Source organism: Mustelus asterias, chromosome 6, assembly GCF_964213995.1.
Source record: "Mustelus asterias chromosome 6, sMusAst1.hap1.1, whole genome shotgun sequence".
NCBI classification, from domain to species: Eukaryota; Metazoa; Chordata; class Chondrichthyes; order Carcharhiniformes; family Triakidae; genus Mustelus; species Mustelus asterias.
In genome coordinates this window covers 100,249,317-100,537,674 of record NC_135806.1, presented here as the reverse complement: position 1 = coordinate 100,537,674, position 288,358 = coordinate 100,249,317, and the positions used below count along the sequence as shown (strand labels likewise).

The 288,358-nt window shown below is 41.4% G+C and overlaps 1 protein-coding gene across 10 annotated transcripts; it reads right to left on the bottom strand.

Moving 5' to 3' along the window:
• Window positions 1–45,607: 45,607 nt before the first annotated feature.
• On the bottom strand, window positions 45,608–282,441 carry mef2cb (myocyte enhancer factor 2cb). 10 transcript variants are annotated; one of them, XM_078214808.1, is made up of 12 exons: window positions 282,260–282,441; window positions 276,991–277,086; window positions 190,113–190,296; window positions 136,081–136,284; window positions 102,243–102,302; window positions 101,965–102,102; window positions 94,665–94,851; window positions 86,396–86,446; window positions 68,007–68,176; window positions 60,761–60,890; window positions 55,666–55,798; window positions 45,608–49,479 (listed from the first exon to the last, which is right to left on the bottom strand). In XM_078214808.1, the coding sequence occupies exons 3-12, from the start codon at window positions 190,164–190,166 to the stop codon at window positions 49,254–49,256; spliced, it is 1,353 nt and encodes a 450-aa protein (XP_078070934.1). In that variant the 5' UTR covers window positions 190,167–190,296; window positions 276,991–277,086; window positions 282,260–282,441; the 3' UTR covers window positions 45,608–49,253. The 10 variants fall into 10 exon arrangements, with proteins under 10 accessions (XP_078070934.1, XP_078070924.1, XP_078070928.1 ...); XM_078214798.1 differs by lacking the exon at window positions 101,965–102,102 and having other exon boundaries at window positions 45,608–49,575; window positions 102,159–102,302; XM_078214802.1 differs by lacking the exon at window positions 101,965–102,102 and having other exon boundaries at window positions 102,159–102,302.
• Window positions 282,442–288,358: the final 5,917 nt, after the last annotated feature.

Genomic DNA, 288,358 nt, shown 5'->3' with positions numbered 1-288,358 from the left:
TTTAGCATGTAGCAGGCTTTGTACCCAATCATCCTCAAGCACAAATGCAAAATGATAACAGAAGCAAAGCAAAGTGCTTAGCAGCCTTCACCACATTTCAGAGAAACAGTTTGCCCAATTGTTCCCTATATGATGACTTAGCAACTATGACAGGTGTTGGAAAGCATTAAGATTCCGTTTTTTTAATAAACGATTCAGCAGACAGTTCATCATGAGTGTTAGCTGTCCATTATCAGTTCATGTAGCAAATTCTGCCAGCATAATTCAGACTTCACTGATGTTGCAAATGTCTGTTTCAGTGGTCTAAAAATGCACAATAGTCAGTTTTTGCCACTTGCCAGTGTCAACCTATTTTGGAGAGCTTTACCATCCTATTAAGTGACATCGCAGGGAAGTGAAGCTGTAATCCATCATATCCCTCGTACATCTCACATCCATTTTAAAATGTGTTACCTATTTTTTTTCGAACCCATTGAATCGTTTCTACCTGCACAGAGTTTATCTCAAACTGCAATCCTATCAATACAAGTTTCTATTCCAAAAAACAGTGGATTAATTTTTGTAAGGCCCAGGGGTCTCACAGGGCCTCACAACATTTACCCCAGTGTCAAGCAATTTTGTAAACACCAAAACTGCAAAGTCCACTCACAATGACAATAAATCTTTCTTCAAAAAAAAGAGCTACCCAAATGGAAAATGTTCTGAGTAATAAATAAATGAATTGGATGGATTGGTCTTATTCATAAACAGGGCTCATTTTAGTATATCATAACCAATCTTTCTAATTAAGTAGGTTAGGTGAATTGGCCATGATAAATCCTCCCTCAGTGTACGCGAACAGGCGCCGGAGTGTGGCAACTAGGGGATTTTCACAGTAACTTCATTGCAGTGTTAATGTAAGCCTACTTGTGGCTAATAAATAAACCTTAAGCTTTAAAATTTAATGGATTTGGAAATGCAAACATATTTTCATGTTTCATTTGAGAGATCGCAGTTCTCAGACTTATTTGATAAATGGCATATAGGTAAAATCTTTCAGTCCTGCGTGGATTATGTGACATCGACGAACACAACAAATACTACAGACAAGGCAGAAGCTTTCAATTAACTATGTTAGGATGATTTAAGCAGTGTTCTGGAGTTAATATCGAAAGAAAGGAAAGGAAGACTGGGCAGGACGTTCTCTTCAGGGCAGGAAACAGAATTCAGGACTGGTGCTGTGTCGCGAAAGCACCCCAAGAAAAACATCGATTCCGAGTTCCACTATGGTGCCCCTATAATTGGTCTGGAGACAAGTTTTGTGGCCAATTTGTGGCCACAGGGGTGGGAATGGAGCCAACATTACTGAAGTGGGGGCTGATTTAAACAGACCACAGCAGCCATTCAATGATGGAAGAATATAGAAGCTTTGAATTAAACAATGCGTCAGGAAGGCTGGAGGCCTGGAACCTGGATAACCCCTCAATTTTCTGGAGTTCTTCCTTGAGGCTGCATAGAAGAGGAGGGAGATCCTCTTCTTGGAGCATGGCCGGAGGAGGCTTCCCACCTAGACTTAAGCCTAGGTGGAGATAGCTGCAGAGGAGTGTGGGACACAGAAATTGTGTTCAATGTAGGGAGAAGTTCAATGACCTGGTACACTCTGCTGAGGTGAGTGCAGTGGTGAACCCTGAGGACAGGATTCTGTGTATTCATTCTCCAGCAGAAACACCACTGAGAAGCCTGAGGGAACATGCTGCTCCTAAACATGGGAGGAGCGGGTGCCTAGGGCACTTACTGATCCCTCAGAATGGCTCAGAAACATAGTGCTGTTGAAAACTGAAAATGCAGCTTCTTGTCAATCGGAGCAACTAGCATTGGCCATTCAAACAGCAGTGACTTATCTCTCTCTCTCTCTCTCTCCTTTATCCTTGTTGGAGAAACTGCTTCATAATGTCCATCTGATTAAAGAATGGAATGCATTCAATAGGGGGTCGTATCTTATCCAAAAACTGAATTGCATTGGGAAGCCACAGGACTGCAGAGATTTCTGCTTCCAAGTCTAATTCTTGTCACCTCTTGTGTCTCCACAGGTGCAAATGTTATGAGGAGGCTTCAAGAAAACTTGAACAGGGTAAGTGAGTTGGCTGGAGCAAGGCAAATGGAATATAACGTGAACAAGTTTGAAGTTATTCCCTTCCAGGTTTCACTGGGGTGCCCCATAATTGGCCAGGAGACAAGTTTGGCAGCAAATTTGTGGCCACAAGGGTGGGAATGGAGGTGACAGTATTGAAGTGGGGGCTGATTTAAACAGACCACAGCAGCCATTCAATGATGAAAGAACATAAAGGCTTTGAATTAAACAATGTGTCAGGAAGGCTTGAGGCCTGAAACCTGGGACAGGATAGCCCCTCAAAAAGCAGAAAGGCAGAATTTTTCTTAAATAGTGAGAGATTTGTAATTAGGAAGGCAAATGGTATATTGGCCTCCATCACTAGGGGTTTGAGTACAGGAGTTAAGATGTCTTGCTGTAGTTAGAACCTTGGTGAGACTGCACCTGGAACGCTGTGTACATTTTTGGTCCCTTTACCTAAGGAAGGATTTATTTGCCATAAAGGGAGTGCAACAGAAATTCACCAAATTAATCCCTGGGATTGCAGGGTGTCTTATGAGGAAATATTGAGGAGACTAGGGCAGGATTTTCCAGCTGCGCTCACCCCAAAACCAGAAAATCCCGCCCGAGGTCAACGGACCTTTGTATGGTTCACCCTCCGCCCACTACGATCCCCATGGTGGGAAAACTCCTCCCTAAATCCATATTCCCTAGAGTTTCAAAGAATGAGGGTTGACCTCATTGAAACTTACAAAATTCTTACAGGGTGTGGCAGGGTGGATGTAGATAAGGACCAAGGGACATAATTCTGAAGTTGCCCTTCTGTAGGGCAACTAGGGATGGGCAATAAATGCTGGCCGAGCCCGTGATGTCTGCATCATGTCAAATGAATTTTTACAAATCTCAGAAAAAGGGATAGGCCATTTAAGTCTGAGGTGAGGAGGAATTTCTTCATTCAAAGGGTGGTGAATCTTTGGAATTCTCTACAACAGAGGCTGTGGAAGCCTCGATGGGCCAAGTGGCCTACTTCTGTTCCTATATTTCTATGTTTGTATGAGGTGGTGAATTAGAGCAAAAGGATATCAACAGTGATGGTGCAACCTCTGGACAGATGTGCTTTCCTTATTGGCGATGAGAAGGTTCTTGATTAATAAGGGCATCAAGGGTTATGGGGAAAATGCAGGAGAATGGGGATGAGAAAAATATCAGCCATGATTGAATGGCGGAGCAGACTCGCTGGGCCGAGTGGCCTAATTCTGCTCCTATGTCTTATGGTCTTATGGACTTCAAGAATTCACATGTTCCAGGCTGTGTCTTCAATGGAAGTGTTGATACAGACAGCTCAGAGTGACTTCCAGACAATGCCATTGCTTCTGGGTCAGAAGGGTTCACTCGCAATGATCCTGAAACAGATTTTTGCTGCACTGATGGATTCCTGACAAGACCCTTGAGTCCACTTTGGATCCGGCCATCTCCCTTCACAGCTGGGGCACCTCAATGTCTGTATATTTCCCCTGGACCTGCTCTTCCTCATATGGGCTGTTGTTCCAGGGCCTCACTTTTATCAAGGCTTACACCTCTCTGGAAGGCCACATTTTGAAAGCGCAGCACAACACCTCAATGAGTGCAGGAGTGTACTGCAGAGTGTCACTCGACCTGCCCTAAATCCAAAAACCTAATAGTCTGATCAGTGGTGTTGCCAATGAACATTTGACTTTTATTGTAGCGCCTCTGTGCATCTGTCTCAAAGTCTCAAAGGTGGATGGGCAGCCATCTCTTCAATGGATGTCCCTTCTCCCTGAGAATCCATCCAAGGAGTGAAGTTTTGATAGCTCCGATTGGTGAAGGATAAAGGAGTTGGGTTAGCTGCCTGGAAGCTAAGTGCACACACGGTGGCTTTCGCTGTGGTCACTGACCCAATTGGTTGCTGAGGGAGTGGAATCCCTCCCTGTTGATGAATCTCACCAGGCAGTCGGTTGGTGCCGAAATGGTTGCTTGGGTGCAAACAATAATACCCTGCACCTGAGGAATTTCAGAGATGGATGTGGAACCTACTCCGTGTCTGTGAGGTTGCACCTATCTGGAATTGAATGTACCATTCAGTTGCAGCAAATCAGGTATTTGTGGCCAGCGAGATGCAATGACGTGCAGCTATTTTCCGAATGCAACCAAGGTCCGCAGTTGATGCTTAGAAGAAGCCAGAAGCAAAGAAGTTTAAAGCCGCAGTGACTTAGGTGGCAACTGGGAGGGCATGGTGAGCACTGCTCCAAAGTGTGAGCTCTTTGGTGATGAGGACATTGATTTATCTGGACATCTGCCTAGAAGGTTGCAGAGTCTTGTGGCAGTTCCTCAGTCATCTTAAGGTATCTTCTTCTTCACTGTTAGATCCTAAGCTGAGGGTATGACCTCTGTGTCCTTCTTGCCCCTCATCCCTCTCCTCACCCCTCCTGATGCCTGAAACTTTACCTTTCCTGTAGTGTGTGATGCCCCTCATTTTCACTGGACCCACAGTCTCAGGGCCCTGACCCCATTGACAACTGCAGCCTTCCTTGTGATCCAGTGATCATATGAAGGGGTAACAGGTGAACAAGCTTTTCTCCTCTCCAACTCTTGTACCAATGATCATTTCTTTCATCTCAAATTACCTAAGTTTCTTGACTCTTTGCCAATGCTATCCACTTCCCTGACACCCCGGGAAGAATGTTCAAAATATTCTGCAGTTGTGCTGCTGAACTAATATCCACTGAAAATGAGTCTAAATATCACCAATTTGACCATTTGAATTCAATTCAAACATAACAGCCAGTATCTGTAAAACTTACACTGAAGTTGCCAAATTGTTGTAAACACCGAGTTAGTAAACTAATGTCTTCCAAGGGGCTTGGAACCAATCTCCGTGTATAAATTTCAACAGCGAGCATAAATTGGAGAGGGAATGTGGAACAGCACATCACAACTTCTATCAAGGAACATTGGGGGTAATTCTCAACTGTACCTTGTAATCTGCTGCTTAAATACTGCAATGCATCAAATCTTACATATATCAAGTTAAAAAACATTACTGTTATCAATAGGATGTCAGCTTCAAACAATTGGAAAGGGTTATGTAACTAACTTTTACCTTTCTCCTCTTGCCAAAAACATATCTCATTTCTGACTATGAAAATGAACATAAAGAATGAAGCCAGTGATCTTATGCCCCCGATAGGGAATCAACTACAAAGGGAAAGTTTAGTGCCCATTTTCCAATAATGTTCCATTTGAGTACGACTGCACAATGGATTGAGTGAATTTACCTGATGACCTGCTCCTATGTCTCTGCCTACGCAGAAATATTTTTCAAAATATTCCCTTATATTACATTAATTCACAGCAGGCCTTACCTTAGTTAAATATTTACTTTCTAATTTGTCTGGCTACTGAATGTTGCACTATATCCTTAGCAATTGTCCTAACAAATAAAAGTAGTTATTTTTATGAGGTTTTCTTTAATGCTTGCAAACCCATTTATATAAGTATATGAATGGTCAACATAGTGCTAAATACAAATGTATGAATCATTAACATTTTCTACCTACATTTTACATACCTCAAGAAGCAAACATAACCTTCTTCGTACCTGCGACTATCTTTAATAGGCCATTTCTCAAAAGGTTCTCTGGATAATGCTGAAATAAATGAAATCATATTAAATGTTGTACTAATACTGTTTTAATCCTGCTGCTTCCTCTTGATGACGGTGTCTTGTTTGTAACATAACCTGAAGCTTCTTCTAGATGCTAGCCCAGGGGTTGGAGTAAGAGTGGTGGCTTAATAGCTATGGGATGAATGTGGTCCAATACCTTTTAGTTTTGGGCATTGCAGCAGGCTGGGTATAAGATACTGAAATGACTGTCTACGCCTGGTCAGACCTGCATTTAAGACACCAAAAATATTTGCAAAACTTGCCATACTCAACCTGCCAATGACAAAAGACAACTGTCTCTTCTTGTTCTAGACCAGTAACTTCATCCTCTGCTTGAAAGATACTGGCACAATAGCATCGTGATTACTTTGCTGGATGAGCACCCCAGAGGACTGGACTACTGATCTGGAGCCTATGGGGCTGGATTTTGTGTGAGCTGTTTAGTTGGTGAACTGGCAGGAAACTCATGTCAATTCTATGGAGGAGGTCTGGCAGAATCAAGTGCCCCTCAGATACTTCAGTGACCATCGTTGACCCTCCTCCATGATTAAGGTCCCAAGCAGCGGAAGACTTGCCAGCTGAGAACTGCCAACTAATCAGAAGCCAGCTGCAACTCATCGCTTCCAGCACCAGTGATGGCAGCTGGCAACACTTTACCAACCAGAGGTCCAGGAACAGCATGGGACCCCAGGACAAAGGTGTGAGGTAGGATAGAGATCACGGATGGATTGGAGTTGGGGGGAAGGAAAGGGGGGTTGGAGACAAGGGCAGGGGAGGGTAGTTTACTGTGTCTGCCTCTTCCTGGTGCCAAATCCCCTGTTGAGATAAAGACTGCCTGGTGAACCGCACAGAGTGTGCTGGATGACTTTCCAAGGGAGCAGGAATGCCATGTAGCTTCTGTTAAATTTCTGAGGAGCCACTGAATTCCAATGGCTTCAGGGATAATGGGTTTCCAATGGTTCATTAATGAGCATATTTGACATCTTGCCACCAGTGATTGGGAATCCCAGGTCAGCTCTTTCTACCCCATCGAGAGACTGACACAAGCAATTTCACAATTGCGTGGGCCCTACCACCATGGTTCCTGCCAAGATGGGCTGCAGTAAATCAAACCCATGAGTTCAAATGACACCAAGGTAGCCAGGGAAGTTAACATTAGTTAATATAATAAATATGGAATAAAAGGCTGATATAGTGATCATAGGATGACTAAATTGTTGTAAAACTTCACCTAGTTCATCAATGTCCCTTATGGAATAAAATCTCCTGACCTTATCTGGTCTGGACTATATATGACTCCAGACCAACAACATCATGGTTGACTGTTAACTGCCCTCTGAAATAAGCTGGAAAGACATTTAGTTGTATCAAACTGCTATGACAAAGTCTACGAAAGATAAATGAATAGGCCACCCAGCATTCAGCCAGGCACCAGTTACTGCAAAAGTATTACAAGCTCAGACATCACTGCAAAGACAGCTGTCCCAAAGACAATACCAAAAACAGTCTTACATAGTCATACCTTTCAACCAACATCTTCAACATTTCAGAGACATGGTTGCAAGGTGGCAAAGGCTGGGACTAAATATTCAAGGATATTTGATATTTCATAAGGACAGGAATCTAGAAGAAGGCAGTGGGGTAGCTTTGTTAATTAAGGTTGATATTAGTACAATTGTGAGAGATGACCTTAGTTCAGAAGATCACAATGTAGAATGGGTTTATGTAGAGAAAAAAAATCGCAAAGTAAGAAACCACTTGTGGGAATAATTTGTTGACGCCCTAAGAGTAGCTACATTGTAGGATAGGGGACAGGAAGATATAGTGATAAGAAAGATACTGCAATAATCAGGGGTGATTTTAAGCTTCAAATCAGATCAATCAGATTGGCTATGATAACCTGAAAGATGAGTTCATGGACTGCTTTTGGGACAATTGCTTAGAAAAGGCAATTGGGCAGGCAATGGCAGGCACTTAAAGAATGAATAGGTGAACTCAAGAAATTGTTTATTCCTGTTTGGCGCAAGAGTGATAAGGGAATTGTGGCCAAACCATGGTTACCAAAGGAAATTAGAAATAGTATCAGATTCAAGGAAGAAACATACAAATTGGCAAGAAAAAGCAATACGCCTGAGGATTGGGAGCAGTTTAAAATTCAGCAAAGGAGGATCAAGGGATTGATTAAGAATGGAAAAATAAAGTATGAAAGCAAGATAGTGGGGTACATAAAAACTGACTGTTAAAGTTTCTATAGGTATGAAAAGAGAAAAAGATTGACAAAAATGAATGTAGGCCCCTTACAGTCAGAAACGGTAGAATTCATAACGGGAATAAAGAAGTGGTCGAGGAATTAAATTTGTACTTGGCTTCAGTCTTCACAAATGAAATTATGAATAATATACCAGAAGATCTGAGAGAAACAAGTTTTAGTGAGGAGCTGAAGGAAATCAGCATTCGTTAAGAAATGGTTTTGGGAAAATTGATGGGATTGAAGGTGGATAAAACTCCAGGTCCTGATAATCTTCATCTTAGAGTACTTAAGGAAGTGGCCCTGGAGATAGTAGATCCATTAGTGGTTATTTTCCAAAATTCTTTAGACTCTGGACTGATTCCTAAAGATTGGAGGGTAGCTAATGTAAGCCCACTATTCCAAAAGGGAAGTAGAGAGAAAACAGGGAACCATAGACCAGTGAGTCTAACATCGGACTTGCTGGAGTCTGTTATCAAGAATTGCATAATTCAGCATTTGGAAGGCAGTGGTATAATCAGACAAAGTCAGCATGGATTTACAAAAGGGAAATCAGGCTTGACGAATCTATTGGAATTCTTTGAGGATGTAACTAGTAGAGTTGACCAAGGAGAACGAGTGGATGTTGTTATTTAGACTTTCAGAAGGTTTTCGACAAGGTCTCACATAACAGACTACTATGTAAAGTTACAGCACATGAGATTGCAGGTAATGTCTTGAAATGGATAGAAAACTGGTTAGCAGATAGGAAGCAAAGAGTTGGCATAAATGGGTTGTTTTCTGATTGGCAGTCAGTGACTAGTGGGGTTCTGCAGGGATCTGTGCTTGGACCCCAATTGTTCACATTATATATTAATGATTTGGAAGAGGGAACTGAATGTATTATCTCCCAATTTGAAGATGATACAAAGTTGGGTGGCAGGGTGAGCTGTGAGGAGGATGCAGAGATACTTCAGCGTGATTTGGGCAGGCTGAGTATGCGGGCATATGCATGGCAGATGCAGTGTAAAGTGGATAAATGTGGAAGACAGATTATTACTTGAATGAGTGTAAATTGAGAGAGGTGGATACTCAGAGAGACCTTGATATCCTTGTGCATCAGTTGCTAAAAGTAAGCGCGCATGTACAGCAGGTTGTAAAGAAGGCAAATGGTATGTTGGCCTTCATATAGTGAGAGGATTTGACTATAAGGATAGAGATCTTTTGCTGCAATTGTATAGGGCATTGGTGAGGCCACACCTGGAATATTGTGTACAGTTTTGGTGTCCTTAATGAGGAAGGATATCCTTGCTATAGAGGGAGTACAGTAAAGTTTTATCAGGCTGATCCCTGGGATGGCAGGTCTGTCATATGAGGAGAGATTAAATTGGTTAGGATTATATTCACTGGAGTTTAGAAGAGTGAGAGGGGATCTCATAGAAACTTATAAAATTCTAACGGGCTAGAAAGAATGTTCCCAATGGTGGGAGAGTTCTAGAACTAGGAGTCATAGTTTGAGGATAAGGGATAAACCTTTTAGAACTGAGATGAGGAGAAATTTCTACACCCAGAAGGTGGTGAATGTGTGGAATTGACTACCACAGAATGTAGTTGAGGCCAAAACGTTGTCTGATTTCCGGAAGAAATTAGATATAGCTCTAGGGACTAAAGGGATCAAGGGATATGAGGGAGGGGGGGATCAAGATATTGAATTCAATGATCGGCCATGATCAAAATAACTGGCTGAGCAGGCTGGAAGGGCTGCATGGCCTATTCCTGCCTCTAGTTTCTCTGTTTCTATGTTTCTAGTACATTCTAATGCAAACCAGGAAGCAGGCTACTTTAGACTAGGTAATGTGCAATAAAACAGGATTAATTAATGACCTCATAGTAAAGACTCTAGCCTCTAGGTAACAATGATCATGACACATAATAAATAATAAAGGGATCAGAGGATATGGGGGGAAAGCGGGAATAGGTTACTGAGTAGGATGATCAGCCATGATCAGAATGAATGGCACAGTAGGCTCAAAGAGCAGAATGGCCTACTCCTGTTCCTATTTCATATGGCCCATAACTTCCTAGTTCCCCAGCATCACATTTAGGGGGTACCCCAATGATACGCTGGGGAATCCTTCTCGGAAGTTCCCACGCAAGAATTTACCCAGAAATGGTCCAGAAGTGCTAACTTTCCCTCGACAATTGCACTGGGCTGGGAACCATCCAACAGAAGTGACTTACATCGCAAACTTTGGATAGTTCTGCCAGTTTTACCCTGATAGTTACGCTGAAAAAGTTAGAAGGGAAAAAATCTCTTCTAACTCCTGAGTAACTAAATACCCAGACTCAGCCTTGCACAGACCCCACCCAGAATCACTACACATCTCCACCAGCGGAGACTGGGCACGATGGCCACGCTGGGGGGCTCGGAGTCCATTGAAGCCCTTGGATGGCTGGGGACATGGCTGGGCAGTGCCCATCTGGCAGTGCAAACCTGGCACACTGGCAGTGCCAGTGGGGTACTGCTAGTTGGGCACTGCCAAGTGGGCACTGCCAGTGTGCTAGAGCTTTGCAATCTCTCACCATTTAGATAATAAGGCTTCTCTTTATTTTTCCTGTTAAAATGGACAATTACGCATTATACTCTGCCAGAGTTTTGCCCACTCACTTAGCCTATCTATGCCCTTTTGTAGCCTCCTTACGTCCCCTTCACAATTTACTTTCTTATCTACCTTTGTGTCATCAGCAAATTTAGCAACCATACTTTCTGCCCCTACATCTAAGTCATTTATATAAATTGTAAAAGGTTGAGGCTCCAGCACTGGTCCCTGTGGCACACCACTCATCATATCCTGCCAACCAGAAAATGACCCATTTATGCCAACTCTCTGTTTCTTGTTAGCTATCCAATCTTCAGTCCATGCCATGTGTTACACCCTATACCATGAGCTTTCATTTTACGCAACAACCTTTTCAAATGTCTTCTGGAAATCCAAATACAGTACATCCATCAGTTCCCATTTATCCACAGCACATGTGGCTCCTTCATCGAACTCCAATAAATTGGTTAAAAATGATTTCCCTTCTACAAAACCATGTTGACTCTGCTGAGTGCCTTGAATTTTTCCAAGTGTCCCTCTGTAATATCTTTAATAATGGTTTCTAACATTTTCCCTATGACAGATGTTAGGCTAACTGGCCAGGATCACTCATCGCCAGACATCATTACAGCCTTAGTCCAGATATGGAGTGACCACCTTTGACATCAAGGCAGCATTTCACCAAGTATGACATCAAAGAGTCGTGGTGAAGTTGAAGCCAATGGCAATCTGTGGAAAACCTTCCACTGGTTGGAGACAAAAGTGGCACAAAGGAAAATGGTTGGGTTTGCTGGAGGTCAATCATCTCAATACACATGATGTCACTCCAGGAGTTCTTCAGGATAGTGTTCCAGGTGAACCATCTTCAGATGCTTCATCAATAACCTTCCACCCATGCTAAGGTTGGAAGTGGAGATGATTGTACGGTATTCAGTTCCATTATCAACTCCTCAGATGACAAAGCAATCCATGTCCTCATGCAGTGTTAAAAACTGAGGCCCTAGCACTAATCATTGCAGAACTCCACTGGTTCCCAGCTTGAAAGTGGCTTGTATATCCTTACCCTCTGCTTTCTGCCTGTTAACCAATCCTGTATCCAAGGTATTATCTTACCTCCAATACCATAAGCTCTTTTTTTACATATTATCCTTCCATGTGGTAGCTTATTTAATGTTTTTTTGGAAATCCAAGTATACTGCATTTACTGCTCCCTATCATAGAATCATAGAATCCCTACAGTGCAGAACGAGACCATTCGGTCCATCTATCCTGCACTGCCAACAATCCCACTCAGGCCCTATTCTCGTAACCCCATGTATTTACCCTGCTAGTCTCCCTGATACGAAGGGCAATTTAGCACAGCCAATCAACCTAATTCACACATCTTTGATAACTCTGATAAATTTGTCAAACACAATTTCCTTTGATGAAACATTGATGACTCCGATCATATTAGGATTTTCCACATGCGTTGTTCTTCAGCTTGCATCCTTGAATATTTGAGGGTGACCAAACCATGGCTTATGCTGTGATCTTGCTGTGGGACAGGGTGAGGAGCAGTCTCTGAGTCTACCTCAGCTGGAACAGTGATGCAACCCCATGCTATATGTGTTCACCAGGAACACATGCTAGTTGACTAGCAAATAGGATAACTTAACCACCTAAGTGGGTTAAGACTTCCTTAATAGCTTCCATGATGTGGAGATGATGGTGTTGGACTGGGGTGGATGCAGTAAGAAATCTCACAACACTCAGGTTAAAGTCCAACAGGTTTATTTGGAATCATGAGGTTTCGGAGCGCTGCTCCTTCCTCAGGTGAGTGGAGAGTTGGGTTCACAAACACAGCATATAAAGACAGAGACAGGATAATCACAGGTTAAAGAGGTGTGAATTGTCTCAAGCCAGGACAGTTAGAAGGACTTTGCAAGCCCAAGCAAAAATGGTGGGGAGTTACACATAATGTGACATGAACCCAAGATCCCAGTTGAGGCTGTCCTCCTGCATGCGGAACTTGGCTATCAGTTTCTGCTCGGTGATTTTGCGTTGTCGTGTGTCTTGAAGGCCGCCTTGGCGAACGCTTACCCAAAGATTGAAGGCTGAATGTCCTTGACTGCTGAAGTGTTCCCTGACAGGAAGGGAACTGTCCTGCCTGGCTTGAGACAATTCACACCTCTTTAACCTGTGATTATCCCTCTCTCCAGTCGCATTGTCTGTACCCGTAAAGACTTGATTACCTGTAAATTCTTGCGTTCCAACCATTACCTTGCAATTGAGTGTCTGTCTATAAATGCCGTGTTTGTGAACCCAACTCTCCACTCACCTGAGGAAGGAGCAGCCATCCGAAAGCTTGTGATTCCAAATAAACCTGTTGGACTTTAACTTGGTGTTGTGGGACTTCTTAATAGATTCCAGCATTGTCCCAATGACAAATGTCAGACTAACTGGCTTGTAGTTCCCTGTTTTCCCTTTCCTTTTTTGAATAGTAGTTTTACATTTGATAACTTCCAATCTGCTGGGACCATTGTAGACTTGAGGGACCTTTGGAAAATCATAGCCAGCGCATCAACTATCTCTGCAACAACCTCATTTAAAACCCTAGGATGTAGACCATAAGGTCCCATAAATTTGTTGGCTTTTTGTCTGTTAAATTTCTGAAATACTTTTTTCCTGCTGACATTAATTACCTTAGCTTTTTCAATTTTATTAGACCTTTTGTTGCTTTCTGTTTCAGATATGTAATTTGCATCTTCTACTGCTCAGAGAGACAAACACAAAACTCATCCTCTTAACTCCCCAAATCATTCACAAGTCACAAGTTCGATGGAGTACTTCCCAATTGGTTGGATGGACACAGCTCCAATAAGAGTCAAATAGCTCTACACTATACTGGGAAAATCAGCTCGCTTGATTAGTATCCAATCCACCATCCATTGTGACTGCAGTGTGTTCCATCTCCAAGATGTATACTAAGGCACCTTCTGAACTTGTGATCTATACTGCCTAGAAGGACAAGGGCAGCAGACACATGGGAACACCACTCCCCACAAGTTCTCCTCGAAGTCACTCACCATCCTGACTTGGAACTATGTCATTGTTCCTTCACTATTGTTGGTTCAAAATCCTAGAACTCCCTCCCTATCAGCACTGTGGGTGTACCTACACCACACGGACTGCAGCAGTTCAAGAAAGCAGCTTACCACTACCTTCTCAAGGACAATTAGGGATGGACAATAAATGGTTTGATTTGATTTAATTTGTTATTGGCACGTATTAGTATACAGTGAAAAGTATTGTTTCTTGTGTGCTATACAGATAAAGCATACCGTACATAGAGAAGGAAATGAGAGAGTGCAGAATATAGTATTATAGTCATAGCTAGGGTGTAGAGAAAGATCAATTTAATGCGAGATAGATCCATTCAAAAGTCTGATGGCAACAGGGAAAAAGCTGTTCTTGAGTCAGCAAGTTCCAACAAACAAAAATATCATAATTACCTGATAATCTGTTTTTTTTAATGCGATGTTGATTGAGGAGTAAGTACCAACACCTTTGATGTGCAGCACCCCCTCCCCAATATTGGACTAGAGTGTCAGCTTAGATTTTTGTGCCTATTTTGTGGTAGAGTGAGCAGGATTTATAATCCACAACCTCCTGACTCAGAGGTGAGTCTCACTAACTGAGCTGTGGCAAACACGTTTGGGCTGAACTTTACTGCTGATAGAATGCTTTGGCCGGTAAAAGGACCAGGGGAGGTAATTGCCCTGGGCAGTTATTTAAATAGCTGCTGCTGGCATCCCTGTCCTGTTAAGGATGCCATCATGGGATTTGTGGCCAAAGCATGAGCCTGGGCCTCTGGATTGCTAGTTCACTGACAGTACCTCCACAGCACCATTTTCTTTGCAATTGCTCCTTTTCTTATCCCTGTGTGACATCTTCCTCATCTGCATGTGGTCCCTTGATGACATCAACTGTGACAACATCCACATGTGCACTGAAGACATCCAAACCTTTCTCACTCAATGCCACCATTCCTTCCATCGTGTCATGTTACTTTTCCAATGTCCAGTTTTGAATCAGCTGCAAAATATTTCAGCTGTACGTTGGGAAAACAAATGCCACCACCTTTGATTTTCAACACAAACCTCATAGTCATGCCATTGATTTATTTCCCAGCCACTGCCTCGGGCTGAACAAGGCTGTTTGAATCTCTTCAGCATAAAGACACCTTCCTTTTACCTCAGTAACAGTGTCTGCCTCTGTACCTGCATTTGTCCATTGGCTTCTGAAACTCTCATCCATACATTTGTCATTTTGTCAGACTCAGCTATTACAATGCTCTTGTGGTCAAACTTCCATCTTCCACAACTTATACACTTCAATTCATTATTAACTCCTCTGCCCCTGTTCTATCCTACACCAAGTCATTCTCACCTATCACACCCAAGTTGATCTATATTGATTTCTAGTCTGCCAATGCTCCAAATTTATAATTCTTATTCTTGTATTTAAATCCCTTCATGGCCTTGACCCACTTACCTCTGGATTCTCTTTGTCACTTTCTTATTTTGTTACATTTCTTTTGTACTTATTTTTCTACCTACTTTCTGGAATTCAATAGACTCTATTATTGAATTCAGAAGTGGCATGGTGTTTTAGATTTGTACCTGTCTCTGACCTCTTGTTATATGGAATTAGTCAAAATGGAAATAAATCAGATTTTTGAATTGAGGTTAGTTCACAAATCTATAGCAGAGATGTTTTTTAGATCAACATATCTGGAAAAACGCCATATTTTAACGAAATTACGTGCAGCCAGTAAGTGTAGATGTAGAATCTTCTGAATGCATCCAGTTTGGCTCCCTTCTGACCTCAGTTGCCACTTTTATCTACTGCAGGTAATTGAAGAGATGATGTTGTGACTGATAACACTTGAACCTTTGAAAAAATGATTATATCCTTCAGAAATCCAAATTAAAATTTTGAATATAATCAAAAATAATTGAGAATAAAATTCCAAGTTAAGATTCAAATTCTCCAAAAGGCTTGCACCTATCAGGTGGAACTCAATACAACATAAAACAAGTAATATAATTTACATTATTTGTATTGTTGTATCCTTTAATCTGTGTCATTACTACTAATTTTTCCTTAACTGTGGTTTTCCCTTACCTGTAATTAGTAACAAACCGGGCTGTCAAATTTTTGGTATAGTAATTAGCCTAATCATGTTTCATAATACCTGTGATACTTCAAGAATAAAATTAAAACCTGTGTAAAGACTTAGCTAACTAGCAACAATGTCTGCATAATTTTAATGTAGAAAAATGTCCCAAAGCACTTCAAATCGTCACAGGAGATACTAGGAGATAGTGGAAAAGTGTGGGGGTGTAGGGATAAAGTTCTGGAGATTGGGAAAAGGTTTCAGTGAACCAGGGGAAGACATACAAAAGACCACATTCACGCAACCAAAGGATCTGGGAGAAGGACAATATATGATTCGAAGTGTTGACTGAAGTTATAAGGAAGGACAAAGCTTTGCATGAATTTGCAGATGAGAATGAGAAATTCAAATTCTCAGAATTGACCAAAACTGAGATCTTAAGATTAAACAGAGTGGGTCTCTTTTTCCTCGAAGTCCAGAAATCTGAAGGATGATCAAATAGAGGTATTAGAAATGATGAAGAGGTTTGACAGGCAGATGTAGGGAAAGTGTTTGCCCTTTTTGAGAAAATCATAAAACTGGTGATCCTAATTATTAAATAGTTACTAATAAACACAATAAAGAGTTCAGGAGAATATTCATTACCCAGAGGCTGATTAGAAAGTGGGACTTGCTACTGTGTGGAATAGTTAAGGCAAATAGCATGTATCTCTTTAATGGGAAACAAGAGAAGTATATTTTGGAAAAAGGAATAGAAGGATACAGTATGCTGATAAAGTTAGATGAAAATGAGTGAGATAAGATTTGGCTGCAATGAAAACACTGGCATGATTGAAGGGCCAATATTTCTCTGATGTGATTTCTATATATTCCATGTTAAAGGGAACAGAGAGCTGGTATTGGTCAGATACATGAGGTTAACATAGTTTTTAACTATGTTAGAAACAAGCCGACAGTGTAGAGAGTAGATGTTGTTGGGGGCGGGGGGGCGGGGGGTGGGGGGGGGGGGGGGGCGCGTGTGGGGGGCGGGGGTTGCTGAAACGAAGGCATTGGAATAATAAAGTATAGATATTATATAATTAAGAATAAAGGTTTCAGTAGAAGAGAGTTTCAGATGACGGTAAGGGTAAATTAATAGATTTAGTAAAGGGGCGGAGTGGGTAGAGCTAACACCCCTACACTATAGTAAAGTCACATGCTGGTCAAATGCTTGAGGTCAGTAGAACTGACTGGCAAGGTTGTTTACTTGTTAGAAGAACAGACAGTTTTCTAGCTAGGAGATAACAGAGAAGCTTTGGGGGAAGTGTTTAATAACACAAGATTGGAATGTTAAACAACATTCTGTGTACTGACTAACGGTATAAGCTATCTGTATCTGTGACTTGGTTGAGAAAGGCGTATTAGAATGCTTTCCCTTTGATTGTTGTATTTGAGGAAGGTGCTACTCCAGAGGTTTCTCTCCAAGCTTGAATCATGAATAAACTATTGTAACCTGTTCCTGGATCTCCTGTGAATAGTTGGAAGAAATCCGCTACAACAATGGGCAAAGATGAGGAAATTACACCTGTCTGTTAACAGGCAGTTTTTATGGGTTGAGATTAGGCTTTTTGAGGGAGGTGATGAAAATGAAATAATTTACAATGTAAGTTATCGGGGGCAACAGAAGGAAAAATTGAATGGTCAGAAGTTTAGTTGGGAGTGGATCAAGTGTTCCCGAAAAGGGTTACAAGGAGGAGAAAAATGAGCAGAGGGCATTGACGAGAGATCGGGAGAAACTTCAAAGTGAAAGGGGACCAGTGCTGGTGTGAGTGAGTGATTGAGAGCAGGTCAAGAGGAGATCTTAGAAAAGAAAGCAAACAGTGCAGCCAGATGAACGATTCATCTTTTTTAGTTAAGTAGCTGTTTTCCTAACTGCAATCAATGGTCCTGTGATGACGGCGGTAGGAAAGCTGGTTCTTTAAATTTTGTGATGTGGAGATGCCGGCTTGGACTGGGGTAGGCACAGTAAGAAGTCTCACAGCACCAGCTTAAAGTCCAACAGGTTTATTTGGTAGCACGAGCTTTCAGAGCACTTCCCCTTCATCAGGTGAGTGGAGAGTTGGGTTCACAAACAGAGAATATATAGACACAGACTCAATTACAAGATAATGGTTGGAATGCGAGTCTTAACAGGTAATTAAGTCTTTACAGGTACAGACAATGCGAGCGGAGAGAGGGTTAAGTACAGGTTAAAGAGGTGTGAATTGTCTCAAGCCAGGATAGTTAGTAAGATTTTGTAGCCCAGGCAAATCATGGGGGTTATAGGTGGTGTAACGTGAACCCAAGATCCTGTTTGAGGCCGTCCTCACGTGTGCGGAACTTGGCAATCAGCTCTTGCTCAGTGATTCTGCATTGTTGTGTATCTTGAAGGCCACCTTGGAGAATGCTTACCTGAAGTTTGGAGGCTGAATGCCCTTGACTGCTGAAGTGTTCCCCGACAGGAAGGGAACACTCCTGCCTGGTGATTGTCGAGCGGTGTCCATTCATCCGTTGTCGTAGTGTCTGCATGGTCTCACCGATGTACCGCGCCTTGGGACATCCTTTCCTGCAGCGTATCAGGTGGACAACGTTGGCTGACTTGCATGACCTGGTGGATGGTGTCCTCACGTGAGATGATGGCATCCATGTCGATGATCCGGCACATCTTGCAGAGGTTGCTGTGGCAGGGTTGTGTGGTGTTGTGGTCACTGTTCTCCTGAAGGCTGGGTATTTTTCTGCGAACAATTGTCTGCTTGAGATTGTGTGGTTGTTTGGAGGCAAGTAGTGGGGGTGTGGGGATGGCCTTGGCGAGATGTTTGTTTTCATCAATGACCTTTTGAAGGCTCTGAAGAGGTTGTCGTAGCTTCTCCGCTCTGGGGAAGTACTGGATGACGAAGGGTATTCTGTTGGCCATGTCCCGTGTTTGTCTTCTGAGGAGGTCGGTGCAGTTTTTTGTTGTGGCGTGTCGGAACTGTCAATCGATAAGTTGAGCACCATATCCTGTTCTTACAAGGGCATCTTTCAGCATTTGTAGGTGTCTGTTGCGTTCTTCCTCATCTGAGCAGATCCTGTGTATACGGAGGGCTTGTCCGTAGGGGATGGCTTCTTTAACGTATTTAGGGTGGAGGCTGGAGAAGTGGAGCATCGTGGTTATCCGTGGGCTTGCAGTACAGTGAAGTGCTGAGGTGACCATCCTTGATGGAGATTCATGTGTCCAAGAATGCAACTGATTCTGGAGAGTAGTCCATGATGAGTTTGATGGTGGGATGGAACTTGTTGATGTCATCACGTAGTTGTTTCAGTGATTCTTCACCGTAAGTCCAAAGGAAGAAAATGTCATCGATGTATCTAGTGTATAGCGTTGGTTGAAAGTCTTGTGCGATGAAGAGATCTTGTTCGAACCTGTGCATGAAGATATTGGCATAGTGAGGTGTGAATTTGGTCCCCATGGCTGTTCCGTGTGTCTGGATGAAAAACTGGTTGTTGAAGGTGAAGACGTTGTGGTGCTGGGTGAAGCGGACGAGTTGTAGAATTGCATCTGGAGATTGGCAGTTGTCGGCATTGAGTACTGAGGCAGTTGCAGCAATGCCGTCATTGTGGGGGATGCTGGTGTAGAGAGCCGAGATGTCCATTGTGACAAGGACTGTACCTGGTTCAACTGCTCCATGGGTGTGCAGTGTCGCAACAGAAGCTGGGGGTTCCTTGTGTGATGAGTTTCAGGATGCCCTCGATGTAGCCAGAGAGGTTCTCACACAGGGTCCCATTACCTGAAATGATGGGATAGCTGGGTGCATTGGCCTTGTGTATCTTTGGGAAGCAGTAGAGATCTCCAACACGGGGTGTACTTGGGATGAGAGCACGGAGGGTGCTCTGAAAGTCCAGATCAAAGGTCTTAATCAGTCTGTTGAGTTGGCGGTGTGTGAACTCTCCACTCACCTGATGAAGGAGCAGCGTTCTGAAAGCTCGTGCTACCAAATAAATCTGTTGGACTTTAAATTTCTGTATTGTCTCAATGAGGCAAATATTCCCATTTTGGAGCAGACAAGGGGCGGACCATAGAAAGGTCCGTTGACCTTGGGCAGGATTTTCCGGTTTTGAGCTGAGCGCGGCTGGAAAATCCCACCCAATGTTTTTATTGACTGTGAAGACATGATGCACACACTTGTGCCCAACATTGCTAGGGTGCAAATGATGGAAATGATGTTCACTAACATGGTTCCTTCACTGACATTATGTCAGAATGTGTTCTATTGTTTGGACAGGCAAATTATCATGTGCCCATCCCAGTACTAACAGGAAATTCTGGTCTTAGGAAAAAAGGTAGGGTTTCGGTGTGATTGGATTTTACTCCAATTCCTGTCCCCATCACCTAAATTATAGAGTGTTAACACTGGAAGCATAAAGGAAGTTTAGGGTCACAATATTTAGTAATTGTATGATTGCTGTACAAGCAGTGGAACAATAGACTCATCTAATTTGGCTATCAGTTTCTGCTCAATGGGTCTGCGTTGTCATGTGTCTTGAAGGCCGCCTTGGAGAACGCTTATCTGAAGATCAGAGGCTGAATGCCTGTGACTGCTGAAGTGTTCCCCGACAGGAAGGGCTGCTGCCTGGTGATTGTCGAGCATTCAGCCTCTGTTCTTTCTTTGTTCTTAATTCACTGGAGGATAAGGCTCTACAAATATCCCCATCCTCAGTGATGGTGGAGCCCAGCACATCAGTGCAAAAGACAAAGCTGAAGCATTTGCAACAATCTTCAGCCAGCAGTGTTGGGAGGGGGAGGTGGAATGATCTACTTTGGCCTCCTCCTGAGGTACCAGCATCACAGATGCCAATCACCAGCCTATTTGCTTTACTCCACATGATATCAAGAAATGGCTGAAGGCACTGGATACAAGAAAGGCCATGGGTCCTTACTTCTTACAATATTCCAGCAATAGTACTGAAGACCTGTGCACCAGAATTAGCTGGTCTCTAGCCAAGCTGTTCCAGTACAGCTTCAACACTGGCATTTCCCCATCACTGTGGAAAATCCAGTCTCGTCAATTACTGCCTCATCAGTCTGCTCTTGATCATTAGTAATGTGATGGAAGGTGTTGTCAACAGTGCTATTAAGCAACACACACACCAATAACCTGCTCACTGATGATAGTCATTTGACTTCTGACTTCATTACAAATGTGATCCAAACATGGAAAGAAGAATTGAATTCAAGAGGCGCAGTGAGGGTGACTACCCTTTAATCAAGGCAGCATTTGACCGAGTGTAGATTCAAGGAACCCCAGAAAAAATGTCAATGGGAATTAGGGGAAAATCTTGCCGCTGGTTGGAGTCATATCTAGCTCAAAGAAAGATGCTCAAAGAAAGTAGTAACTGGATGTCAATCCTCTAATTCTTAGGATATTACTGCTGGAATACATCATTAGAGTGTCTGAGCCCCAAAGCCTGTCCACAATCTACAAAATTGAAATTGTGGAGGCATTGGTGGTGATCTTTCAGGAATCACTGGAGGCAGGGAAGGTTCCAGAGGACTGAAAAGTAGCTAATGTAACACCACTGTTTAAGAAGGGAGGGAGGCAGCAGATGGGAAATTATAGGCCGGTTAGCCTGACTGCGGTCATTGGCAAGATTTTAGAGTCCATTATTAAAGATGAGATCGCGGAGTACTTGGAAGTGCATGATTTAATAGGACTGAGTCAGCACGTCTTCGTCAAGGGGAGGCCATGTCTGACAAATCTATTAGAGTTCTTTGAGGAGGTAACAAGGAAGTTAGATAAAGGAGAACCAGTGGACGTGATTTATTTAGATTTCCAAAAGGTGTTTGACAAGGTGCCGCATAGGAGACTGTTAAATAAGTCAAGAGCCCATGATGTTAAGGGTAAGATCCTGGCATGATAGAGGATTGGTTGACTGGCTGAAGGCAGAGAGTGGGGATAAAGGGGTCTTTCTCAGGATGGCAGCCGGTTGACTAGTGATGTGCCTCAGGGGTCAGTGCTGGGACCACAACTTTTCACAATATACATTAACGATTCGGAAGAAGGAACTGAGGGCACTGTTACTAAGTTTGCAGATGATACAAAGGCATGTAGAGGGACAGGTAGTGTTGAGGAAGCAGGGGGTTGCAAAAGAACTTGGACAGGTTAGGAAAGTGGGCAAAGAAAGGCAGATGTAATACAATATGGAAAAGTGTGAGGTTATGCACTTTGGAAGGAGGAATGGAGGCATAACTATTTTCTAAGTGGGGAAATGTTTAGGAAATCAGAAACACGAAGGGACTTGGGAGCCCTTGTTCAAGATTCTCTTAAGGTTAACTTGCAGGTTCAGTCGGCAGTTTGGAAGGCAAATGCAATGTTAACATTCATGTCCAGAGGACTAGAATATAAGAGCAGGGTGATGCACTATCAATCGAGCCGAGACTAGTTGTGAGCAAGACAAATAGGCTTTTATTCACAAGAACTTGGAGCCATCCCTGTCGGTGATCTGGTCTGAACTGAGAGCAAGGGGGAGGAGCCACCTCCCTTACACCCAGACCAGGGGGAGGAGACTTGGGTGGAACCGACAGGGATGTGCCACATATACAGGTACTGAGAAATACTAACTACGGTGGTTAACCACTACAGATAACATATAACAGTGGTTTACCACATTCACCCCCTGTTTAAAAAAGAGTCCGTCGGGGGTGAGGCAGAGTGAACAATATTTACAATATTTACAGATTGAGTCTATCCAGAGGCCTGCTCTTCCGCTGCGATCTCCGTAGTACCAGTTCCGACGTGGTTTCAGGTCGCGGTGTCGTTTCGGGCGCCGGAACATAGCTGTCATCCCTGTTTTCATCTGCTCATCGGGTGCATGGTGACGACTCCTGGGGCTCAGGCGAGCTGTACACGGGGGCGAGAGGAGTGAGTAGTGATTCTGACATGGTAGGGACAAAGTCGGGGGTTGGGGGTGAGGGGTTGGGGGCTATAGGGGTCCCTGAGTCACCTGCAGGCGCTAGGTCACGGATAGATACTGTGTCCTCCCGCCTGTCGGGGTACTGCACGTAGGCGTACTGGGGGTTGGCGTAGAGGAGTTGTACCCTCTCGACGAGGGGTCAGACTTACGGGTCCTGGCATGCTTCCGAAGCAGGACAGGGTCCGGGTATGCCAGCCACGATGGTAGTGAAGTCCCTGAGGAAGACTTCCTGGGGAACACGAACATCCGTTCGTGGGGGGTGGCATTGGTTGCTGTGCAAAGGAGGGACCTAATGGAGTGTAGTGCCTCCAGTAGGACCTCTTGCCAGCGGGTGACTGGAAGGCCTTTAGACCATAGTGCTAGTAAAACGGTCTTCCAGACAGTGGCGTTCTCTCTTTCCACCTGTCCGTTACCCCGGGGGTTGTAACTGGTAGTCCTACTTGAGGCTATGCCTTTGGAGAGCAGGTACTGTCGCAGTTCCTCACCCATGAAGGAGGATTCCCGGTCGTTATGGATATATCTGGGGTAACCAAACAGAGTGAAGAGGCTGCGCAGGGCCCTAATAACTGTGGCTGAGGACATATCTGGGCAGGGAATTGCAAAGGGGAAACGTGAGTACTCGTCAATGACGTTGAGGAAGTATATTGTAGGGGCCAAAGACTATTTCCTCGGGTGGATGGAGCTATTTCAAGGGGGCATAACTATAGGGTTCGTGGTGGGAGATACAGGACGGATATCAGAGGTAGGTTCTTTACGCAGAGAGTGGTTGGGGTGTGGAATGGACTGCCTGCAGTGATAGTGGAGTCAGACACTTTAGAAACATTTAAGCGGTTATTGGATAGGCACATGGAGCACACCAGGATGATAGGGAGTGGGATAGCTTGATCTTGGTTTCAGATAAAGCTCGGCACAACATCGTGGGCCGAAGGGCCTGTTCTGTGCTGTACTGTTCTGTGTTCTGTGGGCCTTTGAAGTCGATGCTGAGGTGTTCAAAGGGGCGGGTGGCTTTTATGAGATGTGCCCTGTCTGGCCGGTAGAAGTGCGGCTTGCAATCCGCGCAGACCTGGCAGTTCCGAGTTACGGATCTGACATCCTCAACTGAGTAGGGCAGGTTTCGGGCTCTAATAAAGTGGAAAAAACCCCGGGTGGCAGAGGTAGTTGTGGAGAGCCTGTAACCGGTCCACCTGTGCACTGGTGCATGTTCCACGGGACAGGGCGTCAGGTGGCTCATTGAGCTTCCCGGGCCGATACAAGATATCGTAATTGTAGGTGGAGAGTTCGATCTCCACCGTAATATCTTGTTGTTCTTGATCTTGCCCCGCTGCGTGTTGTTGAACATGAAGGCAACGGATTGTTGGTCCGTGAGCAAGGTGAACTGTTTCCCAGCTAAATAGTGGCGCCAGTGCCGTACAGCTTCCACTATGGCCTGGGCCTCTTTCTCGACAGAGGAGTGTCAAGTTTCGGGGCCCTGGAGGGTTCGTGAAAAGAAGGCCACGGGTCTGCCCGCCTGGTTAAGGGTGGCGGCTAGGGTGAAATCAGATGCATCGCTCTCCACCTGGAACGGGATGGATTCGTCGATAGCGTGCATCGTGGCCTTCGCGATGTCTGCTTTCATGCGGTCGAAGGCCAGCCGGGCCTCCGCCGTCAAGGGAAAAAGGGTGGATTTTATGAGCAGACGGGCTTTATCCGCATAGTTGGGGACCCGCTGTGCATAGTACGAGAAGAAACCCAGGCATCTTCTCAGTGCTTTGAGGCTAGTGGGGAGGGGAAGTTCCAGAAGGGGGCGCATACGGTCGGGATCGGGGCCGAGGACCCCATTCTCCACTACGTACCCGATAATGGCGAGGCGGCGTGTACTGAACATGCACTTCTCCTTATTGTAGGTCAGGTTAAGGAGGCTAGCCATGTGCAGGAGTCTGTGGAAGTTGGCATCGTGGTCCTGCTGATCATGGCCGCAGATGGTGACGTTATCCAGGTACGGGAAGGTGGCCCGCAGCCCGTTCTGGTCTACCATTTGGTCCATTTCGCGCTGGAAGACCGAGACCCCATTGGTGACGCCAAAGGGGACCCTGAGGAAGTGGTAAAGGCGACCATCCGCCTCGAACACCGTATATCGGCGGTCCTCCGGGCGGATAGGGAGCTGGTGGTATGCCGACTTCAAGTCAATGGTGGAGAACACCCGATATTGTGCAATCTGATTGACCATGTCAGATATGCGGGGAAGGGGGTACGCATCCAGCTGCGTATATCGGTTAATGGTCTGACTGTAGTCAATGACCATTCTGTGTTTCTTCCCGGACTTAATGTCTACCACTTGTGCTCGCCAGGGGCTGGTACTGGCTTCGATGATCCCTTCCCTGAGGAGCCGCTGGACTTCGGACCTGATAAAGGCCCTGTCTCCAGCACTATACCGCCTGCTCTTGGTGGCGATGGGCTTGCAGTCGAGAGTGAAATTCGCAAACAAGGAGGGAGGGGCGATCTTAAGAGTCGAGAGACTGCAGGTGGTGCGCGGTGGGCAATTTAGACGCTGCTGATTGCAGACGGAGAGCGGGGGAAAAGGGCCATTATACTGTATAGTGACACTCTTCAGATGGGTCATGAAATCTAGCCCTAGGAGTACGGAAGTGCAGAGGTGTGGCAGCACGAGGAGCCTGAAGTTATCGTATACCGTGCCCCGCACCTTCAGGGTCACCATGCAGCAGCCGAGGACATTTACAGAGCGGGATTGTGACGCCATGGAGATCGTCTGCTGGACGGGCCGCACGGAAAAGGCGTATCGGCGCACCGTATCGGGGTGAATGAAGCTCTCTGTACTCCCACTGTCAAACAAACAATGCTCCCTGTGCCCGTTTACCTCAATGTCCATCATGGACTCGGTGAGACGATGAGGCTTCGTCTGGTCCAGGGTCACTGATGCCACTGTTGAATCCTGCAGATAGCTGTAGGAGGCTGATGAGGTAGGAGATGGTGGCCCCTGCTGGTCACTCGCGGTAGTTGTCAGCCAAGAGGACGGCCCTCGCGGGTCGCCGACGGCCGATGACGTCATCCAAGATGGCGGCACCCGCGGGTCGCACACGGCCGGGGGCGTCCAAGATGGCGGCCCCCGCGGGTCGCACGCGGCTGGGGGCATCCAAGATGGCGGCCCCCGCGGGTCACACGTGGCGCTCGTGGATTTGGGAGCAGACTTACGGCAGGCCTTGGCGTAGTGCCCCTTCTTCCTGCACGCAGAGCAGAATGACTGCCTCGCCGGGCAGCGTTGTCGGGGGTGCTTACCCAGGCCGCAGAAGTAGCATTTCGAGCCTCCAGAGGTTGTAGCAGTGGTCAGGTCACCGGAGAGGCGTGGGGCGGCGTAGGGCTGTGGTCCTCTGGGTAGCGTCGGCCGCGGTGTCCAGGATGCGCCCACGTGGACAGGTGAGTAGGATTCGAGGTATTGTGAGGTCATTTCTAGGGATTCAGCCAGTTGCACTGTTTTCTTTAAGTCCAGCGCACCCTGTTCCAGCAACCGTTGCTGGATGTAAGTAGTTCCAATGCCCGTGACAAAGGCATCCCGGATTAAGTCGTCTGTATATTGGGTGGCAGTCACAGACCTACAGTTACAGTCCCGGGCAAGCAGTCGCAACGCGCGCAGGAACTGGTTGACTGATTCACCTGGCTGCCGTCTGCGCGTAGCGAGGAGGTGTCTCGCGTAGACTTCATTAGGCCGTTTATTATACAGGCCTTTTAACAGTTCGATAGTGGCCGTATAATTTTCCGCGTCTCGGATCGTAGCGTATACTACGTCGCTTATCCGGCCGCGGAGCACCCGTAGTTTGTCAGCGTCTGTACTGATGGCAATGTAATCCTCGAAGCATTGCAGCCAGTGGTCAAACGTGTTAGAGGCTCCAGCAGCTTGCGGGTCCAGATTCAGCCTTTCAGGTTTCAGTAGCTGCTCCATTCTTCAAAAAAACTTGCTAATAAAATTGATGCACTATCAATCGAGCCGAGACTAGTTGTGAGCAAGACAAATAGGCTTTTATTAGCAAGAACTTGGAGCCATCCCTGTCGGTGATCTGGTCTGAACTGAGAGCAAGGGGGAGGAGCCACCGCCCTTATACCCAGACCAGGGGGAGGAGACTTGGGCGGAACCGACAGGGATGTGCCACATATACAGGTACTGAGAAATACTAACTACGGTGGTTAACCACTACAGATAACATATAACAGTGGTTTACCACACGGATGTACTTCTGAGGCTGGTCAGACCCCATTTGAAGTATTGTGAGCAGTTTTGGGCCCCATATCTAAGGAAAGATGTGCTGGCCTTGGAAAGGGTCCAGAGAACATTCACAAGAATTATTCCTGGAATAAAGAGCTTGTCATATGAGGAACGGTTGAGGACTCTGGGCCTGTACTCATTGGAGTTTAGAAGGATGACGGGGGATCTTATTGAAACTTACAGGATACTGCGAGGCCTGGATAGAGTGGACGTGGAGAGGATAGTTCCACTAGTAGGAAAAACTAGAACCAGAGGCACAACCTCAGGCTAAAGGGACGGTCCTTTAAAACAGAGATGAGGAGGAATTTCTTCAGCCAGAGAGTGGTGAATCTGTGGAACTCTTTGCCGCAGAAGGCTGTGGAGGCCAGGTCATTGAGTGTCTTTAAGACAGAGGTAGATAGGTTCTTGATTAATAAGGGGATCAAGGGTAATGGAGAAAAGACAGGAGAATGAGGATGATGCGCGTTATCACACACGAGGCTTGAGATGCTCAGGAAATAAAGGCTTTTATTTGCTGTACAACGAAGCTACTAATTATATACACGATCCCAGACTGAGGGGTCCCAGACAGAGCAGATACCTTTATACCTCTCCCAGGAGGCGGAGCCTGACTGGGATGTACCACAATAACTATAATACAAGGTGTAACAGCCCAACCCTAACCCCAACAGCGACAAGTAGAACAACCCATCCCTAACCCCAACAGCAACATATATACATACTTGTAGTACTGGCCAGACCCTGGCTCAGTACTACCTAGTGGGAACCAACGATGGTTCACCACAGAGGATAAGAAAATTATCAGCCATGATTGAATGGCAGACCAGACTTGATGGGCTGAGTGGCCTAATTCTGCTCCTATGTGTTATGGTCTTACAAGGCATACGTCAAGAATGGAATGGAATACTCTCCACTTGCCTGGATGAGTGCAACTCTAACATTTAGAAGCTTAATACCATTGAGGACAAAGTAGGCCGTTTGATCTGTACCCTATCTACTACCTTAAACATTCATTCCCTCCACCACCACTAAAAATACATTGCAGAAACTCACCAAGCCTTACTTGAGAGCACCTTCCAAACCCACGACCTCTACCACCTAGAAGGACAAAGTTGGCAGAAGCATGGAAAAACCAGTACCTGAGAATCCTCTCCAAATCACTCAGCACATTGATATGGAACTATATTGCCGTTCCTGATACTGGCTCAAAAAGCTGAAACTTCTTTCCGGCTAGCATTGTGGGTCTACATACACCAGAGGGGCTGAGGAGCTAAAGCAGTTCTGGAAGGTCGCATATCACCACCTTCTCAAGGGAAATTATGGATGAGCATCAAATGCTGGCCTTGGCAATGACACTCACATCCTATGGAAGGATAATAGTAATCCTTCCGAAGCCACCTCTACAGACCTGCAGTTAAAACAAACATTTTGCCACACCATTTTCAAAGTTGAAATATCTGAGAAAATTAATCATTGGTTGCCAGGGTACATCTTTCTACTCCGATTTTAATGATGCTTTAAAAAATCTGCTTTTTATAAAATTATATTTGTAGTGAAACTGCTGTCCCATACATCAGCTTTTGCATGATCACTACAAACATTAATTCCTTTCTTCCCCTTTCCCACTTCCACGTAAATGGTTCAACTTGCCACAAAATCCATTGGGAAGTTCTTTCCACAAAACAAAATTGCCTTTGGACGTGATTCAAGTCTGGGAATCACTTCTCCCTATGAGATTTCCATAATGACTGAAAATAATGTAATATTCCCCTCAACTCCTCCTCCCTACCTCTCATTTTGACAGATGGAAGATTCAAATCAAAATTATTAACTATGGATTTCTGAAATGTTTTATGCAATATTGAATCAGTTTGCTGGGTTATTGTGGCAAAGGTTATATAGTTGGTTGATCTGACATGAACAGGCCTGTATTTATTGAAATACTTTCCGGCATAAAACCCTTGTATTCTTTGAAAATCCAGTGGTGTTATCGTACATTAGCACATAGATTGTTATTATCAAGCCTTCTGATTGAGTATGGGCATTTATGCATGATAAGCACTTGCATTCTTAGAACAAGGTTAGCAGATCAAAAGTTTTAGCATGAGTCCCTAGACTGACATTTGTTTTTGTCCTTCTATCTAGTACTGGAGAATAACCATTCTAGTTTTTTAATCAGTTTATGCTAGCATAATACATACCACACTATTATAGCCATTGGTTGATTTTTAGAATAAAGGCACACTTAATTCATTCCAATTACGAGGCGGCGTGGTAGCACAGTGGTTAGCACTGCTGCTTCACAGCGCCAGGGACCTAGGTTCGATTCCTGGCTTAGGTCACTGTGTGTGTGGAATTTGCATGTTTTCCCCATGTCTGTGTGGGTTTCCTCCGGGTGCTCTAGTTTCCTCCCACACTCTGAAAGACGTGCTGGTCAGGTGCATTGACCCGAACAGGCGCTGCACTGTGGCGACTAGAGGAATTTCACAGTAACATCATTGCAGTGTTAATGTAAGCCTTACTTATGATTAATTAAAACACTTTATGAGACTGTAACCTTATCAGAGGTTCTGGTGCCACACAGATCCCTGTTAACTCAAACTACTACATGTATGTTTTAAATATTGCACTTTTCATACTTCTGTTTATTGTTATGAGGATGTGTTCTTTGACTTTTCTGAGATGAGACACCAAAGTGTAATTACCTGTTCTGAAACAATAACAACAGCAGACAAGGACTAATAGAATTTCTCTGGAACATACAGCCAGCAGAGTCCTTTAAGGCACTGTTTATCAAGCAGGTGACATATCAAAAGACAATGTTGTACTAAACCAATCTGCTGAAGCTGTTTGTCCTCTCAATCTCTTTCAGAAGTATTAGCCACAGATTTGCAAATAACTATCCGGAGAAATGAAGGGCCCGATTCTACCATTTCAATTCTAAGTGCTGGGCGGACTTGAATCAGGGAGTGTTTCAGATCCGACCTTTAGACCCGGTCTCAGGCACCCCTATAGCATTCTGCCTGAAAAAATATCAGCGATTCTGAATTCAGAAGCCTGTGGACGGGGCTTATCGCACCCGAAACACTGCAGCTCCGGTAAGTGCCTCTAACTGCGCATGTGCAGTACAAAAAACAGAGAAACGCTCCCTGCCACATTGCTCCTGGGCCGGACAATGCCACCGCCTGTCCCCCACAGACATTTCCCCAGCCCGACAATATAACTGACCCCCTTATCCCCCCACCCCCCAGCCATCCAGACTGATCACGGGCCCCTCCCCCCTTCCCCCTACCGATCGCATGCAGAGTGGTACCAGACACCCCCTTCTCCCCACCGATCACATGCAGCGTGGCAGCGGACCCCCACTTTCCCCTACTGCCCCTGCCCCCAATGCTACCTGTCCCCCCACCAAAGAGCATCTGACCCGCCTCCCTCACACCCACCAGAAAGCCATCTAACCCGCCTCCCTCCCCCCCACCAGAGAGCCATCTGACCCACCTCCCTCCCCCCACCAGAGCCATCTGACCGCCTCCATTCCCCCGCACCAGAGAGCCATCTAACCCGCCTCCCTCCCCCCCGCCAGAGAGCCATCTAACCCGCCTCCCTCCCCCCACCAGAGAGCCATCTGACCCACCTCTCTCCCCCCACCAGCGAGCCATCTGACCCACCTCCCTCCCCCCCACCAGAGAGCCATCTGACCTGCCTCCCTCCCCCCCACACTAGAGAGCCATCTGACCCACCTCTCTCCCCCCCACCATTGATCTGAGTCAGGAAGCCATCGGAAGCTCAGAGCGTACCTCCTCAGAAGCTGGAATGCCGGAATCGGACCTTTGTGAATCATGTCTGTTTTGTGCCGAATCTGGACTAGTGAACATGGTGGAAAAGGGGGAAGTGCCAGTAAATTTGGGCATGCAGCCCATTAAGCCGCGCCCATTTTGAGCGTGGCCCCGATGGCGGCCATCTTTGGCCCTTGGTGCAGAGGCGGCCGTGGATCGCACTACTCACCTCACGTCCCACTTTACCAAGTTTTTGCACGCAAAGACGGGTGCAACTTGATGGTAAAATCGGGCCTGAAATCTCCTGCAAACCGAGATCCTTTGGGAATGAAATGTATGAATTTGCTCCATACGACTCCATCCAGGAAGACAACTGAACAAAATGGCCACAACCCGGAAACACAGCATTAAGACCAGCCAAGGAACAGCTAAACTGTATATGCCTTTGTTTTCTCTTTTTCAATTAACTGTAAAAAATCCTAAGCCCACTGTCAGGGGAAAAATCTTAATAGGTTAGTAAAGATTTTTAAACCATTAGATAGTAAGACACTGACAGAACTACCAGCACTGAGTTAAATGACTTTAAAACGAACTTACAAGCTAACAAGAAAGCAGTAGGAAAGAACTCAAACGGGGAGTTAGAAGGGCAAAAAGGGGTCACAAAATGTTCTTGGCAGATAGGATTAAGGAGAATCTTAAGGCATTTTATTCATATGTTAGGAACAAAAGAATTGTCAGGGAAAAAGTCGGACCACTCAGGGACAAAGGAGGGGAATTATGCTGAGAACCCAAGGGAATAGGGGAGATCCTAAATGAATACTTTGCATCGGTATTCATAAAGGAGAGGGACTTGTGTCTCAGAGGGAGGTGTTGACCCGTTAGAATCTCCATTACAAGGGAGAAAGTGTTAAGTTTTTTAGGTAACATTAAAACTGACAAATCCCCAGGGCCTGATGGCATCTATCCTAGACTGCTCAGGGAGACTGGGCCTTTGACGGAAATCTTTGTCTCTTCATTGGACACAGGTGGGGTCCCTGAGGATTGGAGGATAGCGAATGTGGTACCGTTATTTAAGAAGGGTAGCAGGGATAACCCAGATAATTATAGGCCAGTGAGCTTGATGTCCGTGGTAGGGAAGTTGTTGGAGAGGATTCTTAGAGACAGGATGTATGCGCATTTAGAACGGAACAATCTCATTAGTGACAGACAGCATGGTTTTGTAAGAGGGAGATTGTGCCTTCCAAACTTGGTGGAGTTTTTTGAGGAAGTGACAAAAACGGTTGACGAAGGAAGGGCTGTGGATGTCGTCTATATGGTTTTCAGTAAGGCATTTGACAAAGTCCCTCATGGCAGGTTGGTTAAGAAGGTTAAGGCTCATGGGATACAAGGAGAGGTGGTTAGGTGGGTAGAAAACTGGCTTGGCCACAGGAGACAGAGGGTAGCAGTCGAAGGGTCTTTTTCCGGCTGGAGGTCTGCAACCAGTGGTGTTCCGCAGGGCTCTGTACTGGGACCTCTGCTATTGGTGATATATATAAATGATTTGGAAGAAGGTGTAACTGGTGTTATCAGCAAGTTTGCGGATGACACATAGATGGCTGGAATTGAAGATAGCAATGAACATTGTCAGACAATACAGCAGGATATAGATAGGCTGGAAAATTGGGCGGAGAAATAGCAGATGGAATTTAATCCAGATAAATGCGAAGTGATGCATTTTGGAAGAACTAATGTAGGGGGGAGTTATACAATAAATGGCAGAGCCATCAAGATTATAGAAACACAGAGGGACCTAGGTGTGCAAGTCCACAAATCCTTGAAGGTGACAGCACAGGTGGAGAAGGTGGTGAAGAAGGCATATGGTACGCTTGCCTTTATAGGACAGGGTATAGAGTATAAAAGGTGAAGTCTGATGTTGCAGCTGTATAGAACGCTGGTTCGGCCACATTTGGAGTACTGCGTCCAGTTCTGGTCGCCACACTACCAGAAGGACGTGGAGGCTTTGGAGAGAGTGCAGAGAAGGTTTACCAGGATGTTGCCTCGTATGGAGGGTCTTAGCTATGAGGAGAGATTGGATAAACTGGGCTTGTTCTCCCTGGAAAGACGGAGAATGAGGGGAGACCTAATAGAGGTGTACAAAATTATGATAGGGTGAACAGTGGGAAGCTTTTTCCCAGGTCGGAGGTGACGATTATGAGGGGTCACGGGCTCAAGGTGAGAGGGGCGAGGTATAACTCAGATATCAGAGGGACGTATTTTACACAGAGAGTGGTGGGGGCCTGGAATGCGCTGCCAAGTAGGGTGGTGGATGCAGACATGCTGGCATCGTTTAAGACTTACCTGGATAGTCACAATATTGAAACCTTGGGAATATGCAAGCTTTATCAGCAGAGTTTCTAATGGTTAGAACATTGAGAACACTTAATCAAACTTCACAAATAGGGTTTATTCACTGTCCAGATAGGATGGATGCATGTCCAGACGTGGTGTCATGTGTTAATCTGGTTTGGCAGTGACCTATAGGGGAACTTATGGGAACGTTCATTTGAACTTTGTGGCTCGTGTCTGAAGTTACTAGAGGAAATGGGGTGAATTTCCATTATGCCAGAGGGTAAGATGCAATTGGCTAAAGTATATGACACTTATTATTGTTGATTTATATATGTTGATGATTGATTTAAAGCTAATGAAAAGTGGGAGTGATTGATAAGAAAATGTATAATTGATCTGTTTTGAATTGTATATGTTGGAATTCATTGGAAAGATCTAGCTGTTCCATCTCAGGAGTTGCTCCGACCCTTTGATGGTTTCTCCTCACGGCCACTGGTCAAATTGAAGGTTAAACTGAGACACTGGCATCATGAGTCTTATATTGTCTGTAATTTCTGATGGTACCACCACAAAAACCCCACCAACAGCTTTATGGCGATGAGCGACGGGATAGTCACCAGAGTTTGACGGAGAGACATACCTCCTAAGAAAGGGGGAGTATCTTTATCTTACCACCCGAGTTAGTTAGAAGGAGTAACATGTCAAGCTGCCAGATCCGTAAGTTGACCTATCTGAACGAGTGTTTGGAGTTGCAAAGACAGTGTAACTGAGTAAAGAGACTGCATTTAAATCAAGGGGGGGCGATAATGGAATTTTGTTATCGGTCTGCAGGCAGAGAGGGCCACCGAGCCACACGATAGGATAAGATGTAAAATTGTTGGGTGCACTTAATCCGAAAGACCCAGGGACGGACTACTGGTACGTTTCACTTCGCCGAACCATAGTGCCGCACATCAGTTAACGCAAGAGGCTAGATCCAATTGGAGGGGGCAATGGTCAGCCTGGGCATTAGAAGTGTGTGGTGGGAGAGTTGTAGCATTTTTGAGTTATTAGGGTGGAAAACTCAGTAAGGGATCCCCAGTAAGGAGAATTTAGTAAGCAAGGGTCATTCTCAGCGGGGAACTGAGGGCTCCCACCTAGAGAAATCCCCAGAGAGGGATCTGAGGAATCGAAAGAGAAAGCAGATAGAAATTAGACAGAGAGAGAGAGGGAGCGAGCTAGGCAGGCATAGTCGGTAATACAAAATTGGAAAACACACAGAATGAGATTGGGAGGTCTAGAATACCCTCGTGTGGTCTTGTAGAGTATGACAGAGAGTGCAAATTTGAAATGGGGAAGAGATGACTCATTAATGCAAACGATAGTAACAGAGCACAATAAATTAATTAGGAAAATGATAGAGAAAGGATATGATCCAGAGGCTTCTGAATCCAAACATGAGCCTGGTGGAAAAGTCAGACTCAGCAGAAGCCAAAAATGGCCGCGGTGATTCTTGCTGCTATGATGAGAAATCACCTTCAGAAAGAGGCAGTTAACAAGCAGTTAGCCACAGCAAAGGCTGCCTGGGAAGACATTCTATCCCCCACTCCCAGAAGAGTCGGATGAGCTGGAAATAGTTAGGGAAGACTTATGAAAAAGAGTAACTCAGGGAGACGGAAATCTTCCTAATAAGAGTAAGGCGGGATCGCCCGTTCTGATAGCACCACTCCATACTATAATAAAATTCTCCAGGAGAGGGAGGGGAGTAACCATTGTATCTACTGAGGAAGTGCCGTTAATGGCGACTGAGAAGCAGATGCTAATGGATAAGTTAGGTCCTTTGCATCGTAATCACCAACATTTGGCTTTTTGGGAAAATATGAATGAGTTAAGAGAGGTTCATCATTTGACTTTGGATGATGTAAGAATTTTAGTAAAGGGAAAGTTAGCTGGACCAGTGTGGCAAATGTTACCCGAGCCTTTAAAAAGGAGAGATTAGATATTTGTGACAGAAGCTAGTGAGGACCAAAGATATAAGCAGTTTAAATGGGCAATGGGGTGAGCTATAGATAAAGGACCCGCCAATTGGACTAAGGTAACTTTAGTTTAAAAAAATCCCAAAGAATCTGTCGAAGAATACGGAGAAAGAAAATTCAGGGCTTATGTGGATAATGGAGGGGTCGCAAACCCTACTAGGGATGACAATATGTTTTTGGGCTTGTTCAAAAAGGCTTTAGTCCAGCTCTGACTCGAATCACAGATATGGATATTCCAATAGGAAATAATTGTTGGGATGTTATGAATTGGACTATGAAAACAGAATCTAATCACCAGAAAAATCCCAAAATGACTCCAGTACAAATTGACCAGTCACAACCTGAACCTGAAACGTGCTTTGTGTGTGGAAGTAATGGGCATATTGCTAGTGATTGCCAAAGCAAATCCACAGAAAATAACCAGGGTAACAAAAAACAATGCAGCAATTGCCATAAGATAGGTCATGATATAAAAAACTGCTGGGCGAAAGGGTGAGGGGGGGCGGGGGGAGGTGGTGGTAAAGAAGGACAGGGTCCCAACAGGGCGATTTCATCCTCCGAGGCTCAATCCCAAAACCCCATAGGAACACAGCAAGTACCACAGCCAGTATTTCAGATGACAGCAGCTGAATTGCAGAAGTTGTTAGGTCAGAAATGACAATTAGTAGCTGTAATCAAAGTGCAGGGACATAAAAAGATTAGGAGTCAAGCACAGAAGGGAAACACTCAAGCTGACAAAGCAGTGAAGGATTTGTTAGAACAGAATTTGAAAGGGACACAAGCAGCAGGTGTGGCAGCATTACAAATTAGTGATATCACAGACATTAATGTGAAGCAAGTACAGGAACAAGCATCAGAGGAAGAGAAGCAGAAATGGGAAAACAAGGGAAGCAAAAAGGTCAAGATGACATATGGAGAAGAGAAGGGAAAATAATAGCACCAAATAAATGAAGCTATACCATGGATTAGCTCATACAAGCAGAGAAAAGATGGTCAATTTAGTTGGAAATTATTGGTGATGGAAAGGTATGGGAAAAGACATAGAAAATTCTGTCAGAGATGCTTACAGTATGCCCTGGTGGAGCCAGGCCGTCATTGCAGGGTTAAGATGGGGAACCAGCCGAGACCTAAAGGACCCTGGGAATACTTACAAATGGATTTCACAGGAGTATTACCTAGAGCAATAGAGAAGACCTATTGTTTCATTATTATTGATCAGTTTACTCGATGGGTTGAAGCTTTCCCAAAACTGTAGCTTTGATATTGGCCAATGAAATAATATCTAGGTGGGAAATGCCTCTTCAGTTAAAACTCAGACCAGGGAACTCATTTCACAGGAAGAGTTTTAAGAGAAGTCTGTAGAAAGTTAGGAATAAGACAAAGGTTTCACATACCGTATCACCTACAGAGCTCGGGAATGGTAGAACAAATGAATCGGACACTGGAGAATAGTTTAGCTAAAGTCATTTTAGAAGGCTTTGTCTGCAATATTGCTGTGACTGAGAGCTACTCCATCCTAAGGAACAGGATTAACTCCTATTGAACTGATGACTGGTCGGGCAATTCTGTCAGAGATGCTTACAGTGTGCCCTGGTGGAGCCAGGCCATCACTGCAGGGCAATGCACCTCCCAGAAAATGTGATAACAGGGGGAGGAGAACTTGAAGTTGGCTGAGAAGCAGTGTTTCAATGTATGAGAGATTTAGTAGACCATTTATATTCTCTCAAAAAGCAGGTAATCACTCAATAGCAGCACAGAGATTGGATGGAATTGACAGAGGAGAACACTCCTAAATTACCAACACCAGGGGATAAAGTAATGGTAACATTTATGACAGATAAAAAAGGGCTAGGGGTCCATTAGGAGGGGCCTTTTAGCATGATTGTCACAGGACAAATATGTGCCCTAATTGATGAAATGTACAGTCCGCGATGGTGGCACTGGACACATATCACATATCATAATGAGCAATCCAGTAATAACAAAATTGTCCCAGTGGGTGGATGATCCAATAGAACAGGGAATCATCATGGCTCTTGTAGCTGCATTACTGTTAATAGGAATAATTTGGATTTGTAGACGAGTTACTAGATTAGACCAAATCATGGCACCAGGAAATCTGGGGAATATTAGAAGAGAGGAAATAGAAATGATTCAGTTAATGTGATAATAATTTAAGTGCCGCAGGACACTGTGTTTATGTTTACAGAATTTGTACGAAGATACCAAGAAAGGTATGAGATCAAGGGAAGATGACAACCAACAATCAAAGCCCAGGACTGATTATCAAGTGCCAGACTTGAAATTAAAGGTGTCGTGATTGTTGCGTAGATCTGTAATTTTTATCTTTCTTAACATTGACCAGAGATTGTCAGTTGATAATCATCAAAATGATTGTAAACTTTCCTATTCTTTTGTCGTCGAATTTGCTATTTTCAATACAGCTAGTTCATCGGGAACTGCATGCTAGTACTTACCTGTATGTGGCATACAGTTATGCTAGAACTGCTAATTTATCTAAATGCTGGATTTGTTCACACATTCCTATACATCATGAGGGAGGAATACCTTTGCATCCAATGCCTCTGTCATGGTCAGACTTAATTGTGTGGGATCAGCTTACTCAATCTTTTAGAGATCATAAGACAGTAGCATCAGGTTTCCCTACAGCTTGTGACAAAGTAGACATTTACAGAAATAGACCCTGTACAGGTGGTCCAGGTCACATGAATAGGTGTTCACCTGTCTTTAGCACATCCAGTTCAGCACTCAGCCTTATTTTAAATGAAGCAGAATCAAAACCATAAGACCATAAGACATAGGAGCAGAATTAGGCTACTCGGCCCATCGAGTCTGCTCCGCCATTCAATCATGGCTGATTTTCTTTCTCATCCCCATTCTCCTGCCTTTTCCTCATAAACCCTGATCCCCTTATTAATCAAAAACCTATCTATCTCTTTCTTAAAGAAACTCAATGACCTGGCCTCTACAGCAATCTGCGGCAAAGAGTTCCACAGATTCACCACACTCTGGCTGAAGAAATTTCTCCTCATCTCTGTTTTAAAGGATTGTCCCTTTAACCTGAGGTTGTGCCCTCTGGTTCTAGTTTTTCCTACTAGTGGAAACATCCTCTCCACATCCACTCTATCCAGGTCTCGCAGTATCCCGTAAGTTTCAATAAGATCCTTCTAAAGATCCTCATCCTTCTAAACTCCAATGAGTACAGACCTAGAGTCCTCAACTGTTCCTCATACGACAAGCTCTTCATTCTAGGGATCATTCTTGTGAACTTTCTCTGGACCCTTTCCAAGGCCAGCACATCCTTCCTTAGATATGGGGCCCAAAACTGCTCACAATACTTCAAATGGTATCTGACCAGAGCCTTATACAGCCTCAGAAGTACATCCCTGCTCTTGTATTCTAGCTCTCTCGACATGAATGCTGACATTGAATTTGCCTTCCTAACTGCCGACTGAACCTGCACGATAACCTTAAGAGAATCTTGAACAATGACTCCCAATTACCTTTGTGTTTCTGATTTCCTAAGCATTTTCCCATTTAGAAAATAGTCTATGCCTCCATTCCTCCTTCCAAAGTGCATAACCTCACACTTTTCCACATTGTATTCCATCTGCCACGTCTTTGCCCACTCTCCTAACCTGTCCAAGTCCTTCTGCAGCCTCCCTGCTTCCTCAATACTACCTGTCCCTCTATATATCTTTTTATCATCTGCAAACTTAGCAACAGTGCGCTCAGTTCCTTCCTCCAAATCGTTAATGTATATTGTGAAAAGTTGTGGTCCCAGCACTGACCCCTGAGGCACACCACTAGTCACCGACTGCCATCCTGAGAAAGACCCCTTTATCTCCACTCTCTGCCTTCTGCCAGTCAACCAATCCTCTATTCATGCTAGGATCTTACCCTTTACACCATGGGCTTTTAACTTATTTAACAGTCTCCTATGTGGCACCTTGTCAACAGCCTTCTGGAAATCAAAATAAATCACGTCCACTGACTCTCCTTTATCTAACTTCCTTGTTACCTCCTCAAAGAACTCTAATAGATTTGTCAGACATGACCTCCCCTTGACAAAGCCGTGCTGACTCAGTCCTACTTTATCATGCACTTCCAAGTACTCTGCGATCTCATTTTTAATAATGGACTCTAAAATCTTGCCAATGACTGAAGTCAGGCTAACCGGCCTATAATTTCCCATCTGCTGCCTCCCTCCGTTCTTAAACAGTGGTGTTAGAACATAGAACATAGAACATAGAACATTACAGCGCAGAACAGGCCCTTCGGCCCACGATGTTGCACCGACCAGTTAAAAAAAAAAAACTGTGACCCTCCAACCTAAACCAATTTCTTTTCGTCCATGAACCTATCTACGGATCTCTTAAACACCCCCAAACTAGGCGCATTTACAACTGATGCTGGCAGGGCATTCCAATCCCTCACCACCCTCTGGGTAAAGAACCTACCCCTGACATCGGTTCTATAACTACCCCCCCTCAATTTAAAGCCATGCCCCCTCGTGCTGGATTTCTCCATCAGAGGAAAAAGGCTATCACTATCCACCCTATCTAAACCTCTAATCATCTTATATGTTTCAATAAGATCCCCTCTTAGCCGCCGCCTTTCCAGCGAAAACAATCCCAAATCCCTCAGCCTCTCCTCATAGGATCTCCCCTCCATACCAGGCAACATCCTGGTAAACCTCCTCTGCACCCTCTCCAAAGCCTCCACATCCTTCCTGTAATGTGGGGACCAGAACTGCACACAGTACTCCAAGTGCGGCCGCACCAGAGTTGTGTACAGTTGCAACATAACGCTACGACTCCTAAATTCAATCCCCCTACCAATAAACGCCAAGACACCATATGCCTTCTTAACAACCTTATCTACTTGATTCCCAACTTTCAGGGATCTATGCACACATACACCTAGATCCCTCTGCTCCTCCACACTATTCAAAGTCCTCCCGTTAGCCCTATACTCAACACATCTGTTATTCCTACCAAAGTGAATTACCTCACACTTCTCCGCATTAAACTCCATCTGCCACCTCTCGGCCCAACTTTGCAACCTGTCTAAGTCTTCCTGCAAACTACGACACCCTTCCTCACTGTCTACCACACCACCGACTTTGGTGTCATCAGCAAATTTGCTAATCCACCCAACTATACCCTCATCCAGATCATTAATAAATATTACAAACAGCAGTGGCCCCAAAACAGATCCCTGAGGTACACCACTTGTAACCGCACTCCATGATGAATATTTACTATCAACCACCACCCTCTGTTTCCTATCCGCTAGCCAATTCCTGATCCAATTTCCTAGATCACCCCCAATCCCATACATCTGCATTTTCTGCAGAAGCCTACCATGGTGAACCTTATCAAACGCCTTACTAAAATCCATATATACCACGTCCACTGCCTTGCCCCCATCCACCTCCTTGGTCACTTTCTCAAAAAACTCAATAAGGTTAGTAAGGCACGACCTACCTGCCACAAAACCATGCTGACTATCACCTATCAATTCATTACTCTCCAAATAACTATAAATCCTATCCCTTATAATTTTTTCCAACATCTTGCCGACAACAGAAGTGAGACTCACCGGTCTATAATTCCCGGGGAAGTCTCTGTTCCCCTTCTTAAACAATGTTACATTAGCTACTTTCCAATCCTCTGGTACCCTTTCTGCCTCCACAATTTCCTCAGCTCTTTTAGAACCCTCGAGTGTCGTCCATCCGGTCCAGGTGATATATCCACCTTCAGGCCTTTCAGTTTCCACAGAACCTTCTCCTGAGTGATGGCCACTACCCTCATCTGTGCCCCCTGACTCTCCTGGAGTTCTGGCATTCCACTGGTGTCTTCCACTGTGAAGACTGATGCAAAGTAACTATTCAGTTCTTCTGCCATCGCTTTGTTTCCTATTATTACTTCTCCAGCCTCATTTTCCAGTGGCCCACTGGCTATTTTTGCCTCTCTCTTACCTTTTATATATTGAAAAAAAACTCTTCCTATCTTCTTTTATACTACTAGCTAATTTACACTCATATTTCATCTTCTCCCCCCTTATTGCTTTTTTAGTTGTCCTCTGTTCACTTTTAAAGGCTTCCCAATCCTTTGGCTTCCCACTAATCCTTGCCACTTTGTGTGCTTTTTCTTTTGCTTTTATGCTGTCCTTGACTTCCCTCGTCAGCCATGGATGCCTCATCCTCCCCTTCAGATGTTTCCTCCTCCTCGGGATGAATTTCTGTTGTGCCTCCCGAATAACTCTCAAAAACCCCTGCCATTGCTGTTCCACTGTCTTCCCTCCTAGGCTCCCTTTCCGATCAACTTTGGCCAGCTCCTCCCTCATGTCTTTGTAGTTACCTTTATTTAATTGTAACACCATTACATCTGACTCCAGCTTCTCCCTCTCAAACTGCAGGGTAAATTCTATCATATTGTGGTCACTGCTCCCTAAGGGTTCCTTCACCTTAAGTTCCCTAATCAAGTCTGCCTCATTACACATCAAATCCAGAATTGCCTGTTCCCTAATAGGCTCTGTCACAAGCTGCTCCAAAAAACCATCTCTTAGACATTCCACAAATTCCTTTTCTTGGGATCCACTACCTACCTGATTTTCCCAGTCCACCTGCATATTGAAGTCCCCCATGATTATTGTAATATTGCCTCTTTTATATGCCTTTTCTATCTCCTGATTTATTTTCTGCCCCACATCCTGACTACTGCTAGGAGGCCTGTACATAACTCCCATCAGGGTCTTTTTACCTTTGTGATTCCTCAACTCTACCTACAGAGATTCTATGCCTTCTGATCCTCTATCACTTCTTGCTATCGATTTAACTTCATTCCTTACTAACAATGCAACCCCGCCCCCTTTGCCCATCTGCCTGTCCCACAATACACATCTTTTTAGCCTGTCTTGATGCTCTCTCCACTCCCATTGTTTTGTTTCTTAAAGACTGGATTAGTTGTAAGTATTCGCATTCCAACCATTATTCATGTAAATTGAGTCTGTGTCTTATAAGTTCTGTTTGTGAACAGAATTCCCACTCACCTGAAGAAGGGGCTCAGAGCCTCGAAAGCTTGTGTGGCTTTTGCTACCAAATAAACCTGTTGGACTTTAACCTGGTGTTGTTAAACTTCTTCCGATAGGACGCATATCCTTGGACATTTAGATCCCAGCCCTGATCCCCTTGCAGCCACATCTCTGTGATGTCCACAACATCATAATGGCCAATTTCAATGTGCGCAACAAGCTCATTTACTTTGTTCTGTATACTGCGTGCATTTGGGTACAACACCCTCAGTCCTGCATTGGCCACCTCCCTTCTCATACTTGTCATCTTTTTTGCTCTGCCTGAGATTAGATTCCTGCCACCTTCTATACTCTCTGTTCGATTATGTGGTCTGGAAACTTTACTAAAACCGAAAGGAATATTGTGTGTTGAGAATAAAAAAGGTCCTGGAGGAGGCTTGGGCACAAGCAAGTGTCTCCGCTCAGTGAATTTAACCAGCCGCATATGTATGGATCCACCCAGTAATGATTGCTCTTGCAATATTCCATATTGTTTCAAGGGGGGAGCACACTTATCCAACTCTCCATGGAACATATCGGATTTGTGGAAACAAAGCATATCCATGGCTACCTATTAGATGGAAGGGGGTCATGTTTCATTGGATATGTGGTTCCATATATCTATCATTCTTACCAGCTCCCTTCTGGGAGAAATCGACATGCCCTTGTGGGAATAAGCCACTTCCTTGGTATGCTGATGCCCCCATATGCACATGGAAGACTGTCAATCGCGATCGAAGCCTTACCTTGGTTTTGGAACAGATTGCTAATAACACCACTACAGCCCTCACTGAGATCATTGATGAGATGGTTGCAACAGGCACTGTTGTGCTACAGAATTGAATGGTATTAGCATTTATTTGGCAGCTCAGGGTGAAACGTGCTTTGATTGGATCAAAGAGCTGTGCATATACTTGTCACTTCTAGAACATAACCAATTTGGTCACACATTAGAAAGGAGGTTGAAAAACTCAAAAAACCAACATCTTTTTCTGGGCAACTGGCTGGATGGGTTAAGATAACAATGTTCATTGTAATTATACAAATGCTTAGATGCTGCTGTTATTTAGCAGCAAAGCAAATGAGGACAGCAGCAGTGGCATCAATCCATGTGGACAAGGAGATGCTCCTAATACCAAGCACCCCTCTGGTTGTATGTACTGTACTGTCAGACATTTATTTAATGGTCTACAAGAAATAATATTACTTTTCCTTATGATCTTAGCTTGTGGGAATTATAAATTCAAATGCAAATATGCACAATCAAGGTAAAGAAGAAACCAAGAAGCCAAATTACCTTTCAGGATTTAAGAATATTTCCTTAGAAATCTTTATTTACTGGCCTAGTGTTGGGCTAGCCAATGGCCAGGAGGGGTGGTTGTAAGGGAAAAAATCCTAATAGGTTAGTAAAGATTTTTGAACCATTAGATATTAAGACACTGGCAGAACTACCAGCGCTGAGCTAAATGACTTTAAAACATACTTATAAGCTAACAAGAAAGCAGTTTACACACATATGAAATGCAGTAAGAGATTTAAACAAGTGATTATGATTTTAAAACACATGTTGATATTTTGAATGTATTAATGTATTTTTAAGAATAATTGTTCACTTTAATCAAAGGCAGGTTGCTGCAAAGCATCATGGTAAGGGGCATTAAGATGAAGCCATATTCTAAGGGAATATTGAAACCTTGGGAATATGCAAGATTTATCAGCAGAGTTTCTAATGGTTAGAACATTGAGAACACAATCAAATTTCATGAATAAGGTTTATTCATTGTCCAGATAAGATGGATGCATGTCCAGACGTGAAATAGAATTGGTGAAGCACAAACTCTATAAAGGTAGTAAAAAAAACCTGTTATGGTCAGGTCTGGAATGGGAGAATAGGGCAATCATTTCACCTCTCCTCACATGTTCATAATATATTTGTGCAAAAGTTAGTTAAAAATTTTGTAAAAATAAGGCAGATTTAAAAAATATTTTTGTGACAAGAATGTATCCATTCTTTACACAAAAAGTCTAAAGCTGTCAGAATCATTTTGAGAGGTAGGATACTATTTTGGATAGGTCCAGTTGCCCCTTTGCTTCTCATAAAGGGCACTTGACTGCTTGCAATGTGCCTTTGGAGCTGATAAAACTAGACATGAATGTGCATAAAAAGTGGATAAACTCATTGGATCTATCAAACTGTCAAGACATTGAAATCTCCTGCCTTTTATTTAAAAAAATAGCCGACTGAGATTACTTGCAATATCGTTAGCTGTCTGTTGACATTAGCCTGAGGGTGATCATAAATGGATTAGTGCTGCATGACTGATTTCACATTTTTTCATTATCACAGTGGAAGGCTTGTAAGTTCAGTTTGATTGACAGCTCCAAGTGGTTATAAAGTCTTTGAACTGGGGGGCTAAGAATAAAAATGGCTGTTTTACTAATGGACTATGCAACTTGAAGGAAGTTAAATATATTTCCTCCAGATGCACCGATTTCCTCCCACACTCCAAAGACGTGCGGGTTAGGTCGATTGGCCACGCTAAATTGACCATTAGTATCAGCGTAATATGTGGGGTTATGGGGATGGGGCCTGGGATTGTTGTCGGTGCAGGCTCGATGGGCCAAATGGCCTCCTTCTGCGCTGTAGGGATTCTATGATATTTAATCTGTTTTTATCAATGAGCGTGCTTTTTAATAGTGAAGTCATCAAAAGACATTTTGAACTCAATTTTATGACATCTTAGCATGGTTCCTGAGGTCTGACCATGGTGCATACTGAGTGAGTTAGCATGGAGGGTATATGAGCAAAGGGTGGTGGGTGGGGGGGAGCATTGGTTGGCATAAGGCTATAAAAGGTCATAGGAATGAGTGGGAGGTCATAGGTTGGCATGTGTTAGCACTAAATTTGCCAAGGGTCTATGAAGCATCATGGTGGGGTGTAGAGGAGCATAGGTTGGCATGGAGAATTGAGAGATCATGGGGGCAAGGTCTGGGGGCTTAACGTAACTTCTGCTCACTATCACTCACCTGTGGCCTGGGTCCCTCGTTGACCCTGGGACTCGGGTCAGTTCATCTCTGGCAGCTACCATCGCTCCCGCCCCGGTGGTGCTACCTGCAATGATGGTTGTAGGCCTTAAATTGGCCGGCAGCTCTCAAGAGAGTTGGATTTTCACCCTGGGGGTTCTTGTTAACAGGGCAGCAGTGGGCTTGCATGGTAAGTGCATGACTGGCACTTAATTTAACAAGCCTTCCGAAAAGGTAACGATGCGGGGGGTTTTTGCTGTCTCCCCAGCCAGCAAGCGAGATCACATCGCCCCCCCCCCCGCCCCCATTCAACCCCCTGTCATCACCTCCATTAAATACCATACGTGAGAGAGAAAAAATAATCACACAATGACATCAAATCACTATGAAAGCCAGTAACTTTACTGATTTGTCTGCAAAATACAAATTATACCTTATTTCCAGCGAGAGAAACTTGAATTTTCCCATAAAAATTTTCACTACAGACAGCTGAATTAAGTCCCTTGAGATACATAGATGTAATTTAACTTAGTTATTAACATCTTTTTGTCATCAAGTGGCGACAAAGTCCAGCTTATGCCGCTGTGAGCCTCTTTATTTTTGCTGCAAACGTCCACATTTCCCCCATTTACAAGCAATCATTTTGTATTACTATTGTATAATGGAAACAAATCCTCAGAAAAAATAACAGCAAACCAGCTGGAGCAATCCAAGTATGTTTTAGGTCAATAACAATAGTCCTTCTAAAGCAATCCAGGGCTACAGTTTATAACAGTTCCTTCATATAGAGCACCGGTACCGTATTTCATTGCTTAATTAACTGACCTCTTTAAACTTTTTTTTGAGGTATGGATGAATTTGAGGTATGATCAGGGAAAGTATAATATATATAATAACCTGAACACAAAATAAAACAGAAAAAAAAACAATTCGAGAAGCATATTTGCAAAAACTGTGGCGAACTGCCTGGATTGCTCCACATCTTTGGTTAAAATATTAACAAAAGCCTTTATCATTACTCTACACTTGAAGCACTCTAAATAAACATTTTTTTTTTGATCAGTCTTTCCAGAACTCTGTAGTGGCAGGAAACCAGCGTTAGGTGAAAGTTGCCACATTCTACACAGCGGATGGCACAAATAATAACAGTTGAAGCACTCATATTTTAATTTATTTTTTTTAGGCAATAGTCTTTTACGAGCAACAAAGTGGTTTTCTGGAACACTGTTGTTTGTAATTGTTAAGTGGGTTTCTAGTAAAGCCAAACCTTCAAGGCATACTTTACAGAGGTTGGGAAGCAGTGGTGTGTGCATAAAGTCCATTTCTTGCTTTAAGTTTCCATTTTAGAAAAGGCTATATTATAATGGTCAACTATAAATAAATATATTGTCAGACTTTTAAAAATAAATTTTCAAAAAACGTATAAGATACTGAATTGAGTTAGCTAGCGGATTTTCTTCTGAAAGATACCTTTCTTTAATGCTGTATATTTTGATGGTGTGACCATTTTCTAGGGCTTTTAAAAACATTTCATGGGGCAACATTGGGGTATCCCATTTATCATAAACTCTGTCTTTTGGAGGTAGAATAGTGGATTTTGCAGAATATTCTGTCAAAGCTGATCTGGTTTGCTGATATTTTCACTATCTCAGCTTTTAAGGTATGACATCTGCTGGCTCTGATATGTCAACTCAAGTTACTGGCAGCAGTAATGCATTGCAAACATCAAGATATCAGTAAATGACTTTGCTCTCACTTCTGCGCAGAATAGTAACAAGCCTTTTTGATGTTCATGAGTTTTATGAAACAGAAAATAACTTAAGTGCCCCCAGGAAAGTGCCACTGCCATTTTTTTTTTGCCTCGCAGTAAAGAACATTGCCTAAATCTGTTAGCAAATGGGTTGTGTGAGTACATGAGAATATACAAGGGGCTCTGCCCCAATAATTTTAAAACCATAGTACTGTATCATTATATGCTAACTCAGAATTAGCTCTGTGGTCAAACATACAGCAAAATTATAACACTTGGATAACAGTGAGTAGAGGGTTGTAGGTACAGAAAGGAGTGACCCATTGTGAATTAAGTTGTGCTTCTCAATCGATTTAAAAAAAAAATTGTGGATATTGATTTGCTGTTGCCATGATATTTTCGATCTACGATGAAATCGATTGCTTAATTTTCAAAAAGTTGCTGAATTAAAATCGTGTTAGGAATCTGTGGCTGCCTGACATTCATTTATTGACTGAACCATTAGTGAGAATTGCTTTTTAGTAACATGTGAACACCTTACAATGAAGTTGTGAAGGCATGAAAGTTAACTGGGATTGAAGCTTTAAGTATGAATTTGTTTCCAAAATCCATTCAACATTAAATGGATCTATTTCAGAACTGAAAGAGAACATACACACACAACATGAGTCTCAATTAGGTTGTGGTCAGGGGTTATGATTGAGAAAAGTTTCATTTTCTTTCACAAACTTTAAAAAGACCTTTGTTTTTTTTAAAAAAGAAACTTTAAAACTTATAAGTGACAAAATATCCACTGGCCATTCTTCAGTTTCAAAAATTCTTGTCTAGAAAACATACAAATCCATATGACTGAACTAATTTTGTCAAGTATTCATATTAGGTTAAGGATAGATGAGCATTTCACCACAATGTTCAGAATTACAAATTAGCAATTGGATGGACTGAGAAAAACTAACCCCGATAACAAGGTCCTGCTGAAACTACCCCCGGTACCCAAAATGGCAGGCAGCCCCACTCCTTTCCGTGTTTTAATTCCGAAACAGTAACACAATTTAGAATACATACTAAACCTGTCCTCCCAACTGGTTAACTCCTTTATACTGAACACAGCCAACTCTGATTCTGCAAAAGGTGTGCAGAAAAGACCTAAAGAATTTAGTTACTTAAACGTGCATATGCACAAATACATTCCCCCCCCCACTAATAAGATAACCAAAACAATGTTTGCTATGACCATAATTAATATATATTAGAAAGCTATACACAAGCATGTTAATTTCACAGATTTTAAAAGATTTTCTTAATATTATTTTTTATATAATTAGAAATACACAATTCAAAAACAAAACCTCTACAAAGAGAAAACAGTTATCTTGGTTAGCAAAGCGTGGAGTTTTTTCATGGCTAGGGTAGTGCTTCCATACGAAGAGCCCAATTCCATTGTTTTTAGGACTGTTTAAAATACCGGCAAAGCTATCAGGAAAAAAAACATTTTGGCTTAGGTAACTACAAAAAGCCACAAATGCTTTGCAAATGTTTTTTCTTGCTTTCATATGAAAATATAAGCAAAATGTAATGTACATCTTTTTTTTTTAAAATCCACTTAAAATGTTAAACAGACCCAGAATTTGGACTTTTCCCACATATTAACGATATTCCATTTTTTTTTGGTCAAAGTATGGCCCTCATTCAAATGACTGATCCATTTCATTTGAGTGCCATACTCTGTTGATATGCCTTTTTTCCTTAGTATGTTCAGGATGTCAGTTGACCGGTTTGTCTCGTTGAGAATGGTCACCCATATTTCTGGGCCTGTCAACCACCTATACATATATAATTTTTTTTTTTGTTTTTGTTGCATAACAGCTGCACTTTCTCTCTCAGCAAAGATCCGCCAGTTCTGGCAAATGTTTCCTTTTTGATCTGCTATTTACATGTAAATACGTTGAACCTGCAACATGACACTATCTATTGTAACATACATTTTGCAAGGGAGCACAGCAATGAAAAAAAGAGTTAGCAGTTAAATCTACATTGTACAAGGGTTTTCTTTGTACAACTCAAGTGCTAAAGCTGTTATCTCAGCAATTTACGTTACTTTATAATCACTGAGGCAAGTTAAAAGTACTTTTACAAAACAGAGTACCTGACTTATTTTCCACACACGGCACAGATAATGTTGAACTCCCCTCTCCCTCCCTCCCTCCCTTGCCCTGTAATGTAGCGCACACACACACACACTGCAAGGAAAAAAAAAGATGACCGCAAGAATCTTATCATGTTGCCCATCCTTCGGACAGCCTCATCCGCTTGACAGACGGGCTTTCCCTTTCATCTGGCGAAGGCCTGGTAAGTCCGATGGGAGAGTGGAAGTCATTCCTGTGATCCTCTCGGTCACTTCCGTCGTAGGAACTGCTGCAGCTGCTGAGACTGTCCACTGGAGATCGCCCTGCGTCGAGCCTCGAGTGCTGCGGGTAGCCCAGCGGCGTGTGGGTGCGATCTCTAGGGGGAGAAACAGGTTCTGACTTGATGTTGAGGCTTTGAGTAGAAGGCAGGGAGAGATTGGAATTCTGAGATAAGTGAGTGCTAGTACAAACTCTGTGGGAGGAAAGGAAACCAGTTACAGAATGAAGAGGGCAACTGCCCCCACCCTGCAAACAGACAAAATGCACGGACACTCACATAAATGCACGTGTCAAGGATTTAAAATATTTCTTATCAGAAGCAACTATGATATCAGTCGTAGACCTTTAGACCCACATACACATGGTGCTGCTTCTAGTTGGCCTAGAATGGTGACAATGCTAAAAAATAGCTGAGAGCTTCATTGCTTGTCTCCTCACCCTCATTTATTTTACAGACACAAACTTTCCTCATTAGTTTTACCAGCTAAAATTAGCTGAAAGCTTCAGTCTCAGTATTATCTCAGCAATTTACGTTACTTCATATCACCATCATCTATTTTACGGACACAAACATTTCCTCATTAGTTTTACCAGTAGGCAGCTAAGTTTGAACCCATTTCGATATGAAGCCCGAGGTAATGGCAAACAATTTAAAAAGAGATTCCGAGCTCCTGTTATCACGTTACTACTTCAACACGTTTCTCTTTGCTCAGAGGCTACCTATTGGCAAGATGCATAAAGATGGCTTTTCAGGATCTTATATCAATTTTATGTTGTGAACAAATTTTTTTTTACTTGGAGCAGTCAAAGGACATGATGAGCACTTCTGACTTTTAAAGTGATAAAAAAATTAAAATATTAATGATCTTTAGTTTGCTGGGTTAAAAGATTTAGGAGTTAAAGGTATGTCTGAAGTATTAATAGTTGTGGGATGAAGATTAACATTACAGAACATTTTTGAGCAAAAGCAGTAATAGTGTTGACTCTTAACAGTTCAGAATCCAGTCTGCACTGATAGCATTACATCAACAAACAACTGCAGTTGCGAGTTTATTACTTAATTTCCGACTGTTGCACCTTCCCAATGACTGTGGAAAGTGCATATAATGGGAAGGAAGTGGTGAAGTGGTATTGTCACTGAACTGGTAATCCAGAGATGAAGGGTAACACTCTGGGGGCCAGGGTTTGAATCTCACGTTGGCAGATGATGATGTTTGAATTCCATAAAAATCTGGAATTAAAAGTCTACTGATGACCATGAAACCATTGTTGATTGTCAAAAAATATCTAGTTCACTAATGCCCTCCAGGGAAGGAAATCTGCCATCCTTACCTGGTCTGGCCTACAGCAATGTGATAATCTCTGAAATGGCCGAGCAAACCACTCCATTAGGGCAATTAGGAATGTTTATAATCATTGGATTTTGACAGTGCAGAAGAGACCATTCAGCCCATTGAGTCTGCACCAACCCTCCCAAGGAGCATCTTAATTAGGCCCAACCCCCTGTCCTATCCCCGTTGCCCACATTGATCATGGCCAATCCACCCAACCTGCACTTCTTGGGACACTAAGGAGCAAATTAGCACGACCAATCCACCTAACCTGTACACCTTTGGACTGTGGGAGGAAACCGGAGCACCTGGAGGAAACTCACACAGACACAGGGAGAATGTGCAAACTCCACAGTCACTCAAGGCAGGAATCACACCTGGGTCTCTGGCACCATGAGGCAGCAGTGCTAACCATTGTGCCACTCCTCCAATATTGCTACTTAAATTTTTAAGATGCTGGGGAAACCCACCTCCCAGACCATTTGGGTACTTCAGTGAACAGTGTAACTATTTCACTGATGCCATGGGTCTCACCACAACCAATGGAGAATGGCACTCTGACATAAGTTCAAACACTTGCCATGCTTGTCCTAAGGAGCTGTTGTTTGAGGTTAAGCACATACTGTATCCGTTATGTAACATCTTAAAATCAGAGCAAAATATTACATCCAAATAAATGGTTTTAAAGTAAGTTTTAACAAAGGAATTTGCATGGCACAGTGTGATAGCATTCTACACAGCTCTGCTGAAAAGTGTGATTGAATAGCTATTAGAAGACCAGGGTTGATTATTTCTGCCTGAAAACCCTGTTTTGTTCATTTGATTATAAAACCGAATAACTGTCCGCTGCAGTGGTTATGCTCAAAATGTGCTCTGTGTCAGAGGACCGACAACTACCCATTGATTTAAATGGACATCAGCAGTCATACTTGGGAGATTGTCTTGGAGCATTATGGTGACTAATTAATGTTTTTAACCTGGGTCATAAGTGTGTGGATACAGTAATTAGGTTAGTAGCTAACATCATGTGAAGTGAATATTACAGCAATAATAATAACTTTTGCCATGGTACGTTTGGGGCAGCACGGTGCCACAGTGGTTAGTACGCTGCCTCAATGGCGCCAGAGACCCGGGTTTGATTCCTGACTTGGGTCACTGTCTGTGTGGAGTCTGCACGTTCTCCCGGTGTCTGCGTGGGTTTCCTCCAAAAGATGTGCTGGTTTGGTGCATTGGCCATGCCAAATTCTCCCTCCTTGTACCCAAGTGCCGTAGCGTGGTGACTAGAGGATTTTCACAGTAACTTCATTGCAGTGTTAATGTAAGCCTAGCTGTGACACTAATAAATAAACTAAAAAAACTTTTTCCGAAGTTTTACCTTTGATGGTAATAAACTACGGACCCGATTTGTTTAGCAGCACCCTGAAAGGGACTCCTTGTAGTTTTCTTTTGGCTGATAGACTTTGGAATTGTTTGAATTCTATTACACAATCATGTAATGTAATGAAAGCTTTGCATCATTTGAATGACACCAGTAAGTTGCATCATTCACCACTACTCGGTATCCTTAGGCCACTGTGGGGGCTAATTGAGGGGGGAGGTAGTCAAGCTCCCTGAATGGATTTTCATTTTAACCAGATCTGGATTTTTAGGCTTTTCCAGGGTCAGCAGGCTTGGCAGCTTTTTTCCCGCAAGCCTTTGTACTACTATTGATGAGTCAAATATTCTTTTCTTTCTAAAATGTTAAGAGTTTTATAGACACCTTAAGATTTTGCAGTCATTTGAATGACACTAACTAATGGGATCCCTTTCTTCTTGGACCTGACTTGCCCCATTGCCACCCAATATGAAACATCACAAGAACATATCTTTCAGTAATAACACATCAGAAAACATTCTTTAATATATACTGAGAAACACAAAACATTCACACCAATAATTCTTAACCTAAGATATATATAACCACTTCTAGCAATTAATATTTTTTCTATTTCAAGTATAAAATAATCGTAGATCAATTTCTTTGATCTATCACCACTAAATTTTAGCAATTAAGTTGACAACAGCACTGCATGCAATGAAGGTACTGTACTGTGCTGCCCCCAAGTGGCTAATCATTGCCAAGCTACTTAAATACATGAGGTTAAAGGGCTCACTTTCATTGGACTCAGTTGAATTCAAAGTGCTGAATGTTTTTCGTCTTTACTCAGTTTTGAAACTCACTTATAAACTCCATTGTATACATTAACAGTATATGCTAGGCCTCTTAATCTACATTTGGAATTAGCCCCACTTTTAAATATCTGCATAAATACCCTTAACCATGAAATACTCCGTAGCCCAATTACAGTCTATCATACAGCTTATGAATAAAATGCCTCGAAGACCCCAAGCCATTGGGTAGGCTTGTACACAGCATTTTACATTTCAATGATTTTAATGGACATAAATCGTGTGCACTGCCGCTGATCCCCCAAAGGGGGATTTGGGAGAGAGATTGGGCTGTTCAGGCCTATACTCCCTGGAGTTCAGAAAAATGAGAGGAGATATAATTGAGGTGGACAAGATGATAAAGGAGATTGACAAAGCAGACGTGGAGAGGATGCCCTCTTGTAGGGCAATCTAGAACAAGAGGTCATAGTTTTAGGATAAGGGGTGGCAAATTTAAAACAGAGATGTGGACAAATTATTTCTCTCAATCACTACCCAGAGCATGGAGGATACTGGCTCTTTGAGTAAATTTAAGGAACAAGTGGACAGATTTTTCATTATTATGGTTAAGGTGAACAGTCAGGAAGGTGGAGTTGAGGCCGAGATGAGATCAGCTATGATCATATGGCATGGCGGAGCAGGCTCGAGGGGCTGAATTGCCTACTTTTATTCCTAGTTAAGATTCTTATGAAAGCCACCCATACGTCATAAAAATCTTTGAGTCCTATTTCACTGGCAGGGCTCAGAAAGATTTTCATGGCATATTTTATTTCAAAAGTAAAAGATAAATATTGCTGCTCACTTAGAAAGCAAACAATCTTCATTCTCTCAGTGTACTTACTTAACATTTATGAGCCTATATTCAGTTAGATGGATGCATAGAAATATTTCAAGGTTTCAGTTCTAATTATTTTCTGATCTGGGCAACCAGGTCTTTATTTAAGCATTTAAACTCACCACTGGCAGTATTCAGGCATAGTCTGCCTGAAATCATGGGTGAGATTCTCTGGCCTCCCTGCGGCATTTTCCTCAGCGGCAGGAGGCAGAATCCTCTGGTCCCACCGCTATCGATGGGAATTCCCATTGAAGCCGTCCCACACCGCCAGGAAACCCGCCACAGGGGCTACACCGCCGGCAGGATCAGAGAATCATGCTGGCGTGAAACAGATGGAGAATTCCGGCCAATATTTACTATTGGTTTTACGATTTCACGTGGATACCCGACCCAAATGGAAAAGTCTGGGCTGCAAGACTTTTTGTTTTTGGTTAAAAAATATAAATGTATCTAATAGAACCATAGAAAATTACAGCTCAGAAACAGGCCTTTTGGCCTTTCTTGTCTGTGCCGAACCATTTTATGCCTAGTCCCACTGACCTGCACTTGGACCATATCCCTCCACACCCCTCTCATCCATGAACCTGTCCAAGTTTTTCTTAAATGTTAAAAGTGATCCCGCATTTACCACTTTATCCGGCAGCTCATTCCACACTCCCACCACTCTCTGCGTGAAGAAGCCCCCCCTAATATTCCCTTTAAACTTTTCTCCTTTCACCCTTAACCCATGCCCTCTGGTTTTTTTCTCCCCTAGCCTCAGCGGAAAAAGCCTGCTTGCATTCACTCTATCTATACCCATCAAAATCTTATACACCTCTATCAAATCTCCCCTCAATCTTCTACGCTCCAGGGAATAAAGTCCCAACCTTTAGAATATATCTAGAGTGGAGGCCTTAGGCTGCTAGAGCAAGGTTGCTTTATGATTGACATAAAAGAGCCAATGCAGTGAAGGTGTACAGAGAGTGAATTAATAATTAGAGCATTTAAAAATGTGGTAGGACCCGCAAACCCTAAAAGTATTGTCTAACATTGAAAACATTTGTTTGCCCATGCAGCTATATTGCGAAAGAACAACTTAATGGACAGATCAAGATCTGGGGCCCACCAGCATTGCACAGGTTTGGCTGGATGCAAAAAGAACATAAGAGAGGCAACAGTTAGTCATTTCTTTCTGCTGCTAGGGTTTTCATTGTTCAATAACATGTGCTACAGTAGTGCTTTTCTGATGTTGGGGTTAGGACACATCATAGAATCCCTACAGTGCAAAAAGAGGCCATTTGGCCCATCGAGTCCATCTACCCGACCACAATCCAACCCAGGGCCTATCCCCGTAACCCCACGCATTTACCCTTGCTGGTCCCGCTGACACTAAGGAGCAATTTAGCATGGCCAATCAACCTAACCTGCACACCTCTGGACTGTGGGAGGAAACTGGCGCACCCGGAGGAAACCCATGCAGACACGGGGAGAACGTGCAAACTCCACACAGACAGTCACCCAAGATCAGAATTGAACCTGGGTCCCTGGTGCTGCGAGGCACCAGTGCTAACCACTGTGCCACCCTGCGATGGTTGGACCTGCATACAGGGAAACTGTACATCTTGAAATAAGTATCCACTGCCAATGCAGTTTGCTTTTCCCCAGCAACAACAATCAAGACCTGAATTAGTAACTAAAAATCACTTAAATTGACAAATTTATATCCATATTTTGTGGAACTTTTGCAGTATACAATTGCAATTATTGGCTTAGAAATGAGTTGGATGAAAATTTGATTATGGTTTTTGCTTCTGGGTCACACACACACACACACACACACACACACACACACGTACATGGCGAGAATGAAGAGATTAGATTAATAAATCATACAAGATGATTAATTCGCTGTTTTGTTAAATGTACTTACCCCAACTGGCTGAGGGCTGAATGTTGCATATTCTGTAGCTGATGTTGCTGCCAGCCAGTCATCGAGCCCAGGTGGAGAGCATTGGTATTAAACCCAGTGAGAGATGACAAGTCTGCACTACTAAGGGAATATTCTTTATTGCGATGTCAGCAGGGGCCAGGATAAGAGGAAAAAGAAACAATATAGTCCATCAAAATGCGTCCTTCAGATCCCTGGTGAAACAATTCACTTTTAATGTTCTGAGCACCTCATGTATAAACTGATTTGGACACTCTAGTACAAAATATTTTGTGTTTGAAAAAAGATCAAGATCTAAATTTTTGGGAAGCGAGTACACGATTGTTAAAATATATTAAACTTCAGAATCAGAACATTCATTGAATAGAAAGTAGACGTTTGTTTTATTCTGACGGTGTCAACTTTAGAGCAATCCAAAACTAATGTCGCAGCCTCTCTCTTTGACCACAGCATTGTATCTTTCTCTGCTTCACACAGTTATCTTTTTTTTTCTTCCAAAAGGCAATGGTCGCTACCTCAACTACCCTCTGTGGCAAAATTTTCCACACATCCAACTCTTTGTGTACTGAAGTTTTTCCTAACTTCTCCCTGCCACTCACTTCCCAACCAGAGGAAATAATTTAAAAAAAAATCCTCCTAATATTTTTTGCTCCAGTAAAGATAGTGCTTGAAACGCAAGGCTTTTTTTTATAACTACACCTTTCAGCGTATTTCAATTGTGTGTATACTCCCATTCCCTGTGTTTGCTCACAAAACATGTTACCTCATGCTTTTCCACGTTAAATTGCATTGAATATTCCTAATCCATCGACATCCTCCTGACATTTTTCACTGTCTTGCTACTTAACAAAATGCTACCTTTGTGCTCCCAGCATATGTCTAAGTCAAAATCACCTGTCCAGAGAACAAAAATGATTCAACACGGCTTCCTGCTCACACCACCTTCACCCCTTTCTCCTAGAGTAACAAACAGTAAACCTAACCCTTTGTTTCCTGTTCATCAAACCAACTTCATTTCCCTGGTATTGAAAATTAACATGCTGATTTTTTTGTAACAAACCTACAATGCCTATTACAGATTCCCTTCCTGAAACCATCTATATCACATACATTACATTTATTTCACCTATCTAGTCACTTCCACATAAATTTGCAACATATGATTGTTTTCAACTAGACCATTCTTAATTATCCTGTGCATTTCTAAATGCTTACATATTTGATCTTAAATTATGCTTTCTAAGGATTTGACTGCAACTTGTGTTAGAGTTGTCAGTCTGAAGTCTACTCCCAAAAACTGAAAGCTATTTGTTTCAACAAAAGGGATGGATTCTTTCAGGAATTTGAAATGAAGCAATTTATTTGAAACAGCATGCAAGTTATTACCTTTACTTGCAATACGTTTTATATAATAGATCATTTGAATTAAGCAATAGAATTAAGGTTCGACTGTTTTGTACTTAGTTTATTCTTCTTTCTCTTTTGACCAGAGGAATTACAATGGTATCTAAGGAGGACTAAAATATGCTGGGCAGAACCGGAGCTATTTCCTAAGGTGATATCAAGGCCCAGTGACATACGCACCTTGAATTCCATTACCTTTTTTAGATCTAATTCCTTTTCTGCAGTTAACTCTAAACATTGTTCCATATCTTTCTCTGGTACACCTTTGTTTTCATATCCATCAACATTGTGAAACCTGATGCTTAATATGGGGGGGGGGGGCGTTCTCCAATCTTGTCCGTGGACGCCCCGCTGTAAGTGAGAATGGAGAATTTGGCATTCCAGCCAAAACTCCATTCACTTTCAGCGGCACTGGAGAATCAAAGCTGCGAACGAGGGTGGAAATGTTCAGCCCATGTCTTTCAAATATCTTCATCCTCTACAACTAGATTTTTGCCTTGATTCCTGAGTCACTCTATCCTTTATTTAATTACTCTCACTTACAATATGTTTATAAATACTTTCACTATTCCCAATTCTTTATCCGCCTTCCTCACTCTCAATTTTTATATTCTAATAATTTACATAGCAATAATTCTTGTTCTTTCATAAACCTTCCATTAAGTTTCAGTTAGCTTTAATCTCCCTGTTATGCATAGAACTCTGCTTCGATGTGCCCCTCTTTTCAAAATAAATTTATTTTATCCTCTATCCATCTCATGTTTGAACATCTTCCCCGTTTGCTAAATTTCTGCCCAGTTATTTTGGGCCAGATCCAATTCACCAAGGTTCATTCAACAGCACCTTCCAAACCTGCAAATTCTACCACCTGGTTGCATTCTCAACCAAGAACAAGAATTATTGCAACGATCTACAAGACACACACTATCCCGGCTTGGAACTGTATTGCCGTTTCTTCACTGTTGCTTGGTCAAAATATTGGGACTCCCTTCTGGACATCAGGGTGGATGTTCCTGTAACACATGAACTGCACTGATGCATGAAGGCAGCTCATCACCACCTTCTCAAGGGCAATTATTAAGGATGGATAATAAATGCTGGCCTATCTAGGGAAGCCTACATCCTATGAACGGATATAAAAATGATCCCTCCTTATAACATTTCACTTTACTAGTCAAATACCCTACTTGATTCTACATTATCCTTTTTTATTTTTAGTTTGGAACTATTTCCCAATTCTTTTTCTACTATCATATTATTTATTTGTTCCACTTAATTTTTCAGATTAAAGCTAGCAATGATTCCAATTGGAAACATCACCTAAATGCTTACATGAAAGGAACAATTCTTAATTATTAAAAAAATAATGAATTTTTAATTCTTATAGGAACCTTCCATTCAGAGTTTCCATTTCTGGGACCATTCTGTTGACTTGACTTAATGGGAAGCAATCACCTGATCCTGAAGTAGTTCATTTATTTTTTTAACGGAGGATGTTGTTCTCCTTGGGGGAGAAAACTGCAGCGTACCGAGGCAATAGCAATTTTTTCCATACCAGTATGCTAATTATGACAAAGTGTACCACACCTTCGGCATACCTTACTTGCACAGTACGAGTCACAAAATCTCTCCCTCAGAGTTATCTCCTAATTCGACAAATGCAGCATCACCCCCTTCACCTTGCCATATAATAATAGCCACATCTATTCCTACTCAGTTTTTACTTATCATTTTAATAGCTTCAAAAAGACTAGATAGAGGAGTTTGTTAGCAAATAAAGTAGCTGAAAATCACATGTGCTTCTTAAAGTTCTCCAAGATTGTCTTTTCACTACAAGTTCCAGTTACAAGTTGTCTGAACCTATTAGGCATATTAAGACATGCGCGAATGGTCAGCCACCGAGACCTTTCAGGTCCCACAGACAACACTAAACATAAAATTCCAGCCTGTTTGAAGAATAGTTTAAATTGACCATGTGCTTTTATATTTTCAGCAGCATTTTTCATTAGGTAAATTAATGGCAATTTAACAAAATTTAATTCAAAAGTTGATAGGTTAGTGAAAATGCTTTCAGAATTATGCTATTAAACTGCACTATGATTCGAAGTTCTAATGGCTTCATTTATTCAAGGTGCATCAAAACACTGAAGGTAAATTGTTCCAAAAGTATTATACTCAGAAAATTGCTTTCAATTGGATTTTTACTGTGTTACTATATGCTTGATAGATATGACAATCAAAACTGAAGAATGTTAACTGAACGTGCAATTTGGAAAGTTTAGCACAGCAGGCCACTCACTGTTGCAGAATTGATTAGCAATGCTTTTTACCAGACAAAGGTGTCCCATGTTTTACATTAAATTGTCTAGAACTGTAATCAATATATAAAATGGAAGACATTCTTACAACACATTTGCTTCAAAAGTACGTTTGTTTTAAAACTGTGGTGTATGATATACACACAACTTGCATTTATGTAGCATCTTTAATGTAGTAAAATGATGCCAGGTGTTTCACAGGAGTGCAATTAAAGAAAAATGTGCAGACATATATAAACATGAATTTCCAAGGCGCAATGGTTAGCACCGCCGTGTCACAGCGTCAGGGACCCAGGTTCAATTCTGGCCTCGGTTGACTGTGTGGAGTTTGCATGTTCGCCTTGTGTCTGCATGGGTTTCCTCCTACAGTCTAAAGATGTCCGGGTTAGGTTGGTCGGCCATGCTAAATTGCCCCTTAGTATCAGGGGGATTAGAAGAGTAAATGCATGGGGTTACGGGGATAGGGCCTGGGTGGGATTGTTGTTGGTGCAGGTTTGATGGGCCGAATGGCCTCCTTCTGCACTGTATGGATTCTATGATTCTATGTGTGCATATTGGCACTTGTCCCTGCCAAAGCCCCTGCTAAAATGGATGACCTTGGACTATTCCAACAAATTCCAGTGTACTTAGCAATAAAGGGCACCTGTGTGTGTGATCCTGATGTAGCCAATGGGATCATGAAAAGAAGAATTTTGGTCCCAGGTTTTCTTTCTTTTAGGTGTCTGAAAATTGTTGCAAGAATTCAACTCCAAAAAAGTCGGTGACACAGTGGTTAGCACTGTTACCCCTCAGCGCCAGGGACCTAGGTTCAATTCTGGCCTTGGGGACTGTCTGTTTGCATGTTCTCCCCATTTCTGCATGGGATTCCTCCGGGTGCTCCTGTTTCCTCCCAGAGTCCAAAGATGTGTGGGTTAAATTGATTGGCCATAATAAATTGCCCCTTAGTGTCAGGGGGATTGGCAGGGTAAATAAGTGGGGTTACAGGGATAGGGCCCAGGTGGGATTGTTTTTGGAGCAGGCTCGATGGGCCGAATGGCTTCCTTCTGCACTGTAGGGATTCTATGAGAGTCTTACTTTTGGAGGGAAACATGAAGGTCAGACACAAAGAAATAGTAGGAAGTGCAGTTATTTGTATGTTTATAAAGTAATATGTGCGCTCCACTGCAGTAGTCAGACACCAGCTGCAACCCAAATCCTGTAACAATAGGCAAGTGGAAGCAGAATGGAACACGTCTTTCAGGAACAATATTACAGCAGTCATAAGTATTCCAGAAACGTGAAATAATATTGAAAACCCCAGTCGACCTATTTCATGTAACCTTGCTAATGACTGCAAAGTGATGGGAGTTACCTACCAGTACCATATGTGGTAGAAATGGCTGAAGGATATCCTCCCATCCCATGCCCAGGCAAGGTAGGGGTTGCCACAGAAACCACCGGCGTAGCCAATGACTGTGCAGCTTGCGAGTTGTTTATTCTTTGATTCTATAGAAAAACAAAATTGTGACTTTTAAATTATCTTTCAGGACTCGGATTTAAAAAAAATAATACTTGCAAAGGTAGCCAAGATGTAAACCGGACATTTTTAATAAAACAAATCACTTAGCATAATTGGCCTTTAAGAACTCTTCTAAACCTATCATTTACAGCACTTCAGGAGACTAGATGTTCCCAAGGTAACCAATTACATCAGTATCTCCATAGTAACTAGCCGAGTCACCAGCAAGGATCGTGTTATTGTGGCAGGAAAATAGACCATATGGAAAACAGATAAAACGTGCATTATGTCCTGTTATTGTGCTCATATATATCTATTTAAAAATGAATACTATAGTGGTGATTTTCAATAGTTCTTCACAAAGAATTGGACAGCATGTCTTAATCGTGAGCCAAAGGTTGTAAATCGTAACATTTTACATAACCAGTAGGTGGTGCTGTGTTCCTTCGGTTTAGCAGCTTATCCGGCTGTCACATGCTTATGAAGGCAGCACATTTTAGGTTATGTATGTCAGTCCTCACTTCATACCAGAATAATAAGATCAAAGCAATTAATTGACTACCAAATGCATAATGTTCAGCACAGCACAGATTTAGAGATCTATTCTGATTATAGCAACATGGAACTTGGGAGCAGGAGTAGGCCATTTGACACTTTGGACCTCTCCACCATTCAACAATATCATGGCTGCACTGATTATGGCGTCAACTTCACATTCCTGGTGACTTTGCCAGATTGCATTATAATTTTCGAGACAACTTCCCTCCATGACGGATGTTACACTAACTGACCTATAGTTTCCTGCCTTCTGTCTCCCTTCTCATAACCCTAGACTTCATAGAACCATAGAATCCCGACAGTGCAGAAGAAGGCCATTCAGTCCATCGAGCGCGCACCAACTCTCCGAAAGAGCCATCTCGCCCAGGCCCAGCATACCCCCCCCAACCCCACCCCATAACCCCTCGCATTTACCGTGGCCAATCCACCCAATTCACACAGCTTTGGACACTAAGGCTGGAATTTTCCAGCCATTTACGCCCCGCCATCACTGCAAGCGAGGACGGAGAATTTGGCACTTAGCCAAATCCCCATTCACTGCAGCGGGACCAGAGAATTCTGCTGGAGTGAATGGCTGGAAAATCCCGGCCTACGCGGCAATTTAGCAATCAACCTAACGTGCACATCTTTGGATTCGCTTGTCTGTCAAGAATCGATCTCCCTTAGTTTTGGATACATTTGATGAACTGCCCTCCAAGCTCCCTGGGGAAGAGAAATCCACAGAATAACAATCCACTGAGAGAGAGTTCTCATTTCCATCTTAAATGGACAATGACTTCTATTTAAATGGTGTCCCCCACAAGGGGAAATAGTCTCTTAGCATTCACCCTGTCAAGGATCTTTTATGTTTCAGTAAAATCGCATCTCATTCTTCTAAACTCTAATGGGTTCAACCTTTCTTCATAAAATCGCAGAATCACAGAACTGTTATGGCACAGAGGGAGACCATTCAGCCCATTGCGTCTATACTGGCTCTCCAAATGAGCATTATGCCATTTCCCTGTCTTTTCCCCAAACCCTTGCACAGTGTTTCTATTCATCTCACGCCCTCTTGAATGCCACAATTGAACCTGCCTCCACCACACTTCCAGATAGTGCATTCAAAACCCAAACCTTCTCACATCGCATTTGCTTCTTTTGCAAATCACTTTAAATGTGTGCCCTCTGGTTCTTGATCATTTTACAAATGGGAACAGTTTCTCCCTATCTACTCTGTCCAACCGCCTCAAGATTTTGTACATCTCTATCAAATCTCCTCTTAGCCTTCTTCTCTCCAAGGAGAGCAGTCCCAACCTCTCCAATCTAACATCATAACTGGAGTTTCTCATCCCTGGAACCATTTTTGTAAACCTCTTCTTCTCTCTAATATGTTCACATCTTCCTATAGTGTGATGCCCAGAACTGTACATAGCTGAGGTCTAACTAGTGTCTTGTACAAGTTCAGCATAACCACTTTGCCCTTGTACTCTATGACTATTATTAAAGCCCTGAATACTATATGCTTTATTAACTGCTTTCTCTACCTGTCCTGCCACCTTCAAAGATCTATGCACACAAACAGCCAGATTCCTCTACTCTGCATCCCCTTTAAGAATTTTACATCCTATTTTATATTGTCTCTCCATGTTCTTCTAACCAAAATGCATTAACTCACACTTCTCTGTGTTGAACTTCATCTGTCTTCTATCTGCCCACTCCATCAACTTGTCCATGTCCTTTTGAACTTCTACACTGTTCTCTTCATAGTTTACAATAATTCCAAGTTTTGTGTCATCCGCAAACTTTGAAACTGCCCCCATGCACACCAAGATCTAACAAGTATCAGTAAAACATGAGTCCCAAAACCGACCCCCAGGGAACTCCACTACAAACCTTCCTCCAGCCCAAAAAATATCCATTGACATTACTCGCTGCTTCCTATTATTTAGTCAATTTTGTTAAATCCAAGTACAACCACTTATATCAAAATAGCATGCTTTTCTAATTTGCAGCAAGTAAACCCTTCATCCCGAGAGTGAGTTGAGTGAACCTTTTCTGAACTGTTTCTAAAGTTATCATATCATTTTTCAAATAAGGAAACCAAAATTGTACTCAACACTTCAGGGGTGGTCTCACCCAGGCCCTGTATAGCTCTAGCAAAACACCTCTAGTTTTATATTCCATTCCCCTTGCAACAAACACCAACATTTCCTTCCTAATCACTTGTTGTTCCTGCTTACTAATGTTTTGTGATTCATGAACCAGGATATCCAGCTTCCACAGGGAAGACAGATACAAAATACCTGTTCAACACATCCATCATTTCCTTGTTTTCCATGATTCGCTTCCAAGACTCACATTCTAGAAGGCCAATATTCATTTCAGTTACCCTTTTCCTTTTTAAATACTTGTAGAAACTCTTATCTTTTAAAAAAAATATTTCTAGCTAGCTTTCTCTCATATAATTTCACATCATTATGAAGTGCTTCTAAAGATTAGTCGTGGCATGAATCAATTCCAGCCTTCCGGACTGCCTGGATCCACTACATTTGGCCTACCACCGCAACAGGTCCACAGCAGACACCATCACCCTGACCCTGCACTCAACACTGGAACACCTAGATAACAAAAATACCTTTGTCAGACTCCTATTTATTGACTACAGCTCAGCCTTCAACACCATTATTCCTACGAAACTCATCTCCAAACTCTGTGGCCTGGGCCTCGGCTCCTCCCTCTGTGACTGGATCCTGAACTTCCTAACTCACAAACCACAATCAGTAAGAGTAGGCAACAACACCTCCCCCACGAGCATCCTCAACACCAGTGCCCCACAAGGCTGTGTTCTCAGCCTCCTACTATACTCCTTATACACCAATGACTGAGTGGCCACATTCTCCTCCAACTCGATTTTCAAGTTTGCTGACGACACCACCGTAGTGGGTCGGATCTCAAACGATGACGAGACAGAGTACAGGAATGACATAGAGAATCTGGTGAACTGGTGCGGTGATAATAATCTCTTCCTCAATGTCAACAAAACAATGGAGATTATCATCGACTTCAGGAAGCATAGTGGAGAACATGCCCCTGTCTACATCAACAGGAATGAAGTAGAAAGGGTTGAGAGCTTCAAGTTTTTAGATGTCCAGATCACCAGCAACCTGTTCTGGTCCCCCCATGCCGACACTAAAGTTAAAGAAAGCCCACCAACGCCTCTACTTTCTCAGAAGACTAAGGAAATTTGGCATGCCAGCTATGACTCTCACCAACTTTTACAGATGCACCATAGAAAGCATTATTTCTGGTTGTATCAAAGCTTGGTATGGCTCCTGCTCTGCCCAAGACCGCAGAGGTCTACAAAAGGTTGTGAATGTAGCCTAATCCAACACATAAACCAGCCTCCCATCCATTGACGCTGTCTACACTTCCCGCTGCCTCGGCAAAGCAGCCAGCACAATTAAGGACCCCACGCACCCTGGCCATTCTCTCTTCCACCTTCTTCCGTTGGGAAAAAGATACAAAAGTCTGAGGTCACATACCAAATAACTCAAAAATAGCTTCTTCCCTGCTGCTGTCAGGCTTTTGAATGGACCTACCTTGCATTAAGTTGACCTTTCTCTACACCCCAGCTATGACTGTAACAGTACATTCTGCACTCTTTCCTTCTTTATGAACAGTATGCTCCATCTGTATGGCACGTAAGAAGCAATACTTTTCACTGTATGCTAATACATGTGACAATAAATCAAATCAATCCTTATTATTTGCAATTTTAAATATTCTGTCCAATTTTCTACCACTAATCTTCACAGAATTGTAGAGTGTTTCTTTCGGTTTGATACTGTACTTAACATCCTTTTGAGCCACAGGTGATGCATCCTTATCATAGCTTTACTTTCCCATTGGGATACAGCTTTGTTGAGAATTATTAAATATCTCCTTAAAAGTCCACCCCTGCTTCTCTACTGTCCTGCCTTTTAACCTAATTTCCCAGTTCACTTTGACCAACTTTACCTTCATGCTCTTATTTCGGTTTAAACACGAGGCTTAGACCCACACCTCACCTTCAAGCTGAACATGAATTCTACCAAGTTATGATCGCTGTCACTTTGAGGATCCTTTACTATAAGTACACTGATTAATCCTGTCTCATTAAACATTGTGTGTGTGATGTGGAGCTGCCGGCGTTGGACTGGGGTAAATACAGTAAGAGTTTTAACAACTCTTTAACCTGTGCTTAATGCTCCTTCTACTCACATTGTCTGTATCTTTAAGATCTGGTTGGCTGCAGAGATTCGCATTCTAATCAGTATTCTGTAACTTGATTTTGTGTCTCTGTGCCCTGTTTGAGAGCAGATTTCCACTCCATCTGACGAAGGAGCAGCGCTCCGAAAGCTTATGGCATTTGCTACCAAATAAACCTGTTGGACTTTAACCTGGTGTTGTTAAAACTTTTAATGTCATTAACCATTACCAGGCCTAGAATAGCAAGTTCACTGGTCGGTGCTCGAACATAAGAAACACTCTTATGAACTAATTTTTCAGGCTACCTTTGTCAATCTGTCTTTCCTGCTCTATATTAAATTCAGCCATGAATATTGCAGGACCTTTCTTGCACATTTCTTCCATATACTCTGTCCCACAGTGTAGCTACTGTTAAAGGACATGTAAATTACTCTCATAAGGGCCCTCTTCCCTTTTCTATTTCTCATCTCTAACCAAACTATTTCTACATTTTGATCTTTCAAGCCAAGTTCATCTCTCATCACTGTACTGTCATTCTTAATTCTCAGTGCTACCCCACCTTTTCCTACTGAAATGTCAAATACCCCTGAACGTTACGGTCCCAGCTTTGGTCAACTTGCAACAAAGTCTCTGTAATGGCGATCAGATCATGCATATTTATTTCAATTTGTGCGAACAATTCATCCCTTTTGTTCCAAATGCTGTGCACATCCAGATACAGACCTTTAATTTGGACTTTCTAACATTTTTGCAAACTCTGGCCAGATCTGCCGGTGCTGTTTGTAAGCTCTGACCCTTCCTGACACACTCTGGTTACTATTACCCAAATCACTACCTTGCTTTATTGACTTGTCATTTCCCTTTAATTTACCACATTTTTCCTTACATGATCCCTCCTCCCCATCCCAGATATTTAGTTTAAATCTCTCTCTATCACCCTAGTTATACGACTCACCAAAATACTGATCCCATCATGGTCCAGGTGAGAACCATCCCAACCGTACAGCTTCAACCCTGCTAAACCGCACTTTTTAAGTTTTACAAAAATCATAGATGTGGAATTCTCAGGCTCAAGAATTATACATAATTCGAGAATTACATTTAAGAAAAAAATGAACATAAGGCACCTTATTTCCTAAACAGGTTTGTACTAAAAACAGCTGTCTACCCTGCTTCATTCCAAAATAATGTTAACCTGAATATAATGGACATTGTACAAATGAAAACATAGGTTTAAGCCAATGCTATGGTTCAGCACGTGTAGGCCAATGCCATGGTTCAGCGGTTGTGGGCCAATGCTATGGTTCAGAAAAAAATAAATGAAAAAAATATTAAGTTACTGTTATCTACTTGTTTGGAAATGGTTTGAAGGTATCAGCAGAACTCTCACTTACCTGTAATAAATCAACATCCTCAGACTGATAGCATAGAAAAGGAGCAATGGATAACTGTTAGCTGAAATGTTAATTCTGTTTCTCTCTCCACAGGTGCTACCTGACTTGCTGAGTATTTCCAGCATTTTCTGTTTTTATTTCAGATTTCCAGCATCTGCAGTATTTGGTTTTGACCTATGGTGAGGCTTGATTTGGGAAGACAAAGGTAAATAGGAATTCCACTCACCTGGGGCTCCAATCATTATATAAATCCATCTCTAAAATCACTACAGACTGCATGTACGTTTCCGAATTTTAAAATCCATTGTACATATTCACAGTCCTCTTTTTAGCTTTCTGCATTATTCCCTCTTAAGGTGCTTTTACCTGTGACTTGTTTCTAGGTTTCAGCCAGTCAGGATGGAGCCCAGTGCTAGGCATTTTAGGGAGGACCCCTTTAGTTGTCTTCCTTATGTGGGAATGCCATGGCTTGCACAGCACTTCTCTTTAATGGGATAAGGAGGATTAACACCCCTATTATGTGGAGTTTTGTACATATGTACCCGCAGCACACCACTTTGCAGTACAGCAAATTTAAATTGTCACCCATTCAAAGCTGCTCCTTTAGGCTATTTCTTTCTATTTTTGTGCATTCATCCCAAAAAGGAGCAGTTAAATATTCATTCAGTCAGATTTAAATCTACTCTGTGCTGCAGAATTAAGTAGATTTATTATGCATCATCATGCTACCAATTGCTATGGATATTAGCACCATTGTGATATCAGTTTTGTCCTTAGCCACAACACAAGTTAAAACCAGCTCCCAGTCTAATGAAATAAAGCAGAAATGCTAAATTTTATTCCAAGTTCTATTAAGTTCTATTGTATGTATAACATGTATATACTTCTTCTTTTAGAAGATACTGGAAAAATACTCCTGCTTACCACTGATGGCATATTCTTTGAACCTGGCGGGATCAGGACCCGGAGGTCAGGTTTCCGATTGTTCATCCCCAAATTCATGGGAGGTGGTGACTTGGTTTGCATGTTCTTGTTCAAATTGCCAGGCGAGACCAGCAAACCTGGCGAATTACGGGGATTTCCATACCCATTTCCTGTTGAATAAAAGATTGTGTATAAGCAATCATATATTTAACATATAACATAGAAATCATTCCAAATGAAGAATTAATAGTCAATGGCCAATCTTTAATGGGAATAAATAAAAGAAATATGATAATACTGTAATGCTAGCCACAAATAATGCACATCTAATTTTGTCATATTTTTATTTCTATTAGTCTTTATCAAACCTTTGGAAGTACAAGGAAACTGCTTCAATGAAGTGCACCAATGAAATGCTATTGACTTTCTGTTGTCAGAATCTCAGCATTTAATAGGTTTGAATTAATACCAGCACAGTCTTTAAAAGAATCAATTTTATTAATTGTCTAAAGAAATTGATTAATAAATCAATGTCTCCACCAATTAGCTTCGGGATTTTAAAAAAAAGGGCGGCATGAACAAGTTGGGCTGAAGGGCCTGTTTCCATGGTGTAAACCTCTATAAGGTTTAATTCCCCTTTTTAAAAAAAAGAGCTATCAAAAGGCATCAATACGGTTTGGAATATTTTTGTTTAAACAAGGAATGCTGATGATATCAAGAGCAGGTAATTTGGATTACTTACAACCGGATGCATGAAGGAGCTGAATTAATGGTCATAGCTGAAGTGGAAACACTGACACATTAATGATTATATTTCCCGAGGTAATTAGGTACCCCTCCACCTTCTCGGATATTATGCCCTTTAAAAGCTAGTAGCCTCTGATGAGGACATCAGAACTGACACTTAAGCAAAATACAATGGAAATAAAAGGAAGTTGATGTGAATTCTTTAAAGCTGGTTCTCTGAAAGGAAGTGATATCTTCACTTGATTAGCTGGGTTGATACATTAAATAAATCTAAAAGTGTGAAAACATTTGTTTCATCACTGCACCCTCCAGCACAAAAAGTAAAACTTCCAAGAGATTCAAATAAAATTGACATTGTAGTTATTTGTTGGAAGCCAAAACAGTAGCAATTAGTTCAGACAGGATGGCCATTTCAAATCATTTACTGCAGCAGTGGTATGTTTATTGGCAACTTACTCTGAACTTAAAAACTACTGCAACAGAAGTTTTTCCAAATACACAAATTTGGTAGAGTTTGAATGTCCACTAATACATTTTAAAAGAACACTCAGACAAAGTTTAAATGACTTCAAAAACAAAAGCAAATAGTCAAACATTTGGAGGGGGAGGGGGAGAATATGGCGAAGTATAGCTAATGTCACTGGACTAATAGTCCAGAGGCTAAGGCTCTGGGGCACAGGTTCAAATCCCACCATAGGATTGAACCACAGCAGCTAATGGAATTTAAATTTAATTAATAAATTCTCCTTTTGAAAGCTAGTCTCACTAATGGTGACCATGGAATCATTGTTGTTTGTCATAAAACCCAACTGGTTTACGACAACCTTCAGTGAAGGGAATCTACCATCCTCACCCAGTCTGCCCTACATGTGTTTCCGGACCCAGAATAATGTGGTTGACTCTGAACTGCCTTGTGAAATGACCTAGCAAGCCACTCAATTCAAGGACAATTAGAGATGGGAAAAAACTGTTGGACTTGCCAATGGCACTCACATCCAATGGAAGAAAAAAAACCAAGTAGCAGATATAATTCATTGTGAATAGGATGAGAGGGAGAAAAAAAATCATGTGTGAGTATGCAATCAAATGAAAATAAGCTGAAGGGGTGAATGAACATAAAGACTATTGGCCTCAAAAGAAAAATTCACTGGAAGTGCAAATGCAGACAAAGCCACAAAAAGACCAATAACAATTTGGGTTTCATAGAGAGACACATAAAGAACAAAAGCAAGAATGTAATGATAAATTTGTACTAGGCAATGATTAAACGGTGTGATGTATGCAATTCCAAGTCCCAATTATAGAAAGAATCTAAAAGACAGAGAAAGCAATGTGGTGCAAATTCCCCAGGATGATGCCAGTAATGGAAAACTGCTGGTATGTGGAGATACTTAAGAAATTGGGATTATTTCCACTGAAGTAGACAAGGCTGAGAGGAGATGTAACAGACTTATTAAAATTATGAAGAGCTTTGATAGTGGGCATTCAAACTCTACCAAATCTGTGTATTTGGAAAAACTTCTGTTGCAATAGTTTTTACTTAAGTTCAGAATAAGTCGCTAATAAACATACATGGAGAAAAATTATTTTGTCTGGTCAGGGATTCGACTTCAAATTGTCACAAAGACTGAAGAGGCAGATTAGGAACAAAACCATCTTTATGCTGAGCACTGCAGGATATAGAATACTTTGGTGCAGGGAGTGGTTCTGACAGACATCTTTTAAAATGAAAATACATAAATATTTGAAGCAGAGTAAGATGCAGAGCAATATGATGAAGGTCGGACAGTGGATAGCACTTCCAGCAATGGTCTAAAGGGCCTCTTTCTGTGTTGTAACCTCTATGATTCAAAGGTATAGGAGTATGACATGCTGAAATTGAGGTGTTTTTGAAGAACCTCCCAGGTTCCATGATGAGTCAGGCATTTGCATTTCATAATCATGCAATTGAAGATTATTGGCACAGTTACTACCCACAGGTTTACTGCTGCTCTATTCAAGCATGGTACAGCTCTACCCATCTTTGTTTAACGTATGTTCAGAGCTCCAATCAGGATACATGGTGCACTTTAAATGAGTGAAGAGTCAGCTCTATGGTGCAGCTGTTGTAACGTCCATGGGATTTGAGCCAACTGCTTTGTGGCAGCAGGAGGAGCACATTTATGTCAACATGAAATTTGCATCACACTACCTGAAAAAGTAGCGTCCAACATTAAAGGCACCAACTTGTATACAAATCCTGCACTTTCAGGAATACTTTCCATTTGAACTTCAGAGACGAGTAAATGAGCATGTCTGCATTCAGCAGCTAAATTCAAGATTCTTCAGCCTTCTTGGCATAACAACATTCATAAAGGGCACTCAGAACACATAGTTGTGGATTGTGAATGCATTACGCAGAAACCCTTCAGAAAATTAAAGAAAATAAATGAAAAAATACATGCATGTGGTCGTTTACCAAGTTTTTTTTTGTTGCATATAACCAACTATGCAAACCGCATCCTTCTTACTCAGAGGATTGTGGCCTACATTGAGACCTGGTGCTCCTCCTCAAGATAATCCATGAAACAGAATAACTTGGTTAGATCGAGGAGCAGAGAGCTTTCCAAAAGCTTTTAATGTACAGATTAAAACTTTCCTCCTCAGCTAGTTTAAAATTATGGCAGATCATGAAAATTACAATCTGTAACGCATCCATGAGCGCGGTACTAGAATTGTTTACCCACTATAAAGGACAAAAAATTATATATCTAAATTAGACATACTTCCGGACAATTACAGGAAGATGAGAAGCACATGTTTTTAATGTAAATTTAGCTCTTAAAGCCACAAAATTGCATTTTCTACAAGATGTTAATGAAAATACTTCATAAAAAGAAAGTTTATTGCTAAACTACTATTTTAATCTCAAATTTGTGATTTATTAATGGCATTGTATTGAATATCGTACACCGCATGATTTTATTTATTTGTTAGAATTGATTGTATTGCAGCACAGTTCATAACAATTAATTTAGCTTCAAGACTTTGCAGAGAAGTGTGGTTTGTACACAAGCTGCAAATGCAGAAGTCCTGATGTGAAATCAGGAAACTATTAAGCATAAACCTCAGTGTGATTTCATTCATCAGCAATACCACTCTGGTGACTCAATTTGGTCCAAACAATGCCATCGATGGGATATAATCTGAGGCATTTAGTAACCAACAGTTTCCACAGGCAGAATGCACCAGATATACATTATGAGTTAAGTTTCCTCAAGAGCTCGGAGAGTATATTCGATTGAAAATGGAGCTAAAAAGACCAGGTAGGTCATTAGTTTTGAATCCTGGACTGCGCTTGTTATCTAGTCAATCTCAATGATATGGTTCGACAAGTGACTTTAATGTTCTCAGGTCAGTGAAGGGAAAAGAGAAAATATAATAAGCCGGAGTTCTTACTATCTAGCAATCTGCATTGGAAGTGCGTATTTGGGAGTGACTGTGCCCATCGGGTGACAGGATGATGCTTGGCTGTGATACCTGATTGAATAGCTTGCCAAAAGCACAGTGCCAAGTGGCACTAATAATGGATGATGCCAAGTGGCTGAAGCAGGGAGGGAAACTAGAATCTGAAGAACCATATCACACCATGGAGTGAACACATTTGGAAAAAAGAGAAATTCTGGAGAGAATCAAATGAATCAAGGGCACAAGATAGGTTTCATTACGAGTAAAATAGAAATGTGACAAAAGCTTAGAAGAGTTCTGTATCAAGCATGATGCAAAGCTGTAGAAAATTTCAGAAGCTGTTGCAAGATCAGAGATCTCAGAGTTAGCTTGAAGATCTCACCTCCCATCCCCTCCCCCAGGCTATTGCAACTCCCAACAGACATGGGGAACACCCCCAACCCTTGACCCCAGAGGAGCAACCACCTCCTTTACTTAGCGCTCCCCTCCCCCCCCCCCCTTCCACCTCAAATCACATAGCCATGAGGTTGACCCATCCTCATTGGCATTAGGGCATCGGGTGCCCCCCACCTCCCCAAATGAACAATACCCTACAACGGGACCACTTAAGGCCCTACACCTCTTTGGGATTACCCTTCAAGTCCTGCCCCCTTCAGGGACCCCTTTCAGACTCTGCTCCTTGGTAATGCAACCCTGGTTCCCAGGGTGGCAGTGCCAGGGTAGTAATGCCAGGGTGGCACTCAGGGGCAATGCTAGGGCCCACTCATGTCCCTGGCCCACTGGGGCTGGAGACAACATTGTGTATTTGTGTAGTGTCTTTAAAGGAGTTAAACATCACAAGGCACACCACTGGATTGTTAACAACCAAAATGCATGACCAAGCCACATAAGGAGATACTACAGCAGATAGGTAGGTTTTAAGGGATGTCTGGAAAGGAGGAAAGAGAGTTAGAGAATTTTAAGGTGGGAATTACACAGTTTAGGGCCTTAGCAGCTGAAGGCACGACTACCAATTTTAGAACAATTAACATCTGGGGTGCTTGAGAGGCCAGAATTGGAGGAGTACAGATATCTTAGACAGTTGTGGGCTGGAGGAGATTAGAAATTAGTGGGACAAGGCCATGAATGGGCTTTGAAACAAAGATGAAGATTTTAAAATTTAGGGGATTAAATGAGAACCAATGTAGATCCACAAGGGTGATGAGTTAATGGGACTTGATGCGAATTAGGACACGAGCCGCATAATTTTGGATGACTTCAAATTTCTGGAGGGTAGAAAATGAGAAGATGACTCGGAGTGTGTTGGAATTGTCAAGTATAGAGGTAACTAGAACATTAATGAAGGGTTCAGCTGCGGATGAGCTGAAACAGCCTGAGTCAAGTGATGTCATTGAGCTGGAAATAGGCAGTCTTAGTAATGGCGCGGATATGTGGTCAGAAACTTACCTCAGGTTCAAACATAATGTCAAGTTTGCAAAGAGTCTGGTTCAGCCTCAGACAGTTGCTAGAGCGAAAGATAGAATCAGTGGTTAGGGAACAGAGTTTAGGAACCAAAGACAATAGTTTTGGTCTTCCCAATATTTTTAGTTGAAGGAAATTTCTATTCATTCCAGTACTGGACATCGAGCAAGCAGTTTACAATTTGGAAAGAACAGAAGGATCAAGAGAGCTCTTGGTGAGGTAGAGCTGGGAGTCCTCAAAATGTGCGCGGAAACTTGATGCTGCACTTTCAGATGATATCACCAAGGATGTAGATGAGCAATGGGAGCTGGCCAAGGATGGATCTAATACTTTGAGCTTTAACTACTGCCTCATGCTCTTAGACTTTTAGATCCACGGAGATCACAGATGTTAGTCACTGTATATAGTACAGATGGCTACTAATTAAAATGCAGTTTCAGAAAAGTATAGAGTGGTGATTTTAATCAAAACTAAAATACAGTATTTATGTTTATAAATGCCCTAAATTATAAGCATGAATTTCACTTAAATATAAATTAGTGTACTTGAAGATTATGGTTATTAAATGGATTTTCTACCTAAAATATTAGGCAAGGAATATAGGGTGTGGCCTTTACAAATTTGTGGCTGATGTGCAGGAAAATATGTATTCCTCATGAATTCAGCCAGAAATGACTATTTGAAGAACTCCGTTCAGTAAATATAATAGTCCTAACAATCACAAAACAACCAACGTTCAAAGGTTTTCCTTGTTAATATTTTTGTTACCATTAATGGTTACCACAAAACAAAAGAAAGATTATAATGCTGTAAGCTATTGCTTTCTCTGAATGAATGCCCATTAGCCCTGTATCGGTCATGCTTCTTGAACATGGGCGGTATTACACATATATGCCTTTATGGTAAAGTCTGATGAGTGATTCATTATTTGGAGTGGTTTCAGATGTTTTAACATGGTTCGGCACGGTATAAGTTGCAAGCATCATTACAAACAAAGTAGCAGAAACAACAGCATTCATAGGTGCGATTTGTAAATAATGGATTTAATATAACATAAATATCTAACAGCTTTGATATGCTGCTAAAGACTCCTCTACTTACGTTTCATTGCATTAATTTGGTTTGGGGTGGGAAAATGGCATCAATAAAACAATGAACAGTTTGTTTTAATAAACACTTTTGGGAATGTGTAATAGTCTGAAAAACAAACCACTAAATAAGTTGTGTTCAGTCACAGAGAACTAACTGTAGCAGAATCCACATGCTTTTAATACGCCTAAATCTTCCTGTGCCAGAGTGGTAGGATGTGGGTTTGGAGTCATGATTCCTCACACAATGAGTTTCTGAGCTTGCAAGTTCCACTGCAGGGAGGTGACAAGAAGAGTCCAGACACACCCCTATGGTTTGGGAGGAAGTAATAAGAGGGAAACTCATACTCTGCTCATCTTGTGTATTTTCTAGATATCAAGTTTGGTAGCAGCAGAGGCCCTAGAGTATACTTTTAAAAAATTTAATGCCTCCACATTGGTGTATTGCAGGAAAGTATGTAATAAGAGAGAAATCAAAAACATCAAAAATAATCGAAGAACAATGGAAATGTTGGTGCAGAAAGAGGGTGTAGAAACTGAGACACCTTGGTGGTGGGGTGGGGAAGGGTTCATGAACACAAGTCTTTGAAGGGGGCAAAGCAAGTTGATAAAGCTGTTCAAAAATGCATACGGAATATTTAACATTATAAACAGAGGTGTAGAGTCCAAAAACAAGGAGGTTAAGCAAAACCTTCATTATTATTGGTTAGGCCTCAGTTGGAATATTGAAGCTGTGCTGGGGTGAGGGTGGGTGGTGATAGCATGTGGGAAAATCCGGAAATATTGGCATTTTCATACAGCCACTTCATCAACTGATTTCCGGGTTACCTAGCCAGTTAGCATCAGCAGTTGTGATGGAGACCTGCATGATTTAATATGAAGCCCAGTATTTAAAAGGGACACTCCATGAATGAAGGGTCAATAATAATAACCTCGCTTTGGCCTTTCAGCGCTCATCTGAACTGCAACAAAGTTTTCTCTCAGCTGTCGGACAAAAGCATCATGGCAGCAGCTGGGAATCTTACACATACCCATCTTTTTGTGGTTGCACACCAGCTATACATTGATGGATTGGAAACCCTTGCAGTTGAGGAACACCCTGGTTGATCTAGGGGTTCTTTAATTGCTACACGTGTGCAGTCAATATGCCCTGCATATGTAAGGATGCATTCTTTGATACAATCAGCCAGTCAATGGGGCGTATGGCCCAAGTACCTTGGATATACCACTTTGTTCATTTGTGTTGTAGGCAGAACAACTTTTTTTCCCCCACAATAACAGGTTGCTGCCATCAAGTCAAAAAGCTGGATCATGTCCTTTCGGGTTGTTTGCAATTGACAGAGTACTAACAGAGTACTGACCATACACACTCAGCCCATGCTTGCAAACCTCAAAATAATATCTAAAGTTAATTATGAATCTGGGATTGGGCAACACTTGCGGAACAATTCTGAGTGCGCTAAGAATTACATTAACAATGAATTTAAAATGATCAGTCAGGTTTGTAACGTGGTCCACTTATACTTCCTAGATGATACATATATTCGTACACAGGGATCTGTTCTCTAAAGCAAAAGGAACAGGCCCAGGCATTGCACTTTAAAAAAAATTAAAGAAGGCTGGGGGAATTTGGTCCCTGGTCCATTCTCTATGGCAATGCCTTGGCCAATTAAAATAGACTTGCCAACCATTTCCTTATGCAGTATAAATGGTTGCTCCCTTTGAAATTTGGCATTTTTGCATCTGTCCTGATGAGTGCAAGATGAAAACCTTTGACAGCATGACTTTTCCTTCAGCAATAATCAAGATTTATACTATCAAACAACTATAAAGAAAAAGGTGAAAGTCTGCCTGGAGCTAAAATGCAGACAGGGTTAAGAACTGAGGTCTGTCATTTCAGATGTAAGCCCTCCTGGTTTATATAGATCAGTATCTTACTAATAGATGTTCTACAGTTCACACGCCCAAGTTGGATAAATTACTTGCAAGATCAATTTTGAAAAAGTTTACCAAGTTCTTTGTCAAATATAAACAGATGATGTTGAAAAATACTTAGCAAGTCAGGCAACATTTGTGAGGAGAATCAATCTTCCTTTCTCTAATGAAAATAAACTTGGGCTGATTTTCCTGTGGGCCATGACTGTGCGCAGAATACCTGACCAGACTTCAACTAATCTGGATTTGCAGATTGAAATTCTTTGCAAGGACCTGATATGTTTCAACAGGCTCACCTCAACCATCTGGAAACAATAAGAAAAGCCCACTGCTGTTTTAAGTTTATTTATTAGTGTCACAAGTAGGCTTACATCAACACTGCGATGCAGTTAATGTGAAAGTCTTTTCATTGCCACACTCCAGCACCTGTTCAGGTACACTGAGGGGGAATTTAGCATGGCCAATGCACGCAACCAGCATGTCTTTCAGACTGTGGGAGGAAACCGGAGCACCCGGAGGAAGTCCATGCATACACAGGGAGAACGTGCAAACTCCACACAGTGACACAAGCCAGAATCGAACCTGGGTCCCTGGCACTGTGATCAGCAGTGCTAACCACTGTGCCACCATGCTGATACATACCTGAGAGGTTTAATGTAGTCAGCCAGTCACATAACTCGATATCATTTTAACAATTCTTTCATGGGACATGGGCAAGGCCAGCATTTGTTGTCAATCCTTAATTGTCCTTAGGAAGGCAGTAATAAGCTGCCTTCTTGAACTACTGCAGTCCACGTGGTGTAAATGCACACAGTGCTGTTAGAAAATGAGTTCCAGGATTTTGGTCCAGTATCAGTGAAGGAAGGGCAGTATAGTTCCAAGTCAGGGTGGTGTGTGGTTTGGAGGGGAACTTGGTGTTCATTGTGTTCCCATGAATCTGCTGACTTTGTCCTTCTAGATGACAGAGGTCATGGGTTTGGAAGGTGCTATCGAATGAGACTTAATGAGTTGCTGCAGTGTATCTTGTATAAAGTATGCACAGTTAATACTGTGGGACAGTGGTGGAGGAGTTCAGTGTTCAGTTTGATGGATAGGATGTCAATAAAGGGGGCTGCTTTGCTCTGGATGATGTCAAGTGGAGCATATTCCATCACACTCCTGACTTTGGGCGAGATTCTCTGGCCTCCCTGCAGTGTTTTTCTCAGCAGTGGGAGGCAGCACACAGTTCGCTGGTGGCAGGATCCTCTGGTCCTGCTGCTGTCGATGGGAATTCTGACTGAAGCCACTCCACACCACCGGGAAACCCATGGCAGGAGGTGCACCGCCAGCGGGACCAGAGAATCCTGCCCGCATGAACGGCCGGAGAATTCCAACCTTTGCCTTGTAGATGGTGGACAGGTTTTGGGGTGCCAGAAGGTGAGGTAATCACCTCAGAATTCCCAGCTTATAACCTGCTCTTGTAGCCACAGTATTTATATGGCTGGTTCAGTTCAATTTCTGGTAAATGGTAACCCCAGAATATTAATGTCATGAGTAATTTATTAATTGTCTGTCTATAGATATTGCACTGCTGATATTGCAATTAAGAAAAAGCAATGAAGGGGCGACACAGTAGCACAGTGGTTAGCACTGCTGCTTCACAGCTCCAGGGGCCTGGGTTCGATTCCCGACTTGTCTGTCTGTGTGGAGTTTGCACATTCTCCTCATGTCTGCGTGGGTTTCCTCCGGGTGCTCCGGTTTCCTCCCGCAGTCCAAAGATGTGCGGGTTAGGTTGATTGGCCATGCTAAAGTTGCCCCTTAGTGTCCTGAGATTAGCGGGTAAATATCTAGGGATGTGGGGGTAGGGCCTGGGTGGGATTATGGTCGGTGCAGACTCGATGGGCCAAATGGCCTCTTTCTGCACTGTAGGGTTTCTATGGTTCTATGGAGTCATTTTATGGCCTAATCTGCTAAAATAATGAAAATTATTTTATAATTTCTCCTTCCTTGGTAAAAAGTGTATTTTATACAGAAAACATTTATTTTTCCAATGCTGATGCATGTGGACGGAGGGGAAAAGAAAGAGGAAAAGACAGAAATTAAATAAATTTCAGATTTGTAAAATGTCACCTAATTGCAGAATTCAGATTATACAAGTAATCAAGAGAATGAAACCGTAAATAGAAGTTTCTCAACATGGGCAGCACGGTAGCACAGTGGTTAGCACTGCTGCTTCACAGCTCCAGGGACCGGTTCGATTACCGGCTTGGGTCACTGTGTGGAGTTTGCACATTCTCCTCGTGTCTGCGTGGGTTTCCTCCGGGTGCTCCGGTTTCCTCCCACAGTCCAAAGATGTGCGGGTTAGGTTGATTGGCCATGCTAAAATTGCCCTTAGTGTCCTGAGATGCGTAGGTTAGAGGGATTAGTGGGTAAATATGTAGGGATATGGGGGTAGGGCCTGGGTGGGATTGTGGTCGGTGCAGACTCGATGGGCCGAATGGCCTCTTTCTGTACTGTAGGGTTTCTATGATTTATATGATCATACTACTTCAATTAAATTCAGGCTTTTATTCAGTTTTTAGTCTATTTAAGAAAGAGCAATGTATGTATAGCACTGTCCTTAAAAGTAAACTGACATCAATACTAGATTTCTGTTTCTTTTTCTCCTTTGATTCTTCACCTTACCCATCTTCCCTCAAAAGCAGTGATAGTAGCTATAGTCTTCACATCAACAAAGATAGCTGGTTTCTGACTGAACAGCAAGCATGAGCAGGGTACTCATCACTGGGACATCATACCCAAGATCAATCCTGTATTTATCCAGTACACATTTCCAGCAAGGATCAGAAACAGAAAAGTTTGGTCAAAGTTTACCCTTAATCTCTCCCACTAAATGTAGCACCAACCCCCATCCCCCAGCCTGCCCCATTAACCTGCGCTCATTGAAATGAACTAATGTGATCTCATTATTACAGCTTTATTGAGAAATAGCCTGCAGTCAATTACTGAGGAATTCCATGTATCATTAATTGGCAATCTGCTACTTGAAAGACTTGTTTACATGATGCTGTAAACCTTCAGGCCAAATCAGTTTTATAATCCTTTCATCCAAATTCCACAACCCAAATCTCACCACCGTTCTCATCGCCCAAGAGAAATTTACTGAGACCATTTAAACTTGCCAAATTATTTTTCTCTTTAAATATTATATTACAAAACAAAACCAATGGAAGTAAATTAACTAAAACCAAGAAAACAAATTAAATATGTTAAAAACGCTCAAGCTTTACTGTCACAATACATGACATAATCTTGAACTAACTGCAGCATTGGGTCTCCTGCCTGGCTGTCTAACCTTCCACATAAAACATAAGTGTTCAGATCAATTTCAGAATAAAGACAGTTAAATTACAAATGTACTAAGACAAAATTAACATAGAAATGGTATCCTCCCTGCCACATACACAATATTCTTGCACACATAGCAATTTATATGGATTGAGTTTTGTGTTATTTTTGTCCAAAAACATAACTTAGAGACAGAACAACGGATTAAAGAAACCAAAATGAGAGACATTTATAAATGATCAGAGTCCTATGCACTGTAATGTCTATGCCCTGAGGTTACAATAACTCATGGTCCATCATCACTTAATGTGAGTTACTGCAACTTCAGTGATTAAGGCCCCTGCAAGTTCAGGACCCAACAAGGCTATAATCCTTATTATAGGAGCTATGACAAATCTGCCAGAATCAATGTGCTTAGCGATAATATAGTCAGCACCGTTTTCAAAGCAAAAACCAGCAGAAAAAGGAAAATAAAGCAGTTACAGGGTTAGGAACATAGAAAGACATGAAGAGAATCTCTTCACCTTCAAATCTTTTCCACCATTCAATGTTATTATGCCTGTTCTGTACCCTAACTCCATCGCACTGCTTTGGAGTCATAATACCTTTTGCGAGCAAAAATAGACCTCAGATTTTAAATTATTAATTGAGCTAGCATCTTGTGCTTTTTGTAAGAGAGTTTCTGCACATCTATCACCCTTTCTGTGAAGAAGAGTTTTCAAACTTCTCTCTTAAATGACCTAGTTCCGATTATAAGGTTATGTTCTTCTATACTCGAATCACCCAGGAGTAGTAAAGGTTTCTTGCTATCTACCCCTTCAGTTCCATTAAAAAATAGTGATCTTTGTACATGAACCTCTAAATCTCTTTACACTTCCACTGTTCCCATATTTTCATTGTTTTAAAAATTTTTGGATTCATCCTACTTTTGGTTCAATTTGGCTGTCCTCACACTTAACTACACAGAAATCCATCTGCTGCAGTCCTGCCAACTTATTTAAGCTTTCAATACCACTTTTTAACGTCATGCTCCCATGTGCCATTAATCTTTGTGTCATCAGCAAACTTGAATACATGGCTCTTTATAGTGTTACCCAAATCATTAATAAATTTAGTGAATAACTGAGGCCAAAGCATAGACCCTTGTGAGCCAACACTTGTCACTTCCTTCCAATTTGAATGCATAACGCATTATCCCTGCTCACTATCTTGAACTGACTGTTTTCCTAACGCAGACTTGTCCAATTTTTTCATGCGAGGACCCACATTTCAATTTTTCCCCACTCAAGGGGCCTATGAGCAAATGTTCAGAAAGACAAGGCTTGGCACATCATTAAACATGAAATTTAAAAATATGTTGAGGTATGAAATAAAGAAACCTGGCAATCAGTCTCTTCCCACAACAACAGCAAAAGGCAGTCTGTCTCTTCCCCACTCCCTGCGCAGCAGCCAGTCGCTTCCCACCCACCACCCCCCAATCCAGTCACCATGCATCCCCACCCCCAAGTCCAGCAGCCTCTCTATCTCTTCCCACCCCCTCCCTGAAAACCTCTCTCCCTCCCCAGGCTCACTGCCACTGCTGGTATACAGGCCTCAGGCTGAATGCAATATACTGCTCGCTGCTCCTCCAATCAGAGACAGTTTATCTTACACATTTGCTGTTATTACTGAGCCTATCAGCAGCAAACATGGGACAGAAATAGCTTATGATTGGAGGAGCAGGAGCAGCTCCTTGCAGAATCTTCCACTCTACTTACTGCCATTGTGAACACCGGGTCCCCGGGTCAGGATAGAGAACCATGGCAAGCCGGATCTGGCCTTCATGCCGGGTGGAGGACAAACCTGTCTTAACCAGTTCAACGATTTACCTTCATTTCCATGAGCTAACAGTCTGTCATGCTGAACTCTATTCTTTACAAATCCACATTGATTCTCTCTGATCAGCTCTGTTCAGTCACTCTGTCTTGAATTATAGATTCCAATAGCTTAATGAAATGGATTAACAAACTATTCTCTTATGTCCAGGTATGGGTTTGTATTTAGCCGAAACTGATGCTAGCTTCTCTGCTAGCTGTAAGGGCCCGCCCTCCCTACATTAAATAAAGTTGGACAATCTTAATGTTCATATAATAAACCTGGTCAGAATTCAGGAAAAATTGCTGATCTCATTAAAAGAGGCTCTGGGATAGCTGATTTTGGAAATCAACAATAGGTGGAAGTTGTATTTCAGAGATTGGAGAGATACAATAATGTTGACCAGAGTAGTTAGAAGTTGGCTGAACTATATCCCTCACCTGTAAATGCTTGATAGTGTAAAATGAGGGGTACATTTAAATGTCAGGTGATAAGACGGAAAACCATGTCAACTATCTAACTGATCCCTTCAGTAAGAATCCTGGTCCGTTTTGAGGGCCAGGTCTTTCTAACATATTAAAAATGTACCTTTTTAACTGTGTGCTGCCGATCCAAAACATAATCTGATTGCAGCTCACCAGCTCCAGGTCAGTGTAATATTGGGTGGCCTAGGGGCTGATTTAGCCAGTGGGAATGGCAGATTGCAGAATGGAGGAGTCCAGATTAGTAATGAGCCACATTAATTTTGTGAACCCTTATTTTTATGTATTTATGATGCTTCCACCTGATTCAAATTGGCACCTGGTCCACCCAGCAGAAGATTCAGGTTAAAACTGTGGCTGAGCAAGAATGCGCTGATAAGTTGACCTCGATGCTTACTCTGGTACTGTCCCATTCCTGCCAAGTGGAGGGAGCTAACTTCAGTCAATGGTAATCAAACATAAAAAATATTCCATTCGCTAAGTGTTAAATAAATAAAAGTTTGCGGGGGGGAAATTAAAATAATTTTTCGAATTGCCTCTTTTATTGGCAAAAATTAAGTATGTGACCTTTAGATGTGGTTGAAGGATTCATCTCTTGCAAGGGCAATGGAATATACAAGTAAGGAAGTTTTACTGCAGCTATACAGGACATTGGGAAGAGCAAATCTGGAGTACTCTGTACAGTTTTGGTCTCCTGATTTGGAAAAACAGTATAATTGCATTAGAAGCATCTCAGACAGGGTTCACTCAACTCATTCCTGGATGAAGGGATTACCTTGTGAAGAAATCTGAACAGGTTGGGTCTATGTCATTTGGAGTTTAGGAGAATGAATGGTGATCTTATTCAAACATATAAGATTCTGAGGAGACTTGAGAGGGTCAGCACCTATGGGGGAGGCTACAGCTAGGGGACACAATTTAAGAACAGGAGGTCTACCTTTTAAGAAGGTGATGAGAAGATTTTTTTTTCTCTTGAGGGTCACTAACTTTTTATATTCATTCACGGGATATGGATTTTGCTGGCTAGGCCAGCATTTATTGTCCATCCCTAATTGCCCTTGAGAAGGTGGTGGCGAGCTGTATTCTTGAACTGCTGCAGTCAATTTGGCGTTGGTCCACGTACAGTGCTGTTAGGGTGGGAGTTCCAGGATTTTGACCCAGCAACAGTGAAAGAACTGCGATACATTTCCCAGTCAGGATGATGAGTGACTGCTAATTCTCTGTGGAATTCTCAGCTTGGAAACAATTTAAAAAGCATGGAATTTGCTGAACCACATAAAACTATGTATTTTTTATTCATTTATGGGATGTGGGTGTCACTAGCTAGGCCATCATTTATTGCCCATCCCTAGTTGCCCTTCAGAAGGTGGTGGTAAGCTGCCTTCTTGAATCGTTGCAGTCTCTGAGGTGTAGGTACACCCACAGTGCTGTTAGGGAGGTAATTACAGGATTTTGACCCAGCCACAATGAAGAAACAGTGATATGCTTCCAAGTCAGGATGGTGAGTGACTTGGAGGAGAATCTTGAAATCACTAAATGCAGTTTTACCTTTTATGACTCATCAATTTTTTAAAAAGTTCTGCTACTTCTTGTGGAGCTTACTTTAATACAGCAAATAAAATGCTATCTGGTTTTATAAATAGAAAGCTGAGAAGAGCTATGAATAAGGCTTTCCTTTTCTAAAATCAATGCACCAAGATTAGAGTTAGCACATTACATGCCAGTAACTGACGAGCGCATACTTCCCCAGGCTGTAGTTAAACCTATAGTCTTCTGCCAAAGGAAATGGTTCCATCAATGTAGACTGCCAAAGTACAGTAGATATTAGCAAAATACTAATTTATATAAAATTCAAAATGGATTCTAATCGCAACAGCAAGCAAATTCTCTGGCCTGTGTTTGACAGAGGAAAAGTATGTTGTTCAAAAGATCATTTCATGTGACTTGTTATGCAATTTTAAAGCAAAGTAATAACAACAACAGAGTATCTTCTGTCTGAAAAACAAATGAGGAACAAAGATGACTTTTCATGTTTCCTACTGAAAACCCGTGGACACAAGACTGGTTGAAATTCTTACATTCCCTGAACGTGACATCATAGCAGACAGTGAAGGCCCCTGAGGATCCTACCATCCCACCCCCTTTTTTTGTGTGCCCTTTGACACTTCAGGCAATAAATGTAGTCTTCAAATATTAAGCCTTATATTGCATTCTACAGACTTGTAAAATAAAAGGTGATTATTTTCCAATTAAAATACATAGCGACACTTAACCAGAATCGATTAATGAAAGATAATCTTACTGTAGGTTTACACCCAATACATCGAACAATTTATAATTTCAGCTGATGCTGGGTGCTTAGGCAAAACAGGAGTTTATCTGCATCTTGTAGCATTATTTTCCTCTTCAATCTCAAAAGGCATTGCCTGATGTCAGAGGTTGACATGGCCTTTATCATTTCTAACCAAAAAAATGCAGTATGAACTAAAAATGTAACGTATTTGTTCAGCCAATATTAGTTAACAAAACACACTCTTGTAAACCTATTGCTTTCATTGGCTGCTGTTCATAATTCATTTCAATGGCTCTTTTTATAATCCATAAAGCAGAGCTGTAGACAATACATGCGAACTTTTGTAGTAAGGCAAGAAAACACCACCCACAGTTTATAGACAGGCACAAATGCAGCTCAACAATGTGAACTTTCAATAGTTTTTCTTTTGTGGAAAAAAGATATAAATCCCACAGTTCCAGTGTTCATTAGCATAGAAACAAGAAGCAGGAGTAGGCCATTCAGCCCTTCAAGCCTGCTCTGCCATTCATTTTGATCATAGCTGACCATCGAATTCAATATCCTGATCCCTCTTCCCCTCCTATCCCTTGATTCCCTTTAGCCCCTATAGAGCTATATCTAATTTCTTCTTGAAATCAGACAACGTTTGGCCTCAATGAATTCTGTGATAGTGAATTCCACACATTAACAACCCTCTGGGTAAAGAAATTTCTCCTCACCTCAGTTCTAAAAGGTTTATCCCTTATCCTCAAACTATGACCCCCTAGTTCTGGCCTCCGCGAGCACTGGGAACATTCTTTCAGAATCTACCCTATTAGAATTTTATAAGTTTCTATGAGATCCCCTCTCTCTCTCCTAAAATCCAGTGAATATAATCCTAACCGACTTAATCTCTCCTCATATAACAAACCTGCCATCCCAGGAATCAGCCTAGTAAACCTTCGCTGTACTCCCTCTATAGCAAGGACGTCCTTCCTCAGGTAAGGACACCAAAACTGCACACAATACTCCAGGTGTGGCCTCATCAATGCCCTTTACATTTGCAGAAAAATTAATTTTATATTTTAAAGTTTTAATTGTACTAAAGGTATTTAATCTGTACTTTTTTTTCCATGAGACATTTTCTCCTCTCTGCTCTTCCCAGCAAACATGTCAAATGTAGCCAAGATGATAAATATGCAACTTGTCTCTCAGTGTCTACCAAGGCTGCTCTATGCCAGTTATGAGGAGCCATCTGAAAATAGCCCAGGGCCAGATGTCTTGCCAACGTTCCCACCCTCCTATCCTCCATTTGGAGAGATGCCCAGATTCGCCAACATCTGAGTGTGAAATATATGACAAAAATTGAAACAAAGATTACAACTCACTTGAATGTACACAGTCACTTTTCAGAATGACACGCATCAAAAGAGGCCATATTTTCAATCAAAAGAAATGAGTCTTATCAGAAATGAGTGATAATTGACAGCTCTGGGACAGTTCTTCATTCAATGGTTTATAATAGCAATATGATTGAGATTAGTAACTTAGCAGAGGTGAGTTCAGACCTTCAGCCTATGATTGTGCGGCACTGTGCATTTGAGTTTTGATATGCTGTACTACTGTGCTGCGGATCTCTCAGTATTCTGAAGCATAGACTTACATAGACCAAGCCAAATTCTAACTTCACACATTTCATTGAAAACATAATTGCTACAATTAAAAATGTCACACTTCAGATGAGTTAAATGTGAAACAATTAAATAGTTGTCATACCTGCACTGGTGCCTGCACCAGTTGTTGTGAGGTCCCCACCCAAGAGGCCACCTAAAATTGAAAATGTAAATTTTGATTAGGAACAATGACAGGAAAAATATTTCACAGCAAATCTAGGCTAAACATTATGAGTAGAAAAACACTTATACTATAAAGTTAGTGTGTGTGCCCTCAGGTCGATGTGATGCATTAAGTGTGTGGGTAAAGAGAATTAGCAAGCTTTCAGCTTTTGTGTGTTAGTTTGCTTCTAATTTTCAGCCTACACTACTGGCTAACAGCAAAGTGAAAAAGAGAGCCAAATTCCCACATCTTTTCCTTGCAACCTCTCCATTTGCAAGTCCCCAGCTGGGTCCCCTTATGGCAACACACAAAAACTGGGTCTCTCACATGTAAGGGTTTAGAGCAACTCAGAGGACATTTTCCCTCAGACATGCAGCACGCAAGCCATCAGCCTGTGGGCACACCATGGCACTCACGGACCAAACTCCCAGCTCTAGGGGAATAGCTCTAATGCCTTATGGATAACTCTGGAGAGGTTGAAAGCTAAGGAAGTCAAACCTAACAAAGAATCTGGAGTGGAGGCTAAAGGCAGACTGATATCTGAACAGGTCACCTTCCCAAAGCCGGTTCCACATGCAGAATTTTACATTCCTTTGGGCCCAACCAGGGAGGTCAAGAGAGGGACCTGATATTTGGGCAGCCCAGGGTCTCTATAATTTTTGCACAGGTTTGTACCCCAGAGAGGACATTCCAGTTATGTTGCAAAGAGTTAACACAATACAGGAGACTGTAGTTATGAACAATGAGCCCAACTTGGTTGGTGTAGAAGATGGGTGCACTCTGGGCTGTTTTTAATGGAGGGAGGGACCATCATGTCGCACTACTCAGAAATGAATGAACAGTTCCTCAACTCGATTTTTGGGATACCAGAGAGCATCTGCTCAGAGAGTGCAGAAGTGAAACGGAACATACTTTGAGACACCAACTACAATACTGGACTCTCAACATATGGGAAGCTGGAGTTGAAAAATGTTGACTGGTTTGAGGCTGACATCACTGTGATGGAGCCTATCATTAATTACAAGACAGATCTGAGCGAGTAAACTCTGAATGCACTAAGAGCTGCTTGAAGTAACATCCTACAGGCTGCTGGGTGGCGCACCAATGATTACTGGTTTTAACTTTGGCAGAACATCCAGACATCCTTCGACACAGGGAATGTCAGGGACATTAATAAAGGTATCAAAAGGGCAACAGCAACATCAGCAAAGAAAATGGCTCCATTGAAAACAAAGGCAAGGGAAGTCATCACCGACTGCAATAAACAGTTGGAGAAATGGGTGGAACACTACCTTGAATTGTACTTGGGGAGAACACCATCACCAAGGAAGCTCTAGACACCATAGAAAGCCTACTTGATGTGATAGAGCTGGATATAGAACACATGGTGGAGAAGCTTAGTAAAGATATTGACTCGCTTGCCATGGGCAAAGCTTCAGCTGCTAATTCTATTGTGCCTGAACTCATCAAGGTATATGAAATTGGCATTCCTGCAGCATCTGCACAAACTATAACTCTACGGAGGGCAGGGGCAGTGCCCCAGGATATGCATGGTGCAAAGATTGTGACCCTGTACAAGAACAAGGGCGGCCACAGTGATTACAACAACTATGGAGGCATCTCCCTGCTAGCATCATGGGAAACGTATTTGCCCGTGTTGCCCTTTTTCCAATGGATGGAGTGAATTTTTAAGGTGGTGGATGGAGTGCCGATCCAGGTGAAATGATTTATCCTGGATGGTATCACGGTTCTTGAGTTTTGTTGAAGCCACAATCATCCAGGCAAGAGGGGGGTAATTCATCACGTTCCTGACTTGTGCTTTGTGGATGGTAAACAGGCTTTAGGGAGTCAGGATTTGAGTTACTGGACTCAGAATTGCCAGCCTCTGACTTGTTCTTGTAGTCACAGCAGTTATATGGTTGGTCCAGTTCAGTTTCTGGTCAATGGTAGCTGTCATGTCCAAACTGAGTAAAAGAACATGGAGCAACAGCAATCTGACTGAGAACACTGAACTGCAAGTCCACCAAGTCTGTGGCCTTACCATAGTTCACTACAGTGGTGAGACCTGGGCAACATATCTCCACCTTCACTGTCTCAGATGTATCCTTGACACTCTTGGCAGGACTTGGTCATAAACTACGAGATCCTGGAGCATGCTGATCTTATCAGTAAACACTTGTTACTATGCCTACGATATCTGCGCTGGCTCAGCAACATCCATCGGATGGATGATGGTTGTATACCAAAAGACCTTCTGGAATAGTGAACTGGCCACTAGGTCCTGCATGTCCATATCTCTGCTACAAGGTATGAGGATCCTGAACATTGACAACCGGGACCTGACCTCTGGAGGGGCATTGGAAAAGGCTGGCAGAAATGAAATGTTCAGCTGACAGAGAAAAGACAAAGAGGCCAACAAACTGTGCATCATCTCAGCAAGTGTCTTCCAGGCTGGAGTGGGGTGCCTGAGCCACATTGTGATGCTTATCACAGAGTTGAGCATCAGGGCACAAACCATCGCTGTATAAGGCAGAAGGCTGCCACCATCAACATGGTGAACATTTTGGCTGTATAATATATGAAATAGTCATAAGCCTGTTCCAATTCAAGGGGACTGAAAGTTTTGTAACACAATGTACTGAGGAAACCTTTCTCTGATATTAGCTTCTTTATGATGTGCAAGGTAATGAATGACCCAAGCAAATATAAATATGTAATAACCTTTGCAGTTGGATGGTCACTATCTTGTACTGATTAACATCACAACATTCTGTAATATACAATCATTGATATCCTTCTATAAGGCTAGTAACTCAATTGAAATTTACAACTTTCACAAATTAAAAGATTTTTATACTAACAACAACAGCACAGTGCAAAGTTTAAAATGCCAATGTCAGAGATGATAACAAGCTAATCTCCCCCGGGGATGATGCTTCTGCCTTGTCTTGAATAATGGATAGATAGGGAGCAACAAAAATGAATTTCCCCATTGAATATAATGAGAGCACTAGAGGGCAGCAGAACAGTTTATGTAACACATCTGTGTCCACTGATAAACACAGTAAGAAGTTTAACAACACCAGGTTAAAGTCCAACAGGTTTATTCGGTAGCAAAAACCACACAAGCTTTCGGAGCTCCAAGCCGCTTCTTCAGGTGAGTGGGAATTCCCACTCACCTGAAGAAGGGGCTTGGAGCTCCGAAAGCTTGTGTGGCTTTTGCTACCAAATAAACCTGTTGGACTTTAACCTGGTGTTGTTAAACTTCTTACTGTGTTTACCCCAGTCCAACGCCGGCATCTCCACATCATGTCCACTAATAAACAACAGAAGTATGTGAAGACAAACCAATAGCACAATGGTCTGCTTCTCTGGGCAGAGTGAGCTTTCAGTTACTCACATTTCCATTGTTTTCAAGTACTAGTACTGTAATTCATCCAGTGCCACTGCTTCATGTGAGAAATAAAACAACACTAATGTAATAAACCTAACCCACCCAGTGGGAAAAATCACAGATCGTATCAGCTGCCTGTTTTACACCCCTCCCAATTTTACTATCGGTGATTAAAATGACCCCTCCTTCAAAATATGTGCAGAAATACGTATTATGTGGTCAAGTGAATCAAAACAAGTCGGAAAAGCTAACAAAACATGTTTTGTTTTCCTGTTATCAGGACCATCAGATGAAAGGTTAAACTACAATTCTGCCTGCTTGTTCTGGTTGCTCAAGTAAAAAGATCTCATAGCACCATTCAAATAGCTGGAAGGTTCTCTCAGTGTCCTGACTGACACCTCAAAAAACTGATTCACCAACATTCAGCTCATTGCCATTTGTGAGAAACTGATGAGTGCAAAATGGAAGCTGTGCTCACCCACAGAAGGACAAAGACTGTACCTCACAGCATTCCATTGCATGTGAAGTACTTTGGGTTGCTTGCCGCAGATCTGATATGTGACTGTATAAATGTTAATGTTTTATCTTATAAAAGTGTGCCTGTCTTTATTTAGTTCCACAATCAACAAGCTTTTAAAAACAAGGCTGAGTGTTCCTTAATCATTACTTGATCGTCTATGGTAAGAAGTCTCACAACACTAGGTTAAAGTCCAACAGGTTTATTTGGTAGCACGAGCTTTCGGAGTGCTGCCCCTACATCAGGTGAACGGAGGATTTGGTTCACAAACCGGGCATATATAGGCACAAACTCAATTAGAAGATAATGGTTGGAATGCGAGTCTTTACAGGTAATCAAGTCTTTACAGGTACAGACAATGTGAGTGGAGAGAGGGTTAAGTACAGGTTAAAGAGATGTGAATTGTCTCAAGCCAGGGCAGTTACTGAGATTTTGCAAGCCTAGGCAAGTCGTGGGGGTTACAGATAGTGTGACATGAACCCAAGATCCCGGTTGAGGCCGTCCTCATGTGAGCGGAACTTGGCTATTAGTTTCTGCTCAGCAATTCTACGTTGTCGTGTGTCTTGAAGGCCGCCTTGGAGAACGCTTACACGAAGGTCAGCGGCTGAATGCCCTTGACTGCTGAAGTGTTCCCCGACAGGAAGAGAACACTCCTGCCTGGTGATTGTCGAGCAGTGTCCATTCATTCGTTGTCGTAGCGCCTGCATGGTCTCGCCGATGTACCATGCCTTGGGACATCCTTTCCTGCTGCATATCAGGTAGACAATGTTGGCCGAGTCGCAGGAGTATGTATTGTGTACCTGGTAGATGGTGTTCTCACACGAGATGATGGCATCCGTGTCGATGATCCGGCATGTCTTGCAGCGGTTGCTGAGGTAGGGTTGTGTGGTGTCGTGGTCACTGTTCTCCTGAAGGCTGAGTAGTTTGTTGCAGACAATGGTCTGTTTGAGGTTGCGCGGTTGTTTGAAGGCAAGAAGTGGGGGTGTGGGGAACACTTCAGCAGTCAATGGCATTCAGCCTCTGATCTTCGGGTAAGCGTTCTCCAAGGCGGCCTTCAAGACACACGACAATGCAGAATCGCCGTCAGAAACTGATAACCAGGTTCCGCACACGAGGACGACCTCAAGTCACACTATCTATAACCTGTACTTAACCCTCTCTCCACTCGCATTGTCTGTACCTGTAAAGACTTGATTACCTGTTAAGACTCGCATTCCAACCATTATCTTGTAATTGAGTTTGTGTCTATATATGCCCTGTTTGTGAACCCAACTCTCCACTCACCTGATGAAGGGGCAGCATTCCGAAAGCTTGTGCTACCAAATAAACCTGTTGGACTTTAACCTAGTGTTGTGAGACCTCTTACTGTGCCTACCCCAGTCCACATCATGGTCTTCATCGTCTATGGATGTGCCAGTGTTTTCAAGGAAGGTGGAAAAGAATGGGTTGATCCTCAGGTGGGGAACCTCTCTTGGTGGGGAATCTCTCTGTTGGAATAATGTGCTAGCAGGGTGGTCTGCACCATTCATGTTGACCTCCTAGTTTCTGCTGAAGCAACACAGGTTTTCAAGAATGATACCTGGACATCAGGGGTTAAGTTATGAGGAGAGATTAGACAAATTAGCCTTTATTCTCTCCAGTTCAGAAGGTTGAGGGATGATCTGATGGAAGTCTCCAAAATATTTACAGGAAAGGACAGGGTGGATAAGGATAAACTGTTTCCATCAGTTGAAGGCTCTAAAACCAGGGGCCATAATCTAAAAATTAGGGACAAGCAAGCCGTTCAGGAGAGATGTTAGAAAACACTTCTACACGCTGAGAGTGGTGGAGGTTTGGAACACTCTTCCTCAAATGGCGGTGCATGCTGGTTCAATTGTTAGGTTTAAGTCCAAGATAGACTAATTTTTATTGGGCGGGGGTATCAACGGATATGGACTTAGGGCAGGTGCATGGAGTTCGGCCACAGATCAGCCATGATCTTACTGAATGGCAGAGTGGGCTTGAGGGGCTGGATGGCCTACTGTTCCTGTATTTCTATGTTCCTAACCTTTCCGTGTGAGGGGCCCATTTTGAATTTTTTCTCACTCAAAGCAAATTTCAGAAAGATGAGGCATTAGGAATTTATCTTGTTATAAATCAAAACAAGAAAGAAATTTTACAAACAAGCTTCAAATGAGAAAACTGGTTTATTCGCTTACTTGATGAGAATTTTGAGACCCAGCGTAACCAGAAGCCAATGTAGGTCAGGATGCACAGGGAATGGTGGGTGAATGGGACTTGCACAAATTAGTCCTTAGACGGTGAAAGGCACTGTAATGCAAGTTCTTTATTTTTTATGATTTATCTCTTCTTCTGCTCTGAAATCTGGACAAACCTAACACTAGGCTTGAATCCAAGTGCACTGGTATATCAATTCTTTAAGAGCTTTGAAAGTGGAATGAAACTCCAGCTGCAACATGGTCATACCTTGTGCTAATGCCCTATGACTATTGCCAAGTTCAGCACTTAAACTAACTGGCTATAGTGAGTCTTTAAGGCCGATTTATTAAGATTGTTGACCTACACCTGACAGCCCAGACTGATGGTCAGTGAGCATCAATGGGGATTAAGCAGTTGAAGGATTGAACCATCATTGGCATTTCTGTGTGAGTACTTTCCATGAGGAAATGGAGAGCAAGCCCAAAGGAACTCCCAGGATCTCGAATCTGGCAATTCCAGGCTGCAGTCCCACAATCTCTTTTGATTGCAAGATAAAGGCGCAACTCATTCACAAATCACTGACAAAAGAGAAAAAACACAGCAGTAATTTGGATGCAACTCTACAAATTTCCTGCCATTCTGAAACTGGAATTTTAATTCAGTGCTTGTTGATGACAGGACATTGACAGAATAATCTGGGATTTGTCAGAGCAATTACTGATCAGTTTCAATTCATTCCTGGCAGATAAACATCGGCAGGCAAATATTCCCTCGCAGTCTCTTTCCACTCCCACCCTGGCAGACAAACACTCCCTTACAGCCTTCCCCAACCACCGTCAGACAGACCCTCCTTTCAGTGTCTTGAGCCCCAGCCTTCCCCCTCCCTCCTGACTCACCATTGCTACCGCTTCAGCACTCAGGTCTTGGGTCAAAAGCCATCAGTCAACTTCCCACTGCTCACTGCTCCACCAATCACAGGTAGTTTCTCTCCCTGCATTTGCTGCTGATTGGATGACACGTTGGGCTATCAGCAGCAAATGCAAGAGAGAACCTGCCTGTGATTGGAGAAGCAGCTCCTTACAAAATCCTTCATTTCCACTTGCAAGTATTTTGAACATCAGTTGGTAGGCTGGATGGAAACCATTGGCAGGCTGGACTCTAGCCCATTGGCCATATGTTGGACAAGCCTGTTCTACCAGCCTGCTACCAGATTTTCATGCTTATATTCATTCACCCATCTGTTCCCCATCTTTCAGCTGTTCACACACTCTCCTAAGATTTTGGTTATGTCTTTTGCTTCCTGCTTTATTTCACTGTGCTTCCAATTATCTCCTATGTATATCACTGCCATTTAACCATTATAACACGTTACAAGTCATTCTATTTCTCTTTTTCACCTCTTCCTTGTGTTTTCCCCAATTCACTTCCTTTATAAATTCAATTAATCAGAAATTTGGGGAAACCATGCAGACGCTACGACAACGGATGAATGAACACCGCTCGACAATCACCAGGCAAGACTGTTCTCTTCCTGTTGGGGAGCACTTCAGCGGTCACGGGCATTCGGCCTCTGATATTCGGGTAAGCATTCTCCAAGGCAGCCTTCACAACACACGACAGCGCAGAGTCGCTGAGCAGAGACTGATAGCCAGGTTCCGCACACATGAGGACGGCCTCAACCGGGATCTTGGGTTCATGTCACACTATCTGTAACTCCCACAACTTGCCTGGACTTGCAAAGTCTCACTGGCTGTCCTGTCTGGAGACAATACACATCTCTTTAACCTGTGCTAATGCTCTCTTCACTCACATTGTCTGTACCTTTAAAACTTGATTAGCTGTAAAGACTCTCATTCCAATCATTATTCATTATTCTGTTAATTGAGTTTGTGTCTTTATATGCCCTGTTTGTGAACAGAACTCCCACACACCTGACGAAGGAGCAGCGCTCCGAAAGCTAGTGACGTTTGCTACCAAATAAACCTATTGGACTTTAACCTGGTGTTGTTAGACTCCTTACCAAACAAAAGCAACATACTTGGAGCTTTGGATATGCATAACACTGACCTTCCATTCACATGGACGTTACTGAACCTTACCTGTGTTTCCTGCACTTGGTGGCCGCTGTGTTACTCCAGGAGACATACTGTTCCTCTGCAGAGAAGGATGACCCAGTGACATTAGGTTGTGATTGCCCAGTGAGCTGCCTGGGCTACTGTATACCAGACTGTTTTGGTTGGACACTGGGATGGAAACTGGCATCTCAAAGTTAGGTGGTGGAACAGCCTATACAACAGGAAAGAGCATAAAAAAATACCAAAATAGGAAGGAATAGTCAATGTTACACAAATAAGCCTGAATTCAGCTCTGAGTTCATACCAGTGCAGCGATGGTTTGACTTTGCAGGACATTTCAATCAGTAGCTTTTTTTTCACTGCAGAATTTTGTACAATCCATTTTGTACAGATTAGAAAGTAATTTTATCCCGATAAAAGGAAAGCATTAATGAAAATGTAATACATAACTGTCATAAGATGCTTTCAAAAGTGATAGAACATTTTGAACAAGGAAAACTAGTCAAAGTAACTGAACAATTGGAATGAACTTCACAAAAAAAGTAAATTCTGTATTGTTAAACATTTTCATTTTATGTTATGAGGCAAAAAAATTTAAAGTGACCATTTATTATTCATTCATAGGATATGGAAATTATTGGCAAGGCCAGCATTTACTGTCTATCCTGGAAGACCCTTCAGAAGGTGGGAGTGAGTCATTTTCTTGACTGCTGCAGTCTGTTTGTGAAGTTACTTCCATCAGTACGGTTATGGATGGAGTTCCAGGATTCTGGTCTAGTGTTGATGAAGGAACAACAATACATTTCCAAGTCAGTGTGGTGGGTGACTTGAAGGGAAACGTGGAGGGGGTGGTGTTCCCATGCATCTGCTGCCTTGATTTTCTTGGAGGTGGCAGTCCCAGATCTTGTCGATGAAGCCTTTGCAAGTTGCTGCAAAGTATTTTGTAGATGGTACATACTATATTCATGGAGCACCAGCATTGGAGTGAGGGAATGCTTTCGTGTTAACAGAGAGGGTAGTCTGGTTTATGTAGTGTACATGGATTTCCAAAAGGTATTTAATAAAATGCCATGCAACAGGTTTGCTAGCAATGCTGAATTATGTACATGGAATAAGAGGGGCAATGGCTGCATGAATACAATGTTCGCTGAGTGACCCCAAGCAGAAAAAGAATAGTTGTTTCCAGAATCGGACAACTGGGTTCTGCTGAGATCTGTATTAGGACCTCTACTTTTCCTGATATCTTTTGATGTCTGAGGCTTGAATGTACAGAATAGTGGGGACGATTTTCAGCTGCATCTGGTTACGCAGGTGGAAAATCCAGGTGGAGTCTGTAAATGCAGTCTCTCCAGAGATCGTGTTTCTCGATTTTCCCTGTCCTTCACCACAAAGGGAGAGAACCTCATTTTAATGGATTCTAATAAATTTGAATATCATTATGCAACTCCCCGCCACATGACCCCCCCACCCACCTGAATATTCAAATCTCACCAACGTGACATCAAGTTGGTGAGGTTTACAACAGCTTTTTGTAAATGAGATTCAGTCGAGGGATCTCCTTTGGGGTGCAAAGGTAAGCATAACCCCGGGGGGGGCATGTTCGGGCATGTGCTTAAGTGATGACTGATAGCATTGTCATCAACCTTTTCCGTCACTTTGCTGAAGACTGAGAATAGGTTTGATGGGAGAGTAATTGACTGGATTGGATTGGTCCTGCTTTTTGCAGACAGGACACACCTGAGCAATTTGAACTTGGAAGTTTCTCTAACGTTTGATGTTCCATTGAACAAGACTGGTATTAAAGGTGTTAAAACAATACCAATGAAAATGCCTGGCCATGGGAACTCCCACTGCATTGTCATTTTGACATGTTGTTCTGATGGCAAAAAACTGAGGTCATTACTGATCTTGAAAAAAAAGGCAAAAAGCGTTGAGATTCCACATGGAACTTTTGTTCACATTCATCCTAAGGGATGGAGGAATGAAGAAAGGGTGCAACAAAGATGGAGGAAGTGTGGTCAAAGCATTTGTGACCTTCCACAAAATGAACCATATTAGCATGCACAAATGACTGAGGCCACAAAGGTAGGGGTGTGTGTCCGCATGCGCATGTGACAATTGTGAAGGCATTCAAGAATTGGAATATCAGCAATGCCTGAGATGGCAGTAAAGGTGACGTACTATTTGAAGAACATGACAGTTCATATAACACCAGCGATAATGAATGTGATGGCAGTGAAGAAGAATTTTGGAGCATAAATTTTGTGCTGCAATTTTTTTGTTTCTGTAATGGTAAATGTAAGTATTAAGTATCTACATGCTCTGAAATATTTTTTCCTCAATATTTATTTTTAAAATCCTGGTGCGTCTTATAGTCCGGCAACTGTGGCTGCTGTCAGTAGCGTAGGCAAACATTTTCTTTGTGAGCGGGCCAAGGGACTTTCATGTTGTTTTATGGTATTCTTGAGACATCAAGCTATTAAAGACATTCATGGCGCATTTGTACTTTCACTGATGCTATAGCAAAAATGAAGTAGTTTTCACATCATGGACAACAATAAAGCAGTTCTAAATCTGTATGATATTACTTTTCTCTAATAAATGTCAAAAAACAACTTGAAATCTCACAACTGCCAAACCACAGTGTTACGCAATGCCCAAACTCCCATCACGCACCCAGCAGCAGCCCCTAGCTTCCAGGTCACATGCCTAGCATTCACATGCTGCACCTCACCATCACACACCTTCCATTGATGTCAGCCTCAACCCAGCTCTTGCAGCCTCCACATTCCTCCAAATTTTCAGTTATGGATGGCACATTGCCCAAATGTGGAGATGCCGGCGTTGACTGGGGTAAACACAGTAAGAGTTTTAACAACACCAGGTTAAAGTCCAACAGGTTTATTTGGTAGCAAATGTCATTAGCTTTCGGAGCGCTGCTCCTTCGTCTGTATTAACCTGTGCTTAATGCTCCCTCCACTCACATTGTCTGTATCTTTAAGACCTGGTTGGCTGTAGAGATTCGCATTCTAATCAGTATTCTGTAACTTGATTTTATGTCTCTGTATGCCCTGTTTGAGAGCAGATATCCACTCCATCTGACGAAGGAGCAGCGCTCCGAAAGCTAATGGCATTTGCTACCAAATAAACCTGTTGAACTTTAACCTGTTGTTAAAACTCTTACGACATTGCCCAAACACAGTGCAACAAAATCAATGAGATTCTTTCCTCTCTCTTGCAGGACAAATGGTCAGCAGAGAACCGGTGGGCAGCAGGCATCAACCGAGCCCGAAGGAGGAATCAGTGCCCTGCAACATGGGCTGGTTGCAACCAAACCCACAGCATCTGACATTGCCAAGGCCATTCAAAATGATGGTATATCATTGTCTTGTGTGTCTTCTCAACTCCCTCCTCTTGTTATCTGGCATGATGAGCAAGCTAGAGGTCGTATAACTATGGACCCCTTTCCAAGATGCTCTCTGACACCCATCAGGTGCAAAGGGATTCTGGAGGGATAATCGCTGCCTCCCCCTCTTTCCAGGATAGCCTCTGAATTCCTGGAGGCAATGGCTGTTTGATCATGGTAATAATGTTATGGACAATCAATGCAGCAGTCCATTACAAAATTTGAAAGCTGCTCCATTGTGTACTGGACAATGTGCTGCTGAATGTCTGTTCAGTTGGGTATAGTAAGAAGTCTCACAACACCAGGTTAAAGTCCAACAGGTTTATTTTGTAGCACGAGCTTTCGGAGCGCCGCTCCTTCATCAGGTGTGGAGCAGCACTCTGAAAGCTCGTACTACCAAATAAACCTGTTGGACTTTAACCTGGTGTTGAGAGACTTCTTACTGTGCCTACCCCAGTCCAACGCCGGCAACTACACATCACAGTTGGGTATGGTCAGTGCGAAGGCCTACATTAGACATTCACAGACGAAGATTCTGAAATAAACATCAAATCAGCCGGAATAGCTGTTTGATATCATGATAACAGCATTCTTAATGCGCTGGGTGCATGGACAGCATGCTAGTGCTGGAGCCCTTGCAACAGGCACCATGAGGGTCTGTGCCAGAAGTGGTTAGAAGCAGCTGTAATGCTATTCTCTTGCTCCAAGGCTTCAAGCCCAGTGGCGCTTCGAAGTCCAATATTTTAAGAAGTTACCAGTCACACTTTATTGTTTACTTTTAAGTTAATTTAATTGATAACCTTTTTTACTTTGACCCAACCTTAATAACTTAACTTCATTTAAATGCAATAATGCAAGTCTTTTGCTCGTTAACATGCATTTAAAATGATTCAATACCATCTCAATGACTTTCCACACAAATGTGCTATGGAAATTTCGCAACATATCTTTTACAAGCAGGGCTGTTGCAAACATACTCAATTTATTTTGGCTGTGTTACTGTTATTTTTGATGGGAAGTTTTGGATTAGAGGCTGTGCCTAAAGTTCATTCAGGGTACCCACATTAAGTCAGGTCTTCAATAGCTCTTTGTTTTTATTTTCTGACCATGGCTTCTCTGGGATCCACCATTTCAACTTTCCTTAGTAATGTCCTTCCCACCCTTATTTTGTGGTCTACTGGGTGAGGCGATTTGAAATGGTGACACTACACCATGCATGTGTGGGCTTTTAGCAGGCTGTCATTTTGCTGGTGCCATCCTTCCTGTAAGATGACGCCATCTAATACTTGAATCTGGACGCCCTGCACTTTTTAACCACACTGACCACAGTATGAACTGTCACAAGCTGAAGCTGGAGACAGCAATATTCATTTTATTTATTTTGTGAAACTCTTCCAATATTTTTTTTCTCAAATTGAAATATTTACTTATATACCATGGCCTATATTGACTTACAGGACAAAAAACAAATTTAAAATGTTTAGAGTAACAGTTGTAATCACATTGCTGTGTTAGGAGAGAAAAAACTATTGTATTTACATTCATAATAACAAGCATAGTTTAAAAACAAAGGAAAAAATTAAGCCCAACTTAGCAGACCACACAATATTATAAAGGTGATCACTATGGCGAGCTTATTATTCATGCAACAGTAAGCACATGCAGAAGTTATGTTATTTCTCTCAGTTTTCTGGCTAGGCATATGAATGACTATGAGTATTGAGGTTTTGGTTTAGTTGTCAACGAAATAGCTTAGTGTTAAGGCAGGAATATAAAATGTTTTTGACGGGACGCAAAGCAATTTTTGTAATCCTGTTAAATCACCCCAGCACACAATGTGTTTGAATTTCATCAACAGGATTCCATGCAAACTGACTCTCTACAGCAAGCAGTTAGCTTTAACCCTTTGAGTACAGATATCAGGTTTAATTTTTTAACATAAATGTTGCATTTTGAAGTAATATTTGCATTATTTTTAATATTAAAAGGCATAGAATTGTGTTTAATAATGAACAAATATGATAGATGTTTCTATAAGAAAATCTTTATTAGTTTATCCAAATTGTCTTTTGATAGGCTTTTAAAACTTTATATAGCTGACAGTCATTGATGTGATATTGCATGCATGTCGTGCGTATATTATGCAGCAAGATATATCTTCACATAAAAATGCATTTATGCCTATGTGCGTATTTACAAAGTTGCTGCATGAAACATCTATTCTTCCTATTAATTGAACAAACACTTAGTAAATAAATCCATGTGGTTAATAGGATGAGAATAAATGTAAAATATATCCTAACGTTTGGTATTTGTAACCCTGACAACAACTTCCTCACATGCATAATAATAATGACCAGGTGGGTGGTGAACAAAGACAGGGAAGTACGTTGAGTAACCAACACTGCCTTTTCATCAAGGGTACCTGGGTTTGAATCTAGGTCAGAAATATAGAAAAAAGTTTTTCTACAATGGATATTAAAGATCCTGAGTAAATGAAGCAGTGTCAAACTGATCTGAAGTGAATGTTAGTACAGTATGGCATCACAAGGAGGTTTGGCACACTCAGCCTTACACTGGTTATATCATTAATATACGTCAGAAGGACATGGAGTAGGTGAGTGAAACAGACATATTGGGGTACACGTGTTTGCATTGCAAAATTGGCATACTGCTTGAGTACTGGAGCAGGAGGGCACTACCAAATCCTATCTGTGCCATATTTGACCAGTGATTATTGTTGCAATCATCGAGCGAAAGGAAGGTTGAGATGAAAACAGTTCTATTACGTGTTGCTTTTTATTTTGGATGAACAGATACAAATCATTGAGAAAAGAACTTGAGTTACATAATGAAGGCAGAAATTGTCAACTTTTGGTGGAGGGAACATTAATCGCTATTCTGTTAAGTGTAATTTCTACAGTTGCAATGTGGTTGCATGCGATTCAGTGACATTTTATAACAAAAATCCTATCTTCACAACAAAATCACAGGTCTGTCAACAGATCAAAATGACATGTGGCAAATTTATAGGATCTTAAAATCAATGGATTACTGTGAAAAATGACTGTTTTTCTTAAATTATTAAGAATACTGGTTTATGAAGGGTCGTGTGTATTAGCATATATGAAGGAGACAGTATGGATATGTTTCAATATTTTTTAAAAAATGACTGAGAAAGTTATCAGTATTTGTCTTAAATCTTTTCACTCAAACATCCTGTTTGAAAAAATGTAAGACATTGATACTAACATATGTTGGTAGTGAATGCTCTCTTAGGAAGGGATGGCTATTAACAGATCAGTATTTTCTGAATTATACACAGAAAACACGGTTCCATACCTGTAATCTCTTCTGTGGTTTTAGTAAAAGCCTTATTTATTCTTACTTGGTTCATTTAGAGTTGTACAATGAATTCAAAGGTTTTGCAGATAGACTTCCTGTTGTAGACTATGTTGCAGCCAATTTGCTGTTAATTTTAGACTCTCAGTTCTTCTATTTAACATTTCAGTCAATCACATGCGAATGAGCAATTCAGAAAGCACCTAAAAGCTGCTTTAAAGGGATGACAACTAGCTGCTTTAAATGGACTGCAAGTTTCAAAATAATTTAGAATCTGGCAATAATTTCACACTATTGTGACTGTACGAGAGCTATTTTCTTAAAAAAATGTTTTTATTTACTAGAAACAAAAATGGAATTATCATCTGAATTATGTATATTGGCGGATAAAATAATAATAAGGAATAAGATAATAAATAAGGGTTTATTTTGTCCTATTGGAAGGTGCCTTGTTTGTAAACTACATGTAAATCTGCCTGAAATGCAATTTAATATGAAAGAAACCTGCACTGAAAGGGTAAAGTAGATTACTGCAGCAGTCATTAGCAGAGCAGCCATCTAACTCATGGTACTTACAGGTATTTTATGATTCCTGATCATATTATCAAACTCTTCATTAATTTTTTTGTATTTTTCTTCAGTGCGTGGGGTGAGAGCGTAAGAGGAGTCAGGATCAGGGCTGTCACAGCCTTTGTTTTCTTTCTTGTTCAATGCCTGCCAGGTTCAGAGAAATATCAAAAGTAAAAATAAAGGAGGGCCCTCGTACTTACACACAATCTTTGCCTGCTGATCATTAGATCAATATCTTCATTTATTTTTCTGCACTTCTCGTCAGACTCAGGGCTGTGACCCACTGAATCGTCTGCGTCTGGGTCTGGGCTGTCACAGCCATTTAGTCCCTTCTTTCTCAACGTCTGAAATACACAATTTGCAAAGTTCAAACTTCTACACAGATCACAAGGGACACACCGGAATAAAGGATGTCTAAACTCTGAGGGACTTTGATCAAAACTGTAGTCCATTTAAGATCAAAGATGGTGAATAAATACTAAATGAAAGAAACCAAACTAACACTACTATATATGAAAGGATCCACATACATTTCATGAAAATACCAATTATCGGTTACAACTTTGGCGTGATTATATTCATAACTATTTACAATAATACAGTACAACTTTTCAGAACCCATCAATTCAACAAATTGAAACAGTGTTTTCTACCTCAAATTTATGCATCTGCCGTTTTATTGATTGTTGAGGGATTATTAGCTATTTAGCTTCAAAACTGAGCATTTTTTCTTCCATATCAATAGTTCAAGAAACTGTTTCCTGGGAATTTTAACACAATGTTATAAGCAAAATGCGCAGAAAGCAAATATTTAATATTCCTCTTTCAAAATGTATTGGGTGAAACTAATTTGTTATATTTTTGATTTTGGTTTTGTAACTTCCAAAAACTAAAAAAAAAGCTTTTGCCCGTCCTTTATACATAATTAAGCCATGAGTTTTCACATATTTAAAGTCTCTTTGTTTTCAATGAATTCTTTCATCAGGTACTTGCATCAGCAATAGAAATATTCTGTTCTCATCAATTACTATCTTATTCATTGTTATTCAAGCAATATTTATTTCACCAAGTATTTCTTGAACCACATGGAAAAATGAATAAATCATTGGAACAGAACAGGCAATATCATGCTATGCAACATTCTTCACCCAATGAATGACACCAGATTTTTTTTATTAAGACACCTGGATTTTGGTGAGAGTTTTGAAGAAATCTTGTTCCGCAGGCAAGCTTTTTTCAGTGATAATGGAAGTGGTAACAGATTTTGCTGTTGTACAAGTTTTGTCCAGTATTGAGTGACCACTGGGATGTAGCAAGTGTCTCACCTCTGCTACTGAAATGCATATTAGTTACTACCTCTGTGGTTTTATCAACTTCTTACTTTAAGATACATTTGCAAACCATGCAACTCCTATTCAACTTAAGAAATGAAATTATCTGCAGTTTGTACAGTAAATGCATTCATTTTCCATTTACATAAACAAACTCAAGCACACATACACTCAAAATAATCCTACAAATCAGCAAATAAAACTATTGCTGTAACAGTTATACGCAGAAACACTGACTCTGAAATTCCAATTGTCTCTCATGTTCCTCTGGGCAACTGCTATAACTTTGAAAAAAAACATTTAGCCAGATCAGCCCCCTTGCTCAGTGCTCTTATGGGAACATTGGTAGAGTTGGGGGGTGGGACCTGAGCAAACTCTTCCCTCTGCACTGATCTATTGGCAGAGTCGGAGGCTGCCAGAATTTATGACAGTCATGGAAAGGCAAACACTGGAGATGTGTCTAAAGTGGCATTTGGACCCAAACAGTTCAAGTGGATGATGTGTCCTTCTACTGACCCTGCAAATTCTAGCAGGGCCAGTGATGAAGAGGATCATCAGGCACAAACCGTGCAGAATTATTAAGATCATAAACCAAGAAACTTTGTGAAGACTATGTTTATTGCCATATTGAGAAAAATATATATTGAGCTCACTTCAAACTATCTGATGTCCATGAGTAATACCACATGAGTAATACCACATCATGAGTAATATATCAGGATCTTTGGCAAGATGTAATGACAAGACAACACGTAAAGGATGGCAATTTCTAGTTGTGACCACCTGATGGCCACACACTGATTTGTCAGTTTCCTTCTGTTCTTGACTGCAATGTTCTTTCAGCTGCTCTGCTAGTGTCCCCCTTTCTGACACGACCAGCTGTCCAGCAATATTCCATGGTTGACAGGTGCAAATGTCACAGCAGTGATTCCCTCAAAGAATAAATGTTACCAAAAAGCTGTTAGCAATTGGCAGTTTTTACAAAAGAGATATTGCTGGAAGTTTAAATCATCAAAGTAACAATATCACGTAAATCATGACAATATTTACCTATAACCCTTTAGCTAAACATATACTTAAAGCACATCATAAAATTATGCATCTGTGTCACTTTTATTATGGAATTCTGTACAATAATTGTGTCAAGTCTGTACAGACAAACTATATTAATTCTAAAGTGCAGGTGCAGGGATTTTACTTCATAATTTTCTAAATTTGCTTGAATTTTCCATACATTGAAGGAGCCATATTTTATCTTTGAAGGTAGATGCATGACCATTTTCAATGAACTACAATTTCAGACCACATATTTGTGAAAATAGTCCTCATGTTCCTCTCAATGAACGAAAAAAATGCAGCAGTCAATAACTTAGAGACAACTCGGCTGAGGCCAAGTTCCAGCAAGTTTCCAGTAAGTCCCTGCTAGACAAACAGCTCGGAATTCTTATGCCATCTCCCAACTGACAGGATTACATTTCCCAGGCGTTCCTGAAACACAGATACCATTTTCACAGGGTTTAGTAAGAGCTTGGACCTCGCCACCCGAGAATTCATACGGGGGCGTGGGGGAGGGCCAACTCTGGCATCAAGTGATCTGAAAGCATGCAAGTTGGCTTTGTGTTCTGTCAGAGCTCAGCATTTTACAATCTAACACGTGGCTACATTATTAGCCATCAGCAATTTTACTCATCCAAGATATCCACACCTGTCAGCAAATCTGCACCTGTTGTCTGGGGAAGATCACTTGACAACAGCCAATCAGCGCTGACGGTTCAGCTTCATGGCCATAGATGGCTCTGTGTCTGTGATGTCTCCAATAAGTATCTCTGTTAATCTCTAAAGGTCCTGATCTGCAGCTTTGTCATTTGAACATTGTCAAAAACACATTCTCCCAGTCGACCAAATATGTCATAACCTCTTGCTTCGGTAACAAAATAAGTAACAAACTAACTTTTGTCTCATTTGTTTTTCCTATTGATCAACGCATAAACACTGTTTGTCATTGCAGTTTTCAAAATACAAAACATTTTTAGACATTTGACATTCTATAAAATGTTGCTGCATTTTTTCTAAATAGGATACCGTGTGAAATGAGAGAAATGTATAGAATCGTACTATTTATAATAGAGACATGAGATTCAATTATTTAAATTTTGATCGGAAGTAGCACAGCTTCAAAGGTTCAATGTCATCAATTGGGTTTGCATTTAATCTTTTTTCAGGAAGAAAACTGTATTAAATCGCTGCCATTTCACAAAGAGACTTGGATTCATTTTGCACCCTATCACGTGATTTAGAAATTTCTAAAAGCAATTCACGCACAACGAACCACTTTGATGTGTTTTTTTGGTTGAAGAACAGCTTTTTAAATGGATTAATAATCATGGATCCTCCCCCCCATTTAAATTATAATATTGTATAATACTCAATATAAAACTGTTGCAAGTAAAGAGTATTTTTATTAAGGCTTTTAAGAAAACAGATATTTATTGCATTACTGCAGAGTTCTTCCACCTGTTTGTGAGTGACAATGCCAATGGGTGGAAAGCCTCCCCCCCCCCCTACCCCCGCCCCGCAGTGTGTGGTGGTTTGCATTTGGTTGCAGGTGGGATCTTCTGGTCCTACCGATGTCTGTGGTATTTTGCGTGGCTCACCCTTCCTGTTGCAAGGGGGTCGCCTTCAGTGGAACCGGAAGATCCCACCGGTGGGAAGGGCCAGAAATTCTCACACAACGTTTCTTGTTTCTAAGGAAAGGGTTGATGGAATTTTTTTTTATTAGCTCATAGGGTGTGAACATCACTGGCAAGGCCAGCATTTATTACCTGCTCCTAATCGTCCTTGGGGAGGTGGTGATGAGCCACCTTCTTAAACTGTTGATGTTTTCGGTGGGTGGAAAGGCCCATGGGGGCGGACAATCCATTGGGAGTCACCAATTGGCTTTCACACCTGGCCAGAAAGGTTACCATATATTTTAAGATCATTAGCGGACTTACCCACTGTATCATTCCCTCCATATTTGGATTCCCCCATGTCGGCAGGGTTTATCACAGGTGAAATTTTCCCATAATTGTTAGTGTTAGGCTCTGACTGAAAACTGGTGTGCATCTCCCCAGATGGACAGCTGAGTTTTCAGACCATGGAAATTTTCCCAAAAAAGTGTCATAACAGCATGAAAACGGGAATCCTCCATGCCGGTCTTTTCAGCGAGCTAGGTACCACAATCATCCGGCACTCTGTCCATTTTTTTGACAGCTTGGAGCTTTGTGCCCAGTACTGGGGAGAGAGTTTGGGGCGGGGGGGGGCCTAAGTATATTTCAGAGCGCTTGGGCACTATTGTGTAAGCATCTCAATCTGTCAGTGAACTGGGAGATCTCCTCACCCGCTCCCCACCACACCCTCCCCCCCACCCCCTCTCACCCCCACTCACCCCCCCCCCCCCTCCCCACCCCCTCACCCACCCATCATTGACAGCATTGTCACCCCTCCACAGTGATACAGGTTGCCGGAATTGGAGCATCAGGACCCTCCCGATAAGTTCCCCACCCCACTTCAAGACCCAGCCCTGCACGACCCCGTTGCTGTATGCCTCCACCCTGCATGACCACCCCCTTGTATAAATCCCCCCCTTGCACAACCACCCTCCACCCCACACTTGTGAGCATTTCCTTGCATAGGCCCCCCCCCCCGACATAAGTTCCATGTTATTGTGTGTAGCTCCTCCTCCTGTCATAGCCCCACCCTCATGGATGCCAGACAGGCACTGCCTGATGGGCATTCACCAGCCATGCCGCCAACCACCCAAGTGCTTCAATGGCCTCCGATTCCCCCGGCGTGACCATGGCGTTTGGTCCCCGTTACTGCAGAGCAGTAGTCATTCTCACTGGTGTGACATCTCGCCAGTCTGGTAGGATGCATCTGGGTGGGCAGAAGAAGCCACGCTGAACTATGTAAATAGGCTTCGGGCCCTTTCCGGGCACGAAGCCATTCTCGCCAGTAAAATGGGGCCAGGAAGATAGCAATCCAATTCGGGCCCGGTGCGAATCGGATTTTTGGTCTCTCACACTATCTTCCCGGCTCACCACACTGATCGGCCGGCTTCAGAGGGAAAATCCAGTATGAAATACCTGGAGGCTTTTTAATTATCATTTGGTACTTTGCTTTCTATGTAAGAATTTATAAACCAAACGTTTTTGATTTTAAACATAAAGAAAATTAAAAGTATCGTCAGGAAAAGAGAAATAATTTTCTCTGAAAGGTTAACAAATGTCACCACCATCCTGACCGCATTTAACTTTGCATAATTTCTATGTTCACCTAATAAAATGGAAGAGCAAGTCATATTAAAACGAGAGAACCCTGCTAGGAATGAAATTCCAGTGAGCTAAGAAAATGTAGGTCACCAAACAGTGCAGTAAAACATGTAGCTCAAAGAAACACTCTGATTTACTTATAAAGGTAATATCCTCCTTCCTTATGTATTATTCTTACATTGGAATAATTAGGAAATTGATACCTTTAAACAATTGGTTTTACTGCCTTCCACAGTGCCTTCAGGTCTGCTGATTGACATAAGTGACATTGAATCTATCACATCTATCTCTTTACAGCGTAGAAAACATGAAATATGGTGATGTTATAGCTAGAATTATGAGAATGCATAACTGCAGTTTGCTCAGTTAATAGCTCCCAGCCCCAAGTGAAATTCCAGTTAATTCCCAGTGGTTCATTGCCATCGTACTGAACTATGCAGGCCAAGAATTTTGCAGTTCAATCTCTTGAGTTAGCTAGTTTCAGCTATTTAATTTTGGAACCTTGGGAAAGATCGTAGCGAAGGTTTGTTGTTTCCACAGATAGCCATTTTCACCCAGAAGTCATCAGATGGAAATCTGGTGCAGAAACTTGGTTGATTTTCCACTCCTAAACTCAGTGACACTGAGTTTAATTGTAGCAATTGTATCAACAATTTGTTTATCATGCAAATCCTATATAACTCAATAATTGCAATTCTGTTCACTATGCATAAAACATAGAATCCCTACAGTGCAGAAGAGGCTATTTGGCCCATCGAGTCTGCATTGACTCTGACAGATTATTTTTCCCAGGCCCTCTCCCCCGCCCTATTCCTGGAACCCCACACATTTAACATGGCTAATCCATCTCACCGACACATCTTTGGACACTAAGGGGCAATTTAGCATGGCCAATCCACCTAACCTGCACATCTTTGGACTGTGGGAGGAAACCGGAGCACCCAGAGGAAACCCATGCAGACACGGGGAGAACGTGCAGACTCCACACAGACAGTGACCCAAGCCGGGAAACAAACCTGGGTCCCTGGCACGGTGAGGCAGCAGCGCTAACCACTGTGCCACTGTGCCAGCCAGCATGGGCTGGATTTTTGCACAACCTGATTCCAGGTTTTCTGTCCCCATTTCCAGTTCCTCAATTTTTGTCAGCGCGGAATATGGATGGGCAGCTCGCACCCTGAAGTCCTGACCAGGCCCATTGTGAAGGGAGATATCTCATAGCAACCCACAATTTTCATTGAGTTAGGATCCACAGCTTCTCCATGGCTCTGAAAATCTGGCCCTAGATCTTAAGTCTCAACAGTCGATAATTTCTTTCCATCTACACACACATATTAATTTTCTTACACACAGTAAATAGCCAAGAAATACACAAATAAACATAGAACTGACTGCTTTAATAGCTACACTGAGAAACACCTGGCCTTAAAATCACCTGGTCTCTTAATATAACCCACTAATGATGATATAAAGAATGTCTACTTCAAGAAAACAATGCTCCAGCAATATTTTTAAGGAATGAAAGAAAAAAATAGAATAAAAAACCATATAATATCTTTAAATATATCAATGCAAGTGTCAAATGACTGGGTAGGCTGATGTGCTCAGATTAAATATCTGGAATTTAGAATCTATTGATGATCATAAAACCATTGTCAATTGTTGCAAAAACCTATCTGGTTCACTAATGTCCTTTAGTGAAGGAAATCTGCCATCCTTATCTGGTCTGGCCTACATGCGACTCCATAGCCACAACAATGTGGCTGACTCTCAACTGCCCTCTGAAATGGCCTAGCACCCAGTTAAAGGGCAACTAAGGGTGGGCAATAAATGTTGCCCAGCCAGCGATGCCCATGTCCCACAAATGAATAAAAAAATGGGCTAACACTACCAATCTAATTTTACACAGTGGTATTTTCCACACACCATAACCAGCTAATATAGACATTTGGCAATGCTTGTTAATGAACTATCAATGCTTTCCTCTTCTTTTCTCTGTTCGGTGATTCTGTTTAATGACACCACCAAGCCAAATCTCTGTTTGATGTGGGTAAACTGCAGATGTGAAGCCCCACTGTAGCTCCCCATGTGCGCTGGTGTATCCACACACAGCAACATCATAAAAACAGCTTCATATAATACATAAAATAGTCAAACTCAGGAAGTACAGTTTATAATCAGTTATATGATATGCTTGAATAGGGTAATTCTACTTGGAGATTTTTAGTTTTGGAAAATTAAGCTCCAAATATTACTTGTTCAAATAGAATCTCGCTCAAAATCATAATTATTAATTTGCAATTAGCAAATGCAACTGCAGAACATATAACAAAATATTGGATGGCTGGAAAAATAACGAAGTGGAGATGCCGGCGTTGGACTGGGGTAAACACAGTAAGAAGTCTCACAACACCAGGTTAAAGTCCAACAGGTTTATTTGGTAGCAAACGCCACTAGCTTTTGGAGCGCTGCTCCTTCATCAGGTGAGTGGGAGTTCTGTTCACAAACAGCGCATATAAAGACACAAACTCAATTTACAAAATAATGATTGGAATGCGAGTCTTTACAGTTAATCAAGTCTTAAAGGCACAGACAATGTCTCCACTCACATTGTCTGTACCTTTAAGACTTGATTACCTGTAAAGACTCACGTTCCAATCATTATTCTGTAAATTGAGTTAGTGTCTTTATATGCCCTGTTTGTGAACAGAACTCCCACTCACCTGATGAAGGGGCAGCAAGTGCTCCAAAAGCTAGTGGCGTTTGCTACCAAATAAACCTGTTGGACTTTAACCTGGTGTTGTGAGACTTCTTACTAGAAAACTAACAACAGTATGGATAGGAATTTGGGATTTCACATGGTTGGGAAAAAAACTCACAAGTAAATTATAAGCAAAGTAAATGATCATCATAAACAATGCGCCCGATCGGGACTAAGTGCCCATGCCAGTGGGAAAAGGGGAATGTTTTCCGCTGTTGATGGCAGCGTCTGTCAGTTGGGATTCACCCACCTGAAAACGCTAATAGGCTCATTTTGAACAACCTGCTGGCCAGCCCCACTGTTCCAAGACTGGGCACCATTTTTAAATGGCTCCCTGATCTCTGCGCTTGGAGACAGCCCCCCTCCCCACAAAAAAAAGAAATGGTGCCCCCCCCACACTGACCAGGGGAGAACCACCAACCACTCATCAAAGAGGGGCATCCTCTCCTCACACACAAATAAAGGGTAACACACCCAACACCACGCAGGCATGAGTGACCTATCCCAACCCCACCCCCCCCAATCAGCCCCTTCCCCATAAGACACCCCACTCAACCCGTTCCCCAAAGACTCCATTCGGCCTCCTTTCCCTCCCTCTTTCGACCCCCCACCTCAGACACCCCCCCCCCCCCCCCCCCCCCCGCAGGCCCCACTCTGGCTCCCTTCCCCCTCAGAGCTCCCCACGCAGCTCCCCTTCACTCTCAGACCTTTCACTCAACCCCCTTCCCCCCTCCGACCCCTCACTCAGGCTCCTTACCTTCAGACACCCTACTCAGGCTCGCTTCCCTCTCAGTCCCTCTACTCAGGTCCCCTTCCCCCTCAGATCCTCCACTCATAGAAAAAATCATAGAAACCCTACAGTACAGAAAGAGGCCATTCGGTCCATCGAGTCTGCACCAACCACAATCCCACCCAGGCCCTACCCCCATATCCCTACATATTTACCCACTAATCCCTCTAACCTACGCATCTCAGGACACTAAGGGCAATTTTTCTTTTAGCATGGCCAATCAACCTAACCCGCACATCTTTGGACTGTGGGAGGAAACCGGAGCACCCGGAGGAAACCCACGCAGACACGAGGAGAATGTGCAAACTCCACACAGACAGTGACCCAAGCCGGGAATCGAACCCAGGTCCCTGGAGCTGTGAAGCAGCGGTGCTAACCACTGTGCTACCGTGCCTCCACTCAGGCCTCCCACTCCTACAGCACCCATTAGGTCACATGCTTTGGCTGTGCCCATGGTGCACTGTCCCCTGACACCTTGGCACTGACACCCTGGCCTGGAACCTTGGAGCTTGAGGGGGCTCAAGGAGCTAGGTCCAGTGGCCATTTGCCCCTCTGCTGCTGCCAGGCTGCAGAGAAAGGGTCCATCGGAGATCGGGTGGGCTCAGGCTGGGGTAAGGGTTGACCTCACCACTCTCCAAAGTCCAATGATGTGCATGTTAGGTTGATTGGCCATGGTAAATTGCCTTTTAGTGTCAGGGGGACTAGCAGGGTAAATACATGGGGTGAAGAGGATAGGGCCTGGATGGGATTGTTGTCAGTGCAGGCTCAATGGGCCGAATGGTTTCCTTCTGCACTGTAAGGATTCTATGATTCTCTCGCCGGGATCGGGGTGTTGTGGCTGGATTGCCCTTTCTAGTCTTGATGTGGAGATGCCGGCGTTGGACTGGGATAAACACAGTAAGGAGTCTAACAACACCAGGTTAAAGTCCAACAGGTTTATTTGGTAGCAAACCAAATAAACCTGTTGGACTTTAACCTGGTGTTGTTAGACTCCTTACTTTCTAGTCTTGGCAGACATGAAGATCACCCCTGGCATTGTGATTTCAGGAAGCCGTGTGATCAACATCTGATTTCCTGCCTGCCAGCTGTGCAAATTTTCAAGTGGCCATTTCACTTTAATCTCCATGCCCCTCAGTCACCTGGCAGGATTTTAAAACATTGCAGCGCACAATTCTGCAGCAGAGATTTTCCTTTCTCCCTGTCAGAAGCTGCAGGTGTGATCTGATCCCTTTGGAGTCCTCTGACAGAGAGAAGATGTCAATTTCATCTGAGAGTGGGGGTTTCCATTTTGCACAGCTGTACACTGAGCCCCAATGTATGCACACAGCTTTGATTTGAAGTCGCTGAGGCTTCCTAAGGAGCTGAATTCTTTGAAACTCTCTCGATTCCAATGGAACCATTTGATCTTTAACAAATTCAAAGAGCAGTACCTTGAAAAAGGCTTCCATTAACAACTCAATGGAGTTCTACCATCCTCCAGCCACCTGTGTTTATTTTCAATTTCCCTTCATGCTTGAATGCACCTCAAGTACTCCATTGATCCTGACCACAATGTTGACAGAGTCTAAGCCTAGTGTCATTCCCGCTGGTGGGCCATGTGAATGGCGGGAGGCTGGCGAATGACCGGTCAAACCCACTAATAATAATCAAATTAGCGGATTTGCATAATATTCGGGTTATCTCCGAACTGTGAAGTTCAATACTACACTTCCGAATATTAGAAACCAATTATCGATTTGAAGTTTATTTATTTGTGTCACAGGTAGGCTTACATTAACACTGCAATGAAATTACTGTGAGAATTTAGCATGGCCAATGCACCTAACCAGCACGCCTTTGGACTGTGCGAGGAAACTAGAGCACCCAGAGGAAACCCACGCAGACAGGGGAAGAATGTGCAGTCTCCACACAGACAGTGATCCAAGCCAGGAATTGAATCTGGGTCTCTGGTGCTATGATGCTAACCACTGGGCCACCATGCAGTTTCTAATTCTTGTACAGTATACTGTAGCAGATAATATCAAACTAAGGATTATTTCCTTTTTATCTTATTAACTTTATGGCATCTTAGAATTTCAGATAATATAGAATATTTTGGACCTAAAGGAAAGTATTATGAAATCCCTAAGAAAAACAGACAAGAGGGGCAAATCATAGTCCAAAAGATAACACAGAAACTAGACATTATATTTCTAACTAATTTCTCTAACCTTTCAAAATACAAACAATAATTTAAAGGTCTCATTGTTTTAGATGTTGGCTTTCTTCATTGTTCTTTCATCCCTGAAATTAAACTATTGCACAGACTTAAATTACACAATTTAGCTTAAAATTAAGCAATTCCTTTTTTTCCTCAAGCACGTGGACGTAGAAACCTCTGAGTTACCAATCACCGAATGTGCTTTATTACGTTTCTTTCATAGCTAATGAGTCCAGTTAATTTGTCAAACTATCTATTTAAAAAACACAATCTCAAGCCTGCTGCCTCCAACAATGAATGACTTGAGTTTCTCTCTGTTTTTATAGACATACATTTTCCTCCTCTCTTTCCTGCCTAATATGAGGCAGCCCACCGCTCCAGGCTGTTTCCGTAACTAAATCCCTTTACGCACAGACTGGTCATTAGCCTGACTCACAACTCCCCACCAGGAGAACTTTGGATATGATGGGAGGTTGCCATTCTGCTTTCATCAGACATGGGCATTTTGCTGGATGTCAACCTAGTATTCAGTGACCTAAAACCTTGTGACTCGAGACAGCAATACTTCCACTGAGCTAAGGTTCATTCCTGTATACATATATGCTGATTATAAAACAATTAAACTGAAGCCATCAAGCAGTCTGATGCAGTTACAATAATTGTGCTTCTCCACCAGGAAACATTCTTCTTTGGGTTATATTTATCCCAGGAGCATTGCCACTGTTGTCACACTGACCATATAGGGGATAAACATAATGGGGATTTTTTACTTGAGAAGTTGGGTTTGAATTTTAATCAAGGCTCACAGAACCTCTGGGTAGAGCATGATGGGGGAAATCCAGAACTAGGGGATCATAGTTTGAGCATAAGGAGTAAACTTTTTAGAACTGAGGTGAGGAGAAATTTCTTCACTCAGAGGGTGGTGAATATGTGAAATTCACTGCCACAGAAAGTAGTTGAGACCAAAACTGAGTTGAGGAGGAACTTCTTCACACGAAGGGTTGTGAATCTGTGGAATTTCCGGCTCAGTGAAGCAGTTGAGGCTACCTCATTGAATGTTTTTAAGGCAAGGATAGATACATTTTTGAACAGTAAAGGAATTAAGGGTTATGGTGAGCAGGCGGGTAAGTGGAGCAGAATCCACAAAAAGATCAGCCATGATCTTATTGAATGGCGGAGCAGGCTCGAGGGGCCAGATGGCCTACTCCTGCTCCTAGTTCTTATGTTCTTAAAACATTGTCTGATTTCAAGTAGAAATTAGATATAGCTCGACAGGGGCAAAAGGGATCAAGGGATAAGGAGGGAAGGGGGTGGGGGGGGAAATCAGGATATTGAATATGATCAGCCTTGATCATAATGAATGGCAGAGCAGGCTTGAAGGGCCAAATGGCCTCCTCCTGTTTCTAGTTTCTATGTTTCTAAGTGTACAGGACTTTAGCCTCATGGAGTCATTTATATTTTGAATTTTCCTTCCCACCAAATGAGTGGCTGCAAAACAAATAGCAGTTATCTATTTGCTGATTTGTATCAGTGCATATTTACAAAGATAAAATATAGATGCTTCTGCATCTTTGCTCATAATTTTTGCCATCATATCAGATAATGTTAATAATCTAAATGATTCTACGCACTCAACACCATCTTCTTTCACTGTCCCCAAGCATAGCAATTTTCATTTAACAGTATTGGCCTAAAAACAGGAAAAAGAAATGTTGAAATATAATGTACTTGGAAAAATGCAAACAAGAAAATAAAGCACAGAGCAACTGAAAAAAGAAAAAACTTGTTTGATGTGTTGTCCTAAACAAGAAGAATTTTGCTCCTTCTCATTCTTTCCCTCTGAGCTCTGGTTCCAATAAAACAACTGCTTTGTATTTTTCTCACTTGGCTCCCCCTTGTCAGGCAGTGCTCAGTGCCAAGCTGAATGCAGACATGGTGTTCTACATCCACATCATCTGTATCTTTCAGTTCAAGATTTGTAGTTGCAAGTATTGGTTGCATGCTTGGCCCTAAATATCATCCCCTGCTATCTGAATGTAAGCCAAATTCTGCAGATGCTGGAAACCTGAAATAAAAACAGAAAATGCTGGGGAAACTCAGCAGGTCTGGCAGCACCTGTGGAGGGAGAAACAGAGTTAACGCTTCACGTCTGTATGACTCTGCTTCATAGTTAAAGAGAGGGAGAAATACGATGGATTTTATACTGCATCAGAGGGCATGGAATAGATAAAAGGTCAGTGATAGGTAGATGCTGGGAAGAGATTGCAAAAAGATGTGTAGGGCACGAGACAGAAGAAGCATTAATGACAGTGTGAAGGACTATCGAGGGTGCTGGTAGTGGCATAAAGGTAAAATAGCAGAATGTGTTATTAGGAGAGCAAGGAGTGCTCAGTGAAAGTAAAACTTAACAAGAAGTGACAGACGGCTCAGTGGGGGGAGGGGGAGGGGAGGGTTTGTGTTGGGACAAAAATGATGTAGGAGAAAGATTACAGTCTAAAGTTGTTGATCTCAATGTTGAGTTCAGAGACCTGTATCATGTCGAATTGGTTTGCTGTGGGCTTCACTGGAACTTGTGAAGGCCAAAGGTGGACACGTGGACAGGAGAGCAAGATTGAGAGTTGAAATGGTAAGCACCAGAAGGCTAGGATCATGCTTGCGGACTGAGTGAAGGTGTTCCGCAAAGTGGTCACTCAGTCTATGTTTAATCTCCCCAGTATAGAGGACAGGTTCCTCCCCCTCCTCCACTGGGCCATGCGTCACTTCTTAAGTTTTGATTTCACTGAGCACTGACCTTTGTTCTCCTATTAACACATTCTGCTTTCTTACTTTCTGCCACTATCAGCACCTTCTATAGTCCTTCACACTGCCATTAACGCTGCTGCTGTCTCGTGTCCTACAGATCTTTGTTGCAATCTCTCCTAGCTCCCATGTATCACTGACCTTCCATACTCCTCCAGTTACTCTTACACTATGTATAAATAATCCTCACTTTTCTCCCTCTCATTAGCTTTGAAGAGGAGTCATACAGACTTGAAACGTTATGTTTTTTTCTCTGCAAATGCTGCCAGACCTGCTGAATTTCTCTAGCATCTTCTTTTTTATTCTTGCCATCTGAAGCCATCACTGGCCTTTTGTGGCAAATACTTCAAGGCTTCAATAGCGAATGTTGTTCCTCTGTTTAAGAAGGGTAGCAAGAATAATCCAGGTAATTACAGGCCGGTGAGCATTACGTCAGTGGTAGGAAATTTATTGGAGAGGATTCTTCGAGACAGGATTTATTCCCACTTGGAAATAAGTAGATGTATTAGCAAGAGGCAACATGGTTTTGTGAAGAGGAGGTCATGTTTCACTAACTTCATCGAGTTTTTCGAGGAAGTGACGAAGAGGATTGATGAGGGTAGAGCAGTGGATGTTGTCTACATGGACTTCAGTAAGGCCTTTGACAAGGTCCCTCATGGCAGACTGGTGCAGAAGGTGAAGTCGCATGGGATCAGAGGTGAGCTGGCGAGGTGGATACAGAACTGGCTTGGTCAAAGAAGACAGAGGGTAGCAGTGGAAGGGTGCATTTCTGAATGGAGGGCTGTGACAAGTGGCGTTCCTCAGGGATCAGTGCTGGGACCGTTGCTGTTTGTAATATATATAAATGATTTGGACAAAAATGTAACTGATTTAATTAGTAAGTTTGCGGACGACACAAAGGTCGGTAGATTTGCAGATTGCGATGAGGACCATCAGAGGATACAGCAGGATATAGATCAGTTGGAGGCTTGGGTGGAGAGATGGCAGATGGAGTTTAATCTGGACAAATGTGAGATAATGCATTTTGGAAAGTCTAATACAGATAGGAAAATATACAGTAAATGGCAGAACCCTTAAAAGTATTGATAGGCAAAGGGATCTGGGTGTACAGGTACACAGGTCACTGAAAGTGGCAACACAGGTGGAGAAGGTAGGTCAAGAAGGCATATGGCATGCTTGCCTTCATCGGCCGGGGCATTGAGTTTAAAAATTGGCAAGTCATGTTGCAGCTTTATAGAACCTTAGTTAGGCCGCACTTTGAATATAGTGTTCAATTCTGGTCGCCACACTATCAGAAAGATGTGGAGGCTTTAGAGAGGGTACAGAAAAGATTTGCCAGGATGTTGCCTGGCATGGAGGGCATTAGCTATGAGGAGAGGTTGGGGAAATTGGTTTGTTCTCACTAGAACGACGGAGGTTGAGGGGCAACCTGATAGAAGTCTACCAGATTATGAGGGGCATGGACAGAGTGGATATTCAGAAGTTTTTTCCTAGGGTGGAAGAGTTAATTACTAGGGAGCATAGGTTTAAGGTGCAAGGGGCAAGGTTTAAAAGAGCTGTATGAGGCAAGTTTTTTTTACACACAAAGGATGGTGGGTGCCTGGAACTTGCTGACGGGGGAGGTAGTGGAAGCAGATACGATAGTGAGTTTTGAGGGGCATATGGACAAAAACATGAATAGGATGGGAATAGAGGGATATGGTCCCCGGAAGGGTAGGGGGTTTTAGTTTAGTCCGGCAGCATGGTCGGTGCAGGCTTGGAGGGCCGAAGGGCCTGTTCCTGTTCTGTAATTTTCTTTGTTGAATGTCCTGATTTGGGACAACCAAATTGACACACTGCAACTTGCTGATCCTTTGTACGTTACACTACTTAGCCTGCTTTTTGCACATATTCCTTCATTTTTCAGGTATTCTTTGTGCATGCTGCAAAATGTTCAGGTTATTATTCTGAATCTGCAGTCATCTGACACCTGTTTTATTTTACTCTCCTTTCCACAAATTTATTGTATTGAATGCAAAAAAAAATTAGAACCAGATGAGAACAAAAGAAAGAAAGTATCATTTACTGAAGCTAGTTTTAACACTCCAAAGCTATACAATAACTCAAATTTATGTGCAATGCAACAACAGTTAAGAATTGGCTTCCATCAAGAACATCAAAGTGTTGCACATTTGTACAATACTGGCAATGCTCTCAAGACATGAGGAAGTGTACACATGGCAGCATTTTTATATACTTTGATTCAAATTCTAGTAATGCTATTCCAGTATGTTACTTTGAAGAAGCATGCTGACTTTTTATCTGCAAATCACTTCTTTCATTTAAGATAACTGGGTACAAAGTTCAAAAACTATCGGGGCAATTCTCCGATCCCTCTGCGCTGCTTTTGTAGTGCAGCAGACCGGGAGACTCGAGTGGAGGCCATTTCACGGGCTCCCCGCTGGGCATCATGACCTCCGCACGTCTCTGGCAGCCGAATTTCTGGGGCCGTCAGTAGTTATTTAAATATTAATTTTAAGTATCATTAGTGAGCCCGGGACTGAAATTTCCAGGCCCGTTAGCATCTCCCTCCAGCCCCGCCAGTGGGGTTTAGTGTAGCTCCCCACTTTTTGGAAGCTGGCGGCCCAACACCGCTGGAGTGAAGGGGAGGCAATCGAGGCCCCCCCAGATGGTCGGGGACAGAGCGGGGGGTGGGGTTGCTCTCTGGGCATTGCCACCATGGCAGTGCCAACCTCGGCCCCCGGCACTGTCCAAGGGGAAAAGTGGCATTGCCCAAGGGGGCATCTTGGCACTGCCCACTGGGCATCAAGCAGTGCCAAGTGTGCGGGGTCTCTGGGGGGCGATTGGTGGATTGGGGGGGGGGGGTTCTCGTTGCCACTCTGTATTTGAGTTGAGTGACAGAGGGAGGGAGGCCAGCGATCGGGGCTGCAGGGTGGAGGGGGGGAGGAGATCGGAAGACCGTGGCATCGAGGCTGACCTGGGCATGTTCGGGGGGGGGGGGGGGGGCAGTGATCGGGCCATGGGGGACTGGGGGGAGGGGGGGGAGAAAACAGTGATGCGGGGTTCGCAGAGCTGGCCAGTGATCGGGAGGCTGGCAGTGCAGGGTCACTATGCATGCGCCGATCTCGGTGCTATGCTGCCAGCTTCTCCAGCGGGAATAGGCTCTGCCTACTGATTTTCAGCATGATTCACCCTGAGGCACTCTGCAGCGCACAGAGTGTGGGAGATTCATTTTGAAAATACTCCAGTTTTTACGAAAATTCGACACTTTGAATTTTTTTGGGAGAATCGCCCCCCATGTATCCCCTCCTCAAACTAAAGTGCCTGCATGTGGTGCAATAATGCACTCTTAAACACAACTAAGATTGTCTAAGCATCTTAAGAAAAAGATGCTAGAATGGTTTGTGCAGGCTTTAAGAATACAATACTAAACTTAAAAACTTTTAATGCGAAATATATTTCAGCAATTATTAGTTACAAAATGGATCTTCAGTGAGTGGTAATTTTGCAGAATGGATCACCAAATTCTGGAATGATGTTGGGGTATCAAGGATAATAGATGGGCTCCACCAGCTTATCACTTTGAGGAAGTTTCAATGTAATCTTCATTTTCTCAATTCTTTTTCTGTTAAACTAAAGTAAAGCTTCATAAATGGCCATCTTATATCTTGTGCTAATAGTCATTTTTCATCTCAGCACGAAGACAATAAGATCTGGTAATTATTTAATCATGGAGCCCAATCTACCTTCAAATGTTCTCTTTCGAAAAGGCATCAGTGGACAGTGATCAGCAGCAGAAATAAAGCTGATGTCCCTCCGACCTAGTTATGGAGTACGTTTACCCCTGGAGATATTTTGAACATTGCCTATTTAAAGGGAGCTATTAACATTTGCATGGGGCTCGAACAAAGAGAAAATGATGAGCATATGTTTTAAAACTTAGAAATTAAGAAAGCAATTGAAATTGTCCCTTATTTTAAAGATGGTCAGCTCCAAAATAAAATGACCACAATCCAAGCAGTTTTACAATAAGGTAGTATCAAAATGGTCTTAATGGAAATAATTTGCTCTTTTTTTGAAAGATCTAAAATATAATCGTTTGCAGGTCTCATGACAAGGAAGCAGCACTGAATTCATTCCTCAATAGCTGTGAATACACCACACTAACACAATACAATCCAGTATACAGGATAAAGAAATTGCTTGAGGTCTATTTCATTACAAAGAGCAGCAGGGGGTCAAAGCACGAGGGACAAATACTTTAGATCGTTTTGGAAAAAAAGGACTAGTGGGGTCCAGGCACACAGACATTAGGACCACAGTTCTTTCTATGGCACTCCACATCAATTATTGGCTTTGTCACTAAAGCCTTATTACAAATGCCCTACAGGATGGATCTGAAACTATAGGCAAAGGGTACTGATACATTTGACCCTCTGAATGACAGTGACATTTACACGCCCAACAGTTCATAATGCAATGATGCTTGATTATTCACACATTGATTTCTAAATAAATGTTTAGCTCTATTTGTACTTCTTAACCCATTACATGTTAGCTAAAATTGTTTAGCAGTTTTAGCAATTTAGTGGCTAATATCTCCCTCCCACGGACGCATAAAATTCTGCAGTTTATTCAGTTAATGTTTTTCTTCGTTTAGTTGCTTGTTCAGTAACTATCTTGAATTATAGCTTGAATTCTCCAAATTTATTTTTATGCAATCTTGTGTTTAATGAAAATGTTCTGCGCTGCATATATATATATTTACCTAGTTGAGCCTATTTTGTCTGTCCATTTTCTCCCCTATTCTGCACTTCATGTCCTCTTCCAGCAGAGAGGACAATGTGACATAGATAGAGGTTATCCATAACTGGTGCCATTTTGTGACTATCTAACTGAAATCACAATTCAGTTTGGCTAATGGGCCTATATTTTCTCACCATTTCTATTTTGACTGCTCGTTAATGTTTTTAAAATAGTAGAAATGACAAATTGGGAGAGAAAATTGTAAAGCTGTTCAAAACACTTGTTCAGAACTAGAAATCATAGCTTAGAATGTAGGGTTTGCAATTACTATCATAAATGTATTTAACCCTTTCCTAATTTAAAAAACAGTTTTATTCTATTTTAACTAAGAGTTAGCAGGTTCATTTTAAGCTGATAACATTACAGTAAAAGTGACATCAGCAGCCTAGAAAAACAGAAGAAAATGGAAGAAAAGTAATGGCTGGATATGTAATATTACCAACATCAACCTGATTTTAATTCATTTGTGAGTTAAACAGATGACCTGACATAAGTAAAAATCTACGTAACACAATCATCTATTCAGCAGCCTGCTAAACATAAAGTATTAAGCAAGAATAGCAAAAAGATGTCTGTAAGTTAAGGGGTTTTTCGTGCTTGGGATTGTTCTGAAACAAAGTGAAGATGGGTGCTAAAATAATTGCTATGTGCATGTCTTAGAATGCATTACTTTTGTTAGATTAGTAGCTTTTGAAAATCAGTGAATAAACAAAAAAACAGAACAGCCAAGTTATATAAAATAAGAGGGCAGACACAAAGAACAAATGAAATATGTAGTGAATTTCTTAAAATACTAAGAGCATTGTCACTGTTTCAATAGTGTGAGGATGAATTATGAACAAAGTGATATTGCTTTTAAATCATACATTCTGCTGCAACGATTAATTGATGTAATCAAAGGCCCAATTATGAATGATAAGCCTGACTAAAACATATTTGATAGTGTATTTGCTGGGCAGGAAATTGTGCTTTTTGACTATACACTGTCTGTTAATAATGGTAAACAGCTATTTAAACACACATACAAAAGAATGCAACAATTTTCTACAATTGCTATTTGTGCTGTTTGAAGCTAAATGCATATTTTATGCATAGAAACTGCACTGTATTTGTTTTATCTATTGCCCTTTCTGAATCTAAAATCTGTGTTTCACTGCTGTGCTGCTAAACAAAAAAAACTGTATCCTTGGGCTAAAAGACTTATTGGCACCCAGAAGTCTGAAGAGTGGAGTTGGAGACTGTGGCTTTTTTCAAGGGCACTTTATCATTGCCTATGTTCTCAGAGGAATCGTTGAATGAATAGAGCAGGATCAGAGAAACTGCTACTCCACGCCCATTCCTTTTCCATTCTCCTTGGCAAAGCGCAGAGCTAACTAATTTTAGCTGCACCAGATCCTATTTTTAGGATACTACCGGTTATGAGGCATTTCTTAGCAAAAGAATAAAAATACAAAAGGGGGAGAACTCCCATTCTCATAATTTGAAACAAGCCTACGATCTGTTAACTCCAGGCACTTCATCTGCTTCCAATCTTAGAAAAATAAAGACTATTCAGAGTTCAGAGATTTAAAAATAAACTTGCCCTCTGGCAGGCTGGCCAAAAATACTGAAAACGACAAGCTTTTACTGTGTGAAATAGCAACTAGAAAACAAAGAACTGACTCTACTTGGGAAATGCAGAAAATGCGAGAACGCAAGTTATAATTATGAGCTGTGTAACTTGCATGCTTGGCTTCTAATGTAGTAAGATCTTTTTTGCTCAACAGGACTTTCGCTTCTCTTAAATTTTATGTATTGTATTTTTGAGAGGTAGTGCCTACCGTATTATGAGATAAAACAGTCTAAACTGCTGAAGTTATCCAATGGTATCATTTGATTAGAAACAGTAGTTAGTTTGAACTGTGGAACTCAGTCTTATGATTATTTTGGCTTTAACTCTTGCTTATGGCAAAAAAACTCAAGATGAGAGCTTACTAACTGCTGAAAAAGAAATCTCCTAAAGCTCTTAGTGTAATAACCATGAAGTACATAATGCTAATGACTTGAGATAAACCTCCTTAGACCCACAAAAGCTGATTCAATGCATAATCCTGTTTAATTCATTTCCAGTCAAAATCTGTGAACAGGACGAACGTGTGGAGCACTAAGATATCCAAAAGTATCTTTCCTGCTAAAACTACAACTCATGCTGCACCCCACCGAGCCAAAACAGCTATTTTTTATGATTTACAAGGGTGACATAGATTACAAACGCAGTTGGATTTGTGAAATAGTGCTCATGTTTAATAGGAAATTACACAAAAATTTCTTAAGTATTAAAGCCCAAATCCCAAAACCCCCCAAAAATGTTTTACTCTTAAGATATTGTTTGTCATGCACTAGATGGCTCCAGTACACTTTATAAAGATGTCCAAATAGCAGCATATTGATGCCGTTCAAAAAGTTTGACTTTTTAATTAAGAAAAGGTCGCTTTTTACACATTTATAAGTCTATCCCCACAGTCTTCTACTGCAAATACAGTGCAAATAATGCAGCTCCTTTGCCTATTTTTGTAGTCACACTCCATAAAAAACATAAATTTGACTTCACGGATAACATAAATTTGACTTCACAGTTTACGTGCTTTTGCTCTCGAGGTGTCTCTTTACCAATTTTATTCCCATACTAATACATACATAGGTACGTTATAGAAATTACAGCACAGGAGAATCTCTTTAGCTCACTGTGCCTATGTTGTTGCTAAGACTCTAAATGGAGCTGCGTAATCGGACTTCTCTCCCACTTCCCCTAATACTTTTAATTTGTTCCCTTTTAAAAACTTTATCCAGTTTCCTTTGAAGTGATCTTGTAACCTCTGCCTCATAGAACTTGTAGTGAAACATTGCATGCCCTGGTGACCTTGTAAAAATTTACAGAATCATAGAAATTTCAACACTGAAGGAGGCCATCTGATTCACTATATTCGTGTTGGTGTTAACACCATACTGGACCTCTTCAGCATAATCTCAAATCTCTGCTTTGTCATCGTACTCCTTACTATTTTTCTTCTGCACATGCAAACTATTTAACCCACATTCTGTGATTGAGTGGTGCGACTTCATCTGCTGTAATACATTTTATATTCTAATAGACCTTTGCATTGAAATAATTCCTCCAATTTCCCCCTTCTTATGCTTTTAGCATAGTTTCAAAGTTTATTTATTAGTGTCACAAGTAGGCCTACATTAATGCTGCAATGAAGTTACCGTGAAAATCTCCTACTCTCCACACTCCGGCACCTGTTCGGGTATACAGAGAGAATTTAGCATGGCCAATCCACCTAACTAGCACGTCAATTGGACTGTGGGAGGAAACCGGAGCACCCCCAGGAAATCCACACAGACACGGGGAGAACATGCAAACTCCGCACAGAATTGAACCTGGGTCCCTGGTGCTGTAAGGCAGCAGTACTAACCACTGTGCCACTATGCTGCCCCATAATATATCTAGTACTGCTATACAATAATTTTCACTGTTATCCTCTCAAAACCTGTCAATATTTTGATCACTTTTATTAAATTTCCCTTGATCTCCTAGTTGTTCTAGGAGAATCAGTTCTAGTTTGCAAGTCTCTCATGATGTGTATCCTCTTAAACATGGTATCATTCAAACCACTGTGGAGTGCAACTTTTCATTAGCCTCCATGTTTGTTTTATAATTGGTTATCTAAAATTGCACACTATAATCTTGTTCACATTCATCGTTACCTTCTTGTGTGTGTTTTCATTGTATGTATTAAAAATCCTAAATCAAATTTGTCATTTTTATGGTTAAGAATGATGAGAATTTGTTTGTGATTTTTATTATTTCCACAGTACATTACAGGTTCATGAAAAATGACTTAAGAATTCACATAGGTTCAATTTCTTATTGATTTCTTTCATTAATTTTGCACCATTTCCAACTGCCTAACAGTATGTGCTCCAGTAACTTTCCTCTTTACTGTACAGCTGTCTTCACCTTCTAATACCTTTAAAAAATTGAGCAATTCCAGTATCAGGATAGCCACAACAGGATTTTAAGATTATTTTGATTTTTGAAAGGCAATGAAATAAATTCAAACACCTCTAGAAATGTGTATTTTTATTTGTAAGTTGTGGAAAAAAAACTCTTCAGATTTCTAAGCGGCATTATAAAACATATTACCTCAGCAGCATGTCATTAGCATTTTGACCTTTACAAATAATTAACAGAGATTTCTTTCATCTCATTCAGAAGTTCTTACCAGGTGACTGAGTTGAAGCACGATGTAAGGCTAACCGCTGGGCTGCTAGCTTTGACAGGGATTATGCAGGCTAAAACAATCAGGATGATGTGATTGTTGGATTGCTCTCAGCTCTGAAACACTGTTCATGTGGCATGTCATGCATGAGCAACCCATGTCACCACAATTCTGTATGTTCCTCAACCTACAGGTACTGAAAAGAAAATCATCCTAATGCACAGGACCATAAGTTGTACTTTCTGATCTTCTCTATATAGGAGCGTCTTTTCTGGAGCATCATTAGCCAAACTCGTTTCCTGCTATTAAATGGCTTTACTAACCATCTTTGATTCATGGTTTCTGGCTATGAATATAATTAAGCAAAATTTCACACAAACCAATGGACTGTACAGTATACAGTGCAATGTTCCAACACTAAATAGCGCTCCCCCACCTATGTTTTGAGAAAAGATTGTGTTCCTCATAAATGGTGGTTTTTACATTCAGTCATAAATAACAGTAAGAACTGTACATTCTGATCCTAAACACCCTAAACCACCAACCCTAAACAAGAGCTCCATTGATGTTAGTGTTTTTTTTTGTAATCAAAAGACACATGCGACTGTTGCCATTCTGAAAAATATTCCAAGATTCTAAAAAGACATAGCAAGTATTTGTGCACAAAATTAAATATATTTAATAAGAACTGCAAGTGAATCAAATAACAATGACTGGGTGTGTTGTCACCCTTTACTGTAGGATGTAAATTCTTTTATGAGTATATGAAGCGACTTTATTACTTTTGTTCGTAAGTATTCAGGACAACCAACAGCTTCTTTAATGCTATTGCGTGCATTTTAACTGTTAAATTTGTAGTTTATTAATGTCACAAGTAGGTTTACATTAACACTGCAATGAAGTTACTGTGAAAATCCCCTCATCGTCACACTCAGGCGCCTGTTTGGGTACACTGAGGGAGAATTTAGCATGGCCAATGCACCTAACCAGCATGTTTTTCGGACTGTGTGAGGAAACCAGAGCACCCAGAGGAAACTCATGCAGACATGGGGAGAACATGCAGACTCCGCACAGGCAGTGACCCAAGCTAGAAACTGAACCTGGGTCTCTGGCGCGGTTAGGCAGCAGTGCTAACCACTGTGCCACCATGCTGTCCAATGTTTCCGTCAATGTTTTCAGTAGGGATAAAAGATAAGAATTTTATATTTTTCATACTTCGAAACTGGAGCAACTCGCCTGTTAATCTGTCAGGATTGACATTTCTGACTATGCGCACAGTTGTCCCACCTACTGATCTCATTTCTCAATTAGTCTGTGACTTTCAGATCTGTCGCTCCATCTGATCATTTATTTCAGTAACATAAAGTAACTAAAAACTTTATCAAGGCCAAATTTTATATGTTGGCCATGTGTTAACTTATTTGAAGTAAGTTTCAAAGGAATAATTGTATTACCCTAAGCACTGTGCATACAGTAAGGTCAGTTGAGGTGATCTAGTTATGCATATATGGGTGTCCATGTAGTGTGTTTGTGGATGTAGTGGTAGTGGTGGTTTGGGGGGGTTGCTGGCAGTGTGGTCAGCACATATTTTATCTGCTTAATTCACAAATGCCAGCTTGTGTTATTGTTGTGGTCAGCACCATGCAATGTAATAAATACACTGCTGCATTCTAACTACAAATTTAACATAAACATATAAATACGCAAGAATATCTGCACTGTACATAGCAAGGTAGGTTTACTTCTGTCCATTCATTGATGCGATTCTGCAGTTTGCTATCTGTACCACATGGTTTGTCATTGATTCCTTTCAGTGATATTACAAATTACTTTCAGCATTTGTACTTTGCCATCAGGTTGTGCCCGTTTCCGGGTACGGAAACTTGGTGAAGTTGGGCGTGAAGCGAGTAGCACGCGACCACCTCCGCGCTGGTTCCCCTTTACCAAGGGCCTAAAATGGCCACCGTCGGCACTGTGCCCAAAATGGGCACGACGTCAATTTAAATGGATTTGCATGCATTTAAATTGACTTAATGGGTTGCAGGCCCAAACTTACCGGCATTTCCCCCTTTACCACCGCGTTCGCCCATCCAGATTCAGCGTGAAACAGACATGGTCCACAAACCTTTCCTATCCAAATGCCTTTTAAATGTTGCCAATGTCCCTGCCGCAACACTTCCTCCAGCAGCTCATTCCACATACGTACCACCCTGTGTAAAAAAAGTTGCTCCTCAGGTTCCCATTAATTATTTCACCTCTTAACTTAAACCTATGCCCTCCAGATCTTGATTCCCCAGGTGCTCCAGCTTCTGAGGAGTTCAGAACTTCCGACGGCTCTCTGACTCAGATCAGTGGTGGTGGTAGTGGTGCGGGGGGGGGTTAGGCATGTCAGATTGCTCCCTGGTGGGGGGGGGAAGGAAGGTGTGTCAAATGGCTCATTGGTGGGGGGCAGGGGGCCACGATCGGTCTGGGTGGTGGGGGGGGGGGGCGGGGGAGGAGATAAAGGGGTCAGTAATGTTGTGGGGGTGGGGCAATGTCTGTGGGGGCCAGGAGGAGGCATTATCTGGCCCAGGAGCGATGTGGCAGGGAAACATTTTTCAGTTTTTTTTACTGTGCATGCGCAGTTGAAGACTCCGATCGGAGCTGCAGTGTTTTGGGCGTGATAAGCCCCGCCCACAGGGTTGTGCAGCACGATTCAGAATTGCTAATTTTTTTTCAGGCAGAGTGCGGTGTGGCGGTGCCGGAGATCGGATCTAGAATTCAGATCCAAATTTAAGTCCGACCAGCACTTCGAATCAAAATGGTAAAATTGGGCCCATGGTGACCAAAACTGAACACAATACTCCAGGTGCGGCCTCACCAATGTCCTGTACAACTGCAACATAACTTCCCAACTTCTATACTCAATGCCCTGATTGATGAAGGCCAGCATGTCAAAAGCCTTCTTCACTGCCTTATCTCCCTATGACTCCATCTTTAGAGAACCATGCACCTGAACTCCAAGGTCCCTCTGTTCCACGATACATCCTAAGGTCCTACCATTCACTGTGAAAGTCCTACTTAGATTTGACTTTCCAAAATGCAACTCCTTACAGTTATCTGTATTGAACTCCATTTGCCATATCTCGGCCCACTTCCCCAGCTGATGAAGATCAAGATGCAATTTTTGATAACTTTCCTCACTGTCCACAATACCACCTATTTCAGTGTCATTTGCAAACTTATTGATCATGCCTTGTACATTCTCATCCAAATCTTTGATATAGACAACAAACAGCAATGGGCCCAGCACTGACCCCTAAGGCACACCAGTAGTCACAGATCTTCAGTCCGACCAGTATCCTTCCATTATTACCCTCTGCTTCCTATCATCAAGCCAATTGTGTATCTCATTTGTCAGCTCTCCCTCGATTCCATGTGATCTAACCTTCCAGAGCAGCCTACCATGTGGAACTTTAACAAAGGCCTTACTGAATTCCATATAGACTATGTCTACCGTCCTGCCCTCATCAACCTTCCTGATAATTTCATCAAAGAACTTTAACAAATTTGTAAGGCATGATTTTTTTTTATTCATTCGTGGGACATGGACAGCATTTATTGCCCATCCCCCATGCACAAAGCCATGCTTATTACTCTTAAATCAAATCCTGTCTTTCCAAATGCCTGTATATTTCACCCCTCACAGTCGTCTCTAGTAACTTACCCACCACAGATATCAGGTTTACCAGTCTATAATTTCCAGGTTTTTCTTTGCAGTCCTTCTTTGCTACCAGTCTTCTGGTACCTCACCCGTGGCGAATGATGATGCAACTATCTCAGCCAGGGGATCCTGCAATTTCTTCTCAAGCCTCACGCAGTATTCTTGGATATACCTGGTCAGGGCCAGGAGATTTATCCACCTTTATACATTTTAATATGCCCATCACATTCTCTACAGTAATGCAAACTGTCTCCAACATATCGCCACTCACTTTTCCAGGTTCACAAGTCTTAGAATCCTACAGTGCAGAAGGAGGCCATCAGGTCCATTGAATTTGCACCAACCACAATCCCACCCAGGCCCTATCCCCATAACCCCATGCATTTACCCAAGCTAGCCCCTGACACTAGGGGGCAATTTAGCATGGCCAATCCACCTAACCAGCCCTTTGGGCTATGGGAGGAAACTCGAGCACCCGGAGGAAACTCACGCAGACATGGGAGAATGTGCAAACTCCACACAGACAGTGACCCAAGCCAGGAATTGAACTCAGGTCCCTGGCACTGAGGCAGCAGTGCTAACCACTGTGCCGTCCCAAAGTCTTCATGTCTTTCTCCATGGTAAACACAGGAGGAGAAAAATTCATTGAGAATCTTGACCATCTCCTGCGGTTCCACACATATGTGCCCACTTTGGTCCTCGAGAAGTCCTATTCTCTCTCTAGTTTTCCTTTTTTCTCTCTTTTCCTTTAATATACTTAAAGAATCCCTTTAGATTCACCTTAATCCTCTCAGCCAAAGCTACCTCATACCCCCTTTTTGCCCTCACTTCCTTCTTGAGTGCACTCCTATATCCCCTGTACAACTCCAGGGAATCCCTCGATTCCAGCTGCTTTGTACCCAAAACAATGCCTCTTTTTCTGGCCAAAACCTCAATATGTTTTGTCATCCAGGGTTCCCTACTCCTGCCAGCCTTGCCCTTCACCTTAACAGGAACAAACAGATCCTGAACACCAGCTATTTCATTTTTAAAGGCACCCCACTTGTCAGAGGAGCCTTTGCTCTCAAACAAGCTACTCCAATCAACCCTTGCAACCTTCTGTCTAATTCCATCAAAATTTGCCTTGCCCCAATTTAGAACTTGCACCTGTGGACCAGTTTTGTCCCTTTCCATAACTATTTTAAAATTAGTAGAACTATGGTCGCTGGTCCCAAAGTGATCCCCCACCGTCACCTCAGTCACTTGCCTTGCCCTATTTCCCAAGAGTAGGTCAGGTTTTGCCCTTTCCCGAGTAGGACCCTCCACATACTGCCTGAGGAAACTTTCCTGAACACACTTAACAAATTCCACCCCATCTAAGCCCTTAACACTATGGCAATCACAATCTATGTTAGGAAAATTAAAATCCCCTACTATGACAGTCCTATTACCCCTGCAAGTCTCCCCAATCTCCCGGCATATATGTTCTTCTATTTTCCATTGACTATTTGGGGGCCTATAGTACAACCCCAATAAGGTCACCATCCCCTTCTTATTTCTTAGTTCCACCCACAAAACCTATTAGAGAATGGAGAATCCAGGTTCTGTTAACACCATCAACATTTTATAGTTTGCATGACCATCATGATACTATTTTATTGTTGAAATAGTAAGGCCCAATGCCACCAATTATTCCAACAAAAATATTGTTTCCTATTTAGATTTTTGTTAAAGGAGTCAAGAGCAAAGGCCGTGGAATGGCCCCAGTATATTCCTCATTATTGGCTAGTTCTTACAATTGAAACAGTAAGTTTAACAATGTGAAGCCACATTAAAAAGTATTCAAAACCTATTGCCACAATAAAATGTAGGTATAAATGATAACTTTTGTGTTTTACTATGTTCAGGCATTAAGCTATTGATGAAACAAAACATGATGACTTCCACAAATAATCAATGTAGCAGTGAACTTTGTTAAAGGTTAGATTTAAAGTAGGGTGCACATGGCATACATCTAGAAGAATTTCTAACAAAATTACCTTTAAGAATTTAACAACAACTTGTGTGTGAACAATTCAACACTGAGAAGGCCAGGCCCCACTACAAACCACCCTCCTTTGCCATTAATTCCATCTCTTTCCCAGCCACTGTCTTAGCCCTACCTGATTGTTTGCAACTTTTGCTTCATGCTTGACATTAAGGTAAGGTCTCCAAAGATTTGCCACATACATGTCCTCACACACTAGGTTCTACTTGCTGATCATCATCCCTGTAGATTTACATTCAGTACCAGCCCTCCCATGCATCCAATTTAAAATCTTACCCTTTGCAACCTTCCACAGCATTCTTCCATCTGCACTAACCCATATCCCGATACTTGCTACCAGCCCCACCTGTCTTTTCCTGAAAATTCTGTATGTTTAACTCTGGCTTTTTGTGCACTCCCCCACATTTTGATTTTGTCCCGCCATTGGCAGGGAAGCCTTCAGTCACATAGAACCCAGTGGTAAATGCATCCATGCCAGATGAAGCGCATCTGATATTTTCCTTGTTAGTAGGTTTATTCACAGGATACAGCATTACAGAGCTCTGCCTCCAAACTACTATAAGAGTTTTAACAACACCAGTCCAACGCCGGCATTTCCACATCCAAACTACAAACCCAGTGTTCGAGCTGTCTTCCTTTGTATGCGATTTTGAAAGCCAATAAAATAAACCAATTAACAAATAAACCAATGAACAAATTCACAGCCCTTCAAAGGGGTATTGTAACAAAAGAACAAAACGTGAAAGGAAACATCAAATTAAATTTAAATAATGCTCCTGGGGCTGATGATGCACTTCAGACCCTGCAGTGCCTATTGGCCGCAGAAGGCCTCAAGCATACCAGCAGTCACCACATACTCCCTCTCCAGTAATACCCGGCCACAAAAATAGCCATGGGATAGGGACAGATAGTCAGATCGAATGATCCCCCCCGGGGTCTGCTACCTGGGCCTGTTAATGGCCATATTGACCCTGGAAATTTAACCTGGGCCTGTGGATTACTAGTTTAGTGCCATTAACACTACACTATATTTACCCATTGTTAAATGCTGGGCTCAAATCTCTGAAGAGGTTCTTGAACCTGCAACCTTCTGGCTCAGAAGTGAGAATGCTACCACTAGACCATAGCTGGCAGCTTTAAAGCCCATGTATTAAATAAACAATAAAAGGACTGCTAAGATTTGAAATCAAGATCTGTTGGTTACTAGAGAGGTGCTCCAACCCACTGAGTCATGGCACCAATTGTGTTGTTCCATGGTCACCATTACTAAGTGTAGTTTTCAATTTTAGATTTGATAATTGAACAGCTACCATGGAAGGTTTCTTTTTGAACCTGTGTCCCTAGGCAGAGCATTTGCCTGGCCTTCAGGATTACTAGTCCAGTGTCATTACCGTGGGCGGCACAATGGTTAGCTCTGCTGCCTCACAATGCCAGGGACCTGTATTCAATTCCCTTCTTGGGTCACCGTCTGCGCGGAGTCAGCACGTTCTTCCCGTGTCTGCATGGGTTTCCTCTGGGTGCTCCAGTTTCCTCCCACAGTTCAAAGATGTGCGGGTTAGGTGGATCGGCAATGCTAAACTGCCGTTTAGTGTCAGGGGAGACCAGCTAGGGTAAATACATGGGGTTATGGGGATAAGACCTGGATGGGATTATGGTCGGTGCGGACTCAATGGGCTGAATGGCCTCCCTCTGCATTGTAGGATTTTATGATTACCACCATGCCACCATCTTGGCCCTGATTTTCTTTATAACTTTTTTTAAGGGATGTTTGCATACTTTTTTTCTCCTTTGCAGACGGGCAGGGAAGTGGTGGAAGAAATTCCAGGTTGATTATCAGTCCATTAAACTGCATCACAAACCCGCCCACCGTGGCAAACATGTCCAGGTGTTGGACTTGGACCCGGAGCTTCTGACCAAGAGACACTAACCACTGCACCAGAAGACCCCATCTAACTTTCTTCATATTCTTTTGAGTACCAATAAAAATATAAAGAAAAGAACAAATTATCTAATTAATTGACAGACCTTAAAGGGACAAAATATTAGGCCTCAGAACACCAGGGAGATCTCCCTTCTATGAACTATTGCCGTGGGATCTTCTACATCCATTAAGCAGGCAGAAGATGCTTTACTTTAATACGTTCTCAGTCCTTAATCAAATAATGCCCATCATTTGTATTTCTTCAACAACTTAATCAACCAACCATTAATATCCAACCTCTGGAATTCCCCATCTAAACTCCTCTTTGAAAACTTCTCATAACCAAAATTTGATCATCTTTCTGATGTCTCCCTTTCTGTATCAAGAGTGAATTTTCTTTATGTTTATTTGTGAGAACCTCTTTAATTTTAGAGGTAAACTTTCCAATCCCTCCTGCCACACAAATCATTGTGTGGAGGATGGAAGATTTGGCGGGTCACTTAAAGGTCCATTGACCGCAGATGAGAATTTATGGTCTCAGGCGGGAGTGACCAGAAAATCCCACCCTTGATGTCAGAGAGAGCAAATTTAACTCTAGAGTTAGAAGGCCATGGGTTCAAGTCCCACTCCAGAGATTTCAGCACATCAACCAAGCTGACAATTCAATGCAGAGCTGAGGGTGTGCTGCACTATCAGAGATTCTGTCTCTCAGATGAGATGTTCAACCAAGACCATGTCTGCCACTTCTGTTGCACATGAACATTCTCTCTCTCACTGCTATCTGAAGAGCAGGTGTTTGCCTGATGTCCTGGCCAAAATCTATCCCTCAACAACAACTAAAACTGATGATCTGGTCATTTATTTCATTGCTGGTTGAGGGAATCTGCTGTGTGCACTTTGGCTGCTGTGTTTCCATCATTACAACAGTGACTACATTTTCAAAAGTACTTAATTACCTCTATGTCCTGAGTTTATGATTGCACCATCTAAATGCAAGTTTCCCTTTTTTCTTCCCAAATTGTTGCCATGATTTTAATTTAAGTGTGTACTTTGGAAATCCATGCCCCCTGAAGGTCACATTTATAAACTTTAGTGTAGAAATTCATTTTGATTTGGTGCTATGTGGCATTTTTGTGATTGTTAGGTTCCCCAGAGTACAAACTTTTTCAATCTGTCTAAACATGTCTGAAAAGCTTTCATGGGGCTATGCGCCATTGTAGCCACACCACTAATTATCAAGCAAAGACATGCAAATTATACAGAGCACCAGCTAATGTAAAGACCCGCTTTCAACACCCACACATACTGCAGAGCTATTTCCTCCAGGCATGAAACTATGCTGTCTTGGCTGCGAACTTGAAGCAGCCTGTTTTATAAGAAAACGGCACTCAAATCAGATGAACAATAAACAACCTATTTCTTACAGTTTAAAAAAAACAAAAGAAAACATGTTAGCTTAAACTTCCTAGGCGGCATTATTCTATTGATGGTGCAGTGAATAGTTTTAAATTTTGCTTTTAATTACTGAAACCTCCTTTGTTATTTATGTGAGTAATTTTAGCAAGTAGCCAGTTCAGCTTTATCTATTGGTAATACCAACATTACAGTGCACATTGTAAAAAGAAGCAAAGAAATCTAAAATTAAAGAAGAACATTCTGGGACTATGCTGCTCAGGTCAACATCTGCGTGAGGAAGTAGGGTAACATTTCTGGTTGGACAGTTTAACAGATCAGTATCAATGAAGGATATAATCCAAAATGTTAACTTCTGTTTCTTCTTCAGTCACTGACTGCTATTTTGTGCATTTTTGATTTTTATCCAAAGATGCAGGTTGGTTGATTGGCCATGAGAAATTGCCCTTTAGTGGCAGGGGGATTAGCAGGGAAAATACACGGGGATAGGACGTTGGTAAGTTTATTGTCGGTGCAGGCTCAATGGGCTGAATAGCCTCCTTCTGCACTGTAGGGATTCTATGGTTCTATGATTCTATAATTTTATTTCACAAAAAAACGTGATGTTTATTATATATTCAAAATATATGCAGTGTTAAAAATGAATTCAAATACGTCAGGCAATATAATCATGTTATTTTCCTTGTGATGGATCAATCTGAGGTATTAGCTAGGAAAAAATAGGGCCTGGGTAGGATTGTTGGCGCAGACTTGATGGGCCGAATGGCCTCCTTCTGCACTGTAGGGATTCTATGATTTTATGATTCTATGATCACAACCTTTCCTATAACCTGACACTCTGCAACATGAAGCAAAATTACACCTCTGCTTTCAGAGGCTCTCAACTACAAATGTATGGTTCAAAAAAGATGAAATTATAATGCTGGAATGTACATAGAGGTATATTGCTGCCATCAGACTTTTGAATGGACCTACCTCGCACGAAGTTGATCTTTCTCTACACCCTAGCTATAACTGTAACACTACATTCTGCACTCATTTCCTTCTCTACGAACGGTATGCTCTGTCTGTATAGTGCGCAAGAAACAATACTTTCCACTGTATGCTAATATATGTGACAATAATAAATCGATTCAAATCATTTTTAGCCAGGCAGAGAAGTAGTTTTCACATTGCTTAGTCACTAAAGGTGGTGCATGAATGGAGTCGGTGTGAGATCAAACCAGCTTGTAGATCCCAAAAACTGAACTCCCTTAACTGGTAACTTAAAAACTGAACTGCAGATCACAATGTGAATGGGGTCTTTGCTGGTGCAGGTCCCAAGGAGTAGATCTGAGCAGCAAAAGCAAATAACACATTTTAATCATACCTCAATTTTTTAGTCTATCTTGGGAATATGAAAAATGCTCTACATGTCTCCCAGTGAATGTGCAATGTATGATGATGTCATGATATTACTATACAAATTAATCCCAATAAACTTGGTCAGATTTTGGAGGAGAAGATATGAATTCGTGCTCAAAAACAACAACAATTAATTCTGAGTTAAATATGGACTGGATATAATAGATTTGCGCCATCTGAGCATGCTGTTTCATTCACAAGTTTAATAATTAAAGTATTTTTGAATAACACTGAATGAGCTGCATATTTAATAGTTCTCTCCTATTGGTGTATGGAATAAATGTCCATTGATCGAATTAATTTGTCTCAGTCAGCTTCAGAAACTGACTTTTACTATGTTTTACCATTTCTAAGATCTTGAATACTACCAAACAATAAATAAGTCAGGACAAATCCTACCTCAACAATATCTGAATTTGTTCGACTCTCATGTGGTTCGTTGTACTCTGTATATTTCAGCAGTACTTTGTCCATATCGGTGCTGGCATACTGGAACAGTTTATTAGTGCTGTTAAAGATGATTAGAGCAATCTCACAGTCGCACAGAACACTTAGCTCATAAGCCTTCTTCATTAACCCAAACTTCCTCTTGGTAAATGTCACCTGCAGAAGACATAAAAGCAGATTTAAGTCTGAGAATATACATTCTGTAAGTGTTCAAAGTTATCATCATAGGATTCTCAAACTGTTGTATATACTTAATGAGGCATTTGCAGAAAGCTGTCCCTATTATATACTACTATCATCACATTTGAGAAAGAGTTAGTCCATTATTGAGCAAAAGACTGAAAATCTCACACAATAGATGTAATATCAAAAGTCATGTCTTGAACATAATTGTACCTTTACACTCAGGGCTGTTATTGACAATATTCGTGAACCTGTGGTCACAAGCTTCTGTCAATGGCACTAACGTTTTACATGAGATTGTTATTCCTGTAATTCCGATAAATGTACAAGATGTGAAATTGGGATCATTAAACACCTGATTTTTGGGTGCCACAATTGTCCTTAGACTTCCAAAATGTCACCCATGACGTGTGCACAACTGAAAGGTGAATCACACTGGACACTACATTGGTGAGGACATTGGACGGTCACGATGTGCCCAGCTAATGAAAATACATTGAGCAGGCAAATCATGATGTTAATCAGCATGCAATCAGCCCTGCTATTTTGGGGCTCACCACTCATGAAGCCAAATCTTCCAAGGAATGGCAATCAGCATCGGATTGTCAGTCCGCTCCTATTTACTTATCTTGCACATGAGCTGCGCGTTTTCACCCAGACTTTGAAACTGGACCTCGTGAGAAATAGAATCATCCTCCGTAGTGAACAAGCATCGGGGAAAAGCAAGCAACACCCCCTTTTTTACTGCACTAGCTGCTGCAAACTAGTATGTTTACACAACGCAAAGTGACTTTGATAAGCTACAGCGAGAAGGTAAGTGTATGAGGTAAGGGGTGAGCGGGTAAGATGGCGAGTGGGTGAATGAGCAGGTAGAGTGGCAGGTAGTGAGTGATGGGGAAGGGGGGGGTCGGAAGGCCATTCATATGGCTGGGCTAATCATGTAAAGGCTAGTCAGGGGGACAGAGGTGCTAGTTGGCAGGTCAGGAGGGTAGTCGAGGTGTTGGGGGGGGGTAGTTGTGTAACTGTGGGGATAGTCGGAGGTGTGGGGCTAAGAATAGTCAGGTAGTTGTGGGTGGGGGCTAATCAGGGAAGTGGGAGTAGTTGAGGCTGGGTTGGGGTTCATCAGGGTGAAGGTTAGTCAGGAGGTCGGTGGGATAATCAAATGTGGGAGGATAGAAGGGGGATTCGGGGGGGCCACCTAGGATTCAGGGAGTCATGAATTTGGGGGGGTGGGGATAGTCGGAAGGGTGTAACCTTGGGGGGGGTGGGGGGGGTTAAGTATTACAGTTTACCCATTAGTTAAAATTGGTAAGTGAGCTGGAATCATCCAAAGTTTCAGAGGGATCTGGACGCAAGGGAATTGCTCACTGGAAACTAAAACTTGCTTGGGAATTCCAGTGGAGTCCTTATGTTGGGACTTTTGAGGGGTCTCCCCAGTACATCTTCCGGGTACCTCTGGGTTACAACCCCCCAGGAATCAGGAGATCTGGACCATGGAATCATAAAAAGATTACAGTGCAGAAGGCGGCCATATTGTGCCTGTGCTGACTCTCTGCAAGAGCAATTCACCTCCATTCCCCCACCTTTTCCCCGTAACCCTGCATTTTTTTTTGTTCAGATAATTATTTAATTCTCTTCAGAAAGACACAATTGAATCTGCCTCCACCACGTTCTCAGGCAATGTATTCCAAATCCTATCTTGCTGCATGAAAAGGAGTTTTCTCATTGCTTCTTTCACCTTAAATCGGTGTTTCTAGTTCTCAATCCTCCTGTGGGAATAGTTTCTCCCTACCTACTTGATCCAGATCCCTCATGATTTTGAACATCTCTATCAAAGTTCAATCTTCTCTTCTCCAAGAAGAACCATCCCAGCTTCTCCATCCATTTAAGGTAAGTTCTTCATCTCTGCAACCATTCTCATGTTTTTTTCCCCGCACCTTCTAGAATGCCTTCACATCCTTCCTGAAGTGTGGGGCCCAGAACTAGGTACGATATTCCAGTTGAAGCCTAATCAATATTTTATGCAGGTTTATCCTAGCTTCCTTTCTTTTGTACCCTCTGCCTCTATTTACAAAGCCAAGCAATGTATTTGCTTTATTACCCACTCCCTTAACACGCCACCGTCAATGATTTGTGCACTTATACCCCACAGGTCCTCTTAATGGGCTGGTCTTAGCACCATTCTCAGCTTTTACCACCACCATTTACATTCCCTTTTTCTTTTTGTCTATTATATCTTTGCCAATTAGCCCCATCCCCTCACCCTTACAGCATAAATCCCAACCTATTTTCTTTGTCTTCAGCTCTGACGAAAGGTCATCCGGACTCAAAACTTTGGCTCTATTCTCTCTCCACAGATGCTGTCAGACCTGCTGAGATTTTCCAGCATTTGCTGTTTTTGTTTCAGATTCCAGCATCTGCAGTATTTTTCTTTAATCCCCGGTCCTCTGCTCATTTACCCCGTTAAGAATTGTACCATTATTTTATACTGCCGCTCCTCAATCTTCCTACCAAAATGAATCACAACTCTCCTCTGCATTAAATTTCATCTGTTTTAACAACACCAGGTTAAAGTCCAACAGGTTTATTTGGTAGCAAATACCATAAGCTTTCGGAAATTTCCACTCCATCTGACGAAGGAGCAGTGCTCCGAAAGCTTATGGTATTTGCTACCAAATAAGCCTGTTGGACTTTAACCTGGTGTTGTTAAAACTCTTACTGTGTTCACCCCAGTCCAACGCCGGCATCTCCACATCATTAAATTTCATCTGCCACTTGTCAGTTGGCCAATTTTGTATTCACACTGCCACCGCCCCTTTCACCCCATGCACTCAAACTTTGTTCACAAGTCTGTTAGGCAAACACCATGAAATGCCTTTTGGAAATCCATGCACACCACATCAACCACATTACCCTCAACCACCCTCTCGATTACCTCATCAAAAAGCTCAGGCAAGTTAGTTAATCACATTTTGCCCTTAACAAATCTGTGCTGGCTTTGCTTAATTAATCTGCATTTGCCTCAAGTGACTGCTAATTTTGTTTTGAATTATCATTTCTAAAATATTCCTCAGCACTGAAGTTAAAGTGGCTCGCTTGTAGTGCTTCCATTATCCTTACACCCAGTTCGTGTTCACTGTTAACTTTGCACAACTGGACACACATTCAGCAACAGGAAGGACATCTCGCCAGCACTACTTAACAAAATGTGATATTAACTAGTTACAGGTTGGTTGCTTGCTCAGTGAATGTTGTGTAATCTGTTTGGGTCAAACAGCTGACATAGTTTAATAACTGTCAGTGGGTCGGCCTTTTGGCTAAGATCAAGTGTAGTATGGTCGGCAGCCCATGGTCGGCCGCACTTGGTTGAGGTCATTAGGTTACACTGAAGCTTCATATGTTTCATATGAAGCAATTTTTTAAAGCGGCATCTCGGCCTTTTGGCTAAGATGCAAATGAGCTCAAGTCTTGGAGGAGGAACCTCCCCCTTCTCCAATCAGCTTGGCTCATGTAGATCAGGCCCAGGACAGGGTGGTTTGGTCGCTCGCCCTGTCTTGTCAGCCTGGATCTGAAATGTCTCAACTTGTTGAGACTCTGAATTGGATTTGATTTGATTGAATTGGAAAAGTATTTTAAAAAATAAAATAACTGTCAGTGGGTGCAACCTGTGAGCTGTGGAATGGAATGGCAAGCTGGTGACAACCTCCAATGTCATTCCAGGCCCAAACCATCACCACCTCTCCACAACCTCCCCCTCCCCCCCCCCATTAGGGTTTATCTTGTGTGTTGCCTAGATGGCATGGCCCTTGCCCAACACAGGTTGAACACCAAACGCAATGGGATGAGGCTCTTACGTGGCCACTTAATGACTTCATTTGGCTTCCAGATAGGAATGTTGTTCTTGAGTTTAGGAAGCCAGGAAGATGACATGTTCACCACCCTGCACCTTCTCATCTGATAAAACAATGACATAAGCTCCTTCTCTCCGGAGAAAGAATAAAATTCCACCTGCGGTCTTCACTCCATGCCTTACAACCTAATTAAACAGGCCCTTCCACCACCTCTAGGGGAGAACAAAATTCCGCTCATGGGTGTGAGGCATTGAATGTGAATGAGTTAATTTGTACATTATGTGATCTCTATTTATGTGGGCTATCCAATTTACGCCCCATTGAGTGGGACAGGGCTCATTAATTAATAAGTCTAGTCCAACTAAATTTTCCTTTAGTAACTTAAAGGTATTTTTTTAGGGTCAGGCTAATTCTATAACAAGTTTATCAACTTCAAATACCATTTAGAAATTCCTGCCTGCCTGCAGTATAATTTGTGTTCATTATCATGCACATCACAAATATCACATCTATTGTAAATGTACTGAGCTACTTCAGAGTGCAAAATGCTCTTCGGAGAAAAGTTGAACATTTCTGCACTTTCTGTAATATCCAATTTAAAATGTTTTGGAATGTATTTTTAGATTTTTGATGAATAATATATATTTTTTGCAAAACATAATTTGTGTTGGTTATCATTTATTCTTAGCAAGAGCAGTTGACTCGCCTTCATTATATGCTAGTCAGTAATTCGAACAGGAAAATAACCAGAAAGTCAGTTTCAGTCTGCTTTAAGATTTTAAGTGACTTGGTGGGAAATGCATATAAGAAGAAAGAAATGACCCAAACTTTTGTGTACGTAGCTAATGTATGTACTGTGCTCTTTTTGAGTGGTGAACAGAAATCTTGCAAGCGGATTGTACAAACATAGTCCTTTACACAGTTTGTATTAGTCAACTTTATAGTTACTATTGTACAGAAAACGTTGCTTTTCAGAAAAGCCCTTAAAGAAAATTTCAGTTCAAAATGTTTACATTTTCTCGTTTGACTAAGTCCATTCTTAGTCAAGAAAAATCTTGAATAATTAAAGTAAAAAGATGAACGCATCAGAACTTTAAAGTTGACATCCTTATAAAGTTACAACTCAGCAGAAAACAACTTGCTTACACTTTTAAACCTCCTACTAATTGACATAAATTAACTTTAGCTTTTTTTTTCCTGTTACTTGCATTTTCATTTGCACAGGAGTTGGCTAATCAGCAGAACAAGCTATCAAATCACACTTTAATTAGGCGCACAACGATGTTAGGTGATGGATAGATAGATGCAAATAGATAGATGCAAACTGAAATGCCGGTGATAACTGTATGTGCATTTGAGCCATGTGGTGCGATAATGAGTTTCAACAGTAAAAATACACATTTAGATCACAAAGTCTTATTGTTGTAATGTAGTAGATAATGAATTGGGGAAAATGACCATGATTAATAATAATATTCTGGACCACTTTCAAGGAAGGAAGGAAGAATAATTGCACAGTACATAGAATGAACTAATTTGAACCACTTTCTATTAGTTTCCATTATTGACTGTGAAAGTAACACAACAAAAAGCAAGGATTGAGAAACGGCCATTTGGTCCACCAAGCTAGTATGTAAGCTGGTCTTTTGTCAGACTCCAGCTCCTCCATTTTATCCCGAGAAAAAGTATGGTGTAAATACTTAATTCCCGAAGATAATCAAGTAAGCCTCCATCATTCATCCTTTCTCATATCTCCACTATTCAACCCTGATTTTTACTCAACAAAAGAACATCTCTACCTTACCCCAGCAACATAGGAATCATTGGCGAGGTTATGCTCCATGGTCCTTCTTGGAGTCAGATCGCCCCAGGGAATAATGTAAACTCTGAGCAGTGAGGCCTATTGCTGACTCATAGACTGATCTGCAATTCCTTCCAACTAGTGCCAGGGAAAGAAAACATGGGCCCTGGTGCTTCTTCCATTTTCTGAGCCCCTTATTCCCTTCTCCTCACTGTAACCCTTCCCCTCAAATCATGCAAAATACATTTTCCCCTTTCAAGATTCATCAATTGATTCACCAAACAGTGACAGGAAGATCCTAGTAAAATGATAATACTCATAGTTGGCATCTGGTTACAAATATCATTTTGATATGTATGCAGCTTGAGTTATTACTATTAACAGAAGTAACAATAAAATGAGCTGTTAGTTTATGTGTATCCTACAGGTGATCTCATTGCAACTATTAAACAAACCAAAGTGTAGATTAGAGGGGCTTTAGATTGGTTCCACTGGTCGGCGCAACATCAAGGGCTGAAGGGCCTGTACTGCGCTGTAATGTTCTATGTTCTATGTTCTCAAGAGTACAAATTTTACTTTAACACCAATGTGCAATATTGTTGATTTGACAGTAGTCATACTGTGCATGTGATAACATGGATTTCAGTGGCTGCCTCAAACCTCATTGACATGTTCTGAACATTGCCATTTCAACATCTGGGCATGGTTACAGTAAATTTGTATTTGGGGAAGATTCAACACTTGCAACACAGATAAACTGCACAAGATCTTTTCCATTCTGTTGATGTAGAAGAAGACTTTCTTCTGCCTGGGTGCATGATATTCAATATAATTATTTCATACAAGGAGTATAATTGGACTTTGTTTTATCAGTAATCTCAGAGTAGAAAGATCAAATGACTCCTGAGCAACAAACAGTAATGATGGAACAACATAGATCTGTATCTGTGAGAAATGTTGAGGCCCTCAGGTGTCTCTGTGCAACACAACTCTTAGGAGGCCAGCGTACAAAGATAGAATGGTTCACAGCTATATCTTTTGATCAGCAAGTCTGAAAACTCTGCTGATTGCTGCTTCTCACTGCAATACATTTTCATTATCTACTATGTAAAGTTTATTTATTAGTAACACGCAAGGCTTATATTAACACTGTAATGAAGTTACTGTGAAATTCCCCTAATCGCCACAGTCCGGCACCTGTTCGGGTCAATGCACCTAACCAGCACATCTTTCAGAATGTGGGAGGAAACCGGAGCACTGGAGGAAACCCATGCAGACACGGGGAGAACGTGCAAACTCCACACAGATAGTAACCCAAGTCGGGAATCGAATCCGGGTCCCTGGCTCTGTGAAGCAGCACTGTTAACCGCTGTGCTACCGTGCCGCCCTATGCAACTTTACCACAATATTTCAATACCTCAAAAACATATAAAAAGCCTCAAAATAGAGTGGAATAATAGGTCAGTAGATAAAGATCAAGATTGGAGTCAATGAAAAAGACTCTTGGAGAATCACGTGCAGGATGAAATGGGTTACTGATTCACTAATCACTCCTGACAATTTCACCCCGCAAAGCCCGCTCACAATAAACTTTCATTAGTGACTCAATAACCAGAACTCTAGCCATGATTCCACCATGTTCACAAGATGATTATGAATGAGAAAGGTCATTTAGCCCAGCTCATCTCATCCATCCAGAGCGGGTCACAAACATATGCGTTAGGAGCAGGAGTAGGCCATTCAGCCCCTGTAGCTTGCTCTGCCATTTGATCACACTGCCTACATTATACCAGTGACGACAACCAAAAGTACTTAATAGGCTGTAAAGTGATTTGCGACATCGCTTTATAAATGTAGGTTTGTCTTTCTTCCATTACACTTGCATGCAGTAGACAGAATGACTGAGCAATGGAGAAATTTGAGGCTCAGTGTTAAGTCTCTAAGGATAATTAATCATAGAGCAATCAACTGATGTTAGAAGAGTGACCACAAAGAAATCACATTAACAAAACGATTAGAGTCTGTAGCTAATATAACTTTACCATTTCAGTTCTGATGAAGGGTTATCCTGACTCGAAACATTGGCTGTATTCTCTCTCCATAGATGTTGTCAGACCTGCTGAGTTTCTCCAGCATTTTCTGCTTTTGTTTCAGATTCCAGCATCCACAGTATATTGCCTTTACCATTCTAACTTCTCTGGAATTAATCCACTGTTGTACAATTGTGTTGTACACTGTGAATTTACAGCCTTTCCACAGGTTTCATATGATGCTGTGTTACATTTATATTAAATAAATGTGCAAATAGTAATCTTTTAAATTCTAATCATTGTTTGAGGTGTGAGAGAAACAGGCAAATTAAGTGAAAAAAATGTAATTAAATTAATAAGAAACTCAAAAGAAATAATTTCTAGAAGCACTTAACTCATAAGATTGGGTTCCTTTATGGTAAAAGCATTTTGTATTGTTTCTCTGGAATTTTGATGGATTTTTTTAAACCAAAGTTACAATGGATGATCTGGAATCTGCACCCCGAGAGAAATATTAGTCCGACAGCATGTCCACTTTGTGTTCCATTTTAATCAGGGTTGTGTAGGGTGGAGTGAACATATAATGGAATCGAAATTTGTAAAACCTTTCCTTAAGCCATCTCTTAGTGACAGATAGGGATTTAATTCCCAAACTTTACAAGAGTAATAAAACAGGTGAGGATAGTCAACACGCTGATTTTTAGTTTCTTACATTTATTTTGATGAGACCCAGAACTCTCAAGCCTCTGGTACATTACATAGTATGTCATCAGAACTGTATCTACTTTAGGGCATAATGAAAATTTAGACTACCATTTATATGCTGGTTTAAACTGAAAGGAAACATATGCGAAGTGAACAGTATTTAATTTTATGGCACTAACCCTTAAAAGTGATGCCCACACCCTCAACCATCTCCAACGTCTCCTCCCCACTGTCTGCACCCTCTTTGCTTGGGCCCTGTCTTTAACCTTGAACCCCTTCATTCTTGCAATCTATTGTCCATTCTTCTCAAAAGTCCCTATGTTTTTCTATTCCAAATCCATGCCCATCTTTCGATGAGCTCCATGTTTAAATCCCTTCAATCAAATTTCCTTTCAACAGCAGCAAAATGGCTCTCATCAAAGTCATAAATGACATCCTATGTAATCATGGCAAAGGTGAACTATTCGCCCTCATCCTTTTCAACCTGTCTGAAGCCTTTGACGTAACTGACCATGCCACCTTCCTCTCCACTGTTGTCAAGCTGGTTGGCACTGTACTTGCCATGTTCCATTCTTATCTATTCAAGCATAGTTGGGAATCATCTGCAATGACTTCCCTTCCTATTCCCACACCATTACCTCTGGTGTTCCCTTTGACAACATTATGTCAAAACAAATGTCAGTTTCCATTTGTACACTGACAACACCCAGCTCCACCTCATCAGTATCCCTCTTAAACACTCCACTATCTAAACTGTCAAGACTACATGTTTGACATCCAGTACTGGATCAGCAGAAATTTCCTTGAATGAAATATTGGGAAACCATTGTCTTCTATTCCTGCCACAAATTCTGTTCTCTAGCCACCAAGTCCAACTCTCTCTTTGGCAATTTTCTGAGACCGAACCAGGTGGCTTGCAACTTTGATGCCAGATATAACCAAAAGATGAACTTGATTTTAAAATCATTTTTATTTCCAAATAACTCCACGGTCTTCCCTTATCCTATCTCTATAATATCCTCAGCCCCACAACCCTCTATGACAGTGGTTCCCAAACTTTTTTCACTGGGCCGCACTTTCGGAATAAAAATTTGCTCCCGCCACACCAAATTTTTTATTGATAAGAAATACATTCAAAAACAAAAAAACACAACTCCTAGCAGTGCTTGATTCATAACATAGAACACAACTACTTTATAATATGATCATGGGACATCCAGAAAGTATAAAACAATGCTTGTTTAAACCATGTTTAAATGTTTCTTTGATTGTCCTTGAATCTTCCTGCCACACTTGCCATCCTCTCTCGCCGCACCAGTGTGGCGCACCGCACCCTTTGGGAACCACTGCTCCTCCAATTCTGACCACTTAAATAATACCAATTTTAACTGTTCCACAATTGGTGGCCACGCCATCAGTTACCAAAGCTCTAGGCTCTGAAATTTTCTCCCCAGACCTTTCCACTTGTCTTCCTACCTTTCCTCCTTTAAGATACTACTTAAAACCTCTGCTTAAGTGGTTCAGTGTCAACTTATGTTTGATAATGCTTTGATGAAGTCCCTTCAGATGGTTGATTACATTCATGATACTATATAAACACAAGAAAAACAGAGTTAATATTTCAAGTCCAGTTTGACTCTTCTTCAGAACTGGATCATAAGCCATACCTGTAATTACTTTTGTTCACCACATGTCTGGTCTCATCATGTAATTGAGACCAGAGGCCCAATAGCAAATTTGCCTTTGGCCTAACTGTTCTGGTGAACATATCATACTCTATTCTGAGTTAATGCTGATCAACTTCTAGGGCTCTGTGTCCTTGGCTTACAACGTACCAAGAAAACTGTTGACAGCTAAAATGCTGGGTGAGACTAGGTATGATGATTAGATTTGGGTATCACCATAGATTACAGGAATGGTTTGTGATTCAGTTCTGAGGAAGAGTCATACTGGACTCAAAACATTAACTCTGTTTCTCTCTCCACAGATGCTGCCAGACCTGCTGATTATTTCCCCCAGTATTTTCTGTTTTTATTTTGGATTGTGGCCTAGTTCTCTAAAAATTGAAGACCAGTTTCTTTTCTTTCTGGGTAAGGGACCGAGCAACCCTCTGAACCTAGCAACTAGCACCACAGTATTTGGCCTCCAGAAGTAGGTAAGTGCCCAGGATGCATCTCTACTGGTGTGGATGCACCCCATTGCATGCAATCAAAGGGACCTCTACTTCATAGGCTTTGGCAAGGTCAGTACTGGAGGTACTGACAGGATACATCTCAACAGTTATGCCAAGATAGAGACATTGCATTTTCAGGCTTCCTGAGACATAAACACTACATTACCATTAATGCAGATATATTCATACATAGACCCCACTTAATCAGTGAATCACTGGGAATGGCTATATCCTTGAACCTCCAGAAATAAAACAAAATTATAGCTTACTTACTTTCCCTGTTCAAATAACATATATCTTTCTTAGCATTGAGAGTGTACGATAACTTGATATCTTCTGGGGAAACCATGTGCTGAGCAAGCATATATAGCCTCACCATGTTGCAGATAGGTTGTAAGTGGTCTTTCTGACCTGACTACAGAACAGTAACCACTTCCCCATCCCAGATTATACCACTCTCCAGCATTGATGGATGTGATCACACAGTGTGAAGGCTGCACATCATTTGAAAAATAAAGAACCTCTTGAGTAACCTAACCTACTCCAGCAGACAAGTCATTGCTGTGGGTCTGGATTTGCATATAGGCGAGACCAGGTAAGTGATGGCAGATTTCCTTCCCGAAAGGACATTAGTGAGCCAGAAGGATCTTTACAACTATCGATGATAGTTTCATGGTTACTATGACTGAGGCTAGTTTTCCATTCCAGATTTTATTACTTGAATTTAAATTCCACCAGCTGCCATGGTGGGATTTGAGACTGTGGACCCAATTTTACCATTTTGATTCTAAGTGCTGGGCGGACTTGAACCGGGAGTGTTTCATATCCGATTTTCAGACCCGTTCTCCGGCACCCCCATACGCACTCTGCGTGAAAAAATTGCAGCGATTCTGAATTGCGCTGCACAAGCCTGTGGGTGGGGCTTAATGCGCTCAAAACACTGCAGCTCCGATCGGAGCCTTCAACTGCACATGCGTGGTAAATAAAAATTGAAAAACGCTCCCCTGCCACATCACTCCTGGGCCGGATAATGCCTCCCCCGGCCCCCACAGACATCGCCCCACTCCCACAACATTACTGTCCCCCTTATCCCCCCACCCCCCCCGCTACCCAGACCGATCGCTGCCCCCTCCCCCCCCATGATCGCACACAGAGTGGCAGTAGACCCCCTTCCCCCAATGATCACATGCAGAGTGGCAGTAGACCCCCTTCCCCCCAATGATCGCACACAGAGTGGCAGTAGACCCCCTTCCCCCCAATGATCACATGCAGAGTGGCAGCAGACCCCCCATCCCCCCACCGATCGCACCCAGATTGGCAGCAGACCCCCTTCCCCTCACCGATCGCACAGAGTGGCAGCTGACCACCCTGCCCCCCCACCCCTGCCCCAGAGAGCCATCTGATCCGCCTCCCTCCCCCCCTTACTAGACAGCGATCTGACCCACCTCCCTCCCCCCTCACCAAAGAGCCATCTGACCTGCCTCCTCTGAACTTACCTCCTCAGAAGCTGGAGCGCCCGAAGTGGACCTTTGCGGAACATGTCTGTTTCACGCCAAATCTGGACAGGCGAACGCGGTGGTAAAGGGGGAAGTGCCGGTAAGTTTGGGCATGCAGCCCATTAAGTCAATTCAAATGTATGCAAATACATTTAAAATGACGTCGTGCCCGCTTGGGGCGCGGTCCAGACAGCAGCCATTTTCGGCGATTGGTAAAAGGGGAATGGGCTTTACCAAGGAGGCGGGGACGGATCGCGCTACCCGCCTCACGCTCGGCTTTAACAAGTTTTCCGCGCCCGAAAACGGGTGCAGCTGGATGGTAAAATCGGGCCCTATGTCCCCAGAGCATTAGCCTTTGGGTTAGTAGCTCAGTGACAATACCACAATGCCACCATTTCCCCTTGGTGGGTTGAATGGCCTAATTGTCCAACTGGTGTCACTGGTAGGAGACCAGATTTATAAGAAAATCAGTCAGTATTAAACAAATCCTGATCAGCAGCTCACTGATGGGGATGCAGGTAGGTGACCCAGCCCCTGCTAAGCCAGCAAGGGTACTTTGGCGGGCAGTCAATGGAGGAGGAGGCAGCAGCTGAGATGTCAATCTTTTTGTGGCCAGGGGAAATATTTATGCCAAAAGGTGAGAAACCAGCCGAAGTTCTATAACTTGTTTTATCGTGTATTGGTTTGTCACGTGTTTATCACTTTTCCCGCCATAGGAGAATGTGGCCATTCACATGATCCAAAATGCTTTTGGTTGAAACCGCTTCAGATACTTCATCATTGAGCTTCCCTCCATTTAAAAGTGAAAATTACCATTCTGAAAAGGCCCAGCCATATTCCTCTGATTTCAATGTCACTGAATCTCATACCACCCACATCTTGGGAAATCACCAATATATGTGATCATATCTGATCCAGATATACTTTTTAATCTTATTATTTTTGCTAATACAAGCAAAATTGTACTTATCACTGAATCTCAGCTGTCCACATCACAAAAATATGACTTAGAAATATTTCTGTTGACCTGCAATAGCTTTGGAGTAAATCATTCAGATTGCTGCAACTTTTTACCTGTAGTACCCTAATATATAATATATGCTAAATCCTTACTGTTCTTCATCATATTGGTCTTATCAAAAAACATAATAGCTTTTGAAACATCCAATAAGGTCAATATAATTGTATGTCCTTCCTTGGCTTCTTGATTGGGCTGAATCTGCAGATTGTCCTCGGGATTTGGATGACACTCGGAAAGCTGCATTTATTGCCTGCCCTAGCTGCCCTAAGAAACTTCCCTTTCACCCGAAGCTCTTGTGAACTACTTCCACAATGATGTTCTGTATTCCAGGATAAGAAACTAGATAATGAAGGAACATCCAAGTCAGGATGGTATGTGAATTAAGGGAGCTTGAAGATAATGGTGTAACTACAATATTGCTGGTCCTGTCTTTCTTGGTGACAGAGAGGTCACAAGGAGAGCGGTGCTGTTAAAGTAATCTTATAGTGCATCCTATTGATGAAATGGGTGGTCGGCTAGTGGGTCCAGTGGCAGGGCTACCAATCAAGAGAGCTGCTCTGTTCAAGGTTGTGTTTTGTTTCTTGACTATTATTGTACCTACATCCATCCAGGAGAGTGGTGAGTTTGTTTCACATCCCTGAGTCCTGCAGATGGTGCAAAGTGTTTTGAGGTATCAGGAAGTGAACTATTTATTTACTCCAGGGTGCTGAACCTTTGCTCTAGCTGGTTCAGTTAAACTTCTAGTCAATGGTGATCTCACAAAATGTTGATGGTGGGAGGCTCAGTAACAGTGAAATAAGAAGAATATGGCTGGGCCTTTTCTTGTTCATTATGATAATTTCTTTTCACTTTTAAATAGAGGGAAGCTCATTGATGAAGTATTTGAAGAGCTTTCAACCAAAGGCATTTCCCAGAGGAATTCCTGCAGTAATATCACAGAATCCCTACAGTGCAGAAAGAGGCCATTCGGCCGACTAAGCCCAGACTGACAACAAGCACAGCCAGGCCCCATCCTCGTAATCCCACATATTTACCCTGCTAATCCCCCTGACTCTAAATGGCAATTTAGCTTGCCAATCAATCTAACCTTCACATCTTTGGACAGTGGTAGGAAACTGGAGCACCCGGAGGAAACCCACGCAGACACGGGGAGAATGTGCAAACTCCGCACAGACAGTGACCCAAGGCTGGAATTGAACCCGGGTCTCTGGCGCTGTGAGGCAGCAGTGCTAACCACTGTGCCACCCCAAAATCCTGAAAATTCTAATTTCAATCAAGAAGAGAATTGGTAGAATGTAAAAATGAACTGCCAGTTTTCAATTGCTCATTTTGCACAATGGCTGAAAATGAACTTCACCTCTTCAATTCAATTGCAAAGTTATATATTTTGACAACAGCTGATTAGCACAATTCCTGCTGAATTTTCCATTTTGCTAGTCAGCAGAAAAGCTTACTGTCAAGATTCTCCAGCTAAGCTTTGCAGACATTTTTACAGTAAGCTGGCATTCTACTTTCATTCTGAAACACGCCCAATCAGTGTTCATTTTAAATTTCTAAATTTGCAAATTGCCAGTGGGGCATCCTGCCAACTATTGTATCCTTCAGCAAAAATTTATTGCACAAGAGCAAATCTATTCAAACTACATCAATTTAACATAAGGACCATTTGCTGCGTCTGAATTATTTGTGCTCTATACAGGTCTCCAGTATACTGAAATGTGTTTTTCACCAGAGGTTAACCTCGTGGGTTTTGCAATTATTAAACAGAAAAGATTGAATGCATGGTTCTACAAATAGTAAACACAACAGTGCGTTAACAGCGCTTCTCGGCCTTTTGGCTAAGATCAAGTGTAGTATGGATCGGATGCTGCACTTGGTTGAGGCCATTAGGTTACATTTAAACTTCATATTCATATGAAGCAATTTTTAAAAGCAGCATCTCGGCCTTTTGGCTAAGATGCAAATGAGATCAAGCCTTGGAGGAGGAAACCTCCCCCTCCTCCAATCAGCTTGGCTCATGTAGATCAGGCCCAAGACAGGTGTGAAGGCCCTGTCTTGTCAGCTTGGATCGGAAATGTCTCAACTTGTTGAGACTCTGAATTGGACTTGATTTGATTGAATTGGAATAAAAATACAAAGAAAAACACAACAGTGCATTAACAGCGCTTCTCGGCTTTTTGGCTAAGATCAAGTGTAGTATGGATTGTATGCTGCGCTTGGTCGAGGTCATTGGCTTATGAGGAGAGATTAAACAGATTGGGTCTGTACTCGTTGGAGTTTAGAAGGATGAGGGGTGATCTTATAGAGACATATAAGATAATGAAGGGGCTGGATAGGGTAGAGGTGGAGAGATTCTTTCCACTTAGAAGGGAAACCAGAACTAGAGGGCACAGCCTCAAAATAAGGGGGGGAACTTCTTCTCTCAGAGGGTAGTGAATCTCTGGAATTCTCTGCCCATTGAAGTGGTGGAGGCTTCCTCGTTGAATATGTTTAAATCACGGGTAGATAGTTTTCTGATCGATAAGGGAATTAGGGGATATGGGGAGCAGGCGGGTAAGTGGAACTGATTCGCTTCAGATCAGCCATGATCTTGTTGAATGGCGGGGCAGGCTCGAAGGGCCAGATGGCCGACTCCTGCTCCTATTTCTTATGTTCTTATGTTCATTGGGTTGCATTTAAGCTTCATATTCATATGAAGCAATTTTTAAAAGCGGCATCTCGGCCTTTTGGCTAAGATGTAAATGAGATCAAGCCTTGGAGGAGGAAACCTCCCCCTCCTCCAATCAGCTTGGCTCATGTAGATCAGGCCCAAGACAGGTGTGAAGGCCCTGTCTTGTCAGCTTGGATCGGAAATGTCTCAACTTGTTGAGACTCTGAATTGGACTTGATTTGATTGAATTGGAAAAGTATAAAAAAAACAACAGTGCATTAGGATGTTGCTGGATTTGAACAGTATTAGATTCCATTCTAAGCTGCAGCAGGTATTCAAACATACAGGCCGGAATTTTATGCTCTGCCCGCCACGGGAATTGGAACAGGCGAGGGGCGGAACACGGAAAGGTCCGTTGACCTCAGGCGGGATTTTACAGTTTCAGGACGAGCGAGGCTGTAAAATCCTGCCCATCATGTTCAGCTGGTGTTAACTTTGTTTTGCTCTCCACAGATACTGCCCGAGCTGCTGAGTACTTCCCAGCATTTTCTGTTTTTATTTCGGATTTCCAGCATCTGCAGTAGTTTGCTTTTGTAGTAACATTCAACTTGTTCCCAATGGGCTGCGATATAGGGTAAATCACAGCTTATGGAGAGCTTTATTGGTGACAGGGGGGGCCAGAGAGAAACCAACAGAGCCAGTAATGCCCTACAGCAGCATGGTTTGCTGTTTATAATTACAACAGTATTACTGGTGTCTCTGGACGTTTTGCCCCCAGGCTGAGAAGACAAGAGGGTTGAGAGAGAGCAGTGGGGCTTACTTCATAAAAGAGCTGAAATAGTATTTTTTTAAATATTGAAAAGAGGAGGTACAATTAGCCTCTCATTCTTTGAGGTAATAAATTAGGCTGTTTATTACAATAACTTTATAAACTGACAGTTTAACTTGAATTTGAATACTTGGCAGGCAATCTATTTTCAGTTCACACTTTTGCTTACATTACATTATTCTGCACTAAATTAACAACCCAAACCATATAAAATAAAATAATATAGCTGCCTACTGTACAGCAACCTTTGTTATTGTGCAAAAAAACCAGCTGTGACTGAGCACTTTTAGGGATTTTAAACCACAGACCAGTGCTAAATCAAGTATTGTGTGTGTCTAGCAAACCATAAATACTGAAATAGCCCTTCTCTGATGAATTATTGCACCTTAAACATTTAAATAATACATAAATAAACAATCCATTCAAGTTACATTTGAAAAAAAAGAAGCCATACATTTCTGTGAAAAAATAACTTTACAGAGCAGAACTAAAATAGTGGGCATGGATATATAACCATGCCCCGTAACTTCTCAGAGTGGCACTCTCCAATGGATTGCCACTCTGAATAAACTTATCCTTGCTAAAATTGCACATCTTCTATCTTGCCAACATTCAAGAGCAGCGCAGTGCACCCCCAGTAGCATTGGCATGGCGTAACTGGGGCACAGAGAGGTAGGTCACTCTTCCTTTTTACTGCACTAGCTGTGTTAGGTCCCCTGGGAGGGATGGTGTGTCCTGTGCAAGGCCGGGTCTGGGTGTTTAGATAGTTATTCAAGAGTTAGAAGTGATATTTTCCTTTTAACGCTTTCAGAGTAACTATCAGGGTAAAACTGGCAGAACCATCTGAAGTTAGCAATTTAAGACGTTTCTGTCAGATGGCACCCACTCCAACGCAATTGTTCAGAGGAAGTTAGCATTTCTGGACAATTGCTGGGTATAATACCCTCATGTGGGAACTTCCTAGAGGGATTCCCTAGCGCATCATTGGTGACTGGCAACGCTGGGTAACAAGAAAGTTATGGGTCACAATTCTTATCCGATGGTCACATTCATGAAGACTAGAAAAGATTTTTGGCTTCAGCAACCTTGCGGTTTTAGTTGATCACATTAAGGTCCTTATTTCAGCTGGGCATTTGGTGAGAAACCCACTGAATTGAAGGGAAGCACATGCCCTTTGAAAGAGAAAGGGTGAAGAAACGCAAAGACAAGTCAAAGTTGACTACTCTCACACACCTCTCTCCAATGTATTCCAGACTGGCCTTGTCAATAACCTGGAAGGCGGCTGCATCCCTATCCTTTTAGCTAAGGAATGCTACGTGACCTGGAGGATGGGACAGAAAGCAAAACAGAAATATAATCCTGTCTGGGAACCCATGAATGGACATAAGTATATTCTTATGTGCCCTAAAAATTCATTTATTTTTGCCTGGAAACTGAATGCAGCCCTGGAGAATCACTTTTTTGTTTCATCTCTTTCTAAATCCACCAAAAAGCAAAAGGAGAAAGATTGCAAGGGATGTCCAAAAGTTCGAGGAATGAAGTGGATTGAAAGATCCCTGAAAGGAGGAGAGAGGAAACATCATAGAATCCCTACAGTGCAGAAGGAGGCCATTTAGCTCACCAAGCCTGCACCAACAACATTCCCACCCAGACCCCATCCCTGTAACCCCACATATTTACCCTGCTAATCCTCCTGACACTAAGGGACAATTTAGCATGGCTAATCCACCTAACCTGCACATCTTTGGACTGCGGGAGGAAAACCGGAGCACCCGGAGGAAACCCACGCAGACACAGGGAGAATGTGCAAACTTCACACAGACAGTCACCCGAAGCCAGAATTGAACCCGGGTCCCCGGTGCTGTGAAGCAGCAGTGCTAGCCACTGTGCCATCATGCTGCCCTATGACGTCAAGGTACAGAGGTGTTTGAGAAGTTAATTCCAGCACTTGAAGCCGAGGCTGTTGAAATCAATAGAATTTCAGTAAAGTATACTGATGAGTGTATGAAGTCTTCATATCGTTATTCCTTTAAATGTCAAAATATCCAGCGACACAATTATAAACTTTATCCTTCCCAACAGACAAAAAGAGCATTTGAACAGTGTCAGCTGTGTAATAGTGAGGTGACATACCAGTGCTTATATGCAAGTCTGTCATGAATAGTTGAAGTAGTTTGTGGTGGTAAATTAATTGCATCACACAAGAAACAGATTGTGCAAAATTAAAGAACATTGATTTTTCCTGTTTCATATTTCCTGTTAAATATGCTGAATAAGATCAGTGATAATACTCAGTACCATTACTATGGGCGGCATGGTGGCACAAGTTTAACACTGCTGCCTCACAGCACCAGGGACTCGGGTTCAATTCTGGCCTTGGGTCACAGTCTATATGGAGTCTGCATGTTCTCCCCATGTCTGTGTGGGTTTCCTCTAGGTGCTCCGGTTTCCTCCCACAGTCCGAAAGATGTGCTGGTTAGGTGCATTGGCCATGCTAGATTCTCCCTCAGTGTATCTGAACAGGCGCCAGAGTGTAGTGACTAGGGGATTTTCACAGTGTTAATATAAGCCCACTTGTGACTGATAAATAAACTTTACTATAAATCTATAAATTTTGTAGCCATTTTATCGTTAATCTGCTAAAGGAAGCATTTCAGTCTGATGTCTTGTTGATACCTTTATTATATAGAATTATTTGTTTCTGACCAGCTTGTACTACCATCTTAGACAATTTTTTGTTTAATTTTATTGAAAGTGCAATGAAACTGACTTTTCAAAATCCAGTATTTGGGAGCGTGTGAATGTTCATTTCTATTCATTTGTGTGCCTCTGCAATGCTTTGACCTTTGCTTAATGACAAAACGCACTGCCAATGCATTGAAGGTCAAAGTTGTACAACAGGTAGATATTAGAAGCTCCATAAAACTTCAGAAACTATTTGTTTACATTTTTTTGTTTCAGAACAAATAATCCAATGTTCATCAAGCAGTAGGTCAACTTCCCAACTACAATATGTGAATATCGTGACATCTCATCCTATAACAACTTCAATCATTAGAAAATAAGCAAAGGTAACTACAACTGCTTTCAGATATTTAAGCTTTTGGTTCCAATTTTTAAGCTTTTAGTTACAATTTTTAAACTGTAATGTTTTCTTACTCCAACGTAGATCTTACTGTTTTCACTCTAGTTTTCCTATATGGCAGAGCTACCATAAAACTGGGAGCCAAGATACACCACAAAGTACCATTTACTGTGCTTACTCAAGAAGCATTCCAGACCACCTAGCATGAATTGACCAGAGAACTTTCCTATTTCTTTCTTTTAAATATAATATTGACAGGTATACATTAGGAATCATTAGGGAAAAACATGTTTACTAAGGCAACAAAGGACAAGTTATACCTTAACTAAAGGTCAAAGAAGATCTGATTCCCTCCTGAGCAAATGGCCAGGAAGCACATTTGTCTGCATTTCCTGTCATAACAGGAAGAGTGCAACTTCTTCCCCTCTACAATGGCTTCAGTTCTGCTTCCCGCCTCTGACACTTCCTTAGGGCCTCCTGAAAGAAGCTACAGCATTAAGAGTAACGGCATTCTGCTACCATCTGACAGAAATTGTATGTATAATTGCTGCTGCATGGCTGCTGATGTTTAATATTTGATGCAACTTTTTAGAAGGTAGCATGTTTTAATAAACTAAAAGAAATTAATAATCAAATAGCTTTAATAAAAATGAGAATGCTGTTAAACAAGTTTCAGTTGCTAACAAGAATCCTGTTTTGACTTTTTTCACACTTTGCAGATCATGAAACTTGTGAGGTCATAAATGTGCAGGATCACCGAGAAGACAAAAGACTAGAAAAGCTGAACATGGATGTGGAAAAATATGATGAGGATTTCAGCAGCAATGAGTAGGGAGTGGCTCATAGGGATAGAGATAGTGATATGCTGTAAGTGGAAGCACAAAGAGAGGTAAATTGGACTGGGGTTTGAAACTCAGCTTGTGGCTTGGAAATGGGGATTTAGATGCAATTTTTCTAAAAAAAAGGCAAACAAGATGACTTTGACCTCCCTCCCAAAATAAGAGCAGTATCAGAATGTCAGATTATAATATCCAGAAGACTGTGGGGTATTGGAACTTTATAAATAAATTAATGTTCAATCGGTGACACAGTGGTTAGCACTGCTGTCTCATAGTGCCAGGGACCCAGGTTGAATTCCAGCCTTGGGTTAAAATAATTGTGTGGAATTTGGGCGTTCTCCCCGTGTCTGCATGGGTTTCCTCCGGGTGCTGCACTTTCCTCCCACAGTCCAAAGATGTGCAGGTTATGTGCATTAGCCATGCTAAATTACTCCTTAGTGTCCAAAGATGTGCAGGTTAGGTGGATTGGTCATGGTAAATTGCCCCTTAGTGTTGGGGATAAGGTGGGGGAAAGGGTTTGGGTAAGATGCTATGTCAGAGAGTTGGTGCAGACGCGATGGGCCAAATGGCCCCCTTTTGCATTGTAGGGATTCTATGATCTATGGATTATTTGGCGAGGCTTGTTGTTTTAAATTTTAAAATGTATTCCTTTGTGCCATGGTGCTCCAGATTTTGTAAGAGAAATACATTTAATTAACACTTCAAGTGTAGATGCTCCAGATTTAATTTTGATTTCTGCACAGGAACACGGCAAAGTGAGCGTGCTGCATGCTGACTTCCGAACCAAAATGGCTAGGAAGTTTCTGGCAGCAGCTATGTGGCCACTGAAATCATGCCAGGAAACTCAGGATGCTGTTCCTGGAACAAGGAAAGTGCTCCTGGACAAGGTTAGTTCTCTGGGAGGGAACCAAGGGGAACAAGGCAGGGGAATCCCAGTTGAGGGAGGAGTGCTGGGCATGGGCACACCAAGGTTTCTTTGTGGAGCAAGGAGGAATACTCTTGCTAGTTTTTATCCGGAAGGAAACCAAAAATGTTTTTAAAAACCTCGGGCCGCCTCTGGTTGTTTTCCTGGCAGCGTTTTCCTGACTGGGAGGCCACTCTGCATTGGGCCTCAGGTAAAAATGGCAGTTGGGGTGTTGAGGATGGCATCAGGGCCAAATCTGCATATTTAAAGAGCAGCTTGCGGTGGGTGTCCTCACAGCCTGCAACTTAAAAATTGTAGTCACCCAGGGGAAGAATGAAATGTATAAATCTGAAGTTCCATTTCAACCTTCTACCCGTGCCAAACCCTTCTGGTTTCTGCCTGTCTACTCTGCATATGTTTTCTGATTTACTGAATGTTTCTCTTTTGTTGTCAGATTCCTTTGCAGATTCTCGCTTTTGTCTCACATGTAAAACACTGCATTTTTGTTACACAATCAAGGCTTTTGCTGCACAGTTATGAAGAAATTGTTATCTTTAGTGGGGGGAAAATAAAGAGGCATAATCTTCAAATTAGGATGTTCCGGAGGTCATGTCCGAATTCACTTCTTCACACAATGGATAGTAGGAATTTCAAACTCTCTCCCTCCAAAAAGCTGCTGAGGCTAATTTAATTGAAAATCTTAAAACTGTTAAAGCAAGAGTTTTAAAGGTTATTCGAACTAAGATTTTAAGTTATTTAAGATGTACGTTAAAAATAATCTAATTGAATAGAACAACAAAGCTCAAGTGACCTAATGGCCTACTCCTGTTCCTGAAATGTTACATAGGATGGTATTTGGGTGGAATTTTCCCACCGGCAGGATCCTCTGGTCCCACTGAAGGTGAGCCTGCGCGAATGGTTCCCGAGCAACAAGATGGGCAAGTCATGCAAAATAGTGTAGACATCAGTGGGACCAGAAGACCCAGCAGCAGCCAATGGTGAGTCACCTCAGCCACCAGAAAACACAATGCGGGGAGGCTGGAAAATCCTGCCTTTTGAAATTGGAGAAGTTGGGACTGTTCTCCTTGAAGAGGAGAAGGTTGGGAAGATATTTGATAGGGGTATTCAAAAGCTTGAGGGGTCTGGACAGAATAGATAGGGAGGAGCTATTCCCATTGGTGGAACAATCAAGAATCAAGGGCACAGATTCAAGGTAATTAGTAAAAGAAGCAATGGCAACATGAGGGAAAAACTTTGTCATGCAACGAGTGATTTGGATTTGAAACGCACTGCTGATAAGTAATGGAGGCAGGGTAAATTAAGGCTTTCAAAGGGGAATTAGATTCTTCTTATCTGAAAAGCAGTAATTTGCAGGGCTACAGGGAAAAGGCAAGAGAATGGTGCTAGGTTTATTGCTCCTTCAGAAGACCAGATCGGGCATGACAGGCCAAATGGTTTCTCCTGTGCTGTAACCATTCTGTGATTCCATGATATAGCTTTAATCCACGCATTATTCTTTAGTGATAATATTTTGAGCGAAAACACTGGTCACCCTTATTCATAGTTTTTATTCTATGTTGAACTTTCCAGTACATAAACCTATTTAAAATAACTGAATAAATACTTCCATTAAAAACAAAGGCGAGCATACCAATTGTCATTTACAAAGTTTTCATCTTGCTTGAATATATACATTCTTTTTCATATGTTTTAAAATCTTTTTTCACTTTACATACCATGCAACATAAGGAACCAATCTCGGCTAAGGAAGAGTCTGACTTATATGGTACATTATATTCTAAAATCTGAAATAGGGAGGGCCACAGTACTCAAAAATACTGTTAATAATTAACCAGACAATCTGGCTTAATATTAGAACCTTGGGGTAGATTACTAGGTCTGGTATTTTTTTCTACTTGGCTCCAGATAAATCAGCAAGTCAGTGCCCCAGTGGATAGGTAAGGAGATCCTGGCTGGACAAGCAAAAGCAAACTTATTAGTGCTCTGCACTGCTTTACTTGGTTACTTGTAGTAGTATCCATTGGAATTCATAAACCTTAGTTCTGCCAACCTTCAAATAATCTCTCTGGGTTTGGGTAAGTAGGACATGTCACTTCAGGTGAGAAGTGTACACTTCATATTGTTAAAACATAATTCTCAGAGATGGTTATAGATTTCCTCGTAGTTTGATTTTCAGACTTTTAAACATGGTGATTGATTAATTTTAATATGTGTCAGACTGGCCAAAAAAAGTCACAATATTATACATATCTTTCTTACATTGAAACAGTGATGACACTTCCTTGGCTGCAAGTGTTTTGCAATGTCTTGAGATCATCATATAAATGCAAGATTCTTTACACAAGTAAAAAGTTGTCACTCATATACTTGTAATCCTAAAAATGTACAATTTTTGTCTCCACATTCATGATGTGGATTGTACTAATTTACGATACTGGGTTGATTAAGCACCAGATTAATCTTCTGCACTGTAAATGTAAATAGCTATATGCCTGGCAATTTTGTGTGGTTAATGTGGTTGAAAATGCTGATCGTGCAAATACCCCAAGTTTGAAAGGATTGACAATTCTGTATCCACAGGACTTGCTCAGGTAATCTCTAGTGCATTAGTCCATTTTCTAAACGAGAGAAAAAATAAAATGCCGAACATCATTTTGCGATGCATAATTATGTTAACAGAAACTTATTCAAGAAAACATTGATTAAAAGGTTACTTGGGCAGTGCAGGTAGTGCACTTTCATATTACTGGATTATTTTACATATATACTCAAAGATAAAGTCTTGTAATTTCCTTATCCTCACAAACTCATCAAGACAATACTGCATCTATAGTATTCATTTTTATACCTTGCTATCTTCTAAAATTTCTGAGATGTTGAAATTCACAATCACTTGGCACCAAGTCCAGGCTCAAAATCTTCCACTTGCATGTTCCCCTAAAAACAATGCATAGCAGGTGTTCTGAGAGCCAAGGCTGAGTTTAGAAACATATGTTTCAGTGAGTCAGCCTTGAAAATGATAAGACCATCCCCAATTGTGAGGCTAGCCAGTGAGCTGAATGATTTTTTGTTTAAATTTTGGCCATTTTTAATAACTATTCAGGCAAGGGGAATGACATTTAGAGTCACAATATGAAGGAAACACTACAGAAAATGTTTAGTAATTAAAAACAAGAACAAGAAGGATGATTCTCCGTACAGGGAATTATTGATGTGTGGCATAAAAGTAGAGACATGACAGAGGACAGGCATGTTCCAGCCAACAAAAAATGGATATGGAGACAAGATCACAGAGAGATGTGATCACAGGACAAGTCAGGGAACTGGCAGTTTTGTAATGTAAAGGAAGAGAAAACCAGGGAAATAGATGACAGTAGCTGAAAAAGCAGACAGGTTGCTGAAGCTTTTTGACTTGCAGTCATCAGAGCAAATGCAAGAATGCCAAATTTAAATGATCACAACAATGTATCCTACAGGAGAAAACAGAACCATTTTGCGCCCAAAAAGTTAGTGAACAGAAGTAAAAACTAGACTCTTTAACAAATGACGTGTTTGACGGTAGAGGGGGTGGGGGAGCATTTAATTGGGTGGGAGGGTTGTTTGGCAACTTGACTCTGAATGGCTAAGGTATTGCCACATAGAAAGCAATGGGAAGTTTAGGCTCCCCAAACTCAAGGGAATTCAAAACGGTTTAAGCCTTGAACATCATCTTTTCATTTGCAGAGAACAGGTCGTTGGCAAGCATGAATGTGTCATGTTACAAGCTTGCTTGTTGTTAGTGTGGCTATTAATGCACTCAGGACATGTAGATGACTCTTGAGGAGATTTCAAACAGTGGCGAGGTGCATCCAAACCAAGAAAGGAAAGTGAAAATATGAAATACCTCCTCCTGCTGGCTAGTTATTCTTATCAATTTATTAGGTAGATACAAGCAGATACCTGAGTGCAAGTTAGTCATTCAATGTTCTTAAAGGAGTAAATGGCACACAATTAAGGACAAAGATCTATCACAGGGAAGGGAACTCTGAGCCTCTTCCCCTATACAAGCCTTGGAACTGGTGGGCAAGAATTGTGTGGCAAGTTGAGTAAACATCATTAAAAGGCACATTTGAACAATTTGTGCAGATGGCAAATGTGATCAGCTACCCAAATGGTGAACACAAGAGTCATACTGCAGTTTTTGGATTATGCCAAAACAGTGCTGGACATCCAAATGCCATTTCCCATTCTTGCCATACATTCCACATCTGCAATCAAAAAGGTAATTAACAGAAGTAAAAAGTAGACCCTTTAACCAGTGGTGGGTTTGAAGTGGGGGTGGGGGACATTTAATTGGGTGGGAAGGTGGAAGGTTGGGGCCCAGCTGCCTCTGCCCCAGTTAAGTCTGTGACAGGAAGTTCATCGATAGGCCCTCATAAGGAAGGACCTTATTCTACTGCCACCGGTATTTATCTAGGAAGCCTGAAAAGCAAACAAGGTCAGAGTGGCTTGTCGGCTTTCAGGGTGGAGACTCTCGTTCAAAGGCACTCAGTGTCTGATTGACGGACTCCAGAATTAGGAAGGGGTGGGGCCTGCTAAGAGCCAGCCACTGCCCTTGTTGCCAACTTCCTCTCCCTACAACCTCCATCTCCTTTCCGCTATCAATGAGCCATGGCCTGGGTCCCTCCTCAGCCCCAATGGGCGAGAATTCAATGCCTGGGTCCTTTTTCCCAGGGAAGGTCCACTGCTGCCTAGTTAATGCCTAATTAGAACAACAGGCCTTCAGATATTCAAGGAAAAAAGGTGCTGCACCAACTCTCCAGGCAGTGGGATAGACCCGACTTGACTTTCATTAAATACCATCCATCTTTACGAAGAATTGTGATGTGAAATTCAATTCCAGACTTAGAGGTTAAAGCAGAATCTATGTCAACGTTTAATATTTGACTGGATTGGTGGATGAAGGAAAAGGAGATTAAGGAATATGGGAACAGTGTGGGTAATGGCAAATGTCATGGACAACTTAAGCGCCTAATAGGAGAAGTAGACTTCATGAATACCTCCACACTCAATGGTGGATTCCAGTGAACTTGCAAGGCTGAAACATTTGCAACTGTTTTCAGCCAAAATGCTGAGTCTCAGTCTCCTCCTGAGGTCCCTAGCATCAGAGATGTTAGTTTTCAGCTCATTCAGTTCACTTCAGGTGACACCAAGAAATGGCTGAACACACTGGATACACCAAAGATAATAGGCCCTGACAACATCCTGGCTTTAGTGTTGAAGACTTGTGCTTCAAAACTAGTCATGTCTCTAGCCAAGCTGTTCCAAAACAGGTACAATACTAGCATCTATCTGGCAAAGTGGAAAATTGCCCAGCTATGACCCATCCACAAAAAGCCATACAAATTCAATCTGGTCAAATATACCCCCCCCCCCCCGCCAACCCAATCCACCCTCACTCATCATAAAATGATGGAAAATAGCATCGACAATGCTATTAAAACAGCACTTATTTAGCAATATTGGGCGGGATTCTCAGGCCTCCCAGCCGCATATTACTCAGTGGCGGGAGGCAGCATGCCGTTCACTCATGGTGGGATTCTCTGGTCCTGCTGCTGTCAATAGCATTTCCCATTGACGTCACCCCAAGCCGCCGGGAAATCCAGGGGAGGGGGTGCACTTCCGACGGGACCAGAGAATCCCGCTGGTGTGAACGGCCAGAGAATTCCAGCCATCATGTTAACTGATGCTCAATTTGGGTTCTGGCGCATCCAGTCGACTCTAGAACTCAATACAGCTATGGTCAAAACATGGCCAAAGCAGCAGAATTCCAGATGCAAGGTGAGAGTGATTGCCCAAATTGACATCAAGGCAGCATCTGGCCAAGTAGCCAGAGTAAAATTGAAATCAACTGGAATCCGGGGTAAACTCACCATTGACTGGAGTCATACTTAGCGTAAAGGAAGATGATTGTGGTTGTTGGGAGGCCAATCATCTCAGTGCTAGGACATTGCTGCAGGAATTCCTTGGATGTTGTCCTCGGCCCAACCTTCATCATCTGTTTCATCCATGACATTCGTTCCAACGCAAGATCAAAATGTTCAGTTCCATTCGCAACTCCTCAGCTAATGAAGAAGTACATGCCCACATATGACAAGACCTGGGCAACATGCAAGCTTGGGTTGATATGTGGTAAGTAGCATCCATGCCACGTGTCGTGCAATGACCAAGTCCATCAAGAGTGAATCTAAACATCTCTCCTTGACAGTCAACTGTATTTTCATTGATGAAGCCCTTTGGAGGTCACCATTAACCAGAAAGTGAACTGGACTAGCAATATAAATACAGTGGCTCCAACAGCAGATCAGAGGGTGGGAATTTTGCAGTGAGAAACTCAACATCTGACTCTCCAAAACCTGTCCGCCATCTACAAAGCACAAGTCAGGAGTGTATTAGAGTACACTACACTTGCCTGGATGGGTTTAGCTCCAAAGATACTTAAGAGGCTTCACAACATCAAGGACAAAGTAAATCATTTTATTGGCACCTGGTCCACCACCTTAAACATTGGCTTCCTCTGCCCTGGCGCTCAGCATTCCCTACCAGCACTGTCATATACCTGCACCACAGTAAATGCAGTGACTGAAGGCGGCGACTCACTTACACCTTCTAAGGACTATTAGAGATGGGTGCAATGTTGGCCATGCCTGTGTACCTGCATCCCTTGAATAACAAAAAAACGATTAGCACTATTTGCTGGTGTGGAAGGTAAATGACAACATGGACTAATTAGACCAAATAGCTTGTTTCTTCATGATAACTTTCAAGTATTTCTAAGTATAGCTACATACAACTGAACCAAAAATCATCACAGTCTAGTTGGGCTGGTTTGCTTCTGTCAGCACAATGAACATGTCGGAACTCAAGACATTAAATGAAAGGCCAATAAAGAAAGTCACTGGCAAGTTGTTATTGTACCACAATGTTCTAAATTATTAATACAAATTCTGACTGCAGGATAGAAAAAGAAACAGTTGGGAGTGGGAGAATAGACAAGGAGATAAACTACTCAAAGGGCCTCATTAGTTGTGGAGCTAATTTTAGACAGATCTATCAAAGTGCACAAAGAACATGAGGCTGCTGATTAAACAGCTATCATTGAGGGAGCCGTTGATTCCTTTTGAGTAGAAATTGTGTTCAGTTATAAATAGATGCAGATAGAGCTGAATTTAGTTCTGAAACCAGCAGCAGAAGGTATCGGGGATCAGCAGAACCCCTCTAGGTCTTCCTGTTGCTGGTCATTTCCGATCGGGGTACTTCCCCCCTCACCCTCCACTAGCTTATCGCTTCAGTTTCAGTTATAACAACTTGACTGGTGTCTTTCAGCAATGATAAATGATCATATAGCAGTACATGCAAATGCCAATCACATTTTATAAAGAGAAGTATAGAAAAGAAAAACACCATTTATTTTTGGTTCAGTTTTGCTTTTATAATTTCCTGTAGGACTACCAATGCTATTTCTAAAGTGAATCTTTAATCCCCAAGGTTGGAAAGTTAGTTAAAGCTTTTGGATTCATGTGATATGACAACAGAATACATGAATTTATTCTTGGCAATATAGAGGATTGGTGTTTAAAATTTTCATATGAAAGAAGAGCTAACCCATTTAAAATATGTTCAGCACCATTTGATATTGTCAACAGTAATTTGTAGTCTGTAGGACCTCTAATTTATGAAAATTTATTGATCAATATCGGCTGACTGAACTATTTTGTTACTGCCTAGTTAGGTTATGAAAACGAACATCAGCATTAGAAACTTAGTTAACCAGCTTAATTATTTGGATTATTAGAATGCAAAATGGACAACTTGTTACTGATAAAGAAAAATTAAATGCATTGCACTCGGATTGAAAGTATTAATCAATTAATAATAGCTTTCAATATTAAATTTGCAGTTTTCTGAATATACTCTTTCATAAAAAAGCACTGGAGCCTTCATTCCTTAGCCTCCTACTGGTTTCAGCGATGGCACTCTGGAATGAAGAAGCCAAGAGATCAAAGTAAATTGTTCTTGAGCATCATCAGATCAAATCTCATCTGTTGGGGTTTTAGTAATTTCATATCAGTTGAATTCTTCAACCAAGAACCAGGCCAAATACAGTAAGTTGGAGGGGAAGTGAAGAGAAAATAAGACTGGCAAAGAGAGAATACGAGAATAGAATGGCAGTTAACATAAAAGGGAACCAAAAATCTTCTACCAGTAGAATTGGGTAGTAAGAGGCAGGGCATGGTCTTTTAGGGTAAATAAGGCAACTTATACTTAGAGATGCAGGGCAAGGTTAGAATACTTAAATGAATACTTTGTATTGGTGCTTACCCAAGAAGAGGAAGCTGACAAAATATTAGTTGAAGAACATCGGGTAGAGAGAATAGACAGAGTGAAGTTGATAGACAGTATGTACTGGAAAGGCTGGTTATGCTGAAGAGTGGATCTTAAGAGTGGCTTGCATGCCAGGTTGCTCAAGGAAGCTCTGGAAGTGGAGAAAGAGCTTCCCATAATTTTTCAAGCTTCCCTGGATATGGGGAAGGTGCAAGAGGATTGCAGATTGGCAAATGTGACACCTTTATTCAAGGAAGGCTGTAGATATTCCTAGTAATTAGAGGCTTTTCACTTTAACATTAGTGTTAGGTAAGGTTTTAGAAACAAGAAAAGGGGAAACGAATCAACAGGGACATGGAGAGGTGAGAGTTAATAACCAAGAGCCAGCACAGTTTTGTAAAAGGCAGATCATGATTGACTAATCTAATTGGGTTTTTATGTGAAGTAACAGGGAAGGTTGATGAAGTGAAAGCAGATGAAGTGAAAGCAATGGATGCTGTCTGTATGGATTTTTAAAAATGTCTTTGACAAATTACCACATAAAAGGCTGGTTAACAGAAGCAAATCATGGGCTAGGAGAGTCAGTGTCAGCTTGAATAAAATATTTGCTTAAGGACAGAAAACAGCAACTCCTGATATATGGTTGCTTTTCAAACTGGACGATGGTAGGTATTGGGGTTCCTAAAGGATCAGTGCTGGACAATTGCTTTTCTGATATGATATATTTATAAATAAATAAATAAATAAAGGACTAGAATATTGAAATAGTGTAAAATTTCAAAATTTGGCATGGACTCGAAGAGTCAAATGACATCTGTGCCACAATGACTCCACAGATGGAATTCTCCCATTTTGAGACAAAGTACCATGGCGGGTGTGGGAACAGGGAGTGTTTCCCATTGCAGAGGCTGACGGGAAGACATGCCAAATCTTCCGGCCTCAATCTCATTAATTATGCACCTGGGCATTTTACAGCATATTCAGTGGCTGGGCAGGCTTGGATGGCGTGTGGTCTGCCGTTGTGTCTGAGTAGAATATTGAAAAGATGTCCAACATCATTGACCCACTATGAAAGAAAGAAGGTGGACTTCCTGAAAATGAAGATACTTCTCCGGGAGCATTCCAACACTGGAAGGTGACCTCCTGAGAATAAAGGTGGATTTCCAGGACATTCTGGAGAATTCCACCCCGAGACTCTTGTGCACATCAGTTGTGTGTCGTACAATTGTCCATTATAAATATCATGTCTCATAATCATTTACTCAATTGGTTCAAAGACTGTTATCTATCCCATTTTCTGCTTTTCATAAGGCATGGTCTGTTGACCATGTCCTGCTTACCCATTACCCTTGTACTCACTGGCCTACATGGCTGCAGGTTAAGCGATGCCTCATTTTAAAATTCTCCACCCTGTTTTAAAATTCCTCCATGTCTTTGTCCCTCCCTATCGCTGTAACCAGTGCCACAACCTTCTGCGATCCCTTCACTCCTCCAATCTGGCTTCTTGAGCATCCTGGATTTTAATCATTCCACCTTTGGCAGCTGTGCCTTCACATGCCCAATCCCTCAGGTCTGGATTCCCTCCCTAAATTTCTGTCTCTCTTTCCTCCTTTAAAATATTCCTGTCTTTCTCTTTAACCAAGCTTTTATTCATCTTCCCTAATATCTCTTTTTACGGCGCAGTGCCACATTCCATTTGCTAACATTTCTGTGAAGTATCTTGGAGTGTTTTAAAATATAAATACAAGTTGTTATTGTTGTTTATTTACTTGTTTGGTGGACTAAAGCATCTATTACAGAGTGTACGACTTGTTGGCTAGGATGTGGCCTGTCCTGATCTTTTGACCGAATGCATTTGCATGTAAACATTTCTAGTTACCCGTTTGCAAATAAATTATATTGATTTGATTTATTATTGTCACATATATTTGTATACAGTGAAAAGTCAGCTTTGAGATATTTTGGAGAGTTATCTGAGAGACAGGAGGCAACCCGCACCATGATAAACTGTAAACTCTGCAGTTCAATGCAATCAAAAGATACACACCAGCTCTGCCACTTTTGCCCACTCTCCTAACCTGTCCAAGTCCTTCTGCAGCCCCCCTGCTTCCTCAATACTACCTGTCCCTCTATATATCTTTGTATCGTCTGCAAACTTAGCCACAGTGCCTTCAATTTCTTCTTCCAAATCGTTAATGTATATTGTGAAAATTTGTGGCCCCAGCACCAACCCCTGAGGCACACAACTAGTCACCGGCTGCCATCCTGAAAAAGACCCCTTTATCCCCACTCTCTGCCTTCTGCCAGTCAGCCAATCCTCTATCCATGCCAGGATCTTACCCTTGACACCATGGGCTCTTAACTTATTTAACAGTCTCCTATGCGGCACGTTGTTAACGGCCGTCTGGAAATCTAAATAAATCACATCTACTGGTTCTCCCTTCTCTAAACTTCCTTCATGCATTAGGACACCCAGATCCCTTTACTCCTCAGAGCTCTGCATTCTCTCTCCATTTGGATAACATACTTTTTTATTCTTCCTGCCAAAATGGACAATTTCACATTTGTCCACATTTTGACTATTTATTTAATCTATCCATGTCCTTTGTAGCCTCCATAAGTCGTCTTCACAATTTACTTTCGTACCTTTGTGTTATCAGCAAATTCAGCAACCATACCTTCAGTCCCTTCATCTAAGTCATTTATACAAATTGTAAAACGTTGAAGCCCAGCTCTGATGCCTGTGGCACACCACTTGTCACATTCTGACAACCAGAAAATGGCCCACTTAAGCCAACTGTTTCCTGTTGGCTAGCAAATCTTCAACCCATGCCAACAAGTTACCTCTTAAATCATGAGCTTTTATTTTTTGCAATAACCTTTGATGTGGCACCTTATTAAATGCCTTCTGGAAATCTAAGTACAGTATATTCACCGGTTCCCCTTTATCCACTACACGTATGATTCCTTCAAATAGCTCCAATCAATTGATTAAACATGATTTCCCTGAGTGCAGAAAGAAATTTTATGCAAACTTGTCAAACCCCGGTTTCTTTTGATTATCGGGACTGCATCTTTTATCAAAACGTTCCCAAGTAGCTTTAAAGGCCTTCATGTGCACACTTCCAGCACACAATCGAAAACAAAATCTAGCTTAACAAAATGTAGAAACATGATAACTGTGTTATTTTGCTAAATAATAAATGTCTGCTCCACAGCTCGTTGCTATTTAAAGTTAAATTATGCTACTTAAAGTTAATTTACACTGGAAAAAAAATGCCACCCATTCAGGTCACAGACAGCAGTGTTCTCAAGCTACAGTGTTCATTTTGATCAATGTGTCCAAATTCACTGTTCTCCCTAAACCTTTTGGCCCTTATAGCTCTGCCATGTTCACAACCATCCCACAAATTTGGCTTCTGCTATTGCCCCTCTAGCCCCCCAGGTCACTATCCTGGCAAGGCCATCTACTCTCACTTCCCTTCTGTCCCTAACCACTCACGTCCATGTGCTCCCACTAACATAATTTCCTTCTACATTCATCCATAGAAGAAATTCTGACCCAAAAACACAACTTCTGACTGCCTTCTTTTGGCTTTTCATTATCAGCACATTCCACAGCAGCCAATTTGCTCAGCCAGGCTCTTACCTCAACCAGGTGCTCTAGTCCACAGCAAAACATTAATTAAAACAAAAAATCTTTCATGGGATATGGGCATCGCTGTCCAGGCCAGCATTTGTTGCCCTTCCCTAATTGCCCTCGAGAAGGGTGAGCCACCTTTTTAAACCACTGCAATCCACATGGTGTGTAGGTACACCCATATTTCTGTAAGGGAGGGTGTTCAAGGATTTTGACCAAGCAATAGTGAAGGAAAAACAATATATTCCCAAATCAGGATGGTGTGTGGCTTGGAGAGAGACTTGTAAGTGGGGGTGTTCCTATGCATCATTGCCATTGCTTTTCTAAGTGGTAGAGGTCACTGGTTTGAAAGGTGTTGTTGAAGAAATGGTGGAAGTATCTCCGTTCTGGCCAATTTCTCAGTATGTCCCACTGGTTTGTTCCCACAAGTCCAGGGGGTGCATAACTAAGTGTATCTGGCATGAGACTGATTTAGTAATCCATCACCGCATCTGACTATACCCACATTATATACTATTGGGCCCAAGTTTCCTCTGCCAGAAATAGCCACTACTTCATGGTTATATTGGAGATCAAAAGTAATGTCCACTTTCTATTTTCTGTTACCAACTGTCTCATTAAAACCCTAATCCATCTACCCTCATCTCTAACAAGTATGAAGTGTTCACAGATGTCTTGGGCACCAAGGTAGCAATCATCATTCAAGCATCTTTCAGTTGCCTCTGCTGTTTTTCAATTTCCCCTTGCCTAACCACCACCCTCTCACATGATTCATCCTTGTCGTGATTTTGAACATGCGATTTTCTCGAGTTCCTCTCCTATTTCACTTCATACCATCTCAGAGCTCATCTTGTCTGTGAAACCGACTTCCCTCGGACTTACCCCACTCTCACTAAACTGCTCACCTCCCAACTTCCTTTCCTGGCCCTATAAAAGCTAAAACTGTAAATTGTTTCCACTCAGAAATTTCTTCCCAAAACCATTTTCATCAATTCACCCAAAAAAAAACATTCTCAACTTTGCTGTCCCTTCCAATTGCTGCCACAGTTCTCTTTTCCAAACTGTTTGAACAAATTGTTACCCATAAATCTGTTACTACGTTTCTTGAAATTCCATGACTAAATCTCTTCCATCACTAACGTACCAGCAAAATGCCCACAGCTAAAGTCACAATTGAAATCCTCTGTGGCTGTGACCATATTATTCTTCCTCATTCTTGACCTCTCTGTAGCCTTTGCCAGGATACAAAGGCTGGCAAATCCTCCAATGCCTTTTGTTTCCACGCTTACCTTTTTTGTTACAGCAACATTATCTCTCAGCTTCTCTTCTTGCTGTTGCACCATTAACTGAAGTCTAACAAGGATCTGTTGCCTTTCTCAACTACATGTTGACGCATGGTGATCATCTGCAGAAATGCAGTTAGCTTCCACATGTATGCTGATGACACCCAGGTCTACTGCTCTTGGCCACTACACTGACTATGTTGTCAAACTGCTTGGTCCTTGCTTGATGAGATGCAATTTCCTCCAGCAAATTCAGTCTCTTCTACGAACCCTATAACTTGCCATCAATTTCATTCCCCTCTCAAGCTACTCTCTTAAGCTGAGCCATAATACTAACAAGCTTGGTGTTCTATTTGATTCTGTCAATGGCTCCCAACTACATATTTTTATTGCAGGATGACTTATTTTCACTTTTATAGCATTGCTGACCTCTGCCTCAGTCCAGCAGTTGTTGAAACTTCTGTTCATTTTCAGGTTCTGCAAACTCAATGCTCTTTCAGTCAGCTTCTCCTTATTCTGCTGTCTCTAAAACTACTCTGTGGTTGTTCAGTAATCAACTATGCCCTTACTGACCTGCAAAGATACTCTGTCCCCTAATGCCTCCAATTTTAAATTCCTATCCTTGTGTTTAAATATTTTCATTGCTTTGCCCTTCCCTATGTCTGCAACCTCCTCAAGCTCTGCAACCCACCTGCTCAAACTATCCCGCCCTCTGATTTATTCCTCATGCATGACTCTTGTTTTTTTTCTATCATTGACTCAGCATGTAATTTTGTTTCTTAAATCTCTGTGCAGCACCTTGAGAATTCTTTTTGCTAAAGGTGCTAGATAAATGTAAATTTTCTTGCTCTCTTAAACTATTCTTTTGATGAATGCAATTTTATTCCTGTTCAGAGCAAATTAAACAGGATTTTATTCCCTCTAGTAACTAACAGTAACCATCAAAACTTTCATGAAGCTGTGATTCTACTTGTCCATAGTAATGGGTAAAGGTAAAATCACTATACTCCCAGATCACAATAGGCTGCTCTCCCCTTTGAGGGAGACAGCTGACTGGAGGTGATTTAACCTGAGGCTCACCACACCTCAAGTGAGGGGCAAGGTTGGGAAGGCGGACCTTCATGAATAACTTCAGCCGGTATGGGAATTGAAACCAGGCAGTTAGCGTTACTGCATCACAAACCAGCCATCTGAGCTATCATAGCAATACTGACCAATCTATTCCAGCGAAACGTGGAAGAAAAAAATGTCATAAATTGGATATAATTCTCATGTGCTGCCTTTGTAAGATTCTGTGCACTGTAAGGAGAGACAACATCAATAATGAGGAACTACCACAGAGGACTGGTCAGAGGTACCGGAGTGGCAATAGAATGGACACCACCAGATGGTAGAAGACAATGCTGCCGACTGAAGAAGGACTGGTGAAGTACATTTAAGGAGGACCTTCAAGAGGGGGACACCACCTGAGCTGAAGTGAAAGAGATTGTGATAAGCCAGTGGCAGACTTTTGTTGCTCATTGTCCTGCTTGAGATCAGAGGAACCAAGTCTAAATAGGCAAGTAACTAACAGCCCTGATTAGCACAGTCATAAGGAAATCAGTATTGGTCTACTGCCTTAAATTTAGATCAAACACAGACACAACTTGGTTTCACGTATTCTAATCTTGAAATTTTTTGGTTTTTGCAGTAATTTTGCTTTGTATTAGCTTAGCCAAATTGGCTGCAAAGTTGTGCCACAGTTCTTTTCTTTTTGTTTGTTTCAATGTGCTAGTGATTTCCCTTTGCAGTGCTTTTTTCCACTGCCAAGTATTCCCAGAAATGAATAAGTAGTATCCTTTCGCATGTCAAAAAATCATCAGATTTCAATGTTTCATGAGATATACTGGAGAGATGCAACGCGATAAAAGAAGAAACAAAACACAGGATGTGAACATAAAAAGTAATTATTTTATAATTATCACAAACTCAGCCAAAGGAATAAAAGAGGTGTCAAACATGCAATAAGGCTTGTGTTCATCTTTGTCAACCATTGCATTTGCTGCTTGTGGTCTATGCAAATTTAGAATAATGAACACAGAAGACTGATGTAAACAATTTCATAGACTATCCGGTTCTATTTATTTACATACAGGAGCAACACAAAAAGGGATCGCTGACACATATGTAACCCCCCCCCCCCCCCCCCCCCCCGCCCGCCCGCCCCATGTATTATTTTGCATAAAGTATTGATGATGTCTCCCTTGTTTTTCTTCATGAGAAAGGGCAAGTATTGTATAGGGTTTTTTTTTACGGGCTCGAATGTTGATGGTAAAGTGTAATATGTACATGATCTCACAGACATATTAGCACAATGAGTATATAAGATTTAAAAAAATACACATTTGGGACATAAATTACAAGGATATTGTTTTCAGAATATGGAGGATAAATCATTTTCCATGTGTTATAACAGGTACATAATAATATACCTCTAGTAAAATAAGAGTAATGTTTCTTCCTGCTCTATAAAACACAATTTTTCTGTAAGAATGTAACCGGTGCCAACTAGTCATTATTTCCCGCAGAGCAAATGTGCACCAGTAGATGGAGATGGTGAATCCTTCCACTGAAAACATCAATGAACACCAAAGCACAGAAATTGCTATTTCTGATATTAGTATAGAAATGTTTAATGCACTCCATAACATTCCCCTGTATATTGCTGTGATGACAATATTACTGATTTCACTTGAAATGATCAAATATCTTCATAAAACAGCAACAAAGAAATATGAACTTCACAAAAAGTGATTTAAGGAGGCTGAGAGATCCTATTAAGCATTTCGATGTCACAAAAAAAGAGTACAGATAAACTAAATCATAATGAAATTCCATAACAGCTAATTAGCTATTTTACAGGACTATGAATGGAGGAAACACACTACCCGGGAAAATGTACTTTTTTTAAGCAGGAAAGGGAGGGATATTAGCAGCAGAACACAGCATGAGATCTTTTGAACTTTGGGAAAGGCCAAATAGACCACAATGATCATTTTTGTTTTCTGACATTCCTAACTTTCAATAATGAACATCGTGATTGTGATGTTTGCCAGGAACATGCAACAATTTTTTGGTTTCTCATTGGATAAGCTTTGAGACAAAAATCTTTGAATTCACTTTATTGCTGCAATTGCAGTGAGGTTGAAGCACCACCACTCTGGCAGCAGCATGGGCTCAGCCACTGACATTTTGAATAACTGCTTGGTTGGAGGAAAGGTGATGTGGCACTGGGATGCACTTGTTGGCTCTCATTGAAAATGCTGCTGGGCAAATATTTCCATTCTGCATTCATCCTACTCACTTTAGAAGGACATGTAAAAGTTAGAACGCTCAAATCTGGGATTATTCCAGGCCAAAATGCATAAAACTGCACCAATTCATAAACATCACTTGCTTTCCCATAAAGTTTCCCAATCCACTTTCCTTACATTCTCAATCAATTCCTATGAGCAGACTGCACTAGACCCCAGACCTATTCTTCTTTAGCTGGACTTGGGTCTATTGGACATTTGATGTGTACCGAGTCTGGTAGATCATTCTACAACCTTCCAACCCTTCTCCTCTTTATAACTGGGAACAATTTATTTCTATCTACTCTTTTCCATTCCTTCATGATTTTGAATACCTGTATCAAAACAACCTGTTATATTTGCTGTTCTAATGACTATAATCCCAATTTTTCAAAGCTTTATACAAATTTTGTATTTTCTCATTCAAAGTAATGTAACAGTGAATCTGTGGAGACCAATACCATACACTGTATTCTGCTATTTTACTGAAGGTTTCTCGAGCCCACCATTGTATCTCAGCTTTTACACTTTATAGGTTGTATAAAACCAGGTATCCAATGCTTTTTATGGCCTCATCAACTTGGGCTGTTGTTTTTAATGTGAACTCAATCCTAAATATCACTCTGCTCTTCCTCATCACCCAGGTAGATGCACACACTGTGGCTACTGTGCATTGGTAACAGAGGGGGTGGATGTTGGAGGCTGGATGGGGTGTGAAAGAAGTAGGCTGCTTTGTCTTGGATGGTGTCAAACTCCTTGAGTTTTGATAGAGCTGCGCTCATCCAGGCTGTTGGAGAGAATTCCATCACACTCCTGATTTGTAGATGGTGGAAGCTTTGGGAGCGGGGGGGGGGGGGGGGGGGGGGGGGGGTGGGTGGGGGGTTGTCAGAAGGGAGTTACTTGCCGCAGGATTCCTAGCCTTTGACCTGCTCCTGTAGCTATAGTATTTATATGACTGGTCCTGTTCAGTTTCTGATCAATGGTAACCCCTAGGATGGTAATATCACTGAATGTCAAGAGATGATTGGATCCTCTCTTGTTGGAGATGGTCATTGCCTGGCACTCCTGTGGCACAAACATTACTTGCCACTTATCAGCCCAAGCCCGAATGTTGTCCGAGTCTTGTTGCATATGTTCACAGACTGCTGCAGCATCTGAGGAGTCGCAAATGGTGCTGAACATTGTGCAATCATCATTGAACATTCCAAGTTCTGACCTTATGATGGAGGAAAGTTCATTGATGAAGCAGTTGAAGATGGTTGGGCCCAAGACACAATCCTGAGGAGCACCTGCAGTGATGTCCTGGTACTGAGATGACTGACTTTCAACAACCACAACCATCTTTTTTTGGTACGAGGTATGACTCCAATCAGTGGAGGAATTCATCTGAATTCCCATTGATATCAGTTCTGTTAGGATGTTTTGAAGCTACACTCAGTCAAATGTGGCTTTGATGTCAAGGGCTGTCGCTCTCGTCTCACCTCTGGAGTTCAATTCCTTTGTCCATATTTGAACTAAGGCTGTAATGAGGTGAGGAGCTGAGTGGCCTGGGTGGAACCCAAACTGAGCGTCAGTGAGCATGTTATTGCTGAGCAAGTGCCACTTGAAAGCACTGTTGATGGCCACTTCCATCACTTTGCTGATGATCAAGAGTAGGCTAATGGGACGGTAATTAGCTGGTTGGATTTGTCCTGCTTTTTGTGGATAGACATTTGACTCAGAACTCCCACTTGTCTGATGAAGGAGCAGCGCTCCGAAAACTAGTGGCTTGTGCGACCAAATAAACCTGTTGGACTTTAACCTGGTGTTGAGACTTCTTATTTTATGGATAGGACATACAAGGGCAGTTTTCCACATTGCTGGGTAGGTGCCAGTGTTGTAGCTGTACTGGAAAAGCTTTGTTAAGGTCGCAGCAAGTTCTGGAGCACAATTCTTCACTACAATTGCTATTCCTCACATTCCTTTACTGGTCTTGCTCTTTTTCGTCCAACAAATTAACATCTTATCCGAGGGGCAGCATCTCTGACAGTGCAGCACTCTCATAATACTTTACTGAATGGTCAGTCAAGATTACGTGCTCAAATATCTGGACTGAAATGTGAGCCTTTTGATTCAGAGGTGGGATAGCAGCCACTGAGCCTTGAATGACACTTTAACAAGGGAAAAGAAATCATGGCTGGAGAAACTCAATTAACCTTTTGCCAAGAGGCTCACTTCCTGATCGAGAATACAAGAGCTAAAAAGAAATGACGAGGTGCTGCTTGGACGCTCCAGTCAGTTTGAGACCACTGATACAGACCAGTAGGCATGGGTGGCCTGACTTAGCCGACATGCAGATGGTCTCCAGGATCTGGAGGGGGTCTCTTGCCTATGGCTATCGAAAGTGGGGATCTGCTTTGCTATGTGGCTGGCACAGTGGTTAGCATTGCTGCCTCACAGCACCAGAGACCCGGATTCAATTCCGGCTTCGGGTCACTATCTGTGTGGAGTTTGCACATTCTCCCCATGTCTGAGTGGGTTTCCTTCGGGTGCTCTGGTTTCCTCCCACAGTCCACAAAACTGCGAGTTAAGTTTATTGGCCATGCTAAATTATCCCTTAATGTCAGGGGATTAGGAGGGTAAATTAATGGGGTCATGGGGATAAGGCCTGGGTAGGATTGTGATCGGTGCAGACTCGAAGGGCCAATTAGCCTCCTTCCGCACTGTAGGGAATCTATGATAATTGTGCAAGTGAACCAAACCCCCAGTAATTTTGGGCTCCTTTGATTTATACTCATGGAATGGTCATAGAATTAGAGAGGATCTGATCCAAGTGTTTAAGATTATTGAAGACACAAAGTCAGACTAGAAAGTAAATTGCCTGAGGTGAAATAGTCAAATGAAATTCAGAGGCACTCATAGAAACTAAAGACACTGGGAGGGAGACAGAGAGAGATGCAAAGAGAGAGAGAGAGAGACGCAAACAGAGAGAGAGAGATGCAGAGAGAGAGAGACGCAGACAGAGAGAGAGAGAGAGAGACGCAGACAGAGAGAGAGAGAGAGAGATGCAGACAGAGAGAGAGAGAGACGCAGACAGAGAGAGAGAGAGACGCAGACAGAGAGAGAGAGAGACGCAGACAGAGAGAGAGACGCAGACAGAGAGAGAGAGAGAACGCAGACAGAGAGAAAAAGAGAGAAACGCAGGCAGAGAGAGAGAGAGAGAGAGAAACGCAGACAGAGAGACAGAGAGACAAAGAGAAACTTCTGAAACAGAATTCCAGAGGAGGTCATGAAAAACCATTCCTGTGGTTCTTTAAGAAGTATCAGCTGGAATTCTGTAAATTGAAGTCATCATAGAATAAAGAAGGTAAGAGCAGATATATAATATAGAATATAATTCGTGGCTCTGGGATCACTTGGCTGGGAAGGGAAGATCTTGCAATGACCTCCCATAAAAAGGTTGGAGAAAGTTTTTTGTCAGAGATCTTTTATTTATTAGTCACAAGTAATGCTGACATTAACACTGCAATGAAGTTACTGTGAAATTCCCCTAGTCACCACATTCCGGCACTTGTTCAGGTCAATGCACTTAACCAGCACGTCTTTCAGAATGTGAGGAGGAAACTGGAGCACCCGGAGGAAACCCGCAGACACGAGGAGAACGTGCAAACTCCACACTGACAGTGACCCAAGCTGGGAATCAAACCCAGGTCCCTGGCACTGTGAAGCAGCAGTGCTAACCACTGTGCTGCTCCCGAATCTTGGCTAAAGGCTGCCTTTTTTTGCCTCTCTAAAGGGGGCTGTACGATGGTTGATACATATGGCTGAAATCAGCTGATGTTGGGATGAAACGATGACCTTTATTTATTTTAGATACACAAACAGAATCTCACAGCAGTCAAAGGACTTTTTAAAACTCAGATGGAAATTAGAAATATATTGATTACGAGTGCTTTGACTCTTGGACTAGGTACAGCTTTAAAAAAAGATCTGAATAGAGGTACTGCATATACTTAAACATAAAAAATTAAAATGATGAACGGTAAGAAACTAACGAACAACGGTTACGACAAATCAGTGGCATGTAAGATTACTCAATCATATTGTTCCCACGGTCGGATTAGTAACATTCAAAGAAGACAGTCAAATCTTTACAGTTATCGAGATTCACAGTTTATTTTGTATGTGTATATTATTCTGTGAACTTTTATTTATTTGTTATTTGTATTTGTAAGAGTTATTAGTGTATCCCACCTTCACCAGAGGATAAAATTACCCCACAATGTCGTCACAGTTAAGAAAAAAAATCTGTATTTGTATCCAGCAAAATTCTATTTCCAGAATGTGTTGTTATTTTTGTGGTGTTCAAATACTAATATCCAATTAACAGACAGCAATGATATCACAGTCACAATACTGAATGGCTATTAGTACGTGGAGAGTGAAGGTGCAACCGAGCATTAGCGCCATGTTGTGTCCACTGGAGTCCTCAGTCACTGTCCAGGTCCAGGGGAAGTTCCCAACTTTGGATACTATGGTGGGTGCCCATGCCACTAGGGGAGCAATTACGACACTGTTACAGAGGCCATAAACTGCAGCACAGCGTACCAGAAAAATAAATTGGTGACCCTTATAAAAAGTATATCTAATTCTTTAAGGAGTCGGACTCTAACCACCCCTCCCCGCCCCTCCCCAAGTAAAACCACCCCACATACTATATTCAGTGTCTGGGTACACGTGACCTTATCAGCAGCTGGGAGGCACAGTGGAGGGAGAGCAAAGGCAAGGCATATCTGGGTTCCAAGCAAATTTCCGACAGTTCCCATGGACACATGCCAGGGTCATGGTGCAACTGTGCTGAAAGGACAGTGGATTTTCAACCCTGTGTGAAAATCATTCAGCATCAAGTTCATGGATCATACTGGTAGTCAGCAACACTGACAATAACAGCATAACATCCTGACAAGAAAATGGAAACATTGTGTAGTGTAAATAATAAAAGACACTAAGAAGTGACTTCAAGGGTGAAATCTCATGATAACTGTTATACAAGTACTTGGCCCTGAAGATGTTTGGACCTCAATTCTGTCAGTGATGTCAAGAGTGCACTTGCAGCTGCATCCAGATTTGAGGGTCTGTGGGAGGCTACTTCATTTTTAACTGAGCCAGTCAGTCCTTGTGCCTCCACATCACATTAAAGTTGCTTATTTGTCCCTTATTGCTGGAAATCTACCCATCACTGGTGGGTGTGTGGCTCTCCAGGCTCCCTCACTTTTTAGTACCTCATGTAAGAGAGCTACGTGTAAAACAGTCGGGACCTCCAGAGGCCACAAAGCTCACTGGGACTTTATCAGAGCTTTAGAATAGTTCAGCATAACTTCCCTGTTTTTGTACGCATTGCCTCTATTTATGAAGCTTTGCTCGTTACTCTCAATATGTCCCGCCAACTTCAAAGATCCCAGGTCCTTTTGTTCCTCCACACACTAAAATTGTGCCATTAAGTCTATATTGCCTCTCCCTGCCCCTTCTGCCAAAATCACCTCACACTTCTCTGTGTTGAATTCCACCTGCCACTCATCTGCCCATTCTGCTAGCGTATCTGTGCCCTATTGCAGGAAATTCACACTGTCCTCACTATTTGCCACTCCTCCAGTACTATCGGCAAATTTTGAAATTTTACTCCTACTCCAAGATGCAAGTCATTTATGGACGGCAAAAAAGCAGTGGTTCAAGCACTAACCTTGCTGCCTAACACTAACATTGCTGCCTGCCATGTTCCAGTCCAAAAAACAACCATCTACCACAACTCACTGCTTTCTCTCACTAAGTCAATGTTTAACTCAAAAGGAGACTGACCCTGCTATTTCACAAGCCTCAATTTTGCTAATTAGCCTTTTACGTGGTACTTCATCAAACACTTCCTTAAAATCCATACACACGACATCCACCACATTCCCTCTATCAGTCTTCTTTATTCCTTCATCAAAAATATCAATTAGTCAATTATGACCTGTCTTTTACAAATCCATGCTCCTTAATTAACTCAAACATTTTCAAGTGCCTGCTGATTCTTTCCCCTGATTACGGATTCCAAAACATTACCCATCACTGATTCAACCGGCCTGTCGTTGTGCCAGGACTGTCCTTTGACACTTTTATGAATAAGGATGTCACATTTGCCTTCTCCGATCTTCTGGCACCTCTCACAAATTTAGGGATGATTGAAAGATTAAGGCAAGTCCTTCCGTTACCCCATTACCCCCAATTCCTTCAATAACCTGGGATGCAATCCATCCAGACCAGGTGACCGATCTACCCCAAGCATAGCTAGTCTTTCCTGTATCACCTCCTCCTCAATTTTCTTACGAATCATTGTCCCCATCATCTCCACTTCTACTGATATTTTGCCAGATTTTTCTTCCTTAGTAAACACCAGTACAAATAACCCACTAGGTATTTTAGTCTTACTATGCACCTACAAGCATATATCACCTACTTCATCCTTAATAGGACCCAGTCCACCCATTACTACCCATTTCCTATTTGCATGTTGGTAGAAGGTTTTTGGGTTCTCTTTTAAGTTGACTGTCATTCTATTCTCATACTCTCTCCTTGCCAGTCATATTTTCCTCTTGACCTCAACTTATCTTATTTGACCTGGTTACCACATAAAGAATTCTTATTTTTTTATTTTTTTATTAGTGTCACAAGTAGGTTTACATTAACAATACAATGAAGTTACTGTGAAAATCCGCTAGTTGGCACGCTCCGACACCTGTTCGGGTACACTGAGGGAGAATTTAGCATGGCCAATGCACCTAACTAGCACGTCTTTCAGACTGCGGAAGGAAACCGGAGCAAACCTATGCAGACACGGGGAAAACTTGCAGACTCCACACAGACAGTGACCCAAGCCGGGAATTGAACCCGGGTCCCTGGCCGTGAGACAGCATTGCTAACCACTGTGCCACCGTGCTGGCGACAATTCACCTGACACACATCATACACCCTCTTTTTTGTTTTATTATCAACTTTATCTCCCTCGTCATCCAAGGAGTCCTGTTTCAGGTTCCTTTCTTGGAAAGTACCACAGTCTTTTACCATGGATAATCCAACTAACTGATATACCTTTGGACACTAAGGGACAATCTACCATGGCCAATCCACCTAACCTGCATATCTCTGGACTGTGGGAGGAAACCAGCGCACCCAGAGGAAATCCACGCAGGCACGGGCAGAATGTGCAAACTCCACACAGTCACCTAAGGCCAGAATGGAACCCAGGTTGCTGGTACTATGAGGCAGCAAAGCTAACTGCTGTGCAACAGTGCCGCCCTCATCATGGAGGCTGAGTAGCATGATTTTACATTTTCTGCTTCTCAACCATTAGCAAATGGATTTTGCCCCTGCCTCCTCAAGGACATCCCCTTTTTCCAACACTGCAACATCTTCCGAAATCAATACTGTCACCGCCACCTCCCATTTTACCTTCTCTATCTTTTCTGATCACTTCTTATCCTTGTACGTAAAGCACCCAGTCCTCACCATTTTTAAGTCATATTTCCATTATTGCCACCACATGACATTCCCCCTCGGTTATTCGTGCTTGTAGCTCACCAGCCTTATTCAGAAGTTTCTGTGCATTTACATTTATACACTGTAATCCTTTCTTTGCATTCCCCATAGTTTTTCTAAATCTACTCCTTCTTTATCGAGTACTCTTTCACATTATGCACTGTATTCTTCTTTTCTACTTCTACATGCTGTTACCCAGCCCCTACCAATTTAGTTTAAACCCTCCTGAAACCACCCCACAAGGAAATTGGCCCCAGTCCCGTTGAGCTGCAACCCATCAATTTTGAATAGGTGCCTCCTGTCTCAGAACAGGTTCCAGTGCCCCAAGAATCTGAAGCCCTCCCTACTACACTGTACTTCAAACCACACTTTGATCTTCTCTACCTTACTACTTCAACTCTGGCTAGTGTGTGGCACTGGGAGTAATCTAGAGATTAGTACCTTCGAGGCCCTAATTTTTAACTTCCTCCCTAGCTCCTGAAAATCTGACCTTAGAACCTCAATACATGCCTCTTTCTGTGGTTGATTCTAAGTGCACCACAATTTCTGGCTCACTCCCTTCCCCTGCAGAATATTCTGCATCCTCTCTGTCATGTCCTTTACTCAGACACCAGAAAGGCAACACACTATGCAGGACTCACGATTACAGGTACAGGAATACTTGTCTGTCCCTCTAACTATGAAATTTCCCAGAACAATACTCTTTGCTGTTCCCTCCTGTAAAGTCCCTTTCCCATTGGTGTCATGGTATGGGCTACACTTATTCAGGGCATCGTTACTTTCAGCAGTTTCTAACTAAAGGTATTAGTTTGACATTGCCACACAACTTAAGGATTCCTGTACTCCCAATTCTTGTGTACCTACTATCCTGAACTATCACTGCCTGTGGAGTGACCTCCTCCTGGACTATATGATTGACTAACAAGGGAGTCAAAGGTTGTCAGGGAAAGGTGGGAATCTGGAGTTGAGGCCACAATCAGATCAGTCATAATATTATTGCATGGTGGAATAGGCTCAAGGGGACTGTTATGATGGCAACTAAGGCCACAGGGAATAGTCGACAGATCTCCCTGTGCTTTGTGGAGTACAAGCTGCCTTATGGAGAAGGCATAGGTTTGCCCAAGCATTCAGCTTTTAAATCTGTTACTTCACCATTGTTGGAGGTCCAGAGGTGTTGAACTAGGTAGCCGTGAGCTGCGGGTGCGGTCTCCTTCTTAGTATATAATAAAGGGTGCTTGGTGACAGAAAACTGGTGTTTGGCTGAATTATTACATGGACTGATTGGTCTAATCCTGCTGCTATTTTGTCTGTTTTTATGCTTGTATGAAACTCTCATTTAACAACAACTCTCAGCAACAGGTCTCAGATGTCAATCCATGATGTAAAAGAACTCTGTTCCAAGGTGATACCCTGTTTAAACTATTAATTTTAATGAAGATCCCTAGACCCACTCTGTTTTTATGCATTATTAATCACTCACTGTTACCCAGCTCCTACCAATTCAGTTTAAACCCTCCTGAAACCACCCCACAAGGAAATTGGCCCCAGTCCCGTTGAGCTGCAACCCGTCAATTTTGAATAGGTGCCTCCTGTCTCAGAACAGGTTCCAGTGCCCCAAGAATCTGAAGCCCTCCCTGCTACACTGTACTTCAAGCCACACTTAAAATGACATTTTAAAATTTCCAAACACTGAATTTGAAGCACTGAGCTTTGTTTAGTGAGGGGAAAGAGAAATATACCCACCAAGCAATCACTTTCACACTAGGATTTTTTTGAACACCGTTGGTGGGCTCCGAACCCACCTACCTCCCACTGATCTCACTCTAGCTGCTGCTGCGATTGCTCTTTTATGCTCCCCACTGAACTCACACTGATCTCACTCTAACTGCTACTGCCCTGCTCTTTAACGCTTCCACTTGCCCCACACGGTTCTCGCTCTCACTGCTGCTGCCTCTGTTCTTTTATCTCCCCACTTGCTTTGCTTTGTTCTCACTCTACTTGCTGCTTCTACCACTGCTCTTTTACCTCCTCTGTGGCCTTGCTCCCTTCTCTGATACTTTCATTCATCTCTCATCTCCATTTTAACCAATTCAGGTTTTACCTATTCTTTAATATGTGTTTTAAAAAGTGGCATATTTGTATGCCTGTTAATTTCTGTTTCTTTCAGGATTCCTTTTCACATTGAACTTTGCATATTTCCAGAACATTTTACCACTCTTTTTAATTTTTTTTTTAAAGATTCTCTTATCTTCCTCATTCATTGTTTACTTTCTAAACCTTTTTCCTCAATTTCTCATTCTCTCCTACTTTCATCATTTTTCAATCACAATTCCAGACCTCATGGTCCTCTTCATCAATTTGTTAGTTTCTAACTTCTTTATTTATCCTTATCATTCTGAAACTTAAAATAATTGTTTTTTACTATATTTTTATGATGCAACTCCATAATTTCATTGATAAAAATATCACATTTTGATCCATTGCTCTGTTTGTCATTATCTCTCTCCACCTTGACTCAGCTGGTTCATTCACCTTTCCAATTTGCATAATACCAAGATCTATTTCATTATTCGTATCTCTGCCATAGGCATAATGCTTGAGGAAGGAGTTCCATGCACATCTTAGGAATTTCACTTATCTTTCTCTCTTTATTCCCTCCTTATCCCAATCAATGAGTTGGTAATTAAAATTTAGAACAATAATTTTCATATTCCTCCTCATCTGATCTGTCTACAGATTTCCTCTTCTATTTCTCTCCCACAATTAAAGGTCTGTAGTCCAACCCCAGTGATTTAACAGTCCCTCTTTACAAGCTTTCATTTCTATTCATAGTGACTCCACATGAACCTTTTTTTTGTGCACATCAGTCTTGACTGCAGCATTTAAAATTGAATGTTAGCCAGTTGCTCTCAGGTCAATCCATTCACTGGTTGGAAAGTTTTTTTTTGTTACAATCATCAGTCAGCCCCTTTTATAAGATCTGGGTCCCACTTTTGTCTCTAAAATGATGTTGTACTGAAGACCTTCATGCTGTCTGGATTGTTGTGTGGGTTGGGGACTGGAGACACATGGACTCTAAGAGGGATGCTCTCATGCCTTTCACACCTCCTGCAAATTTCAGAGCCTGAAAGAGGAGGAGAATTTCTGGCTTCTCTTCTGGATGATGACCTGATGTTCCAGGATCCCATCTGATCTTCCATCCCTGTTAGGGCTTTTGCGCTCGACACGTCCAAATCATTCACTTTAGACTCCAAGGAAATTTTGAGATGGTATGCACTCATCTCCAGTGATCATGTCAGCAGTCAGAGCAGTTTTGACCTCAGTAGGTTGGCCAATTTTAAAACTAACAGTGCCTGCCTCTTTGAACAGTTAGATTCCATTAAGAAAAGGTACAGATTCAATGCAAAACCACATGCAGATCAACTCCACCTTCAGCTGATGTGAGTGAAGAAAGACAAATTGCTGGCTCATGCAACTCCCACTGGTCTCCCATTATTCCCCAAATTTCTGTGATAATGGAGAAGGAATAATTTAAGTTCCACTGCACATCTAAAATGTGCTTTTGAGGTCTAAGCATTAATAATTATAGCACCTTATTACATCCCCAGGAAGTCCCAAAACATTTAACACTAAATTAATTGCTTTTTGAAGTATTGTCACTGTTGTCATTTGGGCAATCATAGCAGCCAATTTCTTTTCACATCGCAATGTTCCACATCTGGCAAGTGAGATTGTTTTGGTGGTATTGGTTCAGGGAGGGATCAGAACACCAGGAGAATTCCCTGCTCTTCTTCAAATACAATTCCTACAGTGCACAAGGAGGCTATTTGGCCCATCGAGTCTGCACCAACAACAATCCCACCAAGGCCTTATCCCCGAAAGCTCACATATCTACCCTGCTAGTCCCTCTAACATTCACATCCTGGATCACTAAGGGACAACTTAGCATGGCCCATTAACCTAACCTGAACATCTTTGGGCTGTGGGAGGGAAAAGGAGCACCCGGAGCAAACCCATGCAGACACGGCGAGAATGTGCAAACTCCACACAGACAATGACCCAAGCCGGGAATCGAACCCAGGTCCCTGGAGCTGTGAGGCAGCAGTGCTAACCACTGTGCCACCGTACCGTCCTGAACATCTATCTAAACAGACAGAAAGCATCTAATTTTTAAAAAAACGGTATTTCAAACCATAAGCACTCCCTTAGCATTGCACTAAAGCATTAACCTACCTAATGTATTGGTCCAGTAATGGGGTCTGAATTCAGCCTTCTGACTCAGAGGCAGAAAGTGCTATCAACTAAACCAAACTGACACACAAGTGAACAAGTGAAATGAACAGGAAAATTGTGACTGGGGACCCAAAATAAAACAGAAAATGTTGGAAATGTGCCTCAATTATGATGATGCGTCACTGTTGACTCACCTCATTCTCAGCTGCAGTTCAGAAAGTAATGGGTTCAAGACCCACTTCAAAGATATTCAGAATCCACTCCAAAGACTCCACAGCCATGAGCACATAACTGAAGTTGACATTTTAGTACAGGACTAGGTAAGTGGTACACAGTCAGACAGAATGGTAAACTGAAGGCCTCTCTGTTCTCTTGGGTGGATGCAGAAGGTCTAGTGCATTATTTATTAAGAAGAGCATGGGGAGTTCTCTTTTATCCTGGTCAATCAAGATCACAAAAACAGATTATCTTGTTATTTATTTCATTGTTATTTGTGGGACTTTGCTTTGCACAAACTAGTTGCCATGTTTGTCTACATTGTCACAATCACTTCACCAAAAGTACTTCATTGGCACTTTTGGAATAAACCATGGTCATAAAAGTCACTATACAAATGCAAGCTCTTTCTTTACCTGAAACATTAATATATCTGTTTCTTGTAGGTACTAACTGAACATTCTTTTTCTTTATATTTCAAATGAATTAGTTTTTCATCATTAGAATATATTTTACTTACACACTGGAAATTGAAGGACACCAAACTATCATAGAAACCCTACAGTGCAGAAGGAGGCCATTTGGCCCATCGAGTCTGCCTCGACAACAATCTCACCATGCCCCAACACACAACCCCACATGTTTACCCCCCCCTAAGGGACATTAAGGGGTAATGTAGCATGGCCAATCAACCTAACCTATCAATGGTGCATACGAGGTTAAGCTGATAAGCATGAGCAATCACTCCTAAAGACTAATAGTCCTCTTCATCCTTCCACTGAGATCCAGGCAAGCATATCTTACTCAAGGTGTACCCAATTTTTCTGGCCCTCCCAATACAGGCCCTTTCCCCAGCCAGGCTTTGCACAAGGAATGAAAGCAAAGGGGTGGAAAAAGGAAAGCAACTGCAAGCCTAGAGTACAACTGGAAGTCAGCAAGGTAAGCAGGCCATGGGGAGTAGAAAAAATGGGGACCCATGTTTAGTTTCTATTTTTTGATCATTCTTGGCCCCGTTCAACCCGCAGGGTGCAACCATAGGTTATTATGGAGACACAAATGTTTATTCAGGGTTCCCAAGAAATTCTGAAGTAGCAGAGTTAGGGCAGAGACCTCAGAGTAAATTGTTCCTTTAACCTCTATTATGACTGTAACATTTTAAAGAATTTCCAACCAGTAACAAAACCATAAGAATTAGAAATAGGAGTAGACCATTCGCCTTATTGACTCTGCTCTTGCATTCAGTAAAATCATGGCTGATCTGAGAGTGGCCGTAACTCCACTTTCCTGCCTGTCCCCATAACTCTTCACTCCCTAGAAGATCAAAACTTTGTCTAACTCTATCCTGAATATATTCAATGACGCAACCTCCACTGCATTCTGTGTGACAGAATTCCAAAGATTAATAATCTGCTGAGAGAAGAAATTCTTCCACTTCTCTGTCTTATGGAAAATGGAAAACTCCTTATTTTTAAACCATACCCCCGGTTCTAGATAACCCCTCCTAGGAGAGGGAACATCCTCTCAACATCCACCCTATCACATCCCATCAGAATCTTATAGGATTCAATAAGATCATCCTTCATTCTTCTAAACTCCAATGTGTACAGGTCCAACCTGGTCAACTTCAACTTCATCCCAGGGATCAATCTAATGAACCTTCTCTGGACTGCTTCCAGTGCAATTATATCCCTCCTTAAGTAAGGAGAGCAAAACTGTACATAATACTCTAGCCTGCATCCAAAGACTACAAATTGTTGGAAATGGATGAAAATGCCACATCAAAAATTTATAACTAGGTTTGTTCAAGTTGCATTACAGTGTAGTTTAAATGTTTCTTGGAAGTTGTCCAGCTCTTATCATACCAAGCTGTAAACATTAATTCTTAGTGCTTTTTCTGATTATCAGGAATGTCTTTGTTCAGGAATGGTAAGCTATCAACGCCCTAACACTCCAAATGACGCACAGTATAACCTGCTGTGAAGTAAAGCTTTTCTGTTGTGATCTAATGATGTCACTTCATAATATCCAGCACAATAATATGAATTCCTGCATGAATTATCCATACAATCTTTTGAGAGGGAGTGGTAATTAATACTGAAATGAGGGCAATTCTGTGTTATGGGTGCAATTGAGTGATCGGAGGTCGACCAGACTCATTTCATGGATGATCCTCGTGACAAGTAGGCAGATAAAACTTTAACCCCAGCAGACTGGGCAGGATTTGAATCCAAGTAGGAGATAATGTACTAACTCTTGAAGCTACCCTTTTCCTTAACCAATTTTGTTTTTAAATCTTCTAGTTATTTAGGAGAGGATTGTTTGTGTGGGTCTGGAATACTTGCCACACCATAACAACCTAAAACTGTAATGAACAATTCAATATCATGTAAGTGAGAGGAAGTTGCTATGATACCATCAGCACAAAGAACTCCAAACGTGTCTCATTAATTACCTTAAAATGCAAAATTCTTTATATTTGCATATTTATGCAGAATTTGGGTGCAACAAAAGTAAACATCATCAACTCCCAAACCATTGTGGCATTTAAATAAACTACTGCTCCTCTGTCTCAATATACATACAAAATGTAAAGGGAAACCTAATGGTCGTTACAGAGACAGAAGCATGAGGAAAGTATGAAAATAAACATTGTTTCTCTTCACTGTAATTTTTTATAAAATATACCTTTGAGCTCCCAGCTGACGCAGTCAATTGGTTGAGAGGGAAATGATGATTTAAAAACTAGCGTTAAAGACCTTAATTTCAGCTTCCAACTGTAAACTATTTAAAGCAAGCAATGAGGTAGTTGGATAATGGCAGCATAATTGCTTTCTGACTTGGCTTGAAGAAATAACCAGCCTACAGGGAAAAAACATAGAACGTATCCATCATAAATCCTAGGTTGGTTTGTTCTTTAAACAATTCTTCCCTCCGAGCTGTTCAATCCCTATACAAAAAGTGTTGTTTTATTAATCCAACGATGTAAATCGTTGAGCACATAGAAATGAAATTTGTGCTTTGATTGGTTTCTTTCAAAACAATGTTCTGAGGGATACGGAAATAAAAAATTAGAGCATCAGAGAGATTAAGTAAATCAAAAAATAAATGGAGGAAGGGATTTTAATAAAACATAAAAGACTGAGTGGAGAGCACTTTCATTGTCTCCTCCTCCTGATTTACTCTGGTACCCACAAAGCAATTACACCATGTTAAAACTAATATAATCTAACTTTTCCAATGGAAACAAGGAAGGTTGCCTGAAAATTGAACAGCTTTTCTATTTTTAATTTATTCTGAGAACTTTCAATTGTATTGGCATAAATTATTACTGCCCATATCTTTATATCCAATAGATTTTATTGCTGAAGGAAGTGCATAATGCAATGAGAAAGCATTTATTTTCTTTAGTGCACACTAAAATAATTAGCATGCATATTTGGGATCCACATTTTAGAAACTGAAAGGAAGCCACAATGCAAATCAGTATCAATTCCAGTTGCCAGTTCAGTGGCACATTTAATATGTTACTTGTACCAGCAACTATTAAAATCAATATATGCAGCTGGTAGTTTTAAATTTTATTTTCAATTAACACTTTAATGTAATTAGGACACGAGAAGCTATTTGCAACAGTCATTTGCTTATTGTTAATGACCTATAAAAATTTAGTGATTCTTCAAAGCAAAATCAACACAAAGAACTACAAAATAGAAATTAATCCGACATAAACTTCCTGTAATGACTGTTCTAAAAGGAACTGTAGTGGCCGCTCACCTGTCTGTTTCGTTCATCCACAATCCGCGTGATCTGAATCTTTTTTCTCCCCATCCTCGCTGTTTCTCTTCTCTCCTCTTCTTTAAGTCCTGTACTTTTGACCTTAACTCAGTCCCGTTTTCTCAATACAAGTCTTTCTTCTCACTCCTTACTTCGTTCAGTTCACAGATTCTTGCATCTGTCCCTGTGTGTATAGTAAAACATTAAATATTGGTTAAACAGGACACTTTCAACTTGTAAGCAAGGTAAAATGAATGGCGTCAAAATTCCAGGTCTTCCATTGTTTCTGGAAGATTCCATTTTGCAGGAGTAAGGACACAGCCTCGAAAAAAGTGGTAATGATGGAGAGGTGGGTGGAAGTTTAGTGGAAGCAACACCTGACATCCCCATTCAGTATCCCCATTGCAGTGGCTCAGTAATGACCAGGGATATATCAGTAAGATGAAAGGTGGTGCACCCCACATCAGAAAAGCAGGCCAGATCCTAAAGAAATTTGAACAATTTTATTTTAAAGAAGTGGATCGACACTTTCATGTGGGGCAGAGGAGGACAAAATTAGAGTTGGGGAAAGACCCAAGGCAATCTTCCCATGGTGGTGGGAATTTCCAGCTACTTGAAACAGATTACATCAGGAAGGATATAACAAGGTGGCATTTGAGCCTTCCTGCCTTATATGAATTAGATGTCCACTCACTGATCTAGCAATTTGTGTCAGAGTTTGCACTGATTCATTTAGAGGTGAGTGAGTGCCAAGGTAGGCTGGTTAGAAGACTCTTTCAGTTTTAGAAGTTGTTAGGCCCCCGAGCCCTCACTCTTCAAACTGAGTCACCATCCCCCCAACCCTCCTGCTATTAAACTGTCCAATAAGATGTTACTTTTTTTTCAAACCTATGCCAATTAATCTAATCTATGCCAATTTTGATCGACTGTCAATTAAAGCAGTCAAACATGTATTTTTAAAAACTCTCTGACAGCTGTAGCTTGTTTTTTTTTTAATTTCAAAGAACAGGGCATTAAAAAATTCTATCATGAGAGTTGTACTCTTCAAGAGGGATTACATCTACTTCAATTTGTGACTCACACAGTGGGTAAGGTCCTTGGACCAGCCAAAATGGGGTCTGTTGAGCACAGCACTGAGGGTTTAAATGGCCTTGAGTTCAAGTTTCCTGCTTGTGTGAATCATACCCCTCCCCAAACCCCACTATCAAAAATGACTGGGGGAGGTTCTGCATTTGGGTTCCATCTGCCATTTTTAAAGGTCCAAATGTCCTAACTGAGATTCCTGTGCCCAGGATCCTTGATGTCACCCAATCTGCAGGGCATAGTGAGTCTGTGGTTAAAATGCCATCAGGATCGGAGTTTGCTACTTAAGTTTAGGCTCAAATTTCTTTGGGGGTCTTCTTTGTCTATAGTTAGTTAAAATGGTGACTTTGGAAATGTGGCAGCAACTCGTACCCATCTTAGTCCTCCCATGCCCACACTGTTCCTGCTGGGAAGGGGGTTAGATTCAGCCCTTTATTGTCTCAGAATAAATTAACAACCCAAAACAAAATAAAAATTGGTGCCAACAATTATGCCATTTCTAATATGTGAAATTACTTAATTGCACAGAGAACATTTCTGAGGAACGGCATACACAGCAAAATTAAGAAGATTGTACTAAGTTATTGTACTTCTCCACAGATTCTGCATTAACATCAGGTCTCAGAGGTTTTATCACTGCAGTGTACTGACTGGTTCAGTTCACAGATTATAGCATAGTAGACTACATTAGACCGGCTGTGTGGTCTAAAGAAAAATGTTTCCAAGAAAGGTATTCCATAACGTTTCTCTGTTAAAGAAGTAAATCATAAACTTAAGTCTCATCTTAATTCGCACATTGGGCTAGATTTAATGGTCATGATGGTGGGCCCATCCACCAGCTGGAGAGCTGGCAACCCTTTTCCCAGGCACTCCAATGCAATTAAAGGCCAATCAAGCTTGACACCTGGTCAGCGTTGATACTCTTGGACTCTACAGGGTGATATTTCCCAACTCTGAATGTTGCACATCATACAGAGGCCAGGTGTGCCACCAGGAATCAGTAGGGTTGGTTTAAAGGGTGGGGAGGGATCTTCTCAGATGCCGGTCCTTATTACCAGGAGAATATTCCATTGAGGACAGGCTGACTGAACAGAAGGTTGCTGCTGCTATCAGGGTATATACCTGTCAGCTTGACCACGTGGCATGGGATTCCCCCACTTGCCATTTAAAGCAAGGCCTCAATTGGCTTCTGGGCTGGTTAACCATCCTTGTCTCTTCTGCCTCCCCAGCCACAGCTAGGGGGAGTTGTGAAGGGAATCCGCTCTCAACCCCGAGCTTTTCCATCCCATTCCCTTGCCACCCGGCCTGTTTCCGGGGTAGCAGCAAATTCCATCCATTGTTTCATAAGGTAACCAGCTATTGCAGCATATGCAAAGTAACAATTGTATCACAGCTAACGAAATCACAATGTTCCTCAAGTAGGAAGGAAAACGTTGTTTTTTGGATGTGACATGACAGATAATGACAGTTATGCAAATAACATAACTGTCATTGTCATTCTGCTGGAATGAGGAATTTTAGCAGCTTTGAAATTTTTTAAAAATTGTATCAAGGCAAAATATCATTTGAATATGAATACTCTGAGGAACCAAAAGTTACATGATAACTGAGTCTTCCTGTTTTCACAAGAGTGTTATTTATTTGTTTTTTTTATACCCTGTATTATATTTTGGGAAAGTTTTTTGCATAAAAAACTCCAATGAGTGAAATCACTGAATTATATTTTCACTTCTCTTATCAGTCTAGGTGGCATCCTGCGCCATGGGTTATTGCCATTCAACGAGATTTCTCTATTAAAATCTATTTCCGTGACAAAATTTTTTTTTGGATTGTGACCAGAGACTGATTTGTATCTCTCGGCAACCTGGTACGATTCTTCTGTTTTATGTCTACTCCGTTCAGGTACGCTATCATAGAACTAAAATACAAACTCATTGGGCAATAACTTCCTTCAGCAGACCAACTAATGGTGTCTGCCATTAGTTAGGCTTGCCCTTGTAATGTTTAGGTTTAAAAAATTCCTGAATGACAGATTGCTGAACTTGTCTTACCATGATTTTGACAGCAAAATATGGCCTATATGAACATAACTATTGAATGAAATGAATATGGTGTTGACAGACCAATCTGAACTTTTGCAATTCACACAATAATTACAGATAAGGAAGGACATTTGGCCTGTCTTGTTCTCCTTCCAATACTTTCCCTGGCTCTGTTTTTAAAATTATACCTTTATGCATTACTTTGTCACATTTTTGTGTGTTAAAGGTGCAAAATAAATGAAAATTGTTCACTAGTTATCGAGATGCAATTTTAAGTTAAGATTTCTTGCAAATTTCATGAAGGAAGTTAAAATTCCTTTTTGTTTAATGGCAAAAATATTCCTCAACAATGGATGGAATTTAATGAGTGCCTGACAATGAGGGACAACTCACAAGCAATCCCGACAGGGATTGATTTTCAGGCTTCCCGCATGGTGATGAATACCAGTGGCAGCAGCATGAGGAATTTCCCACCCAAGGACCTCAAATTGATGATGGGGTGGGTAGGCCTTTCATGAGCTTTCTCACCACAGACTTAATCAAAACAGAAGCAGGAAGATGGTGAGGTTCCCACATCCTCAGCCTTCCAACTGATTAATTGCCACCCTGCCACCAAAACTGCCACAGGGAAGGGCATTAAGTTCTGCCCAATATCTATATTACAAAGTAATACCACACAGATACAAAAGGAAGCCATCATATTAAGAAACGAGGTTCTGTGGAAATTCAATGGCCGGAATTCTCTGCCTGTTCATGCCCCATCACCGCTACAAGCGAGGACAGAGTTTGGCACCCAGATAAATCTCCATTCACTGCAGCGGGACCAGAGAACCCTGCCAGCGTGAACAGCCGGAAAATTCCAGCCAATATATCAGTTTCAGAATATGTACTACGGTGTCTTGGAAAATAATGCACACGGCAGACACTATTACAGCCACAAGTTCGTGTTCTCTTCATTTGCAGTCATTAGGAAATTTGTCATGTCAGCTATGACTCTCACCAACTTTTACAGATGCACCATAGAAAGCATTCTTTCTGGTTGTATCACAGCTTGGTATGGCTCCTGTTCTGCCCAAGACTGCACGAAACTACAAAAGGTCATGAATGTAGCCCAATCCATCACACAAACCAGCCTCCCATCCATTGACTCTGTCTACACTTCCCCCTGCCTCGGCAAAGCAGCCAGCATAATTAAGGACCCCACACACCCTGGACATTCTCTCTTCCACCTTCTTCCGTCAGGAAAAAGATACAAAAGTCTGAGGTCAGGTACACTAATACATGTGACAATAATAAATCAAATCAATCTTCGCAGCCTTCTGCAACAACACTTCGAGAAGTTAAGGATTCTATCATTTCAGAAAAAAATCTTTATGCTACAATAACTCAATGCAACTGCAATTCAACAGCAATGTACTGAAGTAACAGTGTACTTTTCTAAAAACTGACCAGCTGAAAAGACAACTCTCCTTGGCTGGCATTCACCAATTGTGTGGGAGCAGGCGGTTGCTGACAGAGACAGCTGGCGCACAATAACCAGGAAAGCACTCTACAAGTTTGAAACAAATGGTCGCGAGCTAGAGGAGTTTAAGATGGGAGGGGAGAGGCCATGAGGTACTTGAAAACAAGGATGATGATTTTTAAATTGAGGCATTGTTTAATCAGGAGCCAATGTAAGCCAGCGAGCACAGAGGTGACAGATGAATATGACTTGATGCGAGTAAAGACACGGGCAGAAGAGCTTTGGTTGGCCTCACATTTATGGAGGGTATAATTTGGGGTGTCAGCCAGGAATGCATGGGAAAACTCTAGATGTAACAAAGGCACGGAGGAGGGTTTCACAGCAGATGAACGAGGTAAGTCATCAAGAGGCAGCACTGCAGATGATAAATAGAAGTGCAAAATGCAAATATAAGTAATGATATTCCAATGCCATGAACGTCTTAATCTCAAATTTTGTTGCCACACAGTCACTTAAGCACAGTGCTATTGAATGAGATGAATGTGACAATTGGTTTTGTCTGAACTTTCACAAGATCCTCGGATAATTACAGATGAGGGAGGCCATTTGATCCATCGCAGGTCATCCAGGCAGATTGACCCTAAAGTTGTTAGTCCCAGAATTCAGCATCCAATTCATAGAACATTACAGCGCAGTATAGGCCCTTCGGCCCTCGATGTTGCGCCGACCAGTGAAACCAATCTAAAGCCCCTCTAATCTACACTATTCCAATATCATCCATATGTTTATCCAATAACCATTTGAATGCTCTTAATGTTGACGAGTCCACTCCTGTTGCAGGCAGGGCATTCCACGCCCTTACTACTCTCTGAGTAAAGTACCTACCTCTAACATGTGTCCTATATCTCTCACCCCTCAATTTAAAGCTATGTCCCCTCATGTTAGCCATCACCATCCGAGGAAAAAGGCTCTCACTATCCACCCTATCTAATCCTCTGATCATCTTGTATGCCTCTATTAAGTCACCTCTTAACCTTCTTCTCTCTAACGAAAACAACCTCAAGTCCCTCAGCCTTTCCTCATACGATCTTCCCACCATACCAGGCAACATCCTGGTAAATCTCCTCTGCACCCTTTCCAACGCTTCCACATCTTTCCTATAATGCGGCGACCAGAACTATACGCAATACTCCAAGTGCGGCCGCACCAGAGTTTTGTACAGTTGCAGCATGACCTCATGGCTCCGAAACTCAATCCCTCTACCAATAAAAGCTAACACACTGCATGCCTTCTTAACAACCCTATCAACCTGGGTGCCAACTTTCAGGGATCTATGCACATGCACACCCAGATCCCTCTGTTCATCCACACTACCAAGTATCTTACCATTAGCCCAGTACTCTGTATTCCTGTTACTCCTTCCAAAGTTCAAATGATTCAAGGCTTTTCACATTTACTACTCTGGAAGCACATTTTATTTGATTATTCTTTGCATTAAGAACTTCCAATGCTTCAATGTCACACTTATGTCTCTATGACCAGAACTGAAGACTGAAGGTGCCATTTGACCACAACACTGTGTAACCTGAGTACTACTTCGTGTTTGGGTTATAGAGTTCAACGTTCTACTGACTATTGATTGCTGCTCTGCATTGGTTGAGTGCTATGAACACTGATTCCAATGAAACCTGAATGGTCTTTCTCGACTCGACATTTTAAACCATTCATGTGCCCATTTTTCCTTTCAATGTATAGTTTCTAACTTTTGTATATTTCTTTATAAAGTAGTTGAGTTGGAACAATAATTCTTCATCAACAATAGTTAATAATAAGCGTAAAAATAATATACTTTAAAGCTACCAAGGAACAAATACAAAAACAATATTAATGTGTGCAAACTATTAAAATATATGTGTTTTGCCTTGGATCATGCTCTGTTTGCTGCTCAAGAGAAAATCAATACACCATACAACAGAACTCAATAACATTTTAGCAAAGTTAATGGTATTGCTGGCTTGAATAGTACTTCTGAACACTATTATACTGTATACAACATAGCAAAATTTCAACACCTTTCTTAGACATCACTTCAACGTAAAAAGATCATCGGGAACATCACCACCTGGAAGTTTTCCTACAAGTCATACACCATTCTGACTTGGAAATATATCACTGTTCCTTCATTGTCACTCAGTCAAAATCCTGGAACTCCTTTCCTAACAGCACTGTGGGTGTATCTACACCATAGGGACTGCAGTGGCTCAAGAAGGTAGTTCATTCACCACCCTACACCATAGGGACTGCAGTGGTTCAAGAAGGTAGTTCATTCACCATCCTACACCATAGGGACTGCAGTGGTTCAAGAAGGTAGTTCATTCACCATCTTTTCCAGGGCAATTAGGGATGGGCAATAAATGCTGGTCTAGCCAGTGGTGCCCATATCCCTTGGATGAATGAAAACAAAACCAATTGTAAAATCCCCCAAAACAAGAAGCCAGTTGACATCTGCAACAATTTGTCACTATCTTCCTGCATCATCATGTCTGTTTGATCAAGACCATTAGGCACTGGAAATAAAGTAGGTTTAAGTGAACTAAAAATACATACTGAATGTTGGTAAATTACTGTCGAATAAAACTCAATTCCTTTTTATGAATATTTTGTGACATGGAAATGAATGCTATCCAAGGGACCAAAAGGATTCAACAAAGAAATTACAGGAAGATATAATAAGTAATACAGCATGCCAGGAGATTACAGGACTGTAATCTTTCCTCACAGCTGAGATAATGGTTATAAACTGTGCATGCTGTGCTCTAGTGATTTCTGACATCATCACAATACTTCAATTAAATTGCATCCTTGCCCTGCCTTCATGATTCAGCAAGTTTATCCAAATGAGTAGATAAGCCATCCACCCAGGAAAATCCCAGGATCAACTGTCAGCTTTAGCTGATTTCAGCTAGGGTTGCAGCTGAGGTAGTATGACTGCTTTCAGTCAACGTGAATTAGGGCAAGAAAACCTGCAAGAGTTTCCATTTCTAATGGCTGGCTGATGACTCCCATTGGAGGTGGGATGTCAGTGTTATGCTTTACGTGATGGCTCACAGAGTTAAATATCATCACTCACTGTTGAGTTTGTTCAAGCAATAATCAACTCGGGGGGGGGGGGGGGTGGAAAAGGAAAAAATAAAATAAAATGGAGGTGGCGCTGATGGAAGTTAACGTCAAGTTTAATCCTTCAAGTGAGGCGTGAAGAACTTTGGGAAGAAAACAGAATTAGTGAACTACATTCTTGTAATTCCAAGACATCCAAGTATTAATTATAGTTGAGTTTCATTATTGTCTTTATGCAGTATAAAACAACAAATTACTTAAAGTAAGAAAAATATAAATAGGCAAGGAAATAAAGCCAAATATCTAGTGTAATTTTTAAACATTTAGTTAATATACTTTTTTCATTTTAGTTTAAAATAATTTTATGACAGCAGGAAACTTCAATTGCCAGGAGCCTTAATAAACCATTCCTTCCTGCTCCCTGTACCATCACTTCCAACAACAAATATGAAGTGTTCCTGGACCTCTTTACCTCTAAGATTGAGGCCATTCATTGAGCCGCCATTTGTGCTGCCCCTTCCCTTTGCCCATCAAGCCACAGATTGGACTGAGGTTTTGTTAATGAACAGAAAACAAAGAAGAAATATATGAGCCATTTTCAGGTTGTAAAAATGTAACTAATGAGGTGCCATGAGGATCAGTGCTTAGACTTAAATGAAGTGACTATAAAAGTATAAAAGCGCAGAATAAAAAGTACAAAAGCTTTGCTCCAATTACAGAGCTTTGCCAGACTCAGTTTAAAGCACTCTGTACAGTTTTGGTCTCCTTATGTAGGAAAGGTCATACTTGCCTCACTAGATTGATGCCTAGGATGAGACTGTTATTTTATGAAGAGAAATTAACATGACTGGAGCACAGTGGTTAGCACTGCTGCCTCACAGTGCCAGGGACCCGGGTTCAATTCCCAGTTTGGGTCTCTGTCTGTGCGGAGGCGGCACGTTCTCCCAGTGTCTGCGTGGGTTTCCTCTGGCTGCTCCGGTTTCCTCCCACAGTCTGAAGGACGGGCTGGTTAGGTGCATTGGCCATACTAAATTCTCCTTCAATGTATCCGAACAGGCGCCGAAGTGTGATGACTAGGAGATTTTCACAGTAATTACATTGCAGTGTTAATGTAAGCCTACTTGTGACTAATAAATAAAAACTTTATATTTGCTGGAGTTTGGAAAAATGATGGATAATCTAAATGAAACACGTAACCAAGACAGACTTTCTCACAAGATATTTTCTTGCTTTCCTCCCTCAACTTCTGTACTGAGCAAATTTCACATCTTCTGTGATTTCAAACTCAATTACAACTCAGTATGCTCTAGCTCCACTGAGTTCACTACCCTCCCATGCTCCTATAATATCTCCTTCCATCTAAACTCCCCAATCCATATTCAGGGCCACCCCTGAGGTGCTCTGAAGAGTCATATGGACTCAAAACGTTAACTGTCTTTCTCCATCAGATCCAGCCGGACCCCAATAAGCACTGCTAGGTCCTGCTCGTCTGTCAAAGCTGCTCAATATGGCAGCATCCTCCTGGTGTGCAAGAATGAAAACTAGCATTTTTGCTCTCCTGCAAACCATTTTGTTCAAATTCTGTCCCGTCTCCTCTATCCTCACCTCCAACAAGTGCAAGGAGCTCAGAGACTTGTGTTACTAAGACTGTAACTGACAGAACTCTAACGAACATTAACATAGAGAGATCTGGGCAGGCAGGTCTACAGTTCCCTAAAAATGGCAACACAGATGGCCAAGGTGATTAAGAAAGCATATGGAATGCTTTCCTTCATCAGCTGGGACATTGAGTACGTGAGTTGGCAAATCATGTTGCAGCTATACAAAACCTTGATTCAGCCGCATTTGGAGTATTGCCTGCAGTTCTGGTCACCACACTACCAAAAGGACTTGGAAGCTTTGGAGAGTGCAAAGAAGTTTCACCAGGATGTTGCCTGGTCTCGAGGTGAAGTTGAATAAACTAGGATTGTTTTGACTGGAAAGACGGAGGCTGAGGAGAGACCTGATAGAGGTCTACAAAGTTATGAGAGGCATAGATATGGGTGCATAGTCCGAGGCCTTTTCCCATGGTGGAAGTGTCAATTACAAGGGAGGCACACGTTCAAGGTGAGAGGGGGAAATTTTAAGGGAGATGTGTGGGAAAAGCTTTTCACGCAGGGAGAGGGTGCCTGGAACAGAGGATGTGATGGAAGCAGGCACATTAGCAACATTTAAGAGACATTTGGATGGGTACATGAATAGGGAAGGAATAGAGGAATATGGACCAAGTAAGAGCAGAAGGTTTTTTTTTAGTTAGTTAGGGCATCATGATCGGCACAGGCATGGAGAGTAAAGGGCCTGTTCCTCTGCTGTACTTTCCTTTGTTCTTTGTACTCTACTGCTTATGTCCTAACTTGCACCAAGACCTTTTCATCCACCACCCCTGTGCTCACTGACCTGCATTAGATCCTGGTTAAGCAACACCTAAATTTTAAACTTCTCATCCTTTTTTTTAAATCTCTCCATGGCTTGCCCCTCACTTTCTCTATAACTTCCGCCAACACTCCAACCCTTTGAGATATCCGAGCTGCACTCCCAATGCTAGCTTTTTGCACATTGCCAATTTTAATTGCTCCACCAATGGAACCATGCCTTCATCTGCCAAGACCCTAAGGCCAGAATTCTACCACCCCGCCCGCCACTGGAATTAGAGCTGGAGAGGGACAGGCCATGGAAAGATCCGTTGACCTTGGGCGGGATTTTATGGTTTCAGGACGAGCGAGGCCATAAAATCCCACGCACAATCTCCAATTCCCCCCTATTACTCTCCACTTCTCTTTTCTCCTTTAATATATTCCCTACTACCTCCATGACCAAATTCTTGGTCATCTGCCATAATATCTCAGTGTCAAATTTTGTTTGATAATGTTCCTGTAAAGCACACTGGGGCATTTTAGTATGACATACACATTGTATAAATGCAAGTTGTTGATGTTGTAGAGAGCTTGACAGGTTAGATGCTGCGGGGTTCTTTCCCCTGGCTAGAGTGTCTAGAACTGGAGTCATAGTTTCAGGATAAAGGGTCAGTCATTCAGGGCTTCGGTGAGGAGAAATCCTTGACTCAGAGAGCTACGTATCTTTGGAATTCCCTACCCCAGTGAGCAGTGGCTACTCAGTCATCAAGTGTAGTCAAGATGGAGATTGATAGACTTTTGGGTACCGAGGAAATCAAATAATTTGGGGATGAGGTAGGGAAGTGGAGTTCAGAAGATGGTCAGCCATGATACTAAATGGCAAGCAGGCTTGAGAAGCGCAAGGCCTGCAACTGCTCCTATGTTCTGATGTGTCTTGGTCTGTATTTATTCCTCAACTAACATCACTAAAACATATTATCTGGTGATTTATCTCATTGTTGCTCTAGGGACCTAGCATGTACAAATTGGCTGCATGTGATAACTATTTTACAACAAAGTACACTTCAACGGGGTTACCAACTGTGATTAAATGTTTTCCTGGAGGTTTTATCACATGATTTGCTCCCGCATCCCAGTCATTAATAGACCAGCACATCCATCCTTGTGACGCACTGCCTTCCTACGTCAATTCGAAAACAAGACTCATTATCCAACTGGATGATGCTGACTGTCGGCCAAACAGTTTTTTTCTCATTTTTAATATTCTTATATCTGGCAGAGGTGGCCTGCTATTGGCTGGCAGTGGGACCTTCCAGTCCTGCTGCTATCAGCAGGTTTTCCTGTTGTTTACACTCTCCGGTGCTGGGGAAGCCATGGTGGGAGGTCGCCATTGGCAGGACCGAAGGATCACAATGGTGGGAAGTGTCGGAAGATTTCAGCCAATCTTATTTAATGCCCTGATGATTTTTCTCCAGGGTTGCACACAGCAATGCCCTAGAGGTCTGCAATTCCTGGAGACTTCAATTCAATCCTGGGAGGTTGGAAACTCTGCACTTCAAACATATTTCTTTGTGACTGTGACCTTGGATGTAAAGCACTTTGGGACGAAGTGAGATTGTGAAAGGTACAGTTTTAAGTACAAGTTCTCTCTAGCTACCCTGATGCCCTCACCTGAGCTCTTCTTGTCCAAGACACCCACAGTATTCACCCCATTGCCATTAAGCTGCTGGCTAGCCAAGTTTTCTTCTGATCACAGGTGTTCTTTTTCTCAGACACTGCCCCACTCACTTTCAAAGCTGCAGTCATCAACTTCTTATAAAAAAATCCACCATCACCATTTGACCTTGTAAACGATTACCGCATCCTCAACCTCTCTTTTCCCTCCAAAGTTCTTGAATGCACTGTTGTCTCTCAAACCAGTTCCTAAATTTACACCACTCCTTGTTGAATTTCTCCAGTCATGTTTCTATCCCTGCCGCAGCAATGAACTAGTCTGATCAAAAATCACATATGACAAATCCTTTGTGACTGCAATCATCAAACTGCTTCTGGGGAAGGGTGCCATTGCAGACATCAAAGAACAGCATACTTGACTGAATTTTTTGTTCGTACAACAAATGCCTGTTTATTTAGCCAAAAAGATGTTTGTTGCTTTAGAGAATCATAGAATCCCTACTGTACAGAAGGGCAGGTGGTGCAGTGGTCCGCACTGCTACTTCACAGCGCCAGGGTCCGGAGTTCAATTCCCAGCTTGGATCACTGTCTATGCGGAGTTTGCACGTTCTCCCCGTGTCTGCATGGGTTTCCTCCGGGTGCTCCGGTTTCCTCCCACAGTCGGAAAGACGTGCTGGTTAGGTATATTGCCATGCTAAATTCTCCCTCAGTGTACCCAAACAGGTGCCGGTGTGTGGCGACTAGGGGATTTTCACAATAACTTCATTGCAGTGTTAGTGTAAGCCTACTTGTGACTAATAAATAAACTTTAAGAGAGGTCATTCTGCCCATCGGGTCCGCACCGACAACAATCCCACCCAGACCCTATCCTCATAATCCCACCTATTTACCCTACTTATCCCACTGACACTAAGGTGCAATTTAGCGTGGTCAATCAATCTAACCCACACATCTTTGGACTATGGGAGGAAACTGGAGCACCTGGAGGAAACCCACGCAGACATGGAGAGAACATGCAAACTCTACACAGTTGGCCGAGGCCAGAATTGAACCATGTCCCTGGTGCTCTGAGGTAAACATTGTGCCACTTTATCTGTACAATTTATCTTTCTAAATTGGGTGCTAAGTATCTATGTGACATTCTAATTATCGATTCTGTTGGCATTCGCAAATTGCGAATATTAGTAACAGCGAGAAAGGCACAGGGGAAACTAAAACACAGTGCTAGGTATAAGCCATATGTCAGAAGGACAATACAAGTTTAATTATTTCCCAACATTTCACTCCTCCTAACAAGTTATCCTATACAGATCACAAACCCACGATGGAGTAAAAATGGTTCAGGTCTTTGTTCCATCAGCTGCTCCTCCCTGCATTGAGGAGGCAGGATGGACATTAATAAACCAGATGATATTAGGTCAGTCCCAACTACTTTCATTTTAAATGCAAACTATGCCTAGCGGATACAGGCACATTGGCATTTCTCTGGTGGAAGTGGGGCCCAACATGTTTACGCAATCTACTGAATTCAGTTAGAAATGCTGCTACTGCACAGTGAATACTTTTTATTCAATACTGATGATTTTTAGGCATAAGGGCCAATGCCATAATGGAGTGAAAAGGTTCTCCCCTCCACTCCCTACCACAACCTCTCCTCACCCCCTCATACCAGTATTGTAAATGATGTGGCCAACTGCCCCATTAATGCAAATGGTGCACTGACAACACTGGGGATAAGGTCAAGGCTGGGGCAGTCTGGTGGCTGGAAATCCTGCCAACTGCACTTTGACAATGGAGTTGACCTCCAGGAGTTTTAAATCTTCTGTGCCTGAGAAAATATAATGCTCAACTGCGAACTACTATAAATTGTACTCAGTCAATCAGGATTTCATTATAATCAATCAAGGGAAAATCTTGGCACAGTTTCTTATCAAAATGGAAAAATATACATCAAGCTCCATTAGTTCTAATCTTGAACAGTTGAATAGTGCCTGCACTGATGCTGCCAGCCAGATTCACAATGTGGGGAACAGTAAGTGCTGCCACTAGCACTGAAGGCAACCAATTGAAGGGCTGTGGTCTCAAAACAGCTTCTCTTCATTCCTAAATTCATAGATACAATAACAACTACTGTGACGCAAGCAAAAGGCTTGTTTACTTTGTAGGATTCTACCATACTGCAAGAAGTCAGATCAGCATAAAGCTATAAAGACACTTTCTTCTGCTTTTACTGGAACAGCTTTTTGTTGAAACCACAGAACCAGCCAACAGATGGTACAATAATATACCATGTTTAATAGTGCTGTATCTTTTAACAAAAACACAAAACTTAGGATAGTGAAGATATTACGCAGTTGTGTTTCAGGTCTATGCTATTAAGGTGAGGGGCATGCATGAAGGTAAGGCCATAAGCTCCGTAATACTGCATCATACCACACTTAGAGCACAATAAATCTATTCCATTACTGCACTCCTTTCAATTTCTACAGTAAAAGTATCTATTTAATGCAATAATGTATTTTGGCATGAGCCAAATATTAAAATTGAGAAGTATTCAAACACAAAATTCCAGATATGTGTCATTTAAAAAGCATGTTACATTAAAGACATGCTGCGTATCTTCTGCTTAGGGGTTGTTGAGATTGCACAACGCCATCTCTATGTCAGGAAAGAGGAGTAAAGAAAAGCATATAAAACTATAGTAGCAACACAAAACTATTCCACAATAATCAAACTGAAGATTCCTTGACCAAAGTACATACATCTATCAGCCTAACTGATTAGTGAATCATTTACAAATACCGTTCCCTTTCAGAGTACCATACAAACACAAACAAAAAAGTGCATGGAACAAAAGTATATTTAATTACACACATTAATAACCAATGATCTGAATATATAAATATTTTTAATTGTAAGACTTCAACCTTCACCTTTATCAGCTGCAGGAATTTTTTTGAGAAGGGATTTGATTCTATGATTCTAACTGTTTGTAATGTGGAAAAATAGTGCTTAGCACACAGATACAACTTATTGACACAGGCTGGGAGTTAAAAATCTGGGACTTCAGCTGAAAGAGAAAAAAGGAACTTAGTTTTGGCGGGCTTCGCATCACTGTATGATTTGGCACAGGGAACATACTTGCAGGAAGAGTGATTTGACTGTGAATTAGGAAGAAGGCCCTTGGGCAGCTGCTGTAGATTTCTCTCCCTCTCTCTCTCAATCTCTCTCACCCCATAGCATTGCAAAGGCCTGACAGAATGGCAGGAAACACGCAGAGAGTGGTCGAGGAAGGATGTGATGTCAGCAACCACTAACAATAAAAGGTGTAAAGGTGCTTCCTTCCTTAAACTGTTCCAGAAGTGCAAAATGGGAACCAAAACTCTCCACTTCCTTCTCATAGCAGAAACCGTCTGAATCTGTTTTACTGCAGTACCTCACACAAACAGTCCTTTTGACACAGTCACTGAGGGGACAGTAAATGGGTAAACCTCCAAAGGAGTCACTAACATATAGAAAATAATATTAATTCACAAGAAGTACGACAACTACTGTTAAGTTAAACAGTATAATGATAATCCCAATAATTTCTGTTTTTATTATTTGCCATCTTTTTCCTTAGAATTTATACTTACAAAACACAATAAAGGAAAAAAACGTTATCAATTTACTAAGTTATCCTATTTTTCTTCTGTCATACCAGCTATTGGGAAAACTTTTGTAAAGTAGTAAGCATTACCAGCGCAATATTAAATGAAATAATTTCTGATTCACAATCATACTGAACCATTTTATACATACTTTATTACCAAAAAGAGGATCAGGAGTTTATCAGGATTGAAACTTTTTTTAAATGAAACTTTCAATTACATTTTATAATTTTAATCAGATTTAGTTCCAGATGCTGAAAGAAAAATAATGTCCAGGAGCATAGAAGCATTCCAGAGTTTGTCCCTGTTTATCCATCAATAGTACTCATGTCACAATGTATTTCAAAGTAGTCACAAAACACACGCTGAGTTAAAGAGAAATGTAACCCAACCTTCATAAGAGCTTAAAACTCACAAAACAGTATATTCTTTTTGGAATAAACTTTCTAATTGTACCATTTAGCTTTACCCAATAAGGAAAATAATTGTCTGGATTTTGTGTTGAGAACACTGACAACAACTTAAATTCATATAGCAACTTTAATGTAATAAAACATCCCAAGGTGCTTCACAGAAATGTTACAAAACAAAGCATGACACAGAAGGATGTGACAGGGAGATGACCAACAAGCTTTAAGGAGTGTCTTAAAGAAGGAAAGTGAAGTAAAGAAGCAAAGAGGAGTAGGAAGGAAATTCCGGATCTTAGGGCCAAAGCAACTAAAAGCACAGCAAACCATCATGCTTAAAATCAGGGATGCTTTCGAGTTCGATGAGTGCAAATGTCTCGAAGGATTAGGGGGGTTGGAAGAAATTGTAGATAGAATGGAATGAAACCATGGAGGAATCTGAAAACAAGGGTAAGAATTTTAAAACCATGACATTGCTTGATTGGCAGCCATTCTAAGTTAGCCAGCACAGGAGAGATAAGTGAATGGGACTTGGGTGTAAAATGGGCAGCAGAGGGCAGATTCTCTGCCTTCCCTCAGCATTTTTCTTGACAGCGGGAGGCGCTGCACCATTTGCTACTGGATGGATCCCCTGGTCCTGCTGCAGTCAATGGGAATTTCCACTGAAGCCACCCTACACCACTGGGAAACCCATGGTGGGGTGAGGCATCGGAGGGACCAGAGAATCGTGCCGGCATTAGTTTCCATGTGGATAATGTCACCAAGGGGCAGCATATAGATGAGAGATAGAAAGTGGCCAAGGATAGATCCTCGGCAGCACCACAGGTAATGGTGCAGAAGCTGGAAGAGAAGCCATTGCAAGTGAGGCTCTGGTTGCAATTACATTGATAAGAATGGAACAAGACGAGACCAGTCTCTCCCAAGTGGATGACAATGGAGAGGCGATAGAGGAAGATGTTGTTGTCAACCACATCAAGGCTGTAGACAGATCAAGAAGGATTAGGAGGGAATGCTTACCTTGTTGCAGTCACGTAAGATGTCATTTGACTTTGAGAAAAGCCATTTCGATAATTTGGCAGTGGTGGAAACCTGACTGGATGAATTTAAATATGGAGTTCCAGGAAAGATGGGCATAAATTTGGGAGGCAACAACATGTTAAAGGACATTGGGGATGAAAGGAGAGGTTGGAAGTAGATGGTAATTTACAAGGATGGTGGGATTAAGAGTTGCTTTTTTTAAGGAGAGGGGTAATGATGACAGATTTATAGGAGAGGGAGACAACACCTGAGAGAATGGTTGTGAAAAATGGTGAGGGTATCACAACCACCAATTATTATGAAGCGAGTCAGACAGTAACTTCTAGGATCTGACATGTTCAGTTATACATAAATATCCAGAACTTGCAGTTCAATTTGCCCTGCTGCTTCACAAGCTTTTCTGCAATGACACCTCAGCGAGAGACTCAGTTTTAAAATGCATGAAGAATGTGAAGTTGCTGTACTAACTAAATATCCATTAGACAAGCAAAAAGGATGGGCCGGTACATTCAGCTGTATATGCGTTTTTAATTAAATGGCTTACTTGCTACCAATCAACTCGTCTGTCGACACTGAAAATAAGCATAAAACCTCATTCCTTCAGAATTTTAAAGTAGAAAAAACTAAAATAACTTTTTAAAGCTTTACTTTGTCTCTTATCTCTCGCTCAATCCCATCTCTTTCACTTATTACACTTTCTGCATATGATTTTACATTGAAATAATATTCTAATTCACACTTCCTGGTTTAGACTTTGTACATTTCAGTGAAGATTCTTCAATGAGTGGCTGGAGAAACATGCTGTTTCTTGCCCTGCTCACATGCATGACAAATCACCTGTAAAGGTGATATGTGGAGAAGGATCAATCATGAAAATAATTAGTTGCTCAAAAGCCTATCAATAGTACATGGGTAGGCAAGGTAAAAAGATAAAGTCGCCACAGTCCCAGATGACCAGAGGCTGTTCTCCCCTTTGAGCTGACTGGTGGTGATTTGACCTGAGGCTCATCACACCTCAGGTGAAGGGCAAGGTTGAGGAGTCAGGTCTTCGTGAATAACCTCAGCCAGTACAGGAATCGAACTCGCACTGTTGGTGTTGATCTGCGTTACTAACCAGCTGTCCAGACAACTGAGCTAAACCAACAAAAAACACCAGAGGTGAGGTGAGAGTGGCAGCATTGGACCTAGTGTGGCATCAAGAAGCCTAGCAAAACTGGAGTGAATGGGAATCGGGGGAAATGTTTCTATTGGTTGAAGACATACATAGCATAAAGGAAAATGGTTGTGGTTGTTGGAAGTTAATCATCTCCATCCAAGGACACTGCTGCAAACCTCCTCAGGTAAAGTAAAGTTTATTAGTCACAAGTAAATCTTACATTAACACTGCAATGAAGTTACTGTGAAATTCCCCTAGTCGCCACACTCCGGCCCCTGTTCGGGTCAATGCACCTAACTCGCACGTCTTTCAGACTGGAAGGAAACCGGAGCACCCAGAGGAGACCCACGCAAACACAAGGAGAACATGCAAACTCCACACAGGCAGTGACCTAAGCCGGGAATCGAACCCAGGTCCCTGGTACTGTGAGGCAGCAGTGCTAACCACTATGCCACCGTGCCGCCCCAGGTAATATTCTCAGTACAAGAATCTTCAACTGTTTCATCAATGATCTCCATTCCAGCATAAGGACAGAAATAGGAATGTTCACTGATGATTGTACAATATTCAGTGTCATTTGCAACTTTTCAGATACTGGAATAGTCTGTGTCCATTTGCAGTAAGACTTGGAAAACATTCAGGCTTGGGCTGATAATTGGTAAGTAATATTTGCACCAAATAAGTGCCAGGCAACAACCATCTCCAACAAGAGAGAATCCAATCATCTTCCCTTGACATTTAATGACATTATCATTGCTGATTCCTTCACTATCAACATCCATTGACCAGGAACTGAACTGGACCAGCCATATAAATACATGAGCAGGTCAAAGGCTGAGGAATCTGAGGCAAATACCTTACTCTCTGAATCCCCAAAGCCTGCCCACTATCTACAAGCTACAAACCAGGAATGTGATGGAACACTCTCCACTTGCCTGGATGTGTACAGCTCCATCAATACTCAAGAAGCTTGACACCATCCAGGATAAAGCAGTCTATTTGACCCACACCCTATCCACCAACTTAAACATTCAATCTCTCCACCGCCAATGCATTGTGGGAGCAGGGTGCATTATATACAAGACTGCACTGCAGCAACTCACCACAGCTCTTTCAACAGCACCTTCCAACTCTACCTCCTCAGGGAACAAGGACAATAGATACATGGGAACACTGTCACCTTCAAGTTCCCCATCAAACCACACACCACGCGGGATTTTCCCCACACCCCGTGGTGTGTTTTGCAGTGCCGGAAACAGACTGCCATTGGCCAATGGCAGAATCTTCCAGTCCTGCCACTGTCAACGTGGTTTCCCATTGTTCATACCTTCTGCCACCGGAAAAGCCGCAGCAGAGGGTCGCTGTTGGCAGGACTGCAAAATCCTACTGGCAGGAACAGACGGAAAGTCCCATCCTTCATCCAGATTTGGAACGATCACCATTCATTCACTGTTGCAGGATCAAAATTCTGGAACTCCCTTCACAGCAGCACTGTTGGTTTATCCGCATCAGGCAGACTGCAGCGGTTCAAGAAGGTGGCTCACTACTCGCTTCTCAAGGGCAATTAGAAATGGATAATTAATGTTGGCCTTACCAGTGACACCCACATCCCATGAAAGAATTTTTAAAAACTGTTTCAAAAACACCCGAGGTAGGCTTGAACCCTATGGAACACCCTGAACTTCAGAAATGGAATGCAATCTCTCAAGGGCAAGTATATTTGAACAACTGCAACTATGGTAAGAAAAGAAACAAACTCATGTGCAGCATACATGAATAATTCTGAATACCAACCTGCTTTAAGGATATTTCACCTGCTTTGATGCAGCTATATGTGCATAAAACCCTGCTCCCACATTGAACTGAATTTTGACAGGCTTAAATCAAGAGCTTTTGTACCACACATTCCATATTGCAAAGTTCTATTTATTCTACATGTTTTGTTAATTGTCCTGAAATTTATCATGCAGTGCCAAATCTTTCACTGTAATTAACATGTTCCGAAGCTGTGAAATTGCCACCAACACCATGGAAGAAATATAAAATGCTACTACTGTCACACTACGGGCACATGATACAACTACTTCTTTCGGCCACATTTTATGCATGGCTGCAAATTCATACTTTGCTGCCAACTTGCAACTCAAATAATTCTCATATAAATGAACTGAAATTTTGATGTAAACAGGCCCTTAGAGTTTTTTTTTACTGGATTGCTTAATAGTGAAGTAATTCTTTTTTGATATAACTGTGTGTTAGAGTAACTTTAGCATTGGGAATAATTTTAAATTCTACTTTTCTCAAAAGATATTTGTCCTCACGTTAAAGGAGAAATTTATGATCTGCAACTATTTGCTATTAGTTATCGTTCTGACCTTTAAAGCAATACCTTAGTATTTGTGCTCTTAACAAGCCAATATGAGACTGGCAGAGTATTGTATCAGATCTTTTATCAGCCTGCTGACTCATTTTCATTCCAAAATGAGTGGCAACAGAGGTCAACAGAACAAAAGAATATTACACACTATCGTTTATAGTAGGTCATACTTTGATATTATCTACTGTAAATATAGTATCTGTGTTACCATATCTCGACCTTGTGTAGGCAGAAAACCCAAAACAATTAGAATTGAATCATCACGTTTCAAATATCTACCTACAATTCTTTCATCTATTGTGTACATTAGGTGTTTAGGATCTTTTTGAACAACTATATCTTAAACACATCTTTATCACAAGACAAAGGCAAACTATGCCTCTTCATCCATCTGTATCAGTCTGCAGCCTTTGATACAAATAATCACACCATCCTCCTCCAACACCTCCCTACGGTTGTGCTGCTGGGTGGTATGGCACTCACTAGGTTCTATTCTTATCTATCAAATGAAAGCCAGAAATCGCCACCAATGGCTTATCCTTCCTTTCCCATAGTTACCTATCTCTAATGATCTATCCTTTGCCCTCTCCTATTCGATATGCGACATCATCATCAGTTTCCACATGCACACTGACAATACCCAGCTTTACCTTAAACACCACTAATCTTCCCCTCTAGTGCTTCACTTTCAGACTACCTGTCTGACATGCAATGCTGGATGAGTAAAAATTCTTCCAGTTAAATATTGGGTGGCACGGTAGCACAGTGGTTAGCACTGCTGCTTCACAGCTCCAGGGACCTGGGTTCGATTCCCGGCTTGGGTCACTGTCTGTGTGGAGTTTGCACATTCTCCTCGTGTCTGCGTGGATTTTCTCCGGGTGCTCCGGTTTCCTCCCACAGTCTAAAGATGTGCGGGTTAGGTTGATTGGCCATGCTAAAATTGCCCCTTAGTGTCCTGAGATGCGTAGGTTAGAGGGGTTAGTGGGTAAATATGTAGGGATATGGGGGTAGGGCCTGGGTGGGATTGTGGTCGGTGCAGACTCGATGGGCCAAATGGCCTCTTTCTGCACTGTAGAGTTTCTATGATAATTCTATGAAGATTGAAGCCATTGTCTTTTTGGTCTCTGTCACAAACTGGGCTCCCTCACTAATGGTTTCACTTCTTTCTCAAGCAAATATCTTGCAGTGAACCAGACTTGGTGTCACAAATGACCCCGAGATGCGCTTACATACCTGCAGTGTCACCAAGCCCATCTATTTCCAGCTGTGCAACAGCTCTTCTGCTCCAAGCCTGACGATGCCATCACATTGTCGATTCAAAACTCAGCTGACTATGTCTTAACTCACATCAAAACCTATCCCATCGGTCGTGTGCTCACTAATCTGCACTAGTCTCCAATTAAGCTATGCCTCCAAAGCTATGCTTCTATTTTCAAATTCTCATTCTTGTTTACAAACTCCTCCAGGAACTGGCTCTCCCCATCTTGGTAATCTCCTCCAACCCTACAATACTCTGGAGATAAAGAACAAAGAACAGTACAGCACAGGAAACAGGCCCTTCGGCACAGATATCTGTGCTCCTCTAGTTTTAACCTATTCAGCATCCCTATTTTTATTCACTCCAACATTAGTGGTCGTGCTTTCAATGTCTAGGCATGGGAATTCCCTCTCTAAATCTCTGTCTCTCTATCTCACTTTCCTCCTTTAAGTTGCTCCTTAACACCTACCACTTCGATCAAGTTTTTAATCATCTGCCTAATATCCCGTTGTGCGACTCAGTGTCCTATTTTATATTATAATGCCTCTGTGGATTACCTTGCGATGTTGCATTAAAGGTGCTATATAAACATAAGTTGTTGTTAAAGTTGGCTTTCCAATAAAGTTTTAGAAAAGACTTTCGCTCTAAAATCAGTGTTATCAAGAAACTGACATCAGACAGAATGTGTTTGTTTTATTCATTTGTGGGACATGCGCGTCGCTGGCTAGCCAGCATTTATTGCCCATTCCTAGTTGCCCAAGGGCAGTTGAGAGTCAACCACATTGCTGTGGCTCTGGAGTCACATATAGGCCAGACCAGGTAAGGACAGCAGATTTCCTTCCCGAAAGGACATTGTCAGCTTTTCCATATCGGAAGTAACCAACTAAACATTTGTACGTCCACTCTCTGAAATATGCTCTAAAGAATTCCACAATTCTGGAATTAACAGTTGCTATGCTATCATCAAAATGCAGCTGGTCTCTTTAAACTATTAACTTGCAAGCACAAACTCAACCTATCTGTAAAATAGATTTGTGCTACAATTGTTAAATATTGCATTACAACTGTATTATTTTTAATTTCAGGAACATTAATTGAAATAAATTAGCTCCTACAAAGAAAGAAAATCAGCACAGCTCTTAAGATTTTAAATCTATTAGTGCCAATTGTTTTTTCAAGGGCTGATTGATTGTGTCTCTCTTTTGCATGTGTAAGATAATTCAGTTCTATATTTACATCAGAAATGTGGATAAAAGCTGATTGGGGAAACAAGGTACAATTTTCCAACTCCACATACTTAAACAAACTGGATTTTTAAAAATCCTGCTGACATTAGCTAGGAATGGCACTATTGTGGTGTGGTGGAAAGTCAATTTAGTCATGGCTAGATGGCCAAATATTTTTCAAAAATGCCAGTCGGCTAAAGTCAATGGTCAAATAAAGGAATCAAAGTAAAATCTTACTTATACACCACCTGATTTTCCTCTTTGCATTCCAGCTGATAATACAAATAAGGTCAAAGCAATCAGATGGCCACTGGTTATAGCTTAGCAAGCAAGCTCCACTGCCATGGAGAAATAAATGAGATGGAAAGTATTGGATTTTTAAATGGTATTCCCATTACCAACTGTCCTGAGACTCTCATCCTTTAAGTGATTTTCCACAGGAGAGAAGAAATAAAAGAGGATTTTGATATTGGCATATAGACATTTTTATTTTAAGTTGTGCAAAGGTGCAAGTAACATTTGAGGCAATGGATTATAGAGGCATACACTTAGAAGGGTTTTTTTTGTTTGAGGTGTCAGGTATGGCTTAATGGTGGCACTGTTGCATGAGGCCCAGGTGTGCATCAAAGCATCAAGTACACAATTTGGGCTAACACCTCAATGCAGTACTGAGAGGGTACTTTTGTTGTTGCTGACGTTTGGTGGAAAGGCAACCAGAGGCTCGGTCTGTCCTCTTGGCTGGTTGCAAAAGAGGTCTCAGCAAGATTTAGTGCTTGAGGAATTACAAAAATAGAGAAAGCTTATGGAAAGAATTGGAAGCAAAAATGTGAGCTTTAACGTCACAATATTGTTTAACCAGGATTCAGCAAACACAGGATTTTGATGGGTGAACGGGACTTGGTGCAAGTTAGGACATGGTAGGCGGAGTTTTGCATGGCCTCAGATGACAGGCTGCAGAAGATGGGAGGCCAACCAGGAGTGCATCGAAATAGTCAAGTCTTGAGGTAACAAGGGCATGGGTGAGGATTTCAGCCATAGATGACCTGAGGCAAGGATGGAATTGGATGATGTTACAGAAGTGGAGCTTAAAACCAATGTAACTTAAAAATTATAATTTAAGTCATAACATGTTTAACAGTTCATTCCTTTAATCTCGATTTTGTTAAATGAGGTCACTATTTTAATGAGCACACACAAAATTTAGTGAATTTCAATTTTAGGATCATTTTAAAATTTTGAATGCGTGATTTAGAACTATGTGGCAATAATGAATATATTTATTAATACCTTTCTTTATACAAACCATTATTTTGAAAACCTTTTCCTTAATGATTATATCAACTAATATTGCTATATTAATGCTGAGTAAAGTTATTACTTGGACTGTGTGGAAGCAAATCTAAGTCAGCATGAATGCATATGAATTATAGAATTATCATGGGATATAAACTATGATGTTAATAAGTGACCTTCCAAAGACCTTATCCTAGTGCTTATTACCCCTTTATAAATGGCAGGGTCTCTTGGTAAATGAGAAGACAGAAATGGGAGATTTCAACATAGCAATATCCATTTACACTGCTTTCTGTCAAAAAAAAGGTCATGCACTTACCAAGGGCTGAAACTATATGCCTTGCTAATGGGCTTATCCAATCCTGAGGCTCCTTGTCTCAAAACACATGACTGAGCTCCTGAGTGTGTGCTTCACTAAGCTGCCTTATCCTCAGTCATGCAGCCAAACAAACTTAAACAACATCTGAAGCAAGAAGTACATGCTTAGCTGAGCTGTTTCCCATTCAGCTCAAATGTTTGCTAGAATCAAGTTTTACCCAGAATAAAATGTACAATAAAGCCCCATAGATGAGGTTTAGAGTATGACTTTGATTGTTACTGTAATTTATGCACAAAAGGTACAACAACTTCAGGTGAGGAGCATATGATGGAAATACGTAAATGTTGCTGTCCAAATTGTGCTACTTCACTGTTGGCTTCACAAAAATGGTATTACTTTGTATAACTTACCATTTAGCTGCATTAAATGTCATGAAGTGGCTGTATTGCATGGAAACATGAACTAAACTCTCCACGGATATTTAGGTCCAGTAATTAGTAGTGGAAATATTCTTTTAACTGTGATAATTGGTGATGACTACCTTACAATTCGGTACCAAAAATCAGCTATTACAGATGTGGAGTCTCATTCCTTGGGGGAAATTTTGAAGATGCGAAATGAAAACATGTTCTTCCTTTTTGTCACCTTTTTCTCTATCTTAATTCAATTTTTACTTCCCTCTCCCTACTCCTTCTGTACATTATATGGCAATGAATTTACCTCCTTTAATTCACCCTCCTTCTCAGTTCTTTCTGTGGTGATTTCCCAACGTGTAAATATCATTGGTGAAGCAAATATACGCTGTTGGTTAACTTGTTCGCTCAGGTGCCAGGTGCCCTGTTTCCCTTGCTGCGTCATTATCAGCTCATACTTTTAACAACTATGAGCAAAAATGATTTGAGGCGAAGAATCAGAGGCAAGTCTAGATGCTACTCGATAGCCTGGCACCACAAATCCTGGCCCATTATTAGGAGCAGTTTTTTCCTTCAGTGCTCTTAAACGAACATGCTATTCTTCACGTTATTGCTCTCTGGCCACCTCATGAACATTTTCTTAGAACACTAATCTATTAGTAAAAGATATCAAAGATTCTCTTATCTTAAAATCAGCATCAGTCCATGTTTCCATGCAGTATCATGGGCTGAGGAAAGATGAATTCATAGCCAAAGTGACTCAGAATAAACCTGATGAACTCTTTTCATCAGGTACGAAAGTCTATGTACTTGGCAGTTTTAAAATGCACTGATTGCGATTAAAGGTATTTTTATACAAATAATTCATTCAATAAACCGCCCCACATTAATTCAATATGAATTACTGGTCTGATTTTTTTTCACATTTCAAAATGGCAGCCATCCACAAAAGCAGTTCATACTTTATACTTGGCATGCAGGTCAACCTCCATTTTTGTAAAGACATTTGGTGGCTTCAAAAGTCAACTTATACGCTGTAATCCACAGTACTTTAAATCTATGTTTGTTGATTATTGGTCTTTCCTATCCACTCTATCCGCCCTTCATAATTTTAAACACCGCAATGAAATCTCTCTTTAACTCGTCTGTTCCAAACAAAACAAACCCAACTTATCCAATCTTTCCTTGTTGCTAAAATTGTCTATTCCTACGAACAACTTTGTAAACCTCCTCTGTATCCTCTCGAGTGTGATCCCACCCATCCTGTAATGCAGAGACCACAACTGTGCACATTACTCTAGCTGTGGTCTAACTAGCATTTTATGCAGTTCTAGTATAATCTCCATGGTTTTCAATTCTATGCCTTGGCTAATAAAGAAAAATGTCCTGTATGCTTTCTTGATCACCTCATCTACCTGTCCTGGTACCTTCGTGGATGTGCATCAAGGTCACCCTGTTGCTCTACATTTCTCAGTATCTATCATTTATCCCCCAAATACATTATCTCACATTTCCCTAGACTCGATTGCATTTGCCATCATTTTTCTCACTTTGCCAGTACATTCTTATCTTCCTCAATGCTAACCACACGACATTATTTTGTATCATCTGCAAACTTAATTGTGCCCCTACATTTAAATCTGAATCACGAAAAGCAAGGGACCCAATAATAATGCTAAATAAAATCATATATGCTAGACAGTACTTCATTTTAATTTTGAACTACAAAGTTCAGCTTTTCAACAGTAACATTAGTATGTTACTGTGTCACATGATATCTCAAATTAATGTCATATGACGTACTTCATTTGTACTATCTAAACAAGATGCACACTGGATCAAAATGTTCTTCCAAAAAAAATTTGTTCCCCCCACCCCCCGGCTGCCTCTCCCAAACTTAACATTTAACACTAGATTTTTATGCTAACCTGAATGAAACCCTTTTTTCCTACAGTGACAACAGCTGTGATTTAAGGGCAAAATCTTCCGTCTCTTCACGCCGCTTGTCCTTCATGAACCCTGGCATGCAACCCTCGTGCCTCACCCATGTGCGACGCCTCCTGCATGACTCCCCTTTGCACCCTCCCACTCAGGCCTCACCCCCTTGGCACTGCCCCTGGAACACTGCCAGATGGGCACAGCCCAGCCATGCCCCGACCACCTGGGTGCTTAAATGGCTTCCAAATTCCCCGGCGCGGCCATCGTGCCTGGTCTCCACTAGTGGAGACAAGTAATGATTCTTGCCGGTCTCACGTCATGTCCGAGGTGCGGAAGATCCTGGGAGCTGGGAGAATCCGGCGTCCAACAGGCTAAGCATATTTAAATGTAACTTTAAATATGTTAATCGATCCGGTTTGTGCAATTAGAAAGGGACCAGGACAATTGCAAACCATTCGGTGCCAGGCACTATACCGATTTTTAGGCCTGCACGCTATTCTCCAGGATCGCCGCTTTCTGCACCAGGCACGGCAAGGTCGGAAAATCGCCCCATAATAAAAGCTGCTAAGTTTTTATTTTAGTTTGCAGTCTGCATATTTGTATAACTCCAAAAGAACAAGATTTTTTAAAAATTGGCTTAAGATAGATGGTGCAATCCTACTGTTGCAATGCAAAAATAGAAAAATCACAAAATGAGAATGGATCAAATATCGCAAAACACATTGGCATAAATCAGGTGCCCAAGTGTCCAATATTACAGATGGCCAGAAGTGTGTTACCACCCAGATTAATAACTATTGAATTACAGGAGCAGGGTTTTGGGTCAGCACCCCAATATCAGCATCAGATAGGGGCTCTTTTCCCCACAATGAGACAGGAGCAGTCACTCAATGTGGATTTTGCCTGAATAGGCCAATTAGCAGCCAGATGGTGCACTTGCAGTTCAGTTAAGATTGGTGGGCAGGCTCCCAAAGTTGGAGGGCAAGAAGAAAGCCCTCCAGCATTGAAGAAGCTGCAGCCTGTAATTGCAAAGGAGAGAGGGAGGGATGGAGGTACCCTCTCAGTAATTTTAATGAAAAACATAGTCACAGATGCCAGCCATCATTCTGGAGGGGCAACCCCTTTACATGGCAGAATGGGGCTGCAGCTGTGGTGAAATAGCAGGGTGCCTGGGGGGGGGGGGGGCAATAATTCCTGTTAGGGACAATCACCACAAATAGTTACACACCATTTGCAGGCTGACAGCTCATCTGCTCCCGACTTGGCCTCCCCAGAATGGCTTGGGTGTGAGACAGTGCCATTAAACTGGTACACTGGCCTTTGACATATAATTATGTATCTGTCCATCTCTGTTCCTGCCCACAGATCAGGACGAAAAGCCTGCTCGAGATGCCCAATGCCTGAATTTGAAGAAGGAACGTGTAAGTTATATGCCGGACGTCCAAGTATTTTGGGCCTACCTGTTGTGGTGCAGAGATTGTTCCCTGCTCCCAACAGGTCAATGCTAGTCACTGTCCCTTCTATTATTTCCTGATTAATCAACAGAAAACAAATTCTTATTTTCCTAAGCTACTGTAGATGGCTCTCCTACTGCTATGCCCATGTGTGGTGACAGCTGCAAGCCTCAAAATGCAGGGCAGAAGGGTGCATATCAATCATACTGGTGACAGTGACAGCTGAAAATTGTGCTTTAATATTTCCACTCAGATCAAATTTCTGTCAAGGATTTTTTACCTTTTTCAAGTAAACAGCTTAAAATTTTAATCTTTGAATTATACCATTTAACTTGATTTTGTGCAGTAGAGCAAGAGTTGAATCACTTTCAAGTATTTTAAATATAAAACATTGTGCAGAAGGTGCTTCAGTTAGATTTTTTTGCGTTGAAATGATACCAATTGATGATAAAAAGCTGTCTGCATTGTTTATGGAAATGTTCAACTTTGTCTTATGTAGCTGTGCGCCTTGCAGATAAAATGTTACAATAGGAGATAAACTGAGGGGGTCACATATTGTTATGTTTATTGTATATTATGAAAAGGAGTTTTTGATTACATGCAAAAAAAATTGTCAATATTGTCTCAAGTACTGAAGAACAACCTTTCTTGCCTGCCAGCATTTTGTAAATATTTTGGTAACTCCTATCAGAGAACAACTAAATAATGAAATCTAAAATTGGAAATCATCTTCCTTCATTTCCATTCAATAGAACTCACTTTTGTTTAACACTGGTGATAATAGGCTGTATACCTGTAAATTATGGGATCCTTTCTAGTTCTGAAAAAAACAATTGAGCCCATGCAAAATAACACGGATTACAAGTTACTGTGCCGACATCCGAGAACCTTAATAAACGGCAAGGCACGAGATACATTTCACACATTTTTGACCACTCACAAATACAAGATCCTGTTGTCCAAAAGAACCAGTGCACCCAGAATTGGAAGCAACTGATGGTACAAAATTGAAGCAGTGCTTTATGCTGACCTTCTGCTTATTGGCAACGACTTTATTATGCTTTGCTGTCTTCAGTCTCCATTGTGTACTAAGTTGATGTCGCAAAACTCATGGCAAATGATGCTTTCACCTTGAAGAAAATGTAAACATGTTTTAACTATCATGAGGATGTTTACAGCAGGGGTGAACCTGACTACTATCTACTAGCACACAGCAAACAACAAATACGACATCCTGATGACTGAGGCCCAGCCGTTATCCACAGTTACAGATGGAATGATATGGCCTGGGCCATAAAATGCAGGGGAGCCTTTCAAAAGTCCATTGACTTCAGCAGGACCATAAAATCCTGCCAGCGTGATATTCCACTCAGTTTCTGTATACATGGGGAATGCTGCACTGACACTTGTCAATCTCAAATCATATCCTAATAAGTACCAATGTGAAATTAAAAATGCATCACTAATGCATTTTCCTTTTAATGTTAGCATTCCACAGGGTTTCCCTGTCATCAGGAAGAACCTAGGAAAACAGTACTGTTCTAATATTTATTGATAGTAGTCATTTGATAAAAGAGCTATTCATATCAAGGTAGATATAAACTTCAAATAAGCAATGCCAATTATTGTCAATGGCATAGACGTCACTGTTGTGCATTGTCCACATTTACAAATCAAAATTACAAACCATGCCTAATCATATCCCAATTTTGGTGATAGTCTGGCTGAGGTAGCTGGTAACTTTGTCAGTAGAATGGATCCCCATTTGGAGAAGTCAAATCCTAATTCTCAATTTTTACTCAAATTCAATTACAGTCAATTAGTGAGTTACACTAACTTCTAGCTAGGCTGATTGGTGGAGCATGAAGCGATGAAAAGGCTTCGATTCTTCAGTGCCAACCATCTCCTTGCCACTTCATTGTCATCTCCAAAAACAAGCAAGGAGATTATGGACTCCGCCAAGTTGAAGGACATCTGGCAAGCCAAACCGGTTCCCTGTTGCCCCACCGTGGCTCCACCTAATCCTTCGCTTGATTTGTTTCCCCTTGTTTCTCTCCCATGTTTGCATCAAATTCTTCTTCTCAAGCTTGTGGAGTCAATGAGATGTACTCCCTGCTCCCTTGAGCCCATTTTCACTACTCTGCTGGCCACTATCTTCCATCACTGACCCACATGTCAACTAACATTATAAATGACTCCATCCCTTGAGGCACCGTCCCCTTCATTTCAGAACTAGGTCATATCTCTCCAAAAAGAAATCCACCCTTACAACCTCTGTTCTCGCAAACTACTGCTTCATCTCTGATTCCCTTTCTCTCTCCAAACTCATTAAATGCGTTGTCATCACTCAAATCCACGCCCATTTCTCTCACAATCCTTAATTAAATCTTTTCATTCAGACTTTTATTCTGCCACAGCACCAAACAACCAAAACTAAAATTAATTATATTTTGTATGACTGCAGCTATGGTACATTATCCTTTTGCATCCTATTCACCCTCTGATAAGAGTCCACCATGCTATCTTCCTCCAACATCTTTTCTCTGATATCCACCTCAATGGGACTAGCCCTATGTGGTTACATATCCAGCTACTGCATTGTAACCATGGGGCATGCAGTAATGGTTTGACCTCTGGAGTTCCAAAAGGATCTATCCTTTTCTTTCCCCACCCCTCCTCTTGTACATCTACAAATTATCCTACAGCAGCATCATCTGCAGACATCAGTTCAGCTCTAACACATACTGACAAAACCCATCTCTACCTCTCCACCACTTGTATTAAGCCCTGCACGCCTTTGTGTTGTCAGGTTACTTATCTGACATCTAGTTTTGAACGAGCCATATTTCCACATGCCACCATTCCCCTCTCCACCCCGCCCCCCCCCCCATCCCACCCCATTAAATAATGGAAAGACCAAACCAGTTTCAAATCTTGCCACAAAATCCACAGATTTGCCATCAATTCCATTCCCCTTCCTAGCACAGATAACAAGGCAATTTGCAACTTCGGCATGCAATCAAAAGCTGAGCTTCAGAACCAATATCCTGCCTATCACAAAGTCTACCTGCTTCCAGTTCTGTAACATCACCCACCTCAGTAAATCTGCTGCTGAAACACTTAGCATGCCTTTCTCTATTCCAAGCTTGATTAGTACAATTATTTTCTCACTAGCTTTCCTCTGGAAATTTCATCTCATCTCATTCAAAAATCTTATCCTGCTTGCCAATAAATTCTGCTCACTGACCTACATGCCACAATGCTCGTTGATCTCTGCTCCCCGAGGGCCGCAAATTTAAAAATTTAATCCTTGTATTTACATTCTTTCAAGGGCTCACCCCTTTTAATCTATGCAGCCCTTTAGCCCCTAGAAGCTCCCTCAAACTTCACATGCCTCTGATTAAGGTTACTTATGCAACTGTCACTTGTCTCACCATTAGCAACTGTGCATATATAAATGTCTCGGTCCGATGCTCTTTTATTCCTATACTCAATTTTCTATTCTTTAAACCTACTTCTTTGACAAAGCATTTGGCCACCCTCCCTTTTTTCATTTAATGGTCATCTTCTTTGGTTACATCTCTGTCATCTGACTTGAGAGATTTTTCTGTGTTGGTGTTTGACATTGTTGATGGTTGTAATGATGACCTAATGGCAATTGAGTAACTTTGTAGAAAGCATAAATGGCCTGCACTACCTCATTATCCTGAGAAAAGAGAAGGGTGAAGGAATTGCAGCATCAGGGGTTAACATGACAACCATTATAGTGATAGAGAGATAAATAAACCACAAACTGCGTAACATTAAAATGGCACTTCACCTAGATGGTTTAATTCATATATTTCCACCGAGTTACAAATTCAGGTCCATGTTGATAAGTTGGGGGCATGATTTTACTTCTATACACAGGCCAGATCCTCCCTCAGATTTCCCTCATTCTGGACCACTTTTTCTATCCGCGGCAGAATCATACGAGGATCTTCCTCCGATCAGCTGCAACCTGCTCACTGTATTTCCACCCACCTCTCCAGCTTTGTGATATTTAAGTAGCAGTTCTCCCTTCAGACCTTAGTCTCAGTTCCCGCCACTAATTTTAAATTTCCTCCCTGTGTATCACTGGGATCGGCCAGACAGACTGCAGTGGTCCTTTCGACTCTTGCATATCATACTTTCCTGAGTATTTCTATTCTCGGGTTATACTGATGTTAAATCAACAGAACCTTGGACTGTAGTCAGGAATTAGATTAAAAAGTGCCATTTAAAAATTCACAAGGAATGAAGCAGATAAATAGCTAACAGCCGTGTGCTGGTTGAACAGAGAAAGAACAAAGAGAAGATAGGTTTGATGGACAGCAAACATAATATTCTCTTATTTCAGTTACAGAACTTTCATAATGTTATTTTGAGTCTTGAAGGCCATGGAGACTTTTATTGGACCACTTATTCATTAGTTGCCTTATACACTAATATATATATATATATATATATATATATATATATATATAATAGGTAGTTTTACTTTTAAAGTTAGTAACGCATCAGCTGTTTTATTTAACGTTCCTTCTAAAACTAAAATTTATAAGGAGAGCGTTATCCTATAGAAAATCATCTGTATAGAAAGTTAAATCTCTGATTACCTCATCTCACATTTCCAGCATCCTAATCAGCCTAATTAAACCTTTGTTCATTTTTAAACCTCAGATGACAATTTGTTTAACTCCACCCTGCAGCAGTTCTGTGAAAATGCGAATTAAATTTGATCTTCTGACAGCAATTATTAAATGTTCCCAACTGGCCCCAATTAAGCCACAAGGCTTACAGGACACAAAATCCACTGAAGTATCACATCTTTTACTTTATTGGTCACCTACAGTACTTTTATAGTCTCTGTGGCAGAATTTACATGAGGGCACAATGTCACCTAACCTGCCAAGTAAAACCGCTCAGTCAACTTGCCTGCGTTATTCACTAAACTATCTTGTTTACATTTGCTACCAAACATGCTGCTCAAATCAGATCTTAACTTTTTGTTAAAAAAAAAGTTAAAAGAACTTGAGATTATATAACACGTTATCATGTCCTCGGGATAATTTAAGTTGCTTCTCAGCCAATGAATTACTTTTGATTTGCAATTATGTGAGCTAAATGGAGCAGCCAATCCTCACACAGCAAGGTCCTACAAACAGCAAATGAAACTATTAGCCAATTAAGCTGTATTTGGTTGTGCTCATTTAGAGGGGAATGTTGGACACTGTAGAATACGGAGTGTCCTTGATGGTTTCTGAATAGTTCCTTCAAATCTTTAACAGCCATTTGAACCAACAGACAGACATGGCTTCAGTTTATCATCATCACCTGAAAAACAGCATCTGACGAAACAGTGCCTCCCCAGTCCTGCACGAGAGTATCCGTCTAGATTATGTGATCCCATTTTGGAGTGAGGTTTGAAGTCAAACTTTAACAAGAATTCAAAACGGTCAGCTAATTTCTGTGTTTCACCATAATCCAGATTGATACAATAGCCGCTTTATACAAGTAGTCAGAATTTCAAAGGCTGGGTAGTACAGTCAAACCAAACACTACACACAATACTGCCAAACTATTGCCTATTTGTCTAACTTTTACATTCAATATTTTCATAGGTCTTTATGCTCTGAAATGACAACTGTGTGTCTTGGAGAGATCAGCATATTTGATTTGACGTGTTCCTGCTTCTTTTAGCCATGGATAGCAAAGTATCTTTGATTATTTTTATGGATAGGTTTAGATACTGCTCGAGTGGCTAAATATATTTTTTTCACACTATACTACAAGGAATAATGTATTAAGACTTTTTAACTGGGTCTTCCCCATCTTGTTTTGGATGACGTTTGCTTGGATTGTGTTCTTTGTAGTGACTACAGTGGTTATTATACTCCCATCCTCCTTCTTAGGTCAGCCTGCCCTTGTTTTTGTAGAGGTCTACTAAGGATTGATAAAAATAAATGAATCGTGTATGGACCTCCAGAATTGGGGCTCAGACTGTTCAATATTTCTCTGGTTGCATTGGTTAACATTAACATACAACTTCTAATTATTTACATCTTTGTGGTGATGGTTGTTCAGTTCCATAGTCATTATTCTGATCACCTATCTCTCAGTATGGCATTATTAGTCATGTAGCTGGGATTGTGCCCCATTGGGCAGAATTATGTTGAGGCATTGCCTGCTGGAAGACCAGCGAAAGACCCTCGCTGCCTCTTTTCAGGAAGGCCTGCCAAACCACAAGCCAATCAGGCAGCGGTGAGGCCAGCGGCAGACCTTCCCCCGGAATCAAGACCCCGAGGGTGGAGATTTTGTGTACCAAAGCTGCCGATCAGAGGTCAGTGGATTTTGTGCTCATGACAGCCACTGAGAAGGTCATGGCTGCTCCCGGAGGGACAGGCACCAGAGTCCCAGGATCGCAACACAACTAAGACCACAGGTAAATAATGTGTGTTTTGGGGGATGGGGGCCATGAAGAGAGGGATGCAGGGGAGTCAGTAGCAAAGGCCAGAGGGTAGCTCTCAGCAGGCCCCACCTCACCCCACTTCCCGATGAGGCACTGAGTGCCTTTGACCAATGGACCACTCCCACAGAAGATGACAAGCTGGTCGCATGGTTTCAGCAGCCATGCGTGTCATGTGGCGAACAACTCGCCCATCACTGGGTTAATACCAACAGCAGACAGATGAGACCGAAATAAGTGGCCATTAATTATCCACTTAAGGGGCTCAATAGGTAACAGGGCAGGGAAGTCAAGCGTAGGCCTTTCTGTCCAGAAATTAATTCTGGTGGAGGCAGGAAGGCAGCGTTGCACCACCATTCCACCCCAATTACATGCCCTACCCTCCTCCAAGCTCACCACCAGCAAGAGCAGAAGGTTCTGTCCATAATTTCGGCCAGAAGCTCACTGGATCACTGTATTTTTAAAATAATCTATGGAATGATTTATTTACCTGTTAAATGCATCTCATTTTCTTATTAAATGGCATCATATTTACAATGATGAAACAATACACTGGAAAAATAAAGGCCAGATTTCTCCGGTCTTGTACGCCTCGCTACCGCTGCCAGCAAGAATGGAAAAATTTGGCGCTCAGCCTAGTCTCCGTTCACAGCAGTGGGCCCAGATAATCCCAGCCGTGGGCGAGGTCAGAGAATTCTGGCCAAAATTTTATTTGATCCTACACTATCTGAATAATATTAAATCTGTGCACTTTGATTCACTTTGCACGCACAACTAGAATTTTTTAAAATTCACCAATGTGTTAAGCAACAGCGTGTACATCAAATATAATTCTGTAGTATTAACCAACAATGAAAATCTGAATGTCAAGTTGCAAATCTTGAGCAGCCTGTATTCAGTATGCAAGAAACAAAGTATGGAGCTAACCTTTGTACCCTTCATTTCTGCTCTAATTTTCTCGCATATGTTGAATGGTAAGTTACAGAAGAATTTTCCCATGTCATCAAATTGTAGAATTGTATGTCAGACGAGTAGCCCCAGGATTTAGAGCACAGCGAGTTTGTGCTAACCCGGGGCACAGATGAATTAAAAACAGCCTCATGAGAATGCAGCAACTCCTGTTCGCATCTGGCTCTCTTTACTCTGAACTCCCAACACCTGCCTGTAAAGTCAAATCACCCTCTATAGCTGTGAAGAACACAAAGAATAGATTTAGCTGTGGCTCCTTTAGTATCAATATTTATTTTTTTAGAGTCAAGCCTGTATTATAAGCAGTAAATCCAAGGCACATGCTAGCTGGCACCATTGTAAGTTACATTTTTGCACAAATCAGGTTACTCCAGTTCAAGTCATAGTAATCAAAATAAGCCTGACTAAAAATGCCTCCAGCAATTATTGGTTCATCAAATGCAATGTTGATGCCCTGAGTCACACTAATGCAATCTTGGATTGATGGCATTAAATTGTCAGCCAAAATGTATCAGTATTTATATGCCGCAATAGTTCATGGTAATTTTAGAATAGAACTTGAAATTCTATCATATGGCTCATCTTCACACAGTAGTTGCGTATTCTGCACCACATTAATGATACTAGATTATATGGCCTATAATACAATAGATGCTTCAAAGTAGATAAAATAGATGTAGCTTTTTATACCACATTGGATATCTTCACATTCATTATGTAATAGAAGTATGATTTTTAAAATGGCATCGACAACAAAAATGTAAAGTTCAAATAAAAATGATTCTGTCCATTAGCAAGATACGATATTTTCACAAGCGTTGCTACTGTGGACTCTGAAAACTTGGTGAGCTGTGCACCATCTACATGGCAACACCTGAGCCAGTAAGGAAATATCTCTCTGTATACAATGCATGTAGCTATAATAATGACAGCTTTAACTATGACTTACTGACTCCTTAACAGTTATTGAAGCTCTTCTAGTTTTCTTCCTCCTTAATCCACTCCCTGTTGAAATACAGGAGCCATTTTTAGATTTGGTTAAGTAGCTATTGTGGCTACACTGCTTCTTCCAGGCTGCCAGCTTCACCAAATCCAACAAATTTATTTTGGGGATTGCTGCACGCTATCCCCACGAAATGTTACTGGGGAATTTCAAATAACAAAAAAAAACTATCTTCAAAACACTCCCATTTCACTTTATTTTTTTAAAGGTTTAACAGCTCATTCTCAAATTTACAGTCCAGCAAGTTACCACAAACTATCAACAGCTTCTCCATTAGGCCAATTCAACTTTAGACTCTGGGATTTGATCTCCTGTTATCAAGGCTTTAAAAGTACAAGGTCAAATAAGGACACTGCCACCAACGGATGCAATGCCTGTATAAACCTAACTTTGTAATATTCAGCCTATACTCAAAGTGCATATTATCATGCTAATTCTCTAATCAGTTACGATTTTAAAAAGTAAAGAAAGTTAGGTGTGTGTTCTATATACTTTTTTCCCCCCAACTTGAGAGCATGTGACAATTTAAGTCTGGGCCACATGCAAAAATACCCTGTATTGTTTGACACATGGTCTATTGTACACCTGGTTCATTAAAGCATCAGAATTATTTAAACTCGGGACTTAGCCATAATATAATGGAAATACTGGAGTGGTACTCCACATTGGAAGCAGCCATTATTAACCAAGGCTAATAATATTCAACATGCAATTCTTAAATAATATAACAAATATTTTGCATGAATGAAATATTGCAAGCTAAGAAGTTTGGAACAGGTTACAGACCTGTATAAGCTACTTTTGGAATATAAACTGTGTCAAACTTCTTAACCATACCTTATCATATTGCACCCTCTTCAATTTTAATGGCCACTTTTGATACATTAAAACTTCAAATCAGTATCTCTCTTTTAGTGAAGAAGAAAATCAAATGGAATCCTACATGAGTTTGCTTTGGTTAGCAGAAGCTTTTCAGATGGCATTAATAAAATTCTTGGCTGGTAGAAGGGATTTGATAGCATTCAAAATGATTTGTGAAAATTAAATAATAGGGACAAAGAATGGCAGGTGCAACATTCAGACAATTTAAGGTTGCTGTTAATGACAAACAACGTGCACGTCACCTTTAATGTAGCAAATATCCCAAGGCACTTCAGAGGTATAATGAAGAAAATGGATGATGTAACAAAGGAAGAAATGTTAGGAGCAGTGAAAAATGCTGGATCAAAGAAGTGGGGGACTAGCAACTTAAACAAGCCAGCAAAGAGACAGGGGTATAGATGAGTGTGATTTGGTATACGGAAGGGTACATCAGAGTTTTGGCAATAGGAACTCGGATATCATTCTTGAGGGAATGTCATTTTGTCAAAATTCAATAAATAATTGGTAGATTCATATTAGAATCCTGTGGGCAGTTTTAAGCACTTCACATTCAAAGCTGCTGATGACTTGGATAAAATACATGGAAGACTAACAAGAATAATTTTACACAGAAGTTGGAAATTATACAAGATCAAAGTCTTTAAAATAGTCAGGTCCTGTCTGTCATAGTTGTGGATGTGCAATTTCTTACATTATGATTGCAGAGCTAACATACATTAGGAATGAATCGAGAGGGTAAAAGTATTATCACGTAAATGCTCTAATCAGTTGAATTTTAAAAAAGTAAAGAAAAAGTTAGGTGTGTTCTATATGCTTTTTCCCCCCAACTTGAGAGCATGTGACATTTTAAGTCTGGGCCACATGCAGGAATACCCTGTATTGCTTGACACATGGTCTATTGTACACATGGTTCATTAAAGCATCAGAATTATTTAAATTAGCCATAATATAATGGAAATACTGGAATGGTTCTCCACATAGGAGGCACCCATTTAGAAAAGCTAGTGAAAGAAGGGGAAGAAAACTGAACCTGGGTGGCACATTCCTTCATGCAGGCTATCCTTACTTTGCTCTAACTTATGGAAAAATATGAAATCATTTAGATTGGTGCCTGTAAACAGTGACTCGCTGCCCATTAACAAAACTATAAGGAAAAGGCAAACGTCCTGCTCCTCCAATGAAAAGAAATTCTGATTCTTCACAAGCACCCATCAGTCTTTCGCCAACTGCTGACACCTGACATTCCATCATTCCATTCTCCCAAATGCTCATGGTATATCATGCATTCTACTTCAGGAGTCCCATTAAAACAGTAAAATGAGCTGACCTCTTATTAAGTGGTGGCATCGCATTTCTGCGCAAGTGCAAGAGCCGAGGGATCAGCAGTCTCAGTGTCACTGCACCGGGATCATATTGTCAGCCTGTAATATGGACGCCCATCTAAAGCAATTAGTGCTCTGTTGATTAACTCATTCAATAAGAAGCTGCCCAATTATCTGTTTAAGAATGAAACTGATGATTAAAAAAGGTAAGTATTGACATGGATGATCAAATACTCTTTGGAATACTTTAGTACAAATATGTGGGACCATGGGAATGGTCTGCGTTATGTAGCCAGTTTGAGCTGAATAATTAGACTGTAATGTTAAAATGACATCCTGCAGTTATGAGTCAATCACTTAGTCATAGAATCTGCAGTGCAGAAAGAGGTCATTAGGCCCATTGCGCCTGCACCGACAACAATCCCACCAAGGTCCTATCCCTGCAACCCCACATATTTACTCTCCTAATCCCCCTGACACTGAGGGGCAATTTAGCATAGCCAATCAACCTAACCCACACATCTTTGGACCATGGGAGGAAACTGGAGCACCCGGAGGAAACCCACAGTGGTCAGAGAAAAATTACAGATTTGGAGGGAGATTTTAATTTTAGGCAGACTTGGAGCAGGCGGTGAGAGGACAGCTTGTGCCATCTACTAGAAGTCCTTGCTGTGAGACCCGAGTCACTGTGAAGGTCAGAGTCTCATTTGTTAACTACCTGTAAAAACCACACCGACATAATCTGATTATATAAGGGAAAAATCAAAAAAAGTTGTAAGTCAGGGACAATCAAATCAACAACTGCATTTAGGCTATGAAGCAACTGAAAATTTTCACCTCTCCCGTGTGTCAATGATTACTTCATGTGAATGACAGTCATCTAACAACTTTAGCAAGTCCATCAGATAGATTTCAACGTCAGTCCATCAAACATCAGATAAACACCAGAGTTTATTTCTTATACCAAAGGTATATTACAACCTGTGACTGATATTACAATGAGAAGACATTTTCAAGTATAAAGCAATGTATCCTCAAGCATCTGAAATCAATGTGATCTGAAAATGCAGCTTTCCCTCATGAATAACAATTCTGAATATTCTTTAAATTCCCTGGATGTCTCCTAAATTGTATGAACTATGTCATTCCTAAAATACAGAATACTATGGATGAAGAGTTCACTCTGTATTCTTTTCTTTAACAAAGAACAATGTATTTGCACTTACATAGTTCTGTCATGTGAAAGAATCTCTGTGCAATACAAGGGGAAGGAAAGACAAAGAAGATTGGACAAATTAAAAGATTCAACAATATGTAGAAAGTCATATTTTTAAAGAGGCTTTTCAAAGAAGGGACAAAAGGCACTGCTTGGAAGAAGATTGAAAAAGCAGCTTGTAACAACTGAAAAATACAATAGCAAAATACTGTAGTTGCTGGGGGCTAGGAAACAATTAGTTCCTGGTTCTAAACCTGCCCCTTTGGGGAGTTTGGAGGAGGAGGGCAGTCACTGCTTAATTGACATGGAGATAGGTTTTACATCCAATTAGGTGAGGCAGGCAGGCGGGCTCTTGAAGTTGGAAAGCCAATAAAATAAGAGGCCTTCCAGAGCAGCAAGCTACAGTAAAGAATAAGTAACAAACAGTTTTTCAAAATGGCACTGTCAAAGCAATCATTTAAGAAATTAAAAAGCAGAAAGATATCAACGCGATAGGGTGAAGGAAGGGAGAAATCCCACCTACAGGGCAGCCTTTGGGTGCAGTCACACCTAGGCAGATAGGCCTGCCTGGAGCACTGCCCCTCCCACCAGCCGGAAACAAAGTGCTTGCCTCCACTGAGTCGGAAAACTGCAAGCCGACTGGAAGATCCCAGTTGGCCTCCTTTGAAAGTGCTTAACAAAGCTCTTAATGAGCTTAATTGGCTACCTGCCTTATGGGATTCAGTTCGTTGACATCTTATCCCAGCCCTGACAAAGTGTTATCAACCTGAAACTTTAACTGTTTCTCCGCAGATGCTGCCTGACCTGCTGAGTGTTTCCAGCATTTAAGTTTTTATTTCAGATTTCCAGCCTTCACAGAATTGAGCTTTTGTTTTTCATTATAAGAACAAAGAACAAAGAACAGTACAGCACAGGAAACAGGCCCTTCGGCCCTCCAAGCCTGTGCCGCTCCTTGGTCCAACTAGACCAATCGTTTGTATCCCTCCATTCCCAGGCTGCTCATGTGACTATCCAGGTAAGTCTTAAACGATGTCAGCGTGCCTGCCTCCACCACCCGACTTGGCAGTGCATTCCAGGCCCCCACCACCCTCTGTGTAAAAAACATCCTTCTAATATCTGAGTTATACTTCGCCCCTCTCACCTTGAGCCCGTGACTCCTCGTGAACGTCACTTCTGATCTGGGAAAAAGCTTCCCACCGTTCACCCTATCTATCCCCTTCATAATCTTGTACACCTCTATTAGATCTCCCCTCATTCTCTGTCTTTCCAGGGAGAACAACCCCAGTTTACCCAATCTCTCCTCATAGCCAATCTCTCCTCATAAGGAACCAGGCTTACAGTGATCTGCATAGCATGAAAAACCACTGAAATTCAAGTCCATCCACGACAAACACTTGGGCAGGTCAGATTGTGACACAATGTTGGAATTTTAGCTGAGACTTATTGAAAGGTGATCAATTCAAGGACAAATCGTGCAAGATGCATGTATTTGTTGCCTGATAAATCCAGTCCACACACAAAATAGGCAATGGCAAGGGGTGTTGGGAGACAATGAGGAAACAGACCTGCAGGTAAAGATGGTGAGTAAGTGATTTTTTTTGTTTCTCTAATGACTTTGGCCAAGAACGCAATCGCAACCTGACAACCTTCAAAAACTTGGCTTAGCAAGGAGCACTGCTGTAAATCTGAGCCAAAACATGTGGCATTATTTAAGATGAAACAACAATTCAGAGAAAGTAAAGCTGTAATGTGATTCATGAAGATCTTAAAGAAAGGTTCTATCACTGGCTTAAAACAGCCACAGAGATCAATATCCAGCATCCAGAGATGTGTTATAAGCAAAGACTAAAAGTTTTATCTGTTCTTCAGGCATTGGAAACTTCAAGTGTACAAATGGGTTGTTGGATCACTTTAAGTTGCCGCATGACTTAAAATTTTAGTAAGAAATCTCACAACACCAGGTTGAAGTCCAACAGGTTTATTTGGAATCACGAGCTTTCGGAGCGCTGCTCCTTCCTCAGGTGAGTCATCACGAGCTTTCGGAGCTCTGCTCCTTCCTCAGGTGACTCGCCTGAGGAAGGAGCAGCTCGTGATTCCAAATAAACCTGTTGGACTTCAACCTGGTGTTGAGATTTCTTACTGTGTCCACCCCAGTCCAATGCCAGCATCTCCACATCATTAAAATTGTAGACAGTTGTTGGTGAAAAGTTTAGGGGCTAACGTAGGCACATGTCTCTGGCTGTTTTTCAATCTCATTTGGAAACAGATGTTTATGACTGCAGCAAAGCTGAGCACTTTTTATCAATTCCTTTCCCAATAAATGTCTGCACATTGCTGATGATGCCTGTGCTGGCACTAAATAAAGAATACAGCAAATCATTCTCCTCCTGGAAGGAATCATGATGGAACCAGCTGAATGCCTCATTTTTTAAATTGCAGTAATTCAGAGCTGTTTTAGAAATGTAAAGATGCCGCCAGTAGGAAAAACTAAGAAATTTTGGATCAGATTTATGGACAGAATAATACTATCTCAAAACTCTGCTGCTGGTCATGAATAGTGGCTCTGTACACTCGAAAATTAAAGACCCAGTCACCTTGCACTTTCTCTCTCCGAATGTAACAAGTATCTTACAGCCCACGAACCAGTTATTCAGTGCTGCAAATCATGACACAGATGGTTACTACTGAGGGAGATGATAGAGCTTTTTAAAAAAAAAAATCAGGCCAACGTTTTGCAAGCCACGCACGTCAGCAAGGTGTTTTGGGAACTACTTTAAACATGTTGGATAGTCTGCAGAAAATGGGGATCAAAATCAAGGAGATGCCATCTGTTAAAAAGCAATGTGATTCACATGGAATTTTAGAATCAAAATTCTCGTCAATTGAATTTGAAGAAAAGCAAACTCCTACATGAGCAACTATAATTAATTCTTTGAACTGAGAAAGGTAACAAGAACGTAAGAGGTACAGAACTCAATGACCCGGATCTTGTGGTCAGCAGCGGAGCATGTGTGCCCCAGTCTGAATCCAGTGCTAAGTAGAGTCAGGAGGTCAAGTTGTGGTGTGATTCCAGTAAAACCATGCCACCCTTTCATCATGAACTATGGACGTGCCCCTTAAGTCCTGGCTTCAGATCACTAATTTGCAGAGTTTTTAAATGGACTTGACAACGTCCAAAACTACAGGGGTGAGAGAAGGGGTAAACAACAATTCCACCCCATTACCCCCACGATGTTCACTACTCCCTCACCCCTGACAATGCTCACCCTCCTCAGGCCGCACCACAGTGCTCATCCCCCTTTAACTCCCAACATTGTTCACCACCATCTCACTTCCCAATAATGCCCACTCCTCTCACCGCTGACAATACTCACTGTTCCCTCATTCCCCGGTTGTGCTAAACCCCTCCCTAACCCCCTGACAATGTTCACACCCCTCTCCCTCCCCAACACAGGCTGACCCTCCCCACCTCTTACCCTGAGAAATGTTCATTCCCTTTGTCAAGCACCTACAAAAATGCTGATTTTTCTGACAACAGCCAGACAGGAGCCACGGATTGAGGGAAGAAAGTTTGGGGCCTGGGGAGGCAGACGGGGAGGGTTGAACAGTGGTGCAGTGGGGAGCGGGTTGGAAATTGAGCATTGCTGGGGCATTCAGGCATTGCAGGTCAGAGGCAGGGCTGAGCGTTGTCATGGTTGCCATAGCGCTGGCGTGCCTTGACCCTCCAGCTGATTCACTTTTGAGCTGCACCCCTAAGCAGGCTTTACACCTGCTAGGAAAAGAAAATCTGTAAAAAAAAAGGGATACGTACAGTGCAAACAGCCCCAGTTTCTGCGGTTCTGGCCATCTAATCTCACTGTCCTAGGGAATCGTGCAGCAGTCCAGGCGGCATGAAGCCAGTAATCAGAAGCTTAAATTTCCTGCGTTAAGTACAGCGCATGTTTGCACATTGGGATTTCCTCAGGATCACCAAATTAAGCGGAGTCATTGTTCCTCCACATATTGGAAGATTCTGGGCATTATCTCTTCACTGGGTGAATGCAGAAAGGAAATTGCAACTGTGCAACATTTGAAACAGTTGTTACCTCTATCAAAGAATCTAAGGGTTAAAATAGAAATAGTCTGCAGTGAGAAAAGCAGAGGAAACTCTCTCTCTAATGGTGTTCAATTCAAATTGGTTGTTTCTTTAACTTGGTGATGCAGCAAATTGTTAAATCCTATTACAGTAAACATCTCCAGTGGGTTTGTTATTGTGACACTCACCTTTACTTTTGAATTGTAGTCACTATTATAATGCAGGCAGACATCAATTTGTACTCGCACCAATTTGTACTCAGGACAGTCTCACAAATAGCAATGCGATAGGCAAACAGATAATTTGTTTTACTGGTGTTGGTTGAGAAATAAATGTTAAGTAAGAACTTCTTTCCTTGCTTCAAGTAATGCCATGGGGCTTTTTGAATCCAGGCAGACAGGGAATGATTTTAATAAATCAGCCAGAAAAAAACATGATACCTCAACATTACTGCAGTAAACAGTCTCATTTATGCATCAAGTACTGGAATGAGATTGAACCTACAATTTTCTGAGTCAGAAGCAAAAGTACAACTGGGCCAAGGCTAACCAGTATTACTAAAAGCAACACAATTTCTTTGACTGAATACACAAGATTCCTGCCTGTACTATACTTTACCAAAATATGAAGAAAATGTTTTTGATGATGGATATACATCCAAAAGGCATGCTGGTTAGGTGCATTGGCCATGCTAAATTCTCCCTTAATGTACCCGAACAGGTGCTGGAGTATGGTGACTTGGGGATTTTCACAGTAACTTCATTGCAGTGTTAATGTAAGCCTACTTAGAATAAACTTTAAAAAAATACAACCTACTCGATGTAGATTTTACAAATGTTTTGGAAATACACATTCTTTCATTTCCAGAATGAACTTAAATTTCTATCTTGCCTGATTTCTCAAAGCATGTCCAACCTGATTCACATTCAATACATTACAATGGTAACTGTACTTGGATGGTAATGTTAGTCACTCTGAACAAAGTAAGTGGCAATGAGATGAATGGCCACTGGATCTAAGCTTTTTTTTGGGAAGCTTTGGATAAGGATAGAATGTTAGCCAGAAGAAATTTCTGTTGTTCTTTAAATACTAAAATGGGATTTTGTACTTTCACCTGAATCAGCAGAAGAGTCAATCATGGCATGTTTCTTTAACAAGTCATTCAAGGAGCACTACCGCCAACAACACAGAATTTCCAGAGTACTTAACTGAACTCTAAACCTGCTCAAGTCCTAAAGGAATCTTGAATCCCCAACACCAGGGCCAACATGATGCAACAACACAGAATTTCCAGAGTACTTAACTGAACTCTAAACCTGCTCAAGTCCTAAAGGAATCTTGAATCCCCAACACCAGGGCCAACATGATGCAAGGTAGTCTGAATACGTTGAAGATGAACATAAAGTATTGTTTCTGAAATATTGCTAAATAAATACAGCTCCATTAACAAATATAGTAGTACAGGAACATATGAAATGAGTTTTCCATTTAGTTTCCCAAGCCTGTTCTGCCATTCATGACTGCTTTTCAACCTAATCATTAATTCTCTAGCAATTTCCTAACAATAAATGTTAGGCTAACTGGTCTATAGTTCCAGGACTCCCTCTCTCATCTTTCCAAAATAACGGAGTGACCTGCACAATTTTCCAATGTATAGGAAGAGTTTAAATCGAGATAATTTTGGAATATTACAGTTAGGGCATTTGTATTGTCCTCTCATTCTTTCTTGGGATGAAAACCATCTGGTTCTGAGGATCTGTCACAATTTAGTGCCTTTATTTCCTTTGTCACTGTAATTTTGTTTACATTAACTTTTGTGTTACCCATTCCTAATCTAATATTAGCTTCCTTGGGTTGTCGGTCAATCCATATTTTTGCATCAGCAGAGCAAAGTAACTATTCAACATCTTAACTATTCCTTTAATAGCACAGTTATCAGTTAATAAGGGGCCCAGGTTGCTCCTTAACATGATTGTAAACTTTTTTCCTAATGTTGATTTTAATATCACTTAGAAGTTTCTTCTCATACCAATTTTTGTAGCTCTTACTATCTATTTTGTCATCCTTTGCTGTTCCTTATGACTCTCTCAGTTGCCAGGATCTGTTCTATTTTTGCATTATTTTTCTTTCAGTTTTATCTATTTTTTTTGACAAGTAGAGCTCTTCAGCAGAATTCTCCCAAAAAAAAGACTAAGTGTCATAGTGGTGAGAAAACGGGGGCAATCCGTGCTGGTCTCTCAGCTGCATGCTGCACCGCAATCGTCCCACACTCAGTTGCTGTTTTGGAGAGTGGTGAGTTGCACGCCGGTGCTGGGTAGGAGGGTCTAAATATGCCAGTGAGCCTGGCTTCAGAGCGCTCGGGCACCCCGATTTCACTGTGCACTGGGAGACCCCCCACCCCCTCTCCCCATGGATATCCCCTTTGCCCATCGGGGCGGCATGTTTTCTCCCCTCCCCGACATGGGCAGTCGGCATCAGGACTCTCCCAATGGAACCGCCATTATGACCCCCATCAGGACCCCTGACATACCCCCCCATCAAGATCCACAACATGATCCACCACTGAATGCCACCCCCCCACACCCCCCATCATATACTCAACCAGCCCCACATACTTGGTGCTGCCCCAGCACGCTGCCGGTGCCCAATTAACACTGCCGGGGTGCTAGATGGCCACTGCCCAATGGGCACTGCCAGCAACCGCCCCCCCACCCCGTGGGCATGGCCATTGGGCTGGCTGTCTGCTAGTGGAGACCAGTAGTGACTCGCACCGATGTAATCTCCTGCCGGAGAGGTGGGAGCAATTCGGGGAATCACATGCCAAACTCAAATGAGATTGAAATCCAGTCAATCTCATGCAAATCGGCCTCGCGCCCTATCCGGTTCCCGCCATTGGAAAGGGGTCAGGACAATTGCAAACTGTTTGGTGCAGAGTGCAAAACCAATTTTTAGGCCCAGACGCTATTCTCCGGGATCAGTGTGATCTGTGTAGGGCACGGCGAGGTCGGAGAGTAACCACCCCCCCTTATCTCTCTGGGGTATAAACTGGTTCTGTATAATGTTAAATTCTTTATTGAACACATCCTACTTATCTTCTGATTTTTTATCCATTAACAGATTTTCCCATTTTACTGCAGAGCTTCTGTCTCATTGAATTTAAGTAGTCTTACCTAAAGAGGCTGTTTTGTTTCTCCCCTTGAAACATAATGTGAACTATCATATTATGATCGCTATTACATAAATATTTATGCAACAATAGTATCCGAGGCTCATCCAATTTCAGCTGCTTCATCAATTACCTTCTTTCCAACATAAGACCAGAGTGGGAGTGTTTACTGAAGCAGGGCTACTAAAGTAGTCCCTGTCAACATGCAGCAAGATCAGGACAACATTAAGGCTTGGAATGATAAATAACATTCACACCATACAATTTCCAAGTGACAACTATCTCCAGCAAGAGAAAATCCAACCAACTTCCCTTAACCTTCAAGAGTATCTCCATCACTGAATCATGCACCATCATGGGGTTAACCATTGACCAAAAACTTAACTGGACAAGCCATGTAAATACTTTGGCTACAAGAGCAGGTCAGAGGCTAGGAATTCTGCTGAAAGTAACTCACCTCCTGACTCCCCAAAGCCTCTCCTCGTCTACAAGGCATAAGAAATCGAAGTGGGAGTAGGCCACTTTACCCCTCAAGCCCGCTCTGCCATTCAATAAGATCATAACAGATATTACTGTGGCCTTATCTCCACTTTCCTGCTTGCCCCACATAACCCTTGACTTCCCTGTAGAACAGCCTCAAGTTAGAAGTGTGATGGAATACTCTTCACTTTTCTGGATGAGTGTGGGTTCCAACAACACTTAAGAGGCTTGATAACATCCAGGATGAAGCAGCTTGCTTGATTGGCACCCCATCCACAACCTTAAACAATCACTCACCCCATCACTGACCCATATGTGTGGAAGAGACTTGCACTGCATCTACTCACCAAGGCTTCTTAAGATAGTACCTTCTAAACCCAGTACCTTCTAAACCCATAACCTCTATCACCAAAAGGACAAGGGCAGAAGACACCTGGGAACACCACCACCTGCAAGTTCCCCTCCAAGTCACCACCATCCCAATTTGGAACTATTTTGCCACTCCTTACTGTTGCTGTGTCAAAAACCTGGAATTACCTCTCTAATAGCAGTGTGGTTGAACCTAAGCTATATGGATTACAGTAGTTCAAAACTACCACCTTCTCAAGCGCATGTAGGAACGGACAACTAACGCTGGCCTTGTCACAACACTCCTACTAACGAAAAACAAAAATGCTCCTGGAATTCCCTCTCTGAACTTCTACAGTTCTTTGTCTGTCTTTACACCTTAAAGACACTCCCTAAAACCTGTCTGGTCGGCCAAGCTTTCAGTCATCCACCCTAATATCCTTATTTGGTTTGGTGTGAATAATTTTTATGACACCCCTGTGAAGCATCTTGGAACTTTTTAATATGTTAAAGATGCTGTATAAATACAAGTTGTTGCTGTAGTAATCCAAACAAGTGACACTCTGATCAAGTATAGAAAACTGTCACGGTTTACACATGGACTTTAAGACATTTGTTCGAACGAACCACATTTTGCAAAAGACAAAAGGGACCCACAACTCTAATACTAAAAGGCTGTAGATATCTTGTGGAAAACCTGTACATAAATCAGATCAGCCCAAATCCTGTCATTACTCAGCACTACGGTGTCATGCAGCTGTTTGTAGTGGTTTGAGGAACCAGCAGGGGTTGGAAAGTCTTCTTACTTGACTCCAACATGATCACAGTTGAACCTCATCAAAGTAAGTGTTCATAATTTGTCACAGAAAGGAGCCAATTAACATATGCTCGGAAACGGCTCGAAAAGATAATATATGATTAAAGGCCTAACACAGCTGTTAAAAATCAAAACCTCTGCAGTTTGAAAGAAACCTCAGATTGGTTTATGTGATCATTAATCTGATAAAGTTTGTTCTTAAGGGCAAAAGGACTACAAAAAGAGAAAAAAAGAGACTTTCCAGCAGAATTTCAGGATGATACGAAAGCAAAGTAACTGGAAATCAGAAATAAAAGCGGAAAGTTCTGGAAATATTCAGTGGGTCGAGCGGCATCTGTGGAGAGAGAAACAGAATTAACGTCCAGGTCAATTACCTTTTGTCAAAACCAGAAAAACTGAAGCAATGTAACAGGTTTTAAGCAAGTACGGAAGCAGATAAAGGGAAGAAGGGAAAATATACAAGGCGAGGTCTGTGATAGGACGGAATGCAAGATAAAAGGGCCAGGTAATGCAAGAGGTAGAGAAACAAAAAAAGGGTCCAGAGAAGGGGTAAATATTAGAAACAGAACCATTAACAACAGCTGCAATCTGAATAAATGGGGCCACGGTTATGGTCTGAAATTGTTGAATTCAAAAGGTGAGAAAGTGTATAATTGAAAGGTGAGGTGCTGTTCCTCCAACTTATGTTGAACTTGGAATCACAGAATCCCTACAGTGCAGACTTGATGGGCTGAATGGTCTTCCTCTGCACTGACTTTCTGACAGAGCAACCCACCCAGGTCCTATCCCTGTATTTACCCCACTGATTCCCCCTAATTTACACATCTTGGGACAACAATAAGGGGCTACTTAGTATGGCCAATCCATCTAACCTGTACATCTTTGGACTGTGGGAGGAAACCGGAGCACCCAGAAGAAACCCACGCAGACATGGGGAGAACGTGCAAACTCTACATGGACAGTCACCCAAGGCCGGAATTGAACCTGGGTCCCTGGTGCTGTGAGGCAGCAGTGCTAACCATTGTGCTACCGTGCACAAGGTTAACTTGGAGATTATCATTTCCATGGTTATGGCATAGCCATTGACTATGAAACTGCGGTGCCGCCAACTTCATAGGAACAATGTAAGAGATAAAGGGCAGAGAGATCACAGTGGGAGTAGAGCAACAAATTAAGGAGACCGGTAGCTCAGGGTCACACATGCAAACTAAATATCACAGATCGCAATGCCCAATTCCTAACAGTTTACTGCTGTCAACAACTTTTACATTGGGTTATAATTAGTCACCAGTGCACAAAAGAAATTTTGTAAAAACCTAGTTATGCCCATTACAAACTGCTTTGGCCATGATGTTTCCTATAAAGGTGCTTAATACTTGCAGAGCAAAACATCTCCAAATATAATAACTTTGTTACCAAATGCAAATCAGTCTGATTATTTTGTTCAAACTAGTATTAGAAAAGTTTAAAAATGTATTGAACACATTTTTCTCCTAGCTTGTAGGTTTTATTACGATTCCATAAAGACTGATAATCTTAAAAAATGGACCTTCAGTTAATACTGAAAAGAGTTTCACAATATTTCATATTTTAAAACTTTTACTGCAACAAATAACTAAAAAGCACTGGTGGCTAAACCTTATTTTCTTTCTGTAGCAATTTTTCTACTTTAAACTACAGAAAGGGATGTTCACCTTGTATTTTTACTGTAAGAACTGTAGTTCCATGGAGAGTGCAAACAGTCCACAAATGCTCCCGACTTCCAATGGGTTCAGATTTTGTTGTTTAGTCCAGCATTTCCCTTAAGTTTTTGATGAGTTTCATAAATTCACTATCAATGGTAAAGCCTGTCCCAATGACTCTTCCCTCCTGGCCATGCCAAGATAAACATCACAGAGTCCTTAGATGGCCGTGGGATATGTCATCCAACTAGAAATCATTTCCCTCTCACATCCGACTGTTATAGTGGACGGCATGGTGACACAGTGGTTAGCATTGCTGCTTTACAGTGCCAGTAACCCAGCTTCGATTCCTGGCTTGGGTGACTGTGTGGAGTTTGCATATTCTCCCTGTGTCTGTGTGAGTTTCCTCCGGGTGCTCCGGTTTTCTCCCACAGTCAAAAGATGTGCAGGTTAGGTTGTTTGACCATGCTAAATTGCCCTTAGTTTCAGGGGGACATGTTATTGGACATGAGAACAGGTCACATGATCCCCCTCTGTTCTATCTTAAAGATACAGCTCCAATACATATTAATCTCGTAAGCCTCAAAATTTCAACAATTTTCATATGTTCCAATGTTGTACAATGTGTTTGTATTATGGACAGCTTTTCAAAAATTACTATTAGCAAGATAGAACTTAATCAGGGCAGTGCCATTCTTTTGAGGCTAAAACATGGCTGGAATTTTCCGGCCATTCCTGCTGGAAGGATATTACAGTCCTGTTGATGGCAAATCCCCACTGGGGGTTGCTCGGCGATGGGAGTCGGGAGAGGGAATGGGGGAGGATGTAAAAAAAAAGGGGAACCCCATTGACAGTGGCAGGACCAGAAGATCTCACCGTTGGACAACAGCCACGGGGAGGTCTAAAAAATCCCGCCCACTGTTTGAGATTTCTGATTGCACTGCCACATGGGGACCTTGATGCCACTTCTGCTGAAAATTCTATTATTGAACTCAACCTAGCTTGCAAGGTATTCAATTCACAGGACAGCCAAGCTGGAACTTGTCTGAGCTGGGTGTCTCAGGTAAGTGAAGTAAATTTGGATATTTCAGTGATTGTTCAGACCTATTCTAGTTGATATGATCTGATTAATTTGAGTATAGCAGCTCCTAGCATGGTCTGGTAAGATTATGCTTCCTGGGGTCAGAACAAAGAAAAACAAGACAGGGTCAGTCTGGTTAAACATAGGCTTTGAGAAATCAAATCTGGGCTTTTGCTGAGAATTAAGATATGGCAGAAGGTTTTAGGAACTGACATGAGAGGACACACAACACCTGCTATCCACAATGATGGGTGGAATTCTCTTCAAAATTCGAAGTGCCAAATTTACAAAAACGAGTAAGTCCCGCTGCTTTATCAGTGGGAGTTTCAAAATGAATCTCCCACACACTGTGATGCACAGAGTGCACTAGCGTGAATCACGCTGAAATTCCGTCAGTGCACAGCCAGCAATGCGGGGTTGCGGGGCTGGCCAGTGATCAGGAGGTTACTGCGCATGCACCGATCTCGGCGCTGACAGTGGCCCGCTCAGCACTATGCTGACAATCCATCTAACCTGTACATCTTTGGACTGTGGGAGGAAACCGGAGCACCCAGAAGAAACCCACGCAGACATGGGGAGAACGTGCAAACTCTACATGGACAGTCACCCAAGGCCGGAATTGAACCTGGGTCCCTGGTGCTGTGAGGCAGCAGTGCTAACCATTGTGCTACCGTGGATAAGATTTGAGAATAAGATAAGATTGGAGAATCCCACATTAGATCTGTAATTGCTGGATAGGAATTGATCTAGGATCAATTGCCATTGGCAGGAGAAAGTTCCAAACTTCTAGCACTCTGTGTGGTAGAAGTGTTTCCTAATTTTACTCTTGAAAAATCTAGCTATAGTTTTTAGACTGTGTGTCTGGCTATAAAGATGCCCCAACCAATTGTAGATGGAAGCATGAAATTACAGAAGAGACACTTAGCAGATTAAGTGAATGGGCAAAACTTTTACAAATCTATTTCAATGGTGACAAATGTGTGATCCTCAATTTTAGATTTAAAAAGAACAGAAGAATCATAGAATCCTTACGGTTCAGAAGAAGCCCATTCGGCCCATCAAATCTGCACCGACTCAGTTTGTTCTATTATTGAGCTAAACTTAGCTAACAAGGTGGGTTAGGATGGTTTCCATTTGCCCAAATCTGCTGCAGTTCACACTGAAAAATACCAAATTGAAGGTATTCTCTTCAAAAGAAACCTAATTTTCAATGGCTGCTTAAGGCTTGCCAAATGGTCAGAACTCCTGCTTGTAACAAGCAGAAGTTTTTTTTAACTTGGGGTCCCACTCCAATTGCAATTTTTGAGTACCAATTTGTAGATTGTTCCCTGCACACGTGCCACGGTTTGCCTAGCTAAAATTTCCTATGCAGCCAGAAACATCGCCGGAAACTTTTCAAAGGCATTTTTGTGTGATTGGAAGGAGCAATGAATTCTCCTCTTGGCTGACACCACAAAAAAATCTTCTGGACTGTTGCCAGCTCTTCTGTGCCCCGACTAAATTTCCACACGACCCCTGGCTTGACTCCACGGAGGATCTGCCAGATTTCCCAGATTTCACATTCCACACCACAGCCCCTCACCGAACCCCACGTTGTGATTTCCAAACTTTCTTGTTAGCTTACAATTAGCATTCAAATGAGGACTGACCGTGAAATTGGTTTGGGTCTTGTACTATTATTTGGGGAAGACGGTGTGGTCGCTTAAGTCAACATCCATCTGAGATCCACTAGATATGATATTGTCTATATTATAAGGGAGACATATTGTTATACCCCCAGGTTTGCCTATCATATATGTGCATATATTGGCTGTGTGAGTGAACTCGGGAGTGCAATAAGTATGATGGCATTTATGGAAGCAATTTAAACCACCTGTGAGAATATCTACATAGGATCTGAAATTTATAACAATCAGTCACTCTGCCAACTTTCTAAGATTACCCAGTTTAAAAAATAGAATACAATAATTATTTTTATACAATGCAGGCATCTCCAAGATATGAAGGAAAGAAAATAACAAGACACAGGACAAAGATGCTCAGTGAAACACTGAGGGGAAAAAATTAACAGAACTGAACCAAATGCCCACAGCAGATTAAAAGACATAAAGATTGCAAATTCAGGTTTCATTTTGGAATAGAATGTTGTTAAGAAAAAAAAATCACCATTTATCATTTATTTAAGGTCACATTCACAGGCTCTTTTACCATCAATACAATTCCTGATTAAGATCTCAATTCCAGTTTCCAAATCCACAGAGTCCTGCTGCATCTGGAATGTTCACATAACCTCAATTGTCCCCCCACTAAGGAAAAGACATGCGACCTCGAGCACTACAACTTTTTCCATTCAAAAATTACCAATCACAGACACACCAACTGTTGCTCGTTCTGTGGGACAATCATTCAAACTGCCTTCTTGTCTGTCAGCTGACATCACTTCTCCCTCCAGCTTAAGGAAACACAGCGCATGGATATGATGCCAGCGTGAACTCTGATCTAAAGTTTTTCATCCTGCACAGTCACACGTTAATGTTGCATAGCCACAAACAATTACCTGGGTATTTGAAGGACAGCTGAAAACCATTCAGAAGGATATTTTTTTTTTAAACCTTTGGGTTAAGATTGTAAATGATCAAATGTTTAATTATTTAGGTACACACACACAAACATATAGATAAACAATGGCAGGGATTCTTTGGCCTCCCCAATGCGTGTTTCTTGTGGTGGGAGGCAGCACGCCATTCATCGGCAGCGGGATTGTCTGGTCCCACCGCTGTCAATGGGATTTCCCATTGACTGCACCCCAGGCCATTGGGAAACCCGCAGCAGAGTGGCGCCATCAGCAGGACCAGAAGATCCTGCTGGTGTGAACAGCTGGAGAATTTTAGTCAATAAATGGCAAATGAAATAAATGGTTAAATTCACATTTATGTTGCAACCCATGAAGCTTATTCCCCTTACTTCACAATTTTCCTGTAGCAAGTACAACGTATGCCCAAATTTTTAAAAAAAATCAAATTTCAACTGGTAGCTCACTAATATTAACTAAAACAAATACAAATGAGCATCATAAACATTAGGGGCAGAATTTTTCCAACATTGCAGAGTGCAGGAGCAGGCGAAAAAAAAACTGTGTTAAACTTGCTGATTTCACAGCTGCCTTTTCTAGCCAGATCAATCAGCACTTAGAGCAATTTTAAAGTGCTGGCGAGGATTGCACAGCCAGCTGGAGGAGGTGATTAAACATGCCGGCACAGTAGTTAGCACTGCTGCCTCACAGCGCCAAGGACCCGGGTTGGGTTTCGGCCTTGGGTGGCTATCTGTGTGGAGTTTGCACATTCTCTTCGTGCCTGGTGTGTTTCCTCCCAAAGTCCAAAGATGTGCAGGTTAGGTGAATTGGCCATGCTAAATTGCCCCTAGTGTCCAATATTGCATAGGCTACGTAAAGTAAAGTCGCCATAGTATCAGATGACCATAGGCTGCCCTCCCCTTTTGAGGGGGAGAACTGACTGGTGATGATTTAACCTGAGTTTCCTGTAAGTGTGAATACAGTTAAAGTCTTAGAAAAACACAATGTGAGAGATGCTCTGACCTTCCAGCCGCATGTTTCTCGGTGGCGGGAGGCACTACGCCATTTGCTGGTAGCATGATTCTCTCGTCCCACTGTTGTCAATAGGATTTCACCTTCAGGCCACCCCTCGCTGCTGGGAAACCCATGAGCAGGGGTGCACTGCCAGCGGGACCAGAGAATCCTGCCGGCGTGAACGGCCGGAGAATTCCAGTCAACATCTTGGGTTTTATAAATAAGATAATAGAGTATAATAATAAAAAGGTGAAGAAAAATTAGGCTGCAGTAATGAATGCCGATTCTTTTTCTTTCTAATGAATTCTTTCACAGGGCGTGGAAGTCACTGGCTCGGCCAGTCCATCCTGAGAGACCCTCGAGAGGGTGATGGTGAACCATGTTCTTGATTTTTAAAAAAAATTAATTCGTGGAACATGGGCATCGCTGGCTGGTCAGCATTTATTGCTCATCCCTAGTTGCCCTTGGAGGGCAGTTGAGAGTCAACCACATTGCTGTGGCTCTGGGGTCACATGTAGGCCAGACCAGGTAAGGATCGCAGATTTCCTTCCCGAAAGGACATCAGCGATTTTCCTGACAATCACCAATGGTTTCACAGTCATCAGTAGATTCTTAATTCCAGATTTTTAAAATTAAATTCAAATTCCACCATCAGCCATGGTGGGATTTGAACCCGGATCCCCAGAACGTACAAAAGGCTCAGAGAGCTTGGCGAAGATAGGGATTTAGAAGAGTGTACGGCTTGTAGGAAGGGATTAAAGAAGGAAATTAGGAGAGCCAGAAGGGGTCACGAGAAGGCCCTGGCAGGTAGGATTAAGGAGAACCCTAAGGCGTTCTATAAATATGTGAAGAGTAAAAGGATGAGACGTGACGGAATAGGGCCTATAAAAGGTGAAGGCGGGAAAGTCTGTACGGAACCAGTAGAAATGGCAGAGGTGCTCAATGAGTATTTTGCCTCGGTTTTCACAGAGGAGAAGGACCTGGGTGGATGTACTGCGGGCGTGCGGTGGACTGAAAGGATTGAGTATGTGGACTTTAAGAAAGAGGTTGTGCTGGAATCTTTGAATGGCATCAAGATAGAAAGGTCGCCGGGTCCGGATGGGATGTACCCCAGGTTACTGTGGGAGGCAAGGGAAGAGATTGCAGAGCCTTTGGCGATGATCTTTGCGTCGTCGATGGAGACGGGAGAGGTGCCGGAGGATTGGAGGATTGCGGATGTGGTTCCTATTTTCAAGAAGGGGAATAGGGATAGCCCAGGTAATTACCGATCGGTGAGTCTAACCTCAGTGGTTGGTAAGCTGATGGAGAAGATCCTGAGGGACAGGATATATGAGCATTTAGAGAGGTTTAGTATGCTCAAGAATACTCAGCATGGCTTTGTCAAGGGCAGATCATGCCTTACGAGCCTGGTGGAGTTCTTCGAAAATGTGACTAAACACATTGACGAAGGGAAGGCGGTAGATGTGGTTTATATGGATTTTAGCAAGGCGTTCGATAAGGTCCCCCATGCAAGGCTTCTAGAAAAAGTGAGAGGGCATGGGAGCCAAGGGGCTGCTGCCCAGTGGATCCAGTACTGGCTTGCCCAAAGGAGGCAGAGAGTGGGTATAGATGGGTCTTTTTCTAAATGGAGGTCGGTCACCAGTGGTGTGCCCCAGGGATCTGTTCTGGGACCCTTGCTGTTTGTCATTTTCATAAATGACCTGGATGAGGAAGCAGAGGGATGGGTTGGTAAGTTTGCCGACGACACGAAGGTTGGTGGGGTTGTGGATAGTCTGGAGGGATGTCAGAAGTTACAGAGGGACATAGATAGGATGCAAGACTGGGCGGAGAAGTGGCAGATGGACTTCAACCCAGATAAATGCGTCGTGGTCCATTTTGGTAGGTCAAATGGGTTGAAGGAGTACAATATAAAGGGAAAGACTCTTAGTACTGTAGAGGATCAGAAGGACCTTGGGGTCCGGGTCCATAGGACTCTAAAATCGGCCCCGCAGGTGGAGGAGGTGGTTAAGAAGGCGTATGGTGTGCTGGCCTTTATCAATCGAGGGATTGAGTTTAGGGGTCCGGGGATAATGATGCAGCTATATAAGACCCTCGTCAGACCCCACTTGGAGTACTGTGCTCAGTTCTGGTCACCTCACTATAGGAAGGATGTGGAAAAGATTCAAAGGGTGCAGAGGAGATTTACAAGGATGTTGCCTGGATTGAGTGGCATGCCTTATGAGGATAGGCTGAGGGAGCTCGGTCTTTTCTCCTTGGAGAGATGAAGGATGAGAGGAGACCTAATAGAGGTGTATAAGATGTTGAGAGGCATAGATCGGATGACTCTCAGAGGCTTTTTCCCAGGGTGGAAATGTCTGCTACGAGAGGACACAGGTTTAAGGTGCTGGGGGGTAGGTACAGGGGAGATGTTAGGGGTAAGTTTTTCACACAGAGGGTGGTGGGCGAGTGGAATCGGCTGCCGTCAGTGGTGGTGGAGGCGAACTTAATAGGGTCTTTTAAGAGACTCCTGGATGAGTACATGGAGCTTAATAGGATGGAGGGTTATAGGTAGATCTAGAAGGTAGGGATGCGTTCGGCACAACTTGTGGGCCGAAGGGCCTGTTTGTGCTGTAGTTTTTCTATGTTCTATGTTCTATTAGTTGAGTTTCTGGATTAATAGTCTAGAGATAATACCACTAGGCCATCATCTCACCATGCTGCAGTCCATGTGATGTAGGTACACCCATAGTGCTGTTATGGAGGGAGTTCAAGGCTTTTAACCCAGAGACACTGAAGGAACAGCAACATATTTCCAAGTCAGGATCGTGTGTGGCTTGGAGGGGAACTTTGAGATTATGGTGTTCCCATGTATCTGCCACCTTTATCCTTTGAGGTGCAGGCTTGGAAGATGCTGTCAAAGGAGCTTTGTGAGTTGCTGAGTACATCTTGACTCCATTTCTGGGAACCCTACTATAGAAACAACATTAAAACCGTAAGGAGCAAACACCATAGATTAACCAGGATGATGCCAGGGATGGAAAACAATTAACATAATAAAGAGATTTTAGATGCTAAGATTATTACCATTGGAGCAAAGAAAGCTACAGGGATATTTATCTAACAGAGGTCTTTTAAATTATGGAGGAATTTTATAGACAAGGGAAAGGCAATCTCCTTAGGTAGGGGTCATCATTTTTAAAATTGGCATTAAGAGAGTGAAGGGAGAGGTTAGGAAAAAAAAGCACTGTTGCACAGAAAGTTATTGGAGCATTAAATGCTTTGCTGCTGGGAATGGTTGAGGCAGGAACCATTGCAACTTGTGGGGAGAAATTGGATGAAAGCAAACAACAGAGGGTAAGAGAACAAGATAACAGGATTAGTTCTGGATTGTTGTTATGGCATAGAAGGTGGCCATTTGGCCGATAGTGACACCTCTCAGCTAGTCCCACTCTCCTGCCTTTTGCCTGGAGCCTGATTATTTCTTTTCTCTCTCTCTTCAGACAGACAATTCTCTTTTGAAAGCCACAACTGAATCTGCCTCCACCACTCTCTGTGGCAGTGCATTCCAGAAGCTAACCACTCGTGGCATCAAAGGTTTTCCTCATGTCACCTTTGGTTCTTTCTTCATTCGCCTTAAATTGGTGTTCTGTGATTCTCGGCACTTTCGCAAATGGGAACAGTTTCTCCCTATCTGCTCTATCCTGGCCCCTCATGATTCCGAACACCTCTATCAAATCTCCTCTTAACTTTCTCTTCTATGAGGAACAGCCAAGTACCTCATCACTGGAATGACCTGTGGACATCTTTTCTGCATCCTCTCTCACACTTCAGGAGCACACACCTCCTGAAGTGTGGTGCCCAGAGTTGAGGTCAACTAGTGTTTCATAAAGGTTCAATGTAACTTTCTTGCTTTGTACTCTATTCTTCGATTTAAAAAGTGCAGATCCCAACTGCTCAAGCTGCCCTTCTACCTTCAGTAATTGATGCACATATACAACCACGCTGCATCTCCAGTCCCTCTGCTCCTGTACCTCCTTTAGCATTGTATCCTTTTGTTTTGTGTCACCTCTCTTCATTTTTTCTACCAAAATATTATCACTTCACACTCCACTGCCTTAAACGTCATCTGACAAGTGTCCACCTGTTCTACCAACCAGAGGACACACAGATGATGGGCTGAACAGCCTCTTTAATGCTGTGATAAACATTATGAAGTAAGCTATTGGAGATCTTTTGGCATCTGCAAGAGAGGAGAGAGTTGCAAAAAAAAAAAAATTGCTGTTATGGAAGGAAATTTTCCTGATAATAGATTTTATCTCAAAATGTTACTGGGTCTCTGACCAAAATATTGATGTCCTTGGAATTACTTCACTGAGAGGGGAACAAAATTAGACTGAGAGAAGGAAAGTTGCATTAAACATCAAATGTTGTATCATAATTGTCCAATGTTAGTTCTGAATAGAAAGTATTGATAGGTAGTATGTTCCCATGTCACTGGCCCTTTGTGCTACTTTGGGTGGGATTCACCTGTCTCGTCCATGGCCACCCTGCTGCAAGTGATAATAGAGAATTTGATGTTCCAGCCAAATCTCCATACATTTTCAGTGGCACCGGAAAATCCCAGTCACAAACAAGATGGTGGTTTTTGGCCATGGCCTAACACACTATAAGAAGAGCATCATCACGGATATGCCTGCATTGTAGAGCCACAGCAGAACTCAAAGCAAAGCACATATATAGCCAGCCACTAAATGGTATTTAAAAATAACAGTTGTATTGAACTGAGTCACAGATTAGTGCAAACCTCATATCAAAGTAATATTCACAAACTACTTTCATTTTATTAACGGAGTATGCTGGAATATTGGCCCAGCATACCAATGCGAACCCAGCAACCTCACAGCTGCTGTGACTACATTGATGCACGAGACAGCATTGAACTTACCCTTGCACATCATCAGAACACAACTGGCCTGCTATCAGAATACAAAGGCCTGAATCCTGCTACCAGAACTATAATGACCGCTGAAATTTGTGCTGTTATTGAGGGCCACAATGGCATTACAACTTCTGGCGAGCCAACTTAGGTTTGAATAGGCTCCAGAGGAATGATGGTCCCATCAGGACCTGTCAGCATGAAAGCCTGGGTTGATTGCCCCAGTATTTACACTGATTATTTAGATCCCGTTCAGAAGCATAAATCAACAGGAGTTGAAAACACTCCTGCAACACCCCCCTCCCCACATAACACCCATGCCCGATATCCCCAGCAAACCTCAAGTCGGCCAGGGGTGACACTAGTACTGGGCTCAAAGTCAGTGCAGATGGGAGAAGATTGGGGAAGAGGTTGGTGAGGACAGAGGGGGGGGGGGGGGATTGCCAGGGGGTGACCACTGCACACCATGGGTCACAGAGTGTTGCTCCATTTTACATAATTCCCCCATCTTCCAGTCAGTCCCAAGAGTGCTGCAAAAATTGAGCCCAATGTTTCATGTAAATGATCTGTTGAAAGCTCATCAGTCTAAAACATTGCACTGAATTTTACCACAAGCTTTGGGGTCTTAATATTGAGTGAAAAGCGGGCAGACAGTAACAGGACTGTATGACCACAGGAAGCCTTCAAATCGTCTGTCTACACACCCACCTCCAATGGGAGAGATGATGGGTGGGCTCCTGATTCTGCCGGCCCAACTTCTGAAGTCTCTGTAGCCCCATCAGGGCAGTTGGGCACTGGCGAGGCAGATCAGGGATCGACAGCATGCCTCAAAATGGAGGTGACCTTGGACAGGTATTTAAAAATTAAAATTTAGGATGGCTGAGGGCAGTCAGCTCCCCAGGATGGAGAACAAACTCCTCTGGGGGAAACATAGAGGTTGTGGGGGCTGTATTTCCTACCTGTGGCCCTCTCTTTGGGCCAAGAAACCTTTGGCTTGGATGCTATCCCACCTACCCCCAAACCCAGGACTGCCACAGAGAGACTACTTCCGTGAAGCTGGTAGTCTCTCCGCGCATTGAGAAAATGCTCAGCCATCATCAAAATGTTGGTGGTTCTGTAAAAAGGCTCGTGAATGGGTCCTTAATTATGAACATCAGCTGTCCGCCTCCGTGGAGCAGGCCCAAGTCTACATTTTGTAAAGTACCCTTCCAAAGTCTCAACAGTACCCTCCATGTGGGGGGAAAAAATGAACATGGTATTTTAACTGAAGCCTAACCAAGGTTTCGTACAAGGATAAAGAGGTACGCATTGTTTTATAATGATTGTCCAAAATGTAATGGATGTGCTTTAGCTACAGATTCATAGAGATGGTCATGAACCAATGTTCAGTCTCCTAGCCTCCATTAAGAGTATGATTATACTTGTGGTTCTGCAATTTCCACTTTGCAGTGACACATAAATGACAATTTAATTTCAGAGCTGGACTGAATCTGACTCAATCTCACACTACTAGGATTTGACAATGCATAAAGTGTAACTTCATTGCTGTGTCAAACCTAGTTTAAAAAGTGCTTAGGGACCTTGGAATTTTATAAACTTACACTGAGTTGCTCCAAATGTTCTCAAAGCAGAGACCCCCAGCATGCTCTCAATACATTAAAAATGTAATAGCTGGAAGCAGAGCACTGTGCATCCATATAAGCATGCATGCATGCATGCACAACACCCTCTGTTGAAAACTGAAATTGGAGTCAGCTAGTATCTACAGGGCACTGACTGGCTGCAACTAAGTCTATAACTATTGGTTTCAAACTAATAGCTGCAGTGTAAATAAACTGGAATGAATATTGGGAAATTAACTTAGAGTGATATTCTCCATTTATCTCAGCCTTGAGGTACAATTCAATATTTTGAATATAGTGTTTGGCAATTTGTAGTAGCAGTATGCTCACCATTTGCTCCTTTTCAAATTCATGGATTGAAAATGTAGATAAAGCTTTAACCTGAATTTAGTTTTTCATTTTAAAAAAAACTTGTACTGTTTTAATCAGTCTGCAATGCATAGACTTAGCACTACATTGCAATTTAAAAAAAAATTAAAAATGTTTTTATATTTCCTAAACTAAAGAGCATTAGTGGTGTTTCATAACATTTTTGTTATGGATGACAGTACAGTATGTTTTCTTCTAAATTTTCCCTGCCTGTTTTATGGTATTGTTCTTCTGACAACCATTTCAAGGACAAATTTTTTTCAAGGCTAGCTGTTGCAAAACAGCTGCCAAAGACTGCTTGAAGTAGATCTACTGAGGTTTACAGCTAGTGATAAGACTTTTTCAATATCAACACATAATTAATAACTTGCATGTTTCCAACATTACAAGATATGCCATAACACCTGACCAAACGTTACTGATAAGGAGGCTTTTAACCAGATTTCCTAAAGTCCACAGTTGTTAAGTGATCTAGCCATTGTTTTGAATTTGAGGCTGTTGGTTCAATAAATTATATTGTGATAAAAGGAAATATTGGTCCTTATTTCTCCCTTGATTTTTCAGCACAAATTGTACCAAAACCAGTTTCAGAAATTTGCAAATTAAATTTAAAATTATTACAGGATATATACAAGACAAAATCATTTTTTTAATGGTGGTGAGCATTGTCTCCTCATAGCTGGGCAATATAAGTGCAGCTCCAAACAACTAATAACTCAATCTTCCTACCAAATTTTAGTTATTTTTAGAATGAATCATTGGGAAGAGGTTTCCACCACAGCACTTTTGGGGAATATCTAAATATTTGTAGATCTATTGTAAAATTACCACGCAGAATTCTTTTGTTTCATAAAAACCTTATAAGCTAACCACTTACATTTCTAAAGCAACCTGACTTAAGTTAGCACAAGCGCTGAAGAGCTGACATATTAGCTTTCTGTAGTATCTTGCAAAGACGGGCGATCACCAAGTAGATTAATGAATGAATGGTTTTTAAGGTAAGTAACTATGTACAAAGAGTGATACAAAGTCTACCATGCTCCATGACTCCAGACTCCAAGCTGACAAGGAAAGCCTGCGCCCAGCCCCAGGATTTGAGTGCTCCGGCCCGATTAGCCACACGGGTCACATGACGCTCAGAGCTACCATACTTTCTAATACTGAGTAAAGTAGGAAGAAAAGCAGAATTCTTTGGAATGCTGCCATCTACTATCAAAGACTGCATATAATTGTCTCCTAATACAATATCATTTTGAACACACAAGAGATACAAAGATGACCAAGAAGATCCTCGGTTTAATCGAACAATATCTAGATTCATACCTCATTAAGATGCCACATGGCTGGCACTAACATTATGGCACCAGTCTTAAGCAAGCATGCCACTGGTTTAAGAGGAGAAAAAGGGAGAAAATAATTATTTATTATTTGCATAGTGAAAGTTGCAAGTTTTCAAACCCCAGAGTGCCTGTTCTTGTAAACTTTTCAGCCTATTTAAGTTGCAGTGCCAAATAATTCCTACGTCTGAGCTGCCCATACAGAATATCTTTTAATATTTCTGTAGGCTTGTTGACACAGTGTATGACTAGCATTATGGAAACTGATGGAAATGAAAAACAGGCCATTTCTGTAATGGACAGCCAAACCACGATGAGAACTTTAAGCCTGGTGCAAGTTTTAGAAATGATAAAAGATACTCCATCTAGCCACGTTAGATGTAAGAATTATTTAACACAATAAGAACAGGCATTTTGAAAAGTTTAGGAAGTTTGAAGTGTTACCTGACCCCGCCTCCTTAAACTAGCGACATGTGCTTATGGCTGGTTCCACAGTTGGTGCCAGAACTGTGGCATCTTGACCAAGTATGATTGTGACTAGGCTGTTTGATTAAACCTGAGATCTTGTTGGTCTGAATAGCTCAATACCAATAAAAGGCTTTGCTTTGACATTAAATCATCAGGATACTCTGTAGATATAATAGAACTGACACCATTACTAAAAAAAAAATTGTATTCTAATTTGCATAATTGAGCGCTGCTATATAACCTCTCTATGCTGAATAAAATGCCAGTCATTTGTACTGACAATCTACCAGAGCAAGTAACTCTTTATTAACAGAGTGCATATTAACTTGCGTGTATAGCATCTAACACCAAAGTTGCCATGACAAGACAAATGTTTTTATGATATACAGTAATCAATAAACAAAAAAGCATCTTGCAAGATAGTTCACACCAAATATCTCCTCTGGATGCACAAATTTTTTGAGAACAACTTTAATGCTCTATATAACGCAGATTTATTTCCACTCATCTGGTGTATCATAGCCACTTTCAAACAGATTTCAACAATGCATAATATTCTAGTTTTTTCATAGCACAACAGTGAGCGGCAATGATTTACCATTGCAAACTTGTGCTTTGAAATACTGATTGAATGTTTTACAATAATTTTTTTTGAGAATTTTTTTTAAATTGCAAAAAAATTTAATTTCAGCCCTCAGAAATAAGACCTACTTACAGAAGTAATATGATTCATCATGGGAACATTAACATTGCAGTTTAAGAGAGAGGTGATAGGTTCAAGACCTATGGGTTACCAGTCAGTTAACTTTGCTTAAGTTTAATTTCTAGCAAGCTGTTAATTGAAAAACTGCTTAGTAACCAGTGTTCCATCTCATAAAAGAGGAAAAAGGTTCTGGTAGTTACTTCTCTGTGCCAAATATAATAGTTTCTTTATCCAGTCAGCCCTACTGTCTAATCTGCAAATAGCAACTGTTTTCTTCAGGTAACACCATTGCTATCTTTCCCTTTTTCTTTCTGTCTTTGGGCGAGATCTCTGGCCTCCCCTCAGCATTTCTCTCAGCGGCGGGAGGTGACGCACCCATTTGCTGGCAATGGGATCTTCTGGTCCCACCACTTATCAATGGGAATTTCCATTGAAGCCACCTCATGCCACTGGGAAACCCACAGCAGAGGGTGCGCTGCCAGCAGGATCAGAGAATCCCACCAGCATAAACCGCCAGAGAATTCCAGCAACTATCTTTAACATAAAAAACATCCCCAGGAGCTTTCTGGAAGGTGGAAGAAATTAAATAAAATAGAGGAAAAATAGGAAGAAGTGGAGCCAAGATTGGAGAGGTGAGTAAAGTGACTAAAAATTTGGTCAAAAAGGTGAGCTTTTAAAATGTTTCTAAAATAGAGAAGGCAGTGAAGAGTTAGTGATTTTTAAAGAGGGAAATTTGGAAAATAAGGTCAAGGTGAGATGGGGTCAGAGAGAGAAAGAATGTACAAAAGCTCAATCAAAGTAAAGGTGTAGGAGGGGATATAAAGCTGGAGAATATTTCAGAGACAGGATAGGTCAGATTATGAGAGTGGAGAAACTTGAAGACAAGTGAAAGGACTTTAAATTCAATGCAGTGAGGGACAGGGAGCTGATATAAGTCTGTAAGGGCAGAGTGCTGTTCAAGCAGGATTTATGGCAGGGGAGGATATTGGGCAGCTGAATTTTGAACGTTGAAGTTTACAGAACATTGAGAGAATGGAGAGGAAAATATTTCAGGAGTTAGGAGGTGACAAGTTTGAATAAGGATTAAGCAACTGTGGACTGAGAAAGGGGCGAGGTGCATAATATTGCATTGTTGAAATTAAAGTAGGTTGATAAAATGGGGGATTCTGTCTCGAGTGGGATTCTGTGGGTTTGGCCTAATCAAGCTGCCAAAGGTGGCAGTGGAGTCAGTGATAAAAGAACGGACTTATGGCAGGTACCAAAAGCAATAACAATGATGTTTACAAGTTTATTTGGAGGAAATGTTGCCCTGCTGTCAGATTGTCAGTCGAATAGCACGGAGGAAGCCAGAGTCAAGGGAAGTGGTGGTGAGCTACGGCTGAACTGACCTCCTGCCTGCAACCATTGTTACCGAGGGGCAGCGTGTAAATAAAGAAGAGACCAAGGATAGATATTTGCAGGTCTATGCAACTGATACTGAGAGGCCAAATAAGAAGCCATTTGTGTGGCTGAGCTGCTTGCTATCAGCCACATTGGCTGGAATTTTACCGCCCTGCCCACCAAAGGAATCGGAACAGGTGAGAGGAGGATAATGGGAGGGTCTGTTGACCTCGGGTGGGATTTTATGGTTTTGGGACGAGCGAGGCCATAAAATTCTATCCACTGGAATGGAACTATACTGGACAGTGCAACAAAGTTGGACTATGGAAGAAAGAGAATAGAGAAGCATGACATAGTCACCCTGTCAAATAATAGAGAGATACAGGAGGGCAAGGAAAGAAAATGCATCACAGTCACAAATAATGCCAATTAGTAAATTTGTTTTGTAGTCAGCAAGGCAGAAACAAAACTGAAGGTATCGAATGTGAATTTTGAGATGGTGCCAAGAGTTGGCAGGAAACTATACATTTGAGGATTGTACAGTAGAAAGGAAGATTAGGGATGGAATGATAGTTGAAGAGATTGAATGGGTCTGGGTTGGCTTTGCGAGAACTGGGACTTTGAATAGTAATAGAACAGTTCTTGAGTACACAGAGTCATTAACAATATCAACAAGATGGGGAGCCAAAATGGATAATTTAATTCTTTAGCTTGGAGTGGTTGGGGGGGGGGGGGAGGGGGAATGGAAACAAATGTTTAGGTGGGCACAGAGACTGTGATCGCCTTGAACATCTATCTTCCTGGCAGTAAAATGACATGTAATGCATGCCAAATTATGGTGAGAATATCAGGGTAAAAGAAAGGAAAAACTACCTTTAAGTGTCATCAATTATTCTGCAATATGAAGAAACTGAAAGTAGGCCACCTCGTACTCAACTTCGTCATCATTTTAAAAGCTTCTAAGAGCAAACACAACGGCATGTTCTGACATGTTCTTTTCACAAAATAAGCCCTGTTAATGACAGCAGAGCAGATTGCATACATCTGCTGGGAAAGAGCCTGATGACAGTGGAAATATTGTCTTGCCTTTTCTGGCTGAACATATTAATAGATATATGCTTAGCATTCCTATTAAATTTATTTTTTAATCTATTGCTTTAGTGTGATTGTTCAAAAAACTTAGTTAATGCTACATACAATCCCAATGTTTTATGCCACAAAATTCTGAGCAAATATGCAAACCATTTGCTAATGCTTCACTTCAATTGTGAAGTGAAAATGCATTCACGTTTTAAATATTTAAAAAGTTGTGCATTTGGAATACAGTGAGATCTTGCAAACATCCCAGAGTTGAAATAGTGTATTAAATGAAACAGTAGGCAAAATCCAAACTATGAAATACAATTCTGCTCTTATAGATTGTTTTTAATTGGTTAAAAATACTGTTCAGGCAACCAGATTCACTACAATTACAATGATAAACAATGAAGAATATGGTTTTGATTTACAAGTGTCTAGCAAAGCTATAAAATTCATATAGAAACCACATTAGCACAGCAATATCCACCTCATTACTTCTACATGGGTCATATTACTACCACAAGTGTTGCATCACTGAATTATATAATAAATCTATTTGATAAAATCATCCACACAAATGAACTGTTCTAGGATCAGAAGAAGTTAAAATTGTTATGGAATTTGATAGAAAATCAGAGCATTAATCTTAGTGATGATCAAAGATCCCAGACCATTTTGCTTTGACTTTTAAAACTTAATTATTATTTTTGGGGGGAAATCCTACCAGTGAAACTTTATTAATAAACACCAAAAGCCAAAACTCCAATACATTTTGACATACTTAGTGCGATAATTTTACTGATGAAACTATACATGTCTTGTTAAGGCACCATTTAAGAGATTGAAAGGACAACAATTTTCAATACACTATTTGAAAATGAAACTTGGCTTTATACTTGTTTCTACAATGCAGTGGAAGAGTTACATATTGGAACAGAATAGAGACATTTTTTAAAATGTTAAAAATGGAGTACATTTACATTTAATTATTGTGTCATACAGAGGTTAGTACGCAATGTATTCACTGATCGTAACATGGATTACAATGTTTAATATAACTTCAAAACAAGGATTGCAAAAGCCTATCTTCCAAACAGTGAGATCTGTATGACCACTTCACTAACAACAATAATAATACTAGTGAAACGGAGTGCAGAATAAAGTTCTTGTATGACAAAATATATTAGCCACTAGCATTTATGGAAGCCAGATAAATTCTGTTGACACCTTTGGATTTATTATGACATTATGAATATATTACCTCTGTGGTTTGCATAGAAATAAAAATGAAAGCATTGGAGGATAACTGATAGAAAACAGCTCAGAATCCAATCTAATTTAATTTATTGTATTTAACTGTAAATCTCTTTTTCAAGTGAAAGGTAATTAGGTTTTGATAACATTTTTAAATCACTGACAAGTGAAATCCCTAAAAAACTCCCTTGTTATATTAGTGGCTTCATTCCATCTCACTCACCAAGAGATGCTAATGACCAGAAGCAGTTAGAAGATCCAACTTCTTCCAAGATTATTGTGGTTACTACATGGAACATCCCCTCTTCATACTGGTATACAGCACATCTTGACTGACTGATTATAATATAATGAACCAGGCCTCAGGAGTCACCACTGACATATCTGTAAAGTACATATTTTAAGTTTTTTTTAACATACCAATTTAAAAAAATTGTAGAGCAAATTTCTGAATTTAGTACCAGCACCTACTACCACCCTTGTATTAAGCAACAAAGCAAAAACAAAGAGAAAATGTCAGTGAATGAAGCTGTTCTAACCTCGATTCATTTGAATCAGCAACATACCAATAGATGAAGCAATTTTCTCGAGCTGCCTTTGTTGATTTCTCTTCAACTTTTAATACTTTACAACCTTTCAAGCTTATTGAGAAACCTTGATGTCAATCCTACTCTTTGGATCAATGATTTCCTTTACAACAGAACCCAATGAGTGTCACTATTCAGAGCCCATGTTAATGAATACTGGCTCTCCTCAGGGCTGTGTACTTTCACCTTTACTTTTTGTCCTTTTATATGAATGATTATCAATCAGAGTACAATGACATAACAATCCTGAAGTATGCTGATAATATGTTAGGTACTTATGAGTTTCGTAAGGAATAGCGAAGGAAACTGTAGAAACTCAATGGGGAAGTCTGTAAATGGTGTGATAACAATTCTCTTAAAACAAAAGAAAAGAAAACAAAAAAATTAGTTATAGACTTTAGGAAAAGGCTATTTAATGAAATTATTCCCATAAAGGTCAATGATGTGAACACTGAAATAGTTACAATCTACAAGTGTTTACGTAGCAAATTAGATGATAAATTGAATTGGAGAGGATAATGTACAGATGTGAGGACCAAGATCATACACAATTATACTTCATCAGAAAATTAAAATCCTTTTGAATCGATCCCACAATCATGAAACTCTTTTATATGGCTGTAGTTGAGAGTTTTAAATCCTCATGTAGTTGTCTTAGGAAAGTAGACTCTTTATGGGTACAAAGATTATGAAACAGGCAGGAAGAGTATTTGATGAACAGATCTTTCTGAATGAAATCTGTTCTCAAAGAATTTTGACGAATGGAAATAATATCATGAACAATGAGAATCACTGCTTGCCTCAGTATTACTCTTGGATACATTCAGGGAAATGGCCACAATCCCTCAGATGTGTGACAATTTGGTTACTGAACTCATTTGTACCATTCCCTCTAAGAACTTTCAACAGAGATTTGATGTATGGATGAAGATGTGCATTTGTGTTGGGGCTCACTGACTTATTATTTTAATGCATTGGTATAGTTTTTAAATATATATTTTAATTAAAGGGAGGAGTTTTTTTGTTAATTTATATGTAATTTTTTAACAAATGAGAATGAACATTAAACGAATTTTTGTATGGACAATAAAGTGAAATTGAAAGATAAACTGCGAAGAGCCAAGCTTATTTGTTTTAAAATAAACTTCTTCAACAATATGATCTGAAGCGGTTGATAGCCTCTTCTAAATTTGAGTTATTCTTCACTAATCCTTTAATAAGATCAGTTCTTGTGCTTGCTTCATTATGCCTTAACACCAGGGCCTTGCTTCACCTGCGGATGTTCAGGGCACAGAGAATCTGTTGTAAAACAGGGCACAGGGAATCTGTTGTAAAACAGCACTCAGTGTCTGATCAAGGGACCAAGATTGCAGGTGCATGGGCCCACTGAGTGCCACTCCCCTGCCTTCCCTGTGCTCCTCTCTCCTGCCATCACTCGCCTGTGGCTGGGTCCATGACAGTGCTAGGCCTCAGATGCCTTAATAGGGACAGCCACCAGCTCACTGGTTGCAGTGCTGATCAATAAAGCGCTGCAAACCTTTGGTTGGACAGCAGCTTTCTTCCCTGATCACAGGAAAGGCCCACCATTGTCCAGTTAAATGCCTGTTTAGCACTTATTCCAGCAGGCCTTCCCAAAAAGTGGCAATTTGGGACTCTCGCTGTCTCACAAGACCCCCCACCCCTCCCCCAAGTAATCTCCATTCAGTACTGCCCAATATTTCCATAGTTCTTATGGGAACTAATTAAAAGTAGCCAATGTGTTAACACTGCTGCTTCATAGTGCGAGGGACCCGGATTCGATTCCTGGCTTGGGTCGCTGTCTGTGCGGAGTCTGCACATTCTCCCCGTATCTGCATGTGTTTCCTCCAGGTGCTCCGGTTTCCTCCCACAATCTGAAAGTGCTGGTTAGGTGCATTGGCCATGCTAAATTCTCCCTCTGTCTACCCGAACAGGGTGTGGCGACTAGGGGATTTTCACAGTAACTTCATTGCAGTGTTAATATAAGCCTACTTGTGACACTAATGAAATAAAAACAACTTCCATCCTTATTATATAGAGAGTTAAGGCCTCCACCAAGAGTGCTAAAACTTGTTTCAATAAACTTGTCTCACTTATTTTCATCTGACTAAGAACAATGAGGGATTTTGTTGACTGGCAGTTCAGTTTAGTGTTTGACTTTAAATATATTCACAAAGAATTTATTCATACCAAGTTCTAAATAAACAGATTCAGAAGCTGGAATGTCTTTCTGTAATATAACAGATGCTACAAAACATCACCATGCAGTGTTATTAAACTAGTCCACAAACATATCTTTCACTTGCTTTGAAAAGTTGCTACAAAAGTCAACAAAAATCTTAAAACCTAGAATATGTTGTTCTAATAAGCAGCTTTTTAGAGTAACTCTTTCAAAGCACGTGAAGCATTTGTTTGTAGAATATTTTATTTTTTTGCAACACAGTGTTATCAAATTAATGTATTTGCCTTACAAATCTCTTTGTTTGAAATACAGGGTGAATATATGCTTTTGTGAACATACATGACCAAACAAAAATGATGAACCAATGATATTTCAAAGATCAAAATGGCTGTTGAAGCTTTATCTCATCTGTTACACTATTCTGTTAATTGAAGATAAATTGCTTTCAATTTCCCAAAGGGTTAATCTCCTGATACAGCTCCATCATTACATATGACAGCAAATATATTCATTAGCGTTGAAAGTCAATCTTGCAAAGAGCCACAGTTTTGCAAGATCACCTCAATCATAACGGTTTTAAAGCTGAATTAATTTCAAACTCTGATAAATGCTCTAATATAGATTATCATGGCTTAAACCATTGACCCTAAGAAACCAAAGATCCTTGTAGCATTCAAAAGCATCAACTGCCCAAGTGCATCAGAGAAATGCATATGCCTGGAGGATTGGTTAAAGGTCAACTGTGGGTTTACAGTGTAATCCGTACATAAAATGTGATTACCAGTATCTGTAAATGTATCACATATGTAAACTGCACAGACAATACTGTCATATTGTCTGTAGTGACAATTAAATGGGGATAAGTCATGGTTTGACTTCATCTGAATCTGGTTTAATAGAGTTAAGCTTCACTCATGTTGGACCTTTTGCCACAAGAAAAAATGTGGTCACTACTTGGTAACCAAGTGGATAGGAAATAGCAATCTTGCAGTTTGGATATAGTTCAGGTTCAAGGGGAAGGTCATGTGCTCACCTCTAATTTAAATTAGAAAAGAAAAAAAATGATATTTTATTTGAGTGAGAGATTGACGGAAAACTTATTTCTTACTGAATGATATATATATATATAATATATATATATACATACATATGTATACACACACAAGCAGTAATGTTTGTCCTAGAAACCTCCTTTTACCTCATTAAAAAGTCCTATTGTTCAGAATGAAATACATTATTTTTCAATGTGAAGTTTATTTTAAGTGGTGAAATGGAATCAGTCAGCAGGTTAGGCAGTATCTCTGGTGAGAAATAGGGTTAACAGGTGGGGTTTTCATCCTATAGGAAGGTAACGAGGGTTGGGAAATTTCCTGGCTCGGCCTGCCCACCTCAGGAGAAAGTGCCAGCAAAGTTGGGATTTTCGCTGCGGGGTTGGGGTAGGGATGGTACTAACTGGAATCGGGCCCGTCATCATCAAAAGGAGTTCAGAGGCAGCCATAGGGGCTGCCAAGTTGTTGAGTGTCAAGGCAAGCTATTGAAAAGATCCACCTGAATGCTCTGGGACTTTGTTATGCTATCATTACCATAGCTGGAACAAAGAACAGCTCTCTAGCCCTCACCCCTCAAGTGCCCTCACCCCAACACACTCCCCATGCCCCATCCATGCCAACTCTTGCCACGTGTTCCACACCCATCCCGATGGCATCTTTATCTTGTGTTAATAGGCATTGTGCAATTGACAGAATTGATCACAGAGCAAGAGCGGTCAATCAAGCAATGTTTCCCCTGGGGCATAGCTCTTTCAACAGTCTAATGGATGTCTGCATTCTCAGCCAGGAATGCATAACGAGATTTAGCTCAAACCTATATACACATTTGGAAAAGTAGCTAATATTTCACTCATGACTTTTTAGGTAAAATCTTTTTTTGATCTACTGTGCCCAATTAACCTACTCTAATTGAAAGTCCTCTTTAAAAACCGGTAAAATTGCATGTATGTTTTAAAAATGTAATCAGGTATTACAAATGCAATAGAGAAGTATATTACATACCCTTTTGTCAATGATATACACGCTGTGAATTTTTCAAAATTTTTTAATGAAAGTGTATGCTGAATAAAAATGTCCTGCACATGAAGTTACTGTACAATGCTTCACAAAATTGAGGCTTCAGATGAACTGTGATCTAAAACTTGGACCATTTGTAATAATTTGAATAAAATATTGTCAGTCTATGTAATTTATGCAAAGTTAACTACTTTTAAAAACCAGTGATGCTGACAGAAATGATTTAATTTTCTGTGAATAAATAACCCTGATATGATATAAGGAAATACACACAAGATTTGTGACCTAGACAAACAGCATGGTACAATGTTATGTGCCTTATAACTACATTGGACAAATACAACTTTTTATTGTGTTATCTGGATAATTACAATATTTTGTGTGTTTTATGTATTTTAGTAATGATTATGTATAACCAACTAGAAAGATGAATGCATTTCATTCAATGGGGAATCAATTCTAAAAATCAATTAGTTTGTGTTAATTGGCTACTTGATCTACTAACCTAAATACATGTGCAATATCCGTGCTTTCTGTGTAATACTAACATGGCAGTAGAAGTTTTGCTTACTGTGCAAAATAAAAGAATAGTTTAATGCAAATGCTGTTTCTTGGTATAAAGTAAATTCTGTATTCCTTAAAAAATAGTAACAAGAGAAACTTATTGACATTTAATTCAGAACAGCCAAACAGTGAGAAACTGCAGGCTAAAAGGTTTCATGTTGAACTAAATGCACAGGATTATAGTTCAGATAAGAGGTCTTGTGGCACAGTGGGTAGCGTCCCTGCCTTCTGAGCCAGAAGCTCTGGATTCAAGCCCCACTCCAGGACTTGATGGCCAAGGAAAGAACATTCATAATGCAGCCGGACCTGTTGAGTATCAACTTACAAAAGCCAATGGCAGGTGGTAGGAATGGGAGAAATTCCTGATCAGCTATGTGATGGAAAGAAATTGAAGCCTGACCATTACTATCCATAGTTCCAGGCTACAACATGGAAGCAAAAGTGCCTGTTGCCACAGCAACTTGGACTCCTTGAGGGCCAGTTGGCTAGACAGTCCGTGTGGATCAGGTTGGTGCAAACAGTACATGATTCAATCCCCATTCCAGCTGGGGTGTATTCAGGATCTGCTCCTTGCCCTAACCATGGTAAATATTACGGCAATATGGATCGAACCTGCCTTTGAACATAGAACATAGAAATGCTACAGCTCAAACAGGCCCTTTGGCCCACAAGTTGCGCCGAACATGTCCCTACCTACTAGGCTTACCTATAAGCCTCTATCTTACTAACTTCCATGAACTTATCCAAAAGTCTCTTAAGACCCTATCGAATCCGCCTCCACCACCACTACCGGCAGCCGATTCCACGCACCCACCACCCTCAGTGAAAAACTTACCCCTAACATCTCCTCTGTACCCACTCCCCAGCACCCTAAACCTGTGACCTCCTGTGGCAACCATTTCAGCCCTGGGTAAAAGCCTCTGAGAATCCACTCTATCAATACCCCTCAACATCTTATACACCTCTATCAGGTCACCTCTCATCCTTCGCCTCTCCAAGGAGAAAAGACCTAGCTCTCTTAACCTATCCTCATAAGGCATGCCACCTAATCCAGGCAACATCCTTGTAAATCTCCTCTGCACCCTTTCTATGGCTTCCACATCCTTTCTGTAATGAGGCGACCAGAACTGGGCACAGTACTCCAGGTGGGGTCTGACCAGGATGTAGAGGATGCAAGAAGAAGATGATTATACAAGCGACTTAGGGAGCCAATAGGGAACCACTTAAAATAACACACACTGCAGTTGCTGGAAATTTGAAATAAAAACTAAAACATTTGCCATTCAGGCAAAATTTTTCTTTATTCTTTCATGGGATGTGGGTCTCACTGGCAAGGCCAGCATTTGTTGCCCATCCCTACCTGCCCTTGAACTGAGGGGCTTGCTAGGCCACTTCAGAGGACAGTTAAGAGTCAACCATATTACTGTTGGTCTTGAGTCACATGCAGGTCAGACCAGATAAAGATGGCAGATATCCTTCCCTGAAGGACATTAATGAATCAGATGGGTTTTTACAACAGTCGGTGGTAGTTTCATCGTCACCTTACTAAGACTAGCTTCATGCTCCAGGTTATTAAATATATATTGTGCAGTTTGGGACAGCTGTTAATTTTAGATAACTTATTTTTGCTCTTTCTGTGTGTAATTTGTACATCAATATTATATCACCATTTTAGGTAGGAGTATTGAATATAATAGGTTTGTCATAACAACATATTTATTCACTATTGTCACCATATCCTAGTTGCCCTGACAAGATGATGGTGGGCCTTCTTAAGTAATATTATTAGTGGGTCATTTGAGAGTCAACTGCCAGAGGCATGTGTAAACCCAAACCAGGTAGTGGTGGTTAATTCCCTTCTTGTTAGTAAATCAGCTGGATTTTTATGACAAACCATTTGTTTTGAATGGTCACTTTTTTTTCTCTTTTTGGTGCAATACCAGATTTACCCAATTCAATTTCACACATGCCATTCCAACTCACAACTTTTATGTTAGTCTGGTACCTTAGCCACTATGTTACTGTATCCGGTATATAATTACATACATCATTAATGGAAGGCAGCATGATGATACATCAAAATGAAGCTTCAGTTTACACATGAGCAAATCTCAATCTCGCTAGGCTGGACTTTTCCATGGGGAGAGAAGGAGGAATAATCAGAAATAAAACTGTTTAACACCATTCCCTCATACTTCTTCGCAGTCAGTTTAAGAGCAGAATTGGCAGAGGCTTATGGCCATGTCACGTGCTTGATCTCTTGACCATAAATGGAAAAGACCTTTGAAGAAGGAAAGCAACTGACCAAAAATAAGGGAGAGGAAACGCATAAAAAGACACTTGTATAAACTATGCTCGAGCATTCAGTAACCGGTCAACAGTCAAATAGTAAACTAATCTATTTAAACAATTAGCAGATTAGCATTAATAGTGGAAGAGACTAAAAAAGAGAAGCAGCTGAAGTTTGTATTGTGTGTGGAATATATTATGTTTATTGTTAAAAATTTAATATAATGGCTGTAGTGAAGGAGACAAGGAAGGCATTTTGCTTCTGAAAAGTTAGTTAACTGGCATATTTTCATGTGCAATAATAGCCAAGAAAAACAAATCAAAAGGCTTAGCTCACCGACCATTTGATATATTCAACACAGCCAAAGTCAGCTTTTGTAATCTCAGGCTTGGTGGGTCTTAAGATGGTGAAATTGGCCATTATAGGAATGAGCCAAAACCAAATAAAAAGATTTTTTTTAAAAACACCGAAGACAAATTTTAACTTGGAACTGAGCTAAGTTATTACTTACACAATTGATTTTGATACCTGTTTTAGTAATTTCAGGAGTTGCTAGCCGTTCAATGGCTTTGTGTCAATTAGGCATTAGTCAAATTGGATAGTAGAACTGAAGACTGTTTACCTTGCTCCTAACAGGCTGTATCATATTAGTAAATTGAGATTAGGGGTGAGATTTTAACCCATTCAAAATCTATCACTTTCTAGTTAAAATCGGGCCCTCTTAGGATTTTAACTTTTGATATATGGGAAGGGTAGAATTCAATAAAGCAATAGTGTGCTTCAAAACTGTTACAAAACTATTTTAGGAATATGTTGTACAATGGATTCTTTGCTTACAGTGTGCTGAAGTGAGTACTTCAAAATTGTGCTCTTCTACACTTTACACAGTAAGTAGAACGCACTGCCTGACTATGTGGTGGAGGCAGATTCAAATGTGGTTTTCAAAAGTGAATTGGATAAGCACGTGAAGAAAAAAAAATGCAAGGCCATGGGGAAGGGCAGAATCATGGTGCCAGCTGAGTTGCAGGGAACTGGCACCAACACAATAGACCAAATGGCCTCCTTCTCTATTCTGCGATTCTCGCACATGGCACTGCATTCCTGCATTGAGATTTATCGTATAATATCAATAATCAGAACATGCCTAAAAATCTAATATATGAAAAATAACTGCGTGACGATGAGATCTGAAAATACATTGCAAGGTAGAAAATCTGTATTCTTTGAATTTGGCATTACTGCAAAAACTGTGCATAATTCACATATTATTCACGTGTTTGTCTAAATAGTGCACCTTTTGACTTAGAATTCGTTTTCAAACGATAATGGGGAAATAAGGGTGTAGTTCATAATACACATTTTAAGGTAGTTCTTAATTCTTTTCCTTCTGTCTAGATTTCAAACATATATATTAAAGAGGTAATAATATTTTCAGCAAGATAAAAGTTAGCATTTAAATCTATAGATTAAAAAAATTGTACACAAGCAGCCATTTGTTTAAGCGTTTTTGTTTGTTACAGGTCATTCACGACTAAGCTAATTAGATTTCATATGAATACCAATGAACGTTGACATGCAAAATTTTGATTTTAAAACTTTACGGATAGTCACGAACAATGTTCTTTTTTCCTGAATACATGAACAATGATGGACAGATAAAGGACTCTGGGTCCATCAGCTCCCTTCACCTTTGACTATAATAATACAGGGTTTCTGATCCTGATCCCCATCCAGAACTAAAGTTTATTTATTAAAGTTTATTTTATTTGTCACAAGTAAGCCTTACATTAACACTGCAATGAAGTTACTGTGAATTTCCCCTAGTCGTCATACTCCGGCACCTGCTCAGTCAATGCACCTAGCCAGCACGTTTTCAGACTGTGGGAGGAAACCGGAGCACCCAGCGGAAACACACGCAGATACGGGGAGAATGTGCAGACTCTACACAGACAGTGACCCAAGCCAGGAATCGAACCCGGTTCCCTGGCACTGAGGGGCAGCACTGCTAACCACTGTGCCACCCAATACCAAAGTTGGACATGGGCATTTGTAGCCAGTTGGGCAAAGACATATTAATTGTGGCCACCTGGATTAGAAGATAATAGCATCATTGATGTGCAGCTGCGCAGTGGTGGGGAATGTGCTGCGCTGAGAACAAACCAGTCGTGCACATGAAACATTCCCTTTAAGAAACACGCTTATGCTGTAAATCTTAAAGGAACCAAACAATGCAACAAACTGGCCACACGCTGTAAAACAAAGTCAGAGGGAATATTCACTACTAAACCAGTCACAATGCTCATCAGTACAAAAAACAACAATTGATCATACACACATGCGGCGGGGTGGCATGGTGGCACCGTGGTTAGCACTGCTGCCTCACAGCGCCAGGGACCCAAGTTCGATTCCCACCTTGGTTCACTGTCTGTGTGGAGTTTGCACATTCTCCCCGTGTCTGCATGGGTTTCCTCCGGGTGATCCAGTTTCTTCCCATATTCCAAAGATGTGCAGGTTAGGCGGATTGGCCATGCTAAATTGCCCCGTCATGTCAGGGGAACTAGCTAGGGTAAATGTATGGGGTTATGGGGATGGGGCCTGGGTGGGATTGTGGTCGGTGAGACTCGATGGGCCAAATGGCCTCCTTCTGCACTGCAGGATTCTATGACTCTACATGCAGCAATGTTCCAAATATTTAGTTTGCTTCAATTGCACTTGCTAAGATTAGCTCCAGATAACATTAAAGTGCTGGGCACAACTTCAATAAATCAATCCTTCTCTTTATTATGTGCATCAATTGTCAAAACAGTGAATTAAAAAATAATTTACATAAAGCAGTTATTCTATCTCCCTTGCTATTCGTCTCTAATCCAGGTGGCCACAATTTATACATCTTTGCCAGACATGCACATATTCAACAAGTGCTACTGGGTAGAGATCAGGAGCTGAAACCTGAAACTCTGACTGACTTTTGTTCTTTCTAATCTGAGACCAAGACCAATTTTAGTAATCTTCATGCTGCCCAACTTCAGCCAACTCAGCACAGACCACCTTGCAAACCTGAGGCCTTTGTGATCTAAATAGTACAGCTACTTCCTGGATAAACTGGCTGAGCCATCAAGGGCCGTGATAATTATTCCATTCAAAACGGAGGCAGGCTGATGGATCAGAATTATTTTTCTGTCCATCATTGTTCATATATTCAGTGCCAAAAAGAATCTACATATGCTTGGTGCCTTATCACTTCCTCGGGTACCCAACCAATGTTTTTTTAAAATGAAGTGACTTATTATCCAGTAGCTAATCAGTACCCAAACCAAAAGTGCGTCATTAATTCTATGATTTGTTTTAAACAAATTATTTTTTCTATAATTTGTCTTCACAAAACTAAACTGGAATGTTTATAAAGAAATAAAAAACTTGCACTAATATAGCTCACTTTACACCCTCAGGATATCTCAAAACATTCACACCTAATGAATTACTTCTAAACTATAGTCGCTTTTGTTATTAGGCAAACAAGGCAACCATACAGATAGGTCTGACAAACAGCAATGAGATTATTTACCAGTTAATCTGTTTAGGTGGTGTTGAGGAAAGTTGGTTAGAATACTGGGAAAATTCGCTGTGATTATTCAAAGAAGTGCTGCAGGACTTCTACATCGAGAACAGCCAGACAGACTTTGGTTTAACAACTATAATAGCAGATGGCATCTCCAACAGTGCAGCATTCTTAAAGTGCTGCACTGAGGCATCGTCCTACACTGCATGTTCAAATCCTGGATGTGGTTTACAAACACAACCTTCTGACTTGCAAAACAAAGTGCCAGCACTGAGTCAAGCTGACACAAAACCAGAACATTATACACTATAAAATGTTAACAGCAGGCACTGCACTGTCAGAAATGCCGCTTTTCGGATGAGATGTTAAACTCTGGCCCCATCTCCCTGCTTGTGTGGATCTAAAAGGTCCCATGGCACTATCTTGAAGATGAGCAGGAGAGTTATCCTCAGGTTCAGGTCAATATTTACCCCTCAAATGAACATCGCAAAAACAGATTTATCTGGTCATTATCAGTCATTGCTGTAGTGTGCTTTGAGATGTCTGGTGGTCATGAAAAGTGCTATATGAATGCAAATCCTTCTCTCTTTATGGTATACTTTGGAATTTTAAAACTTTAGAATCATGCCCATAAAAATAAATTCCTCATGTCAGTCATTTTCTAACTTGAATCTTCAGTAATATACAGTCTTCTGCATCTTTTTGCAATTGGTTACTGACCTAATGGAACATGGGTGATAGATTCCAGTTAACTATCATCCAACTATGGCATGAATTGAACAAGGAGGCCTAAGTGGAGGGAGAAAAAGCCATCAAACTTACAAAATGAACAACAGTAATTCACCTCATCAGGCCGGGTTGAGAGTTTAAAAGTCACAGAATTTGCTATCCCTTGACACAAAGGACTCCAATGTATCCAATATTTGAAGAATAATGCTAAAAATACTTGACTCAATATACATAAAAGTGAATTTGAAATGTATGCTTTTGTAGCTTATAAAATGAATAGTTCTCTTCAATTGTAAATATCGAAGATAACAAAAATGAAGGCTATAGATATATCTTTATTGCTAAATTCTGTTTTTCTTATCAGCACTACATTGCTCAAGAATAAAATAGAAGCCATAGAACTATCATAGTATGTATCTAAAATGTAGCAGTGACGTTTTCCAAGTGCAATCAGGGAGCTGAAATATCACTATGAACGATTACAGCTTGTCAAACAAGAGTAAGACCACATTAAGCATAACATATTTACAATTGAAGTAAACACTCATCAAAATAAGAGTCAAATTAGGTAGTAATCATGTGTTTCAGCTCAAATTTAAATTCTGCAGTTCAGTTATGCACAATAAAATTAATCATTGGAAAAAAGCTAATCATAAAAAAGCCATTCAGTTCCATTAGTTATAACTTTTGCGATGAAATTCTGTATAAGATTTAACCGCCTACATTAACATTTCGTATAAATTTTTCATCAGCGTTAATGATTTTTGGTATCTTATACCAACAAGAGACATACAGTATTTCAAACATAAAAATATGATTTCAACTGGTAAACTGACAACTGCATACGCACAAATATCCCATCATAATATAATCTCGATAAACTGTAATCATCTGAGAAAGTTTTCAGAATTGTAGCACAGAATGAACACAATATTATTATAACATATAAACTTAAAATATATTTTAAAATGTTTTGTACAACATGAAGCTTGACAAATTTAAAGCACTACCTGTTTTTCTAGGTTCCATAGTACAACATAATATTTAAAAACAAATGCTAGAAAAATCACAAATGTATAGCACATTCTCTGAATAAGACATTTCTGATTTGTCTAGATCTTCTTGCATTTGTTCTAAGTGCTTCCTGGGGTGCTACATATAATTTTGACTTTAAGAAGCATTGAAATCCTAATTTAGTCTCTACGCACCATATAATAGAGCAGTTTAATTTATCTGTCTATTAATGCAAAATAGTGTATTTACCATGTAGACAGAATGAAACGGTATGTAATTCTACTTCCCATCATTTCCTTTACATTTAAATAGATAGTGTAGCTCAAATGTAATGTTGTACAAATGTATCTGTCATAAATCTTTAATGGAAGTACATCTGGCAATCACACTCGCATTTTTCTTCACTCAGCTCTATCTTGATTTTAAAACTAAGTCTAGTTTTAAATGCTTTTAATACTTATTAGAAAATAGCATGAAATTCAAATGTTAAAATATATATTGCATAATAATCTTGCAATTGTGGATCTTGTGTTATGTGTGTCCAAAAGGCTCAGCACATATCAATTCAGTTTTTCACAGCGATTAAAAATAATACGACATAAGAAAATTCTGTAACCATTAGCTTAGTAATTAAGCACCAAGTTCAGAGAAATAGCTGCAGTAAACTGAAGGAGGTACAGTGTAGATTTGATTTTAACAGTTTTAGATTACAACCTATGTAGGCCAACCAGCAGGGATACTGTCTCCTCACATGATAATCAATTGAAACTGGAGTGTGCCTTGCCATGCCCCAGCAATCGGCTCTGGTCTCTGGCCAATCAGGATGACACGTGAACCGCCTAATCCTTCCTTTGTACGATACATAAGACTCTGTTGTCACTGCTGGTTTTTCATGAATTGCCTGTGAAAGCCTGTCTGATTTCTTGAAGATGACAGGCCACACTGAATGTTTGCCGTTCATTGTGCAAATGCCGGTGTGACTACAAGATTAAAGTACTAATGAATATATCTCTAATCGCATGTCCACATGCTATAAATTTGCCTTAAACAAGAACAGATTATGGAGTAATCCTACAGAAACAATAAGCAATTATTAAGAGTACTATATCATATTTGATTCAACAAAAAAATTGATAGTCTAGATATAACTCTTGCCTCAAAACCTAAATAGTTCATGCTAAGTGCCCCTGAGATTATGCTGTGCAACAATATGCATCTTTTTTAAAAATTATGATTATTTGTCCACAGTGCAGGTCAGTGGGACTAGGCATAAAATGGTTCGGCACAGACAAGAAGGGCCAAAAGGCCTGTTTCTGAGCTGTAATTTTCTATGGTTCTAGTTAACTATTAATTCAAAATTTGACTGGGACATTAGGAAATATTGTCATCTTTTGAAATTATTTTCTGAACACTGGAAGTTCTTGAACGATGCAATAAACATCTGAACAATAATTACATGTCAACTTTGAAATAGTGCCCTACAAGCCTTGACATTAAGCTACAATGTCACATCATGCCATCAATAGCATCCTCTTATCTAGTCATCTTTTCTGGGTATCCAGTGACACATTTTGTACTGTCCAAACATCAAAACTGTACTCAAGGGTACTACCATTATTCTACACACTGCAACATTTTTAAAAATGCACGCAACCCCATTTCTTTTACTAATTTCATTGTAGATTTAGATCAAAATAACTGCTTATTTTAATATAACTATTTTAAAATACCTGGCAATGCTGCATTCCCATAGAATAAAACATCCTTACATATGCAATATTCAAGTCCACATAACTGCATCATGCTAATATCAAAAAGGTCGTGTGCGTATGTACATTGCCTTTATTTGGTTTAGCGAATGTCTTTCTCGATTAACTAAATTCCAACAAAACACAAGGTTTGTATGCTGGATACAGATGCTAAATGTGTTTTTTTTTGGCCTTGAATGAAACAAAGGAGTTTTTTTTTACGAGTCAAAACAGACGTGGGGAAGTTGTTCTCTCCCATGTGTTTTTTTTAATGTAACCACCTGAACTCCACTTTATTATAAACCCAGAAATGAGTTTAATGCACAAATACAAGTAGGGGCAGGGAAGAATGGGGTGTATGGGTAGAAGGGGAGAGGCAAAAGTTATCTATTTGGTGCAAACTAAATAGGCAAAGAGAGGCCACATCATACAAATGAGCATCAAAAAGTTGTTTTATCTAAGAAGCATCTGAAAGTAAATAGTAAAATATGGAAATACAAAGTAAGAGCTACAAAAAAATTGGGTTGCATGAATGTATACAGATGATCTTGAAGGTCTATCACTAAACCAACACAAACTGCGTTTACTATAGTCCACATTAACATCTTCCCTGTGCAACACTTCCATACCCACTGCCAGCAAAAACAAACTGTAGTAGTCATTTCCCAGGCTGGCACGCCAGGCTCCTGCCTACCTATGTACTCACACAGAGACACCAGGAAATAGAAGTAACCTCAAAACCAAAATCAGCGCCAAGGAATCGTTCTTCAAGTTTGTGATGACAAAATGCTCACTCCACCTGGTCAAAATTCCCAAAGGTTGGCTTTGCGCCAATGCTCTGACCTCTGACAAGTCTGATCATTTAATCATTTCGATTTCACTCACTTTAATACGAAGATTTTTCTAATATATGTGTTTCACTCAAATATTGCAATGATTTGCGGTGGGCGTTTCAAAACGACGTGAAAGCTCACGCATACTACACGGACAATTATCTTTGAAAGAAAGGGTCAGAGAGTTTGGAAAAAAAATGGCTTTAAAGGTATAGATTACGGCAGGCAATATGCTAATGTCAGATTCCCCAGAAGAAGAAATAGCGTGTACAAAGGGTCAATATCTTGTTCATTTGTGTTAACGTCAAATAGGGAACACGGAGCACACGTTGCAAGGTCAAAACATTTGGGTGTAATCAACAACACTACATATCAGACATCCCAAAGTAACAGGTTTCATCTTACAAACAACGCGACCTCAACAACTCCTAAACACAGAACAAAAAACCCGACTTTTGACAGCTGGTCGCAGTAGTTTGCAATGCCTCTGTCGAGATAGTGGAGTGAAGTTTACAACCAACTCGCAAGTGGCAATCATAAAGTATTGCAGAAACTCAAATGCAACATTAAATATTTGGACGCGAAATTGAGCCTAATTAATGCCGGAATTTCACTCACTTTCAAATTTTCCCCTGAAAAAGGTCTTTTCCCAAACGGAAGGTCTGCATATGATTGATCCTTGGCTACATTTACTATCTCCCTGCTCTGGAGCTGATTAGCGTGCTGCACTCAAGAGAGAGGAGGTCTGAACTCATTTGATCGACCACACTCGGTGGACTCCGCTGGTTAAAAATCTGAACTCTGATCTATTCGCTGCTGATATATATATTTTAAAATCACTAGATATCACTTGAAACAAACTCCGCGGCAGGGAAGAAGATGCGAAACGTCCAGTCAGTGTTCTCCCACAATCCTAAACCAGTTTTATGGATTATCAGTTTCATTCTTGAAAGGGGGCGGGATCAAATCTTCAGCATTTTCCTAAAACAAATACCGTGCCACCAGACAAGACAGAAAACATATTAACTCCTTTAGAACGCATGATTAACCAATACTGATTCTCATCGCAGGATCAACAAGCTGACTACATTCCTTTTCACCTTGATATAACATACCAACTTTAATTTACTCTGTATAATAGGTATTCATCGCCCCCATGTCTATATTGAGAGATTTGTCATATTTTGTTTTGATAATATAATGTTGAGCATGACCTTGTCTGACAGCACGTTGGCACTATTTCTGTAACTTGGCGTACAATGTAATGTATTCCAGCCATTAGTCTGATACTGTAAAAAAAAATCTACAGGGACCGAAGAACACAGAGAATAACTGGCCCCTTTTTCTACAACATGATTCCCCTCGCCTTGTTACGCTTGTAAAAATGGCCTTTTCTTACTAAACTATGGGGAAACGTTGCCAAATTCATTGCAATCTCGAGTTTTACCCCATTCAAATGCATGTAGGTTACTGTTCTAATGTTGTCATGGACCAAAACCAAGTCACTGTTAAACCACAGCTCCTTTGCACTCGCAATTAATTGCCTGAAATTTTGTGAGTGAGCACTTAGCATTGTAGAGAATGACTAGGAAACACGTTGAGATGATCTGGCAAAACAGACTTAATCTAAAAGTATGCATCGATAAACCAAAAGAATGGAAAGGTAACAAAGTTTAAAAAATAAACTTAGATCGGGATGAAACCTGAAATTAAGGGATAGATGTGTGGGCCAAATAGGAATGAAATTAGCGGTAGCTTGAAGAAAGAGTTACAGAATGAAAGTAGGGTTGTCCATGATGATGAGTTAGATGTAGATGCACTGAGAGACACCGAGGCTTTTGCATGGTTCAGTATATTGCGCAGCAGTGTGACTTGGAAAGGATCTCCACACATTCCACTGTCTGAGCGTTTCCTACTGCGCCAGGACTCCGGCTCCCTCTTACAACAATCCTGTTATATCAAACAGCTACTTGGAAATTAAAACAAGCAGCTTCTCCCAGGCGGCGTGGAATTCAAATTCTCTGGACAGCATCAACACAGGAAGTGCAAATCACTACAGATAAAGATTGGTCGTAATGGCAAAGTTGAGGAAATCGCAAATAAACAACCTCAGCCACAGATCCAACATAATTCAAGTAACATGACTCTCCCCGCCTAAGATGAAATGCAGAATGAAAGTGACGCTTTGAGTGCACGGAAAAGTATGTACAGCATCGTGTGTTCACTTTCAGAGTGAACTGCCATCGACCCATCACTACAAACTATTAAATGTAAAACTATAACAATCAGTAAAGCCAGATATGGTGTAAATTACGCTGTCATTGCAACTGCATTAGTCAGTAACGTGCAATCGTAAGCAGCAATGCTTGAAGTATTCAATGATCAAATGTACTGTATCAGAGCTTCTCCACAATATTACTTCACATAGAATTAAATCATTTCTAATGAATGATATCTACTGGCGCTCTGATTGCCATAGAGAGGAATCCCACCCGAAAATATTAATCACATCGTCTGACAATATTGCTGAAAGCACCCAATATAAAAGCTGTAAATTAAAAGTGAGAAAGAGCCATTGTCCATTCTGGCTTGGCATCTGTAGATACAGTATATTGCACACTAACTCCATTTTAGTCATTGTGTGATTTCTGTACTTTCACACGGACCGCACATGTCAAAACACAATCTAGAAACAAGAGAAAAGTCTACGCACAGCAGAATGGGGAGCAAAAAAAAAATCACTTACCGCACAAACCTCGACGATGCTGCGTCCCCGACCTCAATTTTCCCCCTCTTGAAGACGGATTAAAGTTACTTTAAAAGCTCCAACTTCTTTTGACACCTTGGATTAAAAGCAGAACGAGAGAGAATCGACCATGTTACAAAACACATCAGCCGGAGCAAAGCTCGTCATCATTCACCACCACAACAACACGTTTACGGGCCATGTGAACATTAAAGATTAAACAAAACCACGGCTGAAACAATGACAGAGAGAGTATTAACATTTAATTCCCTCCTCGGATTTGCACAGGGTAAGTTTTAAAGAGGTGGGGGGGGGGGGTGGGGGGAGAAGCCAATTTAAAACACAGCAACATGCACAGGCCGTAATTTGCTTGCCATATAGCTTGAAGCATTAAACAATTACTGATGTAAGTCTAGTCATTAAAAACTGCGCTACAATGTTGTTTTTTTTAAAAGAGAAAACAAGTTTATATTTTTTTTACTGACCAGTGAGCTGAAGACAAATCGACTGTGAGGGCTGAGATTTGTATACATTAATTGTTTTTTTTAAAAAAAAGACAATACTTTAAAAAGCTGACATATAGAGAGCTATAGATAGAGCCATTTCTGAGAGAGGGAGAGAGAGAGAAAGCCCTGCTCGCTTTAGTCAGTCTCCCTGTCTGTGTGTATCTGCTTCTATATTTAGCGGAGGAGCAGCTCCAGCGAGAGGGGGCGGGCCTGCGCTGCGCTCGTTCGCGTGGTGAACGCAACGTCACAAATGCGCGCCCGCGACCGCGCGCGGAGGGGGGGTGGGTGGGGGGGCGGGGCTGGACAGGAGCGAGCGGTGCGATGGCGTGGGCGAGCGGGCGCCCGCCTGCCTGCCTGGCGCTTGGATACTCTTCCGCCACGCCGTTGTTTGCAGCGTTTCCGCCCTCGTCGCCCACCTCAGAGGTAACCATCCGCTGACAAAATGAGTTCCAGGCCGGTTTCATGTTACTGGGGTGTGTCTTGGGGGGGGGGGGCGGCTTGGGAGTGGCCAGGTAGCATTTATGCCCCGTTATGGAATTGCTGCTATTATTAATGATACACACATATATGTATATTAAAACAAAACAACTGGCAGACTTTGGTTGTTGTTGTCGTCCAGCTTTGAATAATAAACTCGAGCTTCGCTTTTGACGGGATAGTGGGGATATATTTAGGGATAAGAATAAAATGTCAGCCCTCTCCCTGCCGGGCAAACGCCGAACCCATTGAGAGGCAGGGTGAACTTTTAGAGGGCGCAGGAAAGTGCCTTTTTTGATGTGTAAACAAGATTGCCGCCGGCCCGCTCGGGCAGCAACCCTCCTCCTCTTCGGCCCTCTCCACCCACCCTGCCTCAGTGTGCCCGGATTCGCTCCCCCACCCCATTGACGTCAGTGCCCAGGCTGTCAGTGCGCGCGGAGCTGTCAATCAAAGCCAAGTTGAGCAAGAAGCAGAGCGGCGCGCGGAGCTGGAGCTGCACCGCCGCTGCCGCAGCTCCAGCGCTCTGTCACAGCAGCAGCCTGTCACAGGCGATCAATCACTACACACTGTTACTTTTAATATCAGTGCAGCGCAGATTAAAGTTAAATGCAAGCAGACTCTCTCTCTTTCAACCCCCCCCCCCCCCCCGCCCGCCCCTCACTTCACCAAAAGAACCTGCCAAATGACGTACAGGGGGAGGTAGGCGTAAGAAGTTACTGTCAAAAAATAACCATTTCATTTATTTTAGTCCTTAGCAACTTTAGATGAGTCAGAGAACATCTCACCAATAGTTATCAATGGAGCAATTAAAAATGAAATTCTGATTTAACACTTGACAGGGTCCTGGGAATCTTCTCCACTTACTATTTTAATCAGCCTTTGATCTGCATGCTAAAGTACAATATTGTTTTTGCGAGGAACATGGTATTGTCCACTAACTTTCCTTATCCAACACATTTATTACAATCATTTGGTTTCGTGCAGTTTTTGGAAGACCTATAGTCACAAGAGCCCCACATCAATCACATTATCTGATAGTCCATGATAAATTCAGTGCTGTATTGTAAAACATTCTCGCCGTTTCTTTCAACCTCCCTCAACTCAACTTGATTTACTCGTTTTGTTTTATGTGAACTGCATTCCCACAATACGCAAGATGCAGCGATCGCCCACTTGCTTGTATGTATTAGCGAGCACGTCAGGTTTATAAATAGGGGTAAACAGAATAGTACGATAATGGCAAGAAAGCAGATAAAGTCTTCCTCTTAAAGCGCCACAAACCTAATTTAAAACAATAATAGTCACGATCAAATAACACATTTCTAAATGTCATGCAGTATTTAGTTGTATATTAAATATAAATGTGGTGAGAAAGGAAACGATTTGGCCTACAGCCGTTCGGAGTCAGTAAACATGTCTTATCGCTTAGAAGGTGCAATGTCAGACGAGTAAATCAAAGATACATTTTACGTTTCGGGCCTAAGCTTGAAATTAACTTCAGGACTGTTAACTGCGCCATAGCATTTGACGTGAATACAGAAGTAATAAATAATGTTGAAGTTGTAATCCTGGTATAAGCGTTTATCAGTTATATAACCTTCCGGAGTGGGGGGGGGGGGGAGCAGTCTACCACACATCCTGACAAACAGGATCTCATTTCTCTACAGTTCTTTGTATATCAGATGGCCAAACTAGGGAAGCTGGAAACAAATGGAAGGACAGATGACACGCGTATTGACACTGGCTGCTGTGAACAAAAAATCAGACCTAGAGAAATTATATTGAGGATAAAAAAATGGAAGTGCATCATGGTACACTGCATTCTTGAAGCATAAATAGGAGGGTCAATGGTCAGAGGGAAAAAATAAACTTAAACAAAACTGAAGGTTGTCCAGTTTGACCTAACATTCGAAGTCACATTTTATAATATTTTTGGAGCTGTTTCACCACACCAAGCACTATTGCTGTGTAGTGATTGAATAAGTAAAATCTAGCTAAAGTGCACAAAATTTAGAGAACTTCACTAGAATTTTTGGCAGTGTATTCCAGAGGGTTTTGGATGCTCCATGGTTAAATACATTTAAGGCAGACAGATTTTTGGTCTCTCAGGTGTTCAAAGGATATGGGGAGCAGACAGAAAAGTAGCGTTGAAACCCAAGATCAGCCATGATCATATTGAATGGCGGAACAGGCTCGACGGGCCATGTGGTCTACTCCTGATTTTATGTCTTGTGTATCCCACCAGTACACCCCTTTTCCATGACCATTGAACCCAATAGCTTGGTAGCTAATATACAATTTATGGTGATGGAGTCTAATCCAAAGTTTATAAAATGGATTTTAAACATATTTTGCAAGTCACACTTTGCAACTCTAATCATTTTTGCAAGGAAACTCAAAGAGCAGACTCTCTGGAACACTTTTGTATTCTGTTTTCTGATTCTGACATGCAAAGAAACACAAATAAAAAAGCCCTACATTTACAATGGTATTGTATAATCCTGTAATACAATATGTGTGTGTGTGGGAGGTCAAATGAGTTTGCAAACCTGTCTTTGGCATTGCTTATTTTTACTTATGTTATTGCTATTATTAATTTTATTAGTCATAGCATTATATAATGATTTGGCTACTTTGTAATCAAACTCAAAATCGCATGATAAATTCAGACCATCTGCCCAAAGGGAACGCGTAGAAAATATCTCAAAGAATAATTAAATGCCAATTGAAATAATAAAACCCCATCACATTTATGATTACTCTAAGGTACAATTTTTGTAAAAGATTAGAAATGCAGTCAGAAATTAGTCTCAGATTTGTAACATCAGCTTATGATTTGAAGCATTTTAAGAGTTCATAGATTTGAACTCAGCTTAAAGAAATCAGTGGGGCAGGTTGAAATACTTTTCTCTTTCATGTGACTTCACAATCAAGTTGATTGGCAGAAAGGGGGAAAATCCAGCCTGATGTAAGTTTGTTCAATTTAAAGAAGATTGGGTCTCAAGCTCATGTGCACCATCCAGTTGTTACAATATACCCCACTCAATTATTGACCTTGCAAGCAATGTTAACGTCCATGTAAGATGCAAGTTTTTGTATTCTAATCTCAATGACGGTTAAATTCCAATGACAGAATTGTAATGTTCCTTCCACGTCTGTCCTAAATTTCAACTATAAAGTAGTTGTTAGTCGATGTTGCACTGTAATTCAATGAAGTATCAATTTCTTATTTGCAATGAGTCTACAGAGCCTGGTGCTGCTGAAACCTACATTAGTAGCATGACCTAGAGGACAGCTGTAAATTATGTATGTCAAAGTCAAGATTATGTCAACCGGTTTTTGGAATTTGGACTATATCTGATTGATTTAAACAAATCACTGGTGATATCTTAACTGTTTCCATTTAATGAAATTAATCTTCTATACTAATAAATGAAAAGGGTAATTTGAGAAAAACAGTGAAACACAGGTTTTGAATGTACTGCAATGGCATCTACATATGATAACCAGCTGTTGGACTTACTCAGATCACAGATTAATATCACTATCTAGCCATATTGGCTTGGTGCATCTGTTACAACTGATTTAACTATGAAAATGAAAGTTTGCATTTACAGTAATCATATTCAATATAAATATGTGGTATTAAATGCTTGTTTGTGACTTCAAAGCTGGCCATACATAACACTTGTCTTATTTTAGGAACAGGTTAACAAAGTTAAAGGTCCATGGCGGCAGCATAAAAAAGGTTATGGTTTTATAAAGCACTTAAACTCTTTTTATTGAGTAAATACTAAAAATAATTCCACCTATAGTTTCACTGAGTAGGCTGATAACTACAAAAAGATTTACCTAGATGCTTCAAAAGGAAGCATGATCGATAATAACTAGTACAATATGCTTTACTCTTAAAATACAAGTATAACAAAAAGATTATTTTTACTGGAAGTCTAATTTAAACATGTTGTCACTTCATTAAAGACATATATATTATCAGTTTTTTTCTTAAACATAGTTCACTTGTTTCACATAGAAGCATTTTAAACAGTTTTCAAATTCTCCTTTGCTCGCCATGCACAATAAAACCCTCAAACTTTTAAGTATTTGTACTTTGCCGCAGCCACTTACACCATATTACTTAAAAGAAACACTACTTAAGAATATTTCACTTATTAGATATGCTATAACTGTCTTCTTTGCTTTTAGGTAATTTCTACACAATTGTTACAATGGAGTCTAAACATGGTAATTTTGATGTTTTGTCACTTTTTGGTCCAAAAACTCACCAATGTTCTCTTTCCTTCTTTCTATGCTCTGCAGCACCTGCTGCAGGCTCGGATGATCAAACACTGCAGGTAAAAAAGAAATCCTGAAGAAAAAGCCAGACCAGCTGGCTTTGAAGAGAAACCCCCCCTCTTCGGGATGAGCTTGCTTCGGTCTGTTTCTACACTGAAGACAGAGTCTTTTTCCCCTTTCGATGTTGACCTATAGTTGCATGATGCTTTGCACAAGTGGCTGGTTGCCCTGCATCCACCTGCTTCTGTCACTCTGGGGTAAATTTAGCCCTGGAAGGTATCACTAACAGGCAGACCTTTGTCAGTTCTGGCAAGAGAAATAGGAGTACTGCCCAAGTAAGCATGAACAGGGTTCAGATGGAAAAATGAAATCAGGAGTCTTATCCAAAAATCATTTTTTTGCCAATTAAATTACTTTCATATGCCAGAAAGTAATGTTTTACTTCTAACTGAACATTATTCTTACGGCAGTAAACTATATTTAGAAGCTAATACATTACAATTTGTAGGTTGACATAAGGTAACATTGCTTCCTAAGTTGGATTAGTTGCACAAAAAAGTTCTTCTCTGTCACAGTTTTTCCATTTTTAAAAAACTTGGAAAGTTTTGTCTTCAGAGTATTAATTGTTAGTCTGTTGTCGGAAACAAGTTGAAATTCATACAGTAATCTTCCATCACCAGCAGGTAAAGAGTTAAAATATTAATGTGAACCAAGCAGAAAGTAATATACCAAATCGATTGTAAGTATATTTGATAATGTTTCAATATTTGAACTGTACAGTTTATGACGTTTGTATTTTGTAAAGAGGTAGATTAAGGAGTAACCATTCAATAGTGATACAAATGTATTACAGCTACGAAACTTGAATAAAACCTGAGTTACATTATTTACGATACCAATCAATAAGTCATGCCAAATCTACTACTTTAAATTCTAAAGAAAAAATGTTTGGCTTATGAAAGAGACTAACGTCAAAGAAGAAAGAGAAAAGATGTGGTTTAAGATTTTCCCTTTTGTTTAAGTTCTCCTAAACACAGTGACGTTTCTTGTTTTGTATTTGCACAACAGGAAGAAAATGCTTCTAAGATACTATTACACTTAATGTCATAATAACGATTAACAATAAAGCATGTATCATTTATGAAAAGCAGCAATAAGGCTACCTGCAAGGTGCAAAGTAACAATAGATAATACAATGAATGGTGTTATGAATTATCACCTAGTGCTTTTAGCTCTCAAACTGGAGAACACTAAAGCGAACTTTGAACCAGATCACTCACATGTCTCTGTTTGTAAATTTGTCTACATTTGAAGGCACTGTAGCACCAGTGCAATTTCAGAGTTGCTCCATACAGCTGAGTGCACTATTATTAAACTGTGAGTCAAGAGCAGTTTTGTGTTCCATAGTCATGTTCACTAGGAACCAATCTATTACCGGACAAGCCCATTTCTACGTGACATTAAAATCAAACCCCATAATCTGTGGAAATGCAATGATGATACTTTTGGTCCAGAAGTAACAATTATACTGTAGCAAACCTCACATCAGTATAGCAATAACATAATTCTGGCAAGCACGGTGGCCATTACTAGCTCTGAGGTGCTCATGTCCAGCCAGTGCAAACACAATGATCTCATCAGTGCCTTTACCATTCAGAAGTTTTATTTTGAAGACTGTTACTCTAACAATGTCTCCCTTGTAGTTTTAAATGTGTAAACAATACTGTTTTTGAAATTGCCCAACTTCTTGCTTTGTGTTCAATACTGGGTCACAAAAATCCAGACACCAACGTTAATGCAGCCTTAAATGAGAATGATTTGACATGGTTAGTTACCTTTGTCAAAATATTATTTGGTAACAGATGCTGGTAATATTGACTCTTAACATTTCACTATCATTTATTTCAACATTGATTGAAATTAATATTAATTTCTGAATAATGATACAGATTTTGTGTTCAAATCATATACACTATATGACAAGGGAAATAACCAAACTAAGATTTTTATGCAGACACAAGAATATTTTCACCAAGTTGTGTTGCTGGAGCTAAGATATGGAAATTGTTGTTAGCATCCTGTCATCAGATTAACAAGTAACCCAAGCAATATTATTGACGGCCCCAAAGAACAAGCAATACAAGTATTACGTTTACCTCAATAAGTAATTCAAATAAATAATATTCAAAACTGCCTGATTGAGGAAATATACATCATACGACACTCAAATAAAAATGTCCCACTTCTTTAGAGTTTATGATCTTCTGTTCCAGCATGACCATATTAGCAAAAACAATGAGAAATGTATGCAAGATACTGACATGTTAAGCCAAATTAAGCTGGTAAGATTTTACTTACACGTTGCCTTTCTGTTTAACCCTGATATTCAACCACCATGTTTGATGGAGGTGACGGGGGTCTCGCCTGCTGGCTGGAGAGCCAGCGAGAACCCTGCTTCACCTTCTTTTGAGAAAGCCCACTATATTAAATGTCACTCGGACAGTTACCTGGACATTGGCAGACCATCCCCAGGATCAAGGACCCTGGGGGCAAATTACCTGTCGAGAGGTGCCAGCCAGTCAGAGGCCAGTAGATCTATTGAATGGCAGTGGTTGATGCCAGTATGAAAGCTATCTAAGGCTCAGGATCACAGAGCATATGTGAGTAAAGGGAGGAGTTTCATGGGGTGGAGGTCATGGGAGTGGGAGAGGGGGATTAGCATCAAGGGCCATTATTTACCTCTTAACACATCTGCAAAGTGTATTTTGTTATCTGCATTGTTAAAAATGTTATATGTGTGCAGGTTGTGTTGCAGCAACTTTAAAAGTAAGGCTTTAATAACATCACAATTCCAGCTGAATTTTGAATTCCCAACTCAAGTGCAATGGGTCTTGGGGGAAAAAAAGCCAAATGGTTACTATTACGATCATTGCATCATATCACTCTCCACTTCATATTGTCAAAGAATTTCAGGGGCTTTCCAAAGAAGGCAAGCCTAGTGCACAAGGACAATATGGATGGAGATGAATAAGGAAAGTGTGTTCATAGCTTACCACCTCAGTTGTTTCTGCCTTCATAAGAAAGATAGAAGAGGCACAAAGATGGCTGTTGTCAGTGCTGCACCTGGGTTCACTTAGACTGAACGATCTGAGGGGGGCACGCAGTAAAGTAAGACAGAGTTTTGAAAAAGTAATATTCCTTTAAAGTTGGCCAAATCACCTTCATACATGGATGTCTTCTAATTGATGTTTTCCAACAGACCTGCAGTTCACATGTATTCCCATTCTAGTATTGAGGCCTAGAATCCAGCTGAGAGGTGGGGTTAGGGATAATCCTGCACTGGATATGTAGTTGGACAAAAGACCCTGCCCCTTGAGTTTCGGCATATTGTGAAAAAGACCTGGAGGGCATTGCAGCTGTCTTCTAGGAAAGCAGGAAGGGAAGAAATTGGGTCTAAATGTGAATATTATAATTCAACCGCCTTTGCTGACCACTTTTCAGAACACTTCTGAGCAGTCTGCAATTCTGACCCCGAGCTTCTAGCCACCGTCATTTTAATTCATCACCTTGCTGTCACATTGACCTCTCTGTCTTCAGCCTTCTTCAATGTTTCAATGAAGCTCAAGGCAAGCTTGAGGAAGAGCACCTCATAGTCATCATCAAAGAGTCAACACAACACAGAAGGAGACCATTGAGTTTATGTCAGTTCTCTGTTGGAGCGTCCTCCAGTCAGTTACATTTCCCCACTCCATCTCTGCAGTCCTGGAAGTTTATTCCCTTCATAGTGCCCATCCAATTTCCTTTTGAAGTCATTCATTGTCTCCGCTTCTGCCACCCTCATAGGCAGCAAGTTCCAAGTCATTACCAATCACTAGGTAAAAAATATCTTCCACTCCAACTCTTGCCAACATCTCAGATCTGTATCCCTTAGTCCTGTACCATCAGATAGTATGGCATTTTCTTTATCTACCTTATTTGAATCTTTCTTAATCTTCTACACCTCTATTAGATCTCTTCTCAATATCCTTTGCTCAAAGGACAACCCCAGCATGTCCCACCTAACCTTGTAGTTAAAATCCTCATCCCTGGAAATGTTCTAATAAATCGCCTCTTCACCCAGTCAATGACACTCACATCCTACCTAAAGGTTGGTGACTGGAACTGAACATGGTATTCCAATTATGGCTTAATCAGAGCTTTACAAATGTTCAGCATAACCTCCCTGCTTTTGTACTCAATATCTTTACTCATGAAATGGAAGAACTCATGCTCTTTTCTAACCACTCTCTTATTATGTCCTACCACCTTTAAAGATCTTCCAATTAGAAGCCTTGCGAACTCAACATTGACTTCAACAGTTTAATACTGCAATCTCTATCCCCAATTTGTTTCAATTCTCTTTGCAGGCTTTGGCTTTACTCTTGTTTTTGCTTTTGGACAGCAGCTATTCATCATTCTGCTTTTCATATCTCCTGGAGACACATCAAACCTTTCTTTACTTGTCCTATTGCCACTCCCTTTGGGCTCACTGCTTTTGCCATTAAAGATCTCCTGATTTTCATCCTCTCTCAGATCTTTCTTTCTGTTCCTTTTCCACTTCCCTCTTACACTTGCTTAAACCTATTACATTTCTAACCTTTTCCAATTCTGATGAGATAATTTAAAACATTTTTAAACTCCACCCCTTAAGTTATAAAGCCAATGCTCAGAGTGGACCCGGCAAACCCAAATCCATTCCTTGCTTGCTCCAAAAACCAATTCAAATTCCAATTGAATCCACAAAACAGACAAATAAGATCAAAGCTAACAAGGTAATGTATTGCACCTATCTTGGGCTTGATCTGATGCTTGATCTTCGCTAAAAGGCTGAGAAGCGATTAGAGATCATTGAAATGAAACATTAGGCGTAATCCTTTGAAGACAATCAGGATCTCGGACCCCATCTGGAGAGTCAGCAAGAGCCCCACCTCGTTTCAGGAAGCCAGCTGTATCTTGTTCCACAAGTCACTTGACAAGCCAGTGACAGGTCTTCGTCACAGACTCTGGGGCTGGAAGAGCTGCTGCATTGGATCAAGGAGGGACCCAGGCATAGGTGGGAAGGGGTTCACATTAATGAGGGAGGGGAGTATCGCAAGGGTGTGCGGATCTCTGATACATCCTGATACTGGGTCCAAAATTAGGCACTGAGTACCTTTGAAAGATGATCCCACCTCCACGCCCCAATCACCCCCAGGAGCCTATGGGCTTGCTTGGATAGAGAGATCCCCTTCCCCGCCACCAGAGCTAGCAATATGAGGCCCTTAAATGGGCATTAATTGCCTCAATTGGTGCAGGATGTGAAGGCCTTGATGTGATGGATTTTATAGGGGTGGGGGCAGGATGGTGGTGGAGTCCCTACCTACTACACTCCCACCACCATACTCACCACAGGGAATGGCACAAGATTCCACCTGTTAACTCTGTTTCCCTCTTCACAGATGCTGGCTGTGTAGTTCCAGCATTCCTGTTTTTGATTTGGATTTCCAGCATCAACAGTATTTTGCTTTTGATTCAATCTTGTTTTTTTGTGAATAGAACTCTGAATGTAAGAAATAACCTCTGCTCTTGGTTTCTGACTGCAGTTAGTTTTCTCTCAGTCCAGCTGCAATGATGAGCTCTTTATGTCATTGTAGATTGGCTCCTTTGTTATATAACAGACTAGTTGGGCAACACACCCTTACACCTCCTGCACAGCCCTTGATTTTCACAGGAATCCAATGCATTTGGACAGGAAACCAATGTAACGATATATTGGAATCAATGACAGAATAACAAATGAGAAAAATAACTGGTTGAAGTGAAACTTTTCTACAATGTGAATCAAATACTGGAATGCATCTGGAAAGCATTTAATGATACGATTATTTAAATCCTTCCATAACTGGTGAACACACATTTGGCATGTTTTACATTTTATGCTGCTCTGCTTTCAAAAGGTTGTGGTGGGGAGGTGTTTCCACAAACAAGATATTTGAGGATTTAGAACTAAGTTGGTTAGGCCGACTTACCAAACTGAAATTGTTTTACTGGCAGAGAGAAGATTTAGAGGA

Bases quoted from the DNA above. Each gene is read 5' to 3' on its own strand.
- mef2cb (XM_078214798.1), bottom strand. From the start codon at position 190,166: ATGGGGAGAAAAAAGATTCAGATCACGCGGATTGTGGATGAACGAAAC. The intron at 136,285-190,112 runs GTGAGCGGCCAC...TGTCTTCTGCAG, and splicing joins TGGATGAACGAAACAGACAG to GTGACATTTACCAAGAGGAA. The intron at 94,852-102,158 runs GTAAGTACGAGG...CCTGTTGTATAG, and splicing joins TCAGCAGGCAAAGATTGTGT to GCTGTTCCACCACCTAACTT.